The 247,211-nt window shown below is 41.9% G+C and overlaps 2 protein-coding genes across 11 annotated transcripts; both read right to left on the bottom strand.

Annotated features, from left to right (window-relative positions):
- Window positions 1-4,329: 4,329 nt before the first annotated feature.
- On the bottom strand, window positions 4,330-20,115 carry Tlr2 (toll like receptor 2). 4 transcript variants are annotated; one of them, XM_047567253.1, is made up of 4 exons: window positions 19,352-19,787; window positions 15,599-15,772; window positions 12,961-13,085; window positions 4,330-6,917 (listed from the first exon to the last, which is right to left on the bottom strand). In XM_047567253.1, exon 4 carries the CDS (start codon window positions 6,899-6,901, stop codon window positions 4,547-4,549), a length of 2,355 nt encoding a protein of 784 aa, XP_047423209.1. In that variant the 5' UTR covers window positions 6,902-6,917; window positions 12,961-13,085; window positions 15,599-15,772; window positions 19,352-19,787; the 3' UTR covers window positions 4,330-4,546. The 4 variants fall into 4 exon arrangements, with proteins under 4 accessions (XP_047423209.1, XP_047423210.1, XP_047423208.1 ...); XM_047567254.1 differs by lacking the exons at window positions 15,599-15,772; window positions 19,352-19,787 and adding an exon at window positions 19,978-20,115; XM_047567252.1 differs by lacking the exon at window positions 15,599-15,772.
- A 58,936-nt stretch (window positions 20,116-79,051) lies between these two features.
- Tmem131l (transmembrane 131 like) lies at window positions 79,052-246,730 on the bottom strand. Of its 7 annotated transcripts, none has more exons than XM_047566814.1 (35): window positions 246,538-246,730; window positions 245,825-245,895; window positions 237,905-237,948; window positions 167,913-167,981; window positions 163,391-163,514; window positions 162,133-162,249; window positions 160,944-161,054; window positions 140,744-140,821; window positions 140,276-140,429; window positions 138,668-138,726; window positions 138,254-138,362; window positions 136,045-136,141; window positions 135,401-135,554; window positions 134,671-134,841; window positions 133,285-133,354; window positions 132,123-132,240; window positions 130,417-130,558; window positions 128,931-129,040; window positions 127,564-127,708; window positions 124,683-124,810; window positions 122,771-122,913; window positions 119,530-119,716; window positions 119,122-119,307; window positions 118,257-118,406; window positions 117,583-117,872; window positions 110,030-110,178; window positions 101,569-101,693; window positions 98,421-98,587; window positions 94,974-95,159; window positions 90,887-90,965; window positions 89,561-89,643; window positions 82,374-82,494; window positions 81,297-81,388; window positions 80,102-80,241; window positions 79,052-79,467 (listed from the first exon to the last, which is right to left on the bottom strand). In XM_047566814.1, exons 1-35 carry the CDS (start codon window positions 246,659-246,661, stop codon window positions 79,192-79,194), a joined length of 4,569 nt encoding a protein of 1,522 aa, XP_047422770.1. In that variant the 5' UTR covers window positions 246,662-246,730; the 3' UTR covers window positions 79,052-79,191. The 7 variants fall into 7 exon arrangements, with proteins under 7 accessions (XP_047422770.1, XP_047422766.1, XP_047422764.1 ...); XM_047566810.1 differs by having other exon boundaries at window positions 117,244-117,869; XM_047566808.1 differs by having other exon boundaries at window positions 117,244-117,872; window positions 136,045-136,138.
- Window positions 246,731-247,211: the final 481 nt, after the last annotated feature.

Below are 247,211 nucleotides of genomic sequence, written 5' to 3'. Positions count from 1 at the left end.
TAGCCTCATAAACTTATCGAGGCCCTTAGCAAATCAGTGAGACCTGTCTCTAAATAAAATACGAAAAAGGGCTGGGGATGTGGCTCAGTGGTTAAGCACCCCTGGATTCAATTCCTGGTACCCCCCAAAAAAAATTATCATCAAGAATTAAGATAACTAAGATAACTCACATGAAGATGTCTACCTGTTGGGAATTTCCTTCTTCAAAGCCCAGTGCTTCATTATTACAAGGACATCACCGTTCAGGTTACTAGATTTAATTACAATTCATTTCTTACTCAGCACATATTTAAATAATTCAATGCTTCAATATTTATACTATGCATATTCAAGGGTTAAGGAGATAAACCAAGTTTTTTGAGCTTAACAGTCCATTGACAAATAAAAGACCTCACATTTGAATAAAGCAATAAAAGTTAGTTTTTCTTCCAAAAAAGGCACTCTTACGCTGATCACTGATGTATTTGCCACTTGCCCTTTTTGGACAGCTGCATGAGGGTAGCTTCCGGAACCCTTTGAACTCTGGGCAAGTAAAGCAATGGAATTTAAAATGGTCCTCGCAGTTCAGAAATGTCAGATAATCACTAAATTAGTCAGAATTCCATTATTGCAGTGAGTCTCTGAGATAAGCAACTTAAAAAAAGAGGAAAGGTTCATTTTAGCTCACAGTTTTGGAGGTTTTAGTCTTCCGTTACTTGGTCCCATTGCTTTGGGGTCTGTGATGGGGCAGTAAATCAAGCAGGAAGCACATGGCAGAGAAAAGTACTCACCTCATGGTGACCAGGAAGCAAAAGGAAAGAGGACGAGGAGGGGTCAGACTCCCAAAATCCCCTTCAAGGACACACCTTCCGTGACCCACCCGCATTCTACTAGGTCCCAACGCCTAAAGATCCCACCACCTCCCAACACCACCACTGGCTGGTGATCAAACCATCCCTGAGCCTGTAGGGGACATTCAATGTGCAAACTGTAGCAATCACTAAACCATCTCAGAAAGAAAAAAGGAATATGCCATTTTCTTCATAAACTTTAAGTATTTACAATCTAATCTCAACTTTGTAAAGTAGCATGTACACCTACATTGATAAAGATTGGAGAACCATATACTAGTTACTAGCGGTTATACCAAGGTGATGGAATGAGACCTGATTTCTATTTTTATATATTATCTTTTGTTGGGACTAATGACACGTTAACTAACTCAGGCTGACTCCTTACTCCCTGGCGAGTGAGCAAGATCAAGGCTCAAAGGCGGTTTCAAAGGTTAATGACTATAAACCGGGCCACCATTAGGGATTGGTTAACAACAGTTCCACAAATGTGATCAGCTCGTGCTTGCCATATAGTCCTATGGGACTCTCGCCTGCGTGAACCTCCCATGCCTTGCTGACCTTTAAGCTGATTGGTTCCCGCCTAGCCTCCACCCTACATAAAAACTGTGTGACTTCCTCAATAAATGAGTTCCTGCTGTGACTGGTCTCCCTGACGAGTCTGATTGTCCTCTGCCCGGAGGGCTGGGAGTGGGTGGTCAGTCAGCCCTACCTATCCCAGTCTGACCTTGTTGGGGAGTGTCCCCTTCCCTTGTCGCTGGTCGAGAAGAGCAAGGGGGCTTAAGACCCTGACAATCTTTTCTAAAATTTTTATCATGAACATATTCAACATTGTAATGAGAAAAATAAAGATTATTTTTAAAGGAAATCTTAAGCCTATCAATAAACTTTGAAGCTATCTATATTTCTGTTCAAATTCTTTTTTTTTTTTTTTTTAAGGCAGGGTCTCATTATGTTGCTTAGGACTGAAGCTGGCCTCAAATTTGCAATCCTCCTGCCTCAGCCTCCATGCCACTAGGATTCCAGGCATGTGCCACCCCTCCTCTTAGAGCTAAATATATAGATCAAGTCAATGTATCTCTGGTTCTCACAATAATCAATGTGGTGCTTAATACAGGCAGTAGGAAAGTAAAGCAGAAAGTTCACTGCTATGTTGGGTTTCCTTCTGCTAAACCTACCTATGTTTTTCCTTAGGCTGGATTGTGTTTCCTCCTCCACACTCTCCTGGGACTTTGTATGAGAGAGAAGCACTGTGTGAGCTCTCAAGATTAACACCTGATGTGCACTGAATGAACTTAGTTCCTTTGGGTAATTTTGTGAACAATGGGGTTCCTTTTATCCCTCTTTACTGATTTAAAAAAAAAAAAAAATATATATATATATATATATATATATCCACTTACAATCTATTAATACATAAAGAAATGTATCACTTCCTGAAAAATCATAATAGCTCACATCCACGACAGGTGTCCTTGCCACCCTGCACCCGGAAAACGGTTCCCATTCTCACAGGCTTGGAACCCTGCCCTTCCCACTCTTCCAGAAGGAATGGTAACCAAGGCACATGCGCTCAGTGGATTACACGTCGCTGCCTCCCATGCCGTCGGCACCCCTGAAGGTGGAGGTGACTGTCCCTGTTTTGAGGACAAGGAAACGTGGGTCAGGCCAAGTTACTTGTCCAGGATTATACATCTACTAACCCAGATCTCTTCTCACTCCAGAACCCAATTAGCCACATAAACCTAGTTCTGGTTGAGATTTGAGCAGGGGTCAAAGGTGGTTCACTCCCTTTTGAACATAGTTCTCAGCAAAGAAGCAGCTGCACAAAATCAGTAAAGAGTTCTTAGCAAAGAATGCTCATCGGAATTTAATGTGTTATTAAATCTTGATTACAGAAATTAATATATGGCAGAATGATCTTCAAATTATTGTTGACTGAACTATTTGAGTCATGATAAAGAACCTCTAGGTATATATTTATTCAAAAAATATATTTCACTCACATGGATTGTTTAAAATTTTTCAAAAGGAAAAAAAAAAATGGAAAGTTTCCCCACCCCCCCAATTGGAAACAAGATTTTCAAAGAAGCCAGGTGCAGCTTCTATAGATGTGGTGCTCATTTGTAATCCCAACAGCTTGGGAGGTTGAGAAGGGAGGATCACAAGTTCAAAGCCAGCCTCAGCAGTGAGGCCCTAAGCAACTCATCAAGTCCCTGTCTCTAAATAAAATAATTAAAAAGGCTGTCGATATGGCTCAGTCATTAAGTGTCCCTGGTTTCAATCCCTGGTACAAAAAACAAAAAGACTTTCAAAGAGAAAAAAAGGCAGCATGTGGCATGTGAGGGAAGGAAGAGCCAGAGTTACAGATGCTGACTAGAAATTAACAGGAGGAAGCTCAGGGTCCCATGTGGGAGATTTCCTTCAACTTCCTCCAAGCTAAGTATTTTATTACCTCAATAGTTTTGCTTTAATGGCAAGACATAATCTAGTGTTTCTTGAGTTAGACACACACTTTCAAGTAAATATGACTGGAGAAATCCATTATATACTCAAGAAGTCAGACCCCGTTCACAATGAAAATACCCTCCAGATATTCTGTATGCTGAAAAATTGAATGGGGACACATGGCCCTTTCTCTAGGAATAGCAACAAGTCTGGCCTAGTGTCCTCAAAGACTTCTCCTTGTTGCTCTTGAGATCAACTGTACAGAGAGATGAGAGGTGGATGGAACAGAAAATGCTCCCTGTGAGAGCAGTGACTGAGATTGGGGGTCCCAGATGACCTCATGACTGTGGCATGCCTGGTACCTGGGAAGGTTTCTGTGCAAGGGCACAGGATGCTTAGCTGCTGTGGCAATGCCCTGCATGAGGAGGCTCTGTGCAAGAGTCCTGTCAGCTCTGACCCTGATCTCAGGCACACAGCTCCTGGGAACAGAGGAATTCTTATGCTAGACAACCACAGTGTTTCACCAGCTCCACTTCTCTGCTTCTCCCCTTCCTGCCCACTTTACGGTAACTTTTAACAATGGACTTTCGTGAGAGCTACACAAAGTTCCTAACATGGCACTTTGCAACTATGGATTTCAACTGCAGAAAAGCTACACAGATGTTTTAGTTTTTGTAACTTTCCAAAGAATAATGCTTGCATAGTCTTTAACCTGATAATAAGACATATATGAAGATTGCTGGCCTCACTCTTCAGCTCTGCATCTCCATCAGAGAGCACCACTCCACCTGATCCCAGCTGTTCATCTTCAAAATCTGCCTGTGTGAATCTTTATTTTCTAAACCCTCTTTGCCCCTCCCTGGAACCGGCACTCACAAGTGTGGCTGCACTGGAGGCAGCAGCTCCCTGTATCTACCCTGGAGTCTTTTCACAGAAAGCCAGCCCACTTGAGACAATCGTTTGAAATCTTTGGTGACTCTATGCTATCTGCTGATGAACCAAACCAGTTGCCATGGATCATTTAGATACCAATAATAGAATCGGATCATGATGATAGTATAGAATTTTTTTTAAAAAAATATTTTTTCTAATCTGGTAGCAGTTTTTATAAACCAGCACTGTAGATAAAATTTGCAGTTTTAGAAGTTTTAGCAAACAAGTCCTCAAATGACAATACGTTCCAGTGGCAATATAGTTAGGTCGGAATGAACTTAGTTACAACAATTAGAGACCCCAGCGAGGCGGAGACTGGACTGTGGTCCAGGAACCTAAGATTTTATTGCAGTTCTTAAATTCATCCAAAAGCCTTCCTGCTGAGCTTCGTCGCGGGGCCACTCCAGGTAGGTCTTGGTGTTCATGATCTTCCGCAGCTTACAGAAGCGCTGGGGGATGGCCTTTTTCTCAATGGGCTCCAGAAGAACAAGAATGGCGGTGTCGTTGTTCTCATCAAAGAGACGGAAGTGGGAGAAGTCCAGTTCGTACTTGCACCACTCGCTCCTCACGAAGTTCTCAGAAAGCACAAACACGGTTTTGTGGCTCTTCTCGATGGAGTCGATGATGTTGTCGATGATCCACTTGCCAGGGACAAAGTCCCGCTTGTGAAGACACAACCTGAAGGGGGGCTCCCAGTTCTCCAGCTTCTGCACCATGAGCTCCTCCACCCAGTAGGCGTCCCGCTCGCTGTAGGAGACAAACGCGTCATAGCAGATGTCCCTGCAGGGCGCTTTTCTGGGCTTCCTTTTGGCCTGCAGCCAGGCCCACATCATCTTCATGTACCACACACCATGGAAACGGTGGCACAGGCCTGCAGTGAGCAGGATCAGCAGGAAAAGGGCACAGCACACGCCAGACACCAGCGCCGCCCTGTGGCACTCGGAGACGGAGAGCCGGGCGTCGAGGATGCGCTGGCCCCGCACGTGGGATGGAGAGTCACACAGGTAGGCGTCTGGCCAGTCCACCAGGACCTGGGCCAGAGCTGGCTGCTGCTGAGTGAATGACAGGAATTCACAGGAGCAGATGAAGTTGTTGCCACCAGCCTCCAGAGCCTTCAGCCTGTGAAATGAATCAAGTTGCGCCTTAGAGAAAGTATTTATCGTATTCCTGCTGATTTTCATGACTAGTAATGTGGGTAAGGAGGAAGCATCTGGTAGACTCTTCAGCTTATTTCTAGAAATATAAAGTTCTTTGAGTCCAGTCAAAACTAAAGAAAATGAATTGAGATTATTATTGCTGACATCTAAAATTTCCAGTGTCTGGGGAATGCAGTTGGTTAAAGTGTGTATCTGAGTGCTGGACAAGTTCAAGTATTTCATCTTTTTGGGCCACTGACAAGCTTCAGGCATAGAATGAAAACTGTTCTTACTGATGTCAAGGTTGGTCAAATTTTTTAGAGTCAGCAAGATCTCTCCAGTTTTTTCTAATGATGTCAAATGATTCTGCCTTAAAATTAAGGTCTGCAGGGAGGGCCAGCCATCCTCACAAGCTGAATTTTTCAAGTATTCTTCAACCATCAGATTTTCACTGAGATCTAAGTATTCTAATGATTTTAAATGTTGTGAAAATAAACAAGGAACCAGAAAAACCTTACTGTTCTCCACTGTGATTCTTTTAACTCTTTCAGTGAGTGAATACACAGTGCTCAGATCATAAAATAAGTAGAACTTTGGGATATGCAGCTTCCGTATAGTGAATGTTTCCATTTTATCTGGAATTTTAATTTTCTGTAGCTCAGATTCAGGAAAATAACCAACTCCATTAAGAGTACAGTCATCAAACTCCACCTCTACCAACCCAGAAGCATAACTCAACAGTTTCGCAATTTCATTAAAACTTTGATCGGTGATGTCCACATTTCTAAATGTGAATTTTTTGATCACTGGATTGGTTTCACTGATGGATAGCCCTGAAAAGCGGAACGTGTTCAAATCTGTATCTCTCAGTTCCAAATATTCTGCCGAACTTAAAAGGTCTACAAAAATCTCCAGCAGTAAAATAGGCTGCTTCATATGAAGGATCATATGACTGATGTTCTGAATTGACTTCAAACTTTGGGGCTCATAACTCTGGAGACCTGATGCAATGATCTCAAGTTCCTCCAGAAAGGCAAGTCCAGCAAAATCTATTCTCCGAATCCCAGCGAAGGTGTAACTATTTCCTACCCTGAGGATTCGCAAATTTGTGAGGTGAGAAAAAAGAGATGTTTTCCCAAGGGTTATGTAAGGATTTCTCAGTAAGTTTAAACTTTTCAAGGAAGAAAGGGGCCTGAACCAGGAGGATGACAGATTAGATAACTGATTATCGGATAAGTCCAAATGCTCCAGATGGCTTAGGGAAGAAAAGGCGTCTTCCTGAATTGTGCTGATCACATTGGACTTCAGCATCAAAGCCTGAAGGTTGACACACCCCTGTAGATCAGCATGGCCAATGTAGGTGATCTCGTTGTTGGACAGGTCAAGGCTTCTCATGGCTGCTGTGAGCCCGGAGGGAATGGAGCTGAAAGACCTGGAGCGGCCATCACAGACACCAGTGGGGTCACAAGACAGAGGAACTGGATCTGGAGAACCTTCTGTGGAGAGGAGGATCACGGCCCCCAAGGCCCACACCATCCACAAAGCCCGAGGCATTGTTCAGTGATTCCACCTACAATAAAAGAGGTTCCAATGAGTGATTGTGTTTGACAACACAACTGATTTTTGAGAAATGCTTTATCAAGCATCACACACACACACACACACACACACACGAAATAACAGAGAGGCAAATGGAACATACGAATGGGAATGAAAAATGAATTCCCTGACACATACAGCAGCAGAAACAGGTATTTGGACACTACACAGAGACTCAAAGCCCAACCATGTAGGAGTGTGGAGAAGGCCTCAATAAAAATGGGTTAAAAGAACAATCAAATGAATTTCCTCGCAGGCATGAACAAGCAAGCAGTTTAAGAAGTGAGCTAGGCTTCACTGTAGGCACTTTTCATCACCTTTTCCTGAACTGGAAACCCTCTTCTCTTTAAGTATGCTTCTTCCCTGCCTCAGTGCCCGCTTGGCACATAAAGAACTCACAGAACCACACCACCACTCTCGTGGACAACTATTCACTGAATGGAGCTCCAGAAATAGCATGCTCTCTGATCAAAAGAAAAAGGTTTCATGGGTCCCACCTGCCTGTGCCTACTCTTTGGAGGCAGGATAGATATTGGGAGCCCCAGGCCAAGCAAAGTACCTTACTGAGTGGAGGGACCCTCCGACCATCAGAACCTTCTGTTCCTGCAGAGAGGTTCAGAAAGCAAGTTCAAGCCTGAGTGAGTTGTTACAATGAACGCAGAGGAATAAAGCTGTTAACACCACAACTGCTGGTTTATTTTCAGCCAGGAATCCAAGTTTTCTCTCTGCCCACCTTCTGGGCCCTACATCCTCCCCAAGCTTCCTTCAGTGCCCCTATTGCTTGCATCTGGGTGCCTTTGTCTATACTTATTTAACTAACTCTACACATTTTTTTTTTTTTAATTTAACCCCAAAGACAAAACTTTTTTTGGAGAGAACTTACTTTCTACCTTCACAGAATCTAAGACATCATAAGGACCTGGGTTATTCAATTGACAGCCATAGAGAATTTAATTGCTGTTGGAGACAGAATTTTTATGCCCACACCAATAGCATTGCTCTGAATTCCCTCATCTGTCTAGATAAATGGGTCATACCATGCATCTTTATTCTGGATTTTCATTTTCTCATCAATTTTACTGAGGTATAATTAGTATTAAAAACTGTACATAGGGGCTGGGGAGATAGCTCAGTTGGTAGAGTGCTTGCCTTGTAAGCACAAGGTCCTGGGTTCAATCCCCAGCACCCCCAAAAAAATTGTGTACATAATTAATGGGCACAATTTGGTGAGTTTGGACACAGGTAGACACTCATGGTACCATCGCCACAATCCATGTGATAAACATATCCATCACTTCCAAACATTCCTTCACTTTTTTAATTTCCTTACATTATTAGGATTGAACCCAGGGGTACTCTACCACAGAGCTACATCCCCAGCCCTCTTTAAATTTTTTATTTTGAGACACTCTCCATAAGTTGCTGAGTTGTCCATTGAGACAACATAATTTCCCCCCTTTGTTCTGTTAATAAATTGTGGTGATTGCGCTGATCAATTTTAAAGCATTAAGACGATATTGACTTTAAAAAAACAAAACCAAGTTAGTCCAGATGTATTGTCCTTTTCATATATTACTGGATTTTACTTAGTAATATTTTGTTTAGGATTTTTGCATCGATAGGCAGAAACAAATCTGCTCTGTCAATTTCCTTTCTGTTGACATTCTCATCTGGTTGCATTCACTGTGGTCACCATCTGGTAGTTTTGTTGTTGTTTGTGTGTTTCATTTTGTGAAGCAGAGTAAGTTTATTTAACAGCTATAGAACTACTCAGATTTTCTTTCTCTTAGTGTTAGTAAGTTGTATTTTTCAAGGAATTTCTATTATTTTCTAAATTTTCAAACTTTTTACAATATTTTTATTATTGTAATGGCTACAGGATTTAAAGTGTTAAAAAAAACTTTAGATAAATTAGAATTTATCTAAGCAAAGAATGATTCGTGAATCAAGCAGGGCCTGGAAGCAGGGTTGAGGGTAGGATTAGAATGAGCAGCGGTTTTATAGGCTGAACGAAGAAGCAAAGTAGAGGAAGCATCTGATTGGATTGGCTATAGCTAGGCCTCTTCCTAATATGGACATGATGTGATGAGGTATTTGCCTTATATGGGCGTGTCTAATCATCCAGCTGCTGGTGATGGGCTGAAGCTTGGCTGTTTGTGAGTGGCTGACACACAGCTGCTTGTTATTAAAAATGCTCTATTAGCCTGGTAAAGTTGCCCATAATCCCAGCGGTTTGGGAGCCTAAGGCAGAAGAATCGTGAGTTCAAAGCCTGTCTCAGCAACACAGTGAGACCCTAAGCAACTGAGCGAGACCCAATCTCTAAATAAAATATAAAAAAGGGTTGTGGATGTGGCTCAGTGGTAAAGCACCCCTGGATTCAATCCCTGGTACCACAAAATAAAACTACTGAGTTAGATTTGGGTTTGTAGATGTACTAAGTTAATTTTCAGTTTGTTATACGGGAACACAAAGTACGGAGACAGCCTCCAGCTAATGGCCTCCAGCTTATTTTATTTAATGAAATGAGGTCCTCTGTTTTATTCTTTCATGAGTTATTTGTGCCTGCTTTTTTTTTTTCCTTGACTGTCTTTCCATTTTTATTAGCATTTTCAGTTCTGACTATACAGATCATCTACTTTCAATTTCATTAATTTCCATTGTTCTGTTACTACTTCCTCCTTTCTGCCTTCTCTGGATTTATTTTGTTGTTCATTTTCTAATTTCTTGTTTGGTGATTAACTGTGAGCTATTATTCAATTTCAATACATTATTCAATTTCAATATATGCACTTAATAAGGTTAGAAATTTTCATTGAAGCAATAGTTTTGCTGCATGTTTTTTAATGTAGTTCATTCAAAATTCATTTTAAAACATTTTCTAATTTCTACTCTAATTCTTTTATGACCCATGGTTTATATAGAAATGTAGGTAGTAATTTCCAAATATGTGGGATTTTTTTCCTTTTCTTTTTCTTTTTTTTTAGGTTTCTTTGTCATTGTTTTCTACTTTAGTTGCTTTATGGCAAGAAAAAACATACTAAGTATGATTTAAATCCTTTAAAATGTGCTGCACTTTGTTCTATGGTCCAGGATAGTGTTAGGTTTGTTGTACGTTCTGTGGTTTCAACAGTTGTTAGAAACAATATTTTATACTGGTCCATCAAGTCAGCTACATTAATCATGCTGTTCATATTTTTTCCTCTTCTCTACTGACACATAATTGTATGTATTTACAGGGAACGATGTACACTAACGAGCAAACATATTCCACACATGTATACTAATAAATCAGTATATTTGGGATATTAATTGCTTCAAACAACATTCTTTGTGGTGAGCATATTCAAAATTCTCTCTTCTAGTTATTTTGAAATATACAGTATAACATTGTTAATTAACTATAGTCACCCTACTGAACAGAACTTACTCCTCCTGTCTTACTGTAATTTTATTCCCACTAATCTCTCCCCACCCTCCCCTGCTGCCCACCCTCCTCAGTCTCTGCAAACACCTAATCCACCCTGTATTTCTATGAGATCATCTTTTTTAGATTCCACAATTAAGTTATAACATGTAATATCTGCCTTTCTGTGCCTGGCTTATTTCTCTTAACTTAATGTCACCCATGTTCATCCATGTTGCCACAAAGGACAAGATTCATCTTTTACATAGCTGAATAGTATTCCATTATGTACATATGCAATTTTCTTTATCTATTCATCTGTTAATGGAACTTTGATTCATATCTTGGCTATGGTGAATAGTGCTGCAATAAACATGGGAGTGCAGATGTCTGTCCAATATACAGATTTAATTTCTTTGGATATAGACCCAGTAGTGGGATTGCTAGATCTTAAGTTTTTAATATTTTGAGGAATCTCCATACTGTTGTGTACAGTGGCTGTCCTAATTTACATTTCTACAGAAATAAGTTTATAAGTTTTCCCATTTCTTCACATCCACTCCAGCATTTTTATTTTTTCTTTTTTGCAGTTCTGGGGATTGAACTCAGAGGCCCTCCACAGCTAAGCCACCCCAGCCCTCTTTATTTTATTTCAGTACAAAGTCTCACTAAGTTGCCAAAGCTGGTCTTGAATTTGCAATCCTCCTGCCTCAGCCTCCTCTGGAATTGTGTGCCTGGCTTTTTGGTGCCCTTTTGATAACTGCCTTTCTAACCGGGGTGACATGATCTCTCACTATGGTTTTGACTTGCATTACCCTGACAATCAGTGATGCTGAGCAATTTTTCATGTATCTGTTGGTCATTTGTATGTTATCTTTTGAGAAATCAACTCATTCTTTTTCCCATTTTTTAATAATTTGGTTTTGTTTTGGAGTTGTTTTAAGTCCTTGTGTATTCTGGATATTAACCCCTTGTCATATGCACAGTTTGCAAATATTTTCTCCCATTCTGTAGGCTGTCTCTTCACTCTCTTGTTTCCTTTGTTGTACAGAATCTTTTTAAAAAAAATTATTTTTAGTTGTAACAAAGCCATTTACATATTTCTGGGGGACAGCTGACATTTGATACATGTGTGCAATGTATATTGATCAAGTGAGGGTAATTAGCATCTCTATCTCCTTAAACATTAGCCATTTCTTAGTGTTTGGAGCCTACAAACTCCTCTCCTCTAGTTTTTTATAAAATACATAAGAAGAGCCACACATGGTGGTGCATGCTTATAATCCCTGCAGCTCGAGAGACTGAGGAAGGAGAATCCCGTGTTCAAGGCCAGCCTCAGCAACTTAGTGAGGACCTAAGCAACTTGGCAAAATTCTATCTCAAAATAAAAAGCATAAAAAGGGATGGAGATGTGGCTCAGTGGTGAAGCACCCCTGGGTCCAATCCCCAGTACCAAAAAATAAATAAAAAACAAAAATAAAAATAATAAATGGTAAACTGTAGTCACTCTATGGTGCTGCAGAGCAATAGAACCTATTCTTCCTGTCAACTGTCCTTTGGTCCCTGGTATCCAGCTGCCCTCTGCCCCACCCCGCAACCTTTCCTGGCCTCTAGTCATCACGTTGAACTCTTTTTTTTCTAGGAGACCAAGTTTGCAGGTTTTAGTTTGATGTAATCCCTGCTTTTACTTTTAATTTTAATTCTTAAAAAATTCTTGCCTATACCAATGTCAAGGAATATTTATCTAATGTTTTTTACAGTTTGGGGTCTTATTCAGTCTTCAGTGCATTTTTGAGCTTATTTTTCTAAATGGGGAGGATGGGTCAGATTTCATTCCTCCACATATGGATATCCGTTTTCCCAGTACCATTAGTTGAACAGGCGGTCTTTGCCTGAATGTTTGTTTTTGGTGCTTTTGTCAAAAATTAGTTGGATATTATGTGGATTTATTTCTGCATTTCCTATTTGGTTCCATTTCAGTTTGTGTGTCTGTTTTTATGCCAATACCATATTGTTTTGGTTACTGTAACTCTGAGGTATACTTCCAAGTCAGGTTGTATGATACCTCCAGTTTCATTCTTTTTGATCAAGATCTCTTTGGCTTGGGCTGGGGTTGTGGCCCAGTGGCAGAGCACTTGCCTAGCATGTGTGAGGCATTGGGTTCGATCCTCAGCACCACATAAAAATAAACAAATAAAGGTATTGTGTCCATCTACAACAACAACAAAAAATTAAAATAAAATAAAATAAAATAAAAAGGTCCATCAACAACAAATAAATTTTTTTTAAAAAATTTAAAAAAATATTTCTTTGGCTTTTGTGGATCTTTCATGGTTCCATAAAAGTTTTAGGATTTTTTTTTTCTATTTCTGTGAAGAATGTTGTTGGTATTTTGATAGGGATCACATTGCATTAAATCTGCAGCTTACTTTGGGTAATCAGGACATGTTAACAATATTAATTCTTCTAATTCATGAAGAATCCTTTTCAATCCTTTCGATTTATTTCATCTATGTTTTATAACTTTCATTGAGGAGATCTTTTTCCTTCTCAGTTTTAAGAAATTATTCCTAGGTGCATTCATCAAAATACCAGACAAGAACAACTTACAGAGGATATTTTGGGCTCACTCTTTCAGAGGCTCAGTTCACAATCGGCAGACTCCATTGCTACGCGTCTAAGATGAAGCAGAACATCATTGCAAAAAGGCATGGCACAGGAAAGCTGTTCGGCACCTGGCATCCAGGAAGGAGAGAGAGGGAAAAGTCAAGGAGTCAGAGACAAAATGTACTCCCCCACGGCATGCTCCCGGAGACCTACTTCCTCCAGCCACACTCCTACAGTTCCCACCCAGTTAGCCCATTCAAATTATATATCCATCAACTAGATTAATTCACTGACGCGGTAACAACTCTCAAAATCTCATAATTTCACCTCTAAATATTCCTGCATTAACACATGAATTTTTTGGGATCTACCTCATATCCAAACCATAACATTCCACTCTTGGCCCCAAAATCTCATGTCCATATCACAATGCAAAATGCATTTATTCCAGCTCCAACAGTCCCCATAGTTTTAACAGTTCCATCATTGCCCAAAAGTCCAAGTCCAGAGTCTCATCTTAGACTCACAGGCAAACTATGAACCCCCGTACAGATAAAAGCAAGTTACAGATACCCAACATATTGTGGCATAGAGTAAATATTTCCATTCCACAATGAAGGAATAGAAGCATAAAAAGAAGGGATGGGACCAAAACCCATCTAGGCAAATAAGTCTTATCCTCCAGCCTGGCATCTGGGGTACATGGTGGCAAGATGTGTGTTCTAAAGGGCTTGGGAAGCCCCACCCCAAAGCCTTGCCGTCTGTGTCCCACATAGCAGAGCCAGGCCAGCTTTCCTGGGCTGATGGTCCACATTATCGGTGTCCCTTAATTGCAGTCTCTATTCTAGCTTCAGCGTGACTTTTCACAGCTTCATATGTCACCTTCTCGGGGCGGCCTGCAGGGACTCCAACCCTGCCACACTTTGCCTAGCATCCAAGGCCTTCCTCTGAAATCTTTGTGAAAGTCTCCGTGACCCCTCAACACTAGCATCCTGCATGCCTGCAGAACCAACACCAGCTTGAGCAGTAGCCAGGGCCCTTGGACCATGGTCGCAGTAGCCTCTTAGTGCCTGGGCAGCTAACCCGTGAGAAACAATTTCCTACACACTCCTGTGTGAACAATGTGCCCCCATGTTTTCTTCTCAGACAAGTTTTCATTTTTCCACCCTTGAATCTGCCATGGTATGTATGGTCTTGCTGATTCCTGAGACACCCTCAATCCATCTTTCCTATTGTCTCTATGCAAAGTACTTCTCTTTAGTGGTGGTAATCTCTTCACACCTTCCTTGGCCTGTTTTTTTCAGGCCAAATTGCAAGTTTTAAAAATCTTTCTTGTGTTTTGCTTCAAATGATCACAGTAAACCTGGCTTTTCTGTTTCTGGCCAAATTGCAAGTTTTAAAAATCTTTCTTGTTTTTTGCTTCAAATGATCACAGTAAACCTGGCTAACAAATGATAGCAATGCACATGTTACTGCCTGAACACTGTTTTGCCTTAAAATTTCCTGTGTCACGTTAATTAGTTCATCACCTTTAAATTTGGCCTCACACAAAGTCTCAGACATGAGGAAAATATAAATTCTTTTCCAGAAAGTAACATTAAAAGCCTCTAGTCCAGGATGTGGGGAAAAAGGTACACTCATACATTGCTGGTGGGGCTGCAAATTAGTGCAGCCACTCTGGAAATCAGTATGGAGATCCCTTAGAAAACTTGGAATAGACCCACCATTTGACCCAGCTATCCCACTCCTCGGCCTGTACCCAAAGGACTTAAAATCAGCATACTACAGAGATACAGCCACATCAATGTTCATAGCTGCTCAATTCACAATAGTCAGACTGTGGAACCAAACTAGATGTCCTTCAATTGTTGAATGGATAAAGAAACTGTAGTATATATATATACAATGGAATATTACTCAGCTATAAAGAATAATAAAATTATGGCATCTGCAGGTAAATGGATGAAATTGGAGAATATCATGCTAAGTGAGATAAGCCAATCTCAAAAATCCAAAAGACAAATGATCTCGCTGACAAGCGGATGATGACACATAATGGGGGTTGGGAGGGGGGCAAGAATGGAGGAAGGAGGGACTGTATAGAGGGAAAAGAGGGGTGGGAGGAGTGCGGGGGAAGGAAAAAACTAACAGAATGAATCAAACCTCATTACCCTATGTGAATGTATGATTATGCAAATGGTATGCTGTTACTCCATGTACAAACAGAAACAACATGTATCCCATTTGTTTACAATAAAAATAAATTAAGGGAGGGGGGCAAGAATGGAGGAAGGAAGGACTTTATAGAGGGAAAAGAGGGGTGGGAGGGGTGGGAGGAAGGGAAAAAATAACAGAATGAATCAAACAACATTACCCTATGTAAAGTTATGATTACACAAATGGTATGCCTTTACTCCATGTACAAACAGAGAAACAACAGGTATCCCATTTGTTTACAATAAAAAAATAAATAAAATAAAATAAATTAAAAAAAAAAAAAAGCCTCTAGTTTAATTCCCAATTGAGGCCTCATTGCCCTCTGAAAGCTAATGCGCACAATCTTTACTGGCTGTATTCCTAAGGGCATTCTGATCTTTTGGCTCCCATCAGAATTGCCCATTAAGCTCTGCTTACAACATACCAAGGCTTCTCTAGCTTGTATTTCCAAACTTTTCCAAACTCCTCCTGCAATCAAGTCCCAAGGGCTTCTGAACCACATGGTCAATTTACTCTCAGCAAGGACATCATTTCTCAGTACCAGTTTCTGTATCAGCCAGCTTTTCATTGCTATGACAAAATACTTGACAAGAAGAATCTAGAGGAGGAAAAGTTTATTTTGGGATCAGTTTCAGTGGTTCAGTCAATCCCATTGCTCTGAACCTAAAGTGAGGCAGAAGAGCATGGCAGAGGAAAGCTGCTCAATTCATGAGCCAGGAAGGAAGGAAGAAGGGAGGGAGGGGGAGAGAGGAGGAAAGAGAGAGAGGAGCCAGGGACAAAAGATAATGCCCAAAGCACACCCCCAGCAACCTACTTCTACTTCCTCCAGCCACAACCCACCACCTGCCTACAGTTACCATTCCAATTACTAATCCATTAAGTGGCTTAATCCACTGATGGGTAACAGCTCTCATAAACTAATAATTTACCTTTGAACACAGGAGATTTTTGGGGGGACACCTAATATCTAACTCATAATACTATGTTTCTTGGGGATTTTTTATATTTATTTTTAATGGGATTGCTTTCTAGATTTTTCAGATAGTTCACTATTGGCATATGCAAATATTAATAATTTTTCATGTTGATTTTATATCCTGCAACTTTTCTGAATTTATTATTTCTAGGGTTCTTTAGGATTTTCTATATATAAGATTACTTCGTCTGCAAACAGAGAAAGTTTGACTTCCTCCTTTGTAATTTGGATTACCTTTATTTCTTTCTCTTGACTGCTCCAGTTAGGACTTCTAGTACTATGGTGAATGAAATGTGGGCATTCTTATCTTCTTCCAAATATTAGAGGAAAGACTTTCAATCATTCCCCATTTTAGTATGATATTACCTGGGGTTTGTCATATATGATTATTATTGTGTTGAGGTACATTCCTTCTATTCCTAATTTGTTCATTTTTTTTTAACCATAAAGGGAATTTTATCAAATGCTTTTTCTGCATCTGTTGAAATGATCATATGGTTAGTGTCTTCTTTCTGTTAATGCAATGTATTACATTATTGGTTTGCATATGTTGAACCATCCTCAAGTCCCTGGGATGAATCTCGCTTGATCATTAAAAAGAATTCTCTTTTTTAATGTAATGAATTTAGTTTGCTAGCATTTGGATGAGAATTTTTGTATCTATGTTCATGAGGAATGGTGGTTTTCTTGTTTTGTTGGTCCGTGTCTGGTTTTGGTGGGGTGACGCTAGCCTCCTCGAATGAGTTTGAAAGAATTACATCCTCTTCGATTTTTTGGAGTAGTTTGGAAGGAACTGGTATTAGTACTTCTTTAAGTATCTGAGAGAATTCAGCAGGGAAATCATCAGATCTTAGGCCTTTTTTTGATGGAGGGCTTTTTTACTGATTCAATCTCATTACTCAATATTGGTGTGTTCAGATTTTCTCTTTCTTCTTTAGTCAGTTGAGGTAGGATGTATGTGTGCATAAATTTATCCATTTCTTGCAGCTTTTCCAATCCATTGGCATTCAGTTTTCACATTTTCTTCATCCTTTCATCTGTTTTTTATATCAGAGATATTATAAAACTTCCCACTATGCCTGGATTTGTCTGTTTCCTTTTAGTTCTGTCACTTTGGCTGTTTTTTAATGGCTTGTTAAGTGCCTATCAACTCAGAATTTGTATCTCTTCTCAGTGAAACTTTTATCCTAGTGAAATGTTCTTTCTAGTAACAATTTTTTGGCTTAATGTTTATTTTATCTGAAATTACCATAGGAGCATAGTTCTCTTTGGGTAATTAGTTGCATGCTTTCACTTTAAACCTTTAATATCCTTCTAAAACATGTCTCTTGTAAACAGACATGATTGTTGGCTTGTAGTTCTTAAGTCCATTCGCACATTTAGTCTGATAATTACAACATACGGTCCTTTTATTCAATAGAATTAATGGGTTGTTGGGATGTAAGTGATTGTACTATGCAGTCTAGTCCCACCTACTTTATGTTCTCTTGTCTCTCTTTTCTTGCCTTCTTGTAAATTTGGGGGTGATTTTTATCATTAGATATTTTTCCCTCTGTTAGTTTATAAATAAAATAGTACCAAAAAAAAAAAAAATCACTGATAGCTTAGAAACTTCCAAAACATGCTGTAAACTTCTAGCAACTTTTATAAAATGAGGATGTTATAAAAAATTTAAGATTCATAAGTTCTTTGCTTGGAACAGGAAGAAATTTAAAATATTGATGAATGCCATTTTTCAGTAAGTCAATATCTTTGTGTTCCCTTTTTAAAAAATAGACTCTTCTTTCAAGCCAGGCCACCCTACCTATCAGCTGCTCTTTGGTAAAGATGAGACCTTCCACAAGAAAGGGCTGGGGGGAATCAGCAGATTGAGTTGTTAACAGCCAGAACACTTTCTCTTTTCTTAACCAATAAAATCAACCAAACACTTTCTGGTTTGCAAGTTCTAACACTTGCAAACACTTGTTTTCTTGTATAGAAGTTGAAGAAAGTTGTAAGAGGAACTCCAGAGCATTCTTATTTAAACAATGACTGTTTAAATGCTCTAAGGTGCTTTCTAAACAGAGACCCAACTCAAGATACCCTAAGAATAAAATAAGGCAGAGGGGACATGAAGCACCCCACAGCATTGAGGCGGGGAAACCCTCTTAGGAGGTGTTATGATTTACACATGAAGTGTCCCACAAAAGCTCATGTGTGAGGCAATGCAAGAAAGTTTAGAGGTGGAATGATTCGGTTAGGAGAGCCTTAACCTAATCAGTGCATTGGACTGACTATAGGCAGATACCATGTGGCTGGAGGAGGCAGGTCACTGGAGGCAGGTCACTGGAAGCAGGTCACTGGGCGTGTACTTTTGGGGTTTATATTTTGTCCCTGGTGAGCAGGAGCTCTCTCTGCTTCCTGATTGCCCTGTCCTGAGCTCCTCCACACCCTTCTGCGGTGATGTTCTGCCTCACCTCTGACCCAGAGCAATGAAATCGGTCGGTTATCAGCAGCAAATAAACTTTTCCTCCTCTACGTTGTTGCTCGTTCTTTTGGTCATAGCGACTAAAACAGCAGGGGAGGGTCCTGGACCACCCCCTGGAACGAACCTTGGAACCTTGCCCACTGCTGCGTCCTGGTGACTGAGATCCCATCTTAAGTAACCACGACAGCTGACACATCCCCCAGAGGACGCTGGCGTTCACTCACACTAGCTAGGTGACAGCATTCACCTGCCCCTCGTTACCTTCGCTCGGAGCCACTCTGTCAGTCGCAACTGCAAAACGGAACCTCGGAAAACTGGCAGGACCAGGGTCACCGCCCACTGTAGCTTCCGAGGCCACCCGACCACTCCCGGGGGGCCAGCGAGGTCATGGGCACCAGAACGCTCAGGGTCGCGTCTGAGACTCCGCAGTGGCTAGGGGTATCTCTGCCTCGCCCGCCTCCCTTTCTGGGTGGCCTCTGCTTCTCCCGGGCACCGCCCGCAAGCCAGCCTTCGTTGGTGTCGCTGCTGTCCCTGTTCAGGCGCGAGCCTGTACAGAGACCACCAAGTTGCGGGAAGCACAGGCGTCCGGAATCCGCTGCCCTCCACGCCGCAATCTGAGCCGCCCGGCTGGGGGCACAGGTGCACCGAGTGGGAACCCTGGGTCCCCCCCGCCCTGCCCGCGGACCCGGGAAGGAGTGCAGAGACCGCGCGCCGGCGGGAACGGCCTGACGTACCTGGAGAGCCCGCCGAGCCGGGACGGAGCCGCGGAGCCCTCTCTGCAGCCACTGGGAAGTGAGCGAAGGGGAGGTCCGAGCAGCCCGGCGCCCCTCCTACCCGGGCGCGGGAACGCCCACTCCGCGCAGGAACGCCCACTCTTTGGGGGGCGCAGCCGCATAGCGGAGGTGCCTGACTTCAGCGTTCTGCTCACCACGTGGCAGAGACCCCCTGCGAGGCCACCTTTCCCACGAGCTCCACCCGGTGACCATAGCCCCCAGGCGAGCCAACGGAGCCCGCGGATCCTGCCCCAAGCCCTGCCCTGTACCAGGCGGGCATGAGAGTAGGGCACTGGGGCACTGGTAGGGAGGAGTTGCAGGGCAGGAAAAAGAGAACCCATGTGCTAGAGGGCCCCGCCTGGGATTTCCCCAAGTACAGAGGCTGAGTTGGCCACTAAAGAGAAAGCTGCGTGCCCAACCAGTATTTTCTTGAAGGGTTGGGTAACCAAAACCTCCATTCACCCTGAAACACACTCCTTAAACCCCATTTCTGATTCTTCTCCATTCTTCGAAGCCAGAATACAAACTCGTGAAGGTGCTTCTCCGCACTCAGCCCCATCCCCATACCCCTCCAATACTTTATTTACCTGCCACTTTATCTCCAAGGGTCTGCCTCCACGGTGAAATCTGTGCCCTCCGGCGTTAAAATAGTTCCCCAACTAACATCCAGGTCAGCACAGCAACATTGTGCCCGCTGAAATGGATAAGGACAGCCCTAGATTCCATCCACCCCCATCTGTGACAGTTCAGAAATCAGGGAAACAATAGGCATGAATATTAAATTGACAGGGAGAACTTCAGTATCCTGTGAAGTCTGATTCGCCATACCGCCTACTGATTGTGCATATTTGTCTCCACCCCTGGCGCGATTCAGGAGCTGCAGCTGACTGAGAGACTTCTTCCTTATGTCAGTATCTCCACTACTCTTCCACATGATTTCTTAGGTATTGGAGAAAATGTCTTTCCAATTATTTTCCCTGAAGCTAGAGACCTATGTTCTTTATGTATGTTTCTAAACTGCCTAGATTGACTTTGATATTATTGCTTTACCCTAAAGCCAATAGAACATTCTGGCAAAATCAGAGAAATCAATTATTCACCTACAAATGATTAGCAGTGTTTATATATAGTGAAGTCAATTCTACACACTCAGCAGAGCTGTTAGCACTAACAGGCAGTCCTATACTTATTCTCTTAACATTTTCAAAGTATTTTCACATCTAGTAATTCATCTGCATTTCACAATAATATACAAAATAAAAATTTTAAAGGTTATTACCCCTTCTGTTCAAGTGATTAGACAACTAGCCCTGAGTCATGTGGCCCAAGCTAACAAGTGGCACATCCCAGGTTAGACCCCAAATCTCCTTAATCCTCTCTAGTCAACATTCTTTTCCGCTTGATACAAGACCTCCTACAACTCCCTTCTCTGAAAATATCTTTTTTTTAATTTATTTTTATTGTAAACAAATGGGATACATGTTGTTTCTGTTTGTACATGGAGTAACAGCATACCATTTGCATAATCACACATTTACATAGGGTAATGTTTGATTCATTCTGTTATTTTTTCCTTCACCCCCACCCCTCCCACCCCTCTTTTCCCTCTATACAGTCCCTCCTTCCTCCATTCTTGCCCCCCCTCCCAACCCCCATTATGTGTCATCATCCGCTTGTCAGCGAGATCATTCATCCTTTGGATTTTTGTGATTGGCTTATCTCACTTAGCATGATAGTCTCCAATGTCATCCATTTGCCTGCAAATGCCATAATTTTATTATTCTTTATGGCTGAGTAATATTCCATTGTATATATATATGCCACAGTTTCTTTATCCATTCATCAATTGAAGGACATCCAGGTTGGTTCCACAGTCTGGCTATTGTGAATTGAGCAGCTATAAACATTGATGTGGCTGTATCTCTGTAGTATGCTGATTTTAAGTCCTTTGGTTATAGGCCAAGGAGTGGGATAGCTGGGTCAAATGGTGGGTCCATTCCAAGTTTTCTAAGGAATCTCCACACTGCTTTCCGGAGTGACTGCAATGATTTGCAACCCCACCAACAATGTATGAGTGTATCTTTTTCCCCACATCCTTGCCAACATCTATTGTTGCTTGTGTTCTTGATAATCGCAATTCTAATTGGGGTGAGATGGAATCTTAGTGTAGTTTTGATTTGCATTTGTCTTATTACTAAAGATGGTGAACATTTTTTCATATGTTTGTTGATTGCTTGTAGATCTTCTTCTGTGAAGCATCTGTTCATATCCTTAGCCCATTTGTTGACTGCGTTATTTGTATTCTTCGTGTAGATTTTTGAGTTCTTTATATATTCTGGAAATTAGTGTTCTATCTGAAGTATGAGTGACAAAGATATTCTCCCACTCTGTAGGCTCTCTCTTCACATTGCTGATAGTCTCCTTTGCTGAGAGAAAGCTTTTAGTTTGAATCTGTCCCAGTTATTGATTCTTACTTTTATTTCTTGTGCTATGGGAGTCCTGTTAAGGAAGTCTGATCCTAAGCCAACAAGTTGAAGATTTGGACCTACTTTTCCTTCTATAAGATGCAGGATCTCTGGTCTGATTTCAAGGTCCTTGATCCATTGTGAGTGGATTTTTGTGCAGGGTGAGAGATAGGGGTTAATTTCGTTCTGTTGCATATGGATTTCCAGTTTTCCCAGCACCATTTGTTGAAGAGGCTATCTTTTCTCCATTGCATATTTTTGGCATCTTTGTCGAGTATGAGAAAATTGTATTTATTTGGGTTTGTGTCCATGTCCTCTATTCTGTACCATTGATCTACCTGTCTATTTTGGTGCCAATACCATGCTGTTTTTGTTACTATTGCTTTGTAGTATAGTTGAAGTTCTGGTATTGCGATGCCCCCTGTTTCATTCTTCCTGCTAAGGATGACTTTAGCTATTCTGGGTTTCTTATTTTTCCAGATGAATTTCATAATTGCTTGCTCTATTTCTGTAAGGTATGTCATTGGAATTTTAATTGGAATTGCATTGAATCTGTATAGCACTTTTGGTAGTATGGCCATTTTGACAATATTAATTCTACCTATCCAAGAACATGGGAGATCTTTCCATCTTCTAAGGTCTTCCTCAATTTCTTTCTTCAATGTTTTGTAGTTTTCATTGTAGAGCTCTTTTACCTCTTTGTTAGATTGATTCCCAAGTTTTTTTTATTTTGTTTTGTTTTTCTTTGTTTTGTTTTTTGAGGCTATTGCAAATGGAGCTGTTTTCCTCATTTCCCATTCAGATGTTTCATCGCTTGCATATAGAAATACTTTAGATTTATGCGTGTTGATTTTATAGCCTCCTATTTTGCTGAATTATTGATGAGGTCTAGAAGTTTTCTGGAGGGGTTTTTTGGATCCTCTAAATATAGAATCATGTCATCCGCAAATAGTGACAGCTTAAGTTCCTCTTTTCCTATTCATATCCCTTTAATTTCTTTAATCTGTCTAATTGCTCTGGCTAGAGTTTTGAGGACAATGTTGAATAGAAGTGGTGAAAGAGGACATCCCTGTCTTGTTCCCATTTTTAAAGGGAATGCTTGCAGTTTTTCTCCTTTTAGTATGATGTTGGCCATGGGCTTAGCATAAATAGCCTTTACAATGTTCAGGTATGTTCCTCCTATCCCTATATTTTCTAGTGTTTTGAGCATGAAGGGGTGTTGTATTTTGTCAAATGCTTTTTCTGCATCAATTGATATAACCATATGATTCTTATCCTTAAGTTTATTGACATGATGGATTACATTTATTGATTTACGGATGTTAAACCATCCTTGCATTCCAGGAATGAACCCCACTCAATCGTGGTGCACAATTTTCTTAATATGTTTTTGGATACGGTTTGCCAATATTTTGTTAAGGATCTTTGCATCTATATTCATCAAGGATATTGGTCTAAAATTTTCTTTCCTTGATGTGTCTTTTCCTGGTTTGGATATGAGGGTGATATTAGCTTCATAGAATGAGTTTGATAGGGTACCCTCCTTTTCTATTTCCTGGAATACTTTGAGAAGTATTGGAATGAGTTCTTCTTTGAAGGTCTTATAGAACTCGCCTGAGAATCCGTCTGGTCCTGGGCTTTTCTTTGATGGTAGATTTTTAATGGCTTCTTCTATTTCATTGCTTGATATTGATCTGTTTAAATTGTGTACGTCCTCCTGGTTCAGTTTGGGAGGAGCATATGTCTCTAGAAATTTGTCAATGTCTTCGGTAGTTTCTATTTTGTTGGAATACAGATTTTCAAAGTAACTTCTCATTATGTTCTGTATCGGTGGTGTCTGTTGTGTTATTTCCTTTATCATCACGAATTTTAGTAATTTGAGTCTTCTCTCTCCTTCTCTTTGTTAGTGTGGCTAAGGGTTTGTCTATTTTGTTTACTTTCTCAAGGAACCAACTTTTTGTTTTGTCAATTTTTTGAATAGTTTCTTTTGTTTCAGTTTCATTGATTTCAGCTCTGATTTTAATTATTTCCTGTCTTCTACTACTTTTGCTGTTATTCTGTTCCTCTTTTTCTAGGGCTTTGAACTGTAATGTTAGGTCATTTAGTTGTTGACTTTTCATTCTTTTCTGGAATGCACTCCATGCAATGAATTTTCCTCTTAGTACCGACTGACTGCTCCCTGCTGCCAGGACCCACAGACCAACTGACTGCACCCTATCACCAGGACCCCAGACCGACTGATTGCACCGGCCTCCAGGATCCTGCAACCACACCAAACACACGTGACCTCCAGGACCCCTGCCTGACCAACCGCATCCCGCCTCCAGGACTCCTGCTGACCACGGCCACACCCTGAGCTGCAGCTCCCCATTTGCCAACACATTTAGAGCCAGAGCAGCCATTTTGGATAATCCTGGAAGTCAGAGCTCCTATCTTTAGGTGGGGCAAATCCCATCCTGAGATGCCTGCTGGAGACCTGAAGCTCATTCTCAAGTACCTCTCATGCATCAGGCTACTGAACTCTGGGAGGTTTCATTACTATATCACTGTTATACTGTAGATTTTCTTTTTTCTCCTTATTGAAAAATTTTAAATTTTTATTTCTTTACTTTTCTTGATCTCTTTTCCTTTTGTTTACCTGTTCCCTCAGAGTCTCTTTCTCCCTTTGTTGCATGCTAACATCCAATTTCTTTTAATTACACTCTCACCCTTTCTATTATCTAGGACTTCTGTATATTCTTTTCTTATCCCATTAACAGCTACATTCTACATCCCTCTGCATCCTCTTTGTCCTCCATTAGAAACTGCAGACCTTATTGCAAACCTGTTTCTTTTACTGAAGATAATATTTGAACTCATTCTGTTAATTATGACAATTTTGTTATTGTTGTCATAGGGGCTATTTGGTCTAGGATTGCATAGTGTCTGAACTGGGCACTGCTAATACTGATCTCCCCTTAAAGAAAGGGTTTTGGAAACCTATAGGGCCACTCTAAGCCTATAGGGGGAAATCTGCAATACCCCAGATCTGCACTGCTAGAGGGGAAGATACATAAACAACATGAAAAAACAAGGGAAGAAAATGATCCAAACAAATCTAGATTCTATATTAATAGAATTCAGTGACAGTATGTTAGAAGAAATGCCAGAAAAGGACTTCAGATTATACATGATTAAGATGATTCGCGAAGCAAAGCATGAGATAAGAGAGCAAATGCAGGCAATGAATGATAATACCAATAAGCTGAAAGAGCAAGTGCAGGAAGCAAAATATCATTTCAACAAAGAGATAGAGATTCTCAAAAAAACCAAATGGAAATCCTTGAAATGAAGAAAACAATAAACCAAATTAAAAACTCAATGGAAAGCATCACCAAAAGACTAGACCACTTGGAAGACAAAACCTCAGACAATGAAGACAAAATATTTAATCTTGAAAATAAAGTTGCCCAAACAGAGAAGATGGTAAGAAATCATGAACAGAATCTCCAAGAACTATGGGACATCATGAAAAAACCAAATTTGAGAATTATTGGGATTGAGGAAGGCACAGAGATACAAACCAAAGGAATGAACAACCTCTTCAATGAAATAATATCAGAAAATTTCCCAAACCTGAAGATTGAAATGGAAAATCAAATACAAGGGGCTTACAGAACACCAAATGCACAGAATCACAACAGATCCACACCAAGGCACATTATAATGAAAATGCCTAACATTCAATATAAAGATAGGATTTTGAAGGCCACGAGAGAAAAGCATCAGATTACATATAGGGGGAGACCAATAAGGATACCCGCCAACTTCTCAACCCAGACTCTAAAAGCTAGAAGGACCTGGACCAACATATTTCAAGCTCTGAAAGAGCATGGTTGCCAACCAAGAATCCTATACCCAGCAAAACGAACCTTCAGATTTGAAGATGAAATAAAATCCTTCCATGATAAGCAAAAGTTAAAAGAATTTACAGATAGAAAGCCTGCACTACAGAATGTTCTCAACAAAATATTCCATGAGGAGGAAATGAAAAACAACAATGTAGGTCAGCAAAGGGAGGAACTACCTTAGAGAAAAACCACTCAAAGGAGAAACCAAGCCAACTTAAAAACCCAAAATAAGCCAAATGACTGGGAATATAAATCATATCTCAATAATAACCCTGAATGTTAATGGCCTAAACTCATCAATCAAAAGACATAGACTGTTCTTCTTTTCTTCTTTCCTTTTCCCCCGAAGCGGACGCGAATCGTCCGCATAAAATAAAAGTTCCTCATGTGAGACCTGTGTCTGTGGAGCGTTTTTCTGGGAGTTATCGACGAACCATAACTGCCCCTAACATCTGGTGCCGAAAGACCCGGGATGGGTTTTTTTTCTGCTGACTAAGCAAGCGGAATCCCATCCGATAGCCCCGGTGCCCGCAGATACAGGCTCACCTTCCATTTACCTGGATGCCCAGTTTTCTGCATACAACACCGGACTCCAAAATTGGTGAGTTCCCCTTAGGCAGGCCCCTGACCACTTAAACACATCTCGGCCACCCGCGGCTCCCACCGTGGGCCCCCCCTTATCTGAGAAGCGGCCATTCCCACGGTTCCCTCTCGCCGCCCCGCGGCTCCCTCTCGCGACTTTTGCTGCTTGCCTCACGGCTCCCTCTGGCCACTCTGCGGCTTCTCCCTCGCAGCTTCCGCCACCCAACTGCCAAGGTGTGGGGGTACCTCCTTGGTCCCCATAGTTGGTCTTAGTTGCTGGGTGGATTCCTGAGTTTTATGGTGCTGAGATTCTTTCTCAGGGTTTGAAGCTCTCTCTCTTATTTCCCGCTGCGTCTCGCTCGAAATCCTGGCCAGGTCTTCAAACTCTCTCTCAGCTATTTGCCTGGTTAAACACTGGTTCTAGGTGACAACCAAACCTTCATTCTAACCTCTCATTGCCTGGCACTGTGGTTATTAGGGACGCCAAAATCACTAGCCAGGTGGGTCTCAGCTTACCATGGGATTCAGGACATCCATCCCAGCGAACTCGACCCTGAGATGCTTATTAAATCATCTCAAACCCCTTCACCTATTCCCTGAATCAGAGCTAAATTGTTCTTTAAATAGTAAGTCAGAATGGTCTATTTATGACACTCTAAATTCTAGCTTTATACTAGGTAAAATTATATGCCTAATTATACTAGTTATAATTAAGTACATATGTGGGCAACCTGGTGAATGGAAAGGAACTTTTCCTCTTCTTGTTTTTCCTTTCTCTCAGGCTAAACCTCTCTTGGCTTCTCCCCCACCTTTTAACCCTTCTTTCCCTTCCGAGTTCAATCCAGCTGATGAGTCATCTCCTTACAAGCCTCCTCCTGCAGAAGCCCCTGTCCATTCTTCTTCTTTGCCTCATTCTGTTTCTCCTTCCGCTCCTCCATTCAGCCCACCAAGTCCCCCCACCATGTGGTCTCGTACACACATTCTAGCTCCTTTACTGGAGGTGGCTGACATGGAGGGAGTAAAACCTGAACTCTCTTGGCTGATTCCTTATTTTCAAATCTTTTCTTTCTTAGCTCTCCCTGCAGGCTCAAGAAATTAAAAGGACCTAAGCATCAAGTCTCTGCTAGAACACATTAGCCCCTCTCAGATTCAGATCTCAGTCAAGGGTTACCTTGAAATGTAAATGAAGAAAGGCTCAATGTGAGACCAGTTTCAAACCCAAGAAAAAAAAAATGTCCATTTTAAATTTCTCCTAGGCTACAACTCAGGATACTTTTCTCCCTTTCAACTTTTCTCTCCTTCTCATTTTCTCATGCTTTAATTAATAACCATTATCATTTTTCTTCTAGGACTTTGTTTTTCTTAAATGCTGTATTTTTGAGCTCACAATTTTGATCCTACAGACCTAGGTTAATGATTTTTGATCAGTTCTTTTTATCCAACTCTAGAGTTATTTTTGAACATCCGTTACATTGCAATGGAGATAAATATTACAAGGCCTTTGCTTTTGTGTTAAATATAAGCACACATAAAAATTAAATTTTTAAAAATGGTTCCAAATATTTTTAATTCACGTGATTTAATGAGGTTCAATTTAAATTGGGTAAACTAATAAAAGTAAAATGTCCTTAAAATTAACTCACAAGTCTCTAAGTGGTCAACCTAATAAAATATAAATGTTTATAAAATGTCTAACATCAATTTTTCTAGGAATTTTCTTCAACAGGAAAGAGACGGCAAATGCCATTGGTACACTTGTCTGATATCTTGGTTTTTCTACAATAAGATGAATGAATTGGAGTCAACATGTATGGAATTACTCAAATGTGTTTGTTAGAGACATCTGATTAATTTATAAAGTTATTCCATGGAATAACATACTTAAAAACATTCTTTGTATATTAAATGTGTTCATATTTTCCAGGTATGCAAGCCTTTAAAGCAGAAAATTTATCAAGCTGCTGTTCTCCAAATTAAACTTGTCTGTAATGGTAAACCAATCATTTAATATTCTATTATAGGACCTGTCATCAATAGGGTATATGTAAATGACATTTAAGAAAGAGTGTAATATGCAGTAGCAAAAATGGAACTCAACCAAAATTCAATATAGCTATTGCACAAACTGAATGTTTTACTGGTAGTAATTCCATTTTGTATTTTCCTTGTAAACTCTAATTGTTACCTGATCAATATTTTGCAGAAGTACTGCTTCAAGAGCGAACACCATAAATTAACTTAGAATAGTAAGCCATCACCTATAGAACAGATAATGTAAACCCCAATTAGATAAAAGGGGGTAAATAACTGTAAAGTTATAGACATTAAAGCTAAAGCCCAGTACTCTTACTTTATGACTGGTGAGACTGACTTGCTTGATGGTTAAGATCAAACTTAGAGATAGAGATTAAATACAGAGGTCAAGAAAAGTCCATATTTGGGTCTTGCCCTCAAAGTCAGCCTGAAACCAGGGAACAAGAGGACTTCTCCAAGGAGCTTTGCAATTTTGGGATCACACAACCTCCTGACCAAGGAGATTGATGGGGCCGCTAGAGAAAAAGCCACTCAGTGCATCTGTTGCAGAGGAGGGTCATGGAAAAAAGGGAGACATCCCTGATGCTTTCAAGGAAAGCCACGTCATCGAGAAGACCCTGCCTAACCAAATGCACTATGGAGCTAAGAAGCTGCTCTTAAGTTCTCTATTAGTGACCCCTGTGGAAACTCAGCTGACTCCAACAGACAGGAACAGGTCACTTTGACCAGCTTGATCTTAAACACCTAGCAAATCAGTTAAAACCAAGGTATAGCCATTCTTGGGCATTTAAAAATAATAGTGACTATCAAGAGAAACTGCTAGAGTCAGAAGTTTTTAGTCAGTTTAATGCCTACAGACACAGGCAGACTTAATCTATGTTTGCTAGTAACAGCTTAATCTTAGAGATCTCTACTAAATGTTGTGTTCACATTCCTGATAACCTAGACAATGTTAAAGCTCCCAAATGAAGGCCTGTCCTCTCCAGCCTTTGCTAGGCCTTGTTATGGGAAAAACTTCTCAGTTCTTCCACCCCCTGGTGAGGAATTATTAACTTCTGTCATCTTTATAATATGCATTAGCATGTTCCAGATCCTGTAACATTTATATTGTATCAATCTCATTTCAGTACTCATGTATTTTTGTTCTTCTCTCATAGAAGTACCCATCCCCAGATGCCTTTACAGCCTGCTCTCCCCCAGCCGGACTTCTACCATGAACCCCTCAATTGACCCGATTTCTAAAAAGGAACCTCCAAACTGCTTGCCCCACGCTGCCCACTTCCAGCTCGAAGAAGTCAGATCAGTCATCACCCCTTTTCCCTACAGCAGTGAAGGAGTTCCTGGTATTAGAGGGGTAAATGAAGTCAGATTTGGGAACAGGCAGTTAGTGTAGAAATAGGAGATCAGTCAAATCCAGAAAATGAAGTCCATGAAAATCATCTGCCTTTGGAAGCCTAGAAGAAGAATAAACTTTTTACATCTCACCTGCAAAACCAACCCCAGTCACCTAGGCAGGAAAGAGAAAGAAGGCTTCAAAAAGAACTGAAGAGCAAGATTTTTTATTTTTTTATAAAAAAGAAATGGGGGAATGTAAGGAATCCAGCCTCCCAACCACCTGTCAATCTGCATTCCACCCGCCTCTCCCGTTAACAGGAATTCCCAGCCTCCCAAACACCTGTCAATCTGCGTTAGGCCCGCCTCTCTCGTTACAGGAATTTCCGACTTACGTTGCCGTAATCTTCCTGCCTCCCACATTACGTTCTAATATATCATTGGTCTATCAGTCAGTCTGTAATAATTCTCCTCCGTGACTGGTTCCTCCCAGCCTGCAAAATTCCAATATCTGAGGAGAAAACCCTGCGCCATCTTTTTCTTTTCCTTCTTCCCTTCCCCAAGTGGACATGAATCGTCCACATAAAATAAAAGTTCCTCGTGTGAAAAAAAAAAAAAAGTCATAGACTAGCAGAATGGATTAAAAAGAAAGACCCAGCAATATGCTGCCTGCAAGAGACTCATCTCATAGAAAAAGACATCCACAGACTAAAGGTGAAAGGATGGGAAAAAATCTACCACGCACATGGACTCAGTAAAAAAGCGGGGATTTCCATCCTTATATCAGATAAAGTGGACTTCAAGCCAAAGTTAATCAGAAGGGATAAAGAAGGACATTTCATACTGCTTAAGGGAACCATAAATCAGGAAGACATAACAATAGTAAATATTTATGCCCCAAACAATGGTGCATCCCTGTACATCAAACAAATCCTTCTCAATTTCAGGAATCAAATAGACCACAACACAATGATTCTGGGTGACTTCAATGCACTGCTGTCACCACTAGATAGATCTTCCAAACAAAAACCAACCAAAGAAACCATAGAACTCAATAACACAATCAATAACCTAGACTTAATAGACATATATAGAATATTCCATCCATCAACAAGCACATTCACTTTCTTCTCAGCAGCACATGGAACATTCTGGAAAATAGACCATATGTTATGCCACAAAGCAACCCTTAGGAAATGCAAAAAAATAGATATACTGCCTTGTGTTCTATCAGATCATAATGGACTGAGAATAGAAATCAATGACAAAATAAAAAAGAGAAATTACTCCAACACCTGGAGACTAAATAATATGCTATTGAATGAAACATGGATAACCAAAAACACCAGGGAGGAGATTAAAAAATTCCTAGAGGTCGAAGATACAACATATCAAAATCTCTGGGACATTATGAAAGCGGTACTAAGAGGAAAATTCATTGCATGGAGTGCATTCCAGAAAAGAATGAAAAGTCAACAACTAAATGACCTAACATTACAGTTCAAAGCCCTAGAAAAAGAGGAACAGAATAACAGCAAAAGTAGTAGAAGACAGGAAATAATTAAAATCAGAGCTGAAATCAATGAAACTGAAACAAAAGAAACTATTCAAAAAATTGACAAAATAAAATTTGGCTCTTTGAGAAAGTAAACAAAATAGACAAACCCTTAACTACACTAACAAAGAGAAGGAGAGAGAAAACTCAAATTACTAAAATTCGTGATGAAAAAGGAAATATCACGACAGACACCACTGAGACACAGAACATAATGAGAAGCTACTTTGAAAATCTGTATTCCAACAAAATAGAAGCTACCAAAGACATTGACAAATTTCTAGAGACATATACTCCTCCCAAACTGAACCAGGAGGACATACACAATTTAAACAGATCAATATCAAGCAATGAAATAGAAGAAGTCATTAAAAATCTACCATCCAAGAAAAGCCCAGGACCAGACGGATTCTCAGGCGAGTTCTACAAGACCTTCAAAGAAGAACTCATTCCAATACTTCTCAAAGTATTCCAGGAAATAGAAAAGGAGGATACCCTATCGAACTCATTCTATGAAGCTAATGTCACCCTCATACCCAAACCAGGCAAAGACACATCAAGGAAAGAACATTTTAGACCAATATCCTTGATGAATATAGATGCAAAGATCCTTAACAAAATATTGGCAAACCGTATCCAAAAACATATTAAGAAAATTGTGCACCACGATTGAGTGGGGTTCATTCCTGGAATGCAAGGATGGTTTAACATCCATAAATCAATAAACATAATCCATCATGTCAATAGACTTAAGGATAAGAATCATATGCTTATTTCAATTGACACGGAAAAAGCGTTCGACAAAATACAACACCCCTTCATGCTCAAAACACTAGAAAAAATAGGGATAGTAGGAACATACCTGAACATTGTAAAGGCTAGTTATGCTAAGCCCATGGCCAACATCATTCTTAATGGAGAAAAACTGCAAGCATTCCCTTTAAAAATGGGAATAAGACAGGGATGTCCTCTTTCACCACTTCTATTCAACATTGTCCTTGAAACTCTAGCCAGAGCAATTAGGCAGACCAAAGAAATTAAAGGGATATGAGTAGGAAAAGAGGAACTTAAGCTGTCACTATTTGCTGATGACATGATTCTATATTTAGAGGATCCAAAAACCTCCTCCAGAAAACTTCTATGCTGGGGGCTATGTCATACAACTACGCCAAGATGGTGCCTGGCAGTCAGCCAGAAGTTGTTTTGATCACTTCGGAGGTGAGGAGGTTGATTAACATAAGCACACCCAGGTGATTTGTCATTGGCCATATTCAATTAAGTCCATGCACACAATGCATGGGCATGTGTTCCCGAGTGCTCCTAATCGTGCCTGCTCAGACATCTAGCTCCTCGCCTAATCTTCGCATAATTGATGTCAGCCCACCCTTCACCTCCTGGAGGGGATATAAACCGGCTCTTCTCGAGCGCCAGGGTTCCCGGATTTCCTGAATCTACAATAAATCATTCCAAATTCAAGAGCCTCACTACTTGTTTGTCTCCCGCGCCAAATTGACTCCGCTGGACTGCGTCAAATCGTGGCCCGTACGGAGAAAGGGAATGTACAGGGAGTATGGAGAACTCTGCGTGCGGGAGACTCTGTGTACAGGAAACTTTGCGTTCGTCTCCCGCTCCTGAGAACTCAAACGGTGAGTAGCAAGGCAAGCTGAAGCCCCTGTTTCTAAGGCAGTTAGATGCTCAAGATAGCTGGCCAGGTAGTGAAGTGCAAAAGTGCATGTATTTTGTGTTGCTTGTGTGTTTGTCAAATTCAAGACTCTTGCTACTCGTTTTTCTACCCAAATGGTAAGTAGCGAGGTAAGCTGAGGCCCTGTCTCTCTGAGGCAGTTAGGTGCTCAGGATAGCTGACCAGGGAAAGCTGAGCCCCTGTCCCTAGGGCAGTTAGGTGCTCATGTAAGCTGAGGCCCTGTCTCTAGGGCAGTTAACCCCTGTCCCTAGGGCAGTTAGGTGCTCATGTAAGCTGAGGCCCTGTCTCTCTCTAAGGCAGTTAGGCACTCAGGATAGCTGGCCAGGTGATGAAATATAAAGAGGATGATAAAGGAGCTCCAGGAGTGCGTGTATTTAGTGTTGTTTGTGTGTTTGTACTACTGTTAGTGTGGTCTTTGTTTGTCCTGTATCAAACTTATTTAGTAGTAAAAGATGGGTTCAGAAATATCATGAGGTCAGTCTGAAAGGATAATTCAAAAAGGAGGCATAAAAAATATATTACAAGAAGGAGGTTCTGAGGAGGAAGGAGATACTGGGGAGGAACTGGAAAATAGGCGAGTTAACACTGCAGAGTTGCTAAAAGGCAGGAAAGACCATGAGATAATTACCCCCTCAGCTCCCCCTTATGATAAAAGGTGAGAGGACCCGACATTTTGTGGGTACTCTTGTCGACCATGTTGTGGTGGAGTCCCAAGTGATACCAGGGATTGCTGGGACCCTGTGGAAGGCCCATTAAGACTGTCCTGCCCAGTCTTGGCAGATGGTCAGGGGCAGCGATTTCATCAGGCCCTAGAATTTAAAACAGTAAAAAATCTTAAAGAGGCAGTTGCTACTTATGGGCCCCAAGCTCCGTTTACTGTGAGTATGGTGGAATCCATCACAACACTTAATCTGACTCCTAGTGATTGGGCAAGTATGTGTCGAGCAGTTTTGCATGTTGGACAATATTTAATGTGGAAAGTAACCAATCAAGAGCTCTGTGCAGAGAGGGCTCATGGAAATGCAGCCGCAGTTTTCCATCAATGAAACCTAGATATGTTGCTGGGACAAGGACCATAGGCTGAACAACAGCAACAAATTACGTATGATCCAGCGTTCTATCTTCAGATAGCTACTGCCGCTGTTAGAGTGTGGAAAACATTACAAGGTTATGGGGACTTGCAAGGGCAATTATCCAAAGTTATACAGGGCTCAAATGAACCATATGTAGACTTTGTAGACCGTCTGTTACAAACAGCAGGCAGAGTGTTTGGGGATTCAGAACAAGTAATGCCTTTAATAAAACAGTTAGCATATGAACAGGCCAATAAATGGTGCAGGGAAGCAATTAGGCCATGGAAAAATAAGGATCTCAATACCTATTTAAAAATATGCAGAGATATTAATGAGTCAGCTATACAGGGTCAAGTACTAGTGGCTGCTGTCACTCAAGAAGTAGCTCAAGCTATGGGGGCCAAACCCAAAAGCTGTTTTTCATGTGGACAGCCAGGACATTTTGAAAGGGACCGTCCAATCCCAAGTCATAGTACAAACAAAAAAAATGGCCGGAATATGTCCAAAATGTAAAAAAGGAAAACATTGGGCAAGTGAATGTAAATTCGTAATTAACATTGAAGGAAAACCACTCCCAAAAAATGAGATGAGGGGCCCTCGGGCTCGGACCCCACAAATATTTGGAGCCCTGAAGGAAGGACAGCCAGCGGTGGATCCCATCAGAATGATCCCTCGAACCCATTATCCATTAATTCCCTCATCAGACATACATCAGGAAGCACAGGATTGGACCTCTGTGCTGCCACCAGAGTAGTACTAACTCCAGAAATGGGGGTTCAGTTAATACCTACGGGTATCTATGGACCTCTTAAATTGGGAACAGTAGGTTTACTATTAGGTTCTGCTGCCCTAAGAGGACTCCATATAACACCGGGAGTGATTGATCCAGAGTATGAGGGAGAGATAAAAATAATGGTCAGTTCCCCAAAAGGTATTTCTGTTATAAATCAGGGGGATAAAATAGCACAAATACTGGTGATACCCAGTGAACATGACAAATATTTAGCAAAAAAGAATAAAAGAAATAAATCAGGGTTTGGATCCACAGGGAACCTATGACCATGCTTGCTTTAGATCTAAACACTCACCCCATGTATACTATAAGAATAAATGACAAGGAATTTAGTGGGTTATTAGATACTGGAGCTGATCTCAGTATCATAACATTGACCCAATGGTCAAAAGATTGACCTCTTCAAAAGGCTGACCAGACCTTACGAGGTTTGGGGGTTGCCTCAAACCTACCCCGGAGTTCACAGTTGTTGAAATGGACAGATACAGAAGGAAATTATGGTACTTTCCAACCTATATCTTAAGAGATTTACCCATTAATTTATGGGGGAGAGACATATTAAGACAATTACAGATCAAGTTGACTAATGAACGTACGCATATTAACCCGATAGCTTGTAATATCATGGTGAACCAGGGATTCATACCTGGAAGGGGACTGGGAGCACATTCACAGGGAATAACTGAATCCATCCAAGCTATGAGGAGAAGTAATAAAGAGGGACTGGGTTTTCAGAGGGGGCCACTGAGCCAATAAAAATTACATGGAAATCACAAAAGGCTGTTTGGATACCTCAGTGACCCCTCAATGCTCAAAAGTTACAAGCAGCCAGAGAGTTAGTAAGATAACAGCTGGCCTTAGGCCATCTACAATTCTCTACATCTCCTTTCAATACACCTATCTTTATAATTAAAAAGAAATCAGGAAAGTGGCAACTCCTCCAAGATCTTAGAGCAATTAATAATCAAATGGTAATAATGGGAGCAGCTCAATCCGGCCTCCCTCAATTGTCTGCTATTCTGAATGATTGGAGAATTATAGTTTTAGACATAAAAGATTGCTTCTTTTCTATACCACTTCATAAGGAAGATACCTGTAGATTTGCTTTTACTGTACCAGCTACTAACCACAAAGGACCTGATCAAAGATATGAATGGACAGTATTGCCGCAAGGCATGGCCAACAGCCTCACTATGTGTCAGGTCTATGTAGACAAAGCTTTACAGCCTATTAGAAAATCTGATAAAGACCTAAAGATCTATCATTATATGGATGATGTCTTATTAGCTCATCCTGATCAAGACAAAGTTTTCAGAGTATATGATGGACTGGTCAAAAATCTTCGATTTGGATTAGAGATAGCAGAGGATAAATTACAGAATTCTTGCCCCATTACCTACCTTGGTGCCATTATTGACAAAACCTTAATACAACCTCAAAAGGTTACCTTTAGGATGGATAGATTAAAAACATTAAACAATTTCCAGAAACTTTTGGGAGATATAAACTGGATAAGACCATGTTTAAAATTAACAACTGAAGACCTTGAACCATTATTTGATATTCTTAAGGGAAGTGGTGATCCTGCCTCGCTCCGGAAAATTACCACAGAAGCTAGAAAAGCATTATGTCAGGTAGAAGATGCCATTACTAAGGCACATTTAGATCGAGTAGATATAACTAAGCCTATATTACTGATAATCATAGCCACCATAGGAAGTCCTACAGGAGTGTTCTGGCAACAAGGACATATTTACTGGGTCCATCTTCACTATAGCCAAAAGATAACTCTAGCAAGTTATCCAGAATTAGTGGGAAAGTTAATAAAAAAAGGCAATAACTAATACTATAGGAATTTTTGGCATTGTTCCAAAAAAATTATCACTCCTTATTAACCAGAAACTATAATTGAGCTCGCACAAGAATCAGAAGTATGGGCTACCATTATACATAATTATAATCCAAATTTTAATAACCACTACCCTGGGGACCCGATGATCCAAATGTTCATCAGACACCCATTCATATTTCCTAAGGTCACTAGAAAAGATCCCATACCAAATGTTATAACTTGCTTTTTGATGGGTCCAGTAATGGAACAGCTGCTATAGTCACGCCAACACAGACATTTACTTTTCTTTATCCTTCACAGTCTGCCCAGAAGATAAAGCTTCTAGCCATTTGTCAAATTTTCCAAATGTTCCCAAATTAGCCATTTAATCTGTTCTCTGACAGCAAATATATAGTCAATGCTCTAAATATCATAGAAATTGTACCAAAAATATCCTCGGCATCTACCATTCATTCCTCATTAACTACAATTCAAAAGTTAATTTGGGACCGTAAGGAACCATTTTTTGTTGGACATATTAGGGCTCCTACCGGGTTACCAGGACCTCTCAGTATGGGTAACGCTTTAGCAGACTTAGCTACTAGAGACGTACATATTTTTTCCACGTTCTTAGAAGCAGAAAATTTTCATAAAAGTTTCCATGTTAACACTAACACTCTTCAAAAATGTTTTAGACTGACTAAGGAACAAGCTAGAACTATTGTCAAAAATTGGTCAACATTGTGTCACTTATCTCCCAGTACCTCAAAATGGTGTTAACCCTAGAGGATTACAAGCCAACCATATATGGCAAATGGATGTTACTCATATCCCAGAATTTGGAAAGATTAGATACATGCATGTGTTTTAGATACTTATTCAGGATTTATTATGGCCTCCTTACAGTCAGGTGAAAAAACAAAAGATGTTATAAATCACTGCCTATATACCTTTTCTATTCTGGGTGTTCCAAAAATAATAAAAACAGACAATGGTCCAGGCTATACATCCTTAACCTTTAAACAGTTTTGTTCTACATTTAGTATATATCATGTCACAGGTATTCCTTATAACCCTCAGGGACAAGGAATTATAGAAAGAGCTCATCAATCTATTAAGACCTTATTAATAAAACAAAAAGGGGAATAGGGGAGTCATATCCACCTAAGAACAGATTATCCATAGCCCTTTTCACCTTAAATTTTTTGAATTTGGATAAATCAGGAAAATCAGCAGCGGATCAACAGGCTGCAGTTGACACTAACATAAAGCCACAAGCTTTATGGAAAGATGTTGTAACAGGGGAATGGAAAGGACCTTCCCCGGTCTTGATTTGGGAAAGAGGGCATGTGTGTGTATTTCCACAGGAAGAAAAGACGCCAATTTGGATTCCAGAAAGGCTAGTCCGAGCAGTTAAGACGGTTCGTCAGGATGCAGCCGAGCTCTCTGGGTATCCTGCCGCTACTGATGATGGTGGTGAGTTTCGTCCAGGGTGAACAGTTCTGGACAATCGTCAGGTATTGCCTTGACTGGTTCCAGTCTCTCAAGGTGGTGCAGTCTTTCCTCAGTTCTTTTCCACTAATGAATCTACTGGGCAAGCTACCCTTAGGTACACACCACCATTGGACTCCGAGTTTGCCCTGAATTTATCACTAGAGAATGCATTATGCCTTGGCTTTGGCAGTGGCACACCTTGTGTGCAGTTGATCAATTGTACTTTGGCAGATATTACCTTAAATAAAGAAAACAACTCCAATACAAATGTCACCGGTTACATGACCAAAGCTATTAGTAATAAGACTGATTTTCATATCCATTAGTACGGCCATTGCCAGTCTTTCAAAAAGCCTATTTCTTGGCCTCCCTTATGGGAAGCTTGTCAGCACCTAGGACCTGATAAAAAGGTCTCCAGTAATCTGACTTTTGGACCTTAGTATTTACCTAATCAGATATATATCACATCTTAAAGTACAAAAGATTTTATAGAAAATTTGGAATATAAAGGTAATTTCAACCCCTTATCCATCTGGTCCTTATGCGGGCCTAAGGCATGTATGGATATAAGCCCCCTGGCTTTTGTAAAAGGAGGGTCTATAAGTAAAGGAATGTGCACTGATCAAAAGGTTAATGGAGTTAATACTGAAATATGTAGAGAGAGTGTAACAATTACTTTTTCATATACTCCTGTGTGCCTAGCTCTCCCTTTCCTTTTTGTGACTTTTAATGAGAACTTCTCTAGATAGTTATTTTCCCAGATCGCACAACAATGGACAAATGGATTTGACGAGCTGGTGACAAGGCTTCGATGGCAGATCCTCGCCATGACCGCCACTAAGGTGGAAGTCAAACTGGGAGGGCTTATCATGGGAGCATTAGATAAACTGACACAATTTGGCACCAAATTTGGGGGACTCTTAAGTCCCACACTAATAAGCTTAAGTATGATTGTGTTAATTCTATTCTACATCTACAAACGCCTCAAAGTCAGTCAACAGGCTCATAATGTGATCATAAAATAGGCCATGGCCGCCCTTGAAGCGGGACAATCTCCCAGTATATGGCTTAGTATGCTGGATTGGTAGTCAAAGACGGGTAACCACGGGAAAACACTGTACCAACCTAAGACAGAAGGGCCAACCCCGCTTTGGTATCCTTTGATGACGGGTAAGGACAGGATGTTGATTTCCGGGACCTAAGACAGACACGATCCCTGCCAGATTCATTTTCATTTCATATAAGGAAGGGGGGGATGCTGGGGGCTATGCCTGCGGACTGCACCTGGATGGCGCCTGGCAGCCAGCCAGAGGTTGCTTTGATCACATTGGCAGTGAGGAGGTTGATTAACATAAGCACACCCAGGTGATTTGTCATTGGCCGTATCCAATTAAGTCCACGCACACAACGCGTGCACAGGTGTTCCCGAGTGCTCCTAATCGTGCCTGCTCTGACATCTAGCTCCTCGCCTAATCTTCGCATAATTGGCATCAGCCCTACCCTTCGCCTCCTGGAGGGGATATAAACCAGTTCTTCTCGAGCACCAGGGTTCCCGAATTTCCTGAATCTACAATAAACCGTTCCGAATTCAAGTGCCTCACTACTCATTTGTCTCCTGCACCTAATTGACTCCACTGGTCAGCGTCACTTCTAGACCTCATCAGTGAATTCAGCAAAATAGGAGGCTATAAAATCAACACGCATAAATCTAAAGCATTTTTATACACAAGTGATGAAACAGCTGAAAGGGAAATGAGGAAAACAACCCCATTTGCAATAGCCTCAAAAAAAATAAGATACTTGGGAATCAATCTAACCAAAGAGGTAAAAGAGCTCTACAATGAAAACTACAAAACATTGAAGAAAGAAATTGAGGAAGACCTTAGAAGATGGAAAGATCTCCCATGTTCTTGGATAGGCAGAATTAATATTGTCAAAATGGCCATACTACCAAAAGTGCTATACAGATTCAATGCAATTCCAATTAAAATCCCAATGACATACCTTACAGAAATAGAGCAAGCAATCATGAAATTCATCTGGAAGAATAAGAAACCCAGAATAGCTAAAGCAATCCTTAGCAGAAAGAATGAAACAGGGAGTATCACAATACCAGAACTTCAACTATACTACAAAGCAATAGTAACAAAAACGGCATGGTATTGGCACCAAAATAGACAGATCGATCAACGGTACAGAATAGAGGACACAGACACAAACCCAAATAAATACTATTTTCTCATACTAGACAAAGGTGCCAAAAATATGTAATGGAGAAAAGATAGTCTCTTCAACAAATGGTGCTGGGAAAACTGGAAATCCATATGCAACAGAATGAAACTAAACCCTATCTCTCACCCTGCACAAAACTCAACTCACAATGGATCAAGGACCTTGAAATCAGACCAGAGACCCTGCATCTTACAGAAGAAAAAGTAGGTCCAAATCTTCAACTTGTTGGCTTAGGATCAGACTTCCTTAACAGGACTCCCATAGCACAAGAAATAAAAGCAAGAATCAATAACTGGGACAGATTCAAACTAAATAACTTTCTCTCAGCAAAGGAAACTATCAGCAAAGTGAAGAGAGAGCCTACAGAGTGGGAGAATATCTTTGCCACTCTTTGCTCTAGAAATAGAGCACTAATTTCTAGAATATATAAAGAACTCAAAAATCTCTACACGAAGAATACAAATAACCCAATCAACAAATGGGCTAAGGATATGAACAGATGCTTCACAGAAGATGATCTACAAGCAATCAACAAACATATGAAAAAATCTTCACCATCTTTAGTAATAAGACAAATGCAAATCAAAACTACACTAAGATTCCAACTCACCCCAATTAGAATGGTGATTATCAAGAATACAAGCAACGATAGGTGTTGGAGAGGATGTGGGGAAAAAGGTACACTCATACATTGCTGGTGGGGCTGCAAATTAGTGCAGCCACTCTGGAAAGCAGTGTGAAGATTCCTTAGAAAACTTGGAATGGAACCACCATTTGACCCAGCTATCCCACTCCTTGGCCTATCCCCAAAGGACTTAAAATCAGCATACGACAGAGATACAGCCACATCAATGTTCATAGCTGCTCAATTCACAATAGCCAGATTGTGGAACCAACCTAGATGTCTTTCAATTGATGAATGGATAAAGAAACTGTGGTATATATATATATATATAAGGGAATATTACTCAGCTATAAAGAATAATAAAATCATGGCATTTGCAGGCAAATGGATGAAATTGGAGACTATCATGGTAAGTGAGATAAGCCAATCTCAAAAATCCAAAAGACAAATGATCTCACTGATAAGCGGATGATGACACATAATGGGGGGGTGGGAGGGGGGCAAGAATGGAGGAAGGAGGGACTGTACAGAGGGAAAAGAGGGGTGAGAGGGGTGGGAGGGAGGAAAAAATAATGAATCAAACCTCATTACCCTATATAAATGTATGATTATGCAAATGGTATGCTGTTACTCCATGTACAAAGAGAAACCACATGTATCCCATTTGTTTACAATAAAAATAAATTTAAAAAAAAAAGGATGTAGTTCAGTGATAGAGCACTTATCTAGCATGTGGGAGATCCTGGTGCAATCCCCAGTACTAGAAAAAAAAAAAACTTTTAATTAAAATTTAAATAAAAAATGTAAATTTAGTAATTCAGATATTAAATCATAAGGCCAAAGCAAACTTGAATTATCTCTTCTGCCAACGAAAATGTTCAAAAACATTTTTAAAAAATAGCCAACATTGACAAGATTAAATGCGAGTCCCTCTCTAAATAGAAACTGGCCAAATCCTACTCCTGTTTCCCTTCTGCCCATCCCCATCCTCTCCTCCAGCCGGAAGCAGCCACGCCACGTCTTTCTGTCTGCTCCTGTGTGTCCTGCCAACGTCTTCTCTGCCCTTCCTTCAACCAGGGTTTCCTTGCGCTTTCAACCATTGGTGCAGATACAATTGTGTGTGTGTCTTTGGCTGTTTAACAATCCCAGCCCATTTCGATTACTACCAGATGATTCCTATTAAACCACAATTTATATGATGGATTAAATGTACTTTCTCATGGTATTTCATGATGTCCACAAAGAGCAGCATCTGAGCCAGGAACTCAGATCCCTGATCAAGTACAAAAAAAAAAAAAAAAAAAAAAAAAAAAAATCGCTGACTGTTACTTCTTCAGTCTTTTGTTAAGAAAATCAGTTCCTCTGAGGCTCTGACCATAACATCCTCATGCCCTCCTGTTGCCACCCACTGACCTCCTCCTTACTTCCTCTCATTTTTTGAAGACTTGGGCATCTGCTCATAGTCTTCCTCTCCCCAAGATCTCCCAGGAGCCCCAGCTCTGCTGAACACTTCCTGTAAACACTTCTCTGCATTTCCTGTCTCTCTCTCTCCATTCTCTTCCGGTCTGGATTCCCCCGTCACTCCACTTGCAGTGACCATCATGACCACCATGTTGCCAGCCCTCCCAGATGCCTCCTGCCTCACGCTGGCTGACTTGGGAAAGCAGATGCCCTTGCTCACCACTCCTGCAGGAACGCATTCTCGGCCTTTGCTTCCATGACCCCACAGTTTTTCTTTCCAGCTCTCCTCTTCAAGTTCATTTTTCCCTGCCTTGTTTCCCAAGCCCTGGCCCAGGCCACTTCTTGCTGTCAACTTCCTTCCTAAGGAGCCTCATGTAGATGCCATTAACTTTCAAATGTCAGTCTCCTGCCCCGATATCTCATCCAAGCTCTGGACATGGTGGTCGAGGGCCTACTTGAGACATTTGCCCACTAGGGTGTCTTGGAGCCTGCCCACTCGGCATCCCAATGGGAGCTCACGACATTCTTACCAACGCAGCTCCCCCTCTAATGCTCTTGATTTTGACACCTGGCACCACCAACCATCCAGATAAGTCTGCTGCTGGTTTTGCCTTGACTTTATTCCACCAACATCCTAGTTTAAGATGCCCTCGCCTCTTGCCCAGGATACCCAACTGACCTCATCTACTTGGCCTTCTCTATATCCCTTCTCAGCACTGTACCTTAGCGCAGCACCCTGTAAATAAAATATAACAGAAGCCACAAATATGAGCTATGTCATTTAAAATTTTATAGTAGGTACATTTTAAAATGTTGACCAAAAAAAAAAAAAAGAGATGAAACTGACTTTTGTTGTGCCCAAAGGCTCGAGACCCCGCAAAGACCACCAGAGACCACGATCAATGCAAGCAACAAAGAGTCATTTATTAGCAAGTTCGAACCTGGTCCTCTGCGTCCTCGAAAACCGGTGACGCTCAGAGAGGCCCTGAGCCCTCGTTAGCAGGGTTTTTATAATGAAAGGCAAGCAGTTTTACGGTGTTCTTTTAATTGGTTAACATTTGAACAGCTAAACATTAGTCCTCCTCTGGTTGGGTCCGGACAATCTATTTGATTCTCATTGGGTCCTGCCAGAACTGAACGGTGCTAGTGGAAGAAGGGAGGAGGGAAGGGGTGAACTATGCAGGAGATGAGTCGGGGCTAAGCCCCGCTCCCGTCCTTGACGGATAAGGTCTCCAGGCAACCGCACATTCCTCGGACAAATATCTCTTAACAACCTTGGTAAGCACAGGGGCCCAGCAGTCCTGTTTGTCCTTGAGACAGTTAGCAGCACAGATACCACCCTGCTCTCAACACTTTAATTATATTTTATTTAACTCCAAATATTATCATTTCAAGATATAAACAATATTTAAACATTAATGAGAGATTTTGGGAGCTGGGCATGGTGGTGCACACCTGGAATTCCAGTGACTTGGGAGGCTGAGGCAGGAGGATCACTAGTTTGAGGTCAGCCTTAGCATTTTAGTGAGGCTGTAAGCAACTTAGAGAGACCCTATCTCAAAACTAAAAATAAAACAAGCTGGGGAAGTAGCTCAGTACTGGGTTCAATCTCCAGTACCAAAAAAAAATTGAGAGATTTTACTTTCTTTTTGTTTTTCACACTGGTTTTGAAATCCAGTGTGTATTTTACATGTACACCACAATCTCTACTAAGACTGACAACATTTAAGTCAGTAGACATGTGTCCCTAGTAGCTACCATTATTACTGTAGAGATCTAGAACAATCCTTTTCCCATGCAAATCAGATCCTTTCAAACCCCCACCCCCATGTTAAAAGTTCTTCTGTGGCATCCAGTCGTTCCTGGATTAGGGTTCAAATACTCAGCATTGCCAACAGATCCGTGGTGTGCCTTCTGCTTACTTTTGGTCTTTGCCTCTTCTCCCAGGCCATCTCTGTGCCAGCCACATGAGTATTTCTGCTTCTGAGACAGAGTTTCTACCCACTGCAGGTCTTTTGTAAGTGCTGTTCCCTCTGTAGTGAATGCCCCCCTCTACCACCGTCCCCACCATCATCACCATCGACTCCACCATGGCCACCACCCCCACCAGCACCAGCGCCGTCTCAGTCTCATAGACAACTGTCCAGTCAACTTTTCTTTGCTTACTCTTCAGCCTAAATATGCACCTTTTTCCTTCATGGCGATGGCTGTTTATAAATCTCCTTGCACTGCATGATGAATGCCTGTCTCTCTCACCGGGTGGTAAACAGCAATCCTGCTTGGTTTAGCTTCCCATTGCCTCCTCAGCGCTAACCCCAGCACCTGAGCAGAAAATAATGAATAAGGACTCTAAAGTTTTGCAGAGAGAATCCCCAGCAGGGATAGGGAAGTGGGATGTAGTGGCTTTTGCTTGAGACCTCAGCTTGAGCTGACATCTCTGCGGGGTGTTTTATGTGTTTGTTTAAGCCTCTAACAAGTCTATTAGTCATTTTACTAGATCTCCGTAGACCCACTTGCCATGCTTCATAATCTTGTTATTCTATGGAACATGATCGAATGCTCAAACAATACAAAAGGCTGAAATTTTTACAGTGTGTGTGTGTGTATGTGTGTGTGTGCTTATGTTCCCATGTGTTGCAAGGTTTCTTTATACAAAGGTTGCTCGGATTAATTGCGCAATCCGAGTACGATGGCCTCATAGGAGAACCTTAAGCGAAACCTGAAACAATGCCGCTCATTCTTTTAAGTCCAACGAGGAAGTCAAATGATGATGAAATAATGGCTCAAGTACGGAGCACCACTCCACTGTCAGTTGACTTTGCTTCCTTTTCAAATCAGGTCATGCAGATCTTGTGCTTAGCAGAATTCCGGGCACACAGAAGGAGCTCCATAACTGATGGCCATTGTCATCATTACCTTCATCACCGTCACCATCATTATCATTATTCCCGGCCTGCAGCATAGTAAGAAATCTTCATTGCAGATTTTCCTTTATTGCTTGCATGCACACTAAAACACAGGATCTTCAAAATATGCTATACGGAGGGCTGGGGTTGTGACTCGATGGTAGAGGACTTTGCCTAGGACGTGGCAGGCACTGGGTTTGATCCTCAGAACCACGTAAAAACAAATAAATAAAATAAAGGTATCGTGTCCATCTACAACTAAAAATCAATTTTTTAAAATGTGCTGGCTGTAAAAGCCTCACTATGAATCACTGCCATAAATCAGCGTCTGTATCGACTCAAGGCTGCCATCAACAGGGTCCATACGCTGCGGATCCTAAGTCATCGTTTTTAGGACCCAATATCATCCAGTCGCATCCATCCTCTACAGCATTATGGGAGCACTGTGGCATGAAAGGCAAGTGTTTCAATCAGATGACTTGGGTTCAAATCTTCCACACGTTAGTTCTAAGCAGATCACAAGACTCTTTTCACTCTGTTAAATGCAGATAATTCTTATCCAGAATATAGTGCCATGAACTGGGTAAATGTTCAATGTTAGCTACTACTTTCAAAAAAGAACTTAGAATCTGAACTCTGGGCACTTAATTTCATCTCAGTTTTCAGTGGATCCCACCAGTCTACTCAAATTGTTGGTGGATCAGGAAGAAAACAAAGGAGACATCTGTCCTGGGGGGAAGGTATATCATATAATCACTATGACTGTCTAGTCATAGAAAACCTATTTCCTGATTCAAGAGCCACCACCCTCTGCCCCCCAGAATCTGTTGAGATCAGTGATGGCGTTGCCAGGCAACTAGGGCACACCAGGAACCTCACCTCACACACCTTGAGCATACCAGGGGGATATTGTGGTCTTAGACTTACCTCAGTGTTTCATTTTCTTAAACTGTTCAGATTGGCTTTCGAAGGCTCGGGAGCCAAAACTGGAGTTTGTTGCAAGAAATAACATTCCAAAGTAATTTCAAAACACTTCTGACAACCGGAAGACTGAAACAGAGATGGTGCAGTACCGTGATTGTGAAGGGAGCCCCCGGTCCATCTGCCTAGGGGTATGATCTTGACCATCTCTGTGAAATGAACTTCATAGGGACATTGTGCAAGTTATATAAGGAATCTTGGGTAAAGCACAGACTGAGCCTGATGTTTGTAAGTGCTAGATATGAGCTGGTTTGTAAGGAATGACAAATGAATAAATGTATTTATTTTATGGAAAACTGAGTTGGGAATGCAAAGCTGCCTGTCCATATGCATGCAGAAACATGAGGTGTAATAATAATAATAATAATAATATGTTGACAAAAGTATGTAATTATAGGGAGAAGGAGATAAGAAAGGGTGAATTCAGGTCAGTGGGCAGACGAACTTAAAATTGCAGAGCTTCAAAACTGTGTCGGCAAAGAATAAAAATTCTGAAAAAAATTAAATAATATGGATAAGTACAGATACCTAAGCAGATTTACCCCTTTTCCAAAGAAGAAATTGCTTCTAAGATCATAATCTGCTGGTCAGAAAAGTCCCCAGGTCATGATTGCCTCTCAGAAAATCAGTTCTGAAATCTGTTATGTATCTGACCCTCCCTGTCATTTTACCCTTAAAGAGACAGATATCATCAAAAAAGAGTTATTCCTCTGGTTTTTTGGGGACTGGCTTATTTCACCAGCATGATAGTGTCTAGCTCCATCCATTTACTGGCAAATGTCATTACTTAATTCTTCTCTATGGCTGAGTAATATTCCATTGTATATATGTACCGCATTTGAATGTTCTCTCTGATATGTGGATGCTAACCCACAAGAAGGGAGGGGAGGGAGGGGAAGAACAGAAGTTCATTGGATTAGACAAGGAGAATGAAGGGAAGGGGGATGGGAATTGTTTGTCTATTGTACCAGGCTAGCTCAGACACAGGTAAGGATGCGGAGTCAAGACCCAGACTCCAGGAGTTGGGTGGAAGCAGGCTTGTGGCGAGTAGCCCGAAAACTCGTTTATTTTGGGAATAGCTATACATTTTATAGGTTTCTTGCCCAATCACAATGTGCCGCGGGGGATCAGACCACCAGGTTCCTATACGAGTTCCCTGGGTAACACTAGGTCAACTTGGGGCAGTTGTTTACTTTCCTAGGAAGGAGAAGTGGAACGCTCCTCCCTGCAAGTTTTTCTTACACACTTGAGACATTCACTGCTGCCAACCAAGAATAGGATTTCTCCCAACAGGGAATAGCAAAGACAGTAGAATGAATCGGACATAACTTCCCTTTGCTCATACGTGAGTGCGAGACCCGTGTAACTCCACATCATGTACAAGCACAAGAATGGGATCCTAATTGGAATGGGTTGTACTCCAGTTAAGTATAATATGTCAAAATAAACCCTACTGGGCCTGGGTTGTGGCTCAATGGTAGAGCATTTTCTAGCATGTGTGAAGCACTGGGTTCAATTCTCAGCACCACATATAAATAACTAAAATAAAGGTCCATCCACAACTTAAAAAAAAAATTTTTTTAAAGTATACTCTATTGTCATGTATATCTAAAAACAACAAATAAAAAAGAAAGAAAGAAAGAAAGAAAGAAAGACAGAGTTATTCTTTGAGGGGCCTGAAAGAGACTAACTGGACAAAAATTCTTTATGAAAATTATACCACAGAAAGCATTGCCTTGGATTTCTAAGCCCCTTTGGTAAAAAGGCAAGTACACCAACCAGGGAATATAAACATTGGGCTTTCAGTCACTCACACTTTCATATGAATTAGGTCAATCATGCTGTTTTCTTCTCCCTGACCAGATGAGCTCAGTTTCTCCCAGCAAATGGGAGTATTGATGGCCTAGGTAGATGGGAGGGCATAGCTTAACCAAGGTTCAGGTGGGACAGTACAAGGGAAAGAGTTTGGAAAGAAGGGGAGCAGGAGGTCCCCTTAGAAAGAAAATAACAGAGTTCAGGAAAGTGGAGGGGACTAAGAAAAGGGTCTTGAGAACCCCATTAATGCAACTTCCTTGGTGCAGGTACCTTGCCTCTTTGTCCCATCTTGAAATGATAAATGATCACGTCTCTCCCACAGGAGATAAGACATGGCATTTGGCTGAGGAAAAACAGGGGCATTCCTCTCATTTCCAGGAATAAGGAAGTCTGCTGAGAAGGCATTCTCTGGCACTCAGAGAATTAAGGGAAGAAGTTTTCTGTTGTGAACCTCAGAAATTGCATAACAGCCAGACCGGCTGTGTCAGGAACTGACACAAGGCTAACTCTCCAGTGAGTGATTGCATTAAAATTCCACTCTTGCATAATACACTCCACAGAAATTCCCATTTTAAGAACGGCCCCATGCCTGGCCCCACATCAGAGCCCACCTCCCCCAACCCCGGGAAGTCAGTTCAGAAAGGTCTGGTGGCAGAGGGAGGATGGGGAGGGAGCAGCAGCTATCGAGTGCATACTAGATGCCAGCATTGATTCCTCATGTCCCCTGGTCGAACATGGAACTAGTTGCAAGAAAGTCGTGGTCCCTTCCCTCAAGAAGTTCACAGTTCTGTGGGGAGGGGATCAACTGAGCAAATGATTCCACAGGGGCCAAAAGAGCAACACTGCTCACATCTCTCAGCACTTCTGGCAAGAACAATGGGCAACCTGGGGCTCAGAGAGCTAGCAAGAAGCAAAGTCAGGCCTTGAACTTGAGATACCTGGTTGCCAGGATGAGAACTTGAGTGACAAGTTACTCTTGTCCAAGTGTCCGCCATACCTTCAAAGGGTAAAGAGCTGCACAAATAGATATATTAACCCAGAGTGGCAGAGCAGAGAGCCACAAGAAATTGTGGCCTCAGGTTTATGAGGTGGGAGGTCTGAGCAGGGGACTTAGTGTTTCTGGGCCTTTTTAAAGACTTGCTTAAAGAAACTAAATTAGACGATAGAGATGAGAAGAGATTTGACTAAAGTAGTCTAAGACTGAAGCCATCTAAAGCAGCCTCGCTAAAACTGAAATAGTCTTTGAATGAATAGCCACTAGTCTTGTGGTTTTTGTTATTACTGTTAGGCAATTGAACATAGTTTACAAAGTGTTGGTAAACATGGGAAAAGCAGAGAGAACGTAGATCAGACTTCGAATTTCCATCTTGCCTTTGCTTCTGCTGGAGCTACTTGACTTTCAATATTTTGATTTCTTAACTAAGTAGAGAACAGCTTTTCCTCACTTTGAAAAAAAAGCATTATATTCTGCACAGCACAGGAAACAACAGTCAGAGTTAAAGAACCTGCAGAAGAAGGGGAAAATATTTGCAAAACATACATCCAATACAGGGTTAAAATCCAAAATACTTAAGGAATTTATGCAATTCAATAGTAAAAAGTAAATAATTGGATTTTAAAAGGGACAAAGGAGTGGAATAAACGTTTTCCTAAAAGGGGACATACAAATGGTCAACAAGTATATGAAAGGATGCTCAACGTTGCTGATCACAAGGGAAACAAATCAAAACCATGCTGAGCTAATACCTCACACCTGTTAGAGGGGCTTCAATAAAAAAGACGAAAGACAACAGGTATTGGCAAGAATGTGGAGAAGGGGAACCCTGTGCACTCTTGGGGGCAGTGTAAATTATCATTATGAAAAACAGTTTGGGGGTTCCTCTAAAAATAGATCCGCCATATGACCCAGTGATCTCCATGCCTGGGCATATATCCAAAGGGCATGAAATCAGTATTTCAACGTGACATCTGCACACCCATATTTATTGCAGTACTGTTCACATAATAAGATATAGAATCAGCCTAAGTGTGCATTCACTGATAAATGGTTAGAAAAAGAAAATTATAGTTTTTGTATATATAGAATTCAGTCTTTTTTTTTTTTTAAAGAAGGAAATCCTGCCATCTGAAACAATATGGATGAACTTGGAGGATGTTACACTATGTGAAATAAGGCAGGCGCAGGAAGACACATACTGAGAGATCTCATGTGTGGTATCTTAAAAAGTCAGACTCAGAAACAGTAGAACAGAGTCAACAGGGGTTGGGGACTGGGGATAATGGGAGGATGTTGATCAAAGGGTTCACGCTTGCAGTTATGAGTAAGTTCTGCAGACCTAAGTGCAGCACAGTGACTACGGTTAGTAAGACTGTAACCTGTATACACACAGGTAACCAGGTGAAGTGGTGGATCTATGTAAGCTTGATTGTAGTGATCATTTAAAAGTGTGTATATATATGAAAACATGACATTGTATGCCTTAAATAAATGTGTAATTTTATCTGTCAATCATACCTCACTAAAGCTAACAATTTAAAAACTTTGAATAGTTGAGGAGGTAAATTTGCAAATAGGAGTTGCTAAATTGCTGAATGCACATGTACTTCAGAAGCTTTACAGAGAAATAGATCATGCTACAATGTGCCTTTATGTTCTCTCTGGAGTCAAATGGAACTATGCAAATATGTTTTATGTAACTGAGTCTTGTTTTATAGATACACATTACTCCTCCTAGTACTTTTTGTGTATGCAATGCCATCCAGTTCTTATTGGGCTTTGGGTTATTCCCAGTTTTCCTGATTTTCTGTGCCATGTAAGTGCATAGTTGTTGCTACCTTTAATTGTCTTGTTATTCCTTTGGAATTATAGTCTAAACAAAACAAGTGTCTGGATAAACAGACTTTGATTATACTAGAAAGTATTGGGAATTTGGCTCCTAAGATTATTCTACCTAGAAACAAACCTTGAACTATGAACCCAACTACAAACAAGAAATGCATTTAGTAGAGTGAAACAGACATTATTACCTCATGAACACACGTGACTGCATGACCAATGTGATCCTACCATATGTACAATCAAAAAAATGAGAAGTTACACTCCATTTATGTGTGATCTATCAAAACGTATAAATGCATTCTACTGTCATGTACAACTAATTAGAACAAATTTTAAAAATTCAAAAAGGAAAAGAAATGCATTTCTCAGCTCTCTTTGCAGTTAGATATTACTAAGTGACTAGACAGCCTCCATCCAACTTAATGGATCTGATTTGAGATGGCTTTGCCAGCACTTTCCTTGGACTATATGCTCTATAATGTTTAATGTTCACATAGTAAACAGCCTTGGAAGATAGAGAGTGTCCCCAAAGGCAAAGGACAAGCTTACTTCACAGTTTTCAAAGGTATACAGGTGCTCCTTGGCTGACAAGAGGCTACATCCTAACCCATCATAAGCAGAAACTATCAAAAGTAAAACATGTGTGCCACCCCTAACCCACCAAATATTTTGGCTTAGCCCAGCCTACCTTAAATGTGCACAGAACACTTAACTGATAAGTAGGCAAATTCATCCAACACAAATCCTGTTTCATAATAAAGTGCCACATATCTTACATAATTCATTATTCAATTTTGTACTCAAAATGAAAAAATTATTGTACAGGTATGTTTTCAAATTATTGTAAAGTTAAAAAATCAAGTTAGGAACCATAAGTCAGGAACCATCTGTTGTATGTCCTTGGGATTAGAGTTGTTATAATGAGTTGTCCACAATGTCAGACACAGAGTTCGCCCCCTCTGGAGAACACAGCAACAAGGTGCCATGGTGGAAAAAAGAACATCCCCCACCAGATGACTGGCCCCCCAACCTTGGACTTCCCAGTCTCTAGAACCATGAAAAGTAAATTCCTACTGTTTATAAATTACCCAATCTATGGTATTTTGTTATAGCAGCACAAATAGACTAAGATACCAAGTAGCATAACATATTTAGTTTCCAGGAACTGGGAAACCATAATTTTGCCTACTAGAAAACTAATATGAAAGGAATCCAAAGCATGATAGTTGACACAGGGAAGCCAATCTTCAATATAACATTTACCACAAAACATCCAATATTTGAACTTAACTGTCTCTTAATCTTCTTCATTGCTGAGGAGAATCCAAGCCATCACTGCGTAATAAATTCTTATAGCATGTTTATGAAGTTGCCTGTATGGAAAGTGACTCTGCTGCAAATCAGGACATTTCCTTGTTGCTATAGTTTGGATCTAGAATGTTCCCCAAGGAACACTTAAAGGCTTAGTCCTCAGCTTAGTTCCACTGGGAGGTGTTGGTAACTTTTAGAGGTGGAGCCTAGTGGAGGTCTTCGGGTTATCCAGGGCAGGCCCTGGAAGGGAAGATTGGAATCCCAGCCCCTTCCTTTCCCTCTTTCTCTCGTCCTCCTCCTGGTCATGAGCTGAAGGGATTTGTTCCACTATCACTCCCACCATGATGTGCTGCAACCCTAGAAGCCCAAATGCAATAGATTTACCCAATCACAGACCCAAAATTCCAAAACTGTGAGCCAAAATAAACCTTGTCTGTATATAAGTTGATTTATCTCGGGTATTTCTTATTGTAATGAAAAACTGACTAACACAATATGACTTTCATTTTGATGTTCATGTTCAAAACCCTGGGATTTTACTAACTGACTTTGTGTATATTATATGCATTTTAGGTAAAACTTTTCCAAACCTTCTCTCCAAGTTTGGTGACAGAACTAAAAGCTAATTTTTCATGATACATTCAAACCCATGAGAAGTTCTGTTTAACTATTTATAAAGGTTGAGAACTATTCCTTTTACTGTATATTATCCTTTTTTTAACTTAAGCATACCTTTAGTCTTACCATGGGTCAAATCATATCCTCTTAAATATAATGATATTTGTTACTCAGTAATAATAAGATGACAGATTTTAATTTAAAAATTATTTTAATGGAATTTTAAAATTAACTTTTTGATATATATTATACTTTTACATATAATATTTAATATCTGCTGAGCCCAGTGGTACATGCCTCTAGTCTCAGCTGCTTGGGAGGCTGAAGTGAGAGGATTGCTTGGGCTCAGGAGTTCAAGACTAACCTGGGCAACATAGAGAGACCCCATCTCATTGAAAAAAGTACTTAATATGTACACATTTTATATATATTAATGAATTCATTATAGTCGACTCACTCTCCCTCAAGCAAACAAAGTTTTTCCCATTTATTCATGCATTCAGTAAACACTCACTCATCAGGTACTACTATGTGTAAAACAGTGGTCTAGATGCAGGGTTGTGTGAGGCACTGGGTTCCATCCTCAGCACCACATATAAATAAATACAATAAAGATATTGTGTCCATCTACAACTAAAAATATATATATATTTTTAAAAAGCACACAAAACAAACTCTCCTTATGGGGCTTTATTCTCGCCAGGGAGGTGGGAGACCAACATAGCAGTTGGGGCTTAGCTGGGTCCTCTGGGTCTCAGGCTGCCATCCCTGCAGGCGCTGGCTGGGGCTGTGAGCTCATCAGAGCCTAAATTTGGAAATGATTCATTTCTGAACTTCCTCAGTTGTTTTGCAAAATTCATTTCCTGAAGCTATAGGAAAAGGGTTTCAGTTTCTTGTTTATAGTTACTGTTAACAAGTTACTGTTAGCTCCTGCAGTGACCTACTATTGGGCTTCTCCAAAAATGACTATTTACTTGATGATGACTTGCTTTTTCAAAGCCAAGAACAGTTTTCTACCAAGATGGGTCTTAGACAAGGTATCATAAATGTGGGGGCAACACGCCATCACCTTGCCATACTCTATTTGGTTAGAAGCAAGTCTCAGATGCCATCCACTCCCAAGGGGAGGGGTCAAATGACAGCCTACACAGCCAGGAGCAGGAATCATGGGAAATGCCTGAAGGCCTGCTAAACTCAAGAACCCAGGCTGACCCAAAGGGGTCAGTGCTGTGCACAAGGGAGAATGTAAACTATGTCCCCACCAAACCATAATCCTACTACATGTCCCAAGAAATGGACATGGCTGGTGAGCAGCATTAATGATCTCTACAAACTAACAAGTAAGCACACAATATGTAAAATGGTGATAAGTACCAGGAGAAAACAAAGTAGTGCAAGGGGAAAAGAGGGTAGCATGTGGGCACAGGGATTGTGAGAGTTAACTTTTCATGGATGTGCCCAAAACACTGGATAAGAACGACTTAGAAGAAAAGTTTATTTTGGCTCACAGTTTCAGAGGCTCAGTTCATGGTCGCTGATTCCATTGCTTTGGGCTTGAGGAGAGGCAGAACATCATGGCAGAAAGAGGTGGTGGGGGAAAAACTGCTCAGGTCCTGACAGTCCCATGGGGGGAGTATGCAAGGAGCCAACGACAAGCTGTAATCCCCAAAGGACTTCCCCACCCCATGACCTGCTTCCTCCACCCATGCCTCACCTACCTACAGTTACCCACCCAGTAGTCCATTGTAATTATTAACCCATCAAATGGATTAATCCACTGCTAAGGTTACAGTGCTCATCACTGCCTAAAAGCCCCACCTTCAACCCTTTCTGTATTAAGGATCATACTTTCAATACGTGAGCTTTTCAGGGGACATTTCTAAATCCAAATCATAACGTGGAACAATCAGCTTAAGTTTTTCTGCTATAACAAACCCAGTGTCCATTGAGAGTCTGGGCAAGTCTCCAGGGAAATTTTCCTCTTGGTTTTAACTGGGTAATTCAGGCTGTCAACTCTGCCACTCTGTGATCCAACATCTGAACATGTGGCCTGCTCTGGGATGCAGTGGGGGCAAACCTCAGTATTAGACAGTCTTAAATGCTTCAACCCAGAAGGGGCACATGAGACTTTTGATCATGAGACTGTTGCCCAAAGCAATAATGGACAGGGGAGTGTCATCTCCTTGTGGCCACAATCTGAGAAGTCTTCTGATAAGGGGATATTCTGAGAGAAACCTGAAGGGAGCCGGGGCCATGTGGACATCTAGAGACTGAGTGTTTCAGGCAGAGGAAAAGCACATGGGAAGGCTTGGTGGCAGAGCATTCTTGGTGCATTTGAGAGATGGCCAGTGTGATGGGCTGACAGAACTGGTCCATGTTATAGGCCAGACTCTAAGGGAAATGACTAAACAGACTCCATTTTTCTCTGAGACTCCATGTTATGTAGGAAATAAGCTTCTCCCATGGGAACACCCCGCCTCTGTACCCAGCATCAGTAACTTAGTGTGGCATGTTTAACAAGACAGAACGATAATTCCTATGTAAAGAAAAATTGCTCTCTTTTGATTCCTATTGCTCCTAAACAATGCACCATGTGAACAGTGATTATGTGGATGTTAGTAGCCATTCTTTGGTTTGTACCTAAAGGTAAGGGTCATTTTGACCCACTTCCCCCTCTGTTGATGATCTCATGATGTTAATGTGTAATTTCGAATCATAGCAACAGACACTTATGATTAATGTGATTTTTGGTATAAGAACCCCTACAACCCTATGGTCAGGGCTGTTCTCCCAATAACCATTTTTTTGCGGCATTGTGTGAGACAGTCAGCCGGCCGGCTTAATAAAGACTCTCAAATTTGGACTTCTCCAGTGGTAATAGGTATGTTCTTAAGTTGTGCTCCATAACACCAAGAGGCAGTCCGGCGGAGTAAAGTGAGAAAGGAGGACAGTGGTGGGAGACAGGCAGGTGGGAAATCAAGATCATGCCTGGTCTTAGGTGACGTGGCACTTGAATGTCATGGAGAGTCGTGGTCTTGGAGTGGAAGTGTGACATACTGAAAAGGACATTCCTGGTTGCTCTCTTGAGAATAGCATTTCTCGATAATTTCTTTCAATCTAGAGCCCCACTCTCTATGATCCATCCTCCACTAGGTGGGGCAGCAGAGCCCTCTTAAAACACTTGACTCCCTCAGGGAGTCCTTTTTAATTGGTTTCTGATAATCAGATTTTTTTGTTTGTTATTCTTTGTAATGGTTCATTTGAATCGTCAACTTGATTGGATGAAGAGATACTATCGCGTTCCCTCTGCCCGCAGAGAGAGACACGACAAACATCTGAAGCTTTGGAAGTTTATTGTGCACAGTCTTCCTTTCATTCCCTCTTTTCTATCCCCTTCTCTCTTTTCTTTCTCTCGCTCTCTTTCCCTCTGCTTAACTCTTGCCTGCTCCGGTCGCTCCGCTTCTCCCGCTCGGCTCACGCCTGCTTCGGCCGCTCCGCTTCTCCCACTCGGCTCTCGCCCTCGCTCGCACTCTTCTTCCTCGCTTCTACTCCTACTCTCAGCTTCTCCTACTCTCAGCTTCTTCTTTACTCCCCCACCCATCAAGCTTATATACACTTCAACCAATCAGGGGAGAGCACACGAGGTAAACGCGCAGACAGCTGCAGGCATAGAACAGGTACACGAGGGGGGCATGCTCTAATCACATCGTTAACTAGCCAATCATTGGAATTCGCTGGTTGTTTACTGTATAGCTGGCCGCTTTTGGCTCAGCGCCAGGCGCCATCTTGACCGTGCCCAAGGCTGGGGGTCCCGGAAACCCCGACAAGATACCAAGATTTAGAGGCTTCTGGGTGTGTCCATGGGTCTAGAAATGATTAGCATGTGGGATAGCAAATTGAAGTGGAGACCCTAAGTGTGGGCAGCCCCATCCAAAAGTCTGGAGGCTTGGGTGGACTAAAGTTGGAAGAACAAGGAAGCAGCGGCAGATGCAAGCTCCACTCTTGAATGGGTTCTTGATCGCTGCTGCGATCACCTGAGGACATCAGACTCTCGCTTCTTCACTCCTCCAAAGTGGACTCTGCCAGTGATTCTCCAGGCAGTTCCAGAAGCCTTCAGTCTCCAACTAGGGTAGCACTGTTGATCACTCTTGTTCTGGGACTTCCGCCTCTTGGACTGCACAGCTACTAGTTCCTCCATCTCTCCAGCTGCAGACGGTCATTGTGGACTCTCCAGCTTCCGGTTGTGTAAGCCAATCTGATAAATCCCCTTTCAATAATCATCCCTTCCATTGGTTCTGTTCCTCTAGAAAACTCGAATACATTCTTTTTTTACTTTCAGAATGTATTTATTCTTCATTCACCTTGAACAGTTGGCAGAAGCTACCTATCCAAGAATTCTTAGAGTTTCAAATCTACTTGCAAATGACACTTTCCAGTGATGTGCTTTTGTTATTATTATTACATATTATTACACCATCAGCTTTGGATTTTCCACAGGAAAAGAGTGTAGGTATTTGGTGTCTCATTCTGGATCCCAGGTTGGAAGAGCAGCCTCTCTCGGAACTGCCATTCTATAGCAGAAGGAAAGAGGAAGAGATAAACTCAGGGCCCGTGAAAGCTTCTCTCAGAAGCTGGCACTTTGTCACTTGGCAATTCCATGACCAAAGCAAGACATTGGGCCAAGCCTGACGATGGGGCAAGGAGTACGAACCACCCCCTCTGTGAGGGTGCCTGAGGCTGGCACCTCAAGAAGGGGCGGGGAAGCAGTTGATATCATCTGCCATGGTCAGAGCTCTCTCAGGGGGTTGTCAGCACAGGTGAGGATTTGTTCTCCACAGAAGGAGAGAGAAGGCCCAGAACCTCCCATGGTGTCACTCCTTCTCAGGGGAGCAAGAGGCCAAGAGAGGAGTCAGAAGAGGGTTACATGAGGGCTGGGGAGATAGCTCAGTTGGTAGAGTGCTTGCTTTGCAAGCACAAGGCCCTGGGTTCGATCCCCAGCACCAAAAAAAAAAAAGAAGAGGGTTACATGGAGCACAGGAGAGCCTCAGGTCACAGAATATGTTCAAAGAGGAGGGCTGGTCTCGTGAAGGACGAAGCGTCTTCAATTGCTTTGATGAGAGATGCCCCTAGCCACTGGGAATATCTCACAGTCTCCGACTTCCTGTTCTGAGTACTCCAGGATATGGTAAAGCGAACCAGACAAAGAAATGTCTACACTCAGCTTCCGTCATCTGCTCGTGTGGCCTTTTCATCATGTCACGCATTGCTGTGCACAGCTCACTGTCCAGTCGGCAGCCCCTGGACTTGCATGTGGGTCCTCCCATGGATGCACGCTGCACTAATCAACTGCAGGACCCAGGAGGAGGATGCAGTAGGCATAATTCAGGACGGGACCTGAGAAGCTGGTATCAATGACCATGCCTGAAGCAGAAACCCCAGCGGGAACGATGACTAAGGGAACAAGGAGCCCTTCCCAGCACCCCTGGATCTTACCTCAGTGACCAGGGCTGACAGAGACCAGCCCTCTCCCTGTCCCTGACAACTCTTTTATGTTATTTTTCTCATAGGAACAAAACAAAACAGAAGTATTCAATGCTTCGTTTTAGTAACGAGGTGGGGGTTGTGTCCCCTGGCAATGACAGCTGAATCCCTGAGGGGTAGATGTGTGGCTGCCAGCTCAGTCTAAGTTCCAGATCACATCAGAGAGCTCAGTGGTCTTGTTTCCACCACAGAGTGACCAGATATCTCCTCAGCGCTACTGTGATTATCTTACATCCTGACTGATCACCACCCAATATCATCCCTCCGAGGAGGTTCTGCAATGATCTTCAAGGCCCTAGTGTGGCCAGAATGTGGACTCTAGTGTCAGATCAACTCAGGTTCAAATCTGTGTATGTGCTGTCGTCTGCAAGCTGTGTGGTCTTGGGGAAGTTGCTCAGTATTACGAAACATGGATAATATTTACTTCATATGCTCGACAGAAGCTTCTTCCTTCCTAGCCACCCTTCCCTCTTGCTCATTTCCTCCATGTCACCGGCCTCCATTCTCTTCCTCAAATTTGCAAAGCTCCTTCCACTTTGCCCTACCTGTTCCTGTCTGGAAGACTTGGATCTTCGCAGGTGGGCTCTTGTCTCTTGGGTCTTTTCTTAACAGCTACCTCCTCAGGGAGATCTTCATCCAACACTCAGATGGTCTTTGTTGTATCCCCATTTTATTTTCTTCCTAGCATTGAACATGATCTAGAATTGTTTTCCTATTTTTTTTCTTTTAAAAAAGTCTTTATTTTAATTGCGACCATTTGTGGGGCATAGAATGATAATTTGATATATGTATGTAATATATAATGATGGAATCAGGGTGGTTAACATTTCCATCTCTTTAAAATTGAAAAATAATGAGTAATAATTATGCATGTAATTTATAAGGACAGGGTGATAATTCAACAATGTGTATTGATCAAATCAGGGTAATTAATGTTTTCATCCCCTTATCATTACTTTGTGTTTGAAGCCTTCGAGCTCCTCTCTTCTAGTTATTCATGACAACAGCCACCCCACTGTGCTGTCAAACACTAGAAATTATTATTTCAGTCCAATCATTTGGTACCTGTTATTCAACCTCCTTCCATCCCCCACCCCACCATCACAGCCTCTGAGAATCACTACAACTTTACCTCTCGACTGTGGTAAAGCCTTCAGAAATGGCTCTCAGCCCTGCTTCTTGCTATTCATGCACAATGTCATCTTCTCCCCTTGACATGAGCAGGACCTATGGACTTGTTTCTAACAGAACCTGGTAAAGTGATGGGATGTCACTTCCAAGATTAGGTCATAAGAGATCGTGGCCCTTCTTCCCAGTATACTGTCTCCCTCTCCATCTGGCTCATCTTACTTGCTTGCTCTGAATGTTTGGGCTTCCTATTGAAGAACTGCCCCAGATGGAAAGGTGTGTGTGTGTGGCCAGGACCAACGGCAGCCTGGATCCTGCCAACAACCACACAGATGAGCTGAGAGCCATATTCACCCTATATCCAGCCTTAGGGGACTGCAGCCTTGCGAGAAGCCCTAAAGCCAAGAACCCATTCATGCACAGAAATAGTAAAGTGTTGAATATTCCTATTGGAAGTCACTAAGTGTTACAGTAATTTGCTTTGCAGCAATCAGTAACGAATATAATGATGTATTCTTTATTTCTGCCTGTAGAATATCAGCCCCATGATAGAAGGGACCATTCGTATCTATTTCTATTTGATCGCCCAGAGCAAAAAGAGAGTCACAGGAGGGCATAGGCTGTGTGTACATAGAGCATATAAGGACAGATGAAATAAAGATCTGAACTGGGTGTGGTGGCACGTTCCTGTAACTCCAGTTACTCAGGATGCTGAGGCAGGAGGATCACTGGAGCCCAGGAGCTCGTGAGCAGCTGGGCAATACAGCGAGACCCCATCTAAATAAATGAATATTTACTGGATGAATGATTTAGAGACAAATGTGTGAAGGGTAAGGAAAAGAAGGCATGTCTGGGTTTATCTTTAACTATCAAGTGCTTACAACCCTACTATGGGCTCACAAGATGTTGAAGGAGTTAATAAAGAACACATCAGGCATAGGTTTGGGTTAGAGCTGGGAAATGACAGGGATGGTGTTGGTCTGTGGAATGTGAAATGCTGCAAAAATGTTATTTAGGCACTTGAAATAAATCTGACTTTTCAAAAACTATTAAGTGTAAAAAGAAGTTCATGGAAGAGTGTGTATATCCTATTTTGTAAAAACCCACAAGTCATGGGCTACCTACTGACATTTCTGCCAATGATGGGCTGTATATAACCATATTACGGTCCATACAATTAAAACAGAGATGCCTAGTGACATTGCAGCTGTCGTAACATCAGTGTAGTGAAATGCACTGCTCATGAATTTGTGGTGAGCCAAGGATCCCACTGCAGTGCCCCTCCTATGTAAGTAGGGCTGCATAACATGCAGTTATGTTTGGTACCTGATACCTGGCAGTGATAATAAATGACTGTTATGGTTTATGTATTGACTATACTATACTTTTTTATCATTATTTGAGAATGCACTGCTACTTCTAGAAAAATGTCGACTGTAAAACAGAATTCCACCTTCCACCAGCAGCAGGCTCATATACTACATGCTCATGCATCTGCTGGTTACAGCAAGAGGTCACCTCAAGTGATTGACCTAGACCATCTAGGTTTGCAGAAGTGCACCCTGTGATGTTTACACAACAATGAAACTGCTAACAATGCATTTCTTAATGATGTTCCCATCATTAAGCAATAGGACTGTACACCAAAATGTTAAGTGCTTTTGGGTGGGTAGGTATATAACAATGATGTTTAAGTTTTTCCTTTCCATCCTATTTTCTACAAACAATAAAGACATTTCAACTTCTTTTTTTTTTTCTTTTTTGCAGTGCTGGGGATTGAACCCAGGGCCTTGATGCTTGTGAGGCAAGCACTCAACAAACTGAGCTATCTCCCCAGCCTTCAACTTATTCTTAAAAAGCAAAGGAAGAGCCAGGCGTGGTGGTGCATGCCTGTCATCCCAGTGGCTGGGGAGGCTGAGGCAGGAGGATCACAAGTTCAAAACCAAACTTAGCAATTTAGCAAGGATCTAAGCAACTCAGCGAGACCCTTTCTCTAAATAAAATATTAAAAGGCCTGGGGATGTGGCTCAGTGGTTAAGCACCCCTGGATTCCATCCCCAGTACGGGGTGGGGGGGAAGGAGCAAAAAGCAAAAGAAGAGCCCACAATGGACTTCAGAGTCAGCATTGGAGAAGAGGTTATTGAAGCTACAGGAGCAGAGGAGATAACCCAGTGAGAGAGAGATGTAAGGGGGCAGAGACTGCTGCCAGAGAAACCCGTGTCATTTCTAAGGCAAGAGTTCTGACTGGGACAGAGACACAGCAGTGTTTTTGATGGTCAGTGTCATGGCCACATCGCAGGCTGCCATGCTCACTGTACCCCTCCTCACGCTCTCTTCCTGTGACACATTCTCAAACCCTCTTCAGATCCATTTCCTGCCAGTCTGCAGGTCCAGCCTGGATCTTTCTGTCTACTGCCTCCCGCCAGCCTCCAGCCTTTCCATCCCCTGAGGGTGTCTCATGGTCAAAAACTAACAGCGTACCCGCAGTTGCTTCCCCATCCTCCTCATCCTAGCCAGGGCTTGAAATCACGAGCATCTCATCTCCCAGTGGACCGGATGGACATTTCACTTCCCATCAGGAAGCCATCTTTTACCTCCAGAATAACCATCACTTATTTTTCAAAGTTCTGCTACGCAGGTTTCAGGCACAGTAGTTAACCTGGCAGACTGGGTTTGAATAGCGGCACACGTCTATTTGCCCCCATTATCTTCAATTTGTTTTTTCTGAGATAAAACCTAGGGAGCGCACTCTGTGGAGCCAGGTTAGGTTCCTGGCGGGGACATACACTGCAGTAGCAGTGGTATGAATCTAGTATATGGAAGCCTGGAGGGCTGGGTGCCAGGTACCACAGGGAATCACCCCAGAGGCATAGCCAACATGGAGGGTCTTGGGTCAGACTTCCACTGCAACTTTAGGACCTTTTCCCCACCTGGAAGGAGGCTGGGGTCTTATTGGCTACCCTGGGATTTTGTTGTTGTTATTTGACAAAAAGACCAGGCAGGACACAAAAAGACCAGGCAGGACACAAACCTCATGGATCATCTCAGCTATTTGTTCAGGAGCAGGGGATACAGGGATGAAATGTCACCTGTGGATCCACTTTCCTGATGGAAAATGAGCCACTGAACCAAGAAAAGGACTGGGTTTATATAGGTTATTTTGAGAGGTAGTCTAGTAGACATATCAGTGTCCTTGGGTGCTCAGGAATTGGAGCTTTTTTTGGTTGGAGGTCTGTGGGCAGTGTCGGGAGGGGGGAAGACCATCGCCTCCTAGAGACTGTTTAAGGGTGATAAACACCTCCGCCCTGTCTGTAGCCGGCATCTGGAAAACATTCGTCTTGGGCGATGAAGGTTTCAGTGCAGGGCCTTCTTTTCACTCCCTTCTTCTCAGGCCTCATCATCTTGGGGATTTCTCATTCTCCATATCCATTATTATTGGTTTTATTTTCTGGGTGCTGGGGATGGAACCCGGGACCTCTCCCAGGTTAGGCAAGGCACATCCCTAACCCACCTGGGGATTTAGAGGCTCAAATCACTTCAGCTAGAAGAGAAATGTGAAACACCTTCTCCACGACGGTACAAATGTAGCTAAACATTACTCCTGCTCAGCAAGGTCCAGTTCTTCTTTTCATGACTGGTGGATGATTCTGTTTCCCAGCCCTTTTCTCCTCCCCTGTGAGTGGTACCACATGGCCAGTACCAGCCAATGGGTTGTGAGCAGAGGAGACACACTGTGTGTCACTGTTGGCCCCAGCATAGAAGAGTGGGCTGAGTACTCTAAGCTCTTTCCCCTGTGGTGGAAATGTCACAAGTGAGCTATGCCATTAACAGACTACACGTTTGTGACATTTCTAAAATGTCAGAATTTACTGTGTAACAATTAATTCACAAATGATAGCACTTTCATCAGTTGCAATTCCCAAGTACTTGTGAGTCCCTTGGTCACCATGAACTGAGTCATCTTTTATTCCAGTCTTCATTACTAATATATGGAACACTCAAGTCACGATGGTACCTACAGGTTATGGAAAGGGTTTCAGGGGGTTGCACGGAGAGCAAAGGTAGAGAGCAGATATGATCACGACGGAGACCCTGCAGATCTTCAGATCAGATTGTAAACCAATCCTCCAAACAACTTGTTCAGGGGGCAAAGCTATCAGGGTACATATGCTTATCTGAGGCCACAGTCCAGATGGAAGATAGAGGCAATTTCAAAGTAGGCCATCTCAAGCAGGGAGATGGAGCTGAGTTCCACTCACTGGGAGTCCATTGCCTATCAATCTCGTGAGGCATTCACCAAATGGTCTGACTGTTACAGGGTTGGGGTCTCCTGGGAAACTGGGCAGCATGAAGACCCCTGCCCCAAACCCTGATTCTCCTGATCAAATCAGAAACATTTCAGACACGTTGCTCAGAGTAACAGGCATGAGTTTATTGAAGGTAATGGAAAAGGGAAAGGGGATACTCTCAAGGGAGAGAGAGGGTCTTCTCAGAGAGCAGAAGGGACCACATGCCTTTCACAAACTCCAGTTTTGTTGAGGTCCCAGGGAAATTTCCAGAGAGTATCCCAGGTTCATTCCTTAACTTTTGACTGAAGCAGGGTGACATCACACTTTCAAGTCCCCACTGCCATGACAACTCTAGGTCACCTTGGTCATGCTGACTTGTTCTAATTGGATTCTTAACAATAAATTCTTACAGATTTTATGGTTAGGAGGAATTATCCTTATCTCCTTGAGTTTTGGGATCTGGTCTATGAAAAGAGTCACAAAATTGTTCCCCTTCAGGGTAACCTGGGCTCCCCTTAGCAACATTATTTTGTGTCTGCATTTCTCCTGCAGATAACAGGTAGTTTGCTAAGCAATGTGACATATCCTGTCTACTTGAGCCAGGCAGGACTGCAGGTAAATTGCTTCTTGAAAAATAAAGCAAGTGGAGTCAGCCCAGTGGGCCCGTTTTATAGAAGCAACCTCTTAACCTCATGTTCCCACCACTCGCATCTGTCCAGCCCCTGTCATGATGATGGGTTGGTGTGTGCCACTGTCCCATTGCCTCAGGTGCCTCTCCTTTTATGTATTTTTAGGCACAGAGGTGACATCTGGTGAGACGGATAAGTCCATGGGCCTGGTTTCTCTGACGTGGCACGTGCACCTAGCCATCCACGTGCTTTTGATTTAATTTAGTAAGTTCGCAGGTGGTCATTTTTCACCAGCACAAGTCATTGCTTTGCCAGTCTGGGCCTGGTGACGGTGCTCTGCTGAGGGTGGCTGTCTACTGGTACGAAGCCTGGAGTCGTTCTGCCTCAGCGCTTGTTCTCAAAATGGAGCCGCTCACGGTGGACTGCGGCTTTATAAAACGGGTCCACTCGGGTTTGGCACTGCTGTTGTACACATCGTGGTGTAACTCAGTGCCAGGCATGGCCACAGGGCAACAGGGAGCCTTCTTGTGGAGATGCGAAGTCACAAGAGCTGAGCTGTCTGGATTGCTAAGTCACAGCAGGGGACAGTTGCCCTGGAGCATCATCTGGGCCTGTGTAGGGATTCATGTGTTACTGCACCATGACTGAGAACTTGGGGTTAGCCTGTGTCCCCCAGAAGTGCATGTGTTGTAAACATAATCCCCAACACAACAGTGCTGTGGGGGGGTGCCTAATGGGAGGCGCTCAGATCTCGAGGCCCCATCCTCATGACCAGACCATAATGCCACTATGGAAAGGGCTTCCTTCTGTTTGGTCTCTTGCACTTCCACCTTCTTCCATGTGACGCCAAAGCAAGGCCCTTGCTGGATGCCGGCACCTGGCTCCGGGACGTGGGGAAGTCTGTGCTTTTGTGATTGTGTCTAAGACACCTCGTTTATTTACCCACTAGTACAAAAGCAGACCTGGAGGTACACTATTGACTGAGTGAATTTTTAAAAAACGAAATAAGTAGGCAAACAAGAGGTTGGCTTCCCTTCAGTAGCACTGTGGGTCTAGAATACGGACGGACTCCAGAACCTGATCTGCCCGGGGCTACGTGCTCCTTTCATGGTAGGACTTTGAGTCGCAGTAGTTGTTTTGAACCCCAGTATTGCAGCCTTTTCAATTCAAGGTCACAGCATGAGGTCTGTTCCTTCCATTTAAGATTTCAAGGGAGAGATCCAAGATGGCGGACTAGAGGGAGGCTGCATTCCTTGTCGTTCATAACTCGGGTTTCAAGCACAGGATATCAGTTTCTTGATTGCTCACTGTCAGGCGACTATCATCTGCCATTTGCCTGCCTCTCGCCTGTCCATCACCTGCCTTACACCTATTCACCTCCCAATCGTCCGACAACAGTCAGCAAACTGAGCTGACCGGCAGTGGAGCACCAGCTGCCTGCTGCTGCCTGGAAGTTCACTGTGACAGTACCTGCAGGTTTGATTACACGTGGCTGCCGCCATTTTGAGACAATAGCCAGGCCCTGTAGGACCCCTGGCCAGACTGACTAAGCCCCGTCACCAGGAGCCCTCAGCCCGACCGATCACTCCCTGCCTCTGGGGCCCTCACATCGACTGACTGCTCCCTGCTGCCAGGACCCACAGACCAACTGACTGCACCCTATCACCAGGACCCCAGACCGACTGATTGCAACCGGCCTCCAGGATCCCACAACCACACCAAACACACCCGACCTCCAGGATCCCTGCTTGACCAACCGCATCCTGCCTCCAGGACCTCCTGCTGATCACGGCCACACCCTGAGCTGCAGCTCCCCATTTGCCAACACATTTGGAAGCCAGAGTGGCCATCTTGGATAATCCTGGAAGCCGTAGCTCCAATCTTTAGGTGGGGCAAATCCCATCCTGAGACGCCTGCTGGAGGCTGGGAGCTCATTGTCAGGTACCTCTCATGCATCAGGCTACTGTACTCTGGGAGGTTTCATTACTATATCACTGTTATACTGTAGATTTTCTTTTTTCTCCTTATTGAAAAATTTTAAGTTTTTATTTCTTTACTTTTCTTGCTTTCTTTTCCTTTTGCTTACTTGTTCCCTCAGAGTCTCTTTCTCCCTTTTTTGCACGCTAACATCCAATTTCTTTTCATTACACTCTCACGCTTTCTATTATCTGGAACTTCTGTATATTCTTTTCTTATCCCATTAACAGCCACATTCTACATCCCTCTGCATCCTCTTTGTCCTCCATTTGAAACTTCAGACCTTATTGCAAATCTGTTTGTTTTACTGAAGATAATATTTGAACTCATTCTGTTTATTATGATAATTTTGTTATTGTCCTCATAGGGTCTATTTGGTCTAGGATTGCATAGTGTCTGAATTGGGTACTGCTAATATTGATCTCCCCTTAAAGAAAGGGTTTTGGAAACCTATAGGGCTACTATAAGCCTATAGGGGGAAATCTGCAATATCCCAGATCTGCACTGCTAGAGGGGAAGATATATGAACAACATGAAAAAACAAGGGAAGAAAATGATCCAAACAAATCTAGATTCTATATTAATAGAATCCAATGACAGTATGGTAGAAGAAATGTCAGAAAAGGACTTCAGATTATACATGATTAAGATGATTCGTGAAGCAAAGGATGAGATAAGAGAGCAAATGCAGGCAATGAATGATAATACCAATAAGCTGAAAGAGCACCTTCAGGAAGCAAAAGATCATTTCAACAAAGAGATAGAGATTCTCAAAAAAAAAACAAATGGAAATCCTTGAAATGAAGGAAATAGTAACCAAATGAAAAAACTCAGTGGAAAGCATCACCAAAAGACTAGACCACTTGGAAGACAAAACCTCAGACAATGAAGACAAAATATTTAATCTTGAAAATAAAGTTGCCCAAACAGAGAAGATGGTAAGAAATCATGAACAGAATCTCCAAGAACTATGGGACATCATGAAAAAACCAAATTTAAGAATTATTGGGATTGAGGAAGGCATAGAGATATAAACCAAAGGAATGAACAAACTATTCAATGAAATAATATCAGAAAATTTCCCAAACTTGAAGAATGAAATGGAAAATCAAATACAAGAGGCTTACAGAACACCAAATGCACAGAATCACACAGATCCACACCAAGGCACATTATAATGAAAATGCCTAACATTCAAAATAAAGATAGGATTTTGAAGGCCACGAGAGAAAAGCATCAGATTACATATAGGGGAGACCAATACGGATAGCAGCCGACTTCTCAACCCAGACTCTAAAAGCTAGAAGGACCTGGACCAACATATTTCAAGCTCTGAAAGAACATGGTTGCCAACCAAGAATCCTATACCCAGCAAAACGAACCTTCAGATTTGAAGATGAAATAAAATCCTTCCATGATAAACAAAAGTTAAAAGAATTTACAAATAGAAAGCCTGCACTACAAAATGTTCTCAACAAAATATTCCATGAGGAGGAAATGAAAAACAACAATGGAGGTCAGCAGAGGGAGGCACTACCTTAGAGAAAAACTCAAAGGAGAAACCAAGCCAACTTAAAAACCAAAAATAAGCCAAATGACTGGGAATACAAATCATATCTCAATAATAACCCTGAACGTTACTGGCCTAAACTCATCAATCAAAAGACACAGACTGGCAGAATGGATTAAAAAGAAAGACCCAACAATATGCTGCCTGCAAGAGACTCATCTCATAGAAAAAGACATCCACAGACTAAAGGTGAAAGGATGGGAAAAAACCTACCACACACATGGACTCAGTAAAAAAGCGGGGGTTTCCATCCTTATATCAGATAAAGTGGACTTCAAGCCAAAGTTAGTCAGAAGGGATAAAGAAGGACATTTCATGCTGCTTAAGGGAACCATAAATCAGGAAGACATAAAGATAGTAAATATTTATGCCCCAAACAATGGTGCATCCCTGTACATCAAACAAATCCTTCTCAATTTCAGGAATCACATAGACTGCAACACAATAATTCTGGGTGACTTCAATGCACCTCTCTCACCACTATATAGATCTTCCAAACAAAAACCAAACAAAGAAACCATATAACTCAATAACACAATCAATAACCTAGACTTAATAGACATATATAGAATATTCCATCCATCAACGAGTGCATTCACTTTCTTCTCAGCAGCACGTGAAACCTTCTTGAAAATTGACCATATGTTATGCCACAAAGCAGCCCTTAGGAAATGCAAAAAAAAGAGATACTGCCTTGTGTTCTATCAGATCATAATGGACTGAGAATAGAAATCAATGACAAAATAAAAAACAGAAATTACTCCAACACAAGGAGACTAAATAATATGCTATTGAATGAAACATGGATAACAAAAAACATCAGGGAGGAGATTAAAAAATTCTTAGAGGTCGACGATACAACATATCATAATCTCTTGGACACTATGAAAGTGGTACTAAGAGGAAAATTCATTGCATGGAGTGCATTCCAGAAAAGAATGAAAAGTCAACAACTAAATGACCTAACATTACAGCTCAAAGCCCTAGAATAAGAGGAACAGAATAACAGCAAAAGTAGTAGAAGACAGGAAATAATTAAAATCAGAGCTGAAATCAATGAAATTGAAATAAAAGAAACAATTCAAAAAATTGACACAACAAAAAGTTGGTTCCTTGAGAAAGTAAACAAAATAGACAAACCCTTAGCCACACTAAGAAAGAGAAGGAGAGAGAAAACTCAAATTACTAAAATTCATGATGAAAAAGGAAATATCATGACAGACACCACTGAGATACAGAACATAATGAGAAGCTATTTTGAAAATCTGTATTCCAACAAAATAGAAGCTACCGAAGACATTGACAAATTTCTAGAGACATATGCTCCTCCCAAACTGAACCAGGAGGACATACACAATTTAAACAGATCAATATCAAGCAATGAAATAGAAGAAGTCATTAAAAATCTACCATCCAAGAAAAGCCCAGGACCAGACGGATTCTCAGCCAAGTTCTACAAGACCTTCAAAGAAGAACTCATTCCAATACTTCTCAAAGTATTCCAGGAAATAGTGTTGTGCCCAAAATCTCAAGACCCCACAAGGACCACCAGAGACCACGATCAATGCAAGCAGCAAAGAGTCATTTATTAGCAAGTTTGAACCTGGTCCTCTGCGTCCTCAACCAGTGACGCTAAGAGAGGCCCCGAGCCCTCATTAGCAGGGTTTTTATAATGAAATGCAAGCAGTTTTACAGTGTTCTTTTAATTGGTTAACATTTGAACAGCTAAACATTAGTCCTCCTCTGGTTGGGTCCGGCCAATCTATTTGATTCTCATTGGGTCCTGCCAGAACTGAATGGTCCTAGTGGAAGAAGGGAGGAGGGAAGGGGTGAACTATGCAGGAGATGAGTCGGGGCTAAGCCCCGCTCCCGTCCTTGACGGATAATGTCTCCAGGCAACCGCACATTCCTCGGACAAATATCTCTTAACAACCTTGGTAAGCACAGGGGCCCAGCAGTCCTGTTTGTCCTTGAGACAGTTAGCAGCACAGATACCACCCTGCTCTCAACAATAGAAAAGGAGGGTACCCTACCAAACTCATTCTATGAAGCTAATATCACCCTCATAGCCAAACCAGGAAAAGACACATCAAGAAAAGAAAATTTTAGACCATTATCCTTGATGAATATAGATGCAAAGATCCTTAACAAAATATTGGCAAACCATGTCCAAAAACATATTAAGAAAATTGTGCACCATGATCAAGTGGGGTTCATCCCTGGAATGCAAGGATGGTTTAACATCCATAAATCAATAAACATAATCCATCATGTCAATAGACTTAAGGATAAGGATCATATGCTTATTTCAATTGACACAGAAAAAGCGTTCGACAAAATATAACACCCCTTCATGCTCAAAACACTAGAAAAAATAGGGATAGTAGGAACATACCTGAACATTGTAAAGGCTAGTTATGCTAAGCCCGTGGCCAACACCATTCTTAATGGAGAAAAACTGCAAGCATTCCCTTTAAAAATGGGAACAAGATAGGGATGTCCTCTTTCACCACTTCTATTCAACATTTTCCTCGAAACTCTAGCCAGAGCAATTAGGCAGACCGAAGAAATTAAAGGGATATGAATAGGAAAAGAGGAACTTAAGCTGTCACTATTTGCTGATGACATGATTCTATATTTAGAGGATCCAAAAACCTCCTCCAGAAAACTTCTAGACCTCATCAATGAATTCAGCAAAATAGGAGGCTATGAAATCAACACACATAAATCTAAAGCATTTTTATACACAAGCGATGAAACATCTGAAAGGGAAATGAGGAAAACAACTCCATTTGCAATAGCCTCATAAAAAATAAGATACTTGGGAATCAATCTAACCAAAGAGGTAAAAGAGCTCTACAATGAAAACTACAAAACATTGAAGAAAGAAATTGAGGAAGACCTTAGAAGATGGAAAGATCTCCCATGTTCTTGGATAGGAAGAATTAATATTGTCAAATGGCTGTACTGCCAAAAGTGCTACACAGATTCAATGCAATTCCAATTAAAATCCCAATGACATACCTTACAGAAATAGAGCAAGCAATCATGAAGTTCATCTGGAAGAATAAGAAACCCAGAATAGCTAAAGCAATCCTTAGCAGGAAGAGAGAAGCAGGGAGTATCACAATACCAGAACTTCAACTATATTACAAAGCAATAGTAACAAAAACGGCATGGTATTGGCACCAAAATAGACAGATCGATCAATGGTACAGAACAGAGGACACAGACACAAACCCAAATAAATACTATTTTCTCATACTAGACAAAGGTGCCAAAAATATGCAAAGGAGAAAAGATAGCCTCTTCAACAAATGGTGCTGGGAAAACTGGAAATTCATATGCAACAGAATGAAACTAAACCCCTATCTCTCACCCTGCACAAAAATCAAGTCACAATGGATCAAGGACCTCGAAATCAGACCAGAGACCCTGCATCTTATAGAAGAAAAAGTAGGTCCAAATCTTCAACTTGTTGGTTTAGGATCAGACTTCCTTAACAGGACTCCCATAGCACAAGAAATAAAAGCAAGAATCAATAACTGGGACAGATTCAAACTAAATAGCTTTCTCTCAGCAAAGGAAACTATCAGCAATGTAAAGAGAGAGCCTACAGAGTGGGAGAATATCTTTGCCACTCATACTTCAGATAGATCACTAATTTCCAGAATATATAAAGAACTCAAAAATCTCTACATGAAGAATACAAATAACCCAATCAACAAATGGGCTAAGGATATGAACAGATGCTTCACAGAAGAAGATCTACAACCAACCAACAAACATTTCAAAAAATGTTTACCATCTTTAGTAATAAGAGAAATGTAAATAAAAACTACACTAAGATTCCATCTCACCCCAATTAGAATGGCGATTATCAAGAATACAAGCAACAATAGGTGTTGGAGAGGATGTGGGGAGAAAGGTACACTCATACATTGCTGGTGGGGCTGCAAATTAGTGCAGCCACTCTGGAAAGCAGTGTGGAGATTCCTTAGAAAACTTGGAATGGAACCACCATTTGACCCAGCTATCCCACTCCTTCGCCTATACCCAAAGGACTTAAAATCAGCATTTTACAGAGATACAGCCACATCAATGTTCATAGCTGCTCAATTCACAATAGCCAGACTGTGGAACCAACCTAGATGTCCTTCAATTGATGAATGGATAAAGAAACTGTGGTATATATATATATATATATATACAATGGAATATTACTCAGGTATAAAGAATAATAAAACTATGGCATTTGCAGGCAAATGGATGAATTGGAGAATATCATGCTAAGTGAGATAAGCCAATCTCAAAAATCCAAAGGACAGATGATCTCACTGATAAGCGGATGATGACACATAATGGGGGGTGGGGGGCAAGAATGGAGGAAGGAGGGACTGTGTAGAGGGAAAAGAGGGGTGGGAGGGGTGGGAGGAAGGAAACAATAACAGAATGAATCAAACCTCATTACCCTATGTAAATGTATGATTATGCAAATGGTATGCTGTTACTCCATGTACAAACAGAAACAACATGCATCCCATTTGTTTACAACAAAAATAAATTAAAAAAAAAGATTTCAAGTAAATTCCACATTTACAATGAACAAATAAACATCCAACTGACCAGATGAAATGTCACTGGGTAAAATGTGTGTGTGTGTGTGTGTGTGTGTGTGTGTGCGCGCACACACACACGCATGCATTCGCTTCGTTTCCAAAACTGAGGCTGGTCTTATAAATAATTGGTTAAATCCAAACACATTCTATTTTACAAGTATTTCTTACTCCAGTAGGAACATTAATTGTTCAAATGCCTGGGTCACACAGAAATAATCATTTTATTTTGTAATTGTAGGTGTACACAGTCTTTGTTTTTATGTGGTGCTGAGTATGGAACCCAGTGCTCTGCACGTGCAAGGCAAGCACTTTACCACTGAGCTACAGCCCCAGCACCAGAAATAATTATTTTAAAATCCTCAATCACGTTTGCATAAATATCACGGTGTATGTCTTTTAACAAAGCTAATTTTTAAAGGTGACTTACATAACAGTTACCCACCACTTTAATTAATTGCAATTAGATGGCCCTGCATTTTGTATGTTGGCTATCCTCCTGTTTAAAGACATTGTTATGTGCCTTTAATCCTAGCCCAAGTCATCACTTATACTTCATTTTGTAGGACTTTTATTAGGGAATGCTGACTGAAAGTTTCACTTTCCCTTTGCCTTTACATTATGACCTTTTACAGGATGATGTAAATTTTATTTAGACTTTGCCATTCATTAAGATACTTTTTGTTATGGGGTGCAGCTTAAGAACAGACCAATCACCACCGAGAAGTCCAAATTTGAGAGTCTTTATTAAGCCAGCCGGCTGACTGTCTCACACAATGCCCCCAAAAATGGTTATTGGGAGAACAGCCCCAACCACAGGGTTGTAGGGATTCTTATACCAAAAATCACATTAATCGTAAGTGTCTGTTGCTATGATTCGAAATTACACATTAACATCATGAGATCATCAACAGAGGCGGAAGTGGGTCAAAATGACCCTTACCTAGGTACAAACTAAAGAATGGTTAGTAACATCCACACAATCACTGTTCACATGGTACATTGTTTAGGAGCAATAGGAATCAAAAGAGAGCAATTCTTTACTACATAGGAGTTGCCATTGTATATTATTAAACATGTCACACCAAGTAACTGATGATGGGCACAGAGGTGGGGTGTTCCCATGGAAGAAGCTTATTTCCTACATAACATGGAGTCTCAGAGCAAAATGGAGTCTGTTTAGTCATTTCCCTTAGAGTCTGGCCTAGAACATTCTCATGGAGTCAGATCTGTCAGCCCATCACACTTTTCACCATTGTCAAATAAAATATACTTTCCCTTAAGATTTAATTAAAAGTTTTGGGGAAGGAGGGAGTAACACATGCTTATAATAGATAATACCCTCCCTGCAAAAAGAAAAATACAAAAAAGGAAGTGAAAGTCACCACCCTGTTGCCCCAGTGGTGTGTCCCCGACCCCACACCATCCGCAACATGGCGTCCTACGGTATGTACGCCTTGTGCTCTGCTTCTTGCCTGTATCAGTCTCTCATAATGATTTCTAGAGGCTTCCTAGTGTAGGAGTCCCCCCTTATCCTCAAGGGACACCCAATGTCTGAAACTGCAGATAGGACCACACCCTGAACCCGCCTCTCTCCCCTGCATGCTCTGCAGTGCTGCCACACAGGACCAGGGTCAATCTGCCCTTCCCTGTTTTATGCCGGATGCTTCCATTGCATCACCACAGTGGGGTCTGGGGACCACCATTAAGTAAAATAAACGTTACTTGAATGCACGCATTGTAAAGACAGTCACTGAGCCAGAAGGGGTGGGTGGCACCTGTGGCGTAGACATGCTGGACAAAGGGATGATTCATGTTCCTAGCAGAGTGGATGACGCAAACTTCATCACGCTACCCAGAACAGCGTGCAATGTAGAATTCATGAATTGTCAGTTCCTGGAAACTTCCATTTAATATTTTCAGACTATGGACCACAGGTAATTGAAAACACAGAGAAAAACTGGATAAGGGGGTTAGTGCACTTCAAATCTGCAAATACTATATAATTGAAACACTGCCCTATGTAAAGCATTTATTTATAGGTCATCACCATTTTGTTTGTTTGGTACTGGGAACTGAACTCAGGGGCACATAACCACTAAGCCACAACCTAGCCCTTTTTAAATTTTATTTAGAGATAGGGTCTTGCTAAGTTGCTTAGGGCCTCGCTAAGTTGCTGAGGCTGGCTTTGAACTTGGGATCCTCCTGCCTCAGCCTCCCCAGCTGCTGGGATTACAGGTGTGCACCACCACACCCAGTTTATCGCCATTTTAAACGTGGAATGGATATGTTGCTCTGTCATGTGTAGATGATACAGCATGATGAGTTCTCCAGAGATCCACACCCTACACCCTGCAATCAGTGACTATAACACAAGACATAACACAAGACAGGACTGAATTACGGATCTTGGGATGGGGAGATTATCATGGAGGACTCACTCCAATCATGTGAGTCCTTAAGATACGAGAACCTTGCCAGGTTGCCGTAAAAGATGTAACCATGGAAACCAGGTCTGAGAGATGCCACGTTGTTGCCTTTGAAGATGGAGAAGGGGCCTCAGGCCAAGGAGTGGGGGCAGCCTCTTAGAAGCTGGAAGCAAGGAAGGAAACCCAATGCATTTTCCCTGGTCTCCTTGCAACACCTTGATTTTATCCTTGTGAGATCTGTGTTGGAATTCCAACTTATGAACTGTAAAAAAATGAATTTGTATTGTTTTATGCTTCTATGTGGGAATTTTTGTGGCAGCAAATGGAAACTAACATGTATTTTAATTTGGTCTTCCTTGAAGTCAAAGAGAAATTTTTATTTTCAACAAACTGCCTAAAAGAAATGCCACATTGATCCACTATGAAAAAGTCTCTCACTACTTATAGCCTCAGAATATATATTTTAAAAAGTAAAAATTGCGTAGCTTTACCCTCGCACACACGTCCCCCAAAATCATACAACTCAGAACAAAAAGGGAAACCAAATCAAACACAATACCTACCCTCACTCAAAAGAAGTATTTAAATTAGGATTTACAGACTTACAAATTCTTTCTTATTGGAAAACAAAAACTAAAAAACCAAGAAGGTAAGGAAAAACTTGACTTTGATGAAAGCTTGACAAGACTGGAGAATTAACAAAACTCTGCTAGAGGTAGTACTTAGACACCACCAATACAGATTATTTCAAATTTTTTCATGATGTATTCAATTTTTTTTTTTTTTTGAACCAAGGACTGCATTAAAGGGCATTCGGCCACCGAACCACACCCCCAGCCCTATTTTGTATTTTATTTAGAGACAGGGTCTCACTAAGTTGCTTAGGGACCACCTTTGCTAAGGCTGGCTTTGAACTCACGATCCTCCTGCCTCAGCCTCCGGAGTCACTGGGATTACTGACATGAGCCACCACATGTGGCTTGTCATTTCTTATATTCAGAAAATTCTAAAGTAAGAAAAGCAATTAACTTTCCACAGACCATGCATTTTTCTTAATGACTTCTCTGGTTAAAAGCACCCCATAAAAATGTTGTTAGAAGTAACTGAAGAGGGCTGGGGTTGTGGCTCAGTGGTAGCACGCTGGCCTAGCATGTGTGAGGCACTGGGTTCAATCCTCAGCACTGCATAAAAATGAATAAAGGTTCATCAACAACTAATAAAAATATTTTAAAAAATAACTGAAGAGAATATTTCCTTTAGTTGTTTGATAATACTTCATTTATTATGTTTTCTTGGTTTGCCTTTTTTTTTTTTTTTTAAAGCATAGAGAACATAGTTTGGGATTTGTGTAACAACAAATTAAAATGTCCAAACTGAAGCTACTAAAGAACGTAATAAAATGGAAGTGGTATTACAGATTTTGCCTGATGTCATACGAAACCTACACACAGATCCAAAGGTCTGGGGTCGATTTGACCTTTCCTGTGTTCCTGTGACTCCCTAGAGGGCACCACGCACAATCCTTTCACAATCAGGTATCAGTTTGAAGAGGCAGGCAAGTGGGAACAGAGCAAACGAAATCAGAAAGTGGAAAGCTGCAGCTACCACTTCTGCTGAGGTCACAAGTAACTGAACAAAACCATCAGCAATTAGTTATTCTCGTAGGAAAAGTACTGAATGATGTCTGCAGATTTTTCTCGCAATTTTTTGGGAAAAAAATGAAGCAGACATGGTCATTGTCAAATGAAAGTCAGGCTATAAAAAATTCCTTAAAGTCATGAAAAATGGAGTCACTCTTGATTTCTCAGATGCCTCAATTACAGAAGCTCAGCCCTCTCCTCTTCTTCCTATACAGCGCCCACCAGTGAGGCTTGATTTTGTTCTTTGCCTCATTTTACAGGGACTTATCTTGCCATTGCTCAGGTTTAAAAGCACGAAGGGAGTTTCCAAATGGGGAAAGAGAGCCCCGCATGGTGGCACACCTATAATCCCAGTGGCTCGGGAAGCTGAGGCAGGAGGATCACAGGTTCAAAGCCAGCTTTAGCAACTTAGTGAGGCCCTGAGCAACTCAGTGAGACCCTGTCTCTAAATAAAATATGAAAAAGGGATGTGACAACTTAGTGAGGCCCTGAGCAACTCAGTGAGACCCTGTCTCTAAATAAAATATGAAAAAGGGATGTGCCCTGGCTCAGTGGTGCAGCATCCCTGGGTTCGATCCCCAGTAACCACCCCACCCAAAAAAAGGGTAGAGTAATTGACCAGAATCAGAGAAAAAGAAAACAATACCTTGAGAATTGAAGTTCTGATTTTCCTGCTTACAAGTGAATTTTAAAATAAAATTTACATTGAAAAACTTTGTTGTATTTGTGTTTCCATTATAAAGTGCTATTAATCCATTTGAAAGTTGCTTACAATAATGAGTCAATAACAAAAGAAAGCCACTGAACTGTACTCGGCAATAATTAAAATGGTAACGTATGCATTATACGTATTTTGCCACAATAAATATGATTTAGGTTGCTGAAAAAAGAAATTCCAAACTTTTTTTCAGGATAAAATTCTGATTTCCAACCAGAATCGAGAGACATGAGAGAAAAGTTCTGCCTCAGACTACTGTTCTTAATTTTCTACTTTCATTATCCCTCAACTCCCCATCAGGAAAATAAAAACCACATTTTTATTCCACTATATATACAAATCCTCGCTTGTACTGGCATATTACCTTTAGCCCTAGGACTAAATTAACTAAAAAGGAAACTGGAAGTTAGTGTTCGTTCACTTAAATATATCTTGCTTCATATGTTTCCAGGGTTCATCTATGTTGGGGCATGAATCTGAATTTCACTCCTAAGGCAGAATGATATTCCACTGTATGGATATACTGGTCTGATTACCCGTTACCTGTGAGTGGACATTTGGGCTGTTTCCACTTTCTGGCTATTGTGAACAACTACGAACACAAATGTGGACGTAGCTATTCCATACTGTTTTCAATTCCCCTAGAATCAAAAAATTTTTTAAACATTATTCAATACTGGGGACAGAAAGGAGGGTGCTTCACTCTAAACTGGCAACCTTAGGATTCTCCAGCAGCTCAGCAAGCGTGGATTTGCTCCCTGCAGAACAGCAGTCCTACAGCACACCTGCTCTTCTTCCCAGGCCCCCACTCGATCATGGCAAAAAGGACTTAAATTTTAAGCAGGCAAAATGCAGCATTCCGTTTAGACATCACTCCGACTTGAAATTTCCAATAAAGACAAACTATGTGTAAAAATAACAAATTTTTATTAAAAGGTAAAAATGGCTTCCAAGTTTACACATGGCAAATAGATTCCACCACAATGCACTTCTAACGTCAATGACAAGCAGATACAAACTGGTCCGGCAAACATGCATTACTACCTAACGCCCCCTAAGCCCACTCGCTGGGAGGGAAACCGAACACCTACCAGAATGTGCCAGTTGCTGGCCTTGCCCCAGTGACTGGCCTGGTGGAGGGGCAGGAAGAGGCCTGGCCACAGCAGGGGGGTTGATGAACAGCACCAGGCTCTCTGCTTTACTCCAGGGGCCAAGCCATGGCGAGGCCAAGAAGAGGCCAGCACTCCTGCAGCCCTCTGTGTCCCTCGGGCAAGTGCTCAATACTGAGTGCACATGACAACCCACGGAGAACTTCCGGGAAAATCCTGATTGCCTGAGCCACAGACCAGTTAAGTTAGAAAGTCTGAGAATGAGCACCTCCATGTTCTGAAAGTTCCCTGGGATGCTCAGGAGGGGAAACTCAGGGGGTCACTTGTTCACGACCCTTAACCTTCTCAGAAGTCTCCCTTGTTCTGATTTAAAACGCTGGCCATGTCTGACACATGTTTTGGATGGTGAAAGTTATGACATTTTGATGCTGAGTCTCTGCCACTGATTTATGAAGAGGTTAAAAAAATAGAGCACCCAGATTTTGTAAAAAAAATTTATTCTCATATAAAAGTGCCAAAATATCCACCAATGTCACACTCTATCTCAACAACCAGTTTACACTAGTAATCAAAACACAAGCCTTTTTATTCACATTGTTTAAAAATCCAATTCTTTTCACACATTCCCACAGTAACTCGAGTCTCTGGACAGTGGGAAGTTTGCATTCCGATTTGCTGTGGAAGTCCATATGTCCAGGTTCATGTAGGCACGGAACGGGTTAAACCCTGGGTAGTACTCCTTGCACACGACCGCCTGGCTCTCCATGTGGGCTGAGTGTTCTGTGGCGGAACTGACGGGGCAACAACTTTCATACACGTCGCTCTGTGGGGCCCAGATGGAACCAAACAGTCCAGACATTGGAGACAAGCTTCGGGTGCTGGTGAGGTAGGGCTGAGGTATAAAGAGGGAGGGAAGAAAAGGTTAAGAAAAAAAGCAGCTTCGGGAAGGCAGCCTCATGGCTGAACAAGCACCAGAGGTACCACCATCCATCAACCCAGGCACCTGGAAATTACTGCTTCTACTCCTTTTTTCTCAAAGAGGGCTGTTGTGAAATCCTCACCTGACTGGGTAAACTTACTTGCAATCTTAGGAAAGATTTCACAAATGCCTTTCATAAATTTAAAAAGATAAAGTGATGTGAAAAAGAAGGTGTTGGGCCCTGTCACTGACCCAAACCCCTGACTGACTTCCTGGGACTTTCATTCCATCTCGTCACCATAGTGGAAAAGGTCAGGGAGGACACACAAAGGCAACTGTGTCACGTAGAGCTTTCTAGCCCCGATGCAGTTTCACCTGCGACCTCTGCCTGATGCAGGCTGAGGACTTTTTCAATGGAGGAGGTCAGAATGCCACGGTCCGCAGGCGCCCACCTGTCTGACTACATGTTAGGTTCCTCCAGAAGGTAGCCAGCCTGGGCTTCTGTGACCTAAAACCTGCCAAGCCTTGGCTGATCTGAACGCTATGCTCGAGGACTGAACAACTCTGAGCTGTCCCCGCGACAAGAGCAGAGGATGAGAACACCTACCGGAGAGCTGACGTAACTGGCATGTCCCCAGGCAGAAGGCATGTTGGGTGGGGTGTTCCAGGTTGACTGAGAGTTGTGATCGATAAAGTTGGTCTGAACCTCTGCAGGACAAGGGAAGCCGTTGGCATAATTCATGTTTTCTGCAGAAAATGGGAGACAGCCACGTGGGTGAACATTTTCACAGACAGCACTGAATTCTTGGTCTTAGCCATGTGCACACACACACACACACACACACCAAGTCAAGGCCTTACAATACTGTCAAGTGACAGACATAACTTCACTGTGTGGACCAGGGGGCTGTTTCACTGTCAGTCAGTCTCAAGGTTAAACCTGTCTATGAGATCCACGGTCCATGGGCCCCACAGCGGGGAACGTATTCCTTGGTCCTGTTTTTCTGTATTTGATGGTAATCTTCCTAATACACAAAGTACACTTCATATATTACTATAGATTTGAATAGTAACAAGATTCTTACCAGTTCTTAAATGGTTTTTTCGTTGTTGTTTTTTGGTGATGTTGGGTCTCACACATGCCAGGCAAGTGCTCTACCACTAAGCCACACCCCCCCCATTTAAAAAATTACCTGTCATGCCAATTTCAGCCACCTGCACATGAAGGCCTGATAAAGCAAGTGGGAACCAACCACTCAGACATCAACAAAATAATACGAAGCCTTACAAACCTAGGAAGAAAGCTACCAAAGCACCCTCTTGTGGTTAGCAAAGAGCAGTGCGTGTACCCAGAGCCCTTTCTGCAAAAGGCAGCTCTCAGCTCTAGTATGAGAAATCATGATCAGACTGTAATGGAAAATAAGAGCAAGGAAATCCCATCGCTCTTACTGATCAGGACAGACGCTTCAGAGCAGACATCTGCAACTGTCCACCATTTTCTCTCCGGGTTCCTTTTGTAGCACCAACCCCAGGGGCAGAAGAGTTAGGACACTTGGAAGAACAAATCTATTTCATACGGGACTTGCCTGCCTAAAAACAAAACAAACCAGCAAACAACTAGGGCCCCAGCCATCCAACAAACAATCCAGACTGTTTGGTCTACATAAATACAAATAACCCAGTTCTGTTCATTTAAAGAAGTAAACAGAGTAGGGTAATATGCAGAAGCCCCCAGACACCCAGACTGAGAACTTTTGGAGGGCCACGTAAGATAACGTCATGGAGACCGTTTCAGCTTTTACCTTCCGGAAAAGCATGGTAATCGTTCAGTTCCAACGGGCAGTACACACTGGGAAACTGGCCTTCGCAAGTTGCACTCCAGTCGATGAAACTACTACAAAACACAAGACGTCTAGTTTCAGAAATGGGACGCCAACAGTCAAGTGGAAAATCAAAGAGTCAAAGAGGAAAACCATTGTATTTCCCAACATCCTCATCCCTGCAAATTGCCCAATTTAGGAAAAAAAAAAAAAAGATGTGCTTTCTCCAGCCACAGAATCTAGGATTTACTAAACGCTCATTGCCAGTGACCTGCCTTCTGCAGGATGGACGGCATGGGCAAGGTGTGCGATTCTTTACCACCATGTCAAGTGGACAGACACAGAATCCAAGGCCTGGGCTTTACCAGGCCTGTGAAGAATCACTCCTACGTACACCTGGAGGATTTGGCTGACAAGATGTCCTCCTCTCACTGGGAACAGGACCAGCACAGGGCAGACACCCCCATAAAGACTACAGCTCACAATATTTTGATCACAACTGCCAAATGGCTCTCATTACAGAAAAAAGACAGCAAATGCTGTTGTAATGTGCTGACCCAAAAGCTGTCCAGTGGATTCTGTCATTAAACAAAGATATCAACATTTTCTCAAGATCCCCAAATCGAGTGACATTCATACCAAATGGTAAATTTAAGAAGTTATCAGCATTATGTAAACTACTTTTTGATGTTCAAGTTCTTTTGATTCTTTGAATTTTTGAATGTTTTCAAGAGTGATGCTGTGAAAAAATGGAAGTCTCTGCTCAGGGAGCAGGATCGAGTGAGTGCCTTTCAAATTCACCTCATGTGCGAATAAGTCATCTTTTCAATCTAGAAAAAAAGAAAGTAATGACGGGCCGCCAACTTTTACTCATGCGTCTCTTAATGCCTGGTTTGTTATTTTCTGATATCACAATTCCAAAAGGCAGGAGAAAACACACAGCTGAAGTTCCCTGAAGCAGCAGCCACCTTCTGATACTTGTGGGGACTCCCTAGCACACAACTCAGATTCCAACTGCAGGTCCTGGGCGGGGCCAGGCGGTGGGCGGGGAAGCCGCACCTGTTGTGGGCCGCGGCGGGCTCCTGCAGCACTCCGGGTGCCCTGCTCTCCAAAGCGCAGCTCAAGCTGTTTGTCAGACACACTGGCTGTGGGGGCCACAGGTCTCCAGGTGGGTACAGACCTGCAGGAAAGAACAAGGTCCTCAGTTCACCCTTTCCCACTTGGCTCTGGGCTACCACTCCCCTAACACCCAGTTCAACATCTCTTCTTTCCAGAAAATACTACCCAATACCACTCACACATACTGACTTTCCCAGACCCCTTTCGGAATATCATTTCAGGATAGATGCTGAAATACAGCATGCTGCTTTGGTCTTTGCTTCAGATGATGCACGACTACCTCCCAACCTGGGTGACAGTGTGCGTTCACTACTCGGCAGGTATGAGAGAACCAACTTTCTGCAAGGCCCCATTATAGATACCGGGATGCAGCCATGAACAAGGTACATTCGACTGAACAGAGATACACAGCAAAGAAGAAAGAAGCACAGCATGGCAGAAGGTCCACATACTATGAAGACAAACAGCAATTTAACCAGGACAGTCAAAGGCCCCTCTGAGGAGATAAGCAGAAGGATCCTCGCAGGTAAGGGGAATCACATGTCACGCACTGGGAACAGTCTGCAAAGGCCCTAAAGCAGTGTGCCTGGAGAGTCCCCAGATAAAGGGTACCAGTGTGGCCAAAGAGAGGGTGGAAGGATGTGGGGCGAGGTCAGAGGACTGACTGTGAGGACATGGCCTGTGGCCCCTTGAAGCATCTGGGCACTGCCTTTGAGTCAGACAGGAAGCCACAGAAGGTCCTGGGCAGCATGGCTACAGGACACTAGTCCCCACAGGGCTCTCCCACTTCTGTGTATCCTACGAGTGGAGGCGCTGGCAGCCTCTGTTCTGGACTAGCTTTAAGGATTTTTGCTAAGCAAAACCCTTGGGGAATGTAGGGTCTCCCTCTGGAGCAAAGGGCAGGGGGCAGGCAAGCTTACTGCCCCTTACAAGATTTGGGTTCCCTAAGCTCACGGTTCCTCTCCTGTGGCACGTCCCCACCATATGCAGGTGTCCACCTGGGGCCAGTGATGACACCTGGTGGCAACAGGCTGATGCCTGTGTAGCTGGTTTGGGCCTACCTATATCTCTGCTTTATGGGATAAAGGGCCGCTGTCCCTCTGGGTCACCTTGGTGCCCCACTCTGCCATCTGAGCAAAGCTGCTGGCTCCGTGGGGCCCTCCATTCCCCGAGGTTCCCAAATGCCCAGGTCTGGCTCACTCATGTTTGGGTTTAGCTGAAACCTCACGGAGTCCTCTGGACTACCATAGCTACCCAACCTCAGTGCCTGCTACACAGACACAAAAACGCACACGGCCACTCCGTGGACAGAACCCAAGGAGGTGCTCAGCTCTGGCAAGCTCTCCCTGCGACAAACCTCGCTGTATCTTCACGAACTTTTAGAGTGAGTGCCTAACAGTTCAGCCTGCCACCTGAAAAGCCACAGACTGGCAGATTAAAAAGACTCTCTGGGACTGCAAAATGCAGAACAGAATTCTGGCTTCTCATGAAACTTCTAAGCCGCTAAAGCAGAGGCCCAAGTTGGGGCCCATCCTCTGCTAGGACCAGGTGGAGTCTGCCCCACCCAGATTGCCATCCTGCTGCTGGTCCATCCCTGCCCTGGACGGGCAGCACTTCTTGCCTCAGAGACCAGCACACAGAGGAAGACTATGCGCTTCTGCTGTGGCCTTCCAGAATGGGACCACTGCTGAAGGCTCACCTGTTTCACGTCAGGGAGGCCACATCACACAGTTCTGCTGCTGTCCGCTCCTGACACATGGACTATACTGACCCTGATGCCCCGTGGGCTGAGTGGGCTCAACAGCACCAACGCACTTCAGGTGACAGTGTTGTAGTTCTAGCCAAAATGGCCAAGCAGGCCCCACACTGCAGCCTTTAAAGACAATCTGAATCGTGACCTCTGACTTTCCAGAACCAAGCCACCTGCCAATGGGCTGACAGTCAAAGTATCTGGTGGACCTCCTGCACTCTGGTATTGCTCGGCATTGGAACAGCCTCTCAGAAGATTTCTGACTCCACCTCCTCACCTGCTGTGACCTCCATACCTTGACAGGTGGTGTGGACACGGAAGGCAGCTCTCCCCAGGAAGCGATCACCTCCTGGCTGCTTCCCGGGTAATGATCAGGACCACATGGGTGGGTGGGAGATAACGTAGATCTATTCTGAACATTCAGAATTCCACCCTGAACATTTCTAGAAGCATGATGCTTGTGTCTTGCCCCTAACAGAACCCCCAGGCTGAGCCAGGTGGTACACTTCAGTGTCAGCCTAGCAAAAGGAGCACCAAGTGCATGCAGACTTGGTTCTGGTTCTGGCCCCTGGGTTCTCCTCCCTGGACTGACAGGTCCCCTGCCACAGGCTCATGACCACCTGGAGGAGCACACTGCCCAGTGCCTGTTACAGGCCAAAGCGGGAAACATAAGGGCCTCTGTTTCAAAAACGCCTTGTCGACCTCTTGTACTTGATCCTTTAGAACAAAAGGTGGGAAGAGGAGGATCTGGTTGAAGTAGGGTGAAGTTACAGTTCCTGGGAGAAGGGAGTGCAGAGAGCAAGCACCCTGGCCGGGAGGGGAGGCCTTAGACCCCAGGATCTACACCGGGGAAGGGGCATTGGAGAGGCTCGTCTTCCAGCATTGCTTCTGGAGCTGACCCTGTGAAGGACGAGGCCACCTCCAGCCGCTGAAATGCGTCTATTTAACTGACAGCCGGGTGCCACTCCCCAGGTCCACCAGAGGGCTCTGAAGTCAAGGGATCACCTCCGCGCTGTCCCCTTCCAGGGGATGGCCTGGCTCCTGTGCCTCCCTGCCGGGACCTGTGTCTTCCTGTTGTTGCTGCCACAGCCGTCACTCAGTCACAAGTGGGACAGACGGATGCCACTGGGCTGGTGGCATGGAAACAGGTCTATGTTAGTCTCCCCTTAACACAGAGTAGACTGTTTTCCGTCTGAACTTTGAACCCAAGTTTACCAGTCAGCCAGGCCACATTGGAGACATTGTCCACCTGTGTCCCTGACTCATGGAGGTCCCCCTTGAGGAAGTTCAACAACCGTAAACAACACCTTCCTCCCAGGATAACACAAGTGCCCCAGGATTGTTCCTGTGTGGAAGCCAGGTGGGAACTTGGCCTCCCTCCCAAAAAAAAGCAGAGATTTGTTCCTTGGGGGTGGGTCTGAGAGACCTTTCAGCGTTTGAAGAAATACTACCAGTAGACCACACAGCCTACATACGACAATTTCTCAAAAATGAGGCTGCCCTTGTGACAACTTCTTGTTCCTATACATGCTTGAGTAGTAATCACTAAGAGAGTCCTCCAACTGGAAAAGGTGACATCGGCTGGCTGTGGTGGCACATGCCTGTAGTCCCAGAGGCTTGAGAGACTGAGGTGGGAAATCATTTAAACCCAGGAGTTTGAGGCAGCCTGGGCAACACAGTGAGACTCTAATTTAGAAACAAAAAACAAAACAAAACAAAACAAAAAAACAAACAAAAAACAAGGGTGGTATGACATTTGTCTATTGGTACTGGTCAGGCCAAAGTGACCAAAGATATCATGTTGACCCTGGAAGGCATTTCACTGCTCAGAGATGACAGGGACAATACAGTTGCCATCCTGCAGGCCAAGGCAGAATCTACGTAATCATAAACACACTCTGCTATACCCAAAGTAACACCTCCTGCCAAATGGAAGGCCAATGGCTGACCTCAGTGGTTTATGGGAGTTGTGTTCAGCTGGATGGGTCTGGGATTCTCTGGGGCACACTAAAGTCAGAAGCGCAGAGTAGCCTCATCCTGCTGCTTGAGTCCTATTGATAGCAGCTGCTATAATGTTAAATGTGACAAATCAGACAGATTTGGTCCCACCTTCTGTTGGTCAGGTTAATCAAGAATTGCTGGGGCAGGGTTGTGGCTCAGAGGTAGAGCACTTGCCTAGCATGAGAGGCACTGGGTTCGATTCTCAGCACCACATAAAAATAAATAAAATAAAGGTATTGTGTCCATCTACAACTAAAAAAAAAAGAATTGCTGGGGCTGGGGTTGGGGTTGTGGCTCAGTGGTAGAGCGCTTGCCTGGCATGTGTAAGGCACTGGGTTCGAGTCTCAGCACCACATAGAAATAAAATAATAAAATAAAGGTGCATCAACATCTAAAAATACATATTAAAAAAAAAGAATTGCTAGTAGAACAGTGCACTCAGGAGGAAATCTTTCAGGAGTCAAGAAGAAACAAGAAGTGTGCATATTATAAAATACGATTCTCTATGGGTCCTGCATATTTCTGTACTGTTTGCCAACAGAAATCCCTTTATTCTGGCCTGTATTTCCAAGGATACTTTTAGGCAAAGCCTCAAAAGATAAAAGAAATATCTCCTTTTGTGTTTAATGGCCAATTAAATAAAGACGATGTCTCCTACCCATGGTAAAAGACTGGGTGCCCTGAGTTCAGGGTTCTCTTCCTGCCTGTGTCACCCCCATGGCACTGGGGGCAAGGGGAACCGGCATGAACACGCTGATGCTCATGCAGCTTGCTGGGCTAAAAGTCCTGGGTCTTGAACCCCAGAGGCTCTTGTCTTCTGCCAGCTCATACAAAACGGCAGCAGACTGACGTGTGAAATTGAAAGTAGCAGAAAAACCTCAGAGGCTTTGAGGTTCTTGCCAGTGATGCAATCTGACTTGTGTCTAACACAATCACCCCGGCCACTGTGTTAAAAATGAACATAGAATGGAGAAAGGGTAGAAAGAGGAAGACCTGTTAGAAGTTACTGTGACGGTACAGTGAGAAACAAGGATGACCTGGACCAGGAAAATTATGGTGGAGGTGGTAGACAGTGACCAGAAGCTGGGCTATCTGGAAGGTGGACTGCTAACAGAAGACAGCTGTGCATCATATCTTAGACACGAGAGAGACAAAGTCAAGGGTGATTCCTAAATTTGGGGACTGAGTAATTAGAAAGACTGAATGGGAAACTGCCAGAGCAGTTCTGAGGGAGATGATCAAGTAGTTTGGGGTACCTGTTAGAACCCCAAGAAAAAATGTCAACTGGCAGTCAGTGATAAGATGCCAGAGCTCCAGGGAGATCCAGGCTAAAGACATAAATCTGGGTGTTCTCAGGGTACACAGTGACACTTAAAGCCTTGAAAACAGATGAGATCAGCAAGGGGGAATACAGATGATGCTCTGGAGAGCCAGGATCATGAGAGGTGAGGAGGAGCTGAATCAGGAACTTAGAGCACATCACATGGAAACCAAAGACAGAGCCGGCCAAGGACTTAATGTGGAAACACTAGGGACCAAGCAGCACTGCTTCAGTGGAGAGGAGGTGGCAGGTGCTAGGGAGCAGTATCTTCTATGGAGCACAGGAGGGTAAGAATCTGAATCTGCAGACACCGATCATTCTTTTGAGGAGTCCCCCAAGAACAGGAGCTGAGAAATGGAGCAGCAGCAACTGAAATGGGTGGGGAGAAGGGGTCTGGGCTATTGCTGGATTCTTACAGTATATCTGCGAGCTGATGGGAGAGACCTGTTAAGACAGAAACTGATGATGGAGGAGGGATGGGAGGCGGGCGACAACAGCCTTGGAGAGAACTGCACCAACAGCTCCACGGGCTGCAACAGGAGGGAAGCAGAGAGGAGTGACATGGGCGGGCAGGAGGGGGTGGGAGGAGCTATCTGAAAGGTCTTGAATGGCTTTTCTCTTTTCTAGGAAGACAGAAAGCAAGCTCAACTGAGAGAATGAGACGGAAGGCAATGGAAGGGTGAGGACAGGTTTTGCAACTCTACTGCAATGAAGGGAGAAGAGTCAAGGAAACGAGTGCACCGTGGACAAGGGCACTTCTGCCAGGCAAGAAAGTAAGGGTGGAGCTGAGGGACGGGACCAAGGCTCTGAAGGCAGAAGATGGTGGACAAAAGCTGGTTTTATGACTTCAGGACCTAATCAAGGATTGTCACAGCTGCCCAGGTGTAATAGGTAGATTATGACTGAGGACCCGGTTACGGCTCTTGGCACACACGCACAAGTATGGATCAGAATACTAGATTACATATACGCCCCTAGTTGACAAAAAAAAACCAGAAAGTGAGTAAAGGATTTTCTGGCTTATTAGGTTTTGGTGCCAAGGAGTGAACCCAGCATGTGCTCTTCGTGAGCCACACCCCCGGCCCCAGTTGTCCGTTCTGAATTTTTTAAAAATTCTCTGCCATTAATCAAACCCTCTTTCCTCAATTATCTCACAGAAACAAATGTAGAACCATCTAAACCTCCCCTCATCTTGCCTTAGCAAATTACGAATTATTCAATTTTAGAATTTTCTTTTATTACAAACATTTATTTTACTAGACTCATCATTTGATCCAATTTGCAAATAATTTGCAAGTATGTGCATTACAACTAAGTGATACCACGGAGGGTAAAAATCAGGAGTATCCTGCCAGGTTTCCTGGCCCTGACTTGGCAAGAAAGAAGCCCTAAGTAAGAGAGGAGACCAAAGACAAAGAGGTTGAGGAGAGGGCGCCCCAGGGAGGCCTGGAATGGACCCCGCGTTGGAGGGGCTTCCTTCTGACACCCCCACTCCCGCACTCCAGGCTCTGTCCTCCCCACTGGCAAGCCTCGGGGAGCTCAGCTCTTGGCTCCAGGCCTGGTGCAGGAGCAAGGCCGGTCACCTGGACACTGAGGCTAGATGAACAGGTTTGTTTGTTTTTCCTTAAATACGATATGAGTGGCAGCAGGAAGAGGAAAGGGCCAGGGAAAGGGGAAGCAGGCAGGAGTGTGGAAGCCTCACCCCTGGCCTGCTCCCCAAGTGGGCCTCACTTCTCGGGCCCTTTTGTTTTCTCTCATCTCTGACTAGGGCAATGGGTTCCTGCAGGGACTCTGGATTGTACCCAGCCACTGGGCTAGGGCATCTCTGCCTCAGCTACGCAGAGGGCATTTAGTACCAATGCAGAAGGTCAGAAGATAGAGCAGCAAGCAAGGGCAGAGGCCCTGATGTCGCACACCCACAAGCTGGCACCTCCCTCGTGATGCCCAGTACAGCCTGGAGACGCCTCCCCACGCCCCCACCTCCCTTCTGCCCCCTGCTTTATCTTCCCAAGCTCTCCAGCCAGGAAGACAGGCCCTGAGAGTACCGTGCCTCACCTTTGTCTTCTTCAGCACCTGTGGGTCCAGCAGGAAGGCTGGGCTGGGAGGGCTCTGGGTACTGGGGGCCGTTACTCACGTCTCTGTGGGGCAAGCAGAGGAGGCACCACTGATTGTTCTGTGAACGTACTGAAATTTCATAACCAAGTCTAACTGAGGTTTTACATAAATCCTTTCTCTCGAAAACGTAACCGAGAAAAAGGTACAGAAGAGTTGAGAAATACTAAATTCCTGAGATCTTGTGAAGTTTTGCTTTTATGAAATAATAAAAATCAAACCAAGGTGACTAAGGGAACCTGCGGTTTCCAATCTGCCTCCTGCCAGGGAGCTGCAATTCTTAGCTGGAGTTTACCTTCTACCTCAGACTGAAGGCTCACGAGGCTTTCCTTCGCTGACAGCTGCGTTTCCTTCTTCACATTCACCCATCTAGTTACATCCTCCTACCCTCTCGCGAGGAAGGCGCCCAGGAAACCTGGTTACACCTGCCACTTTGAAACTCTCTCCTTGCTCACCCTGCTCTGTCATTAAAGTTACATCAGCCCTCCAAATCCACAGGTTCCGCATCCGTGGATTCAACCAACCACGGGTTGGAAATACTTGGAAAAAGAAGTTATGTCGTTGTTGTTGAGGGTTGTGCAGGAAGATGCTGAGGCTTCACAGGCCTGTGAAGGCCGAGCCTGTCCTGAATGTGTGCACACTTTTTTCTTTGTCACTATTCCCTAAACAATATGGTCTAACACCTATTTATACTGCATTGAGAATCGTAAGTATCTAGAGGTGATTCAAAATACACAGGAGGATATGCACAGGTTATATGCAAACGCACACCATTTTATGTAAGAGGGGTGTCCACAGGGGAGTCCTGGAACCAATCCTCCGAGCACACTGAGGGACGCCTACAGTTGTTTACTTTGCCCAGCGCTGCAGAACACCTTATACAGAGGATCTGTAAATGTGTGGGCATCTACTAGCTTTTTAAAACTTATTTGAATCATCAATGCTTGGCTATGCTTCAAGTCTTAGCAAAGGGCAGACAGATCCCACCCTGATAGTAGCTCCTGCCTCCTCTTTCTCTTTCAGAAATAACACACTTTCTAATGTGGCTCTATTGCTGAAGAAGGCAGTGACACCAGAGACAACCATCTGAATTGTGCTTACTTGGAAAGATCATTCTTTCTGAATTATTAAAACAATCAGAGTTTACTTTCCTGCATCCTTAAAGGTTTTCATATTTTAACCTGCAGAACCAAGTACTAAGAAAACACACTGACAGATAGATAATGCACATAAAACGTATCGTAAAGGCTAAAAAAAATAAACACTTACGTGGGATTGCAGATGTGATGAGAAAGGTTCAAGGAGAGAGGAGTTTCAGAAGGAAAATCATTTTGAGAAACACTGTCTCCTGCATTCAAAAAATAACACATTATCACAAGTCTTCTAAAAACATACGATTCAACTGTATCAAGAGGCACAGATTATCAGTATTATTAACTTTGATGAGCATGTTCAGTGTTCACTTTAAACTGATATTTACAATCATTTCATTTTTAAAAGGCCTTTAATAATTTATTGTTTCTTTAAAAAGCTAAAATAAAACTCAACATTTAAAATTTAAGAATTTTGGTATAGGCCAGGTGTGGAGGTGCACACCTATAATCTGGTGGCTCAGGAAGGAGGCTGAGGCAGGAGGATCATGAGTTCAAAGCCAGTCTCAGCAACTTAGTGAGACCCTGTCTCAAAAAAAAAAAAAAAAAAAAAAAAAAAAAAAAGCTGGGGATGTGGTTCTGTGGTTAAGTGCCCCCGAGTTTAATCTCTGGTACCGCCCCCCCAAAAAAAAAAAAAAAGAAAGAAAGAAAGGAATCTTGTTATAATGACATGTTACATTATGGGAAAAGTTTAAAATCATCAATAATATCATGCAATTTTTTTTAACAGTTTTATTTACCTGACATAAAAATTTAGCTATATAATTATAGTGCTCACTGCCTTAGTTTATAAAAGTAATATATGTCCATTGTAGTAAAATGATAAAAAGAAATGATAATTTTTTTTTCCCAGAGATACAGATTTATTTAGGAAAGTAGATACATATTCAGGGAGAATGCAGGCTATCTCCAAAGGGTCGGACAGCCAGACATAGAAGTTCAAAGAAGAAAAGTTAAATTACCTACAAACACACTACTGGTATGATCACGTAGGTATCTCTTTTATGTGTATATACATACATATAAACATATATATATATGTAAAATTGGGATCATCCTCCATATATACCTGTCTTTTTAATGGATTTTTAAAATTTTGTCCTTTTTAGGCAGACACGACACGCTGTACACACATGGAGTACAACTTCCCGTTCTTGAGGTCGCACCATGCCTGTCTTTTCAACCTTTCTCACCAGTCATTACACTGAGGACACTTTCCAGCTATCACGTCACATCTTAACCCAACCCCTCCCACTGTCCCAATCCAGAACACCTATAAAAACTTCAACTGAGCAACACACATACCACCTATGGTAACTCTGCAGTAATTACGCTGTTCTCTTGAGAAGACTGGTGAATGTTTAGAGTGTTCGAAAATATTTAAGTTCATTGTAAAAGTGGCACAAACTTTGCTGCAAAAGTTCTACTAAACGTTTAACTGACAAAATATTTATATACAACTGAAATGGAGCATAGGAAATGCATTCAAGAAAGTATTTTCTAAAACTGGTTGTCATTTTTACCTTGAGGAAAGCACTGAATTTCAAATTACGGTGAGAAACCGCTGTGCTATGAGGAGACACTGGGACACAAATACCTCGCCACCTGAGTGACACAGACCCAGACCGTGGGAAGCCAGCAGCATGGGGCCAGAAGTGCAACAAGACCCCTCCTTTGAAGAGTCTCGCTCCTTTCCATCAAAAGTAATTGTTGAACAGGTCATGAAAGTCACTCCTGGTATACTGTGTTAGATGTCCCCAAGTCCTATTCACAGGATAGCTTATTTATGTAAAAGATAACATACTGTCCCAGTGTCCTATTTATAGGATCATCTGTACGTTTGTTCTGATAATAAAGGAAATACAAGCTGAAAATTATGATTTCCAAACTATTTTAATGCACTTGGGTCTCTGAAATAGTCACAGAATTGAAAACTTGAGACTTAACTGGTAGAAGACAGTATACTCTGCCACTGTAAATCATTAATAATGATAATTTCATTTTTCTAACATTGACCTTTCTCCCCTACAAGCAAAAGCTTTACTCCAACATTTTCCCTAATGCTAAGTACTGATCTTAGAAGTCTCATGTCAGCATCACCAGCAAACCCTCAGCCCTCAGTGGCAGATGGACACTATGCAGGCTGTAAGCTGTGCAGACCAGGCCTCTTCTGCACAAGAAAACCATTCCCATCATGAGCGGGATGCCCAGTGCCTGCCCTTCACCTAGTCCATGTGTTCCCATGGGGTGATACTGCCCCCAAGTAAGGATCCTTGTTTGTTTTTGGAAGAAAATTTCATCTTTTTATGCATAAAGCACAGTACCTGGTATGAACAGATAAAGCGTGTATCAGTGGTTTTAAAATCTTATGGTGAGGCACTAAGAAAACACTGTCTAAAAAAGTTCAGGGGATGGGGAGGGACACGGAAATGAGGCCGAGCAACACAGGCTGTGGACGCACGTGGACCTTCCCCAGGATCCCTGGCTACCACTGCACTGCCCTTCAGACTAGACCTTCTTCTGGAGGTATCCCTTGGGAAGAAGAGAGAAGAGGAAGAGGGCAGACAGCAGGATGAGGAAGGAAATCCATGGCATGGGTACAGTGGGCTTTGGGAGAAGTCATGGGTACAAGGCCAGGAAACGGCAAGGTGCCAAACAAGCTAAGAACCTCTTTAAGCCCATCTGCACCTCCAAGATGGGAACAGGGACGCCCACCAGCTCAAGAGGTGCATGGGCACAGTGAGTATGTGAATGACAAATGCGAGGCATCAGACAGATGCATGTTACTGAATCTCCCTGACTTTTGCTTTTACAAAGGTTAAGTTTACTATTTTGAAAATACAGTGAAAGGAACGAAATACATCTTTATACAGACATGAACAATAAAACACAAGGCTGACGGGGAAAAGCAGGCACCGAATGCTGTCTTGAAGTAGGATTTCATTTACATGGTTAAAAATGAATAACTATATTCTGCAGATGAATATACCAATGTAAAATTAAAAACAGAGTACACACCAAATCATGACAGTGGACAGTGACTTTCTTGGGGATGGGGGGTGTGAACAGATGACCGAGCATTTTTTTCCCTTTAAAAACAATGCCAAGAGCAAATATAAAAAATTAGGAGTTATTAGTTCTGAATGATAAAAATACACGTTTCTTCGATCTCTCCTGTATTATTAAATTTCTCAAAAATAAACAAGGCCCAGTGTTCTCAGCAGCATGATTCACAATAGCCAAAAGGCAGAAGCAACCCAAGTGTCTGTCACTTCAGAAATGGATAAATAAAACACTGTGCATACACACAATAGAATATTAAGCCTTAGAAAGGAAGGAAATTCTGACTCATGCTATATATGAATGAGCCTTGAGGGTCTTATGCAGGATGAAATAATCCAGCCACAAAGACACAGTGGCACTGTAGGACCCCACTCACATGGGACACCTAGAGTAGTCAAATTGACAGGGACAGACAGTAGAAGAGAGTAACTGGGGCTTCTAGGAGGGAGGAACCGGGAGCTGCTGAATGAGAATTCCAGAGATGGAGGCCGGGGATGGCCACATGACCATGTGAACAAACTTAATGCCACCGCATTTCACGCTTAAAAATGGTATGCCATCTGCCCAGCATGGTGGCAGATGCCCATAATCCCAGCAACTCCAGAGACTGAGGCAGGAAGATCACGAGTTCAAAGCCAGCCTCAGCAATTGAGTGAGGCACTTAGCAACTCAGTGAGACCCCGTCTCTAAATAAAATAAATAAAAGGGCTGGGGGTGTGGTTCAGTGCTAAAGTGTCCCTGGGTTCAACCCCTGGTACCCGCCCCCCAACCCCAAAAAGAGGTGTAACAGTTGTGGGGTGGCTCAGTGGTAGAGCGTTGTCTAGCATTCAGTCCCAGCACCACAAAATAAACAAAACACGGTTATGGTAGTGAATTTGGCATTACCTATATTTTATCATAATAAATAAGAACACAGAAATGTACAGCTCTTTCAACTGCTTCAAAGACAGACGCTAAGTAACAGTCACCACCATGGTTCAGAGGAAAAGGAGGAGGGAGAGGAGGAAAGAAAACTAAAGTGAATGAAGGTCAGAGCAAAGCAAAGACTCAAAGTCCCGTCTGTCCTCTTGCCCTCTCAAGGCGGACCTAGACCCTGTGCTGGACCCACCAGAGAGCAGAGGGCAGCCACTCCTGGGACTCACCAGCTGGCAGGAAGTGCTGTGGGTCCACCGCAGGCTTCCGGTCGCCATCAGAGCTGCCGCTGCTGCTCCAGCTGCCCCAGCTGCCCCGGCTGGCTCGCACGCTGCCCGAGGAGCTTCCGCAGTCAGAGCTGGAATCCGAGCAGAACTTGTCGGCACACTTCTTCTCGGGCTTCTGGTAATAACCATCTGCAGCAGGTGAGAGAGAAACCATGTTTCACTCACACGATTTCAACCTGATGCCTCTTCTAACGGGAAGAAGGTCAGAGTTAGCTCCAGGGCTCAGTTAGCAAGAAAAACAAAGAAGTTCACTGACCCGAACCACAGGACCCAGAGAACAGCAGGGGAGGAGCCGAGTCTACTCTGCCTACAGGAAGGACAACTGAACTCATCTGGGGCCAAGAGTCAGCAGCAAGTAGAACCTTTCTCTAAAAATCATTCTGGGACAGTCCTAAGACGGCATTAAAAAAAAAAAAAAAAAGAAAGACCACTGCAGAAGATGTCAATGTTACTTTTGAAGATCGACAAAAGATAAACAAAACTGCACAGAATACAGTAGAATCACAGAGCTAAAGGAGGAAACAGAAGTGAAAAAGAACTCTAAAACTAGAAGATGCTTGTGATGACATCATGCTTACAGATGATGACTACTTAAAGGTACTTCATCAAACTGGCGCTGTTTTCCTTAGCCAGTCTCAAGAATAAACACAAGAAACGTCAGAGGATGCAAAGAAAAATTTGCAAGAAGAAAATGACACCTTAGAATCCAGACTGGAATCAATTCAGCAGGTGTTAGCAGACTTGAAAATTCGACATAGACCTTGAAGCTGATGAAAGTTGAACATTTTATAATACTTATATAAAATTTGTTTAATAAACTTGAATATTTAAAGTTTAAAATGATAATTTCCCTTCTTCAAATGGGATAGAAAGGAAAACTTTTCTTTTTAAACTTTTATTTAATGGAAACTTGCCTATTTTCATGTCTTGTTTATTTAAATTTTTAAAAAAGAGAGCATCCATCTATGTATTTTGCATAACTATTACATCAAGTTTAGGTGCTTTGTGCCATGTTATTAAAACCAGGTAAGCAATCATCTTGTGTCTCTATTGTTTAGAATATTTGTTTTAAAAGAAAATCAAAGTTATGTCCTGTTCTTTATGTGTCTGATTTTAGTTGCTATCTAAGGATGGTGAAAACCATACAAAAATATATTAGGTTCTATAATTGTCTTACTCAGTTCACAATGAAAACTTTGCCGTTTACTAAAAAAAAGTACATACTTAAATATATATAATAGACATTTGAACATATATTTAACATTTTTTAAATAATTTTTTTTTTATTTTTACAGACTGCGTTTTGATTCATTGTTCACAAATGGGGTACAACTTTTTATTTCTATGGTTGTACGCAATGTAGACTCACACCATTCATGTAATCATACATATACATAGGGTAATACAGTTTCATTCTATTTCCATCCCCCACACTCTCCCACCCCATTTTTCTCTACACCATCCAAAGTTCCTTCATTCTTCTCTCCATCCCCCAACCTCCCACCTCATTATATATCGTCGTCTACTTATCAGAGAAAACATTCAGCTTTTGGTTTTTTGGGCTTGGCCTATTTCATTTAACATGATATTTTCCAATTTCATTCATTTACCAGCAAATGCCATAATTTTATTCTTATTTATGGCTGAGTAATATTCCATTGTATATATATATACCACAGCTTCTTTCTCCATTCATCAATTGAAGGGCATCTCAGTTGGTTCCACAATCTAGCTATTGTGAATTGAGCTGCTATGAACACTGATGTGGCTGTATCACGGTAGTATGCCGATTTTAAGTCCTTTGGGTATACATGCATCACTACCATGGTTTTGGTAAAAGAACAGGTAATGTTCAGTCATGCCAACTTTTTCTTTTTTTTGGTACTGTGACTTGAACCCAGGGGTGCTTAATCACTGAGTCACACATACCCAGTTGTTTTTATTTTTTCTTTTGAGATAGGGTCTCGCCACGTTGCTTAGAGTCTTGCTAAGTTGCTGAGGCTGGCCTCAAACCTGCAATCCTCCTGCCTCAGCCTCCTGAGTCACTGAGATTACAAGCATACACACCACACCCAGCCATGTTAATCTTCCTACAAATAGCAGAACAAGAGAAGAACAAAGAATATTTTAGAAACCAAGAGATGTACAAAAAATGGTTTTTGTAAATGTTTAATATTTTCTAAATTATAGGTTTTAGACTTTATTTCAATGCTCTGTAATTAAGTGGGGTTTATATTGACAGTAACGTGGAAGATAAGGACCTGTGTATTTAAAAGTAAGGCTCAGGAGGCTGAGGCACGAAGCTTGCAAGCTCAAAGCCAGCCTCAGTAAATTAGCAAGGCCCAAGCAACTCAGCAAGACCCTGTTCCTAAATAAAAAATAAAAAGGGCTGGGGATGTGACTCAGTGGTTAAGCAGCCCTGGGCTCAATCCCTGGCACCAAAATTAAAATAAAGTAAGACTTTATTTATTTATTTTTAAATTACGAGGGCATTTGCCTGCCATTCTCCCCACCAAAAAAATAAAAATGGCTCAACTCAGGTATAAGATTGCTTGGCTCACATGTGCAAGGTCCTGGGTTCTATCCTCAGCATTGCAAAAATAAAAAAAAATGGTTCTAGTCTAGAAATAACAAACTACTTCAATCAAGAACTGAGGCTATTCAATTGGACTAGAGATTTGCAGTTAATTTCTGCCCTCTTTTATTAAGATGTCCACTAAGAATTTTAAAAGTATTTGATAAACATGTAGGAAGAATCTCCAGTAAAACCAGAAAGCAATATACCTGTTAAAGGAATGAAAAAATAAAAGATGGAGAGTCCAGTTGATGCTGGCGGCTGCGGGCACACTATGGGGCTCACCTCCGGGTGGGTGTGGGCTGAGAGGGTTACCAACCCCCACCGCCGATACCCCACCCACACTGCCAGGTTCAGTGCTCCAGGTCCATATCCTCCATCCCAGCCTGGTCCTGGCACTGGGTGCCCCTGTATCTCTCACTTGAGGGTCCACCTAGCAGCCTTTGGGTGGGGCAGTGGCGTGACTCTATGGAAACTATCTGGCACAAGAGTGGGAGGGGTACTCTCATTTGGTTACTCCCCTCTTCCACCAAGGGTGTCCCTGTCTACGGCAAGCAACCCTTGCTCGCGTGGCAATATGCATGAGGACAAGTGAGAATGGCCATGCTTGAGGGGTGGGGGAGGGGAGCAACACTAGCGGCCCATCCAGGTTGAGAAGAATCTTGGCTTTCTAGTCCAACCCTACGGCCTCCAATGTGGGCCTTAGCCACAATGCCTGTAAAGTGTCAATCAAAATAGCACTTCTCTCCTGCTGGACCCCTCAGGGAATAAAACTTCCAACAAAACCCCCATTTGCAGCTCCTTGTATCACATACCTGCCTCTCTCTGTGCGGTAGGTGAACTGCTTGCAATTTCTGTGTCTGCTTTACAAATCTCCCCAGCGTTTTCCTGTCTACACCAGTTTCTTACATCAGTGTCGCTGCCCAGCTCAGACCTCTCGAAGTCACTGCACACAAGCTTCAGTTCACTCTGTTCAGAAGGTCTGGAAAAAACAAACAACCACATCCACATTTTATCATGTGTACACACATGTCCTTCCCATGAGACATCACACTCAGGAAATCATGAACCTCCAACAAGCTGAGGTCTCCTCTCTTCGGGTCTGTGCGAGAATATGATGAGCAAGGAAGGGAAAGAGATCTGGGGGCTGGAAGCATAGTTCAGGGGTAGAGTTTGTGTTTAGCATGCTTCAGGCCCTGGGTTTGAGCCCCAGCACCAAATTTTTAAACTAAGTTGCCATTTTTGGACTAGAATTCATTTGTAGGTCATTTATTTTACTTAAAATTTTATTGTGAGAAGAATAAGACTCCGCAAGGTCACTCAAGGTTAACTGATAAGTAGTGGGGATCTCAGGACTCTTGGCTTGTTTTTCTATAGATGAACCTGCTGCCTGGTGTCTGACAGAAGGTACCCAGGGTTAAAGACATCCTCACTCATTCACCTAGCAAACATCTGTTGCATGCACTACATTCTATGCATTGTCCAGAGAGGTGTGTTTATGAGGAAGGAAAATACAGTCTCCACCCCCACCCCAAGGGTTATGAAGCTGAACAAATCTCTCTTACTAGACCATAAACCCTTCCAGAGAGGAATTATAATACGGCTTCATAAGCATCATTACAGAAATATGGAGAATGCTCTGTGATTAACCAGATGAACCTCCTACATGGTCCAATTTCAGTACCTAGTGTTGGGTTCAAAGGATGGCAGGAAAGATGATTAAATATGTGAGGTGCAGTGGACAATTTTGCTGGTTCTTCTGATCAAGACAAAAAGAGGACATGGGCAGAAACAAGAGCCCAGGCAAAAGCAACTCAATAACCACCACCTACATCTTAAGCATCACGTTCTCAAAACCTTATAAGCAGCTACAGATGCCTTGGGAGTTATTTTTTAATAATCCAATTATTTCTTCAGCATCTCACAAATCTGCTTTTAAAAATGGATCCTAACATTTCATTAGTGAAACTGTACTTTATTTTCATATCTTGCTACAAATTCATATCCAAGAAAATAGACTACTTTAAAATGACCTCATGGTCAATCACATGTTTATAAAAATACACAGGTAAAAGAACACAACAAGGTCTGTCTCATTTCCTTTCTACAGAACACTGTTCTTCAGCCTTCAAATAATTTAGTCTCAATAATCTAGGCTAAATAAGGAAAATGACCCACCGATAACTAGAATCCAGCGTTACTAACAAAGTAATACTGGGCATGTTTACTCTTTCCTATTTGCACTCTGTGATGGCTCCCTGGGAGCTGGGTGTGGACTGGAGCCTGGAAGCAACCCTACAGCTGCCCCTGTCCATCATCCAGGACTGCACGTGGCCTCGCTGGGGAGCTCGTACAGTGCTGAGCCAGGACCCTGAGCTCCCCAGGGCAGCCTCCTCGGGCTTAGAGACAGACACGCAGGCACACGTGCTTCTGCAGCCGCAGTCCCTGCCACAGCGCAGGCTCTCCTGTCAGTTCCTTGTGACAGTCACATTAAAGTGCAGCCAAGTGGAGCCTTTTCCCCACACAAATGCGGAACTTCCGGTGCGAAATTTAACAAAAATATCAAAGTGCCTAGCTGAGCTCACAAAAGAGAATTCTGCAGATGCTAGAACTCGAAAGAAAAAGAAGCCAGAGAGGGAAGCTGGTTAGGAAAGAGCTTCAATGCCTACTCATGGATAGCTGCAGACAGGTTTCGGGGAGCTGGGACTGAAATTCCTACATAAAACTGAGGTCCTGGAATGGGACATCCTCGATGCAAGGGGAAGCCTGAAAAGACCCACCGAGGGGCCCAGGGAGGACGAGGCAAGGGAGTGTGTGTCTGCTACAGGTTCTCCAACGTGTGTGTGTGAGGAGCTGGAAGAGTGATACAAGAAATCAGAACCCGAGTACTTGCCTGGCATGCACAAGACCCTGGGTTCAATCCCAGCATTCAGCAGGAGGGGGAAGAAATCAGAACTCAACCGGGTAGATTTGGACTTAAGGCTGTATACACATACGACTGACCTGTTTTGTTTGTTTGTTTGTTAATCTTTAAGTGGAAAATTTATATGTTAGACTTAGAGGTTATTTCTAAAACCTCAGCAATACAGCAATATAGAATTCTCACAAACCATGATGCAGCTCCTTTACGTTACAGACAAGAAAATTTAAGTGCAGGGCAATTAAGCATCTTAAAGAAGCAAGGTTTCCCAAACCCAGTGCCAAACTGCTCAGGTTCAATCCCAGCTCTGCCCTTGGCAACTGTGAGGCTATCAGCAGTCACTTGCTAGCTGGGAACCTCACTTCCCACAGTGGAAGGACCTACCTTATGTAGGACTGAAGTGAGGGTTACTGGGAGGTGACTATTCCATCTCACTGCGCCCATGGCCAGGCTAGGAACAGGTGGGTTTGCCTGTCCAGAGTTTTCTCCAGCACCTGTCCCACAAATGCTCTACACTCCACAGACGGAAAAAGGCCTTGGCACAGAGGAATGCTTAGCCCTTCTCTCTAAAACTTTCGTGGCTTTTAGCATTTTGTAAAGGACAGATTAAAAATAAATTTTTGAAGCCAGGTGTGATGGTGGTACATCTGTAACTTCAGTTACTCAGGAGGCCGAGGCAGGAGGATCACAAGTTCAAGGCCAGCCTGGGCAACTTAGTAAGACCCTGTCTCAAGGATGGGAAAGAAGCTCAGTGGTAGAGCACACCTGGGTTCAATCCCCAGCACTATTTATTTAAAAATAAATAAATAAATAAATAAATAAAAAGGAGGAGGAGGAGGAGGAGGAGGAGGTGGCGGCAGCCCCTTCAAGGTACTTTTAATAAAAATATGATGAGAAAATGTGTTAATTTTAGAAATATACTTCAATCTTGAAGTACTACACTAATTTGATCATCTATCCAACCTTAAATAAAACAACAAAATGCACAACTATAAAGTGAGAAATTAAACCAAAATCATAAAGAAATTGTAAGCATTACACACCTGGAGGCCTGGGCAATGCCCCTCTTCTTGTTTTTTCTACATGTTCGATTTTTATTCCAATTTAGATTTTGTACATTTCCTTCTCGTTTCTCCTGAAGCTTCTTCTTCCTGTAAGGATCCTCTTGCTAAAGAGGAAAAAGAAAATGTTCAGTGGCTTAAAGTAACTAAACACGAAGAGAAACCCAGGACTGTTTTTGTTTTAACTTTTGAAGACCAACTCCATCTGCGTTCAAAATGACCCAGCACTGGTGACAACTGAGACATGTTTCTCAATCTCTAGTTTGTTTTCATTTCCCTCCTCTCTCCATTTCCCTCCAGCTCCACAGAAAGAGAAGAAAAAAAAGAATTGTTGCCTATAAAATTCCTGAGGGGGCTAAAAAGGAAAAACATCTGCTAGCAATTTACGGGTGGCTTTGCTGTTGGCTTCAGCAGCAATAAATCCTCCAGCTTCCACCTGTTAATTTGGTATGTGCAACTCACATGAATTACTACTAGAGAGAAATCAGATTAAAACTCAGCTGAGGAGTAAGTTGTGTACTTCTGTTTTTGTTTATAGATGAATGTTAGGAGAACAGCCAGATCCCATAGAAGGTCCCAAACTCATTTAAGTTTCTTGGGTAAATAAAGAATATGCTTTATGTTTCTGAAATGCGACTCTAAAAAACCTTAACCCAGCATGCGATGCATATACGGCATACAGAAGTAGTGATAGATAAATGTCTATACTTTAAAAAATGTTGTGCTTTTCTTTTTTCAAATGCAGGCCCAAAGGGAGGGAAGTGCCCTGGCTTTTGTTTTTAAAGTAGCCCAAGTCTCCTCCGTCTTCTCTTCCACACGCTGCCCTTAGAGCAGAGGTGCTGACAGTAGGTGAGAAGGGGTGGGAGCCTGTGCACCCAGGGCTTAAAAACACGGCTCCAAGGCTGGGTGGTGGCTCAGTGGTACAGCGCATGTGTGAGGCCCTGGGTTTGAGTCTCAGCACCGCATATAAATAAATGAATAAAATAAAGGTCCATCAACATCTTAAAAAAAAAAAAATTAAAAAAACAAAAACAAAAGCACGGTCCTTTCAGGAGAAAACTGCCTCCTCCAAGGTCCTCACAGGGCGAGGTACATCCCCTAGATCCACGAGTCCTCTTCCTACTGGTCCTAGGCACTCACCTTCCATGAAAAGCAAAGACTGGCTCATTTTACCTCCTTTTTCAGAAGGTTGGTCCAGAGATCAGAGAAGGAATTCACAAAGTTCTAGCATATACAAGACTAAGACACAGGACTTGGAAGAAGAAAAGGAAAAGGGTTTTCTACCCATGTTCCCTACATGTCCTATGTCTGGGACATCAGAATCTTCCATTCATTCAAGCAATGTGCATAAACAAGGGCTAGAGATAATGTGAAATTTTAACTACCGTGTACTCAGATTATGGAATTTTTACTTCCTTCTTTATACTCATTTTAATTTTCCTCCCAATAGGAACACAGTAACTTTTTTTCCCCGATACAAGGTATTTTAAAATCCTGACAAGTCCAACACACAGAACCATATCCCACAGGCCCTTGTGCTAACTACTCAAATTTGATGTTCAACACACATTTGAAAGACGGACATGTGACCCATGTGCAACACCAGACATGCACCATTTATTCACAAGCTGCTCCTTTATGGATTTGGGGCGGAGGGGGTTGTCCCTCTCCTACCCAGATTGTTCAAAGTCAACTAAGGCTTGTCAACCCAAGTACTTGAGACTTTGTCCCTCCAGGGTTAGGCACAAATAAAGGGTCAGTTCCTAAGTGTATGTGGGTCTGTGGTCATTCACTCTGACACAGGGCTGTCTTTCTCAAATCAATCTGGTTGGATCTGTTATCCTGGGCAAGCAGGAGGGTAAGTAAATTCTGGGTGACTGAAAGGTAGATCAGAGCATCACCAAATTCACAGCAAGGAGAGGAGAAGCATGCTGGACAAGCTGGACTCAGAGGCAATGAGTGGAATGACCAAGAAGCAAAGCCCATAAGTCCCATAATGGGACAGAATGAGGGTATAGAGAAGAAAGCAGAGGGATGCACCAAGGAAGGAAAAGCTGACAAATGACCTTTTTCTTGGAGAGGTGAGTGCACCCAAGCACTGGGCACCGAGGAGGGACCCAGGGGAGCCAGGCTGAGGAGGACAGGCCTGAAATGCAGATAGTGACAAGAAAGCAAACTAGAGAAACGAAGCTGCGGGCTTGCCCAGAAAGACAGGCAGAGCCAGGGGCATTCAGACTGTCTGCTGGAAGCGAAGCACACATGGGGAAGGCCGGGCTGGCCAGGAAACGGAAGGAGCCACACAGACCAATTCAGATCACCGTCTTGAGAGCAAACTGCCAGCTTGAACCTTGCTCCCTGCCTCCTCGCTGCATCATCTTGGGCAAGTCCCTGAGCCTCTCTGCCTCAGGCTCCCGAGTTCCCTAAGGGTGGCTGGTTGTAAGGATTCAATTACCAGGCGCGGAGTAAGCAGGCTGCTGTGCTATCATCCTCGATTACGAAACCATACAAACTACCTAAGATCTCTGATCTCCTGACAGAGGTGACAATTTAAGGGATGTCAGGGTGAAGAAAGAGTTCCTAAATTTTTATAAAAGCACAAGGAGAAACCGCAGATTGACTGCACAAAGGCATTCTTGAAGCCACTATATAAGTAAAAGTAAAACAAAGAAAGAAGGGCAAACTAAGAAAAAATTCTGATACACAATGTTTGATGAACCTTGACATACAGAACGTTCTTACAGAAAACAAAGGAATAATCATCAACATTCAACAGAAAAGTGGAAAACACACAGAACAGCATTTCACAAAAGGAACAGAAAAGAAAAAAAATCGAGTTCATCCAGAACATTTCTTAGAAAAGGCAAATTGTAGACTAGCTTGTGGTTCATCTTTCCATTTTGGTTTTAGAAAATGCGAATGTGTCTATAAAGCATGTTTACATTTGCAAATCCTGGGCAATGACAGGAAGTAGGATACTGTAACAGTGTCCGGCCTCTGGTTGGACATTCGCATCTTAAATCTATAGAATTTCTTTGCAGTGGTAGGATTTTGGGTATTTACATTTTTTTTATCAGAATTTAACAAAACATGAAGTGAAAGAAAATGCTCATCTTTCCCTAATAAGATGCAAATTGAATTGACAACCCAAACACAGTTGTTTAGAGCTGGAGGTGTAGCTCAATGGTAGGCACACGCTTATTAGCACATGAGGCCCTGAGCTCAACATCCAGCACCAAAAAGCAAGCAAACAAAATTCAAAGAAAACCCAAACAAGATGGCCCACTTACCACATGACCATAATTTTCCTAAGAGGGGCTGGGGTGCAGCTCAGTGGTAGAGCTCACGGCTTAGTGTGCGTGAGGTCCTAGGTTCAACCCCCAGTACAAAAAAAAAAAAAAAACAGAAAGAAAGAAAGAAATTTCTTTGCAAACTGGTGCGACTGGGAGGAGAATGAAGCCAGCACTCTCATATACCACACGTGAATGTAAACTGGTACCAACTTTCTGCAAGGCAATCCAGTAGCCCGCCAGAGAAAGAGTTGATACCCTTTATTTCTTGACATTCATAAATAAGGATCTATCAGGAATAAACCAAGAATTATGAACAAAATTGCTCATCACAGAGTTACTTATGGAAGTCAAAAAAGCTGGACACAACCTTAACGTACACCTGCAGCAGAATGGTTTAAAATATGGCACAAATGATGAATTGTTAATATACCCACTAAAAATAAAGCTATTTCATATTCAACCACTTGAGAATAAGAACCATGACATTAAACATATACATAATAAAAGCTATTCTCTTTATTTTATGATAGTAAAATAAACTTTTTTGAAATTTGCATAAAAAAGAAATAAACTTCTGGGGCTGGGGTTGTGCCTCAGTGGGAGAGCACTTGCCTAGCACATGTGAGGCACTGGGTTCGATTCTCAGCACCACATAAAAATAAATAAAGGTATTGTGTCCATCTACAACTAAAAATATTTTTAAAAAGAAGAAAGAAAATTTTAAAAGTGGTTCATTTTACACAGACGTTTCCCTCTTCTTTTTTTTGTTTCTGTAAGAACCATGGAATACTTTCCTAAGAGGGAAAAATCTGCTTAAAAGAAAATGAAAAGCCAGAGCTAGGGTTAAAATTTAGTTTATGGCTCTCAAACTTGGGCTTCAACCTTCCTTGCCAATAAATGTGGAAGAATGTTCTCCATGTACTATAGACAGATTTATATAATTTTCTAGGCTGCAAAGTTAGGCCCTAAGAATGTACAAGAAAAACAAACACTGAGCACTGCACTTGGGAATGTGTTTACTGAGAATGATTTTCTTTAAACGAACAATGAAATGGAAAGTACACTCTTGGGACCTTAAAGTACAGTTCTAAGAAAAAGGGAGTGAGTCAGACACACACACACAGAAATGGCAAAGGACAGCCTCCAACTCTGCACCAGAAAATCCACCTTGGTTAACTTGGCTAGGGAGACACTGGGCCACACAGCCTATCCTGAGTCCCCTAAATCTCTCAAGCTGGCATCCTTCCTGCTGCCAGCAGCCACTGTTAGGTGCAGGTGTCTGTAATAACAGGCTCACAGACCAGCAGCAGAGGGATTACACAGCCTCAGAGACTGAGTGCGAGGACTGTCACAGCTCCAGGGAGAGAGAGAAATGGTAAGGGCTCACATCCTCAAGCACCTAATGCCAAAGATGCACAGGGAAGACAGAAGCTTCAACACTTCAACTTAAGAAAACTGCCCTAACAAAGGACAGAGGTTAGAAGGCTAAGTCTGGCCGCACTGCTGTTCCTCAGGACCACCTCAGACCACAGGGACCCTGGAGTAATCAGTTACCACCTTTATTCCCAGCACACAATCTCAGCATTGACTTCCATTTTGTTGCAGGCCAATGGGTCAGTCTCTGAAGCCACATCAAAAAGGCTGAGAGATTCAAATCTTAACTTCACTCGTTCTCTCCTATCTGAATGTGATGACTTCACTTCTGCTCTGGACAGCATGCCCTACTTCGTCTTTTGACTTAGCTCTTTGTTCCTCTGCTATAGCTGTACCCATGACCCATCTGCAACTTGGACACTGCCCGAGGTCCAGTCAGGCCACCATCTTCTTGCTACACATGCAACAGAGAATTCCAGGCAACATTTGGGTCTAACCCCCACAGGGCTAACCCCCCCAGCTCAAGCCTCCAGTCTCCTTGTCATGGCAGTCAGTCCCCCACGCCCAACATCTACTACATGATTGGCCCCCAAAGCCAGCAATCCACCTCAGTTTTAACATCGCTATGGTAACCGTCACTTCTTTGGTACTTACTACCTGGCTGCCTGCCATTCTAAGCACTTCTTATAGTAACTCATTTAATCCTCACAACCCCATGAAGCAGGAAAACTATTATCCTCATTTTACAATAGGAGGGCACTGGGACATTAAGTAACTAGCCCAATGTTACTGAGTATGATGAGCTGGATTCAAACCCAGGAATCCTGGCTGTGAAGTCCAGGCTCCTAACTATAATGCAACACTGTTCTGAAAGATGTGAAAGTAAGTTTATTACATAAATCCTAATTTCTCATCTTCGAGTCACTGGGTGTTAAACCTTGTGGTTGCTGTGGTTAAAAAAAAAAAAAGCGATTCCTCTCCTTTATGCTACCAAGTGCTAAGAAGTCCTGAAGGTTTCTTCTCTAAATGTCTCTCTTCTACTCTTCCTATCCTTTATCCCTGTTCCTGCCTAAATATAGACCTTGGCAACATCATGTCTCCTAGCAGAGTTAACAGCATCCATGCTAGAAGAAAGTGGATATCCATTTCTTCCCTCTCCACCACAGACTCCTGAACACCCAGGCTGATCTTCCAAAGTGCATTATTCACATGCTCATTCAAGCATTGATTCAACCATCACATCTGTTCTATGTAAGAGGCAATCTGTCAAGTCTTTGTGAAACTGAATTGAAAAATATCCAATTGATACCTTTAAAGAAGATCACAGCCTACAGGTTGTTGCCACTGGTTAGCCACTGTCCCTCCACCCCACAATTCAAACCTTCAGCAGTTCTCTGTGAGCTGCAGCAAAGGTCCAAAACTGGCAATCCTTAGGCCAAATCCTCTAAAACAACTTTGGCTTTGTACAAATGTGTTTTTAAAAATTATGATTATGGGCTGGGGATATAGCTCGGTTGGTAGAGTGCTTGCCTCACAAGCACAAGACCCTGAGTTCAAATCCCCAGCACCACACACACACACACACACACACAAAAACATGATTGTGGGCTGGGGTTGTGGCTCAGTGGTAGAGTGCTTGCCTGGCGTGTGTGAGACGCTGGGTTCTATCCTCAGCACCACATAAAATAAATAAATAAACAAATAAATAAATAAAATAAAGGTTTTGTGTCCACCTACAACTAAAAACATAATTTTTTTAAAAAAAATTATGATTGTGAAATTCCATAACAGGCAACTGTTCCCTAGTTCTCTACAGGTACCACCCACCTCCCCTGTTTCCCATGGAGACTGAGGGAATAAAATCTCAACTCTCGATCAGCATTCAAAGGCCTTCACCATCTGGTGGGATTCTGACCTTCCAGGCCATTACTCTGAGTAGCAGATGACTCGCTACCTGCTCTCCACTGTGTCTCCATGGTTCCTTACCTCTGGGGCTCAGTGGTCCCTCTGCCCACCCTTCCTCCTCTACCTTTCCATGACTACCTGTACAAGTTTCCTCCTTCTCCAGGGGCTTCCCAGGGCTGCTACAGCCTAAGTTGACTATTTCTTTCCTTTTCTTTTTGTTTAGCTGTAGATGGACACAACATCTGCATTTATTATTTATATGTGGTGCTGAGACTCTAATCCAGTGCCTCATACATCCTAGGCAAGCTCTCTCTACTACTGAGCCACAACCCCAGACCTAAATTGACTTTTTAATCTCTGAAATGGCCTCTATTACGTGTTCACCTTGGTGCCTGATTACAGAGAAATTTCACCTCTCTCCTGACATGCTGCAAATGCCTACTGAAGAATGTCTAACATATTTTATAGCACTTACATTTTTATTTAAATGAAAAAACCCTTGCTTATTACCAAGTTCAAGTGAAAACAGAGGACTGTAAAGGAGAAAAGAAGTCATCCAACCTCCCCCCTCAAAGTAACTAAGGTCACCCACTGACATTACATTAAACTCAACATTGAATATTTTACAGGAACATATGTAAGGATGGTGGAGATATTATGAGACCATGCATTACTTTTTAAATAAAAACTTCAGGCTTAATTTTATATTAATTTAACATAAGAAAACTGAAACAGACCACAGGAACTGACAACTTTCCAATAATTGTTTCTTCTCCATGTGATACAGTAATTTCTTGAGGATCTAAGATTACCAAGATCCTCAAAAGGAGGATTGTAAAAATATTTTAAGTCATTCTTTTAAACTTTTAAAATCTAAGTTTCACTTTAAATAGTATTGGTTCTCTACCAAAAAAGATTAAAATAAAAACTTGTTTTCCCCTACCTCTCAATCCCACCTCCTATATTTTACAATACTACTATTTTTGGGGGGGGGCTGAAGTTTTAATATATGCAATCTGCTCTGCAGTTGTAATAGTCATTGTCTAGGTCTTATTCTGGAAATAAAATGGATAGAAACCTCACAAAAGACCATCTTGAGACTTTACTTTTACTTCTATCCCAATTGACTAAATTTCATTAACTTGCCTTTTCAAGTAAAACTTTTAAGTTCATTTGTGTTTACAGATGTCTACCTGTTGCCTCTGAATTAAGAGTACCAACGTGGCTAGACACTATTCTTTGTTCCAATTTTCACTGCTGTTTTTTAGCACTAGATGTTCCTATGGAGAGATTGAGGCAAGCTTAAGTTTGGGTTTCTTGATTTTTCCTGCCTTCACATCTCTTTATGCTTCATATTCAGTTAATTTACATAGAATGTGCCAGTGTCCATTATTATAAGTCAACTTTTCTTTGTATGCACAGTGGGCTCTTTTGACCTACAAAAATTGAGCCTTTTCCTCAATGCAGGAGAATTTTCTTCTATTATATCGTGAATACTTTTCTAACTTTTTAGAGAGAATATGATGATAGACATAGAGACAAAGAAAGAAGGTGACCCAACAAGGTATGCCCTAAAAAAATGGATGTTGGTACCAACTGTACAGAAGGGGTCCTGGTCTGGTTCTACTTTACTCTTGCTACGTAGGAGTTAATCCACTTGCTTAGAGGGAGAAAAAGTTACCTAATTTCACTAAAAATTATTTACTATCCTCTATATAGTGTTTAGGAGATAAAAACTTTCTGAAAACACACACCAAATTCACCAACATAGATTCCAATGTACTGAAAATAACATTTCTTATATAAATATTTACATCCTATACCCTAAACATTAAGTTACATTCCTTTTAGTCACCAAAAAAAGGAATACAGACCTCCACTGAAGGTATGTCCTGTTTCTCAGAACATATGTCTTCTTTAGAAGCTTTGTGAATCTTCTTTTCTGAAGATGACTTTGTGTCGACCTTTTTCAAAGTTTCACAACTGTCTACTTCGTTCTTGACAGGCACTTGCTGGTTATTCCCTTGAATAAATAAAAACAATTCAATTTCTAGCTAATTTTTTCCATTTGTATTCCTCTTTCCTACACCAAGCCATCTCATTTGGCTTAATGAGATTTAGGTGTAAAGATTATTTTTGACATCCATGATGCTCCAGAAACTTATTTTTTGTTTATAGGCAAAAATGCACTTAAATTAAGAGTTCTACAATCATTAAAAGTCATCTAGGAAAAAACTGTGTGTGTGTGGGGGGGCCTCAATATTCACAGCAGCATCATTACTATAATAGTGAAGAGGTGGAAACAACGCTAAGTGACATGAACCAGTCACAAAAGAACTAATGCTTTATGATTCCACTTGTATAAGGGACCCAGCATCATCCAATTCAAAGGGAGAGAAAGTAGAATGCCGATTCCCAGAAGTTTGGGAAAGGGAGTAACGGTGTTATTTAGTGAGCACAGTTACTGTTTGGGATGATGGAAAAGTCCTGAAAATGGACAGTTCACATGCACAGCAATGTGAATATACTTAATGCCACTGAATTTTATAATTTTGAAACAGTTAAAGTGGGAAATTTCATTGTATGTATATTTTAATCACAATTTTTTTTAAACTTGGGGTGACACAAGAAAAGGACTGGGTTTTGCTCATGTCTCCACCACTAATTAGAATACAATGAGATGAAATGTCATGTAAGCAGTCAGAGTTGCAGGTCCCTTATTGATGACAGGAACATGGCATCTCCTTTCCTGTCTGTATACATGTATACAAATATAAGCAAAAAGCGTCACCACCAAGGGACACGAGTCATTTCACACAAGGTCCTTTCCTTGGGCAAGTGAATAGCACCCGTAGGCCAAGCAAGGGACCAACAGTCAGTGGATGATTTGGCCTGGTAAGAACATTACCTGAAAGCATGTCTTTTCCATTTGCAGCGGCTGTGCTAGGGATGGAATTCAAAGCCTCAAACAAGCAAGGCAAGAACTATCACTGAGCTATACTTCCAGCCATTTTTCTTTCAAGTGATTTCATAAGTGAACTACTTCTAGCCCTTACTTCACACTGAAGGCAGAACCCCACAGTAACTGGCTTCAGTTTTCTAACTGAAGTATTTCAATGCCTTCTATACTTCCCCCCATAACTGAGACTCCCTAATGATATCTTAAAAATCTAATAAAGTTCAGATGCCACAGTGCAAAAGCTTCCCAGCAAAGCAGGCTTTGGGAGGATGTATGCCTGACCACAAAGTGGGGCCTGGGGCAGGCAAATCTCTCAGCTCGAGAGATGAAAGAAGCAGTCAAGACCCCTCAGATTCTGACACTACAAATGAAACTCAAAGCAAGATACACAATTTTGTTTTTTCAAATAGCACTAATAAAGTAAGCATACCTCTGTTAACTCAAAGTTCCATAAATATCATGTAACTATAAAAAGTGGACAAGTAAATGGCACATACCGTGAAAAGTGACACAGGTTTTTATGGTTAAAAGACAAAAAGTTAATTCGAAGTTATAGTCTCTAAATGTTGCAAGGAATACATGAGTAAGCAAAATGAATCTTATGGCTAAACTCATTACCTAAAACAGAATTTTCATACCTTTGGCTATGGAGAGAGTCTTGGAAAGTCCAAAGGCAAACATGATCACTGTCAATAGCTGTCAGTAAATTAAATAGCAGATTTCTAAAATAATCTGAATCAAAGGCAATTAAGGAATTCTACAAGGAATTTCTGTCTCTACAGGATGGACGGTTGACCATACGCAGAGGGGTACAGATCTTTAAAAGACAGAGGGGACACAGCTTTCAGGTTCCCTTGTAAGCTGCACATTTCTGAAACAAACGTGCAACTGCAGCCCCGCAGAATCATGACTGCTTCACCTTTCACAGGTGTCAAAAGTAAAAGTCATTCTTTTGCAGAGATGATGTCTCAAATTTAATTCCTCCTACAACACACACTGGCTGTTAGACCTCCACAAAGGAAAATATCCAACACTGTCAATCAGTCAAGGGAATAGTCAAAAGCAAGGGAAACAGGGTCCACATCAGAAAATGCCATTGTGAAGAAGGATGTCACTCTGGATTCTGGGAGACAAGAGTATGAGACAGAACATAGAAAGACTCCTTTAAAGAAATGTCCTGTGACTTCCCTAGCATCTTATTTCACTGAGCAAATGGATTTCCTTACGTTTTCTTCATGTAAAGAATTCAGCACCTAAAGTATTAATTCCCAAAGTTTCTTAAGAAGGACCCAAATTTAACAGCCAATACTAAACCATCCAAAGAAAGTGGTAAGGCAGAGATTCTTAGAAAACTAACAATGCTTTCTGTAGGTTCAAGAATCAGGATGGACAGTAAAATGAATGCTAATAACAAGTTCTTTGGTGATTGAGAAATTCTGTAATAATAATTATTCAAGAATATGGAAATATTGAGCATATACTTTTTAAAAGGAGCAAATCCATGTCTTCCTATTAAGCTTGCAATATTCCCATGACCACATATAGTAAGAGTGTTTTTGCTACAGTTAAAAATCAAAGACAGTGAAAGAAACAACAATAAAGGGAGCAGAAAAAACTCTGGAAGGTGATGTATGCTTATGGACTTCATGGTGGTGGTGATTTCACGGGCACATGTTTATTCCCAAGCCCAACAAGATGTACACATAAGGGCTGAGAAAGCTGCTAAGTGGTAGAGCACTTGCCTAGCATGTGAGCCCTGGGTTCAATCCCCAATAATTCTCACACACACACACTCATGTATACATTAAATATGCCAAGTTTTCTATATGTCAGTCATATTTCAAAAAATGGTTGTAACAAAAAGCAAAAGCAAATGGAAGAATAAGGAACATGTAAACTAGCCAGCACCTTGCTTAAAGTTTTGCTATCTAAAATCTAATAATCTGATCTATGCTGAATAATGGATCTCCACTGGATCTTCCTTTCAAGTTATTAGTATCTATAAAGTAAACAAGGACATCTTTTGTGATTTCTGCAAATATAGGTATTTCAGAAATTTTGGAGGTGTCTATTTCATTAAGAACTTTCAGATACTGTTAATCCCAAGGCATTATTAAGTTGAAAAGTCTACTGTCCTTTACAGTATTATAAGAAAAAAGCAATGTGGTAATCTGCTAACTATTTTTATGTGGTAATGATGAGATCAAGAGCGGTCTACCTTTAGCCATAATTCTAAATCTATATTATTTGAGTCATATAATTAAAAATCACAGTTATAAATATTTGAAGATATATTATTTCAAAAGATCATTTACATTACACATAAAGCCTCACCCCTTGGGAGATGATCAAGAAATTCCGGAACATGTAACAAACCTTTGAAGATTTTAGCTGTTTATCATGTTTGACAGGTTGATGCCAAAAGAGGGGGAGAAAAAAAGTATGGGAAAACAGAGCCTGGGAGAATCAGTCCACAGACTTCATTTCTATCAGGAATTTAAATTTATGCTGTACTACAGGCCCCTGAGGAGGAGCAGGGGGAAGGTGCAGGCACAGAACAAGACATGTCTTCGGTTTTTCAGAATATATTCTGTTTCTCAACAAGAAGAATGAAGTCAGAGCCATTAATAGAGAACCTGGAACATTTTCTTCTGGGGTGGGGGTGGGGAGCCTCAGAATGGGTGGTGCAATTCTCCCAGGGCCCCCAGGAGTTCTGATGGGTTAAGAAAATCACTTAAGACACTCTTAAGAGAGAGGATTCACCCTACCCCTTCCTCAAAGGCAATCTGACCACTAAAATTGCTTCTGCAGAACAGTCTCACACCCTGGAAGAAATGGATAAAATGTAGCAAGCACGTTAGCCAGTTTCAACAGAGTTAGTGGACGTTACAATTCTGTTGAACAACACAGGAAACGGACAAAACCTGAACTTAGGATCCTCAACCATTAGGTCAGCTAAGCTCAGCTCAAAAAGACCAAAACTCTTTTCCTCAGGTACTAGAAAGGATCTTGAGTTGGATCTTTGCTTTTCACAAAGTAAAATACTTTCCAAAATAAGAAAAGAACTAATGCTCAAAGCTGGAAGTGAAAACTCAGAATATACAGTTCTCATATATACAGTTTTCTCATTCTGAGCAACCTTTTCACACTAGGGTGGTTTCATGGCCACTAGAAAACTCTTTACCATCTGTCGAGTTACACTGTTCTCCTTCAAATTTTGGCAAAGGAACCACAAACCCTTAATATTACCAAGAAACTACAAATTCTACCTTCAAACTATAATTATCTTTGACTAGATTTCGCAGTCCATATTCATTTTTAACATTTTGAATTCTTTACAATTTTTACATTGTAAATTGATTGCAGGTCATTTATTCATTTTCTGGCATCTTTAATATTTTCCTAATAGTGCTGTAAACATAAAACAACAAAATACAGTTGTTCTCAAGTATCCATAGGGGATTGGTTCCAGGACCCTCTCAGGTAACAAACTACAAGGATGCTCAAGTTCCCCAAAACAGCACATAATTTATGCATATCCTTCCACATAGTTTAAATCACCTCTGAATTATCTACAATGTAAGTGCTATGTAGATTTATAATGCACTGTTTAGGGAACAATGACAAGAAAAGGTCTGTATGAATTCAGTACAGATGCAGTATTTTTAGCTTTCAGTATTTTCAATCATGGTTGACTGACTGTGCAGGTGGTTAAATCCATGGATGCAGAACCCACAGATGTAGAAGGCAGACTTGACTGCCCATGTCCATGAATATACTTCCCTATGAGGATTCTCCTGCTGACACATTAATTCTATAGAAAAACACGGGCCTGTGAATTAGCACCTTTGGATTTGCTGGTCTGAACACAGTGGAAAGACAAAATCCTTCATCAACTCTTACTTGGTCTGATCTACAGTCACCATGATACCACTTAACATGTTGATTCAACTGAAAAAAACTGATTAAAAGATTCTTGAAGTGAGAAGAATTTTTTCATTTCAAACATTATAAATATACTAGTAATCTGCACAGAAGGATTCTGGGTAAATTTACCATCCACAATGATATAAGCAAATCCTGTTTGTAGACGTTTAAATTAAATTTACTCACACCTACTGAAATGTTGTTACACAGGGTAATTATGGATCAACTGCTGATATTAAATATCAAACATCAGACAGAAGAAACTTAAAGCACAAAGCAAATTCTCTGACCCACTCTGGCATTACATTTCATCCATTTCAAAGAACTATGATGTTGCAGAAGGTCCCTCCCAGCCATCTAACACGCAGGCATGCTCAACCAGACTTGACTCCTTGGGTCCGAGAGACCACAGAAGCAGCACTTCTGGAGGGTGATTCCCTCAAACAACGATTATTTCAAGTGGGTACAGTCAGCCTATGCCGAAGACCATACTCATGCCCACAGAGTGAGTCCTACTGGTCTTTCTCCATTATCTCACCTTTTTACAAAGGTTTTGTGGTATAGGTCCTAGAGGGTGTGAGTCAAAAAAGAACAACAGGCACCCAACTACCCACCATAAAGTATCTGTAGACAAGTCATCTGGTTTGATTTAAAGATCTGGTTAACCGCATTATCTGGGGGCAAACTCACAGAGCAGGTGGAAGGACACAGGACACAGTGCTGACCCTGCAGACAAGCACCCACTTTGAATGTGCACCCTGCTGACAGGGGAAACAGTACCAGCTGGTTAGAATTAGGTGCCGAGAGGGCAAGTACAGCTGCCTAAACCACATTCCAGAAGACTCCAACTTTCTTTTACATTAGAAATGTCTTTTTATGGAACATTCAAAATTCAATTATTTTTTTACCAAATCCATAAAGTTTGTCAGAATCAGTCAATCCATGACCTTTCTGTACCTTTCTCTACAATATCAAGTAGTGAAAAATATGAAGTTATCGCTATTGTGTGAATATAAAGTATTCTCCAAAGGCCCACGTGTTAAAGGCTTGGTCCCGGTCTAGCACTATTGAGAGGTGGTGGAACCTTTAGGAAGTGAGGCTTAGTGGGAGGGCCTCTGGTCACTGGGAACATGCCCTCAAAAAGCACTATGGGGGCTGGGGTTGTAGCTCAGGGGTAAAGCACTGGGTTCAATCCTCAGCATCACAAAAAATAAATCGATCAATAAAAATCATAAAGGTATTGCATCTATCTACAACTACAAAATATTTTTTTTAAAAAATCAAAAGGAATTATGGGACCCCAGTATCCTTCTCGCTTCCTGGCTCGTGATATGAGCAATCTGCTCTGATAAGCACTCCCCATCACTGGCACGTTCACCAGAGGCCCAAAGCAACGGGCCGTCTGATCTAAAACTGAACGCTCCAGAACCTTGAGCTACATAAATCTTTTCGCAGTTAACTGCCTCAGATATTTCACTGCAATAACATGAAGCTGGCTAACATGATTAATTATAGTTACGTGTTTCAAATTAAGACCAGGCAAATGAGATTTTCCCAACAAGTACAAGAATGTGTATATTAAAATGGCCAGAGGAGGAGGAGAGGGAAAGGGACCCAGGACCTTCTGCCAGAGGCCAAAGGGATCAGCCAAGGTGTAATGCCAATGTTAATGAGTTTAGCTTTTCTGGTACTTCCTTCCATTAACTCTATTTGCTATATGAGAACATTTGTCTTCTTTTAACAGATGGATGCCATCAGAGAAGAACCAAGGCCAGGGACCATGAGACAGTGGTGATAAGTCAGTCAGTCAGCTGGCTGGTTGGGTTGGTGAGGTTCCGTTCAGTCAGAAACACTGCATGGACTGAGTAATTACTGCAAACAGTTTGAGAAGCTAAGAACAAATAATTAGAAAAAGGTGTCCATTTCCTCTCAACAATAAAATATGACATTCATACCCCTCTAAACTTATGTACTAAAAACTAAACCTCTTGGCCACAACATTCTAAAACCTTGGTGCCTTATTTTAAAACCTGGCATTTTATAAGTCACATTTCAACATTTATACCTTTGCTAAAACTCTGTGTGGGAACTAGAAAACCTGACATCCACAATTAAAACTAACGGTCACAGGTGAGAATAAACCCCATCCAGAATGATGAGGGGAAAACAGGAGAGAAGAATTAAGGAGGAGGAAAAGATTACCATTATGCTTCTTGGACATTTCTGGCAAGTCTGACTGGTGAAACTGAGGTGAGTTTCTTGGCAAAGGATTTTCAGGTAGTTTCTTAGAGGTCTTCAGGGGACAGAGCTCTCGATCCTTGAGCTCAGCTATGTTCTCTGAAGTTTTAATGTCAGTTTCCTTAGGAAACATACATGTCTGTATCCCCTCCTTCAGACTACATTCTGAAGAAGTATTATTGACAACAATTGTGTTTTTCAGTGTGTTTTCCTCTTTATTCAATAAGTTTTTGGGGAGGGTTAAATTCTTCTGCAGGTTGACACTCATGCCATTTGCATATTTGAGGCTGACCCAGTTCTCACCCATGACATCCGTGCACACGTCCTCTTTAGCAGCAGACAGAGAGCTGCCCAGGGTCAAAGTCTGTTTCTCCTCAGTAGCACTGCTGGCACTGCTGGCCAGCGATGCGCTGGCTTTATGTTTACTGTAGTACACTGAGCATTTGTGCTTCTTCTGAGAGTGACCATAGGTGGCTGGGCTCCTCTTGGCAGCATTCTGGACCCTGTTCTGGGGAGTGCTCACTGGAAGGCAGCTTTTTCCCCTGCCTTTATCAGAAGGGCTGTACGTGTCCAGAAAGTTCTTGCAATTGCTTCTGAATTTAAGATGAAAAACATTTTACATGAAGGCAAACCAAATTAAACAATACTTCTCTGTTTCTGCACCATGAGGAAGAGGAAGCAACCATGCACGTACTGCATGTGTTAAGGAGTTCCACCTCCCCTTTCTCTAATGCCTGTGGGGTTCCTGCCAATGATGACACCCATGAACTAAGCCCTTGTGTGAAGATCATCTCAGAAGAAAGGAAATGGTGCAGCTGCTCACACAATGACAGGAAGACAATTCTATGAAAACAAATTTGGAATCTAATTCATATTACCTTCAAATAAAATCAGAGTGAATAGTAACAAAAATGGGATCAGCCCTCCCCCGACACACACACACACACACACACACACACACACACAAAGGTTCTTACTTGTGAGAATGGGAGCTGATTACATCCATTGGACCGTTGTTCTGCTGTGAGGAGGAGCTAGCATTTTGCCTCTGTCTTGTTTTCATGAATTCCATAAGAATGTACTGTGCTTGTTGGAAGGCTATTAAAATCACACCCAATAGGGACAAACTGAGAAAGAAAGCAGTGACAGTCATTACTGTGTGGTTCTGAATTGCATTTAAAAGACCAGGTTTAAACTGGATGTGGTACTAAGTGTCTGTAGTCTCAGCTACATGGAAAGCTTAGGCAGGACAATCACCTGAAAGTACCCAGGAGTTTGAGACCAGCCTGGGCAATATATAGAGACTGCATGTTAAAAAAAGAAAAAAAAAAAAAAAAGTGAAAGACTAGTTTTATTACAGAAGGGTGATGAATGACTGATGGAACAACATGGTATTCAAATGCCAAGAGGTATATAACTTCATAATTTCTCATATTTCTTAAAGGTAAAAATGTGCAAATTTATAAGGTTGGCATTACAGTTCAATTTTAAGAGTGATTCTAGGACAAAATCACTTTAAAAGGGTCATTTGGGTCTTGTAATCTCAAATTGTCACTGCACTGAACTAATAAGCATTCAAATATTACACAATGACTGCCAATGAACATATATGGAGCACAACTATTACCCTTCTAAGTCCTCTGAATCTCTTATAGTTGGTTTATTATCTGAAAGCTTAACAGTTATGACCTTGTCTACCTCACATATGTCAGTTATTGAAGCAGTAAAAAACACTCAATTCCTATGGTTTGACTGTTCTTAAGCAATTTGTTTCTCCATGCAACTGCCTGTATGACTTCACTGCTCAGTGAGAGAACAACAGCAGAGAAGGCGGTGGTCTACCTGACGAAGAAGACTGTGAGCCTCCAAAACGACTCCTCCCAGCTGGGTCCTGGAACCACATCTGCACACAAGGGCAACAAGTGATGGGGCAGGGTCACATTGAGAGTGAAGTGGAATTCCAGGTCTGCTGCAGTTACGAGTGTCAGCTCACGGATGACCCAGGAAGAGGTAAAGTCTGGGGTAAACCTGGTAACAAGTGATTCTCCTTTATGAACTTGTAATGGATTTAATTTTAATTACAAAGCAAAAACAACAACAACACAAAACTCATAATATTTCTTACTTTTATAAAACAAATACTTTTCTAAAATTAACTAAAGAAGTCATAATAATGGGAAAGGCTCCCAACCCCCACCTCTAGTGTTCAAGTCCCACAAAATTGAGATGAAATTAGAACCCAGCACTTACACAATGCTGATATCACGGGATGCGTTTGGATTCAGGGAAAACTGATGACAGTCTAGCACTTCAAAGCCATAACCTTGACAATTATACCCATTGATTTTCAGTGAAGATACAGTTATAGGAAGAGGTCCAATATTCTCAACTTTAAAGTTCTTTGTAATAGATAAAATCTGCTTGCTGTCTTTAAGTTCTGATGAAGACAAAAAAGTATTACTTAGTGTATATGAACTGTGAAATTTATTTAAAATAATTTACTGTATTAAAAATGACCTACATTTTTAAATATAAGAAAAGTCCAATATAAGCTCCAAGTACAATTTCTGATTTCTAGAATCAGAATTTCTGATCCTGTTATATCTAGGTTCTGTTAATGTAACCAGGATACAATGGAAGATGTTTTTTTAAGTTGAACATTCAGCCTAAGGTGCCTATGTAATTATTAAAGATTAAGATTAAGTTGGGTATGGTAGTGCATGCCTGTAATCCCAGTGGTATGGGAGGCTGAGGCAAGAAGATTGCAAGTTCAAAGCCAGCCTTAGCAATGGCAAGGTACTAAGCAACTCAGTGAGACCCTATCTCTAAATCAATACAAAATAGGGCTGGAATGTGGCTCAGTGGTTGAGTGCCCCAGAGTTCAATCTCCACTACCAAGAACAAACAAAAACATAAGGTTAAATGTTTATTCTCAGAGCCAAACAGTTTGGATTTACCTCTAGCCATCACGTACTGTTTGCCCTGTGATTTTCACTCACACTCAACCAAGGACTAGCAAAAGTACATACATGTGCTTTTATGTAAATACGTTAGTTACTAGAAACAGTGCAAACACAATATTAAGATGTAATTAAACCTCTGCAAATAAATGAGAGCATATTTTATATCTGGAGTTTGAAGAAGTCAGTTTTAAAATATACCTATAAATTATCAAGTCTATTCCACATAAGGACTAATATTTATCTGGTTCCATCATTTTTCTGACACTCCTTAATTCAATTATTCAAAGTCAATTCTAAATTACTAAATGAATGGAAAAATGAATACTCTGAAGAATTCTGAATGCAAAATAGTTAGCAAATCTTTCTGAAGTCAGTGCTCATTTACAACATAGTTTTCTTAAAGAAAACAATTCAAATTAAGCATTAATGGTGCTACAAATTATCCAACAGTTTCATTAACCAGATTTCTCTGTAGAAAACACTGTTACACTAAAATGCTTTTAGTATTTTCAAACTTTACAAAAGTAATAGGAAAACAATGTACTACTTTACATCTACTGTTTGTTTGATTTGTTTTAGTTATTCAGGAAGTCCTCAAAATAAATGGTTTTAAGGCATTAAACTTAAATGAGTAATTCAGAAATTTTTAGGTCAAAATGTCAATACATTTCTTTTCTGGGGGAACACTGAAAATTAAACACAGGGCCTCACACATACTACTCAGTAGTATGTGCTTGCCACTGAGCTACATGCCCAGTCCCTAAGGTATCTTTAAGTATGCGTAGTCTAATATAATAGCCATTAAACACATGTAGCTATTCAATTTTAATCAAATAAACTTTAAACTCTCAGGCACAGTCGCACACGCCTCTCCTCCTAGCAATTCAGGAGGCTGAGGCAGGAGAATCACCAAGTTCAGGGACAGCTTCAGCAACTTAGCAAGACCGTGTCTCAAAATAAAAAATAAAAGGGACTGGGGATATAGTTCAGTGGTAAAATGCCCTGGGTTTAATCCCCAGTACCAAAAAAATAATAATAAGTTTAAAATTGACTTTGTCAGTCATAAGAATCACATTTTATTTTTACTTGTTTAGTTTTTGGAAGGAGTAGGATTTATTCAAGTGTGTAAGAACAGGAATAGAACTCCTGCAGGGGCAAGAGGGGACCCCTGACAAGGGCTGCCCCACGAGCTATATTTTAGGGGCTCATTAACCACCTGTGGTTCGTCGCTACTATGTTGAATGACACCATGACATTACTGTGATAACCATTTTTTTTAACCACAGATCCTGGCTCATAACTTCTCTGCTCAAGGAAGGCCAGTGAAAACTAGAATTTCTCTTTCTTCTCTGCCTTTCTATCTCTGAACTGGCCATGAAGAAAAGTACTAATACACCCTTGTCCAAGAGTAGGTCCTAAGACCCTCCTCATTCCAGAAGGGTCCTGAGGAGTGCTGAGCAGAGAGGTAACGAGGCGGCTGAACACACAGGCCTTACTGGCTTTCCCCATTCTGCCCATTAGCATGAGGTCATACCCCTCGTCTAAGCAATTTTGACACCAGTGTCCAGGCTTCAATCATGGACATCAACAAAGTATCCACAAAAACACAAAGGACAGAGCTTCTGGACAGCTGAACACAGGCTGTGGGGAAGGGAACAAGAGACCACCAACGTGTTGGGAGGGCAGTGCACCCCCGCTCCACAAGGACAGAAGTTCTTGCACTCAGAACCCTTCTGGACCTCACTCTACATCTCTTCAACTGGCCACTTAAATGCATACGTTATAACATCCTTTATTACGAACAGCATGGCTTCCTTGAGTTCTGGGAGGCACTCCAGCAAGTTACTCTAACCTGAGGAGGGTGTTGTGGAAACCCCTGTGTGGCCAGGCAGGCAGAAGTTCCAGAGGCCTAGTGTTGTGGGTCTAAAGTGGGGGACAGTCTTGGGAGCTGAGCCTTCAACCTGTGGGACCTGACACTGTCTGATGCAGAATGCTTGCTTACTGAAGCACAGAAATCCCACACCATCTGAGGTCACAGAAGTGACCTGTGGTGGGGGTATATGGCAGGAGACCTTGAGTTTGAGTTGGTTTTCCCTTCCCTTTCACCAGCGACCCAGGCACAGAATATTTCCATCATCACAGAAAGTTCTATTGGTTCTCTCCATTCATCACTGGCTTGATTAATCTTTAGCCAAATTTAAGGGCCTCATATGTTTATCTTAAATATTTGAAAGTATACTGGTAATTAAGCAGTATTATTTAAATCATATGTTCTTCACCCATTCTGTGTCTATTATTTAAGCTGGATATCTATCTATATCTATCATATCCATTATTTAAGTTAAACACCTAGAGTTACTGTTTTGACCCAGGGTACCAGCCTCAAATGTTGGCCTGATTTAATTATTTTCATCAACAGAATGAATTCACTACACTACACATTTTTAGAAGAACCCCTCCTGTAGAATCCTTTTGCTCTCAGCTTTATCACCAGGCCTCCCATCAGAGAGCCAAGCATGTGAACTCACGTCGACGACAGTCCATCAGCGTGGACTCAGGCACCTTAAATCGAAGTGAACCCCCTGCGCCAGGAAGTCTTCCACCCACTTTCAGTAGTTCTCGTGCTCCAAATCCTTCTACGCCAATCACGTCAATAACAGTCAGGTTATTCCTACAGTGAAAGGAGATAAAATAAAAAGGCATTACCTCCAAGTCACCAGGTACAGTGCACTCAAAAAGAATCAACTTGAAGAGCATGGCAGCCCCTGTCATCTCACAGAATAAGGGTGGGTCCCAGGCACAGGAAACTGCCAAGGCCAGCAGAGCCCACATAAGCTGACCACAACAGGAGTGGGTGAGCAATCATGATTACCCTCAGCCACCAGCCACAAATGGAATCTCCAATGTTTCTAATAACAGGTACCAGGGTAGTTATCAGATATCCAAGGGAAAAAATTCGAAGAAATAAATTGGCAGACACAAATACAGACAAATTTAGACAAAATAACGAAAACTGTTTTCAGGGTGAAACAATACGACATTCTGCCTTAGAGATGATTCTAGAAATAAGATGCCATTGTTTCTTTTGATTCAGTGATTTAAAATTTCACCCCACGAACAGCATATATCAAAGCCAAATTCCTACTTGTCAAATAGTAATGAGTGTTTGCTTTTTCATTAATTGAAATCCTAATTTCTAGGATGAAAAAATTAAGTGAAGATGATGTTTAAATTATGCACACTGAATGGAAAGCCAGTATAATGTAGATACCACAGAAAGGAGGAAAACCTGTTTTATTTTTCTAATTATGCAAAATAACACTGAAATATTTTAATGTGTTTAACCATTTAAAAGACTTAAAGTGATGAGCTCTTAAGATGATTGATACTATTAATGGGAAAACATTATCTATCAATATAGAAACCACTCAAAGTAAAAGAACTTCTACAAGAAATTTTTAGACTTTCTTTTTGAGTCCAGGACAGTAAAGTTTATCTCTACACTTCTTATGACCTTAGCTCTTCAACACAAGTTAGTTTAAAACTGACATAAGTCAACACAGCATTAAGGAATTCTAGTTAAGAGTTAAAAGAATAAACTCAAGTTATTTTAGCACATTTTCTTTTTAGTAACATTCATTTGCAGAAGAACAAACTTTAAGGGAAGTTCTAAATAAGATTTTTTTTTTTGCCAGTTGATCTGATACTAGAAAAACTAAAAATTATTCGAATGTCATTTATTCAAAATCACACTTGTGTTCAGCTTCTCACCAATACAGAGAGCTCCAACACAGATCTGTTATTTACTGTAAATTTTTGAAAGAAGACTCTCATAAAGACTATCTGAAGATAAGAAAATTTAAGATGAAACAGATTTAGCTTCTTAAATCAGTTAGCAAAACTGACATTTTAGAGGAGGAACAAGAGCTAAGGCACTCCATGAAACACATCTTCTGTTGTCCTTTAGGGATGCAGAGAGTAAGTGGTTTACATTCAATTACTGTTGAGGGAAAGATGGAGGGCAATGTTTCGGTCATTTTCTATGTTAAAAACAGAGCAGTCTATCCGTGTGTATGTGTGTGTGTGTGTGTGTGTGTGTGTGTGTAAGAGAGAGAGAGAGAGATCTGCACAGGACGAGATGCTGAGTGAAATGCATTAGAGAGAGAGAGCGAGCGAGAGAGAGAGTTAGTTCTGCACAGGACGAGATGCTGAGTGAAATGCACTAGCCCCTCGGAGACACAAGCACACTCTCTCTATTAGGAGAAGGCAACTGAGGTGCCAGGTATTAAGTGTTCAACCTCAGTGGCCCCTCTCCCTTGCTACTGCTGCTTTCTATCCTGCAGCACAACCTCACCTCTACAGAATGCCTGAGAAGTGTCTGTCAATCACTTGTTAGAAAGACTGAGTCAGCGAGACACGCGGTGACGGGGACACACCTACCGGATCAGTATGAGTGAGGTAACCTTTCCATAGTCAGCTGGTGTGAAGACTACACCAACCCTTTTCATTTCCAAAGGCTGCAAGTGCAACTGGAGGGTGCCAGACCTGGGTTCCTCAGAATGCACACCCTGCAAATCACCAACAACAGAATTAAACAACTCTATCATCCCACAGAGCAAGTGTCCATCTTCATCACGTGCACCATGGAGTACAGACATGATTGCTTTTGCTTTCATACCCAGATCTGACCATCATCATCAACTGTGTGCATGCGAGTGTGTGAGTGTGTGTGTGGTTGTGCACTGGGGGATGAACGCAGGGCACTACACATGCGAGGTAAGCACTCTACCCTAAGCTGTCCTCCAAGGCCTCATCCACCTATCTGAACTTGTTTATCCTGATGAGTCGACAGGAATAAAATAGTTCCTAAGCTGACAGGCAGAGGCTGCAGGACAAGCTGACACCCACGCTGGGAAGGGGCTCTGCTTCCTGACTTGGATGGGAGTTGAGGTTAGAAGCCCTCTATACAGAGATGCTTCAAATGTAAAACACTGATCAGAAAACTACCCAGAATGTCTGCCTGAACACTCGAGCAATCTGAAAAGACCATCCACCCTCTGCTGGACAACCTAAGAGATCTTAATACTGTACTTAAGTTTACATATAGAAACCATCTTTTTATATTCTCTCTAAATAAGAGAAAGATCTTTATTCATATCCTCTTCTACTTTCTCTAAGATTTCTTTTTCTGGATAATCTCATGTTCTAAATTTTAATATTCAAGATTTACTTCTTTATCTTCCTGCTGCCTTCTCTCTAAAAACTTTTTTAGACTTGTCCTCATAGAAGCTGCAGTAATATTTCTGTTCCCTATGTTTTCAATTTTTAAATGTGTGGTCAAGTCTTGCTATCACTTCCCATGCTATCTGGAAGAATAAATGGTGATGGCATTTGATTTATTCATTAGAATTACGAACTCCATGGAGCAGAAAACCCTGCTTTATACACAGAATATAAACACTAAACAAAAACGTTGCTGACTTCTGGCATTAAATTTATAGTAATTACAACACCATTTAAATAAATGCTTTTTGTGTGCCAGGTATTGGACGATTTAAGAAAATATACAAATACCAAGCAATTCATTTTTTTTATAAACCTGACAGGAAATCTCCAAACATTCATTGTGAGTATGAAATATGAGGCTCAGAGAAGTTAAATAATTTGTCCAAGCAAGGTTACACAGGTAAAGCATGGAAGAACCAGGATGCAGAAGGCTCAGTGTCCAATTCCATATACTCAACCCATTAAAGTCCAGGATCCTTCATACAGAACACTTATAAAAACTTGCTCAATTTAGGTATTTCTAGGTGCCCTATATGTAAGACACTGGGATATAATGAAATTAATCAAAAGAACTGTATTTCTAAAGCAAACCAACAAAATTACAATCTAAGAAGAGTCCACCTTTACCCCACAAAGAGTTTTAACAATTTTGAATTAAATTTTTTGAGTGTCTTCACGGCACTGATACTATTCTTTTTGTCAATTCATTAAGTTTACAGTGGTCAAATTTTTCCTTATTGCACAAGTGTGATATTCTTTTTTATTCTTTTTTGGTATTGGTGATTGGACTCATTAGCACTTTACCACTGAGCTTCATCCCTAGTCCTTTTTATTTTTTATTTTCAGAGAGGGCCTCACCAACTGGCTAAGGGTTTTGCTGAGTTGCTGAGGCTGGCCTCAAACCTGTGATCCTCCTGCCTCAGCCTCCCAAGTCGCTGGTACTAGAGTACATGCCACCCCAGCAAGGTATGATATTTTTGGGAAAAGTCCCCACAGCTGCAGTTATACTACATATTCAAGTATGAATAGAATATTCAAATATAAAGAAACTGGCATTATTTTTTTCAATTTCAAACTATATATAATTTAACACCAGTATGGCAAAATATCACTTAGTATTTTGGACTAACTGCCCCCAGTACCTGGGACACTTCCTGGTAGAGAATGACAAACAGAGTGGGCTTCCTAAGGAGAAAAAGACACACCCTAGTGCAGGTTCCAATTATGGCAGTGCTGCCTAGACCACCTTCATGTGTTTACTACTATTAATAAGTCTCTGTCAAAAATGTACTTGAAAATATGCTTTCATTTATTTTGTTTGAACTCTCATAGGTCATCTGTGATCCTCCTCCTGTTATTCCAGTTAAGCTAGAGCAACCATTTGCTTTTAAAGGGAAGAAAAAAAGAAGAAAATACCCAAGATATTTAAGTGTGTGTGCGTGTGTGCACGTATGTGTGTGCAATCTTTGTAACAGATGCTCCACTTCTGAACTGATTGCAAACATACAATACCTGCGAAACCAAGACTCAGCGATATTCAGAACTACTGAGTGAAAAGTAAGAAATCAGGCTGCGGAGTTCCCAAGCAAATGATGCCCTTGCCACATGAAATTTTCACTCCTACTTCCAAGTATCTGAAAAGACCTCATGACTGCCCCTTAAGATAAGAAATCCCTTTATAAATGAGATGAGTATCAAAGAAATTGGGTGACTTGCTAAAAACATTAAGAAAGTTTAGTAAGAGAAGAGTTTAAAAATGTATTTGCCTTTTTACCTTATCTTGCCCTAAAAAAAAAAAAAGAGATTTTAAGAGGGCCAAGATCATAAATTCTGTGGTCTCAAGTTTTATGGTTTTCTACATAGCTGACTCCATTGTTATTTCTTCATTCACGTGAATCTAAATCATCAAAGATTTACAGACTAACATGAATCTGACTCTACTATGCAAGTTAATTGGAAAAACCTGCTATGCATCTTTCATGACTAGAGAATGAAAATAAGAGAGCCACACACAGTACATAAGACATTCAAATACCAAGACGCAGGCCACATGCTTCTGTGGCCAGTTTGTCAACAATCTTTTTTTCTGTTGAACATGCCATCCTACCCGGTAAGGGCAAGCTTTGGTGAGCTGGAATTCACCAGTTGTGAAATTAATCATCTGCAAATCAATGCCAAACCTACAAAGCAAAGAAAAAAAAAAAAAAAAAAAGTTTAAAATAGCACTGAGATTTGCCAATGAAGAATAAATCAACAATACACGCTTATGCACATGTGCATGCTTACATACTGGGACGGCACCTGTGTGCACATAAACAACTCATCCTATCCTGTCACTACCCTGTCTCCGCCCCATTCCACATCCACCCATACTTGATATACTCTAAGTGCTCAATAAATCTTATTCAGTGAGTGACTTTGGCATGTTCCTTGGCAGTAAATAAACATATGGAGACAAAAGTGCTAAGTATGAAGTTGTTTATTTTTTTTCCAAATGGTTCAGAGCTATGAAGCCCAAAAGGAAGTGATTCTCAACCGAAGGCAATTTCATCCCCCGCAAAACATTTGGCAATGTCTGCAGACATTTTGGATGCTGTGGCTGGGGAAGCCCTTTAGCGGGTAGAAGCTAGGAGACTGCTGAACAGCCTTCACTCTACAAGCAGATCTTCCTCCAACAAAGGATCATCTGGTCCAAAATGTCAACAGTGCTGAAGTTGAGAAATCCCAGGATAATGGCACATCTTCCTAAACCAAAAGTAACTAAAAGTCTACATAAAATTGTGATTATGTGAAAACAAGATGTAACAGATAGGAATGAATACTGTCATTCTCTCACTTTGTTTAACTCCAGACTAGAATATACAAAAACACTAAATTTGTTTTCTTTTTGTGGAACTAGGGATTGAACCTCAGGCTTGTGCATGCTAGGCAAATGCTCTACCACTCTCTACACCCATGGCCCTTTTATTTTATTTTGAATCAGGGTCTTGGTTAGTAGCCCGGACTGGCCTGCAATTCTCCATCCTGCTTCCCCAACCTCCTGAGCAGCTGTGATTGTGGGTGTGCCACCGCCCCAGCTTTAAACTCATTCTTGAGTTACCCAGAGATCATCGTGATTAGATTCCGTATTCATGAAAAAGCATAATGATAAAGGTTCCCCAAATCAAGAATGCTCTATTGGACTGCAGGCCCAAGGCAGTGATGGTGAAGGTGCCAGGAACACCCACAGCCAGGAACACCCACTCAACACCTGACCAGGGGCCTGGCACCCCCGGTACACAGGCTGACGGGTTCACAGAGCCTATGTCCACATCCAGAGCCCAGGAGAAAGCAGCACAGGCTTTTCAACAATTCTGAGTCCTCAGGGTGTCTCCCAAACCACCCACCAGAGGGTCCTCCTACCATCTGTGCAGCAGGCGCCCTGCGGCTTCTGGTTTCGGGTACAAGGAGAGAGGCAGGAGCTGCAAGGAGACAGGCAGAGAGGATGGGTTCCTCACCACAAAGTACTTTACCTAGAAGCAAGGAGAGGAAGGTCAACACAGCGAGGGACACAGCACCCTCCTGAGACATTCCTCAATCTAATCGCAACTACACACAGCTCAAACGGAGGGGCAGCTGAGAAATAAATGGCCTGAACATTTCAAGAAAATGTCCACGTGTGGGCTGGGGCTGTAGCTCAGGGGCAGAGCGCTTGCCTAGTGCATGTGGGGCGCTGGATTTGATCCTTAGAGCCACATAAAAAAGTAAACAAATAAAATAAAGGCATACTCTCCATCTACAACTACAAAAATATTTTTTTTAAAAATGTCCATGCGGGCTGAGGGTAGTGGCTCAGTGGGAGAGTGCATGTTTTGCAAAGGTCTGATCCCCAGCACCAAAGGGGAAAGAAAATTTTAAAAATGCTATGTCATGAAAGGCAAAGACATGCTGAGAATATTAGAAAAGACTCAAACAAAAACGACAGTGCCATAAGATCCTGGGGTGCATCGTGAGCCAGGAGGGGAAAAGTCACCGTCAATTGTGATAATAAGCTCATTAGAAAAACCAGAATACAGACTGTACAGTAGATAACATTATCATTACTATTTCATTTTATGATTCTGATAATTATACTCTGGTTATGTAAGAAAATACTCATACAGGGGGCCTACTGTCTAATCCTCTCAAAATACATACGTGTGGAAAGAGAGGGAACGACCAAGCAAGGGTGGCAAACATTAAATACTGATTAATCTTGGCAAAGAGCCACTGGGAGTTCTTGGTGCTATAACTTTTCTCTAAGGAGAAATTACTTCAAAACAAAAAGTGAAAGGAAAAGCAAAAGCAGTCAGGCTGTCATCCCCAAGAACTCGACGAGCACCCACTGAGCATGTGTGATGGCAGTTCCTGGCCATGAGGCATGATGGGAAGTCTGCTGGTGGCACCTCTTTCCCTTTGCCCCACTTCCTGACACCCTGGATAGATAGAAGGTAGCATATGCAAGGAAGGAGGTTAACACACTAAGGACAAAAGGAAACAGGGGCAAAGCCTAGTCCCCACTGTCATCACAGAGCAGCCTGGTTCACTCTGGACTTCCTTGGAGCTTCTTGTTATAAAACCAAGTCCTGTGTCAGCTCTGTTCTCAGTAGCTGAATGCTTTAACTCAAACATTTTATTTAGGAAGTTCATATTCAATCCAAAAATCTATTTATTCAATGCATTCTCTGCCTCTCTGAAATTTCACTCCTCTTGTTCTTTAGGGCCCTACTCGAAGTGCCCTAAAGGCATACGTGTTGACTTTAAATTATTTTTGGTTCTGAAACATCTCCAGGTGAACACTCTGGTGTTCTGAAAACCTAAGAATTGTGGTGTCACTGGCAAAGAGACGGAAAGAACACACTATCCTCACCACACTGTTCCTAAGGGCAGTTGCGCTGAAGTTTAACACAAGGCCAGGCTCCGCAACCAAACGAGGCAAAAAGGAAACAAAGGATTCTGACTCCTTGGGTTTCTTCGAGTGGGCAAAACGCATCATTCCTAAAACATTCCTCCTGTGTAAAGAAATTATTATGGAAAATAATTTTGACATTAAAAAAGGAAAACCATTCAATACCACTCCCACTAAAAGGAACAAAGACTCCTGGGGAAAATGGCTTGTGCTAGGTTTGGGGAGCGGGACATGTAAGACTGACTCTCTACAGAGACCGAGGGCACAGCTCGGGTGCTTAGCAGGCGTGAGGCCATGGGCTCGATTCCCAGCAATCCCCCCAAAACACAACCTAGAATGTTCTGTTCCAATGGAAAGCAAGAAGAGCTCAAAGAACGGTGATAACAGCAAAAAGACACACAAGCCATCCTGAAGGGCCCCCATGCCAAATTTGAGACAACTGACCATCAAAAATAACAATGACGGCAATTCAAAAAATAACAGCAATAATAATGACAGTAACTAGAGTACAACATGCTAACGAAACTGTAGCAACACTCAAAAAAAAAAAAAAGAGCTCTTTTTTAAAAACAATATCTGACTATAAATGTAGAATAAACACATGGAAACATCACCATTCCTCAGTCATCAATCTAACAACTGACTCGGACAATGAGGTTCCAGGAATGCTAAAACCCTGGAATGAAATCTTCTTAGGGAATAGCAAGTGCAAATGATATCAAACTATCACAACACAGCTTATTTATTAACTGCAAAAAGAAAAAGGTGCCAAACGTGGAGACCCCTGTCCCACATCACCTAAACCAAACAATTCAACCTACCAGGCAAAAGAGACCAATTAACATTTACATACCTCTGATATGACACAATAACATACAAGACCAACCAGGTAATTCATATTCTTGCTAAAAATGTTTAACCTGAATGTAAACTTGAGGAACCAAGCATAAAAACTCCTCTTACAAGTGGCCTGGATTGAAAAAAACTTGTCAACATGAAAATTGAACACAGGTGGGCACTAGTCTAAGACTACAAAACACAAGACAGTCAGATGCAACGCACGGTCCTTAAATGGACCTGGACTATAAGAAAGAAAAAACAGTGTTGGTGGGTCAATCAGGGTAATTTCAGTATGGACTGCCTATAAGACAACACAATTATGTCAAAGCTGAGTGTGTTGGGTATAGAATGGTAATACAGTTAAGTGAATATCCTGCTTAGGAACTAAATTCCTAATAAAACACTGAGGTTTGAAGTAGAATAATAGTACTTTCCTAATAAAGTAGAGAGAACTGAAGTATGATGATAAATGAAGATTTTCCCAATAAAATACCGAGGACTAGAGTATGGTGATATTTACAGCTTCAATTTCCATTGACTCAGCAAAAAGTCTGAATATAGGAATATAGGTGTACATGGAGAGGAGAGAGGAGAAAAGAGGAGGGGAGGGGAGGGAGGTAAAACGGGAACACAGGGGAACAAACTCAAGTAGAGGACCATGTGCGTATTCATTGCACTAACCCTGCGGTTCTTCTAAGGTGTGAAACTTGTTTAAAAAAAAAAAAAAAAGGTCATCAATCACTGAAAATTCAGGAGTACAATTTCAAAAAAAGACCACATAGTAGGTTCCCCCACTGCTGAACAAGAGAGGAAAGATGAAGACACACCTGCAAACATTGCCATTTTTATACTTCTTCCAACCTTCATACAAGCTATTTGCAAGTTCAGAATCCACATCCCAGGTAGACCAATCCAGAGAAAGGGTCCCATTCCAATTAGGATTTTCTAAAAGTTAGATCAGATTCAATATTTAAGATTTACAGAAAGTATGATTCAATTAGTAAATAATACCAAGAACTGACTGTTAAACTCCTCAAACTGAGAGGATTGTAGAGTGACTCAATGGCACTCTTCTCTCCTCTTTACTAAAAGTCCCTCTAACTCAACGGCAGATGATACATCAAATTAAACAAACATGTAAAAAACAAAACTAAATCAATTATGTAAAGGCATTAACATAAAAGACACATGGTTCATGAACACAGCCTGGGACAAGTTAAAATTATACTTGCAACATTTTTAACAGTTTTAAATCTAAAATGCAAAACTGTTTCCATGTACATGCTCATCATCATCATCTGAGTCTTTTCTGGATACTGTAGAGTGCCGAGGGAAAAGACTGCCAGGACCAGGAGCTGATCCTGTACAAGGTGCATGTTTATAAGCTGGTCTCTTGTTCACCTCACCCTACACATGTGTTCTGTCCTGTCTGAGTTAAAGAGGGGATCAGTAAGAAAAGGTGGAACTCTCCCAAAAGAGATGTCTATCCTTTAAAACTCTCCTTAATTATCTTAATAAATTAAAGTACAAAAAAAATAAATAAATGAAACCCAAAGTCAGAAACTGCTTCCATATCAACACTAATGACCTCTGTGTCACACCATGATCAGCACTGCCTACAAGATGTTAATGACCCTATAATTTAAGTCTGCAAATGCAATTCCAAACTACTCTTTTACAAAAAAAATCATAATTTTCTAATTTTTCCTGGTGATAAGGCTGATATGATGATCAAACAGGATTGTTTTTTAAATCCCTTACAAAAAGCATAAGCTATTAAAGAATAAGAGGGCATTGTTTACACAGTACCCTGTGTGTATCTGGAGGACTCTTAATTTCAGGCCATCTGTCAGTGATTATGCTAAGAACAGAATATGACACAATTACTTTTAAAAATATTATTCCATCTACAAATGCTAATATCCTTCACTGCTTCCCACTTCCCCCAAATTCCAATTTCTACAGAAAGCCTAAGGGTAAAATACTTACCTGCTTTTGATTTTCCCATGAAATAATGCATGCCACAATGTGCTATCACTTCAAAACCCAGACTCCCTTCCTAGATTGAAAAGTAATATATGAATAACTTAAAACACAACACTCAACATAAAAATCCTAATGCACTAAAATATGAAGCAGACACTGGCCTCCACCTCTGCGAACTCCCCTTTAACCAGAAGTCAAGCAACTAGAAAGTGATGTCTTGGTTTCCTCTGTCCCTGAATCTGTTCTGAGAACTCGGAGCCATCTCTCCCAGAAGGGCCACTACAGTGGAACCTGAACAACCATTATGGCCCATAATGTCAACTGCTGGGCCCACAGGTCATAGCGCTATCACATGAATTAAAGATGAAAGTAGTCTCAGGACATTCCTAGTGTTTCTGTCTTTTTAATTTGTTTTTCAACTGTATTCTAATCCTCTGAGAAACTGTAGATCCACCTACAGGAACTTCTCACTACTCAGGGTATTTAATGCCCCACTTCCCAGTTCTGGAAAGTACAGATTTGCTACTTCCTCATGCACCTGAAACCTGCCTCCTGCTCCCTCCCTTGGTCACTCAGGCTCATATGCATCTCTTGTTAAGGAAATTTCTAAGAAATCTTCCCTGCTCAAAATATGGATAAATGAAATTCAACTTTACATTTGTGTTGAGTTTAATTTGCAAAGTCCTATCTTCACACTTATAGCTAAACATGAGCATTTCTAACTATAAAATATCAACACCAATAAGTGAGAAAAATCATAAAGATGGTTGCATGAATGTCTCATAGTGAAAAATTAGAACCCAATATTATATACAATAGCTTGGATCAAAAGGAAGCAATAATAACTAAATGAAAAGAAATAAAACATTAAGAAAAAAAAATGAGACATGTTTAAGATAATCTAAATTAAATACAATTTACCCAGATTTTAGAAAACATTCTCTTGTGAACTCTTTCGGGCTTTAGATTTGGCCCACTAAAGAAATTCAAGAATTACAAGCAACTCAAGGTCACTTAAAAGATGTCTAACTAAAGCATTTAAACCAATGTGATTTATTTCAAGGCAAAGCCCTGAGTTTCATCCTGGCACCACCAAAAAAAAAAAAAAAAAAAAAAAAACACATTTCTGGAAACAAATGAAAATAAAATCTATTTATACTCTTATATTTCATTAATCAATTGCTTTGTGAAAAACAGACTCTTTCCAAATAAAGATTTCCAAGTCTGAACAAATTGATCATCTAAGACTGGCCTGAAAATAGCCTTCAATTTCTTAGGTAGCCTTACAGAACATGAACTTAACCCTGTTTATAAAACCCAAGAACCATAAGTACAAAGAAACAATAATTATCAAGAAAATTATAACACAAACAGTGCTGTAAACAATACCTTGGTTGGTGCTGAGAAAATCTGTAGAGGTATTGCAAAAATGGCACCTATGTTTGTAGTCAAAAATATATTGGTGAATAGATTTATGGCAATGTCTTTAACAGCAAGTTTCAAAGAAAATATATTCCAACAGCCTGGAGGTAGAAATAAAGGGCCAGTGAAATTCAGAATCTAAAAAGAAAAGAAGCAAGAAAGATTACTTTTCCTAACACTGATTATGATCCAAATCACTACAAAGTATGATGCTGAAATTCTTCCATATCTTGGAAAGTATAATTTTACTCAATTAGTTCCAGATCAAGGACTGAAATATTTCTTATAGAAATGATAGGTTTCAAGTACTGCTTAATATGCCACTATTTTAAATCTCACAAAAGTAATCCTGAAGTTTTTACAAATGGCATTTTCAAAAGCCTACTATATTTTACCATAAATAAGACTTATATTTACTATATATAATCTTTTCTACAAAAATCATGTATTATAACATTTTTGAGTAATAGTTAAGAGTAAATATTCTTACAAAATATAATGATGGTCATTTTGAGTTCCTTGATCAACAGTTTAAAAAAAGAGATTAAAAGTAATTCTAAAAATTTTTAAAGAAAAAGGTCTGCTTTAAAAATAAGTCAAAATTAAATTTTATAGATATGAATTTCATCGTCTTTTGACTTTGAACGAAGTTTGAAACAGGTCAAAACTAGGAGAAGAAAACAAAACACCAATATACCTTTAAAACGTGCCTAGCCTCCTTGGAAACAAACACATCCCTTAACACAATGTCACGGTCAAAATGGTTGAGGTACCATATTGACCACACTCTTGACGTGTTCTCGTGACTCTCCACGTGAAACTGGGCAGCAAAAGGGTCCACTCTGAAATACCTGGGAACAGAAGACATGCATGCCATTGGCCCAAGTACAGAGAACCGGAGCATCCAGGGAGCTCCAAGTGCCAACGGGGGAGCGCCACAAAACACTACGGACGCTGCAAACAACCACAGCCATCACCTCCTCAACATCTGCTCACACCTGCAGCACCCGAAGGCCAGGGCGAAGTGGCCTGGCCAAGATCAGGGCACCCTGCAGAGGCTGCGAGGGCAAAAGCAGGACCCAAATTCTACTCAGAAACCACCATCTGAGCACTTCTTCCCACACACCTGGCTGCCTGGCTCCAAACCTACTTCATAGACTGAATTACTTAGCTCCTCTTTCCCATTCTGCCAAGAAACCTCTCCCTGCTTATTAGCAGTGTGGATGCAAAGCAAGGCAAGTCCAGAAAAAGACCTGTACAACTCACACGAGTTATATTTTTGAAGACCTTCTAGAGGAGGAAAAATCCCATAAGACTTCAAGAAAAGCAGAATGAACCTACCCCTGTACCACTGGAGAAGAGAGGCATGCTTCTAGTGTTGGAGTGTTTTTTGATTTCTTCACATCTTCTTTCATTCCACTGCCACATGACATAGCTGCTATAGATTAAAAAAAAAAAAAAAAAATGAGGCATAAATATCTTTTCTTTCATTAAACCTAAATAAAAAATAAGGTATAGCTTTTTTATTTATAACTTTTTCTTGAAGTTTTTTTAAATTTCTTTTAGTTGTAGATGGACACAATATCTTTATTTATTTATTTATTTTTATGTGGTGCTGAGGATCGAACCCAGTGCCTCACACATGCTAGGCAAGCGCTCTACCACTGAGCTACAACCCCAGCCCAAGTTTTTATTTACAACTTTTAATTCACTTTTCTATCACCATTAAAATAATGAATCAAATACATATGGTAAGCTGCTTTCTCAAATGCTCCTATCTATCTCCACTGGCTTGTTGCCCATTGTCTGGGATATGTGTCTACATCCCTCCCCTCTCCCTCTCGAAACCAATCTCTAATTTTTGCTTTGGTGGGGGGTGGGTCATTACTTGTGGATATCATTTACAAAGATTTGTCTTCATCATAAATAAGAGGAAAGTCCTTAGGTCTGCCAGATGACAAAAGTGAAAAATGAAGCTCACTGGCTAGAGGGAAGAGCACGGGTAAGACAGGAATAAATCTAAAACAGTGAAAAGGAGCTTAACCGTGAAGAGTGGGCATGCACTTCACAACAATGCTGATCAAAATAAGACTTGAAGGCTTTCCTTGAGTTAGGTCATAATATAAAATCACTGATGTTGAACCTTAGCTCTCCTTTTTAAACCTATCCATAGAGTTCAAAAATAGAAATTCAAATACTCAAACAAAAAAATGTGACTCTGAAGTGCACTTTTGCTCCTGACTTTGCAATTCTCTTAGGAGAAGCAACTGCTGGCACTCTCTTGAGCACCCTCCAGGGGTTCTGTGTATATGCAAGTATGCAGACACACTCAGAAACCTTCGTGTCCACATACATATCCGTGCACACTTCTCAGCAGCTCCAGAGTACACCCTTCTATAGATGAGCTCAGGAGTCACCTAACACAGGATGCTTAGGTTGTTCTGTTGTCACAAAGAGCATGCATCTCTGTAGGTTCAGGTTTGTTTTTGGTGACACGGTTTGAGATGGGGGTCTTGCTTTATGGCCTAGGCTGGCCTCAGCCTAGGCTCCCACTTCAGCCTCCAGGTAGCTGGGGCTCTAGGTTGTCACGGGCAGTCGAGGTGCAGTTTTGAATACACAGATGAGTATTATCCATAGAATACATTCCTAGAACTGGAATTAAGGATCGAAGAGCACATATGTGCATTTTAAATATTCAGAGACTGTCAATTTTCCCTCCAAAACAGCCTGTATTACCTTTTATTTCAATTAAAACTTAAATATGTTCTTTCCTAGTTATTATTAACACAGAATATTAATGACCTTTTAATCTTCATTGATCTAAGTAATAAGCTATATCTCATTTGTTGCTTTAAACTACATTTCTTTAACTATGAGTGAGGTTGGGCATGTTTTCCTACGTTTCAAATCCCTTTATAGAAAATTTTATTTTTTATTTTTTGGGTACTAGGGATTGAATTCTCGGGGACACTAGACCACTGAGCCACATCCCCAGGCCTCTTTCGTATTTTATTTAGAGAAAGGGTCTCACTGAGCTGCTTAGCATCTCGCTTTTGCTGAGGCTGACTTTGAACTCTCAATCCTCCTGCCTCAGTCTCCCAAGCCACTGGGATTATAGGTGTGCCCCACTGCACCCACTTCAGAACTCTTTTTAATCTTAGGAACTCAAAGAATAGGACTGCGTTTATGTCACTAAACATTCTGCATCACAATCTACACAAAAAGACAAAACTGGAGTAACACAACTGCACTACCTGTGAAAGTGGCCCCTCCAATAAACATGAACATCCGGGTCCTGCGAATCACCAAGTTAGGCTTTAAACTCAAAATCCTATCGATACAGCAGAATACAGATGTCATCAACAAGCGCTTTTATGTGATCCTACCTCTTAGAAACATTAGGGCTTGTGGTTTATTAAAACCAAACCCATTTGCTTTTTTAAAAACATGCTTCCACTGTAGTTTTAAGTCACTGCACAGAAAAAATTACCCAGCAAATAACTAGATAACAAAAGAAAAAGACACTCTCCAATATTTTTTAAATGTGTACCTTTGCAAGTAAAAGAGGCGATCTTTGTAAAGTTTGTTGTAGAAGTAGGTAATAGTACTGGTTCAAACTGAAGAGACAAAGCATCTCTCTGTGAGAAATGATATATGTCCTGTAACAACAAGTCCACATTAGCCAGGAGAATATTTACCCATTCCAAATCCACTCTGTTAGAATAAGTAAACAGCAGAGACCAGTATACCTAGCAACTGCTCAGCAGATGTGGCTATAACAGCAAGGAGGGGGTTCTGGAACCCATCTCCAAATAAGGTTTCAAGCAAAAGAATGGGTTTAAAGGAAAGAAAAAGAGAGTATGTACAACTGCTTCTGCATCTGTCCTGAAAAACTTTCATGTTCTGCAATTTGATGCACCCTTATAAAATTCAAATTCTACTTTGTATAAGCATTTATAATTACCTGTATCCATATAACGCTGTTTCCTGAATGTAATATATACATATTTACTGCTGAATCATCTGTTCAAAAGAATCAGAACAATGAGATTAAAACAGAGCTACACCTTAATGATCGATCACATTAATCATTCCTACACAAAAAAAAAGTTAATGTTTTTTCAACATGGAAATCAGAACTGGAAGCATTTTCTTTTAGTTATTCTTCTAAGTTACAAGAAAAAGATTCTTACAAAAAGACTGACCCAATACCATCAGCTCTTTAAATGATTAACAAGAGTCAGGAAAGAAATACTGAATTTAGGGTCATCTTGGCTCTTCTGGATCAAACTAACCAACTGTATAGCTTCAAATAAAGTTGTTTTCCTGTTAATTGGACAGCCTTGCATTTCCTTACTTCGGCAACTATATTCAGAAAGAATTAAACTTTTCTTGGCATCTTAAAACACATGCCTTCTTTTATCCTTTATCAACGGAAAAGTTCCCTGCAGGACAGGGGCCCTCTTCACATCAGTGTCTACCTGGCCATCACTATTACAGCCAATTCTGAAGACTGAAAGGTAAGCCATGTTTGACTGACAGATGAGACTGCCAACAGCACTGGGGTGCAGCTCAGTGGTAGAGCACACGCTCAGAATGCTTGAGGTCCTGGGTTCAGCCCCCAGTACCAAAAAGAAAACAGCTAATAATAAAAAGCTATGCTTTTATATATTTTTATACCATTTAAAAAAATATGAATACATACATATACTCACATACTATTATAACCAAAGAATTGTAAATCCCACAATTTCACAGATCATAGGATATATGTCTCCTACAAAAATTTTTAAGAAGTTAAACTAATGAATTAGGTTGTTTCTGATAAGCAGGACACATACATCCAAAAGTATGTATGTATTCTAGAACTGAATACAAAATTTCTACTCTAACTTGTCAGGCATCCAGGAATAAACAGCTACCAACTATTAAGATACAAAACAGCATGACTGGAGCAAAGAGTAAAACTGGAAGAAAGGGACGTAAGACTTCAAATGCTATGAATATTTAGACTACCGTGGCCATTTAATTTGGTTACTATCCGCAAAACATCAAGAAAAAGCATACACAAGAAGATTCAGAACAGTTTGCAATGGTCACCTAAGCCCCTCCCTCAAAAAATACAGCCTGATTAACAGCTGAAGACTAAGAACCAGTTACTGTTACAATCTCCCCCACCCACAACACCTGGTACTGGGGATTGAACATAGGGGTGTTCTACCACTGAGTTACAACCCCAACCTTTTTTTTTTAAGACAGGGTATTACTAAGTTGTCCAGGCTGGCCTTGAACTTGCAATCCTTCTGCCTTAGTCTCTTGAGTAGCTGGGCATCTACCACCATCTCTTAATTAAAGCAAAGGCTCTTTTCTCTTGGTTTGCTATGATACAGTCTACAAGTAAATGCTATCAAATGATGATACAAGTTAAATTAAAATGTACTATAATGAATTTCTTTTCCCCTTTGGCAAAGTTTGGGGTTGAACCCAGGATCTCAAGCACCGTCAGCCCACATTCTTACCACTGACTACATCCCCAACCCCATAATAAAAATTTTTAAAGATTTCACCTTACCTGAGGTCTCAGATTTATCTGTTGCTACATAAACAATAGAGAGATGATCTAACAAAGCTTGTGTGTTTTCTTCAAATTCTTTTGAGGAGTTTTCCATTGTTATAATTATGTTCATTTGTAAGTGCAAAACATCATCAGACTCCAGATAACAATTCTGCAATTGAAGAAAAAGGGGGAAAAGGGAAAACTCAAAAAATTATCTGAACTTTGCAATTTCTTTCTTGGGGGCGGGGGAAGCAACTGGGATTGAACTCAGGGGCACTCAACCACTGAGCCACCTCCCCAGGTCTATCCTGTATTTCATTTAGAGACAGGTCTCACGGAGTTGCTTAGTGCCTCACAAGAAAAGCACTTAAGGCGATGGCATTTTCATTTCTGAGAAAAGAACATACTGTTTTGGTTTTCTGTTGTTTTTTAAGCAGAGAGGCAGGAAGGAAGATAGAGGAAATACTAAATGCTTTATTTTACCTTTAATTGCTGACACACTTTATTATGTAAACTGCATTCCAGTTTCACCTGCAAAAGGCTACTATTAGTGGTTTCTGCCTAAAAGAAAAAAGGGGGGGAAAGAACTTGAAAGGATGCAAAAGACACAATCCAGCATTAATAATAAACTATTCATCATTTATTCCGAAACCATTCATTCATTTATTCAACAAATATCTGAGCATCTGCTAAATACTGGGCATTATTCTATTTACTGGAAATATAACAGTGAACAAAACAGAAAAATCAGTGCTGTCATGGGGTTTACTTTCTAAAGGAAATCACAAATTCTCCCTTGGGCAACATAAAAATTCCCAGCATGGTAATAAGCAGGTGAATACATTCTAATGACACACACTGTACTTCGGCATTTCCAATGCAAGTTGAACATTTTGTTCAAACACTGGAGTTTAAAGTAGATTTACCCAGTAATAGCCAAATAATTGTGTTTATGTGTGCCTTCAATCTGTACAACAACCTTTAGAAGCTGTGGCCCTCAAGTCAGACGGAACTATAAAAGATATCCACAACCAAACTATCATTTTTAATATGTGGAAGTGCTATGGAGGGGAGTGACAAAACTCTAAGAAAGCAGGATTTTGTCAGGTTCAAAGATCTTAGGCACGTGAATGATCCCAAAATATCTTCAAGAAAAGGAAATGAAAAATCCAATCTAGGAACACGGCCTACCCTCTGGGTAGGAGGGTAGGGCTACGGACACATTCGAGCACACAGAATAGCAAGTACAGCATGTGAGTCTGAAGAACCTGGGCCATAAGATTTCCTCTTGGCTCAAGTTTGATGTCTCTGGCACCGTGATTATATGTATTTCACCTGGGAGACACAGTCAGAGCATCAGGAAATCTCAGCAAGGTAAGTCATAGTCCCCAAACCCAGGCTGCCTTACACTGTGTGTGACATCTGCTAACTCCACAAAGACGCATAATGAAGCAGACTCAGAATCACGTTCAGCTTGTCAGGACTGTAAGACTAATTCAAGTACATATACAGAAAGACATTTTAGGGGCTGAGGGTATAGATCAGTGGTAAAATGTGTGTTAAGCATTTGTGAGTCCTTGGGTTCAATCCCCAGCTCCAGAAGGGGGAAAAAAAAATTTACTTCAGTTGTCATTCAGATAGTTGAAGTACAGAAAAGAATAAAACAAACATTTTAAAATGTAATAAAACTATGTACAATAGTTTGACCAAGTCTATAAATGGGACCAAGCATTAGTCAAAAGCACTTTTCGAAAGTTGCTAGTATCTGCTAGTTTTCTTAAAGAGAATAGTATGATTTATAAAACAAATCTAAAATTCTAAGAACTCAACTTTTTAAATATTCCTTTCTGTGACCAAATTCCTCCACCAAGGACATACACCAAAAAAAGCCCATAACTTTCTGAAAAAGCTTTAACCACAGTTTACAAATGATCTGCAAGAAGCCACATTCAATTGCAGCTTCTCCCTTTTGCTTTGCCTTCTCCCTCCGTTATTCCATTAACCACTGGCCTTCTCGTCAGCTCCTCCTCCAATCATCAGACCCTGGAGTTATTCTGGAGGCCCTCCTGAACCCTCCTCTCTCCTAGGGGAGCTCTCGGACAAGCTGAGGCCTCCAGCATTTATTTCTCCAGCTCAGACCTTTCTGCACACCCAGAGTCCAACATCCTCAACGCTCACACACTCCAAGTGGCCACCTGGGCCATGTCCTGTATCTTACCACCAATATTCATCACCTGTATCATTATTCATATGGTTGTGTAAGCCAGAAACCTGAACACCAACTTCACTTCCCCTTCAAATCCATAACCAAGTTAAGACTAATCGTTCCTCCTCAGAAGCCCTTAAAAGCCATCCATGTGTCTTCATTCTTAAATACACTGGAGATGCCAGGCTTTCAAACTATACCCACGGGTTAACTCTGGCCCGCTGCCTGTTTTTGTAAACAAAGTTTTATTGAAACCCAGCTGTACCGCCTAGGATTGCTTTTGTGCTACACCAGCACTGGCACTGCCACACCTACAGCACCTCTCACCTGACCTTCTGTAACACTCCTCATTATAATAATGTGACAAACTGGTAGGGTCACCTCCCCTGCAGATCACAAGCACCCAGTCTGTGCTTTTATCACAACGTCTCTCGCTCCATAGGCACTCAACATGCAGTTAGAAATGAACAGTACAATTGGCACGCAGTTATAATCACCGTGGGGGAATGGGAAGAAACTAAAAATAATTTTAAAAGACCTATAATAGATTACATCAAACCTGACATTTGGTGTACTTCTGATCTGAACTATTCAAAGTTTTTAAAAAACGTATCAGCACGCTATCAAAGTATACACTTATAATTGAGATTCTTTTAAAGAAATTTGCAAATGTCTTATCCCTTAAATGATTCTTTGGGTAGTGAGAGAAAAGTAAAAGTTCAAAATTCTGATTTTGAATATGAATAAAAGCTCTACTTCCAGTGATCTGATATGATTTGAAGTCTAATATTTTGTCATTTTGGTGAATTTCTACATGTATGAATTTATAATGCACCATTTTATGCAAGATTCTTACATTAGCTAGAAGCATAACAAAAATAAACTCTACTAAAAATGCTTGGAACCAAAACTATTTTGGATTTCCGGGGGACTTGGGAATATTTCCATACATATAATGAGATCTCTAGGAGATGGGACCCAAGTCTAAAGACAAAATTTATTTGTTTCATACTTTATACATGGCTAGAAATCATTTTATATAATATTTTAAATTATTTTGCTAATGAAACAAAGTTTGTATACAATGAACCATCTGACTTATGATGTCACGATGGGGCTCAAAAGGTCTCAGATCTTGAAGCACTTGGGATTCGAGATTTCCAGGGCAGGGAAGCTCACCGTGGGCTTCACCTCATTTGCTGTAGAGTACATCTTCAAATCCCACAAGGGGGAGTACTAGCACCTCCAAATTGTACTCGCAGTGTGCTGAATTTTCTAAGAGAAATCTAAAAGTTTGTGCTTTTCTCAAAAGAATGGAACCTTTAAAAAGAAACTATGACCAAAACATGAGCCATGTGAAGCAACTACAGAGACCAGGATTACAAGTTCCCCTGAGAGTAGCCAACTGAGCACCCTGCTATAGCAGTACACCCCGTAATCCACAGTGTACCTGGGCAGGTTATGAAAGAAAAAAATAAAAAACTAATTTTGTTTTTGAAACCTCCCATATGACTTTAACACAATAGTTCAAATTCTCTTAATAGTCTTCATATTAAGTATGTGAAAGTATTTCTTTTTAGAAGATGGGAGGAAATGCAGTTTGAGGAAGTGACTTATCAAAGATCCTGGGGCCAGTTAGTAGGAAAACAGGAGGGGGTGGGTCAGATCTTTTCATGCAAAAGTCAGTACTTGAGAGACTTTTTCTGGGTAAACTGAGGCATGTACCAAGTCTACTTCCCCTAGTACTTACAGGCCTAAACGCTCACCAACATGGAGACATATAATTGAAACTCATGCAGATAAAAAGCAACAGACAAGAGAACAAATGCTAAAAGCCCTTTTGTAAGGCACATACTCCATTGTTTTGGGGTGAAGGGGTAGGAGTTTGGGGAACTGGATAGTAAGAGAAAAAAAAATCATCTCCTCCACTTGGTAAGAACTGGTGGTCTTTGGCAAATTTTGGGGATTGAGTGCAAAAAGAAATGGAGAAGAAAGTCATTTTAAATGACTTGTATTAACAAGACTAAACCTAGGAGCTGGGGAGATAGCTCAGTCGGTAGAGTACTTGCCTTATAAGCACAAGGCCCTGGGTTCGATCCCCAGCACCCAAAAAAAAAAAAAAAAAAAAAAAGACTAAACCTAACAGAAATACTGAAGAATCTATACTATATTATTCCAAACAGAATGCTCAAGGCACTTGAATCATGCTTTCAAGGTAATAACCACATATGAAAACCTTTTATTTGAGGAATATAACTTATGAAATCTAAAAGAATTACTTAGACAAGCGCCAACCTTACAATCAATCTTTCTCATACTTTTTTCTCCTTGCCAGTTCCCAATGTTACATTTTAGAGTTCTTCATAAATCTCTTCCCTAATCTGTTTCAACAGGAGCACATATTCTGTCCCACACACACAGGGTTGTGTCCTGTGGAGTCTGCACAGCAAAGATCTTGTATAAAATGAGAGCTTTCGGATCCCTTCCATATAACATTCAGGCTCTATAACCAATCCCCTAATTTAGTGCTTCCTGCATGACAGACAGGCTCAGCTGAACTATTAGCAAGCACTGCACAGTTATTTGACCCTGATATGAAACAATAATTGTTTCACCACTGCCCTTTCTGACATTAGCCACTGAACAAAATTTGCCTGTGTTGCCAGAACCACTCACAAAAACATTTGCAAAAACTAGGAACTGGCTGGAATCAACTATTTAGTTTAAGGGGAAAAAAAGGGATTAATGCATATGTATAACATTTTTTCTTATCCACATCATTTTAGAAAAGGCAGCAGTGGCTTTGTGGTCAACACAGATTCAAGGTCAAACCCCAGTCATAAATCCCTGGGGACATTCCCTTCCCACTCTAAGACTAAACTTCCGCTTCTATAAAATGGAGTTACTGAATTCACAGCAATATGAGCATTAAGTGAGCCACATACACAAACCAACACGCCTCAATGGGAGATTTTTATTTTTATTTGATTATTCACAAGTGATGCATTTACAACACAAATGTGGGAAGCATGTTTTTCCCATATTAAGATTGTCAGAAGGAAACTCCTCTTCCTCACTCCTTTGGTTTCTAAGAAAAGGGATTTTTTTTTTTTTTTTCCCTGAAACACTTCAATTTCTTTTCATGTAATTTCACAACTGGTTCAGGACCCAAGGGGAAAAAAAAAGAAGGGTCATTTATTGCACACCACTTCCCACCTCACTGAAATAAGCCAGAAACTCTGACAGACAAAAAGCAACCTAAAGAGTAAGTTAACCCTTTAGATAATGAGACTTTGGTGGAACTGAGGGGAAGTGACCCGTGTCGTACAACACCTTGGTTCTTACCCTTGGGAAAATAACTAGTTTTTAATTACTGTGACCTGGGCGGGCAGGTTAAGAATAGCTGTGTGGGACCTTGGCAGGTCACGCAGCGACCATGGATCTGTTCAAAGGCATGGAGCTATTTTTATACAACTGGATGCTGCTGGCTCAAAAACAAATGGCAAGTGGATCCTGCAGGTCGGACTCAGGCCCTGAAACAGGGCCCTGGCTCAGCAAAAGGTCAAGCTTTATAATGCAGGCTGCTAAAGCCTAACTCTGACCAACATGGGCACAGCGTGTACTTCAGTTGACATGGCCAAGGCAAGGACGAGGCCAGCAAAGGTACTGTGGGAGAAAACAGTAAAATTAAACATAAAATTGCCATATAATTTAGCAACCGTACTTCTAGATATTTACTCAAAAGTGGTCACAGGGTCTCAAGGAGATATCTGTACACTCACGTTCACAGTAGCATTATCCATAATAGCCAAAAGGTGGAATAAACCCAAATGTCCATCAATGAATAACGGATAAAGAAAACAGGATATACATACTATTGTAGTAGTACGCAGCCTTACAGAGAAATGATATTTTAATGCATGCTGTAACGCAGATGAATCCTGAAAACGTTATGACAAACACTACATGTTCCCATTTATACAAAGGACACAGAGTGGTCCCATCTGTAAAGACAGAAAGTAGACTGGCTGGAGGGCAAGGGAACGAGGCGTGGTGTTTAACTGGTGTGGGGCCACAGTGTGCAAGATGGAAGCAGTCTGGAGATGGACGGTGGTGAGGCCTGTGCAACAGGAATATACCTAACACCTAACATAGAATTGGTTAAAATGGTAAATTTGGGGTACTGTATATTTCACCACAAAGGGAAGAGGAAAGGGAAAAAAGGAAAAGTAGAAAGCTGAAAGAGAAAAAGAAACCTTGAAGGTCAGGTTAAACAGACTTAAAAAAAAAAAGATAGACACCCTGAGCTCCAATTGAGAAAGTATTTGAAACGGGGGCGGGGGGGGGGGGGGGCCAAATCTTTGTACTTATTGGAGCCTTAAAAACCTACTAATAAAGGAAGACAGGAAAGATATACAGCAGACTAGAAGTGTCCCTTCCAACAGAACTAGGATCCAGTCTTAGGACCTAGGGAGAAACACACTTAAGTTTCCTGCTGTATTATGTTTGGATCTTAAATAGTCCTGAAAGGCCCCAGACTGAAGGCTGGATCCCCAGCCTGTGGCACTACTGGGAGGTGGAAGGGCCTTTAGGTGCTGGCCAGGGAAAGGAGTCAGGTGAGTGGGGGCGGGCCCTGAAAGCCCCTCCTCTCTGCTTCCCAGCTGCTCGGAGGAGAGCAGCTTTCCTTGGCTGTGTGCTCCACTTGATCTGCTGCCTTGTCATACACAGGCCCAAAGCTATGGGACCAAGGAACTGTGGACTGACCCACCTGAAACCATGAGCCAAAATCAATCTTCCCTCCTCCTAACTGTTTGTCTCAGGTATGTGTCACAGTGGCAGAGAGCTGACTCATACACAGGAAGAGTGAGTGAAGAGCTGCACCTTCAAAACCTGAGGCAGCTACACCAAGGCTGACATAAACCCAACAGGCTCCTGACAGGAGACCAGGAAGATGAGTCTCCTAACAGGAGGCACGGACCACTCAGAGCAGCGTCAGGCGGAAACACAATCACTGCTTGTGCTCTGAGGAAATATACTTGGGAACCCTATGCGATCAGGACTCAATCAAGACAAAGAAACAAGTAAGGAGGAGAAACGTTAAAGGAGAACCCAGCGGGGCAAGACAGACTGCGCCAGGCCGGACGAGATTCTCCTGTGTGAGATTACCCAACGCAGCAAAGACAAAAGGATCTGTTTGAACAACAGATGTCCTCAGGAGTCCCGGAATGCAATGGTTTTATCTCTCACCATGGAAGAACTCATCCCTCCCTGACCAAAAAAAAAAAAAAAAACTAAAGAAACACATAAAAGAAAAAATACAACAGAAAGTAAAGGAAGGAACCCACCAAAGAACTTAGGAAAAAGACCAATGCAAGAAGCTGATTAAATTGACCCTAAACCGAGCCTTCCTTACAGAGGGTAAAGAAGAGAACCGACAAACCCTAAAGGCCCAACCCATCCTGTGGAGAAGGGGTACAGTCAACCCTTGGAGAAGATGGCCATCACACAGGGCCAAGTACCCTCCCCACTAAGCCGTTAAGAATACACGTGTTCACAGCGCCCTCCAGGATCTGCTGAAGAAAATGCTCCTGCTAAAATAAGTGGGATAAAAAGGAAAACACCATCCCTAAGAAGTAGATTCCAGGGCCTCTTGGAGACCACAGTGATGGAAGCCACGCTGTGCACCAGTGTCAAGGTCTCAGCCCCAGGCATTTCAGACGCTCTGCTGCTCAGCAGAACACAGACACCGTTCAGCCCGAGAGTGCCAGAAGCAAGGGTTTCAGGAAGAAACAGAAATGCACACATGCAGGGAAGAAAGGAAAAACAAGTAACCTGACTGTCACCAGTGCACCTTTCTAAAGCTCTCGGGGAAGGCCAGTGTCTCGGGGCCGCGTCCTGAAAAAGAGGGTAAATCTATACGGGTGGTCCTTCCCCACACTAGCCTCCTGGCTAATGGTGCCCTCTCCCTGTCAAGCGTCAGGTCCTGCACTTTAAACAAGCAGCACCAATGGAAGCTAAAACCAGCCTAATACTCTCCTTCCCTCATATACAAGCTCGAAATTCTGGGAATAATTTTTGCTTAGAATTAGCACCTGGAAAGCTAAGGGAAGCATGTTTTCCAAATCTGATGGGTTTCAGGTTGACACTGATATTCCTGGGCATCTTATTAAGATTTTAGATTCAAGTGAGGCTCAGAGAGTCTTACAACTAAGCTACTAGAACTTCTGGAATCCTGGGGAAACCACACACATTCTAGTGAGAGTGAGCCCAGGATACAGCTTGTGGAAGCTCTCTAGCTGCCCTCTGGCGTGGAGAACCTCTCTAGGTACAACAAAGAAAACAAGAAAGGACATCGACATTATCTGAACGTTAACTATGGGCCAGGATAATTTGATAAGGGTCTATAGCCTTGAACTTTCATGTACTGCCAGGAGAATTGAATCTGAATTTTAGGTAACTCCCTGAGAATTTCGTAATAGGAGAGGATTTATTTTTAAAAACTTTTCCTAAAGTTGTGATGAATGCATTTAGCTATGTGCCAGGCATTAGTTCTAAGCTCTTTGTATGAATTAATTCATTCATTAGCTGCACCAATCCTATCAAGAAGTGCAATTATTGTCTATTTTATGGACAAACTGAAACACAAGAAGGTTAGGTAACTGGGCCAAGGTCACTCAGCACCAAGAGTATTACTCAGGTGTCAGGTTTGGGATTCCGCTTCTCATTCACGACCTCCATTCCTCACTATGATGGGGCATCCTTACCAGGCTGGTCATTTTCACTGGAGTACCTAAACACTGGGATTTGATCCCACCATGAAAGCTCTGATGAGCTGTACTGGATATCATAGCTGAAATTAGGAGGGGAAGAGAGACAAGGAAAGGAATGGCACTGTAGCTGATTATGACTGAATTTATCTGATCCATTTCAGAGCGTTCCAGGCCTTCTTTGTCCCTGGAGGCAAGGAGTTTCCTAGTTAGTGGGTGACAGACAATGCCCCTGTGCTGCAGGAAGGAGCTGGGGGCTGCAGGAAGAGGTGGTTTCCTTCCTGCTTCTCTCTATATCCCGGGGATAAGGATTTTTCCTTGAGACTCAAGCCTCCTCCCTGCCAGTGGAATGCAAGGTCTAACCTGGGGGGAGAGAGGTAGTAACTACTGACTCCTACCTCAGCTCAAACAGGAGAATATAGCTCATCAGTAATATAAAGGTGGTTTTAGTTCTCTAACTGCTGATTCTTACATAGTCACTGGTTAAAACTCAGTCAGGAAGAGAAGTATTGATTGGGTATCCTTAAGTCTTCTAACAGAAGATTCTAGAATATTCTCATATGATGAATGTTTGCAAGAAGTCAAAAAAAGATCTGTCTCATAATTTCAGTTTATAAGTATCTTCTTTAAGATCGATTTATGCAATTACCAACTTGTTAATGAATTTGATTATCAATCAATTTATTACATCATAGTATCGGACTCTGCCAGGTAACAGGAAAACAAATATTGCTTACAGAATGATTCCTGCTAGAACTTACAGGCTAGTAAAGGAAATATACACATAAAACAAGAGCTTTTGGTATTACACACAACTTACCCTATCTAAAATGCTTGAGACAAGAAGTTGTTTGGGATTTCAGATTTTCTTTAGACTTCGGAATATTTGCATATATGCAACATATGGTATCTTGAGGGTGAGACCCAAGTTTAAACATGAAATTCATTTATGCTTCAAATATACTTTATACACATAGCCTGAAGGTAATTTGATGTAACAGCTGTAGTGTCTCCACATTCATAACTGCAACCTACCACATGCTGTCAGGGATGAAATTTTCTAAAAACAGGCACCATGTCAGCATCCCCAAAATTTCAGATTTTGTAACATTTGAGATTACAGATTTTTGGATTAGGATGTTCAGCCTGTACTTCCCACAACAGAGATCTCTCAAGGTTTTCATAAGAACTAGTCAATTCTCTCAGGAGGGGGGGGAGACAAACATTGAGTTAAAAAAGGGACCAGAAAACTGGTGTCACTGTAACCAAGAAAACTAACTTTGAAGAAGCAAAAAGGAGAAAGTAAGGAGATTTCAGAGACTAAAACATGAAGAAAGAGGGAAGAAGGGCACCCACAGCCACACACCTGGTATTTCTCTCTTTCTAGAACCTTCACCATGCTATCTTCCCTTTGTCCACCCACCTCCTCTTCCCTATCTTCTCCCCAAGTTCCTATTCCATGGAATATTCCCACTTGAGGCTGAAATGGGAAAAAGATAAACTTTAAACTATTTAAGCAAAGACTTTTTTTTTTTTAAGAGCTAGATTCAGAGGCAGGTTGATTGTGGGAAATTAAGTAACAGTATATATTCACCAGACATATAGTAATAATATTCCCAAGTTTGACAGCCTATCATTTTCATGTAAAAAAGATCAAAAGACTTCTTTTCTCGTGCAAAAAATTATTCAATACATTATGATGCCACACATCTGTAGGGACTCTCAGCTATCACACTGAGAATAACTCTTCATTCCAGGGAACTAATTATGGCCAGACAAGAGGCAAACAACACAGTTACAAAGGCCCCTAACCTCTTCTCTACTGTCCACCTCCAAACCCTATATTGAACTTCTGCAACTTATTTGTTAGGAAGAAAAGTGCCCCTTTCCATTTCTTCTCTGTCAAACTGTGACTGAAAGAGTTACACTCTTGCACTCCTCCTCAAGCTGATTTTACAGCCTGCCTCCCTGGCTGCCACATTTAATTGACAGAAATCAGCACCTGTGAAGGCAAGTTGCAGGTAAAGATTCAGACCATCCTCCCCCAAACCTGGCAGGCTCCAGGCTGCAAACTCTAGCAGGCCCTGCCTAACACCTGTCCCTGGCAGGCATAAGAGTTTGATATCACCCCTCCAAACTGAAGGCCAGGCCAACTTCAAAGGTTAGGGACTCCTGGTCTGAAAGGTATTGGGTATCACACAGAATACCCAGAGATAATCTCTCCTTTATGCAATCCAGCAACACGATCCTGAGGTGGGGGGAGAGAATTCCTCATCCATACAAATCAGAAAAGACTACAAAAAGGAGACGGCAAAACATTAATCATGGTGACCCTTTGCCAAGTGTGACTGGCAAATAAATAAATAAATAAATGTGTGTGTGTGTGCATGTATGTATAAATAAATTGCACATTATGGGGTTCAGTGTGGTGTTCCCACAGACACAAACTAAGCATAGGTCCAACCTGACCACCCTTCTTTTCCACCCTTGCCTAATTGTCACTTTTCTGGGTTTTCCATTTTTTTATACTCTCATAATTTCTTATGATCTTGAAAAGATAAACTCTCTTTTAGATAATTCAATAATATGTTGCCAGGCCCTCTCTCTCTCTCTCTCTTACATATACACACACTAAACCACCTTCATGGGGGTATAACTGTGTGTCATACATTTTCCTCTAACTTTAAAATTTTTCTAGGTTTCCCACATTGTCTGCTAAATATATTTTAAACAATAATAATGTTTCAATAAGATAACTTAAATTTTTTTAATCTCTCAGGCAAGCTATGGCTAGTGAACCTATATACCAGATTCTGAGACTGTAGCAATTTCAAAGATTCTTTTTTGCTCAAATAAAACAAATTGCAAGTTTAGATCCAACAAGACATGAAGACTAAAAAGTTTTTGCTTTCTCATAAGCTAAACACAGCTACAGCCCAGCATATATATTTATGTCTGTGTGTGTCTGTGCGTGTGTGTGTATGTGTGTGTGTACGTACCACCACTGTCCAACATCTCCATGAGGGAACCATAATTATACTTTGGAAGAACTACTTAATATTCTGCCATGCCAATAACTCAAATTGATCAAATCCTTTTCCTAATGCTAAGCCTTGAAGATGCCTCGGCATTTTTGCCATAATGAAAATACTGCAAAGAACATTTTACTTGCATTTATCTTTTCTGGATCATGAGTGACTACATCAACGGACAGGAAAATCATTATGACATTTGGTGAGAACTTAAAAGCACACTGAGCTGGCACTGCCAATCTCTGGCTCTGATCTTGACCTCTACCAAGTAACTTAAACTCTTAAGTCCATTCTATGGTTTCTAAAATAAGAATAAGGCCACCTGCCCTGGTAGTAAATTTGCTGAAGGTCAAACTGGTTGATGTGGTGAAAAGGTGAAGTTCTACAAATCTCTGAGGTTACAACTGGTAGATAAGCTATTTGGGAATCTCAACTCAGATTTCCACTGACTCATCTATCTATTTAAAACTCCTGGGACCTTCAATGTACTAAACTCAGAGCTGATATAAAGGTTATAAAAATGAGAAAGACCCTTGATCCAGAGAGCCCACTGGAAAAGCAGGAGATGGGGACAACCACCCTGCACAATGCTACAGCAGGGTGTGGACCAAATGCCATGAAGTCCAGGGCGTAGGCTTGCCTGGGAACCTGGGGAGGTTGCAAAGGAGCTGATATCTGAATTGGGTCCTGAAGGGTGGAACTAGGAGGACACTCGCAATGGGATAAAAGCTCACGGAGGGTGAGCCTGATAAAAAGGGATGGCAATGTTCTGGGAAGGATTAAAACCTTTGACGCTGGAGTTCAGAAGAAAGGGGTAGGAGTTTTGAGACTGGAGAGAGAAGCTGGCCCCAGATTATGAAGGGCCTTGTATACTAAGCTAAGGAGTCTGGATTTTCATTGTGAAACCAAGAGGGGACCCAGCTTATCCCATGACCAGGAAAATAATGACCAGCTGTGTTTAAGAAGACAGTTGCAACAGCAGCGTGACACGTGGAGTGGAATGAAGAATGGGTCAGAGACTAACCCAGGGGACAAATGGTGACAAGATGCGGCAAAAGCAAAGAAACTGCTGATTCTCATTTAGACCCACTGAAACAGTGACTTCTCATCGGCCAGGAATTCCCCCTTTATGAAGGTTAAAACAATGAAACAGAAAGAGCCAAGAAAAAGGTTTAAAAAACAACCTTAGCTTTTCATGTTTACCTACCATCTTGGTCCATATGGGTAAATGTAACAAAATACTCCAGACTGGGTAATTTTTGTGGGGCGGGTAGTGGTTGGAGTGGGGGATCAGGTACTGGAGATTTAACCCTGGGGTGCTCCACCACCGAACTACTCACCCAGTCCAAGTGATTGATTAACTTTACTTACATTTTGAAACAGGGTCTTGCTAAGTTGCCCAGGCTGGCCTTGAACTTGTGATCCTCCTACCTTAGCCTACCAAGCTGCTGGGTTTAAATACGTGAGCCACCACACCTGACTAGATTGGGTAATTTATAAATAACAGAACTTTATCATTCACAGTATTGGAGGCTGGGAAGTTCAAAGTCAAAGTGGCAGGAGTTTCAGGGTCTAGTGGGTGGCCTGTTCCTCACAGATGACACCTTCCATGTGTCAGAAGTTGTGAGCAAGCTCCCTCAGGCCTCTTTTATTAAGGGCAGTAATCTCATTCAGGTGAGTTCTGTCCTCCTTGGCCTAACCACCTCCCAAAGGCACCACTTAACACACCTGCACTGGGGAGGGAGGCAAACACTCAGACCTGCTTCCTCCTAATCGCATATTCACATATACCACAAACAGAAAAGCACTCGCCTCTCCACTGAACCCAATGGCTCCTTTCTTCTTCTTCTTTTTTAAATGGGGCCAGCAAGAACTTAGACCAAAGACAAGTCACAAATACACTCTTGTTTTCAGAAGAGAGCAAGACATTAAAACCAATTACACAGAACAGAAAAAAAAGATGAGATACAAATGGGTTAAGATACAGAAGTGAAAAGGACCAAAATGAGCCCATACGGCAAAACAAAATTACAGTCTTAATAATTATTCACTGACACCCTACTTCATTTTACAAGATGGACAAATTATTGTTATTCTGAAAAAAAAAAAAAAAAAAAAACTGGGACATTAAATTTAGGATTCATATTAAGAAAGCAGAATTCACCACAATCTATATGACATTATAAATATTAAAAATGTTTTCTCCTTATTAATAAGATAAAATGGACTTATTTCACTTGACTATTTCTCTATATATATGCTCTTTCAGAAAAGGAGGACAAAAGGAACATTCTCCTCTTCAGAATGCATTAGGAAAGCCTAACGTGACTTTGGTTAAGCTCCACGGGGGGGGGGGGGGGGGGGGGGGGGCAGGCTCGCTTTACACTTCCAACAGTGCAGTGCTGCTTGGCAGAAGGAACACAGGCACTAACTCACACACACTCAGGTATGAAAGGTTTCTGACTTCATGCTAGCAATTAATTTTTCCTCCAGTCTGTATCCCTGAAAAACATCCATGATGGTTTCTAGGCATATTTAAACCTGATTTTGCCATAGATCTCCAAATCTTTTAACAGTTTAAGAAACAAAAGAACTAATTGGGTAGGTCCTGAACATCCACAGGAGGTAGCCTGAAGCAAGTTGCAAGGGTAATAGAGCCAAGGTGTTCTAATTACATGAAGAATTTCCAGTTATAAAGTTAGAAAACAATTGCAAGGAAGTATGATGAATGGACTATGAAAATCCCCCATATCTGAGAAACTCAATATGGTCCCACTGTCTTTGGTACGGACATAAACTTTGTGCTCATGCAACTGAACCTCAAGTTGGAGAATGCCCCCTGACTCATTTATATACCTTTTTCTAACAATCTCTCTACAGTCTTCTTGAAACTATGTATATTTCATGCTTTAAAACTTATTCGGTAAAAAAATGTCTGTCCCTGGATATATAAGAACTTCCACTCATTCATGCCAATGCACAATAACTGAGCACCCACCAAGTGCCAATCAGGGATCAAAACAAAACCCCTGCACTAAGAAGCTGATACTCGAGTGCAGGACAGGCAATAAACAGCCTTCCCCTGAGCACTTAGGTTCCAGGCACTGGCCTCAAGTCCCAGCCTCTCATCGCACTGTTTTATAACCAGAACCTGCTTCTGCTTCCTTACACTTGAGTCACCGAGGTGGGAGCCTTGCATTGCCTTTTAGTTCTTATCCAACACTGCACTAAGGTACATACCTGCTTTCTGAATATTTTTTATTTCATTTCCTATGATGGGACACTGCTGGGTTTGCAGGAATAAAACTTCTGATACCTTCAGTGATCATTCTGACACCACAAGCTGCTTTCATGTTTTCAAACAGTTCATAACCATCTTAAAGATGCCTTTTGAATTATGCATCCTTAATGTACTGCATCAAGCGCATCTGCCATTTTCCAATCCGTGCTCACAGTGTTATGAAATATTCCTGCTGTGGGTGCTTCTCTGATCTGTATTTGATGGATGGAAGAGTCAAACAACACCTGCAAATTTTGGAGGCTTCACTTTTCAGACTCTGTTCAGGGATACTTTTTATCATTCTGACTATATTTAAGTCAGATCATTTTTAAATTTTTAATACTTGGTGAATACACTAAAATCCAAATCAGCTTAGAACTACAGGCAAGGCAGACCTGAACACACAACCAGCCTGCACTTTTTACCTATGTTCCAGGAAAAAACCCTAGGAATTCTATAATCCCACTGTTTCACTGCAAATACTTTCAAATTACTATGACATTCTTTCTGCTTTTTTCTTGACTCAACTGACACACATAAAACAATTTTATTTCTTCTCTCAACTTCAAACTTAATTCCTAAACAAAATAAAGTCATTTCTCTTCAAGTGGAACTAAGGAGACAAGATACAGAATCCCTGACAATGTATTTATTCCTAACTAACCATTCTCACTCTTGGCTTTCTATCAGACACACTGGAGGAGGGTTGATTCCACACTGAGCACCCTCCATGCCTCCAGGCCACTGGGTCTCTGTCCTCTTGAACCTATCCCCCCCACCCCAGATGATGGGTTCTCAACCAAAGAACCCTGTGACTGACAGAATTCAAAATAAAGACTTCCCTTTCTCAAGAAAGCTGACAACCTTACAGCCATGTTAAACAGCAAGGAACACCTGAATGTATGCAGTTCAGATGCAGAAGGTCATCATTATTTTAGGTTTAAATCTTATAGGTTTGTCTTTTTAGGTATAGTAAGTCTTAAAATTAAAAGATAATATTTATGTTTTCTCTGTCATAATTAAAATGAAAGAAACAGATAATTACTTTCTAAGAGACTTTTTAAAAATTTTTAAATATTAGCTTCTTATTTTTAAATAACTAGTTTCTAACAAAAGATTTGTCAAAAAAGTTGAGTTCATCTTCAAATTCGGAAATGCAGTCTATACCATAACATCACAAGAGCAGTGTTTATGCCCTACTGGCATACTTAAGAAGTAATGTTCAGTAACTATTTGTTGACTGACTGACTGACCAATGGTGCAGAGCATGTCCCCCAGAGTGAGCCTTAGAAAGTGACTTAACTCACTGATCCTAGCATCATGGAAAATGAAGGCCAAAATCTGCAACTAGGAATGGAGCAAAAGATGATGGGGCCAATAAAGGACACGAGAAAATCATGGGGGTGGGGAGAATTCTCTTATCCAGAAACGGTACAGTGACTGTTGGATATTCATGTGCCAAACAACGAATATGGACCCCTACCTCATGTCACTTACTAAAATTTAAAGTCCAAGTAGGTCATACACCTAGATGCTAACTATAAAATCCTTACAGGAAAACACAGGAGTAAATCTTTATAACCGTGGGTCTTTCTAGATATAAAACTAAAAATAAAAGTAACCAAAGAAAAAATAGGGAAATTGAACTTCATCAAAATTTCAGTCTTTTGAACTTCAACAAATACCACTAAGAAAATGAAAACACCACCCACAGAACAGGGGCTGGACACTGTATATGTGACAAAAGCCCAGTGTCCAGGATAAAGACGCTTACCTCTCAACAACACAGACAACACGATTTAAAAAATGGGCAAAGGATACGAACTTCAAAGAAGGAAATGGTCAAAGGCACATAGAAAAGGTCAATGTCATTAGCCACTGGGAATGCTCATCAAACCCACACGAGCTACCTGCTTCATGCTCCCTAGAATGACTATTTTAAAAAGTTTAAAAAAAGAAAAAAATCTGTGCTGGGAATGCAGCTCTGTGGTAGAGTGCTTGGCTACTGTGTGTGAAGCCCTGAGTTCAATTCTTAGCACCACAAACAAAACAAGAAGATTAAAAGTGCTGGTAAAGTTGTGGAAAAAGTGGAAGCCTCACACATTCCTAATGGGATCCTTAACAATGTATGCACTTTAGAAGACAGTTTGATAGTTCCTAAAAACGCACAACCCAGCAAACTTCTACTGCCAGGAATGCACCCAAGGGAATACAAAAGACAGGTCCATATGAATTTACAAACAAAAAGTTCATAGCAAAATTATTTGTAATAGTCCCACAGTAGAAAAAACCAAATGTCCACTAGATGACTGCTTAAACACAATATGGTATGTCCATACAATGGTATTGTTGGACAATAAAAAGGATGAAAAAACATGGATGAAAGCTATTCACAAAAGATCACACATTTCCTTTAGATGAAATGTCCAGTAGACACATCCACAGAGACAAAAAATAAATTAGTGGTTGCCAGGGACTGAGGCAATGAAAATGTTCTAAAGTTAGGCAGTGGTGATAATTGTACAACTCTGCAAATATACTAAAACCCACTTGCAGTCTTTAAATGGGTGAATTTTATGATGTGTGGATTATATCTCAATAAGGCTGTTAAAAATAAATAAAAATGCAAAAAAGAAGAGTTCAGTACAAATTGAAATTCCCTTATCCAAAATGCTTGGGACCAGATGTGTTTTAGATTAGGGCTCTTTTCAGATTTTGGAATATTCGCATATCCACAATGAGATATCTTGGGGACGAGATCCAAGACTAAAAACAGAATTCACTTATATTTCATATACCTTACAAAATTCCATGCAATATTTTTAGTGCACATGAGTTTTGTGGACTTTTCCACTTGTAGCATCAGATTGGCACTCAAAAAAGTTCAGATTTTGAAGAACTCTGGATTTCAGATTTTTTGATTAAGGATGCTCAACTTGCATCTGCTGAAGCAGAAACATTAAGAAAAGCCACATCATCAGCAAGGCAGGCCACAGGGCAGGGAGCAACAGAAACCTGCTCCCCTATAGATACCCAGAGTGACCTCCGGACCAACGCCTACTGGGTGAGGCTCAGGGAGCCCCATGCTGAATCAGACGGCCCCTGGAGTGAAGCAAAGAGCAGCAATCACAACATGTGGGCATGTGATTATGTAAGGGAGATAAGTCTTCTAAGGGCAAGGAACAAAGTTCTACGGCAGTTTAACAAAGTACCTGTACCGTAAGAGCGCAGGATCCCTGAAAACCTCAAGCCTGAGTTGAAAAAGGAAGGATGAAATAAGGGGAAAACTGAAGAAAAGGGGGGAGGAGACTTGAAGAAACTGCACAGGCAAAGGACTGTGGCAGAAGGGCAATTCACATGTGCACCAACAGAGGATGGCCAGTGTGATGTGAGGCTTTGAAAAATAGGAGACTGGTGTGCAGCAGGACGGAAGAGACAGCAGCCAGCGCCCAGGGGTGGCTCAGTGGTACAGCACATGCCTGGCATGCACCAGGGCCCTGGGTTCAATCCCCACTTGGGGCGAGCCTCGCAAGAGGTAGCCAGGCCACACACATGCTTTACGGCCACACCAAGACTTACAGAAATGCACTTGACGTTTTAAGCAGGTGTCAGATATGGCTTGGGGAAAGACACAAGACAGGGCCAAAGAAGACACTGGCAGAGCAGTTAAGAGGCTATTACAGGAGGCCAGGAAAAGGCAGGGGGTATCACAGGAAGCAAATTATCTGCCAGGCAGAATGGATAGGCTGCTCCAGTTCTCTGAGGATCCGCTTCCTGTCTCACTTCAGTCCACACAGTCCCCACTAACTAAGGTAATCTGAGCACTTCAATATTTAAAACACTGCTACAGGACACCTGGCACTCAAGTCCAAATAAATGGACCAGAGACACCTGGTCATTCTTAGCTACCTCTCTGTGTTGAAGATTAGCCCTAAAGATTGCTCAGTAGGTGAAGTCTATGTGGCCAATTATGCAAATTCAACTTACTCTAGCCCTTTCCAAACCATTTTCTGAAAACAAGTCAAATCACATTGTAATGTATAATGCTTATAATTTTTCAATACATTCCCCCTGGCTTTAGGGCTTAACCAAATCCAAATCTGTAAATTAAAAGAATTATTTCTTAAGGCAAGTGCAGTGGCATGTGCCTATAGCCCCAGCTACTCATGAGGCTAAGGCAGGGGATCTCTTGAACCCAGGAGTTTGAGGCAGCCTAAGTAACACAGCAAGACTCCATCTCAAAACAAGAAAAAAATAAATTTCCCTTAAGATCCTAGAAGGATACTATTAATATTAAAATAAAATTTAAAATCCCCACAAATCATCTCTTTGGTTATGAAGCTCCCAGACACAGTATTGCAGGTATATTAATTATGTTAGTCTCCACCACTAGAAGCTTCCAAGACCTGGCATGCTACAGAGGCTCAATAAAATTGATGAATGACTGAAAGCCCCAGGTACTGTGTGTTACTGACCACAGATTCTGAGCAATGGTTTTTATTTGCCAATCAAAAAGAAAGGGTAAGTAAGGTTCATAATATATTATTTCCAAAGTTTTTTTTCAATTTCAAATGTTACCCATTTTTACAAGGAAATATAACCAAAGGGAAACAGTGTTCAGCACTATAAGCTACTAGTGACATACTTATTAAAAGAATTTTAAGTTTTCATTAAGTGCCTACTAAAATATCAAAACTGTTTCTTCTACTAAGCCTATCCAGCAGGCCTAAGGCAAGGGGGAGACAGTAAGACACCCTGCAGGCATGTCATTACTGCTGACCACGGTTGCTGTCTTCCTGAAAAGCAACTAGCAAGATTTAACAAGGTCTATAAAACAGTTCATAGTCCAACTATAGAATCACTCTTCTCTATGAAATATACCCCGAGGAAACAGATGATCCAAAAGGGAAATAAAGAAACTTAGGTACATGGCTTGATGGTAATAATTATGAAAACCTGAAACATTGCAAATGACCATCAACATGATTAAGCCAACTACACAATATCAACCCTGGGCTATACACAGTCATGAAAAAGACCTATGTAGGACTCAGGATGTAGCTCAGTGGTACATTTGTCTAGGCATGTGCAAGCACCTGGGTTTAATCCCTGATGCTGCAAAACAGAAAAAGAAAAAAGAAAAAAAAAAAGTGATGGTAAGTGTATGTGGATTCATTCTACTGATACTTTATGTATGATGTTTGTTTGTGTGTGTGTGTGTGTGTGTGTGTGTGTGTGTATAAATTTCTATATTTCGGGACTTTTCAAAAAGCAGAAAATAGTAAAACCCTATAGCCAACTATGTGAAAAGAATTATAGAATTATACACACTCTGGCTGTTAAAGACATAAGTGGAGAGGGTTACAAAGTTTGTTCAAAGTAAATCTATTAAAATGACCTGTGTTTGTGAAAGCTGAATGCTCTGGACCTGCGGCAGCAGAAAATAAGCATTTGGTAGCTGCTCTGCAAACCCTTCTGTAGAGATTCTGCGAGTGCCAATTCCAGATACCTGCAGAGAGAGACAGAGAGAGAGAGAGAGAGAGAGAGAGAGAAGCCCTCCTGTGTTACACTTGAAAAACACATTGACCATAACACTAAAATACCTCCCCATAGGAAATCTATATTCATCACCATGACCTTTAAGACTATTAATCCTATTATTATGTTTATCTTTATCTACAAAAAACACAATGAGCAAGACCTGCCCTGTAATCCCAGAGGCTAGGGCAGCTGAAGCAGAAGGATCTCAGGTTCAAAGCCAGCCTCAGCAACTGAGTGAGGCCCTAAGCAACTTCATGAGACCTATCTCTAAAGAATAAAAAGGGCCAGGGATGTGGCTCAGGGGTTAAGTGCCCCTGAGTTCAATCCCTAGTACTTCCCCCTCCCCCTGAAAAAAAACACAAAACACAATGAGTGTTATATTTAATGTTATGTGTAAGTTGAATGTAGAAATCTTTTTACAAGTAGACAACTCTTTTGATGTGGGATCACATGTTCAATGAAATCTGGTGAGAACCACAAAATAACTGATCTTAGCACTTGAGTCACCTGAATCCACAACCTGTTAAAGATGTCACAGGTACCACCCTCAAGGTGAACATTCCTAATCATGTCTGTGAACACCTGCAGGACTCTTCACATGGCCTTCCTAGTATCTTGGTATCAACAGTGGTGTGAACAGCATGCTCAGTGGGAACAGACCTGCAAGCACACACCAAGGTCTCCTGACCTGTAATATCCTGGAGCCCGGAGACAGGCAAAGCCACCAGAGTCATAATCAGAGCTCCTGCCCTCTGACTTGCTGGTGAGGTGAGAGCCTGTTGTGCTCTATATTAGAACTAGGTCTGGATTTCATCCAGTGCCCTTCAAAGATCCATGGAGGGTTAGAGCTCTGTAGATATCATGAGGGCAGTCAACTGGGGCAAGTGAGGCAAGAAGGGTGGAAGCCAAGGAACTTAACATTATTAATATGCTTGCATTTTAATGGCATAAAACAGGTGGCAAAGTTTCTAACAGCTTTTTGGAAAATAGCCAAATTATTGGTTAAGTCGACAATCAAACTATGTGATAAAGGAAAAATCACTTACATGATAGGAAAGGACTCCATATGAAGAGGTATTAATAAATAAAGAACTTTCAATGCTTCCTTCTTCAGTAGGGAAGAAAATAATTCTGAAGGAAGTTTTCCCCATTGCTGGAATTACCTGAAAGAAAAGTACCTAATTAGCCACGTGGCTAATTTTTGATAACTTGTTTTTCACAGGCTTTTTACAACTTGGGTAAACAGATATTTGCATATCCTGCGCCCCTGATGGATCAGTACCACTAATCCCTGAGCATCCCCAAACTGACCAATGTCCAACAACCTAAGAACATACTAAAGACTTAGAGCAACATTTCTCCTTTCCCTTCTCTTCCACATCCACATGTTTAGTCTCTACTTAAATACAGAGGATGGCTGATGTACAACACACCAATGCATGATAAAAATCAGGGACGATGTTTGCCTGATCAAACTGCCATAAACCAAGCACTGGACTTCTCTTTCAGTGCTTCTTTAATTCCAGTATGTTGTATTTTTTAAAAAATTCATAATTTTGGGTAGACAGAGAAAGCAAATAAGTAAAAATTTACTAGCAATTAGGATCTTCATTAAAAGTTAAAAGATCATTAGTCAGCTGTAATCCCAGCAGCTTGGGAGGCTGAGACAGGAGAATTAAGAGTTCAAAGCCAGCCTCAGCAGAAGTGAGGTGCTAAGCAATTCAGTGAGACTCTGTCTCTAAATAAAATACAAAATAGGAATGGGGATGTGGCTCAGTGGTCAAGGGGCCCTGAGTTCAATCCCTGGTACCAAAAAAAAAAGTTAAACATGACTAAAAAAAAAATTATTAGAAGACTTGGGTTTTGAGCTTTGTGTGATAGTGTAAATGGACTTTAGAAGAAGCCATTTGCTACCATTTAATCTTACATTTAGAAAGAAGTTCTAACTTTCTTAGTAGGTTTGAGAGGTGGGAGAGGTCATGACAATAAATCCATGTAACTAAATGTCTCAGTATTTGTAGTAATTTCAAGAAAAATAAACTTTTTTTAACCAAGATAAAGTTGTGTTACTCCCTGGTTTCTTTAAACATTTTTTTTTTTTCCACTCTAAGTATCCAGAGCCACCAAAACTATGAAAATGAACAACTGCAAAAATACATACTAAAGCAAACACACAGAAGGGAAAAGTCTGGGTAGCAGAAAAAGGGGAGACAGGGAGCAGAAAGTTAAAACTTGAGGCCAAAGAAAGCAAGAGAAGCTGGCAGACTGCCACAGCACAGTTTCCAGGAGTACATCAACACTCACCCTGCAATGAACAGGAGGCACATGGAAATGTCTCGCAGCTGTAAACACTGAATTCACCACCACCTCACTATCCCTACTGGGGTTGTAAGCATAGAGAATCTTTGCTGCAGGATGCCCTAGGAATCTGAGGATAAACAAAGAGAAAAGGCAATGCATTGTATGGTTATCCACACTCCTAGACATATACACATACATATTTATATTTATATATATACACACATAATATTAAAACATTTTTTGATGCTAGGGATGAAACCAAGGCCTTCACACATGCAAAGCACATGCTCTTCCACTGAGTTACACTCCCAGCTTACACATTGTTGAACACGAAAAGTTGTTGATATTCATTACAAAGTAAAAACAACAAATACTAAATTCTATCTGTAATAAAATATTCAATTCACAATAGTTTAAAAAAATACAGAAACAAAACTTTATGTCAGGCCAACCCACAGTAATAAGACCCCACTGGTTTCTCTGTTGGAAGAGTTCAACCCATTTAGGTTATTAAAAGCTTGTTAAAAAAAAACACATTTGGTACATACTAGCATTTCTCAGTCTAGGGTCTCTCATTCAAATGAAGCTGTTTAGATAAGAAACAGTATTCAAAGAAAACCCCTATTAGGTTTATTTTCTGAGTAATTAATTTAAAAAGGTTTTTTGGGGAGACTGTATTGTCAACTCAAAAAGAGACTATTTTATTAGGTCTTATAAAATGAAAATTTAATTGCTACTTATGGCCGGTCTGAAAAAATGAAAACCCTGCAGCACTTTACCGTAGTGGTTCTTACCCACTTAAATTATGAGCCTTTTAGAAAACTCCGCTGAGAGCTTTGGCTCCTCCCTCCTCCAACATGGACAAACAAAAAGGTTTATGCATAATTTCAAAACTTTCTATGGTCTCCCAGTGAACCCACCCCTGACCAGGGTCTTCACCAGTTCTTTTCCAGCAGCGCTCATCACCTCCAATATCAGCTTTGACAAAGGAACCGCAAGAGGGCAGGAGCTGGTCTCTGGCCCACCCCCTGGACCCACCTCCCTCATTCCCTCCAATCACTTCACTCTGATTCCCACTACCCAAGCTCCCTCCAGTTCCATTAGGTTATAACAGAAAGCCAGGAAAAAGTTCACTGTTGTCATTTCTCAGTTTTATTACCCTTAGTGGCAGAGACTCAAACAGTTCTCATTAGTATGGTCCAGAAATAAAATGATACTTCATCTAAGCAAAAATTCAGTCATTATGCTTACATATTTCTCTGATTTTATTCCAATTTCTCTAGTATTAAAAATGTGTGCTTTAGGAAAAATTAAATGCTTGATGTTTATCTCATATAACAATAGAATTTCTAAAATACTATATTACTAATATCAAGTCTGAAATTTTTCAAGCTTTCACTATTTTTAATCACTAGTCTTAATGAAAGCTTTAGTGTATCAAATATGCATTTTAAAACATAAGTCTTTACCTTCAGTTATATATAATAAACATCAGTGTGACTGAAACCTTGATTCTTTTGGTGTTATAAAAAAATACAACTAAAAAAATTTTTTTAATGCTATCATAAAGAGTCACCTCAGAAAGCCCTACCTAAGAGTACTAAGCCTATATGTGCTTTTCTCCCTGAGATTAAATTAAGTAAATAAGGACTTCCATGGTTTTAGGTTTTAAGTAAATAATATGCATCCATCAGCAAAATTATTAACATGTATCTTCAAAGCTTTACATACTATTCACATAATTGAAATTCAAAATTTTTGGTTTCAAAGAACACAAATGCCTATCAGAAAATAAGACTGCAAAACAGTCACACTATAGCACTTAGTGCCTGCACCTACCAGAAGCCTCAGCAGACAGAGAATGCTGGCTGGAATCTCACCACCACTGTGCTATTTTTATTCTATTTTTCATTCTATTTTTAAAAGTGTTGTGAGGATATGAATTTCCTTCACTAATGACAACTGGAAGATACTCTATTAATTTAATACTATAAAAGAATGATTAAAATCCCTTAAGAATGATTAGCACTTTTAATTCTTGTGACCAGCAGAATATTAACCCTCAAAATAAGCCTTAAGAAGCAGACAGAAGGCAACTGAGTTACCATCATTTGGCTCTTGCATCCCAGAGGAAAACCAAGGGATGGGGTGCTCAAGGTCAATATCAACATCAAAATAAACAAAAGCAAAACCTGAACTAGAGCAGTAAAGAAATAAGAGAACTCTCTAGCTAAAGTTTTATTCTAATACTATAATTTATGTTATTTGGTAGAAGGTAAAATCTGACTAACTTTAAATGTGTTCAAATTTAGACTGTTTTTTTTTTAATTTCTTTTGTAGTCATATGTGGACATGATGCCTTTATTTATTTTTATGAGGTGCTAAGGATCAAACCCAGTGCCTCACATGTGCTAGGCAAGCGCTCTGCCACTGAGCGACAGCCCCAGCACAGCCCATGAAGTTTGTTCTTAATGAAATTTTTTAACTTCAGCAAAACAAACTATTCCCATGTTCATAGCCTGCATCTTACTAATATGAAAAATAGCAGAGTGAGTGCTGGCTTGAAATCAAATCACTTATTTCTCCATTTCCAGTGAAATGACCTTGAGCAAACTATTATTTTTCAGCAACGAATGTAGGAACACATTTGTGGCACATGCACAAATACAAAGATACTTGAAAATGATACATTCAGAGAGTGCCTGCCTGTAGGATTAATATAAAACTCAAATGTCATGAGAAAGGATTACACGTTGAAAACCATACGCATAACTGCATCACCTAGAGGTGATTAATATCGAAACACTGGCAATCCTTTTCCAATCAAAAACCTTAAACTTTCAACATGCTTTTAGCTATCAGGACCATTAACTAATGTATATGGTTAATTGAAACAAGTGTGGTTAATCTATACATATCACATGTGCATTGATTATAGAACCTTCATGCTATGGAATCTTTTTATGTGACTAAATAGATTAGATTAGGATCCTATGAACTGGAATTGCTCTTGTAATATAGCTATACTACCATTCATTTTAGTATGTCTCCCAATCTATAATATATACTCTTCAAAGTAGCCCTCCATTTCTATTTCAAAGTAAAGACTTTGCACAAAAGCATTCTCTCAAAATTTGAAATTAGTGAGCTTATTTATATTACCAACTAAATTACTATAAATTCAACTTCTAATAATTCCTTTACATAAGAATAAATATAATAATTTTTTTTTAAAAGCAGACACATAGAATCTTGAAAAGTCGGCAAACTTCCATCACTATTTTATCTTTTCTTCCTTTCACAGAATCTCCCTTAAAAAACTCAACAAGGTATTTGTAGGTCTCGGGGACATTCTCCTCCACGGCAGCTCTAACCTTCGGATGATCAGAAGCAATGGAGAGAAGGTATCCAGGTGAATGAAGGCAGGTACCCAGGTGACCACACCACCCCTGCCCCAGGTGCTCACCTATCGCCACGGCATTTCACCACCTGCCCTGGCCCATACTTCAAGAAAGCTCTTCATGAAATGAAGGGATGGACCCAGGCTGCTGAAATAAGCAAACTCCTCACATCTCAAATGTTCCTCCTACTTTTGAAACTCTGACTTGAAGCTGTATCTGTTCAATGCTGCCATACTATGCATCCAGGAAGCTTTGTAACACTTCAGTTTCAAACTGCTCATCACAGACAACAAGAATCCTTAAAGTGCCGTATCTACACAGCTTACCCTCCACCCTCCCTCCTCCTCAATATCTCCAAAGTCCTGGGTTAGGCCCTCAGCTGACCCCTCAGATCACATCTCCTTCACTTTGTGGTTCTGAACTTGAGGCACCATAATACATCATTATGGCTTACACCCGGTCATCCCCTTAGCTGAGTGTCCCAAATCTTAATCCTAATAAAGGTGCAACTTGGGGTCCCAAAGGCAAAACAAGTAAACACCTGAATATAGTTTAAAAGAGTTCAGAAACCATCAATAGTGAGAGCTTTTCATTATAAAATAACCTGATTTGTTTAAGAAAATTGAAGGCTTACACTGAGTTCTCACTAAATTTTAATTTTTTACAAGAGTACAAGATATTTTTACTAAAAACTGAAGAAAGCAGGGGTTTGGAGGGAAAAGGGACAATCATGAACAGAAATTGACTTCCATGCATGTCTGAGTTTGTTGGGATGAACCCAACTACGATGTGTAATCATAAGGAATATTAAAAATAAACTTTTTTTAAAAACTGAAGAAAGAGGGGGTAGGGTATAATTCAATGGTAGAGCACTTGCCTAACATGCAAAAGGCCCAGGTTCCACCCCAGCAACATTAAAAAAAAAAAAAAAACAACTAAAGAAATGGCTAAAGCAACTCTTATTCTCCTTTCATGAAAATACTCCTTTTAACAAGTTCCAGGATTAATATCTCTTCATATTACTGATATACTTACAATTAACATGTATATATGTAATATAAAAGATATACTGAAAGTAAGTAGCACAAATGAGTTTTTATTAATTATAATTAAAAGATACTTACTGTATTCCAAAATCTAGAACTGATGGCTGAAAATGTAAACCTTTTCCACTAAACAGTTTTTCTGAGAAACTAAAAAAAAAAAAGAAGAGAAGAGAGAGATTAACTTTTGTTGTGATTTTGAAGTTCGGCTGCTATGTTAAAACAGGGTATTGCCAGTGACTTGATGCATGAGATATAATTTTACTCTCAGAGGTGAATCTGAACCAGATTTTAAATGAGAAAACTGAATTATTCAAAGTCTAGTATAATTCTAGGGTCGCAAATTTTAATACGCTCTTAGATTATGGTGATTGTAACTTCATACCAAATGTCTAAATCTCGTCAGCATTCTGACAGAAACGGGAATGGATTTAACTTTTTATAGGCTTCAATCTGGATGAATTCAGACTAACATGGTATTTTCATAAATCCTGAATCAAGAAAAGCATACACATTAGGAGGGTTTGAGAGGGGACATCGGCCTCTAAATGTGTTAGACTACTTGTAGCAGGGAAAGGCCAGAGCAACTTGACCAGGCCAGCTCTTGGAAGGCTGAAACCATTACCAGGTTTGTATCTTTAAGTACAATCACAAAATCTCACATGACAAGTCACATTTTTCAGCGGTTGTTAATCCTTATAGTGACTTAATTTTCTTTCAGAATCAAAGGCCAGAAATCAATATAGCAGAAAAACATATCAAAAACATAAAAAGAAAAACATAATAAAGATATACAATCTATAAACATATTTTTAAAACATTACATATGTCTGTAGATAGATACAGAAAATATCAACTGCCCTGTGACATTTTTAAAGGCACACAATCCCAATGTGTGAAGCTCCTCAAGGTAACACACACTGCCTCCAGAAGAGCACAGGAAAGGACGGAGGGCCCACCCGGGCACACCACTCCAGACCAAGCTGGCCAGAGCTCGGCACTCCCGAAGAAAAAGAAAAACAGGCAGCTTCACATACGAGCAAAATCTTCAGAAAGATCAGGCTGCTACCCAAATAATGAGCAAAACGATTAATGACAGTCCTTTCCCATCCTGTACCCTAAAAAAGTGAATTTGCCATCAGATTTTACCCTTTACTTCCAAGTGGATAGATGAAGTTTAGAGAATTTAAGTAACTGACCCAAGGTCACACAGCTACTACGAGCCAGGGCCAAAATTCCAACCCAGATCTGTAGAGGCTGAAAATATGAATGCTGTATCAAGTTCAAGCACTGCATGACCTATCCAGGGAAGCATGCCTAGCCTGCTGGGTGACAGCATGGGCTGTAGGCCTGACAAACCTGGAATTTAGGCCCACAGCCATCTCTTTCCAGACCAGAGTGGGCTGGTCACTTAACATCTCTTAAATCTTAGGCTTGTTATCTGAAAAACAAAGATGACAGCGGTACCTACCTTACAGTCACTGTGAGGAGAAAATGAGATGATTCTCCCTTTGTCTTATGCCTGACACACAGTTAAGGGCAATAAATACTAGATCGTATTACAAAGAGGATGACACTCATCTAACAAGAAAAGCAATGAGGACAGATGGAGAAGCCAGCTGAGCTTCTTGTGGGAGCTGACCTCTGGTTTAGAAGTCCCTAATGGGGTAGTGTAATTACCTCTGAATAGAACAAATGAAACTCAAACCGAACCATCTCATCAGAGCAATTTTAAAATCTCACAATCAGGAAGTTTTACATACTCGACAAAATTCAGACATCTGGGGTCAATCTAAAATATTATATTAGAAAGAGACTGGATTTCCCTGACTTCAAAGAAAATGCTATTTTTTGGATCCCAAATGAAAAAATAAAACTATGCCTTTTTTTTGTTCCTAGAAGTCACAGAATAGATTATTTATTTCTCATCGGTAGATTTTAGCTCACCTGACTTTGCAAGGAGGTTTAACATCACTAAGTAAGTTAAAATATTTGTCATTATAGACAAAACCGTTGACAGGTGTTGACCTGCAGAGCACTCCCAGACTCACATGCTCTGAAGTAGCTTCTAAAGACTTCAGAAGGTGTGTGATTTTACTTTTTTTAGTTGAGCACAATACCTTGATTTCACTTATCAAACCCAGTGCCTCACACAAGCTAGGCAAGTGCTCTACCACTGAGCCGCAACCTCAGTCTGGGTGTGTGATGTTATGATGTCCGTATTTTGGTTTTCTCCATGATTCCTGGATCCTACTTTCCTCCCCAGGGCAGGTCCTCCAAACCAGAACCTCTCTTCCCCAAGGTGCATCACTGAAACTCTAAGGGACAGAAGTCTTCTCTGCTGACTGCCATGGTATGAGAGCCAAGGTGTGACAGTGATTGACCTTTCCAAAAGGAAGTAAGCAGCAAACAGCTGAAATTTACCTAACTATGAACATCAAAAAATCACCTTCACATATCAGTGCTAGCTAAGAAATTACACCGTCTGAAATGACAGTTTTCGTGTCTAAACCAACAGCTTCAAAGATATAACAAGTCTCATCAAAGGCTGGAGCAATGAAGGATGAAACTCGCTCCCTGTGTCCCTGTTTTTCAAAAGTCAACATCAACCTTCATATATTTCATTCATCCTTAATAATATGGATGACTGCAGGGTGCGGTGGCACATGCCTGTAATCCCAGCAACTTGAGAGGCTGAGGCAGGAGGATCACAAGTTTGAAACCAGCCTGGGCAACTGAGCAAGGCCCTCAGCAACTTAGGGAGATGCTGTCTCAAATTTTTTAAAAATAAAAAGGGCTGGGGATGTAGCCCAGTGGTAAAGTACTCCCTGGGTTCAATCCCTAGAATGATAATGATGATAATGATACTGAATGATTCGGTTATGTCACAGTCTACTGGGTCTCTTTCATGCTTAGAAGTGGCATAAAATAAATGTATGCATCTTATAAAAATCAATTATAAATTTATGCCACACAATTCTAATTTTCATTCTTTATAATTATAAGGAAATGTTTATTTAAAAAAAATAGAGGAGTAATTTTGCTTCTTTAACAGGAGAGACACATAGGATAAGAAATGAAATGAGCAATAAACATAGCGGAAACACTTTAAGACATAAGCACAGGCAATGACTTCCTGAATAGGATTCAAATAGCTCAGGAAATAGTAGCAAGAATTGACAAACAGAACTACATCAAATTGAAAAGATTCTGCACAACAAAGGAAATAATTAACAGGGTAAAGAGACAACCCAGGGGATGGGGGAAATCTTTGCCAGCTATTCTTCTGACAGAGGATTAATATCCAGAATATGTAAAGAACCAAAAAAACTTAACACCAAAAAACAAATGACCCAATAAATGAGCACATGAACTGAACAGACACTTCTCAAAAGTATGAGTGGTCAATAATCATATGAAAAATTGTTCAACATCTTTAGCCATCAGGAAAATGCAAATCCAAATGACACTGAGGGCTGGGACGGAGCTCAGTGGGAGAGCGCCTGGCCAGCTTCCGTGAAGCCCTGGGTTCAATTCACAGCATTGCTAAAAATAAACTGAGATTCCATCTCAACCCAGTCAGAATGCAACCATCAAGAATACAAAAAAAAACAACAAATGCTGACAAGGATGCACCAAAAAAAAGAACATCCACACACTGTTGGTGGGAATATAAATTAGTACACTATGGAAATCAGTATGGAGGCGCCTCGATGCACTGAAAGAGAACTATCACATACCAGCTACACCACTCCTGAGCATACTCGAAGGAATTAAAGTCAGCGAACTATAATGATACCTGCATTCCCATGTTTACAGCAGCCCAATTCACAATGGCCAAGTTATGGAATGAGCCCTGGTGCCCATCAACAGATGACTAGATAAAGAAAATGTGCTATACATACACCACGGGGTAATAAATCAGTCACAAAGAATGAAGCCATGTCATCTGTAGAAAAATGGACGGAACTGCATGGAAATAACTGAAATAAGACAGACACAGGAAATCAAGTATTACAGGTCTTCTCTCCTACATGGAATCTAGGGAGGAAAAAAAGATCGTAGCAAAAAGAGGATCAGAGGGAGGAGAGCACGGAGGGTAAGGGACAGTATTGGGATGCATATGATCAAAGTATGTTACTTGCCTCTACAAATACAACACAATTAAACCCAGTATTCTGTACAATTAAAATGCACTAATAAAAATACACACAATCAACAGTAACCTGAGAGCATGTAAGCTCGTGTTCGTGTGGACTTTCTTCCACACTCTCTTCCTGTCCTTCTTTGAACCCAGGGCCTTGTGCAGGCTAAGCACATACTCCACCCTGAGCTACATCCCCAGCCCCCTCCTGGACTTATTTTAAAAATGCCCATCTTCTGCAAAGAACTGCGCTTCTCATCAGCAGGACATGGAATTCTATACACGCTGTTTTGAAAATATATTTATCTAAGATCACCTGACTTTTTTTTCTTAAGCTTGAACTGCATTTTTCTCTAGTCATATAAAACCAAGAAACAGTTTGAAAAAGTATCTAGTACAAAAGAAATTTCTCTGGAAACGAGAAAACCAGGGTCAGGTGCCAGCTGTGACAGGAGCTCCCACACGACAGGGCTTCAGTTCCCTCTTAAGCAGAATGAATGTGTTATTAGGCTAGATGGATGTGACATCCTTGGAAAAGCATCTGTATGCTGAGACTCCTTATTCCTAGGAAAATTAAACTATCTTGATATCAGGCATACCCTTTTTTAAAAACATCAGTACTGTATCTTAGATATGGAAACAAATTAACTACAACCAACTGTTCTGGCTATTCAGATGACTCGACAAAAATAGGTCACTTCAAAGGCAATGCTCCACCTCTCCAGGGTGAATGGCAGAACCAGTAACTCCAGCCCCAACCTCACTGGTCCTAGCCATCCAAGAGGATCTAGAACAGGTGGTCAGCTACAGGAGAACACACTCTCCGTGGGTTATAATCCAGAATGTGGGACAAGGATTAGAGGCTAATAAGCAAAATTCAAAGCTCAGAAGGTCTGGAGAGAGAAGAGGTGAAATCCCCCTCAAAAATCCAGCAAACTTTTTGTGGTAGCCTCTTGCATGCCACACCAGGTCACACCAATCTCCAACAAAGGTTTCGAAGAACAGGTCCATGAGATGGGCCTCGATGAGCAGTCACCACAGGTGGACACTGGACAGAGGTCGTGTCTAGTGCAGCTGACAGCATGAGTGAAGATGCAGAAGTTGAGGAAAGGATGGGCCACATGTGGAAAACACCATGGGAGTAAGGAGAAGTGAACGGGAGGAAAGGTGCAGCAGGACAGATGCAGTCCTGAGCCCCCACAGCAGCTTGCCAGGAGAGCTCTGCTGGACCACAGAGGCTCCACCATGAGACGAGTCTCCTATGCTGTGGATCTGTGCTGACTTTACTCCTAAACGTCAACCATTTTCCAGAGATCACTGTACCATATCAGAAGATGGTGCATCCTTTCTGAACACGTGGAAAATAGCTTGCCTGGTAACGGGTGGACTCAACAGTGGACATTCATAGAGAGGGCAAAACTGTCTGCTTTTCCACATTCTGTGATGGACTGTTCTGCTTAATCACTCTCAATACTCTGGCATATGTTAACTGCCGCCTTTTAGATACAAACACTTCCAATACTGGAGAGAGCAGCATGCATTTCCAAAATTAAAAATAATAATAATAATAATAATTCTTCAAGGCCAAGACAGTGGTTTGGCCACTGAATGCAGTCAAAAAGGCTGTGGGGATCAGAGTTTTCACACCCATTTCTCAAACCCCCTCTGCCTCAAAAAAAGCTAACAAACTAGACCAGGCCAAAATAATGCTCTTGTCTGACTCAAGTGTCCCAGGAAAGACATGTTATGTAAATGAGGTGCTTACTGGGCTGCCCTCATTAGTCACAAGTATGTGATCCCAGTGCCAGTAATGCTGTTAGAAATCTGTGGACTTCACAAAGGTAGGGACTCCTGTACCCATTCCCAAATCCCTTTCACCCGTTCTTCTAAAAAATACTTCTATCAGGCTACTTGGTTATTCATAACCTTCCCCTGAGCAAGAAACAGGTACTTCTAGGACTCAGCTGCCATCCCATAGTCCTTAGAGGAATTATATCTTCTGCATTATGCAGGTGGGTCTCAAATCAATCCCTGCACAGGTACAAAAACCCCAACCTGAGGATAGTCCACAGCTAGACCGACGACTGCAGGGCAAGGCCTCCCTTGGGTTCTCTGCACTGGGCCTGTCCAGACTCCATGTGATCCAGGGCAAGGCACTGAGCTTCAGGGTCTTCATTAAACTACAAAGAGACTAAATAAACTTCATGATTTGTGAAGTGAGTTGTGAGCCGGGATGTAGTTCAATCCCCAGCACCGTTTAAAAGAATAAAAAAAAAAAAGTCAGAAATGAAGTATCGACTCTATGAGTAACAAAACTCTACATCACAAAATCTTAGTACTACATACTTGTTCTTATTTTCAATTTAAAAATTACTTCTCCCCAGAAGTTTGTTGATAGGAAAAAAACAAAGAGGTATTCATTAACTACTGTGCCTGCAGCAAAGAACCACTTAAAAATGGAGGCAGAAAATAGTATTTTTTCCCCATTAAAATCTCCAGCTTGCTCAGTTAGCTGAGGCAGGAGGATCACAAGTTTGAGATCAACCTGGATAACTTAGTGTGGCACTGTCTCCAGATAAAAAAATTTAAAAGGAGTTGGGCAATAGCTCAATTACAGCACCTGCCTAGCATGCACGAAGCCCTGGACCACAATCCAACCATCCATCCATTCCACAGAGTAGGGGAATGTCATAAAAAAGTCATTTGGCAGAACCTGATTTTCTTAGTTTCTTTCACTGTAGAAAGCTTCAGCTCTCAAGGTCAAAGCATTAATTAAACAAACAGAAAGACGGATCAAAGGGAGCAATGTCAACAGTGGTCTGCTGGAGGCACTCTGCAGCACACCTGGGTTTGAAGGCAGCCCAGTGTGTTGATGGCCAGGCTTTCCTAAATATGATAAAAGTTTTCCACCTGTCCCTAAAATTACTGATGGTCTTCTCCCCACTGTTAAGTCCCGTGGAGGAGATGCTGTTTCTGACAAAAACTAATCCATAGCCAGTCACTCCTCTGAATAAATCCTGAGTTCACAGGTCTTATCCTGCCCTCCCTGAAATTTTCAATATCTCCCATTCTGATCTTTCTTCCACAATCATATATTGAAAAGACTCATGCACTTGAGAAAAGACCCTTTGACCTTCTCTTGCTCCTTCAAGCTCTCTTCCCTTCATAGTTAAAATTTATTGAGTACTTAAGAGTACAAAGCCAGGCACTTTATCGAAAGAACCTGTGTGGACACTATTATCTTCTGCTGTAGTTTGGACCTGGAATGTCCCCCAAATGCTCATGTGTTTAAGACCTGATAACAGAGTAGCACTACTGAGAGGAAGTGGATCCTTTAAGACGTGGGGCCTCTGGGAGGAAGTTAGGTCGATGGGGGATGCCCTTGAAGGGGAGAGGCTCCTCCTCTTCCTCTTTTCCATGTCCTGGCCCTGAGGTGAGCAGTTTGTTCCACCTATGCTCCCTATCTTTGCCCTATCTTTGCCACCAGGCACTACCAACAGAAGCCTGCAAGCATTGGGACCACAGATCTTGGACTGAAACCTCTAACACTGTGAGCCATCAGAAAGCTGACTGACCGACGATCCCATTTTCACCAATAAGTAAAGAGGGGCTCTGGGGGTTTAAACAACTTGCCCAAGCCCTCTCAGCTCCGGGCTGGGCGAGTGTGATCTGGGCGCACCCTCGGAACCCCTGCCTACACTGCCTCCTCCCTCCTCTGGCACCCAGCCCTCTCACTCCACCACACTGCTACTGCTGAGGTCATCAATGACCGCAAGCCGTGAAGTCAAGTGCTGAGCTTCCTTAATCTCCCCACTGGCTCCTCTCCTGAACTGCCCTCCCTGGGTTTCTAGGAAACCTCTCCCCTCAAGCTCCTCTGTCTGCCAATCTCTGCCATGCTCCCCTCTGCTAGGCTCTGCCTCAGTTCTCTTTTCACTCTGGCCAACTGCATCCACCCACCTGCAGGCTCACTATCTCCAGTAGTTTGATGCTTCCCACACAGTCATTTGCTATTTCTGTGGCTGTTAGCATCTTCCTGGCTACCCTGGCGGAGTTCCCACAGGCATCCCTTCTGGATTTGGAAAGAGCCAGGTACAAATCTCACCAGCCCCACCTGCAGCTAGGTGCTGGCACATGACCAAGACTTGGTGAGAATAATCCACCTGAGGCAGGGCAGCCAGGGAAGGAGAGAGGAAGGAGAATCTGTCCTGGGGACAACCACAGCAGTAGTGCAGCCGGGTGAGCAGGGAGGGCAGTAGCATCCCCCAGCACAGCCCACTTCCACAGCATCATTCTGGCAATAGCTCTAGCTGCTAAGAACCCTTTTAGCTTGTTTGTTTCCTGAGCCTGGTTCTTAAATCTTCCTAGAGTCTCTGTCAGCTGCCCAATATCTTTTCAATAAACTTCTTTTCTGTTTAAATCAGCCAGAGTTGGTTTTTGTGGTTTGACTGATTCATTTCCCAAGCCTGTGCATCTGTGGCCTAGACTCCCCCACTGAGCTCCTGACTCATGTTCCCATCAGTACCAGACGACAGTCTGTGGATGGGAGGTCCACAGGCACCTTCAGAGAGAATCCAAGATGGAGTTCAACACCTCATGCAGCCCCCCATGGGTTTGCTGTACTGGGCTCCCCATCTTGGTGAGTGACTTGCTATCTACCCTGTCGGAGACCTTGTGGATACCCTGACTTCTGTGCCTTTTTTAACTCCACAGACAACAAATGCTGAGGACTCTCCTGAAACTTTATACTTTTGTATGATTTAAATCTGTCCCCTCCTCTCCACTCCAAACATCAGAACCTTAAATTCAAAATGCACTGTAGTTGTAATTTGAAGAATTTTAAAATATGTCATTAACTTGACCCTGTTACTCACACCATAGTCTATAAAGAACTCTTTCAGTGAAGTAGTTAAATAACTTTGCAAAAACCTATAAAAGAAGAGAGCAGCAGTTAAACTCTTGTTTCCCTAACTTCTATTCCAACTTTCTCCTTACTTCAACTTCTGGTATCTCCTCTGTGGTTTAAAGATTTGATATCTTTCCGAGGAAAGATGATTTTAAAATGTGCAAAATATGAAATCCATTTTCCCTTTCCTTTCAGTTCTAGGACAGCAAGTTAGTATGAAAAATCCTTCAGTATAAGATGTCTGCAGTGTTAACAGAGTTTTCCAGAGACTAGCATACACAAGGGGAAGCCAGTACAGAAATTCACATGACAAGGCTGGGGAGATAGCTCAGTTGGTAGAGTGCTTGCCTCCCTGCACAAGGCCCTGGGTTCAATCCCCAGCACCACAAAAAAAAAAAAAAAAAAAAAAAAAAAAAATTCACATGACAATAAGGGCATCAGGAAGACGGAATGAAATTTTTCCTCCCTGATCACAGATGAACAATGTAAGTTCATGCAATATTGTAGCTGTATTTAGAAGACCAACTCTTGAGTTCCTTGGGAGTAAATGCTAAGGATTAAATATATGTTCCCCCTCCCCATAAAGTCCCTTGTACTGAAGGCTTGGTCCCCAGTCTGTGACGCTATTGGGAAGTAGTAGAAACCTTTAGGAGGTTGGGCCTGGTGCCATTAAAGGAATACTAGCTCCCCAGTCCCTCCTGTTCTTCTTTTTCATGTCCTTGCCACAAGGTGATCAGTTTTGTCATGCACTGCCTCACCACAGACCAAAAAACAATGGGGTCAACCAATTGTGGGCTGAAACCTCCAAAACTAAGCCAAAATAAACTTTTTGCAAGGTGACTGTCTCAGGTACCTGTTACTGTTTAACAGAAAGCAGACATTACAACAAGAGTGAGCTAGCCATTTTAAAAACTCATTTAAAATCCTTTAAACAACTCCACAGCAGGTCCTATTCATATTATAAAAGCAGGAATGCCAACTCCCACTGACATTCACTTCTGCCTGCCTGAATTAAGATATCACCATAGCTAAATCGGGGACATTAAAGAATCCAAATACAACTAAGACAAGTGCCAAACTTTGAGATGCATGTAGTGCCACACATACAGCCTCTACGGCTGGGACACGCCTCACAAACAACACAAGGTAGAACAAAGGCACTACTCTACTTCCAGTATCCCCAGGAAGAAAAGACCATGCGGTACTTCTATAGTAGGCTAGGAAAAGCACTCTGGAAGACATTTCATTTGAGTAGGGTCTAGAAGAGTGGCTAAGCCCTCTTAAGATAAAGTTGAAGGAAGGAAAAGCTCAAATTAAGACATACAAGCTGCCAAAAAAAAAAAAAAAAAATTGATATGATAAAAACTAAAGTACATGAAATAATTTCTTGACTTCATGTCTGAGAACAACATTAATTCACACGCTGAACTGTTTTAAAAAATCAAGCTGTAAGCAAAAATATCAAAACAACAAATATAAAGGATGTTAGGAATCTTGCCAGAAAAATGTAATGAAATTTTTCTAAGCCTTTTCATTGCTCCTTTCAGGGCCAGCCTCACAGCCGCGTGGACCGGAGGGAGTAAAGGAGTCCTGAGCTTCACAACAGTTGCTCTAGTTTCTCGCCAATCTAACATGTGGATTGGCGTTCCACACTGCTGGGGCCACTCCTGTTTCTCAGAACACCTGGACAATATGGTAATATTCAAAAAGTTCCAATCTTCTCTCTTCAAAAGGTGGGGAAAAAATCTACCCTCTGAACATAATCTCCTAAAAAGGAATGCGGGAGAGTGCAGCTCAGTGATGGAGCACGGCTCAGCGTGCATTCCCCAGAAGCACGCACGCATGCATACGGACCACAGTAGAAGCTTCCTTAACACAGCTCTCAAGGTGCCCACTAAATGCACTTAGCCACAGAACATGACTTACTACTGACAAGCTCACTTCTTCCATGCCACAATCCCATTGTCAAAATGGCTTAAAAACTGATTTTTCTCACACAAAACCCAAGGAATACCCATGCTAAAGAAACCAGCCTAGAACGTGCCAAGAAAGTACTCCTTAACACAAGTCAGAAGCACTAGGCAGATAACTTAGAAGTGTCAAAATGTTCTCTTGAGACATGAGGGTAGAGGTTTTACTGTTTCTTTCCCAGGGATCTGTGACAGAGACTGCCCTTCGGGCCCTTCGATCCTATCCTGCCTCTCCGTCTTCCATATACTTGGGATTCTTAGCTGGGCACATTTCCGAGACGCTCCTACTTCTGAGCAACCCCGGGGGGCCTAAGTTCCAGTAAGTGGCATGGAAGCACAAACATCGTCTGGCAGCCTCCAGGAACCCTGTGTCCTCTTCTCCATCCCTCCTCCATCTGCTGCCATAGACACACCATGGGTGCAAGGTCCAGTGCCCTGGAAAGGGACCACAGCGGTCTGCAAGGAGCCAGGTTCCTGAACACTTCCTGGAACCAGCAGCTACGTATCTCTTGGGAGAGAGATGTGACCAAGAAACTCAATTCCACCTGAGAAGTTTCTCAACCCTTTCTAACAGAAATTGTTAGTAGCCACTGCACACCAACTGCTCCTTGTTCCGCCTCTGCCTCTTCCAGGGGAGGTGGGTTCCAGTATGCCTTTCATGGCATCTGCAAGCAGAGCTTCCCAATAAACCAGGAGGCTGAATGGCTAAGCATCAACAGTGATCAAAACATTATTCCAACCTGAGAGTAAAACAAAATTCTAAGCAAGGAAGGCACAGTTCTGCTGCCTTCCACTGGAAAAAGCCACTACTGTGGTGATGGCCCATGGTGGCTTTAGCCACATGCAACACACACAAGAAATGCCTGTATACAACTGTTTCAGAATCTAGTGTTCTGCCTCATGACCAGATACACAGGGACATTCAAGGACCTCTGTGAGACCCTTCCCAGAGCCAAGGGTAAAAGGTATTCCAGACCAACATGGTCACACCAGAAGCAGAAGAGACGCTGAGAGGAACACACAGATGATGTCCCAACTGGCCTTCTAGGAATAAAGTCCTGGAAGAGGTTTCATCAATTAGAGGTCGCTAGACTTTACAGTGCAGGAAGTGCAAGGAGCGAAAACTTACTCTACTTTTCAAAGATTGCTTAGAACTACCTCAATTACTGTAGTCATTACCTCCTTGGGAAACAGGACTGGTGTGGCTCACAGGAAACTTAAAATGGGAAACAGTCGTGTTCCAGCTCTATTTGAAGTTGTTCAACACTGTGTCCCCCTGCAGAACTCTTGTAAACCAGAAAGAGGAACAACCAGGAAAACTATCTTGCTTCCTTGCCAGTCTTGAGAGAAAAGGGCCCAGGGAAAGAATGAGTATGGCTAAATTCCAAGGACCCATCAGGGACCAACTCACATGTGGAGTTAACTACAAAGATGGTACAAGAGATCATCTGGCTCTTAAAATCAGAATTTTGGTTTCCATTATCACAAAAGTAAGACCCCTGCATCCACTGGAAAGATTAAATGAAATGTGTTGTCAAGAGCTCTGCCAAGTGCCCAGCTGAGTGTTCACCCTTGGCTGGAAGAAGGGAAGGAGTGAGGGAAAGTCAGCAGAGAAGTACAACAGGAGGGATTCATATTTTGATATCCCTGGACACAACAGAAGCAAATCAGGGAAAGGCCAAAGAGGGTCCAATTAGAGGGTCCTCTAATTTATTAGGGGTGGAGTCAGGGAAGGTGGCAGATTGGCCACCAACTGAATTCCAATGGGACCTGGCAACAGTTAGCAGGGGCCTCCCTTTCAATTCTGCCAGAGAATTTAAGTGTTCTTAATTATATAGACGCCACTCACATGCAAATCATGCCCCAAGAGTTTTCCTTTTAAATTGTAATTTTTCTTTCAAGCCCTCCAGGCACTAAAGTGTAATTGCTGAAGATGGCCTGAAAGAAAGAATGGCCCTGCTGGTCCCTGAAGCCCAGGAGTCCCCTGGGCAGAGCCCCTCTGTCCTCCCACTGCCAGGTCTGCCCCAGTCTGGATCTCCTTTTGAGTCCACCTCCTCAAAGCCTCCCCTCTCCTTCCATCACTCTCCATCCCAGAAAAGGCACAGCATGCGTCCTGCGCAAACACCAAAGGCAGCCAGAAAACGAAGACCAGCTAGTGGTGACGTGGTTTGAACCAACCAATCCTTGTATCAATAACGACCAATTCCAAAAGCAGTAGAGCTCTTCAATAGGACTGAAGATTAGTATAGCAACATGGGAAACAAACAATACCATGACAAGAAAAGGAAACAAACTGTTGTGCACAACCTGATTACAACTAAAATAAAATGTGCAGAGGAAAATGAGAAGGCAATTACCAAAATATTCACAGCAATGTGGGATGACAGGAGTATCAGTAACATGTCCCTTTCACTGGATTTTCCAAAACTGTGAAGTGCTGCAGAGTCTCTGGGAATATCAAAAGTGTTCAAAGTGCTTTTAAAATACTTAAGAGCAACAGGAAGATACACATTCTTCCTAAGTGCAGATTATAATTATTTCATTCTATGGATTTGAATAGCACAGTTCCACACTTATAAATTCTCTGAAAGCTAACAGTTGTTTCAGTTCCAAAATACTTGCTTATGCTGTTATTCTGCTGCATTTCGCCTATCTCCCCGGTGGCTTCTCGGTCTCCTCTACTTCTCTGGCCCCTACTCCTCTACTCCCAGTGCAGACAGCCCAGGCTGCACCCGGGGCCCTCCTCTTGCCCAGAGAAACTGCTCCTAGGCCTCATACGTCGTTCCAAACACACATCTCCAGTCCAGCCCTCTCAGACGTCCCAGTCCTCCAGCGGGTGGCCCCCTGTGCTATGAGGGCTCTGGCTCTTAACCCAAACCCACTCTGCCATGACCACATGTCCTCTCTGACTGACAGTCAGGCCTTTAAGTCATTCTTGACTGTTCTCCAGCTCACACTCCACCTCCAATCCACTGGAAATCCGTGAGCCCTTCTTTTCAAAACAGCCAAAGCAGGACACGGTGGCATTCACCTGTAATCCTAGTGACTCTAGAGGCTTAAGCAGGAGAATCACAAGTTCGAGGCCAGACTTGGCAACTTAGCAAGACCCTATCTCAAAATAAAAATAAAAAAGGACTGAGGATGTAGCTTTGTGGTAGAGCATCCTGGGTCCAATCCCCAGTACCACCCCCCCCCCAAAAAAAAAAGAAAACCCAAAACAGTAAGAATCTTCCCAGGTCCAGTTACCCAAACCAGTCCAAGTGCTATCACTTCTCTTATCCCTTGGTTACAGGCTACAATGGCCTCAGTGGTCTCCCTTCAAGCCAAGGCTCAACAGAACAGCCCGGCCTTTTTAAGACTACTTCAGATCCTGTCACTGTTCTGCTCAAAATTCCTGGAATGAGCACCCCTTTCAAAGGTTTAATGTGAACTCCACACACCACTCTCTCCCAGGGACCTCACCATTTCAATTCCCTACCCTCTGGGACACACTCCGCTCCAGCGACAGGTCTGCTGGCTGCTCCGAGAACACGGCAGGAAAACACGAGTTCCCACCTCAAGGTCTCTGCAGCTGCTGTTCTCACCTGAAACGTTTCCCACTCACACAGCCTCCTGGCAAACTCCCTGACCTCCTTCAAAGGTTTGTGAAATCTCCCGTCCATGTGCCTCAATCTCCTGCTCATAACTACAACCTCTGCCCCCAAATCCTTTTTCCTGGCTCTTCCTCCCCACCCCCACCCCTACACACAACTTTTTCCATTCTACATACTGCACCTTCCGACAACCATAAAGTTTGGTTATGATACATATTCAGGTTTGCTGCTGGTCTGGTTCCCACACCCTCTCAGTCTGCAAGGTCCACTTAGACAGGGATTTTGGTAATGGGTCCCAAGCACTCAGAGAACAGTAACTCGGTAATGTTTGTTGAAAGAAAACTGGTGTTATCCATTTGACCCAGCTATTCCACTCCTCAGTTTATGCCCAAAGGACTTAAAGTCAGCATACTACAGGGATGCAGCCACATCATGTTTATAACAGCTCAATTCACAATAGCAAACCTATGGAACCAACCTAGATAGATGCCCTTCAACAGATGAATGAATAAAGAAAATGTGGTACAAATACACAATGGAATATTACTCAGCCTTAAAGAATGAAATTATGGCATTTGCAGGTAAAGGGATGGAAGTGGAAGGTATCATGCTAAGTGAAATAAGCCAATCCCAAAAAACCAAAGGCCGAATGTTTTCTCTTATAAGCGGATACTGATCCATAGTGGGGAGTGAGTAAGGAAGAATAAAGAAACTTTGGAGTGTACAGAGGGAAGTGAGAGGAGGGGTGGGGTGGGTAGGGAAGGGAAGAAAGGTAGATTGTGAGACAGACATTATTACCATATATATGAAAATAATTTTTTTAAAAAAATGTTAGTTGAAAAAAGTTAATGAAAATAAATAAATAAATAAAAGTTTTGAAAAAAGGTACCTTCTCCAATTTCTGTCACAATGGGGGGGAAAAAAAAGAAAACTGGTGTTATGAGTTTATCATATCAGGATGCGGTGGTGCATGCCTGTCGTTCCAGCAGCTTGGGAGGCTGAAGCAAGAGGATCACAAATTCAAGGACAGCCTCAGCAACTTAGTGAGGCCCCAAGCGACTTAGTGAAAACTTGTCTTTAAAAAAAAAAAGGGGGGGGGGCAAAGAGATGTGGCTCAGTGGTCAAGCACCTTGGATTTAATCCCTGGTACCAAAAATAGAAAATGAGTTTATCATATCAAAATTCAGCCCTCAGAATACCTCTTTTTTAATTATCCAGGATAAAGTTAGCCTCATCCAAACATGTCGGAAACCACAGGATCATGAAAAAGGATTTCCAAATTTCAACCCTCAACCTTATCAAATCTAATTTTCAACAACAAGGAAAGTGAACACAGAATATTTTTTAAAACCAATGTGAGGTTAGTTACATTTCTTTGGTGAGCCTTTTAAAAATGCTAGGTCTAATCATGGCAATGGTTTTCAAAATCAGAGTGACTGTTAATAAGATGGCAAGACAACTAACAACAAAAAAAGAGAATATACAGGATCCTACTGAGGAAAGTAAGACCTGAATCAGGCATTTAGAAGTTACGGAAGAACATAAGCTGGAAAATAAGAGATCGGGCAGATCTGGACTGTTCAAAGGAAGTCCAGGTTGCTAACCCTTGGCTTGGGGAGAATCCACTGGAAAGTAGCACCCAGGGTCTGAACCTGGTTCAAATCCTCCGTCAGCAACACCAGTTCCTGCAACACGCCCATGAGGGTTCTTTGGGTCCCAGTGTTTTAATGAATAGAGTTGTAATCCCAGAATGAAGGGAAAAAATAAAAATCTAGTATTATTTATATATGTCAGTTACACAAAAACACAGGCGAGCTCATAGGCAGCCTCACCTCTGCTGCAGATGTGCCTCCCACTCTAACTAGTCCCCTCACTGTAACAGGGCCAAATGTGACTGGCGTAGAGGTACAAGACCTCCAGTGGAATCTGTCACTTGAAGCTGAAAAGGTACCAACCAGTAAGCAGATGAACCCAGTAAAACACCATGAGGCTGGGTCTATAAGAAAAGTAGGGACCACTGGAACATTAAAATACATTCTCTGACTATTCATGAAAACAAACGCTTTCTGAGATACAGGATGAGTTTTCAAATGGTCTTAAGATAATATGCAATCCCACTAAGAAAGAAAGTGACTCTTAAATAATATAAACTGGGCTGGGGATATATTTCTGCCTACTGATAAAGCACATGCTTTGCATGTGTGAGGCCTTGGGGTTTAATACCCAGCACCAAAAACAAAAAAGAAAGGGGGTAGGGGGGACTACTTTTCTTTATAAAAGAATCAACAGTTTCTTTTAGAAGGGACAAAAATTATCTAAATTTACACTGTATTGGTGATTGCACAACCTGAAAAATATATTTTATAAGATTGAACTGCACTCTGTTCTAGCATGTGAATTACATTTCAGTAAAGCTTTAAAAAAACAGAAAGTAAGTATACATGCCAACCTAATTCAATCATTCTATCTGGATCCTGTGTGGGAAAGGAAAGAGGAGGCCATTTCTGCAGATGCGCCTTCTCTACAGGCTCCATCCCTTTCTGTGCACACGCCTCCTGCACATAATGAAAATGCCATATGCAGATGCACTTGATTAGCACCGTCTGCATTTCCCATCATTATGCAGCACTTTGTAAGCTGTAGTTAATTCCTGCCTATTATCCCAGTGCAAAATCATCCTGCCTAATCTCAAGCAGCCTGGCAGCTGCAGCGGAAGAACAGCCTTGCTCTTCAGTGGAGACCCATTTGACACACAACCCCTGCTGCAACAAGGACTCTGGATCTTCTAGGGCTAATCCATTTCAATCATGCAGGCACTGTAGACCAAAGAACCACTGTGACATCCTTCATCATCTGTGAGCAAGCCAAAAGGAGAAGATGAAGAGAGGGGCGGAAATCAAGGCTGGGGTTTGGGGGAAGCAGGGAAGGAGGTGAGGAAATCAAAGAAAAGCAGAACAAGAGCCCGTACCAAGACATGTGATCCCTTTAACCACCTGGTCTCCAGAGCTCAGTGAAATCCACTACTACTGAATTATTCTGAACTCACCAGTTCTCCAAATAGTCCCTTGACCTATCTTCTTAGGAAGCATTTCCATATTTTAAATAATTCCCATTGTTGTTTTACTTTAACTATAAACAAAGATAAAGTATTATACTAATAGCACTTTATACAACAAAACACTGCACTTACACAATACAAATGAAGTATTCAGTTGGACTTTCAACTCTCATTACAAGCAACCTGATTTTTAATCCCTATTCAGTAAAATTTTTGAAATATGTTCTTCCTCTAGCAATAACAAAAGAGGGAAATCCTGTACACTCCATATCAGAAATACTGCCACATGTTTGCAGTGGTGACAAAATCTCTTTAAATTCAAGAAAAGGTAGTGGAATCTTGAAAAATATGTAGCTGCTCAACATGTTCTCCCTACTAAAACTGAGTCCTCATAAGCATTTACTTAAGTGTCAGGAAATAATTTAGTCCACTGGCATCCGATTTAGCCATCTCTCAGAGAAAACTAGGGCTTTTTAAAAACACAGATTGCAGGGCTCCAATAGTTTCTCCCAAATCAGAATCTCTGGAGACAGGGTCTGGAAAATTCATGTGTTGGGAAGAGATCCCCGAGCAACTCCACTGCACGTGCATCCATCAGGAGAGTCAAAGTTCAAGTATGTACTTTGGGAACCACAGATCCATTCATGCCATCCATAGATCCATCTATCTGTCTGCTACAAATTCCAGAACACTTTCATGATATTTCTGTTTCCAGCACAGCTTGTTCCCATTTTAAAATTCCTCAGCCTTGGTGAAGGTCATACTGCAGGAAACAAACTACCTATTTTAAGCAGAAAGGGATTTAATACAAAGAATTAGGCATTTACAAGATCACTGAAAAGTTCAAAGGAAAAAGTTCTCCATGAAAGACTCTCAGGACCACAAGGAACTGGCCCATGAGGGGTGTCAGTGCCCTGTCACATCAGGAAGGTGGAGGGCCTCAGGAACATCCCAGAACTGAGTCAGTTTTGAGTTCAAGACCTGAGTGCTGCCTCTGTCGCTGCTGTTGGTCCCATATCAGATGTCCACCAAGCTGGTGGGACACTCATGCACTCTTTGCTATGCTCCAGGGGCTGACCCTGCATGGGTTAAAAGTGCTTCTGATGCTACTCCACTGAATACCTTATAAGTTAGTGGTCACCCGAACCGTGTCCAGCAGGCCAGTACATCTCAACTCCAACATAGACCTCTGCAGCATTTCCTTTTCGACCAGTTGCAAACACCCCAAAGTCTATCTTCACCTTCATAACTTCCTCTAGGTTTTTTTTTCTATTTCCCTTTCCTATGGGAAAACTGCTAATTTGGACTCAAGTATTGTACCTCACAACATGTGAATTTCTTTTTCTTTAATTCAGCTGATAATACAGCCTGTCTAGATCTTTTTGGGTTCTGCCCATAAACTGGCTCTTTCCAAGTCCTGTCATTCACCAAGTTAACATTATTTCAACTAAAGTGATGAGATTAGTATTTCAAATTCACTACCACAACCCTCAATGGAAAATTCTAACTACATTATCAAGATCTGCAATTCAGCCAGCATTTTTAATACAGTATTATCTGAACTCTATGTTCAACACAGCATCAGATATGAAGAATGGGTAAATAGCATAAAACATCACCCCTGACTATAGGAGTCTGTATCCTCAGGAGAACAGCAGAAATCTAAGAAAAAAGAACAAGAGAGACAACAAGAATTTCAGATGCTGCGAATGGGGTATCTGACACCAATTTGAAATAATGATGGTTGTCTAACTTCGTGTGTGTGTGTGTGTGTGTGTGTGTGTGTGTGTGTGTGTTGATGGGGATCACACCCAGGGTCTTGTGCATGCTAAACACTCTACCACTGAGCTACACCCCTGGCACCTGCTGTTCTTAAAGCACACGTGAGGTCTCCTAAAATGAACATATGGTAACATCTTGTGAAACAACCCACAGAGTCCACCTCTGCAATCGGATCTTACTTAATACAATTCACAATGTGCCTTCAAAACATGGCCATGTGTCACATACCAAAAATCTACCACAGGTTAGTGTGGAGCAGGTAGGGAATAAAGGGATGTCTTTAAAGCAAATTAAATTATTCCTAACACAGGGATTCAGGAATGTAGCACAGTGAAATAGATGATGTACACATGCCTTTAAATTCCTTAATTTATTTTCTTCTGTGAGTAAACTATTTTTCCTCCTGATCTGGTGCTGTTACTTGTGCCTGCATTGATATTTTTCCCACTAAGGACTGTGTTTTCTCTCCTGGGTGGCTTTTCACCTCTTTGAATCCACTGCCCTCCACGGCAGCAGCATCTGTTTCTAAATAAGGAGTCCATGTACACGGGTTTCCTCACTTTACATACTCACTTTCGGTAAGTGGAAACATGTACATTGAGCAAGTGTCTCAAGTTATACGGAAGGTGAAAGGGATACAGCCACAAAAGCCTGCCAATTTAAGTGGAAATTACACTTTCTTTAGTAAAAGGATTCCACCCACCCACCACATTTCAGAAGTATGTTCTATACAATTCTTACATAGAAAATTCAAAGTAATCAATCAGTTTGTTTCCTACCCCAAGTACAGCTGACTATACAGAACGGAACATTTCCATCTTTCCATCTTCTATAAATGAAAGTCCAAGTTCACAGACACTTTGTTAAGTGTTATTTCTTAACAGTACCAAGATAAAATTAAGTATAAAACATCCCAGAAGTCACCAATGGTTCCAGAACAGCAACTCATGAAACTGTCTCTGGAGCCCTCTGGACATGGGGGGAGGAGAATCAACAGAAGGTTCTTCCTCACCTCCTGGATCTCACCTTGCTCATGGACAGGCCACACCCCTCCTGAGCCAGACCCTATATGACAGTTACCCTTGCAGAAAAGATGCAAAAAACCCAAAGCCTGCTGTGACCTACGGTACACGTGGTCATAAGACACCCTGCCGGCTGATGTTTCTTGACTCTCAAGCTCTACTCTCTCTCCAGCACACACGCTCAGGGAAGGGCTGGCTTCCCCAACTCCAACCCAAACCCTTTGCCCTCCACCCTTTCTATCTGCCCTCGTCTTGGGAGCTCTGAAACTTGAGGTCGGACACTGTAACTGCTCTGCTTGTTAAGAAGCAACTTTGATACAAATGCACTATGAGACAGGCCAGGCAGGGGACCTGTAGGAAGTAAGACAGTCCTTTTCAAGAAAGGAGAGGAACTTTAGAGAAAATGGAAGTGAAAAAGCTACTTCCTCTTTAAGTTCAAAAGTAAACAGTTTCCTCCTTTACCTGCTTTTAAATGTACAGTTTTTCTCCCATTATTCCACGTTGTTTGTTGTGTTTAAATCCCCTGCTTTTCCACAGGGGAATGATTTAGCCACATTACTACAACCAGACTGCATACTCTATTTTTAAATATTTTTCAATATTTTAAAACATGCCACACAGTGTTCTCCAGTCACTGGAAAAGCACACGTAAATGTAAAGCTTATGTTTTACAACCCACGCCATCTACAATGCCAACTGCTAGGAGCTCCAACACAGTCCTGATCTCTGTTCTGCTTCTGAGTGTTGGGTTTTCCCTAAGTTTCCATTTTTACAACTAAATAACCCACCTGAAGAGATGAGCTGCAACCTGTTTTATATACTCTAATGCCAAAATCTGCAAGTACGCTGAGGCTACAATATTTTGCTCCCAGTTTAAAAATTCATCTGTGTCTATGCAGCTCTCCACTCACAGTCCCATGGATGCAGGTTGAGGTCATGGCGGGAAATGTCTTTCTGCATGGCAAGGAAGTGCAGAGCAGGCTATGCAGGAAAGCAGCTGCTCAGTTAACGGCATCGCTACAATTCTCAAACAGGACCAGCCATCAAAGCTTCTCAAAATTGTAAATATATGGTGCCAAAGGATTAAAAAAAAAAAAAAAAAAATGCATGAAAAACTAACAAATGAGCAGTACTGCACCACAGGTCTGGGGATCCACAACTACCAGGCTTGGCAAGGTGAACGTGTCAATTATCCTCCCTGGGGCTGCCTCTAAGGGCCCCACAGTCTAATCTCTAGTTGGCCACAAGTTATGAAACTCTGAAGAAAAGCTAATATGAGGATGCAGAAGGAACAAGCAGGAGAAGAGATCATATGCTCCAGTTGATCCCTGCATAAGAAAAAACAGAATTAGGAAACACTGACCTCCCCACATGAGATTCATTTACTACCCTCAGTTATAAGCATTATCTAAAATAATTCACCCAAAAATTGGCCAAGCTTAGTGGTGCACACCTATAATCCCAGAGACTCTGGAAGTTGAGGCAGGAGATCACAAATTCAAGGCCAGCCTCAGTCTTAGGGAGAGAGACCCTGTCTCAAAAAAAGAAAAGAAAAAGAGTTGGGCACAGTGCACACCTGTAATCCCAGCAACCCAGGAGGAAGGAGGATCACAACTTCAAAGCCAGCCTCAGCAACTTAGTGAGACCCTGTCTCTAAAATAAAAATAATATTTGGTTTAGTGATAGCACCCTTGGGCTCAATTCCTGGTACCAAAAGAAAAAGAAAAATTACTCTGGATGTAACTCAGTAAGTAAAGTGCTCCTGGGTTCAATTCCCAGTATTAATAATCACAATAGTAGTAGTAATAATTAAATAAACCAAAAGCCAACAACCTATGAACTATATCAGACATGCAAATTTTAAAAGATTATAATCTAAGGCCTAGAAAAGGATCTTCAACTTTTCCAGGGTTAAACAAATAACCTCATTCAACCAACATTTATTGAACCCTACCATGTCATGGGCACTGTCCCAAACAAAAGGGACACAAAGAGAAAGATAATAAATTAAACAAAGGCCTTCTCTCCATAGCCAAGAACCTACAAATACTCTCAACAAAACAGGACACAAAACCCTAATTAACAGAACTTATTCCACCAAAACAATTCCTCCCTCCTCTACATTTCTGAAGCACAGCACATCAACCTCGATGAATGACGGTAACTGTCCACAAGCATCCCACCCTCAGCATCAAAAAGCATGGTCCCCAAGGGCGGGGAGGGTGCCTTATTCTTAGTCCAACACAGGACCTGCAGGAGGAAGCGCTCAGGACACATGGCTGAGTATCTGAAGTCAGGACCAGTGGGTGAGCCTCCTGTGAATAATAAGGCAGTGAGTGGCAGAAGATGCCTCAGGCTGGAGGGCAGGTGAACCAGTGTTGGCCTACATATGCTCTATGCCCTACTCAAAATAGGGTCCATCAGCAGAAGCATCGCATCACCTGGGAGTTTGCCAGAACCTCAGGCCCCATCCCTGACCTCCCACCTCAGAAGCTCCAAGTTAACAAGACCCCCAGATGATCCACGTGGTGCACCTTCGTGTCTGAGGAACACAGCTCTAGAGAAGAGCTGGGTGGGAAACCAATGAGAACTACTGAAACTCAGGCGGCAGCAGGAGTAAAAAGAAATGGAATGGAAAAGGATTTATTGATGAGGCTGTTCCAATCTATGAAGAAAGAACAAAGGGGCTGGGGAGATAGCTCAGTCGGTAGAGTGCTTGCCTTGCAAGCGCAAGGCCCTGGGTTCGATCCCCAGCACCACCACCACCCCAAAAAAAAAAAAAAAAAAAAAAGAACAAAAGCTGGCCCTAGAGATGCTCTTAGAATCACTGTTTTAAGAAATCCAGAAGAAAATTCTTTTAAAAACCCCTAAAAATTGGGGTTGTGATTGTGGCTCAGTGGTAGATGCATGCGCCCAGCACTTGTGAAGCCTTGGATTCGATCCTCAGCACCACATAAAAATAAAGTTATTGTTCCATCTACAAATTAAAAAAAAAAAAAATTAAAAACCCCTAAAAATAAAACTTTCCAACACATGTCTACATGATTTGGTCGCCTAACTCTTGCACTCTTGAGAGTGAATAATCATTCTACGTGAAGACACACCAGTCTATGAACCGAGAGGGACACCTGTCGAACACTTGGCCAGTGTGCTGTTATCACATTAGCATCATGAAGTGTGTCTCATTATCCAAAGCAGTGATGCAGTTCTAAGAAAACGAGTCATCCAATGAAATTACACAGAGATAGCTGCTGCTTTATCTCCACAGCACACTGCTAGAGGCCACAACGCAGACAGTCACATCTCCCCATGGGAACTATATTATAATTGAAGGGTTACATCCTAGTCAAAGGCAGCAAATAAAGTAACAGTAACAATGACAGAGGTGGTGGAAACTTTAACAGGTAGGCCTAGTGGGAGGTCTTCCAGTCATTAGGGACAGGCCCTTCAGTTGGATATTGGGACCCCAGCTTGACTCAGCCATGAGGTAAGAACCCTGCTCCACTACATGCTCCTGCCATGATGGGCCAGCACAGGCCCCAATCAACAGGGCCCGTCAGTCACGACCAAATCTCCGAAACCATGAGCCAAAATAACCCTTTTCTCTCTACAAGTTGACTTAGCTCAGGTGTTTGCTACAGTATTCAAAAGCTGACTCACACACAGAGCATTGTGGGAGAAGATTTGGGATGCCCACCCTACACATGGTACTTGGTTGAAGTCCTTCTTTTGATAAGAGACTTATCCTGGACCCAAGGCAGGACACTCAAGAGGCCTTCCCTGCCACATGCACTGGAAGGGAACTCCTGAGATATGAAGCTCTGAGGATGACATTCTATAGCAGTCAGAGGCCAAATTTCCCAAAAGACCTTCTACAGGCCAGACTGAAAAGGTCAAACAGAAGTGAAACACAGGACAGGGCAGCAAACCTAAAGTGAGAAGTGCCAGTCCATCAGTTCTCAGTAGAGTGGAGCAGTGACGACTTATTCTCTTTAATCCTTTCTGAATTACCTAATCTTCCTGCAACAAACAAAAATTCTGTAACAAGAAAACTATGTCATGAAGTAAGGGCAGAACTGACAGTCAAGCAGAACACACACTCTGTCCTGATTAAGTCCTCCCTGACCGGACCAAACCTTAGGTATCACATCACCCCGAGTACAGGGTAAAAAGACAAAATGCAACTTTCTGAATCATCTGTGAGGTGGACTGCAGAGGTGGGGGTCAGACTGTCTTTTCTGGGTGTGGCCCAGATTCAGAAATTAATTTTCCATTTTCCTTCTTTGAACACTAGCTGCCTGCAGACTTTTCTCTACAATTCCATCAGTAATAATATAATTAATGATCACAGAAAAATTCAACTACAAAATCTGAAGCCAATTAGAGAGGCATACAGAGTGAACACACCCTCAAAACAGCAAGCAGTGAACGAATTGCAAAAGTCAGCCTCTGCACAGGCTAAAACTCCAATTCCTCTTTCTCAACAGGTCCCCCCTTCTTCCAAGTCTGACCTTCAGATTTACAGCTCAGATCTGGTTTCTTTCTACGTGACACACTACTATTTTTCTTCCGAATTTTAATTTTTGTTTCTTATGCTTCTCCTTCAAATCCATGTCATTTATGAAACAACTATCGCACTTCCAGCTTTGACTAACTTGAGAATAAGCCTAACGTCTTACAGAAGGAATTTCATTCAACAGACAGCAATGGAGCCAGATGTTAGGAAATTTCTCAGTTTCACCAAAATACTTCTAGCTCAAAGGCAACACAATTCTGGCAGTTTAGAGTAACATAGTTCGCCAATGCCTGACACAAACGTTTGGGAATCACATTCCCAGGAAACTGCACTTCTGGTCTTATTTTGACATGAAATGCTAAGGGCACAAATTTAAAAATACAGGTAATCCTACAGCCTCTATTTTATTTTTAGAAATCAAGAAACAGTACCATAGGCCTACTCCACGATAGTTAAGTGAACAAACTTAAGCCACAAAAACCTACTCAATCCTCAATCCTAAAAAGAGTACCCACCATCCATGTATGAAAATAAGCCAGGAAAAACCCGAGCCCTGGCAGGCTGGCAGAGGCCGTGGGGATTTCCTCTGCCTTGTCCAGCTCCCCAGGCAAGCCAAGGAGGGCCTCAAGCATGCCCAGTACTGTAAGTGGTCCATGGGAGGATGGTGAGGCCCTGGGGCAGAGGCCACGGGGTGGGGGGAAGAAGGGAGACACGAAATGGGATGCAGCACAGGATGAGACACAAGAGTAAGCACCTCCTGGGCAGGCTGTCATTCACTCATTCCAAGAAACTTCTATGAAAGACTGTAGAACCAAGATACCCAGCTGTAAGCTGAAGATACAAAAATTAAAAGATACAAGAAGGCTCTTGCTCTGAGAGCTCCATCTTGCCAGGTGGAGGCAAACAAGAGGAGAGAGAACTGGACAGAACATGAAAAGTTAAGGCAGAAGCAGCACTAAATTGAGCTGGGGGAGAGCTCAGGCTTCCAGGAGGGGTCCAATCCGGGCAGAACAGAGCCTGGGGCCCAGAGGGCCAGCCCTGGTCTCCTGCCATTGCGTCTACCTTTACTTGCACTCTGGTTTGTCTCTCCCCCTGGTGCTTACTTGATAGGCTCCTCCAATGCACCTGCCTTGGAAGGAAAAAGACATCTCCTAGTATTTGTGCAAAATGAAAGCTGGCACACCTATTCACTACAAACTTACGAACCTAGAAAGATGAAATTAAAAGGGCACAAAAAAGGAACTCAAAACCCACAAGTCAAGTTTCAAAGGTGAGAAATGTCCCATTTCATAAAATGCAGCTGAGGGGTCCCACTTTCTCCTCAGCTCCCATGCCACAGCGTGATACAGACTCACACTTCGCCTCTCGCTCTCAGACTTATTCCTCGCTCATCCTTGTGTCCAGAGAAACTAGAGGTCCCAATATATATGGATTTTACTCTAGAATATTCCACTTAAAGATGCAGCCTCAGACGCAGCACATACACCAAGGCACCAAGAGTTAGGTTGTGCAAGCAAATTATGGAACCTTTTTATTCTTTTTCTAAATGTGTGTGTGTGTGTGTGTGTGTGTGATTTTTTTTTTTTTTTTTTAGTCATCAATGGACCTCTATTTAACTATTTTTATGTGGTGTTGAGAATTGAACTCAGTGCCTCACACATGCCAGGCAAGCACTGTACCACTGAGCCACAACCCCAGCCCTCTTTATTCTCTTGACAGCCAAACAGGTTTCTTCTACAATAAGAACAAAATTTTTAAAAGGGCACAATTACAGTGTAAAACACACACACACCAACATGGAAGAACCTTAAGGACATCATGCTAAATGAAATCAGCCATTCCAAAAGGACCAATACTCTATGATTTCACTCAGATGAGGTACTTAGAGTGCCCAAATTCAGAGACAGAAGAATGGAGGGGCTGAGGGGGTGGGAAGAATGGGGATTTCTTTTTTTTAATGGGCAAAGTTTCAGTTTTGCAAGATGAAAAGAATTTGGAAAAGGATGGTAGTGATGGTCATGCAAATAATGTGAATTTACCTAAGGCCACTGAACTATACTTTCAAAAATGATCAAAATGGTCAAGCATGGTGACACACAACTGTAATACCAGGAAGTCAGAAGGCTAACGCAGAAGGATCACGAGTTTGGGACAAGCCTGGGCAAGTTAGCAAGACCCTGTCTCAAAATAAAAAATAAAAAGGGTTGAAAGGCAGCTCAGTGGTAGAGTGCCTGGGTTCAATCCCTAGTATTGAAAAAAAAAAAAAAAAATCAACTTCATAAATTTCATAGTCTGTGTATTTTACCAATTTCAAAAATACATATATGTCGGGGTTTCCAGGACCCCCAGCCTTGGGCATGGTCAAGATGGCGCCTGACGCTGAGCCAAAAGCGGCCAGCTATACAGTAAACAACCAGCGAATTCCAATGATTGGCTAGTTAACGATGTGACTAGAGCATGCCCCCCTGGTGTACCCATCCTATGCTTGCAGCTGTCCGCGTTTACCTCGTGTACTCTCCCCTGATTGGTTGAAGTGTATATAAGCCTGGTGGGTGGGAGAGTAAAGGGGCAGAAGCAGAAGAAGCGGCGGAGGCGGAGGCTGAAGCTGAGCTGGAAGCTGGGAATGCGCGGAAGCTGGAAGAAGCTGAGAGAAGAGAAGCTGGGAGTGCGCGGAAGCTGGGAGAAGCTGAGAGAAGGGAAGCTGGGAGTGCGCGGAAGCTAGGAGTAAGAGAAGTGTAGGAGAAGGACTGTGCACAATAAACTTCCAAAGCTTCAGACGTTTGTCGTGTCTCTCTCTGCGGGCAGAGGGAGCGCGATACATATATACATATACCTAAACAGTCCTGAAGAATGTATTTTATCTGAACAAGAGCCCACTATATTTAACAGTACGCATACTTTCTCCAGCAATGCACAATGATTTCAGCAATTACAACAGACTCCCTAGGAGCTGAGGCTATAGTTCAGTGGTAGATAGCACCTGTCTTGCATGCTTAAAGCCCTAGATTCGATTTATAGAACTAAAAAGAGAGAGAGACTATCTTAATTTCCTAACACATTTAAGGTGAACGCATGTACTGGGAGTTTTGCCTGAAGGCAAGGTCCAGAATGTGACCCGGAGAAACACCCACCACCCTCCTTCCATTATATTAGCACCATTATCCACCACACGGCTGCCACCACAACCGTTCTCTGAAACCCTGCCATCACATGACCTGATGCACATCTGGATCCTCAGAAGCCCAGAAGAGGAAAAACTGTCCTCATTCCACATGAGGAAAAGAGGCCCAGAGCTGAGTGGCAGCACGAGTCTGTGGGTCATCAATCCATGGGTCGTGCTGCTCCCCCACGTGAATGCCCCATGCCTACCACCCCCAAATCACACCCAGAAGACTGGCTTCCCAGGTGGACCCCAAGTCACCAACCCATTTGTTCCCTTCGAAACAGACACACAGAAAACCTGCTCTATAAATTTAGGGCGTTTCATCTTAAAAGCTAATCCCAAATGAAAAAGAAGTAACAAATACACCCCCACTAAAGGGTCTCCTTTCCTTTCCATTGACTAATTCCAAGCAAACTTTAAGTAGTCCTCCAATTCTTCACACTTAGTTATGAATTCATTCCAGTCATGAATCCCAATGTGCTCCACATAGAACTTCTCCTTGCTGGACCCACCCAGTCATGGAGGAGAGGGGCAGAAGTTGCAGAGCTTGGAGCTGGCCTGTCCTAATGTCCCATCAGCACTTTTCAAAACTTCCCCCTAAATTTCCCTGACAGGCTTGATAAGTAACTGCACCAGGGCCTTTCCAGTTTGCTATCTAACATGTGAAAAAAATATTTAAAGACTAGTCACCTATTTTTAACATGTATGCAAACTGAACATTCGAACTTTTAAATTTATTTTAACACACACAAAAATTTAAGAAAATCTTAAGGTAAATTCTAAATCTCATGTAAAGCTGGCACCAAGAAAGGTAGACGATGTGCGTTCAAAGCCTGCAGGGCCCCTGACCCCTAAAGTTAGCCCAGATGAGAAAAGGAATCCAGTGGTCTCAGCATGAAGAGGTCCTTGCTGCAGGCCCACATGCAAATTTCTGGCAAGTTCTTCCCCTGAGCAATGTTCTGATGCGTGTATCATTCACTTGACATTTATTATGAACGGGGCTTCACCCTGGTAGTTTGGTTTTCATTTGCGTTTGTAAATTCCCTGTGGTCAAGGGCTGTCAAACTTCCTTATTTGTCCAAAGCATCTGATCCAGTTTCTTGCATACAACAGATGCTTAATATGGCAGGTTCTTCAAAGAGTCCTTGTGTATGAAAGGAGCACCAGGCCTTCTTCCCAAAAATGCATTGCGAATTTCTTCATCAAAGCATCTCAATTCTGATGGCAACAGCAGTAATTTACCCTGCTGCCCACAGGTCTCATTTTTCCTTCAACCCTGTCTCTGAAATCAGCAAAATTTTACATATACTAAATGCATGTATCTGCTTTAAAATTATATTTCCCTATAAATTCCCTCCTATGTAAACTCAAGTATTGCTCGGTTTTTCTCCACATTCTAGATGTGTTGGTTAATAAGCAAGGATGTGAAAACTCCTCCCACAGCAATTTAAAATGTCTCTCTCTGATCCCAGCTTTGTTCCTTTTATATCAATGTCACCCAAGTTTGAGTAAAACTTACCAATTGCTGAGGCTTGAAGAATAAGTGAGAGACTATTTTTTAGTGAGTTTTTTCACCACTGTGACCAAAAGTCCTGACAAGAACAATTTTCAAGGAGGAAAAGTTTATTCCGGATTCAGTTTCAGAGGGGTCAATCCTTAGACCTACCAACTTGGTTGTTCTGGGTCTGAGGTGAGACAGAATATCATGGTGGAGAGATGTGGAGAAGGAAAGCAGCGCAGGATGCAGTGATCAGGAAGCAGAGACTCCACTAACCAGGGACAAAACAAACTCCAAAGGCATGCTCCTCAAGGACCCACCTCCCTCCAGCCACACCCAACCCGCCTATAGTAACTACCCAGTTAATCACTATCAGTGGATTAATGTACTGATTAGGTTAAGGCTCTCAAAACCCAACCATTTCACCTCTAAACTTTCTTGCATTGTTTCACACATGAGCTTTTGGGGACACCTCTTATCTACACCATAACACCTATCCATCTGGATTTGGGTACAAAATCTTCAGCTTCAAAAATAAATTATTACTATGTCAGTAAATAATTTCCCAGCATCTCTCATTTAAAACTTGGCCCCAAGTAAGCAACCCAGACAGATAACATTTACACATGACATCAGAACAACTGCTGTGGAAATCCCAGAGAACTTCCTCTACGAAATCTCTGTGATTACAATGCTCACAGAGATCTCTCTTTTTCCCTAATGCTACTTGGTCTCACCACCAATTAACAAGTCCTTTACATGCTGAATGTTCCTGCTGGAAGGCTGGGGAGAAAAGTATTACACACAAAGACTACAGATCCATCATGGGAAATGCACAAATGGTGTTCAAAAGGTACAGCAAATAAGCCAGAGGAAAAAGGTCTCTTATGTCTTTATCACTCCAACAATTAGATATCCTAAGACAAGGACTGCACTGACCTAGAGCATAAGGAAAGAAGCACCCTCAGGACACAGCTAAGAAATCAGCATGTGTGTCCCCAAGAGACACATAGTCAAAGTTGAAAACTGGTTTGATATATCCTAGGGATACTAAAAATGCAGCCTGAGTACCAGTTAAGACTACTGATTTTTACAGTAAGCATATACCAACATATACAAGAGCCTGTCATTGTTTTTTTGGAAACTGGCACACAGGATTTAAATAGAAAAGTCTGCAATAACTGACCTAATGTTCCCCTTCCATGTAACAGCAAGTCTCACTATTCCACTGCCCCACCCTGCAACATCACACACGTCCCCCTATTATATATATTTGCTCCCTGGGATGATTTCGTATTGAGACAAGGAAAATAATAATAATAATGCATTCAACTAGGTTTTCAAGCTTTTCTATTCCATGAACAGTTTTTCAACTAATTACACCTGTTTCTTATTTTCAAAGATCTCAATATACAGGCTTGGCCTCTTCTGGTTCTATTTTCTCTTTGGTTCTACAGTGTAGTCCCTCCTTATCTCTGGCTACCAGAGCTTTCTATTATGCACAAAACACTATCTTTTGAAACCCTCAGCAGCATCCCACCGTGTTATCAAAAGGTACTCAGAAAAGAGAAGACCTTTTTATGTTAAAGTGTTCAGTCCTGCAATCATAGTGTAGAGCATGCCTGGCTCTGGGAATGGGTAAGAATGCAAACACCTGCTGGCCCTGACCTCAATTCAAAGCATCAAGCTGGCTGGAATCAAATTAAAGCTCTGTATATCCACCCCCATTCTTTAGGTCTCTATTCTCACTAAAAGCAAGTCACAAATTTCATTTAACACAGTTCACTGGATTTTTTTTTTCCCACTCCATTATAAAATACACATCCATATTTAAGTTCATTAAATACAGAAAACTAGGAACACCTTGAAGGCTCATCACTCAAATAGGAAAATTTTCCAAACCATAAGAAAGAGGATCCAAAAGACTCATAACTCCATGTAAAGGCTTTAAGAAAGGTGAGTCACAGGATGAGTTAAGAGAGAGGCTCCATGCCTGTAATCCCAGCAGCTGGGGAGGCTGAGGCGGGAGGACTGCGAGTCGAAAACCAGCCTCGGCAACTTAGTGACACCCATTTAAAAAAAAAGGGGGGGGGGGGCAGGGGATGTGGCTCAGTGGTTAAGTGGCCCTGAGTTCAATCTCCATTGAAAGGGGGGAGGAGAGAAAGGAAGACACTCCACAGACTTTGAGTTACTCCGCTGGGTTATCACAGGAAATCAGGAACAAACCAAAATAGATATTCTGACCTCTGGTTAACAGAGTCTGAGAACACATGACTGCATAAACACACACAATGCACATGAGATTAATCGTGTCTGTTAAAAACCTTCCAAGAGTATTTGTTTCACTCTTGTTTTTCATGAATCTACTAGAAACCGCAGATGGGCAAAAAGCTCTTGGTCTAAGTGTTAAAAAGCTAATGGACACTAAACTTAATAGGTTCCATTCAATCCATCATTGTATGGAGCAGTCAGTAAGTTCTGGGTAAGGGCAGATCCAGGCTTTCAGAGAAAAAATATACACAATATACCTTACTTTTGCATATTTAATAAAAATCATCATCAGGCAAAACTATTCCTAGGAATTTTCCCAGGGCCTTAGAAAGAACCTATGCAGGTGAGGACAAGAGAAGGGGTTTGTGTCTGTTGAGGAAGAAAGGTAAGGAAATGCTTCCCAGATTAAGGGACTTCCAGGCAGAAATCTGGAGGAAGCTCAGGAAGCAATCTCCCAGCACAGGAAACAAGTCCAATAGTAGAAACAAGGTCTTCAACCAACTTCATTTTAATAAATAAATGAAAATTAAAAGAAGCAGGGAATAGTAAATTGGGCCTTGGATTAAAATTAGGGAAAATAAACAAAAATACTGGTACTCAGGGCTGGGAAGTTTGGGGAAACTGACAACCTTGAGACATTGGCATGTGAGTATAAACTGGAACAGCCCTTCTGGAGGGAAATTTGAGGGGCTGGGGTTGTGGCTCAGTGGTAGAGCACTTGCCTCGCGTGTGTGAGGCACTGGGTTCGATTCTCAGCACTGCATGTAAGTAAATAAATAAAATAAAGGTTCATCAACAACTAAAAATATATATATATATATATATAAAAAAGAATGGATCATGGAGGGCAATTTGGGAATATTTTTCAAAGGTCTTAAAATATGCCTATTTTTGCAATCCTGCAATTCCAATTCCAGTAATGTATCCAAAAAATATAACTGAATAAATATTCAAAATGTAAATACAATATGGTAGGGTTTCTTTTTCCCCTTCCTAATAAATCTCATGTATAAAAAGTTAGATTTTGAATTATGGAACAACTGTATAATGAAGGCACAAGGTGCTCATTAGAAATGATGTTAATCAGATATAGATATGGAAAGATGGTCACAATACATTAAGTTTTGTGTCATAATCCATTTAAAAAGATATAAAGTAGGAGCTGGGGTATAGCTCAGTGGTAAGGATAAATGCATAGTATACACAAGATCCATGGTTCAATCCCTAGCATGAGGAGAGAGAGAGAGAGAGAGAGAGAGAGAGAGAAAGAGAGAGAGAGAGAGAGAGAGAAGAAGGAGGAGGAGGAGGGGAGGGGGAGGAGGGGGAGGAGGAGGAGGAAAGAAAGTGTGCACATGCATGCATGTATTAATATTTTTAAAATTCTGGCAGGATACAGCAAAACACTGAGTAATGACTCAACAATAAAAAATATAATTAATCCAATCTACAAAGTAGGCAAAGGATATGAACAGACATTTCTCCAAAGAACATATATAAGTGGCCAGTAAGATGTGAAAACAGGCTCAACGTGAATATGCTAAATTAGAGAAAAGCATATTGAAACCACAGCAAGATATCACTCCATACCCACCTGTATGGTCACAAACAACAGGTCAGCTAGTGAGGGTCAGGGAGGAAGAAGAGAAATCAGAACACTTACACTTTGCTGGTGGGAAAGTAAAGTGCTTTGCAATCACTTTGGAAAAGATTGGCAGTTCCTCAAGGAACTACGCGCAGAGTTTCCATAGGAACCAGCAGTTCCACTCTTAACATATATACCAAATAAAACCCAAATCATATGTCCACAAAAAAACCTGTATACAAAATGTTCCTAGCAGAATTATTCATAACAGTCCCCAACTAGGAACAACCCACGTGTGCAGCAATTGAAGAATGGCTGAACAACACGGTATATCCAGGCAGTGGAAGGCTATGTGGAAAGAGGGAGGAATGGAAAATGGACACATGCCACCCTGTGGGTAAACCCTGGAACACTAGGCTAAACCAAAGAAGCCAGTTACAAAAGGGCACCTACTGTATGATTCCATTTATGTAAAATCTTCAGAACAGGCAGATCTATAGATCTATAGGCAGAAAGTTGTTGCCAGGGACTATATAAGGAGCAGTAGGAAGTGAGTGCTAATGGGTAGGGTTTGTTTTTCTTTTAAATGGGGTGATGAAAATCTTCTGAAATTAGTGGTTATGGTTGCACAACTATGAATATACTAAAACCACTAACAATGGGTGTAGTGGCCCTTGTCTATAATCCCAGCTGCTCAGAAGGCTGAGGCAGGAGAATCACAAGTTCAAGGCCAGTCTGGGCAAATTAGCAAATACTCGTCTCAAAATTTAAAAAAAATAAAAAGGGCTGTGGATGTAGCTCCATGATGAAACACACCTGGATTCAATCCCCAGTACCACAAAAACATCACTACTGCTGGGGGTGTAGCTTGGTGGTACAACGTGCACAAAATAAAAATAAAATATAAACACCACTGAATTATACTCTTTAAAAGAGTGAACTAAGCCAGGCATGGTGGTGCACACCTGTAATCCCAGTAGCTGGAGAGGCTGTGGCAGGAGGATCTCAAGTTCAAAACCAGCCTTCACATTTAAATGTGAGGCCCTAAGGAATTTAGTCACAACCCGTCTCAAAAAAATAAAAATAAAAATAAAAATAAAAAGGGTTAGAGATGTAACTCAGTGGTAAAACGCCCATGGGTTCAATTCTTGGTACAAAATAAATAAATTTTTAAAAGGGTAAACTAGTATGACTGTACAAATGGTCAGTTATACTTCAATAAAGATATTACTTTAAAAATCAGTATGGTGGCTTTATTTTTCTTCATATTCTATCATATTTTCATTTAAAAGTCATTTTTAAAAAACAGGCATACACTTATCAGATGGACATGCTTAAGTGAATACAAACTCTAGTTTCCTATGATAAAATAGGGAGATTAATCATATCCATGTAATGGTGCGTAGCTCTCAGTTTTACTAGAATGATTAAATAAGACACCATTTGTGGAGGACATTGAAGAGTACCTAGGACAAAATAGGGATGGAACTGGCTATTATGATTATAAACTTTATAATTTAAAAAAAAATGATTTCCATTTGGAAAGCCCAAACGTGCCCTTCTATCACCACCACACATTCGACTCCTTTCTCATCATTTAAAAGGCAGTTCTCTTCTCAGCTGAGACAAATGCTGGAAGAGAAGCAACTGAGAGCCCTGAGTACATGGCAAATAACTCCTGACAGTCACTGGTCCTGTGAGGGAACAGGTGCTACTGTGGAGACTCCACGTGGCATGCTTCGTGTGCACTATGCCACTGACCTTCTCAAGAGCCCTCGAAAAAAGGTACTATTAGTCTCACTTTACAGAGGAGGAAATCAAAGCTTGTCAGTATTTATTTAGCCAAGGTCAGGGCAAGAGGCTGAGCCTGAATTCAAACCAAAGTTTATAACTCCAACACCTGTGCTGTGCATAAGTCTCTGAGGGGAAACTGGTTCTTCAAAAAAAGCTGCTCAACAGAATCCACAATAGTAGAGGGGCTGAAAAATGAGGGCTGGGTCCCCCTGCTCAGTGGCAGAGAGCTTGCCTGGCATATGTGAGGCACTGGGTTTGCCTGCCAGGCCGGGGGATGGGGGGCTGGTTTGCCCAGGGTCTTTATCTTAAATGAAACTACGTTGTGAAAATAATGATATAGGTTTAAATAAACTGTTATAATTCCAGTTATGTCTTAACTCTGAATAGAAACAAATAAGTCAAGAGTTGAGAATTTTTTATCATTATTCTTGACACAATTGTTAGCATAATACAACATAGACAGGGGTACAGGGAGGTAATGTTTTGCCAAAATACTTAAGAGGCACTATGATAATAATTAATTTTCACAAGGGTACCTGTTAATGTTTTGAGATTTAAACAACACTCTTTTGAAGGAACAAACATATCATCCTTGTCAATTTTCTCTTCATTTACCAACATGGAGAAAAGGGCCACAGTAAAAATGGGAAATGGGAGGAACAGAAGCTAGGATTGAGCAGGAGCCATGTCTGAATGGAGGCCAATTTCATGAGTGTTACATTTATCAATAAATATCTCATGATATGACAGCGTCTGTATATAGCCCTCCACATCCTCAGAACTGGACTGGAAGAAAAAGTTAGAAAACAAGAATAGCTATTCTGCATTCCCAACACCTGGCCTGCTCAAGAAATGGGGAAAGCAAACCAAATCCCTCTACCCTATTCAGTCTTCAGTGACTCAACTGATAAATCACCTCTTGGTTATACCTTACCTAAGGTGTCAACTAACGAAATCAGAGTCGGGCATGGTGGTGCACAACTTTAATCCCCGCAACTCCGGGAGGATGGCAGGTCTGAGGCCAGCCCTGGCAACTTAAGGACAACCTATCACAAAATAAAATAAAAAGGGCTGGGTAAATTAGCCTAGCAGCAGAGCACCTGGCCTAGTATACAAGCAGCCCTGGGTTCAATCCCCAGTACCAAAGGGGGAAAAAGTCATAGAGGGGAGTCCTAGTCTACTCAGTAAGGACCTTAAGCCCACAGAAATAAGCATTTCACCCAGTCAAGTCCAGCTTCTTTAGGGAATATGCAAATGTGCTCAGGCAAAGGCAACAAAAAAAGACAAACATCAACTTCTTTTCCCTTGGATAAACAGGAGAGTGTACAAAGCATCTGTAAATTCAAACACCTTGCTACAACAGAGCCGAGGCAGACCACTATGAAGACCCTGACTCCTTCCGAACCTACCCTGGGCTCTGTTGCCTTCCTTAGGCATCTCAATCTCTCTAGACTTCTTCAAAACCAAAGGAAAAGATAAGAAAAGAAAATCAGCAAAAGATGAAGATGCACCTGAGCATGAGAGACTAGCGAGCTAAACACTGTGAACATCCACTGATAATGCAAATAGTCTGCATATCTAAACAATGCCTTAAAATCGACGGAGGCAGAAGACATCCAGATGTTAGGAATGGCATGAGGAACAGCTCACACGTGAGGACCGGACCTATGAAAGTGATCTTAGAAATAGAGTGCATGTCATTTTGAAAAGTCACATTAAACTTTGACAACTATCCTTCTGTGTCAAAATACTGGTATGGCTTAAACTAGCCAGTCAAATCATCTTTCCAGGTATTTTAATTAAAGAAAGAAAGAAAGAAATGCTCACTATCTTCCTCCTTTCCCTTGCCCTCATGATAGCTTTGCCCAGGGTTCTTTTGATTTTTTTTTTTTTTTCATAATTCCAAAAGGCATATGGAAAAACCACCTAACCCTTCACACATTTTTTAAGTTAACATTCAAAATTGCACCTTGTAATTTTAAAAGATCGCAAAGAATATAATTTCTGACATATTGTAAAAACTTTTAAATAAAACTATCAAATGTCTTAAATAGATCCATTTAAGACATAAGTCGAAATGCCATAACCATTTCCCACACCCAACATTCCATTTAAAAAAAAAACAAATGAACAAACTCTTTAAGAGTTGGAAACTGTACCTCACTTCCCTCTCCTTGATCTCATCTTTCCATTCCACCCCCCCCCAGGGTTCCATCCTACTACTTTTATGCTTGAAAGACTATCATATTTCTCTGCAATAAAAATCCATAAAAATATTAAATTTGAGTATTTAAACCATAAATTTCTTCTAAGTTGAGTTAAATGCAGTTACCATTTTAAAGACAAAATTCACCCAAATTACTAAATATAAGTGAAATTTTTTTGGAAATGCATATCTTACTGAGACAGGACTTTCTTTCCAATTTAGTCATTTTTTGAAGACCATTACTTAATTACTAGAGGAGGCCAGGACATAGCATGAAATCTAGTGTTCTGTGTAGTCCTTACAAACGTACGCACTGAGAAAATGTCTTCACACAATAAGTAGATGGAAAAAGAAAAAGATTTTTTTTTCCACCAAAGAGTAATATGCACCCATGGGTGTTTAATAATCTACCAGCTGACCACTCAATTAAGTCATCTTTAAATTTTACTGAAAACAAAGAATGGGAGACTCATTTGGGAAAGGCTCCTTTATCCAGTCATTAGCGTCATTCACTTTTTCCGGCAGCTGCAGGAATATTTTAATTACCCCTTCCAGGCACCCTGATGCTGAGGGGTGTGTTCCCGTTAAAGAAAGGTAATTCTGGAAGAGGAGGTGTGAAAGGAGCACAGCAGGCAGGCAGGCTGCCCAGGCCACAGGCATTTTGCAGGAAGATTAATTTTAGGACTGCTACCACTCAGGTCCTCACCATCAGCAACTGATTCCCTTTAACTGATCCTGCCGGCCTGCCTGCCCTGCCCACCCCTTGAGCCTTCAAGTGACTCCAGACATGCCTCCTCTGGCTTGAAGGTCACCACTCTAAGTCACCTATGTGGACCACAGACCTCAAGTTCAAAGGCAGATGGAGATGACCCAGAAGCAGAGGACAGAGTTTGTCTGTCTGTTTTAATCATCCCAAGTCTGATGCTAATTTGGTCTATTTCATACACGTATTCTTTCACAAGTGAGAGGTAACTATCAAAAGTTTGTGTTAGGGCTGAGGGACGTGTAGCTCAGGGGCAGAATGAACACTGCAAATCCTAGGCCTGGAGTTCACAATCCCCAGCACCAAGGGGGCGCGGGGGGCGGGGGGGGGGCTTGTTTCCAGACCATTTCACTTCATCAGATGAGTTTCTGTCTTAAGATGGGAACTTGGCCTTTTACAAATGAACACGGCAGTCCCTTTCCTGACAGATCATATTCCAGTTAGCAAGATCAAAACAAGGGCACCATTAAAGCAGCTGCCACCCTATTACAAAAGCAATCCCCAAGCAGCGGGTTTCCACTGCAGCTGCCTGTATTCCCACTCAATTACACAGGGTGGGGCTGGGAGCATCAGGAGGTTTTTTAAAAGCTCCCCAGGGATTTTAAAGTGTGTGTCAGGGATGGAAGCCACTGAACCTAATACCTAATATTAAAGTCACGTTTTAATTGTGAAAGGATGATGCATAGTTCTAATATGTAGGTTCATCCAAAGTTAATATATTTCAATTTTTAAGATTTTATTTATTTTAGGTGCAAGGGATTGGACCCAGGACCTCATAGATTCTAGGTAAGGGCTCTATCACTGAGTCACTTTCCCGCCCCAGGATGTTTTATTAACAAAAGCATCACAAGTTGTGTCACAAGCTGTACAGGTCTATGCAGGTGACACTGTATCAAGAAGCACTTAAAACACCCCAACTCAAGGAAACCTGAGGTTCATCATTCATCAGCCTGTACCAGGAATCTATTTAGTGGGTGACACTAAATGAGAAAACACTTAAGGAACCCAGCACACGGCCTGGCACACAACAGGAACTGTGCAACTGTACGAAAGTTGTGAACTTAGTATTCAGATGGAACATCATTTCCTAACCTACAATCGAGTCTTTCACATCTTCATAATCAACTACTGTGACTTTTCCTATAAAAAAAAAAAAAAAAAAACCATACACCAGTACATTACAAACATGAAAAGTGGATAATTGGCCACCACAACTATTCAGGTCTTCCAGGCTCAAACCTTAAAGCTATCTTTTTTTGGTCCTGGGGATTATTGAACCCAGGGTCTGGTGCATGCTAAGCATATGGTCTACCACAGAGCTACATCCCAGTCCCTCCCTCTCTCTCTCCTTTTCTTTCTTTGGTATTGGGTAATGAACCAGGGGCCTAACCACTCCCAGCTCTTTTTACTATTTCCTCACTAACTTGCTGAGGCTGATCTTGAACTTGTGATCCTCCTGTTTCAGCCTCCTGAGTCTCTGAGATTACCGGTGTGGGCCACCATGCCTGTATCCCATCTTTTTTAAAATCATGCAACACTATGGTAGTGAACAGAACATGCAGAAAAGTAGAGACTGAAAACTATGTCTGCCTTTCTATTACTCACATATACCCAAATATCTAAAACCCATTCCTACATCACACCTAAATCCAGTCACCAGAGGTAATGTTACATAACTTTCTTCCCATTTCTTTTCTATTCTCTTTATGTTTTCCTAAGTTCATCCCAGTTCAGGTCTTCACCTTGTCAGGGTTCTTGGATATTAGTGCCAAATACAGAATCTATTCTACATGCTTTAAAGTCACTTACTGTAGCACAGTACTAGGTTAATACTCAGCCCTAGGACATGGACAGACTCATCCTACAGAACTGATCTGGTAAGGGAGCAGCTACCATCCCCATCATCTCTAGAACCCCTTCAGCTCTGCTCAGGTCTGGAAGCTGCCCTGCAATCACCACACCATGCTACAAACCTTGTCTGTTCTTTCACATTTCACTCCCAAACACATGCCTCACTTCAAACTGGCAGGACTTTGTCATGCACCTGTACCCTAATAACAAGAATCTGGGCAATGTAGCTTAACAGGTTCTTCTATTTTCATTTTTGTTTTGTGCTCTCTTCTGGGAAGCCAGAACTCCCAACGTAGAAAACAATCCAAAGACAAGGATGATGTGCGAAAGATTCTTGGAAGCCATGAAGTTACAAAAGTACACGGCAATGAGGAGAAATTCCTCTTCCTAAACTATCACTTTCACCATCTCTTCTACAAACAAAAAAGCATATGGTGTCATCCCTGGAATGCAAGGATGGTTTAACATCTGTAAATCAATAAACGTAACCCATCATGTCAATAGACTTAAGGATAAGAATCATATGATTATATCAATTGACGCAGAAAAAGTGTTCGACAAAATACAACACCCCTTCATGCTCAAAACACTAGAAAAAATAGGGATAGTAGGAACATACCTGAACATTGTAAAGGCTATTTATGCTAAGCCCATGGTCAACATCATTCTTAATGGAGAAAAACTGAAACCATTCCCTTTAAATACGGGAGCAAGACAGGGATGTCCTCTTTCACCACTTCTATTCAACATTGTCCTCAAAACTCTAGCCAGAGCAATTAGACAGACTAAAGAAATTAAAGGGATACAAATGTCATTTGCTGATGACATGATTCTATATATATATACACACACATACACACACACACAACGGAGTATTACTCAGCTATAAAGAATAATAAAATTATGGCATTTGCAGGCAAATGGATGAAATTGGAGAATATTATGCTAAGTGAGATAAGCCAATCTCAAAAATCCAAAAGACGAATGATCTCACTGATAAGCGGATGATGACACACAATGGGAGGTGGGAGGGGGGCAAGAATGGAGGAAGGAGGGACTATATAGAGGGAAAAGAGGGGTGGGAGGGGTGGGGGGAAGGAAAAAATAATGGAATGAATCAAACATCATTACCCTATGTAAATGTATGATTACGCAAATGGTATGCTGTTACTCCATGTACAAACAGAAACAACATGTATCCTATTTATTTACAATAAATAAATAAATAAATAAATAAATAAATAAATAAGCAAGCATATGGTGGCCGTGGGGATGTACCACTCCCATGGCAGATCTAGGACCGCTGCTTAGTGGCCAGTCGGCAGCGCCCCCCACTCAGTTCCTTCAGGGTTGGCCTCCTTCCAGAGGGTCGCCAGCCCACACACAGGCCCTGCCAATGGCAGTTCACTTCCAGTGACTGAGGAAGACAGACTGAAGCGCCTGGTCACTTCAGTGCAACGCTGGACAGCTCTGACCAGCCAAGAACACTCTGAAGCTCCCATGGTGCTGATGAGCTTCGCAGGCCTTAATCGCCATCTAGGTTTTCCCTCTACCCAATCATGGTCCGCACCCTCCCTTCTGCAGGTGTCAATTCTTAAAAAAACCACCCTGTACGCTGGGGTCTCCCTCAGCAGCCACTCAAAAAACTCAAACTGCTCTAGCAAACAGCTTCCAATTACAGTGATAGAGAAGCTTTTCCCTTCTTCCCTGCTGGTCCCCTCCTGTTTTAATCCTAGATTAAATGCTCACTATCAGTCATTTTGCCGGTTTATCAGTCATTTTGCCGGTCTACCCAATCATTTCCTGGCTGACTGAAGCTTACTACTATGGTTTGGATAAGTGTCCACAAGAAGGGCCACCTGATAAAAGCACAGTCACTAGCCTGTGGCACAACTGGGAGGTGTTAGAAGCCTTAAGAGGAAGGGGCCTGTGGGACCCCAGCCTCTCCTCTCTACTTTGCTTCCCAGCCAACCAAAAGATACACAGCTTTTCCCTTCAGGCTCCCCACACCTGATGGATCACCTTGCACAGGCCCAAAAACATAGTCAAGTGACCACAGACTAAAACCCTCCAAAACTACCAGCCAAAATAAATCTTTCCTCTTTTAAAGTTGGTATCTCAGGCATTTTGTCACAATAATTGAAAGCTAACACACTCATCTTCTAACAGATTCCTCAACAAGAGCTCAAAGATACAGAATTAGCTGGGCGTGGTGCACGCCTGTAATCCTAGTGGCTCAGAAGACTGAGGGAGGAGGATCCCAAATTCAAGGACAGCCTCAGCAACTGAGCTGGGCCTTAAGCAACTTAGTGAGACCCTGCCTCAAAGTAAAATAAGCAAGCAAATAAAAAAATACAAAATTACTTGAGTTAATGTAAACTGCTTTTCTAGGCCTAATGACTGAGGGTCAGCTTGGCTGAATACACAATCCTTAGCTGTCACTTTAGGAACACTTTGCTCCATTGTTGCCAAGCTCTGCATGCCATTCTGAGATACATGATCATGTCCAGATTCTTTCACCTTTATAAATTATTCAATTTTTTTGATAGGAATCCATGGGAACTTTTTTCTTTATCTCTGAAGTCTTACAGTTTTACTAGACTTAAGAGTTGATCATTTGGGTCATTTCTCACAAGTAGCTGGTGAACTCTTCCAAAATGTACAAAATTATTTTGTTTCACAATGTTTTCTTGGCTATTCCATGCCACTACTCTTATTTTTCTCCTTCCAGTTCAATTACACATTGGTGGTTTCTTCTTTGCTGTCTTTTATTTCATACACTTTCTGATCATTTTTACTTCATAGAAAACTTCTAATTTCTCAGGCAAGATTTCAAGCTGTCAGAATCGGGCACGAGTTTACGGGACACAGGCTGAGGCCTGTCCTCTGGCCAGGCAGTCTCTCAGCAGCCCTGGCCACGCCCTCCTCACAGCTGATGCGTGGATGCCTCCAGCTCTTAAGTCCTGTGTGCTTACTCCGCAAGTGCCCTTTTTTCACCATTCTGGCACCAAAACTGCCTCCCTTTTACCAAATTCTGCCTATTTTTCAGCCCAGCTTATTTTAGGGATTATGACATTTTAGCTGAAAACCAAAACTAGAGTATTAATACCATAATGTATCGTGTGTTTATAACTCATCTCTAAAGAGAATCAGAACTTGAATAATGAGAACCATGACTCCTATTTTTCACTGCCCCTTCGGCATATATTATGGGCGGAACTGTGCTCCCCCAAATCCTTACGTTGAAGTCTTAATCCCCAGTATCTCAGAATGTGTTTGGAGACAGGATCTTTAAAGCGGAGACTGAGTTTGAAGAGGTCAGCAGAGTGGACCTTAATCCAGCAGAGACTTGGGAAGCTAAAGAAGGAGGATGGCAAGTTCAAAGCAAGCCTAGGCAACCTAGCAAGACTCTGTCTCAAAATAAAAAGGGCTGGGTATGTAGCTCGGTGGGAGAGTGTAACTGGGTTCAATCCCCAGTACTACCAAATAAACAAGCAATAAATAAACAAATAATACACAAACTCACATACGCATACGTTATAATTAAAGAATGGATTTAGTTAGGGAGTTCATCTGGGACCAGTATTTCACTGCAAATATTTAAGGACATAAAATACATGCATGTAGTCTTTATCTTCCCACTAAGGTCCTCGGACACTCGCTTTTCACCCCAGTTTGCACCTAGCCAACCCCCCATCTTCTCCTCCCACATGACCCCTGGAAACCTAACCCTGCCACTACTCAGCACGGCTGGTTACTCTGGAAAAGCGAGCCTGAGATCCACCCTGGACAATGGCATGTGTGTGGACGAGATGAAACAGCAAAAGGGCAAGCGTTCTGCTTCTCACGTCCTAGGTCTCACCAGTGTGTGAAAGAAGGCTTTTGGTGGAAACAAGTCTCAAACCTAGTTAAGAGAAGTATAATATTTTGCAAGTTCTGTGGATAAATGAAAAAAATCCTTTGTAAGAAAGTTTGTATTACAACTCAGACTAACAAAAAATAACTATGATTTTAATATGACCATTTTCTCTTCCTTAGGATAAAACACAAACAATAAATGCATTTAGCACTCACCATACATTCGAAAAACAAAGATTTCACAACATACTGAAAAATTCAAAACAGATTTTCTGAGTTTCATCTTTCCTTGTTAATTTAAAGATTTGTTTTAAGTCTCAGCTGTGATTTTTACCTAACAAACTCAAGTTTTCATGATCCTTAATCATTTTCAAAGCACTTTCACAACCAGAATATTTTTACATTCTTGCAATGAGGCTAGCAAGGCAGATATTTGCCTGATTTTGTTGGGGGGAAGCAAACGCAAAAGTTAATGACTTGCCCGAAATCACATCACTAGTAACTGCAGGACCCAGATCCTCTGACTTCCTGTCCTGGCTCCAGGCACAAAATGGAATTAAAACACTAATTTAACACATGTCCACTTTTTAAAACAACAATATTTTGGTTTATCCAACAGCATATCCTAACAGGTTTCCAAAGCTCTATCTTTATTGTGCTAAACAAAATTCAGTATAAATAAGAAGTACATCTGAAAATGACAGTAATTCAAAATCTATTCATTTTGCTTTATTTGAAATAGCTGTCCATTTTGGGCCACTTAACCTTACCCTATTCTATCCTAATATGGGGTATCTTATTCTAGTTTACGTGCAATTTTAAAGAGCCAGGTTTTGCTCCAAGAGCAAGAAGAAATAACCAAATCCCTGAAATGTGAAAATTCTCCTACATATAAAAATGAATAAGGGAAAAAAGTGAATTAAGCGAGAAAGTTATGGCAATGGGAAACAGCTCGTGTGCATCTGCTAAAAGTTAAGGTTCTTGAGAAATTTCCTAAGTGAGAAAACACTCTCTGAGTTAAGTGTGAGAAACTGAAATTATGTCTTTGTTTGTTTTAACACACAGTTTACAGAGTTTAAGATTAACCTCTAGACATCTCTGAGTTTTGGCAACTAAAAATAACTCTCAAGTATTTGGGTCAACAGAAATAAACATGGTCATGAAGAGTTTTAAAGAGATAAAGAAAGAAAAATGACCCAGCAAAATGAGGCTCTGCAGTATCTGGCTTTCTAGAAAAGTTTACATCTAGGAACAGGGTCATGGGTCCCTAATTATCCCCTTAACAGAAAGGAATAATGTTAAAAACCTAAGATGCAAGATTTTCCAGGAGTGACAATCAAGAGTTATAGCACTTCTAGGGCACAGAGATCAAATAACAAGAAGTTATAAACACCAAATGCTGTAAACATCCTCTAACAGCCAAAGCAAACTGCATGAATTATCTCCATACCAGAAGGATAATGTCTGACTAATACCAGTCTCTCAAGACAGTCTCAGTAACTTCCAATTTTCTCCTCCTCTGTACATCTTTTTCAAAGGAATGTTAAGCTGAACTTTTTCAGCAGGAGCTATATTAAAAGCATCAGTGGTGTAATGCCTAGTCCAACACATAATAATTCACTTGTAAACTAAAGTGTAAGTTAATATGTTCATGGTCCTTGGTGTTAACCCTTAAAGGGTTAGAACAAATATTATATTCTGGAAGCTTAGGTTCAAGTGTATGGATAAGTAAGTGCTCACTGTGACAGAAGCCTAGATGCCAAACCCAAGAACTGTTTTGCCCTCCGGCTGAAAAACATATTCTTAACTACACACATGGCTACAGACTGGACCCTTTCCCAGGCTGCCCTGCAGCTAGATGCAACCGTAAGTTGTAACTAAGTTCTGGAACCAAGATATGTGTATAAAAATACTGGAAATGAAGCTTCCTGGAAAAGGGGAGGGGGCAAATGCTACTCCAGCTCCTTCCTCCTTCCTGGAGGGGAAATGAACATGATCCTGCAGGTTGATCGGTCATCTCAAAATGAGACAGAATGAGTCACACCCTGGATGCTCAAGGGGTGGTCCCTGCCCACTGCTGTCTCAGAATAAGCAATGCAAGCGGGGCGCGGTGGTGCACGCCTATAATCCCAGAGATTTGGGAGGCTGAGGCATGAGGATCACAGGTTCAAGGCCAACCTCAGCATATTTATCAAGGCACTAAGCAACTTAGTGAGACCCTGTCTCTAAATACAAAAATACAAAAAAGGACTGGAGATGTGGCTCAGCGGTTTAATCGCCCCTGGACTCAATCCCCACTACACACACCCCAAAAAAGAAAAAAGCAGTGCAGAGGTAAATCTCTGGTGCCTGTACTACTGGGTTTTCTGTCTCGTGAAGCTGAGCCTAACCCTCACTAACACACCTCACCACCACCACGGCAGTAGCAGTTAATGGGAAAAGCAGCAGTTGTAATACGTCTTACACCTACACACACCCTACAGATCCTTACTATGTGCCAAAAAAACACAATAGGGGCTTTACACGCAACTTTTAATTTATGTTTGCAAAAACCTTGTGAGGTGGATGTTGTAAGCCCTATTTCCTTAAGTATCCCATGTGGTCAATCAGATGTCCCACTGTGGTATCTTGGTTGGGACCCTGCCAAAGCCCACAGAAACCCCTTGGCCCCCAAATCCTTTGAGAATCTGGTCTTTACCCTTGTTCTGAAATTTCGTAACATCCTAGGCTGGAGTCTTTCCACCCACTGTGCAGGGTACCTGGAATCCTCCTCATCTTTCACTCTCCGCCGTGGGCTGTTCTCTGCCTCTTTCATCAGTTACCATCTACATTCATTTACCATCTTCCAGAATTTTTTGGAAATCTCTGAGAGCTCCTCTCCCAAACATTTCTTCACTAGGGCTTTTTCAGTCTTTTAAATTTCTGTCCTGTCATTACGTAGGGTCTTGGGAAAGAAGGGACTAGGTCATGTGGTCATTCCAGATCAATTTTCACAACTGGGGCAGGGGGACAACTGTGCATAACCGCATGTGAGTGTTTATTTTTTTCTAGCTCAAAAGGCTAAGATGGTTCCAAATGAACAAGATAAAACTTTCCTCAGACCCAATGTGAATCCATATGTTTTTAAAAGGTACTCAATTGCCTAAATGTATGCCATAAAAGGGAACTTAGCAGCTCCTGTTAAAAAGAAGAAAAAGGAAAGGCAAGGAGAAAAGAGAATGCCTAAGGGTGCTATCTGTCTTTGTTTTTAGTTAGCCATAAAATCAACATGGTCCCAGCAGGAAGAAACTGCTGGAAGTACTAATGAAGTCTTAGGTTTCATTTTAAAAAGTAGCATCCAGACAAAAAAAGGAATAAATTCACTACACATGGCACCATTCAGATGGCAACAGACTCACTCCACCCACTGCTGGCCAAATGTTAAATAAAAAAAGTTCTGACCAAGCTTACAACAGGACTGAAAGAAACGAAGAATGATTTAGCTTGGAAAAGTTCACAAATCAATTAGGTAAAAGCAACCAAGAGATGAGATTTGGTAACTCTCCAAACCAGCGAGGCACTGTCTGTCCTGTGGTGGACAGACACACAGACTCTGCAGTTTCAGCAGGCAGACCGTGGACAGGGTGGAAGGAGGAAGATGGCAAGCCTGACGCCAGAACCATGGGGCACCTCAACCACAACAAAGGCTCCAGAATGGAAAGCCGGTCTCAGAGAGGGGACCTCCTGGTCACAGGAAGGGGTCAAGCCGAAGCTAAATGATCCATCCTTCTAAAGGAATACGTGTGTTCCCTGGCAGAGTGGAAGACTCCTAAGGAGACCAGCACACCAGCAGAAGTTTTGTGCTACGGCCTTGCTATGGTCGCGTTTGTGATGCTACAGGTCAACAGCCAGGACAGGGCGCTGGGCAGTATCCAAACCACCCCCCACCCCCGCCCTCCCTCCCGGTCCACGTCTGAGCTCAGCAGGCCGACAGCTGAGCATCACTCTTGCAGGGAGGCCCAGAACCAGTGCAGAACCAGTTACAAAGGCACCGTCTTGGAGCCCTGAAACAGTGAGCTCAGGCCTGACCCAGACTGAAGAAAAGAGAACAATGAGCTGTGCCTAGGATAAGCCAGATAAGAGGTTTTGGAAAAGGAGAAGCTGTCCAAGTTCTCTCTGTAAGGCGACATTCAAGGAAAAGGACAACAAAAACAAACTAACTCTCTGAAGCTCTGCTAAGGGGCAACTTCCCGCATTCCACAATTCCAGGCGCTCAGACTACAAATGTGAATTTGGCTACCCTGTGCAGGGTTGTGAGGTTTCTCTTAATTCCAGAGGGGTGTTTTTCCTTTTTTTCCCAAGAAAGGCTGGCAAAAGCTCTAAGCTGATATAACTGCAGTCTGGAATAGGTTCTCTTTTGCATGGGCTGCATAAACTTCTAAATGGCAACTTCTCGATTTTCTGCTTCTCATGACTGGTTTCCAAAGTGAAAGAAACAGAAAAGTCTGAGGGCAAAGGGGAAGCCCAGGCTCGCTCAGAGAAGTGAGAAGACCCTGGGGACCAAAGGACCACAGAATCTCATCCTCATTGTTCACACTCTGCATAAATATGAAGGGGAAAAACAGTTTGCCTCTTGTGAAAAGAGAGCTTAAAAGAACTGTACTCTCCCCCTCCTTCCCTACCCCTCCAAAAATAACACACACGCCCCCACACACACTCTCATGCAGTGCAATTAAGCCATGTATATTGTACTGAAGAATGGGCAGCCTCTATTCCAGAACTCTGAAGGGGAAAAAAATTTTTTATGAACCAATTCACTAAAACACATGTTCCAGGATTTCAAATTAAACAGTGAGCCTGGAATGAGTGGGAGTGCAGGCGAAGCTGGCCTCAGCCCTCCTAAGCTCCGCAGCTGCAGTCTCTGCGTCCTGCCCAGAGTGGGCCTTCAGGAAAAGCTCACAGGGAGGAGGGCCCCTCAGATCTCCCCTCGGAGGAGCGGCAGGGAAAGGGCTCCCGGCAGGGACTCCTCAAAAGCCAGCCTCGGCTCTGTCCACGCCTCCTAAGCAAGGTTTGTGAATAAAGAAAGCTGCTCATTTTCCATCCTTCTACTTCTTCTCCCACCTGCCTCAAGACGGTCGCAGGCAGGCTGAAAAGGAACTGCACCGTGAATATGACAAAACAAAAAGAGAGAGAGCGACATCAGGCTTTCTCCTCTTCAGCCCAGGACTTCAAGATGCCTGCACGCCGGCTCCTGCCCTCAAGTTTCAAACACACTGACAGAAGGTAAACCTGGGAGGCGTATGGTCTGGGAATTCACCGTACTAGTCTTTCACTTCTTCTTTATTTTTGAAAAATAAAAAAAGGGAGAAATATTTAAGTAACTCTTCATTTTGAGATACACGTTTCCAAGCAGAGATGAGAGCAGACAGCAGAAAAGAGCAGTCTCTGAAAAAAAAGAAGTGCGCGCGACCACTGCGGTCACTTACTAATTTCCGAGTTCCACATCCAGACGACTTTCTCTTCCAGAACACGACCAAGCAGCACCAAGACCCATAAACCTCACAATTCAAGCTCTACCATGGAAAGCACTCTCCCCAAGATGCAGACTACAAAAATAAGTCTGAATAACATTAAAATGTAGGGCCTACAATCAAATGAACTCTCAGAGGAGGGTTCTATGGACCAAAAATGTTCCGAATCACGGGTTTCTGAAAGGTCTGTCTTGACGGCCAGAGGAGAGGTGCTTAAACACAGGTGTAACAGGATCTTGTCAGCTTCAAGCAGCATAAGCCCCAACTCAGAACCAGATAAATAAGAGTATTTCTCTAGTGGGACTCACATGACCAGAGTCCCCGGAGCAGAGAGCTCCAGGGCAGGTTGAGTCAGTGGCTCAGTGATGTTATCTCAGCTTAGATTCTCCAGCCTTGCATCACCCCCACCCATCACACCCCCGCTATCCTTTAGAAGTGAGGAAAATGTCCTTCAAAGTCTTAAAAAAACAAAACAAAAAACTTATTCCCTTCAAAAATATTTTCATGAGCACTAAATGAATGTTCCTAAATCAACTGTTAACAAAACCAAAGGGGACAATGACATGGTCATACTTACCTACGAAGAGGGAACTCATCTGGGCTAACCGAGTTCCTCTGTGGGGCTCGGGACAGGGGTTAGCCTTCCCTGTTGTGCGAGACCACCCTGATGAGGACACTGAGACCTGGGCAGGTTCACGAAAGGCAACCAGCCCTTTGCCCCAGTGGCCTCCCTACCCCAATGTAACACAGCGGTTCTGTACTTACCTGTTGTACACCAGGCTCGTACAGAAAGAAAAAAAAAGTGTGGTTGACTTTAAAACGTTTTGTTTTTTCAAAAGTAGTTTTTAGGGTAAGCCTCTGAAGTAATGCTTGAGCAAGTACAATCTGATACCTTTCTAAAGGATTCCTATCCATTAAATCCACAGCCTAATCTAGTTTGATACTCTGACTCAGACTGGGATTGTCTGAAACCAACCACCTTCCTGACTTCTAGTTACACCACCCTGGAGTGGGGCTGGCTTGGCATTCGAAGGCCCTGCTGGCACTCTAGGAATTCATCTTCAGACTTCATTTCCAGTTAGGGATGACATCCACTCCCTAACATGGTACAGTCACATCCTCGTTAACACACAGAAACAGTTCCATCACTGCAGGGCAGACAGCCAGGGTCCCTCCCTGAACCCCTTCGCACCTCCCAGGGACTGAGCAGCTAAAGGTAATCACCTGGCAGAGACGGGCCCAGCTGGTGGCCCCTGCACCCAGAACTCACAGCAAATTCTAGAATGTCACCCTAATCCAGCCCACAGGTGTCAGCTCTCTTCGGATCCAACCCTTCAAATGAGAGCTCCAATCCCAACTCCTGTTAGGTGAATAACTTCCCTGGTGTTACTCTTTCCCACAGCCTCAACACTCCCGTTTGCAAGAAGACAACTTCCCATTCTTCAGGAGAAACGGTCTCCAGCAAGGTCTGCAACTGGAAAAAAGGGCCTCAAACTGAAGGGGTACTCAGGACAAAGAGACTGCAATATGGGAGCGTTAAGGGTAGTTATTGTTTCTCTGTGTCAAGAAATCTTTTTTTTTTTAAATGTACCTACAGCATAATAAGCAAAAATAAAATAATGAAAGTAACACCTCAATACCAAAGGAAAACACTGAATATTCTGGAATGTATTCTTGCAGACTGCACAGATAATTTTTTTCTGTAAAGAAGTCAAAATCACATCTTTCTCTGTCAAATATTTTACATCGTTTTATATATATTTGCTATACTATTGTACATTTAAGCTGTTTCTAATTTTCACCCAATATAAACAGATGGGTACACTCCATGCACAGCTTTATAAAAGCCACCCTATTTCTTTAAGAAACTCTTCACAGTGAACTTCCTTTGCACACACTAACCCCTTTAATCTTCATATTACATACAATCTTGTAAGGTAGGTATTTTACCACTGAGTCACATTCCCAGCCCTTTTTATTTTTTATCTCGAGACAGGGTCTTGCTAAGTTGCCAGGCTGGTCTCAAACTTATGATCCTACCTCAGCCTCTCAAGTCCCTGGGATTACAGGCATGTGCCACCACACATGAATGACTACAGTAGGTATCATTAATACCCATATTTTAGAAAGGGGGAAACTAAGGCACAGAGAGGTTTGGCAACTTGCTAAAAGTCACCAACTAGTAAGAATGATGTCACATTCAAGTCAAGGTGGTCTGGCTCCAAACACATCTTCTAGTTTCAGATTATGACCTTTTCTTGAGGTTGGAAAAAATATTCTGCACTATGTAATCACCACCACAACTGCCTTACCTTACCATCCTGTTTCACAGCCCTGCCCACCACCACTCTGAGTTTCTGCAAGGAAGAACTTTGACCCTGGCTCATTTCTAAACCTCTTGATTCCTAATCCTCCTTAACAAGTATCACCTCAACTCAGCCTGTGGTTCGGCTCTGACCCACTCACTACTCCTCAACCCACCCACCTTAGTCTCCCACTTTCATTCTATACCCCCAGCCCTAGGCCAAATTATACAAAGCCAGGAAAGATTTAGCTAAGAAGAGCTAAACTGGAAACTCAGCTCTGTACACACCTTGCTTTACGTGTGGCCAAAGTCCTCTGTTCCTTCTATTCAAGTCATATACATTCCTAGAGAGCAGAAAGTTTTTATAACCTACTAGTTTAATCAATATGCTTCAGGGTCTTTCTAGTAAACTGAAAAATGCCTGTTTCTTATTACCTTATATTGCCTTCCCACCCCCACTCACCCCAGTACAGAACCTTGTACAAGCTAGCTAGTGTTTTATCCCTGAACTACACTCCCAGCCCAATATGGGTCTTCTCATTGCTGTATCAGAATGTTTGTTTTCTCCAGGGTCAATTTGGTAGATTTGAGATATTTCCTGTGCTACCCTGAGACACAAAACTGTGATTTTTAAAAAGTTTTATATATGTAATACAATAAGGATTTAGAATGTTTGCTGAAAAAGTCTAATTAAAACTTCACTAATTTGGAAAATGTCATAGTATAGACAAGGAATACATAAATTCAATTTTTTCCACAAACTACCTCTGTTTTTAAATCTGGAATGCTTTGTGAATTTGCATGACACCCATGTCCTGGCACCATCCGCATCTATGCGGAATTGTTCCAATTTTAGCATATGTGCTGTCAAAGAGAGCAATCTGTGTTTTAACTGAAGGTGAATTTAAGAGAAAAACATCTGAATGCTAAGCCTTTAATGACAGTGCCTTATCTACAGTCTAACTAATGTTAGAGAAGTTGCCATCAACATCATGGACATTTTAATCAGCACCCAAGATCTAATTTTTGTTTTCAATTCTTGTTTTAAATAACATTTAGGAGAAAGTTTCTGTAACTCGACCTTGCATTTTCCTAGTTTTCATGAATGAGCAACACTGTGATGTAGGTAGTAAGTGGAAGCATCCCATCCTGCTTCTCCTGTTCTCAGCCTAGGGGAGAAAGCAATGGAAGTAAGTGGCAATGTTCAGACCACATCCACTGACATTAGCCTGCAAACGCCAGGAAGGAAATTTGGTGGCCACATAGCCAGGCTCAAGTCTCAGCTCTAAGACTTCTCATCTGTGACAAGAACTGAAACCCTGAGAGACCAGAGAACAGAAATTACTTATACCTGAGTCCCAACAGGATTGTAAAATGGAGACGAGGCTATATTCTCCTGGGAGTTTCCATGAATTAAATAACACTTATAAAAACAATCAGAAATGTGAACTGCTTGATAAACATTAGTCCTCTACACCCAGAATCCTGGTTTCATTATCCCCAATGTTTTCTAGATGAGATCTGCTTCATGAGTTCTTGAAAATGCAGGGAGGAGACAAGACAGGCAGCTTCAAACTAAAAAGGGTGAGGTGTCAGCTGGACACAAAAAAACCAATGTGCTCAAAGCCTACTTAGCTTAAGATTTTTAACATTTGAATTTAGTTTTAAAATATATTTTGGTGAAGTTACAAAAGGATTATCTTCTTCTTATAATAAAAAAAATTCCAACTCTGGAAAGAGGGGGCAGATTCTGATCATCTTTACCCATATGGTGATTCTGTACGCATGTGGATTCCTGAAGACACAGGAAGGAACAGCTGGGCCTGGCATCCCTGTGGGCAGCGGCATGAAGAAAGATGCTCATGTCGGCCCGCTCCTCCTGGTCTCCCCACCAGAAGCCACAACAGACAACTTTCTAGAACTTGAGCATGCACACAATATCTAAAAGCTAAATGTTGACTGTTATGAGAAGTATGCGGAAGCCTCCAACCAGACTTTCACATTACAGTAGAGAGAACATGTGCTCAGAGCTGCCACACATCTCAAAACTGACATTCCTTTAAACTTTCTACGAGAAACATACTCCACCACCAATTCATAGGTATTGTTTTGCACAGTGTCAGAATACAGATGTTCAATAAGTGTTAGGCATGACATTAAATTAAAATACTGTAAAAGTTGAGAGAAAACTAACCTACTATGAAGTAGCCTGGTGAGGATGTGAGGTATCCCCCAAAAGCTCCTGTTAATGGAGGACTGTTCAGAGGTGAAATTATTAGATCATGAGAGCTGGGACCTAACTGGCCCATTTTGGTTTGATGGTAACTGTAGGCAGGTGGGGTGTGGCGGGAGGAGGTGGATCAGGGGGCTTGCCCTGGAAAGGTGCATCTTCCCTGAGGCCACTCCCTCTATCCCTCGCTCTCTGCCTCCTGACCCTCCAACTCCTCATCCCACCCCCCTCCCCACCATGAGCTGAGCTGCCACCCTCCACTGGGCCCTGCCCCCATGGTGTGCTGCCTACACTTGGGCCCAGAACAACAGAGTAGACTGTCTATGAGCTGAGACCTCTGAAACTATGAGCCCCAAATAAACTTTTCCTTCTCTCAGTTGTTCCTGTGGGGTATTTTGGTCACAGCCTCAAAAAGGCTGACAAAACAAGCCTAAATAACTTTTTGAGGGACTAGGGTTGTGGCTCAGTGGTAGAGGGTTTGCCTAGGATGTGTGAGGCACTGGGTTCCATCCTCAGCACCACATCATAAATAAATTAATGAATTAAATAAAGATATTGTGTCCATCTACACCAAAATATTTTTTAAAAAATAAATAAATGATAAATGTTTGATATCAATCATCTATTTTGGGAACCAAAAGAAAGCTTTAAAAAACAACAAAGGTAGGCATGGTGGTGCATGTCTGTAATCTCAGCTACTCAGGAGGCTGCAGCAGGAAGATCATGAGTCTGAGGTCAGCCTTGGAAACTTAGTAGGCCCCTGTCTCAAAGTAAAAAATTAAAAGGGCTGGGGATAGTTCAGCAGTAGAACACCACTGAGTTCCCAGTACCACAAAAATAATAAGGGCTGGGGGTGTAGCTCAATGATATAGCACATGTTTAGAATGCAAAAGGCCCTGGGTATAATCCTCAGCACCAAAAAATATATATATACAATAATAAAAATAAAAAAGCCAGGTGTGTGTGGTACATGCCTGTAAAACCCATCAGCTCCAGAGGCTGAGGCAGGAGGACCACAAGTTCAAAGCCAGTCTCAGCAACTTAGCAGGTCCTAAGTAAGTTGGTGAGACCCTGTCTCAAAATAAAAAATAAAAAGGGCTGGAGATGTGCCTCAGTGGTTAAGCACCCCTGGGTTCAATCCCCAGTATCAATAAGTAAATAAATAAAATCATATTTTACAAAACAACTTCTAAAAAGAAATCCAGAGATCAAGAGATTAAGTATATAGAGAGGGCTTTTATTAAACAATAATGTTAGATAATCAATGCACAAACTATACAAATTGAAATAAAATTACTATGACAAAATAAAGTATCACTACACAGCCTAACATAAAAATTATTTTTGCTGACCACATGAATGATTGCAGAGACAAAAAAAAAAAAAAAAACTGTATGAATCACTATAAAAACAATACAAAAGACTGGTGACTTAAATTTCATATGAATAACAACTATGATTACCACCTACCTGATCAAAATCCCTAAGGGCATGTGTGGGCAAGAAAAATTCCTGAAATCCAAACTCTCTAGACATGATTTTCTTCCTCTCTCTCCTTTGCTAGTTTCTTATTCCACTTATTTTCCTCCTCCTCCCCCTTCTCTTCTTTTAGTCAATATTACAGGTGTTTGCTCTCTTGGAACATCTCATTTTTTTCTCCAGTTTCCCCCTTTATCTCCAGTTCAAAAGTGGAAATAAAAAGAAAATGTAAACAGTGTGTGTTTAAGTGACACAGGGACCTTAAGCTCAGCAAGACACCGTCTATCTGATATGTGTGCTTCCTCCAACCCTATTCTATAAGCCACAAATGCATCTCTTAACTTGGAAAGGATAATACACACAACACAACTCTGAACTGAGTTTTGTTTTTGCTGTGCTTTTGTTTGCAATTTAGGCTCATTTTTAAATTTAGAATTTTGGCTTTGGATAAAGAGCAACACAACTTTAATGGGCCCTTGGTGTGCTCAGGATACCTTTAAATTTGCCCAAGTAGGCAATTAGGATAGTCCTCCTTCTTTAACTATGGTCCAAACTGGATGAATTAATGAAACCCCTTCCCACCTACCTAAACATACTTTCAAATTAAAATGAAGTCTAATTTTCAACCCAGGTTAAATAGATTAAAAGATTAAGGAATAGAGAGCAAGTGCTTTCTCCATCTCACTCTCACATTTCAACCTCAAATTACCCCAACCCTCTAATGACTAGAGTAGTCACTGTGAAGGCAGCTAATTACCCACGAATTACACCAACCGTAACCAATTTCAGGATCACAGATCAGATTTTCCCCAAACATGAATCTGCTAATTAAGTGACATGAAAGTCCAACTAACAGGCAATTTGGATGTGACATTTATCCACCTGAAAGTAGACTTACAGAATAAGTATTTAAATTCACAATAGCAGCTATTCCCTATGGACAGCACTATTACACATTTGGATAACTGTAGTTAAAATGCATGGAAGCAGAAAGAGACTCATCTCCTGGATTCAAGCACTTCCAAGAAACAACAGCATTCTCCTGCCAAACAGGGAAAGTGCACATGGATCTGCCCAGGCCTGAGAATCCACCCATTATACTCACTGGCTAAGTTAAATTAGTAATGCAAAAAAAATTAGTAATGCAACAAGTTTAAGATACAGACACCACAGCACAGACAGCCTGACATCCGTTTCTATGTTCTCATCAAAGGAGCATAACTGTATTTCATGGCTTTGCCCAATTTGTTCATTAACCTTCCCACTTACTTCTCACAAGGAAAAAGAAAAAAAAAATTTTTTTTTAAATTTGTCCTTAGCACTCAGAAGTCTGTGCAAACAATTTTCCTGAGTATGCTCCTGCAGATAACACAAAGAAAAAAAAAATTAGAAATACAATCCATTCAACCAAAAGACCAGGTTCAATGAGCTGGAAAGAAAATCTGTGGACTGGCTGTGCGGCTGAGCGCCGGCCGAACAAAGCCGAGGCTGCCTGGCTGGCACGGCTCTAAGAAACGAAGCTTCGCATTTGTCATTTCAGAGCACCAGCCCAGTACCGAGAAGTTATTTCCTAGAAGCTCTGGAGTTAGGAAAGGGCAGGGGGAAAGGTGAGGGGACATGCAGGAGGGCTCACAAATGTTTCACTGTTACAGCTTGGAAAGTGTGGTCCCCCTCACTCATATATACAAAAGGACATGTGTAAGTCCTAACCCCTCCTGCCTTATGAAAAAAGGTGATCACAGATGTCATGACTTAAGATGAGACCACACTAAGGCAGGATGGGCCTGATCCAATATGACTGTGGTCCTTATTAGAAGATGGCCATGCGAAGACAGGCACAGGGAGGAGGCCATGTGACACAGGATGACAAAAGCAGAGACCCAAGAGAGAAGCTGCAAGCCAAGAAACCCTGAAGGCTGAACAGGCCTGCAGAAGCTTGGCCGAGGCAAGGAAGAATTCTCCACTGGTTTCCGAGGAGCATGACACCTTCAGGGTTCTGGCCTCCAGAAGGAGGGAGAACAAATGTGTGTTGCTCTAAGCATCCAGTTTGTGGTACTCTTGTATCAGCCCCAGGAAACTAATACACCACACTTGAACTCGGGTTTTCTTCCTCTTGCCGTACTCCTTCCAGCCCCCTCAGTTGGCAAAAGTTCCCGCTATACCACAACAGAGCCACAGGGAATCCCCAGTCTGTGGTTTGGTTGGGGAGTCCCCTCTCCCCTTTGAGTGACACATGTAGGCCTTGTCCCAATTTTATTACTTCTGTACAGCTCCCAGCTGCCTCCTCTGGGCCTCACCCTGCCCCTGGGCACCACTTCCCCACTCCCCGCCCCCATCCCTGATGGCCTCACTGTGGGGAGAGGCGGGGAGGTGGAAGTCCCCTTCAGTGCGGGTGGTTCCTGCACTACTTCACCCACCCCATTTCTCACAGATCTTTTTAGAACACTTCTTTAGTTCTTACTTAAGTCATTAATACCCTTCCCCTCACACCCCAACAGCCCACAACTCGGCCTGGTGCCCGCGGGGGGCTGGGACAGAAACAGACCCGGGTACACACAGCGCCCCTGTACCATGGCCACTCCCATCCAGTAACTGAGCCTTTCTGTTATCCAGCCAAGGTTTTCTGCCAGACTCACTTTCCCTTATAATGAATGAATTCTCCCTGAGAAATCTCCTCAGTTCTCCCCTGATGCTGCCCTGCCATGGCCTAACCCAACACACCTGCTCACCAGGCATGCCAGGGCATGCTGGACCCTGAGGGTGAACACCACGCTCGCCCTGGAACCTGCCCCCACCCCACTATGACAGAACTCCTTCAGAAACACTGGATCAGGGGGCTGGGATTGTGGCTGGGTGGTAGAGGCCCTGGGTTTGATCCTCAGCACCACATAAAAAATAAAGGTATTGTGTCCATCTTTAAAAAAAAAGAAAGAAAGACTGGATCAGGCAGCTGCAACCTGATACTATACGAAGACAAGTTCTAGATCTTCTAAAATCCTGGGCCAGTGATGGTGAGTAAAACTGAAAAACAATCTCCATCCCCCAATTTCCACCTCACTGTTTGACCTACTAAACCATTCCTGCCTCTCACTATTTAAGCTTCAACAAAAGTATATTTTGAAATGTGATTCCTCAGATGCCTTACTCTGGACCAACCGCCCTCAAATCTGAGCTTGCATCATAACCACCCCGGGGCTCCTTAAGTCCTCAATGCATATTGCTGGGCCCCTCCCTTAGAGCTTCTGACTCAGTAGTCTGGGTGGGGTCTGAGAACTTGCCTGTCCAACAAGTTCCCAAGTGATGCTGAGTCCACAGGACCCAGGACCATACTCCAGAATCACTGCCCTAAACCGCTCACTCCACACTTGGCTCCAGTGACTCACGCAGCTTGCACCATACAGTGCCCTTCCCCCACTTAAGCAAAGTCCTGGTTGTGGTCAGTGACTAACCCCTGCTGCAAAGCTCATCACAGCAGCTGCCCTATTCCTGAGGGGTCAAAGTGAGCACAGACCCATTTTTGACCTGGAAGATGTTTAAGGGGGAGTCTGCTGTGGGGTGCTGCAAGAGAGGAGGTTCTTTTAACCTGCCCTCCTGGATGAAGCCTGCAACTCCCCTGAGCAGAGTTGAATGGCCACTGAGCACAGCCAAACAAACAGGTAAAAAGAACCCAGCTGGAGCTGACGCTAACCTGCTGAGCAAACCAACCCAGAACCACCCTGCCCCCTGGCTTCTTGTTAAGTGACATAATGCGTTCTTTATTGTCCAAGCCAGTTGAGTCAGGGTTTTCTGTTACTTGCTGCTGAAAAGAATCACAAAGAAAAGTGAGCTAACAGGATAGCTCACCAAGGACTAAAAGCAACTTCTAAGCACAGATTACAGGCATGTGGTCCACAAAGCACTGTTATCCTAAAAGTCCACGTTTAAATTTTCCAGATAATTTTAAAACTCCACAGCAGAATGTTCATGGATGATCAATACTTAAAAACAGTATAAAACTAAAGGCATGACCCAGCACATAGTAAAATATTACCGAAGATCCATCTCTGGGTTTATCACGCAAGAGCCACACTCCTTTTTTCAGGGGTTTGCTAGAAATCATAAAATTCTGGGGCCTCATAAAGAATAGTTGTCTCTACCTATCAATCTTAGACTTGGTCTCCTTCAAAAAGCAGACTGTCAATGTATCTAACTGGGAAAATGGGTTTCCAACCTATTTCACTGTCAAACACCACCAAGGTAGACAAGTATACACAGAAGACGCCTAGGATCATGTACCTGTTTGTCCTTTCACAGCTCTAAAAACTTAAATAAACTTTTTAATCTTTATGAACTTATCTCCTCACCTATAAAATGGGAATATTACCACATATCCACCCAGTTATTTAAGGATAATGCATGTGAAAGTACTATGTAAACCATAAAGTATAAATACCAGGGCCATGACTTAAATCCAATTTTAATGGATTAAGTGGATTTAAACATGGCTTGATTTGAAGAGATAAAGATTAATCATGATCCCAGAAGAATTACTTCACCAAAAATTCATGCTACATAGATATGTCATAATTATCAACTGAAGACTGGATTGCAATTCAAACTGAACTCTTCCTGTGGTAAATAACTTAGGGGCAGCAAAAGGAAGCAACATCCACAAAGCAGTATAACCCTGAAAGTTAATGTTGTACAAGGAATGTTATCAATGAATTTCCCACTATGTATGTTTTCACAATTGTTCACTTGGAAGGCCACACACAATGACTTTGCTTTCACTGAAGCTATCCTCTGGGAACTACCTCCAAATCCAGCAATAAGGCAGGGCACAGAGGCCCATGCCTATAATCCCAGTGACTCGGGACGCTGAGGCAGGGGGAATCACAAGTTCCAGGCCAGCCTAGGCAACTTAGCAAGACCCTGTTTCAAAATAAAATATAAAAAGTGCTGAGGATGAGCACTCCTCCGTGGGTTCAATCCACAGTACCAAAAAAAGAAGAGGAAAAAAATGTATATATACACATAAACACACACACTCCCATACAAGAGTAGTGAGTGTCTTTGGACATTTCACAGGAAGCAAATCATCTTTCCTACAGGAGAAAACTAACTCATCAGTCGTGTGTCATTCTGAGCCAAGTCCTCTGAATGAAATACTTGTACAAACTGGACAAAAACAAGGACTGGAGGGAAGAAAAACTCATGGCCCTAAACCCATGTTTTCTAAAACTAGAATAAAGGAGACAATGCCAAGAATCAACTATGACCACCCAGAAAATAATCAGAAGGAACAACCCATGAGTTATTTTTTTTTTAATTCATATTTTTTAGTTGTAGAGGGACATAATACCTTTATTTTATTTATTCATTTTTATGTGGTGCTGAGGATCAAACCCAGTGCTTCACGCATGCCAGGCAAGCACTCTACCATTGAGCCACAAGCCCAGTCCACCCCCATGAGTTATTTTTAAATGATTAAAAATCTTCAATAAATTTAATTTTTTTAATTTTGAAGAATTGTCATGCTTATTGTTTTCTGTAGTTTTAAAACTACAACCCACTATTTCTGAATAACACTGAGAACTATAAGAAGCAGACAGAACTTTCTCTCATGTCAAACAGGTTGCAATGGCAATCCTAAAACAATGGTTTCTAAAAACACATTAATGGAGCACAACACCTGTGAGATTCTGTCTACACTACCATAGCAATTACTTGCAAAGTGACAACATTCTTTTGTTACACTGGGGGCAGGGTCACAATTACCCTAGAGTCATATTTCACATGTGGAAGACTCTTAACAACAAATTAATAATTCGATAACAATTCATTTAAAACAAGTAACAAGCTCCCAGAAGACCCCATTATCTTAATACCCATGGTTCCTAGACAGAGGATACTGCCTTGGGAAATCTTATTTGTCCTCTGAATGTTGAAATCCCAAGCTGTGCCACCACTTCCCACAATGAGAAGCCTGGTGTCATAATGCACTTAGAACACCTCCACAGAACTCAGTCAACACCGCTGCTGCTATGTTGTGACACAGCTAAAAAGACCTTCAGTTGTCAGGGACCCACTGTGATAGGTGAATAGAGAGCAAGCCAAAGCATAATGCTATCACATAAAAGCAGCCTAAAAGGACCAAATGTCAGTTCACCCATCTAGCCATGGGCTTTCCTGAAGAAATTTAAGTTAGGTTCCCAGGGGCAACACGCCCAGATCTTTCTCTTGCTTAGAATATTGCTCTTGTCTGAAAAAGTTTCTCACAGTCTTTCTTTCATTCATGTGCTGGGACTTCCAACAGCATGTCTTCCCGAGTTGCTGAATCTACCCAGATCTTTCTTCAGAATGCACATCTGACTCAATGGGTTAGAGGAAGTTATTTTGCAGTTAAAATACTGTGATGGGTAGCAGTAAATAATGAGTGGCCTGGGGAGCAGATTAGGCCTTTCAGCCTTGAGCTCCCTCACTTCTCCAAAGGCAATCTCAGTCTGAAGTAGGCAATATTGCAGTTCTGGCTGGAACTGGAGTCACCACATTTACCTACAAAAGTCAACCTCTCCAGACTGCAATTCCACATTTTTAATTCAGTAGTGCTGACCTTAGTGAAGTTTTGTCCATTTTTCTTCTAGACTAATGCTTTAAAATTCTTAAAGGATTAAAAATTCTTTGATATGGAGTTACTGGTTTATATATCCTTTTCAATATAAAAATACAGACGGACACAAACTTCACCTCTGCAAGGTCTATAAAAAGATACATCTAGAGCAGTTACAAATTTCAATGAAAGGTTTTGGATCATAAGGTACTATTTTTCTAATTTATTTCAATTGAAGGTTAAATAATTACATAAATAAGCGTTGAAAGCTTTGCTAAAATTTCACAACCTTGATTTTTTTTTAAAGTTTTAAAAAAGGTTTTTGTATCTGGAGAACAATTTTAATATATACCATAAACCCTGTTTAAAAGCCTGTATTATATGAAGGAAAAACCTAAATTATAAAATTGATTGCAGTCAAAATTCACATTATATTGTTAGAGCACTGCATGGCATGAGTGAATGCATTCATTCTGCAAACCTCTCAGGGCCCACACAACCCTGCAAAAGGTTCCATGGGGCTATACACGAATGGAGCTAATACCCATTCTCTTTAAAAACACGCCAACTACCTTAACTCAATTGAAAAACCACAACCTCTAATACTAATATTAGTGCCATAGTTTCAACGGCAATATAGCCTGCAGTCTTGGATACGGAGAACACATGAAACATAGCAAGTAATCAATGTGAAATTGACATTAATAGCATGAGCTTCATTCCTGAGTTTAGCATGTCTTTGCTGAGGAACACAGCTGAAGGAGACTCAGATGGGACCTTTGGTCTCCTGAGAAAGGCAATCTCCAGAGGAGTTAAGGGTCTTGTGCCAAAGCAAGTGCCAAGACTATATACAGCAGAATAAAAGTAGGCAGGATGGAGAAGAGTGTTTTGGCAGAGAGAGGCATACAAAGACTATGTGACTGACAGGAAGTGACAATGGGGGAGGGAGCAGAAGAGAGGCCCAGGACCTCCCTCAATCACAAGAAGACTTCTATGCATGCTCAGGAGTCTGTACTGTATCCCATAATTAACATGGTTCACAAAAGACTGTTTTTTTAAAGGACAGGAAAGGATGTATGTTTTAGATACACCACTAGGGTGGGACCACGGAGAACTGGCTGGGGTGGCTACACAGAGGAAGCAGGAGATCATCTGAAGAACAGTCACATCTAGTGACTCCTAGGCATGGGAAGGGTATGGAAGCAGTCAAGGGAGCTGAGGCCATCATACACCAGGAGGGACTGTGCTTGGGGACCAGGAGGTCCAGGACCTCGATTCAGGGCACATTCATTTTGAGGCACCTGAAAGCCATAGGGAGATCTCAGTTGGCAACTGAAAACCCTGGCCACGAGAAGGGGAAGGGGAAGGGAAGTGGGGAGAGACAGAAATAAAGAGAGAAAGCCAGCCAACCAAACAGGTGGGATCGTTCAGGGAGATGACAGAGTGGGAAAAGAAGATGGTCCACAGTGAAACCCTGGGGACAGTTAAGAAGTGTCAGGTTCCATCAAGGGATAAGGAACTTAAATTTTTGAAGGAGAACAAAGAACAATGAAAAACAGTTCCATTCCCTGTGGGGGCTCCAAGCGACTTTCTTGCCAAAAGGAAGCTTCTCTCAAGATGGAGTCATTGCTTAGGGCTGGGGCTGTAGCTCAGTGGCAGAGCGCTTGCCTAGCATGTTTGAGGCACCGGGGTTTGATCCTCAGCACCACATAAAAGCAAATAAATAAAATAATTGTGTCCATCTACAACTAAAAATATTGAAAAAAAAATTAAGTCATTGCTGCCTCCAAGTGTATCTTTCAGCATGTCACTGAAAGGTCCACCAGAGTCCCTTCAGGTTCTGACTCAGGATTTGCCTTTAACTGACCTTACACTGTTTCAGGAGAACTTATTTTGCTGCTGTTCCTAATAAAAGTACATTTTAAAAACAAACGAAAGCAGCGAGGGTGTGGCAGAGCAGAAGCCTAGCATGCACAAGGCCCTGGGTTCATCCTCAGCACCATAGAAACATGGCGAAAAGCCTTCCCAGACACTGTACCTAGCCGGTCAGTATTTGTGATTTTCGTAACATTTTCAAAGCTGAAATAATACACTATTCGTATTTTGCCAATACTTAAACTTTTCATATTCCAACAAATATTACCCCCTCCAAAAAGGTTTATCAGAGAGCAGCCTCGCTTCCCACAGGGCAGAGCCGAAGTCAGCGCTCATTTGCTCTCATCACTGAATTGCCAACAGCAATCTTTCTTTCTCAGCAAAGGAATAGATTACTGCTGATATTTGAGAACACCCAGGAGAAAGGGGGGATGGGGAGGAAAGAGGGAAGTTTTTTAAATAGTGCTTTCCTGGCTTTCAACCAAATACAATTACATGTATCCACAGACTATGAAGTCAAGATAATATAAACAAAGTCTTCAGAAGGCCAAGGACTCTGAAAGCCTTCCCAAGCTGTTTGAGGTAACAGGTATGCTGGCTGCCCTAGAAGCCGACACCCAGGCTTGGCAGTGATCTGGGTCTGGTCCCACCTTAGGAAGACCCCAGGGGTGTGCAGCACAGACACCAGATTCTCTGCATTGATACATCAGAACCACCCATACTTTGGGGTGAGGGGGAACAACTGAAACTGTTTTTCAGATTTATTATTATTATAAGATTTAATTCTCTAGTTCCTAGTGAGCAGTGGCTTCTCTATAGGACTCCTTGGAGAAACAATCTATCTTGTTTGATTGATAAATGGTGACTCCACTGACTGTCATTAAAAGCTGACACTGTCAGGTCGTTCTTAAAATCAAAAATATCACAAAAAAAGTTTTAAAAAGGTACAAGGAAATACTAATGACTTCATAAATAAGACTAAGGACAAAAAACAGGGCAAATCTTGTATTAGATTAGAAATATTCGCAAGTCCATACTAAAATAAATAAATGACTATGTAAATAAGAGGGATTAAATAAATCTCCCATACAGAAGAATTTCAAAAACTGTGTTCATATGTGGTTTAGTTTCACTTAATGATTTGACTCCAAAAAGGACCTTGGTCAGATGACGAAGGTCAACACCAAAGTGATAAGTCCTGCTGATAGTACACACCTCTGACACGCTGGGACGACAACGGCAACTTATCTATGTGGTCTCCCTCCTCCAAACCCATCACCCCGATGTAACCATGAGAAAGATACCACAAGAACCCAGTCTGACGGACATATTACGTAACACCTGATCAGTACTTCTCAAAACTTTCAGGGTCACCTAAGACAAGGAAAGGTTGACAAACTAACAGCCAAGAGCCTAAGAAGACAAGGCAACCAAAAGTAACATGGTTCAGAACCCCAGAAGCACGTGTTCAAGTCTGGAAGTGCAAGATCCTATCAACAGACCAGGAACTTTGGGATTTTGCTAAAAAAACAGTTGTAAACCAAAGTATTCATACCTACAAGTTCACCCTGATATAAATGAATGATTACCTAAATAAGAGAACAGAAAACTCGCCATTCTGAACTTCAAATAATGTGTAGGTGAAACTTAACTCCACCTGATGACCTGTCTCCAAAAGTGACATCAGGCACGCACACGTGAAAATGAAGACGAGTGTGGAGTTCAGTTCAATAATGTACCAATGTCAGTTTATCACTGATGATAAATGTACCAAAGTAACATAAGACATTAACAACAGGGTAAACTGAGAGCATACCAGAGCTCTCTATACAATCTTTGTAACTTTCCTGTAAATCTACTTCTATTCTAAAGCAGAAGGTTATTTTAAAAGTAGCACGAACACTAGATGGGTTTTGGGGAAATTTTAAAATTTAATTAACAGTGCCAGGCGTGGTGGCACTTAGCAAGGCCCTAAGCACTTAGCGAGGCCCTAAGCAACTTAGTAAAAAGGGATGAAGATGTGGCTCAGGGGTAAAGTGTCCCTGAGGTTCAATCCCAGTACCCCTCCCCAAAAAAGTTAAACAAAAAAATCTCAACTCTGCAATAGAAGGTAAATAAGTAGTAAGTACTTGGTGACTAACTTAGCAATCACAAAACATTACACTCAGATAATTCTTAGAGCTCTAGAATTTGCATTTTCAGAAAATGAACATAAGGAAAGTTTTCTAACAGCAGCATCCCAGTCAGGTCACCATCTTGCCTTTACACATCAGGGACAGATGCAGAACCCAAAAAGTCAAGTCAAAAGGAAAGTAACGAAGGACAAAAATAACAGGAAAATACACGAACATGTGAAATCAAGAAATAAAACATAAAGTAGGCTTTGATCAAACTACAAACCACCGTCTACTGAGTTTTCAAATCAAGGGGGAGAAGATGGAAAATGCCTAAAGTGTAAGGCATTTCTTTGGGGAAAAAAATTTTCTAAATTTGACTGTGATGTGTTTTCAACTCTGTGAATGAGCACTTAAAAAGGGTGGACTGTAAGACATGTGAATTATACCCCAATAAAGTTATTACCAATAAATAAATCAAGAAGTGGCAACCAACATGGGGGAGGGGGGGTACTGAGGACCAAACCCAGAGTGCTGTGCCACTGAGCTATCTCCCAGCCCTTTCATTTATTTTCTATTTTGAGACAGGGTCTCCCTAAGTTGCTCAGGATGCGATCCTCAACAATGCTTTTTGTTTTAATTGTATATGAACACAATACCTTTATTTTAGTTCTTTATTTTTCCCGTGGTGCTGAGGATTGAACCCAATGCTGCTCACACGTGCTGCCAGGCAAGCGCTCTACCACTGAGCCACACCCCCAGCCCCTCAACATTGTTTTTAAAGAAATAAAACAGAATAGAATAACAGAGTGCACTGCAGACAATAAAGGTGAATGCTATTTTGTGAAACTTTAATTCATTTTTAAGTAAATATACAGATTATGTACACGTATATATTCACAGATCCATACATGCACCTATAAGCACAGTCATGAGGGAAAATGTCTTACTGTCAGTACAAAGAGCTTGAAAGCTACTATTCTAAATCATTGATAGAAGGCTCCCTCCTCACTCACACACCTTCTGATTATCTGAGGCTATGTCAAAAGACCAGTTAGGCTGAAATCTACTAATAACCTTTAAGTTCACTAGAAAATCAACAAAAAGAAATTAGTTCTAGGGGCTGGGATTCTGGCTCAGTGGCAGTGTGCTTGCCTAGCATGCGTGAGGCACTGAGTTGGAGTCACAGCACCACATATAAATAAATGAATAAAATAAAGGTCCATTAACATCTAAAAAAGAAAGAAAAAGAAAAAGAAACTAGTTCTAATTAAGAAAAAAGAAGGCTGGTCTGTAGCTCAGTGGTAGAGGTGTGCTCAGCACAGGTGAGGCCCTGGGTTAACATGCCAGCCCTCCCCCGGGGAAAGAGGAGAGAACTATATCCACAAAAGAGAACAGACGCCAAGGCACACACAGCCAGGCAATCCAGCTGGGCACACCCACACCTGGGTCTGCATGCCAGGTCTCCAGAGGACCAGACTCACACCATCCGCTGCCCACCTGCCACCTCCATGTGGACGAGTCACATCAAGTCTGAGATTCCTAGGAGACAGCCAAGCGAAGTTCCTGATTTCCCTCCCACTAAATCCTTTCCCTTCACAGTCATCGCCTCCACAGATGCTCCAGCCAAGGTCTAGAAACCCTCTTTCTCTTTCCCGCACATTCCACAACTGATTCACAGTCATGAGCACGTCCCACCCCAAAATAACTTCCCATCTCCCTCCACCCCACCATCACCACCCTAGCCTCAACCACCCGCAGCATCTGTCACCTGGTTGTGTTCCATAGATCCAAAAAGGATTTTAAGTGATCCCACGTTTAAAATTTTATGAGTTTAATGGTTACAAAAATATAACCTGTCATACTGTACTGATATTTTTAATGAAACTCATAACCACTTTTAAAATATATTCAATGGAATCTAAATAGCATTACAATGATATCCACCATTCTCCATTTTTTAAAATATACAAAGAGGCTCTTTATATCTGGATATTTTATGTTGCTCCTTTTCCTTCATGAATTCATTTTCATTCCATTTCCCCCAAAGAACTGTAACTTAATATACACAGCTGGGCACCGTGCCACAGACCTGTAATCCCAACTACTCATGAGGCTGAAGCAGGAGGATTACAAATTTTAGGCTAACCTGAGCAACTTTATCCAGATCCTATGTAGTAACCTGCCTAGCACATATGAGGCCCTGAGTTCAATTCGTAGGAAAAAAAGGGAAAAAAAAAAAAAAAAAAAACTATACCCAAAGTCTTTTGCACTTTTGCAATAGAACAATGGAATTATACTGAAAAGTCCTATAATCACAGGAGCTGAGTTTTGAAAATTTTTTCTGAATTATCATTATGATTTTTATTAATATACAACTGATCAAACCAATAAATTTTAAAGGTAATTAAACATAAATACAATCTTACTGAAAATGACTCCTTGGGGCTGGAGGTGTTGCTCAATGATACAGCACCCACTTGGCATGTGGGAGGCCTTGAGTTCAATTCCCAGGACAAGAAGGAAGGAACAAAGGACCTGCATCTTTTAATGAGATGACACAACTGTCTTTTCTCCCTAATAGGTTCATATGAACATTATTTGCTGCTAGAATGAGACAGGTTTAGTTAACATCAATTCAATCTTGTTTTTAACTGTGCTTTTTTTTTAATGCTAAGTACTGAAAAAGCTTGTTCACATAAACAGATGTGAATGGAACGAGTTTTGTTACAGCAATGCCCAATACCTACACTCCAAAAGCCACACAGTGACCTATCAACTTTTGATGTTCCATCAGCTGCCAAGTTGACAGAGTCCTCCTGCAATTCTGTTTAAAGCAAGGATCTGGAAACAATCAGAGTTTCAAAAGAATTTGTCTTAACTAGAGTAATTTCAAAACGTCCCTTTGTTTGCCCAAGATGAAACAAACGGGATTAGGATTGGGTGAGAGTCGAGCCTTTATGTTAAGAAAGTAAAGAAGTGAGATTGTGAAAGTTGACATAGAAAATGGAAACTTGCAACCTCAGACGTACTGATTTCAGAAGACTATCTGGGCATCTGGAAAACAATTCTTTGAAAATTACCCTCATGCCTTCGTATCTCTTGGTCTTCATGTACCTCCAGAGACCAGAATCCTACTTTCCCAACTAATCAAGTTTGCCCCAAGGTATTCTCCTAAATATGTAATTTACATTTCTCTTCATTTGATAGCTCCCTGCTTAAAATCATTTAAGAACTCACACCACACTTAATAAAACCCAAGCTCCTTGCTGAGGCCTCAAGTTGAACACCTCTTTTCACTAACCTACAAACCAACACCAACTTTCCCCAAAGGTCCTGGGATTCCTACCACACTTCCAACCTCAGGGCCTTTGTGCCTACTATTCCTGCTGCCCCAAAGCACTAGTCCCTCTGCCTGTTAGGTGGCTGTTCCTCCTTCCTCCAGTCAGCTGGAATGTCACTTCCTGAGAGGAGCCTCACCTGACTGAATGCTACCACAAGAACCTAATGCCTGATAGTTCTTTTCATAAGCACAATTATTTTGCTTACAGTAATGTCTGACTTCCCCATTACACCCAGAGCAGGTCTAGCTCAACATGTTAATGTTCAGCACCCAGCAGCGCCTGACCTCAGTAGGTGTTTGTGAAGAAGCGGGAGGGCGTCAGCCTGCCCTGGGAAATGTGAGGTTGGCGTATGGCAAAGGCAAAGGGCTTTTCCAATGGCCTTCTGTACCACCTTTTTTAAAAACAAAGTCATATTAACTGTTAGACACCACAAAGGCCAAACAGGTACATTGAAGATAACGTTAAATACGTACACATGCATACATAAACGACTTAGAGCATCCAGAGAGGGCGAAGAAATTTGGCATGCAACTATTTGCTCCCATTTTTTCCTTACCTTTTTTTTTTTTTTAATGTCTCTGAAAATTTAGTCTTTTTTTAATTTGTTCTAATTAGTTACACATGACAGTAGAATGCATTTTGATACATCATACCTCTGTTCTTGAGAAGGTTCCTCCACATCTTCTTCAGACTCACCCTATTGAAAAAAAAAAAAGTTTTAACTGCTGTTTCAAAGGAACACAAAGTCACCAAAAGAAGTGGTTCTTCAACTCTCACAGGGTGATCTTGTAACAAGAGTCACCGGCACAAATATTCCATAGGTATTTTTTTAAAGACCAGCACTATAATGACAAGAATTTAAAAGGGCATAAACTGTCAAATGGTCCCTTAGAAATTCACTGTAAGTCAATAGTTTCTACCCATTCAAAAACCATGACTTAAATGTAAACTCAACATTAGACATCACTTCTCTTCAACACCTGAATTAACATTTAAATTTAATCACACTAGATATAAAGTTTAATGCTAATTAAGTCCCCAAATACAGAAAATGCATTCTGTTGAGCTCAGAATCTTCTTAATGAATACCTGATATATTCTGACATCATTGTAAAAAGGCTGATAATTTGATAAGTGACATAAATACCACACTCCAAATCTCTTCCGAAATCAGCTGCCAGACTTACCGGGAGGAAATCTGACCTCATTAACATATGTGAGGGTAAAAAGAAAGGGTGACTGAAATGGAAATAAAAGGTCAGGTCTCACTAAAGGAGGCACACTGCTCCTCTGGACAGAGGAGCTCTAGGCATAGCTTTTCTGCAAACTCGCCGCTGCCAGCTTCAGGGGTCCTGGCCCTTTGGGTCACAGCAGCTTCTCTCCAACCCTCCTCTGGACACTTCTGCCTCCCTGGCCTCTTCTCCCTTCACCCAGGCTCTGGACCCAGACTCCTCTGCACCAGATCCCGCCACATGTTAACCAAGGGTTGTAACCACAGAGCCCAAACCCCTATTTGCTGCTCCAACTTCTCACTCCACACCTGGAGGTACTGGTGGATGCCCATCTTTCCACAGCCTCAAACTCATGCGGTTTTGCTTGGCACAGCACCAAGCTCAGTGCCCAGCGCACAGCTGGGATCCCGCAAGACTCGCAGCATGGCTTACTTGACCACTCACAGTCCCATTTCCAAGGCCTACAGGAGGGATCAGTGGTCTCCAGCTGGGCTCCTCAGAAGCCCTCATCTCATGCACCAGTAGGAAAAGCAGCTGACTGACAACTCCCACCCCCCCCCCACCTGCTGAGGGCACCATCACTTTACTTGACCCCAGGGGCCAAACCTTAGGGTCACCTTGCACAGGTCCCCTCCGTTCCCCTTCAACAACAGCCTCAGACCTGTTCATTTCTTCTCCACCCCTTATAAGCAATGTAGCCCACACCATCAGCACCCCAGCCTGGACTGCCCAGAGACAGGGCTTTCTGCCATGCTTTATGGATGCTGCCTCCAACCAATTCTGGGCATCACCAAAGACCACTCTCTCCCTCCATGTCAATCACTGCTTATCACCCACAGTATGAACCCAGCACTCAATTGCCTTGTTAATCCCTGCTAAGAACTTACAATGGCTCTCTCCTGCTAGTCAGACATGCTCCAAGCTCTGTTTTTATGTTTGCTTTTTGCAGTACCAGGATTCCAACCCAGGGCCTCATACCTGCTAGGCAAACACTCTACCTCTGAGCTACACCCCCAGCCCCCTCCAAGATCTTTCACAGAAGGTCAGCCACAGGCCTTAACCACCATCTCCCACCCCTACCACCAATTTCAGCAGGCTGGGTCACAATGTAAAAGGTCATTGTAGAAACAGTGAACTGCACTGTCTACCATGCGAGGTTCCTGGGCAGGCTCCTGTCACATATATTTGCCATTACAGATCTCTAAGAGGCTCCCTCCTGTCCTAAGCTTTAGGAAAGCCCCTGAAATACACACTGGGCTACTCTCTCAGTTCCTACATTTCTGCACTTGAAAGCTGTCTCAGGGTGTTACCAGTCTCATCTCTCACTGACAACACCAAGCTCTCAAAGGGTAAGGCCCCAATCCTGTAATCCTCCTCCTCCCCCCACATCCCTCCTGACTGTGCCTCAGGGCCCTTGCACTGACTATTTCAACTCCCTCATGGCTTTCCAGGACTGCCTCAAGTATCTCCTCCTCAAAGTGGCATACTTCGACCTCTTAAATTAAACCTGCAACTCACAGCACCACCTCATCTTCCCACCACAGTAAAATTTATGCCCTTTGAAGAGACTAAATAATTTGTAGCTTTTTTTTCCCCCTCCAGTGCTGGGGATCAAACCTAGGGCCCCACTCATGCTAGACAAGTTCTCTAGCATTGAGCTAGATCCCCAGTCAGTCCTTTCGGTTTGGGTTTTGTTTTTTTCAGTCCTGGGGACTGAACCCACTAGTGCTTCACAACCAAGCTATGTGCATAAGTGCTTTTGTAATTCTGAGACAGGGTCTTGCTAAGTTACCCAAGCTGGCCTCAAACTTGCTATCCTCCTGCCCCAGCCTCCCAAGTCACTGGGATAACAGGGTGCACCGTCATACCCTGCTATTCTAGGTTCTGTTTATCATCACAGACTCCACTTAAGACTGCAAGCTTCACAACAGCAGGTGTTTTCCTAACTCTAACACCCCCCTGCACCACAATAGTGTATGGCACACAACACAAACTCGACAAATGCCTGCAAGGCCAAGCACAGCCCTGCTGTCAGACACTAGTAGATGTGACTATTCCTGTAAACATGATGAACATCAAAACAATATGTGAGGGCTGGGTTGTAGCTCGGTGGTAGAGTGCTTGCCCCGCACATGTGAGGCACTGGGTTTTATCCTCAGCACCACGTTAAAAAATTAATTAAAATAAAATAGTTCAGTGCTGGAGCACTTGACCAGCATGCACTCCATCCCCAGCACCACAGAAAAATTTCTCTGACACATGAACTTCATCACTTGAACTCTGGTTCTCTGGTCAGAGTGTACTAAAGCAGTTATTTCAGCAGCTGAGACGCAGGCTCTGCAGCTAGAGCTTCATCAGTTCAAATCCCACCACTGCCACTTTCTTATTACCTTAGGCAAGATACTTATCTGCTCCATGCCTCACTTCCTCATCTGTATAAACAGGTCATATTTCACAGTTTTTAGTGTACAAATATGAGCTACTACTCATACAGTGCTTAAAGGATGTCAATAGTAGTCAGCCCATTAGTTATTATTTTTCCAATGTTTACAGTGGAAGTACATTAAACTAAAAATAAACCTGTATGACAAAAGATTTCCAAATACTAGTCAATGATTCACTGAGTGGAGTAAGATGTTATTACATAACACAGTACCTGAAATAATAAAAAGAACCCAAATGTTCAGTTTACCATTTCCTGTTTCACTTTCTACCAATTTCCGTTATCTATACCCTTAAGACTTAAAAGGGGAGAAAAGCAACAAGACATAGTCTTTTTAAAGGCAGAGCTTTTCTTATTCATCACTGGATCCCAGGGGTTCGACAGGGCCAGGCCAATGGTCAGTGTTTGCTCAAAGAACAAACAGGACTAAGTAAAGCACTGAGTCGACCCAGCCCAGACCCAGTTGCTTCCTGTGTCAGGACAGCTGCTCCTCCTCAGCACCTTCTTCACCTCTGCATCCCTAACCAGCAACAGGGGCATCAGCAGTGAGTCTTCACAGACAAGCCTCAATGGGTTAGAAAAAAAGGTTCTAGGCTACCCTTCTTACTGAGAGGACTGACAAAAAAATATCAACACTGTAATAGGAGCTGGGTACACACCTATAACTGGGAAGGCTGAGACAGGAGGATCCCAATGTTCGGGGCCGGACTCAGCAACTGAGCAATGCCCTCTGTAACTTAGTGAGATCCCATCTCAAAATAAAAATAAAAAGGAATGGGGATGTCACTCAGTGATTAAAGCACTCCTGGGTTCAATCTCCAGTGCCAAAAATAAATAATAGATAACTGATATTGATAATAGGAAATCTACACTTAAGGCATTTCGCCTGCCACCATCAGAACTCAAAAATGTTGGGGGCAAGATACTGACAGCTGCCTCTCCTCCACTAGGAAGGCTTCAAAGGCTAACTACTGAATGCCTACTGTTTGCACAACACTGGCCACAACACGGTCCCAAAACTCAGCAGCCTCCAGACCCTTTTTTGGTTTTTTTTTGGTTTTTTGGGTTTTTTGTTTTTTGTTTTTTTTTTGATACCTAGAATTGAACCCAGGGGCACTTAGCCACTGAACAACATCCCCAAATCTTTTTCATATTTCATTTAGAGACAGGGCCTCAATAAGTTGCTAAGGCTGGCTTTGAACTCACAATCCTTCTGCCTCAGCCTCCCAAGTCACTGGGATTATTGGCACGCACCACCATGCCTGGCCTCCAGACCCTCTTAATGAGAACCCAGTGGGGTACGAGGCACACACAAGACAAAGGAAAAAATTCAGATACTCAAGAAAGACACTAAAGCAACTCAAAGGTTTGAAATGATGAAGCTAGAGGTGGAGCTCAATGGTAGAGCCCTTGCCTAGCATGCATGAGGTCCTGTATTCTATCCCAGCACCCAAAGGGGGTGGGGAGGGGAGTTATGTCAATGGCATTGCAAGTTAGGTATCGTGAAGAACTAGCCCTGAGCCACTAGCAGAGCAGTAGCATTCATTCATTCAGCAGATAAGGTGTTGAGCTCACTCAGGCAACAGTCAAGCTGCGGGGAGAGTCCAGAGGAGTAACCAGAGCAAAAGACAAGGTCAGAGAAGGGCATCCTGCAGAAGGTCCTGAAGGCCAGAACCTGTGTGGATCATAAGAAATCACACACTATTCTGGCCTCAGGGAAGGTTTGTTTGTACACACAAGAAGGTGTACAAACTGTATCTTGCACACAGCATACCTGCCTCGACAAAGAAGATAATGAAAATACTTATTTGGTTCCAACACCATCACCACTTTAGATTCAGTGTGCTGAAGTATAATCAAGAGAAAAAAATTCTGTAAACCCAAGAATTAAAATCAGGGCTGAGGGTGTAGATCAGTGGTACAGCACTTGCCTAGCATGTGCAAGACCCCAGGTTCAATTCTCAACACTGCAAAAAAAGATGACAATATAACTTATCTATATAATCACAGAAAACAAGTACTAAGTTATCCAAACTGGTTCAGCCCCTTCAAAGCAAGGAAACTGTTTATATTCTATAATGATCAAGTCTATGGGCCAACTGAGAGACCACCAAAATGAGGCAACCTACATCAGGTGCTAAGTTCAAGGCACATAATCATTACAAACCTCTGAAATCAGCACCATCACCCCACACATACACATTCTGCAGGTAAGAAAATGGAGAACAAAGAGGTAAACTGAGGCTGAAGATGTAGCTCAGTGGTAGAGAAAAAGTATAAGAAGTACAAGGCTCTGGGTTCAATCCCCAATGTGCACACATGCACATATACACACAAAGGTAAGTTAACAGAGGCAGAAAGGGGAAAAGCCAAGATTCATACCCAGGAGGCCTCATCAGAGATTGATTGACAATTCAATCATTATATTTGGTTTTATTAATGATGATTCAAGTTCTTAATCATAACTGTATCAGGAAAAGAAAAAGAAAACAATCAACAGGAAACACTTCTCTAAAACAAACAACTGTATAAACAGCATTGGCAAACATCATGTTTATGGAATGTCACTGCGTCTGATGTTCCTATGTCACCTATCTCTGTAACTCTCAGGTTCCAAAGCCATCTTTAAGCCTCTTAAATGAAAGAAACTCAATCTACTAGGTAATTAAGCAGAAAACCCTCAAATTTAAATAACACCTATAAACATTCCCTTTTCAACATACTCTCTAGGACACTCAAGGGAGAACTTTTTCAAAGAAAATTCAAAACATTTCTATTTCCTTAAAAATAAGTTCCTCCCAAACTCTCTGCAGCTGAGATATACATATATTTCTTACCCCTGCCCAGGCACATGCAGAGTAAGATCATTTCTAAGAAGCATACACATAGTTAGAGATGAAGTATTTAGAAAATTATTTCAAATACCAGTTTCACTTTCATTACAGCTTTGATAAAAATAGCTCAGCTATAAACGCCTGTATGGTGAGTATTCCAGAAAGACAGCTTCTCAATTCTAAGTTTTTTTTTTTTTTAATCAAAACAAACTATTGACAAACAAAATCCAACCAGAAAGTAAGCATTTTATAAAACAACCTTTGAGCCTATAAATAATTAATTTTATCACAGATGTTCACATTCCAACTCTGGGCACAACGACTACAACTAACACCATAACAAATGAGGGTCTATAATTTACTTCCCTTTTATTCTGCATTGGCTTCCAAATTTAACCATTAGAGGCAGAGACTACAATACAGTCAAAATTCGAATGCACACAGACACCAGGGCTTCTTGGCCAGGATGACATTCTCAATTGTTAAAACTAGGAAGTTGAGCCAGGTGTAGTGGCACACACCTATAGTCCCAACTACTTAGGAGGTTGAGGCAGAAGGATTGCTTGAGTCCAGTTCTGGGCCAGCCTGGGCAACAATAGGGAAACCTTGTCTCAAAAAGACAAAAAAAAGAGCTAGTGGGTTCAAGGGGGAACTTAGAGAGCCACTGGCATTCAGGGGGCAAAGACCAGGGATGATGCCCAACATCCTACAGTGGTGAGGACAGCCCCCCACAACAAAGAATTCTCTGGACCCAAATGTCACTCCTGCCACTGTTGAACAACTCTGATAGTCATAAACATATTTTTAAAGTAAATTCATCAAGTGTTCAGTGTAGTTTTCTCAGTAGGATTATGAATGATTCCGACTTTGCTGTCTTTTCTCTTTCTGTATTTTACAACACATGTATTATTTATAATAGGGGGGATCCACGTGGGAGTAAATATTCAGTAGAAGGAAAGATGATTTGCTGATGGGGCTTTTTCTCAAAGGAATGGTCTCATGCAGTCTGCTGGCATTCAGGAAAGGTCCAGGAAATTTTTCCTCTAAAATCACCTCTCTCCCTTCAAGCTGTTATTCATTAGCCCTGGTCAAAATGAATAGTCCAAATATCTCAAAACCAGCTTTCTCAATGCTTCACATAGAGAGGAGAAAGCTGAAATCTAAAACTGCACAGCCTCCAAGTGAGGTTATAGCTATACATTGTTTTTAATGCTGCCACCCATATGGGAAGTTACGAACCTTAAAACTGCCATACATAAGCTGAATACTCTTATCATTCAACACACACCCTTGAAAATGCATTTTGGTCATTACTGCTGCTGGTGAAAAACAGTCAACAGTATTATGTTTAAATGTGTACTTCTGCAGTGAGAATTTCTTATACAAGCTAAACCTTAAAATCAACACCAAAGCTTCACAGTACTTTATGTGTAGCAGCAGGAAATCCATGGTGCTACGAATTTCCAATAAAATGTTAGTAATTATTTTTCCACATGCAATCATCATATAGGGGGAAAAAAGAAAACCTGAAATTCAAGTTCATAAGTGGGTGGATTCTAACAGGAATTAAAGGCACTTGGAAAAAATCCAAGATTACAATCCTTTAAAGTCACATCTTCATCCCAAAGCTACTTAGTGCTAATGGGAGGCACCACTAATATTTATGAAATCAATAGTCCTGTGGTCTTCACCCTTCCAGCCACTTGCCATCCACACCGCACCAGCTCGATTAGAGAGAAGCAGTGTAGATCCAGGGCGAGGTCCCTTGTCCACCGGGACCACTGGTCGGGGAGGAGCCCGCCCTTCCCGGGCGCAGCAGTCGCTGGCCGCAGCCCTGCTGAGGTGGCCAGGCTCCCACCTTCTGAACTTGGGGCCGGCCTGACTCAGCCTGTCACATGGCGCGGGAGGTGACCGGGAGGGCCACCGTTGCCAGGTGTTCAGGCTCGGCCCCACTGTTTATTTGCCTTGCAAAGTGGCCCGAGCGCCTGTGCCGCTGGGGGGCCGGCGGCCTCCGGGCCTCTCCTCCCTCGCACGCCCACCCCCGTCCTGTCACCTGGTCCTCACCTGAGTGGGCAGCAGGAGTTCCCCTTCTTCTGCCTGCCACAGCTCCACCACGTTCGGCAAGGGCTCGATCGCTGCACCGACACCAAAAAACACACCGCGTTCTTAATGCACGGAAAGAAACGCTTCCTGTTTCCCCTCCCGTCCCCAGTGCCAGCCGCCCCCCCAAAACAGTCTCCTTTTCCTTCTCAGAGCTGAGGCCACCCGAGGGGCGAAGCGAGGATGAAAACACAATAGTCGGGGTGTGAGCCGGCGGTCCCCCAGACGGAAAGACCAGGGCGTGCAGGTCCGGGCACTAGCGCTGGGGGGACGAGGCCACCCCGCCAAGCACTCGGGGCTGCGCAGCTCGACCATCTGGGTTGCGGTCCCCGGGCAGCCAGGCTTCGGGGAACAAAGCTGCAGGAAGCCCGGCCGCGGCGGGGCACCAGCGCGCGCCACACAAAGCGGGGGCTGCGCCCGGGGCGCAGGGGCCCGCGCACAAAGGCTCCGGGGCGCGCGCGGCTAGCGGTCCCCGAGCCCCGCGCCTCCCAGCGCTCCGGCCGGACCCGGGGCGCGGGAGGGGACGCTGTGCTCGGAGACCCGCAACAGCTTTCCGTCCCGCTGCTGCCCCTTTCCTCTCCTCCCGAGTCCTCTTATAGATTTCAACAGTTCCCTAAAAGAAAGAGAAGGGGGGGCGGGGTGGAGAGGGAGAGCGAGCCCGGCGGCGCGAGGCTGACCTTGTCCCTGAGCCCCTCCCGGGCGACAGCAGGGCAGCAGGACCTGGAAGACGCCCAGCAGGAGGTTCACGGCCGCGGCGGTGCGGCAGTAGCAGCCGGGCTGCGGGCGTCGGAGCCCCGCCATGCTGTGCTCGCGCTCCTCTCAGTGCTCGCCGCACTCGCCGTTCGCTTGCTCGCTCGCTCGCTGGCGCCGCGGCCGCCTCGCCCCGGGCCCGCCCCCGCGCGCCGCCCCGCCCCGCCCAGCGCCGCGCCGCGCCGCGCCGCCCCCGCCGCCGCCGCCGCCGCTCCAGCCCGAGGCGCGCCGCTCGCTCCGAGCGCGTGTGCGCCACAGATGGGGGGGGACGGAACGCGGCGGGGCGCGGGGGGACGTGGACAATGCGAACGCACGCGGCGGCCGCGGGCGCCCCGCCCCGGCGCGCAGCACGTGGCCGCGGGCCGGCCCGCCGCGCCGGGTCTGCGGGGGCCGGGTGCCCAGAGCCGTCGGAGGACTCGCCCGCCCAGTGTCGCCGAGGGCGTTCTCACGAACTTTCGGGTGGTTTCCCCTTTGTTGGCGGCACGCGGGCAGCGGTCGGGGGAGTACCCGCGGGGCAGGGGGCGGCGGCGGTGCTGGGAATGAGAAGTCACCGGCGAGAGACGCCCTACACAGGATATTAGTGGAAATAATGCAGTGGTTG

This window comes from Sciurus carolinensis, chromosome 10 (genome assembly GCF_902686445.1).
Source record: "Sciurus carolinensis chromosome 10, mSciCar1.2, whole genome shotgun sequence".
Taxonomy (NCBI): domain Eukaryota; kingdom Metazoa; phylum Chordata; class Mammalia; order Rodentia; family Sciuridae; genus Sciurus; species Sciurus carolinensis.
Note: the sequence above shows the minus strand (reverse complement) of the source record. Positions and strands in the feature narration are given on the sequence as shown.

Excerpts from the sequence above, each read along its gene's own strand:
- Tlr2 (XM_047567254.1), bottom strand. The coding sequence starts at position 6,901 with ATGCCTCGGGCTTTGTGGATGGTGTGGGCCTTGGGGGCCGTGATCCTC.
- Tmem131l (XM_047566807.1), bottom strand. The coding sequence starts at position 246,661 with ATGGCGGGGCTCCGACGCCCGCAGCCCGGCTGCTACTGCCGCACCGCC. Across the intron at positions 132,241-133,284 it reads CATGGGAAAATCAAAAGCAG|AAAATCCTAATTGGAATGGG; the intron begins GTAAGTATTTTA and ends TCTAACTTTTAG. Across the intron at positions 129,041-130,416 it reads CTGCCCTTAGGAACAGTGTG|GTAAAGTACTTTGTGGTGAG; the intron begins GTGAGGATAGTG and ends CCTTGCTTCTAG.